The sequence below is a fragment of the Stegodyphus dumicola genome, chromosome 10, assembly GCF_044657685.1.
Source record: "Stegodyphus dumicola isolate Sdum_Otavi_A_Nest chromosome 10, ASM4465768v1".
NCBI lineage: Eukaryota > Metazoa > Arthropoda > Arachnida > Araneae > Eresidae > Stegodyphus > Stegodyphus dumicola.
In genome coordinates, this window is record NC_140777.1 from 25,638,999 (window position 1) to 25,927,356 (window position 288,358).

General features: G+C 32.0%; 2 protein-coding genes across 4 annotated transcripts; one reads left to right on the forward strand and one right to left on the reverse strand.

Annotated features, from left to right (window-relative positions):
* Positions 1 to 17,825: 17,825 nt before the first annotated feature.
* On the forward strand, positions 17,826 to 167,609 carry Ctl2 (Choline transporter-like 2). 3 transcript variants are annotated; one of them, XM_035365840.2, is made up of 25 exons: positions 17,826 to 17,974; positions 18,203 to 18,288; positions 24,824 to 24,872; positions 26,608 to 26,681; positions 32,339 to 32,417; positions 38,159 to 38,240; positions 51,452 to 51,565; positions 56,310 to 56,370; positions 57,381 to 57,437; positions 65,502 to 65,628; positions 71,358 to 71,441; positions 75,722 to 75,834; positions 82,216 to 82,338; positions 88,218 to 88,317; positions 101,158 to 101,250; positions 101,702 to 101,792; positions 104,087 to 104,322; positions 114,741 to 114,869; positions 114,948 to 115,017; positions 132,522 to 132,595; positions 132,705 to 132,775; positions 140,019 to 140,104; positions 153,092 to 153,176; positions 165,353 to 165,427; positions 165,996 to 167,609. In XM_035365840.2, exons 2-25 carry the CDS (start codon positions 18,240 to 18,242, stop codon positions 166,133 to 166,135), a joined length of 2,262 nt encoding a protein of 753 aa, XP_035221731.1. In that variant the 5' UTR covers positions 17,826 to 17,974; positions 18,203 to 18,239; the 3' UTR covers positions 166,136 to 167,609. The 3 variants fall into 3 exon arrangements, with proteins under 3 accessions (XP_035221731.1, XP_035221732.1, XP_085680947.1); XM_035365841.2 differs by lacking the exon at positions 57,381 to 57,437; XM_085824821.1 differs by having other exon boundaries at positions 17,827 to 17,974; positions 165,353 to 166,138.
* Positions 167,610 to 170,157: 2,548 nt separating this feature from the next.
* On the reverse strand, positions 170,158 to 197,138 carry LOC118194672 (lactosylceramide 4-alpha-galactosyltransferase-like). The gene is made up of 5 exons (XM_035365842.2): positions 196,984 to 197,138; positions 195,818 to 195,935; positions 194,889 to 194,972; positions 187,967 to 188,262; positions 170,158 to 185,453 (listed from the first exon to the last, which is right to left on the reverse strand). The coding sequence occupies exons 2-5, from the start codon at positions 195,900 to 195,902 to the stop codon at positions 184,893 to 184,895; spliced, it is 1,026 nt and encodes a 341-aa protein (XP_035221733.1). The 5' UTR covers positions 195,903 to 195,935; positions 196,984 to 197,138; the 3' UTR covers positions 170,158 to 184,892.
* Positions 197,139 to 288,358: the final 91,220 nt, after the last annotated feature.

Consider the following 288,358-nt stretch of genomic DNA (forward strand, 5'->3'; position numbering starts at 1 on the left):
TTCGTCTTTCGTTGTGTCTTTTCCCTAAAAATTTCTAAACAAATTTGGGGGGATGGTTCGAATTCTCTTAGCACTATTATTTTAACCTTCGAGTAATCTCCTAATTCGTCGTCTTTAATGTATGTAATAACATTTGTGGCTTTTTCTCCCAACAAATTTAGAAGAATTTCCGATTTAAATTTCAGTAGAACACTTTTTGAAATGAACGTCATTTCTAACGATGAAAAGAAATAACCCCAACCTTCCGGTCTAATTGGAATTTTAGTTGTTAAAGTACGTATACTTTTAATAAGAGAGTCAAGAGATTCTAAATTTTCTCTTTTCTCATATTCTATGAGGTTTTCACTCTTTGATTCTGCTCGCAACTTCACGAGTTCTAGTTCCGATTTCGCTCATTCCGTTTTCAATTTCTCAAGTTCGAGCAATCGGCTCTCGTCACTTTTCCTTTCGTCGATAATATTGTGGGGAAAGGCAACGACCATAGTTGATAACACATATTTATTACTATTTACAAATATAGATTACATTAGGATTACAATTAATGAAAATGGTATACGAGCGATCGAGCGACGTCTGCTCCGCTCGCCAGCTAATCCACGTCTTCTCCCGAAGGCGGGAAACACATGCTGATGCAATGCATACGTCACACAGTAGGGGATTAGGGAATATCATGACATAATATTTCCCACAATATTATTAGCTATACCTTCAACTAATACAGGATCATTCTTATAGCTTTTACTGTTTTTAATTATATCAGTTAAATCTGATATAGTTTTCGCTTCTGAAATGTCTAAAGTCAGCTCTACAGCAATACGCTGATAATCTTCTTTTTTTTTTTGCACTTTTAAACATTTTGAATCTACTTTTTCAATTACACAGTTATTACAATTAAGGCCACGTACCTTCTATTTAAGAGTAATTCCAAAGTTTTTCTTCCACGACAATTGTTTTCCGACTTTGACACACCATTCGAACTCCAGCTCGTTAAGGATCAACAATGGTCCCGTCAATAGCTCAGTAAAACTCATAATTAAATAAATCACTTTACACAAAAACTCAAAAATGGACTGTATACTAAAATTTATTAATTACTCAAAACGCCGCATAGTTAATTCACGTCTCTCGGCGACGTCTTAGAACACACTCAAAGCTCAATACAAGTGGTCGCCAGGTGGCGCTATAAAAACATCAGCGTCATCGTTTTAGAACAGAAATATTACATATTTTTCACAGATGGCGCCTGTGGCGTCAACAGTCGTCGATCCGTTCTTCTTCGAGAAGATCACACCTGTGGGTTCCGTTACCTGCCCAGTTACTGGCAGGCGGTATGAAGCACTTTTTCCGTAAACATGTCCTTCCAGCACCTCAGCCATGTCAATCTCTGGATGGCGCTATATTCATGCAAGATGGCGTCCCCCCGAACATTGCTACTTTTGTGAAGCTGTTGCTGATTGGTCATTTCCGAGATGATATAATCATAAGCCACCATTTTCTAATAGCCTGGCCGCCACGCTCTCCTGACTTAAACACGTGTGACTTTTGGCTTTGGGGGATATCTGAAAAATGTTGTTTACAGTGGGCGGCTAGCGAATCTGGCCGACTTGAAGGCAAGCATTACGCACCACATTCATAGCATCAGCACAGATATCCGCCGATCTGTTGTAGAACATGCAGTTTTGCGCTTCCAGTTAGCAGCGGAACAAGGAGAAGAGCATATCGAACAACTTATGCACTAATCATCTGTAAGGTGTTTGTTTCGCGAAGCTTCTCTTGTCACTATCACTGCTTTCTCTGTAAATACGTATCCTTGTCTTTTCGCTAATCAAATTGTCGTAAATCATTAAAATAAAATTGTCATAAATCATTAAAGTCTATTGTTTCCTTTCGGCTATACATCCACAACAGCAATGTGAACTCTGACAGCGCTATCTATCGACAAATTTTTGAACTATTTTTTTGCCTTCGCCATACAAAATTGCATTACCTCAGGATTGTTCCTGTTAAAATATCAAGTCATGCTGACCTGTAGTTTTAAAGTTAGAGCGTTTTGAAATCGCAACTTTAATTATAATTACCCTACATTTAGATAAATAATTGGTCCTACTATAAATATAGAATATGAATATAATGTAGAAATAAGTATATAAATATAAAATAAAAATATATCGAAGAAGTATTTGGTTCTTTTTTAATGAGGAATTCAGATTTTAGAGCTAAAATGGAGGCAAATAAAAATTTGTATAAAGAAAACTACAACAGGGAGTAGGCTATTTTGTTTTAAATAATATATAAAGAAAATTACATAAGGACTAATTTATTTTAAATAATATTATATAAAAATAATTAAGTAATGTTGGTTAAAAGAGATAGTGAAAAATAAAAATAAAATAGAGTAACAAAATCAGCAACAGTAGCAAAATTAGCGGAAGTGTTACACATTTAAATTTTCTTAACTAATTCATAATAATAATAGTTTTTATTGTAACCTCAAGACAGGTAATAAAATATATTAATACTGTTACGAAACGCCCAGCTGCGGTAAGATAGCTTCCCCGCAAAGCAGTTTTAGGATTGGTAGCAAATGTCAAGCAAAGGTAGGGTGTCCAGATTCGGAGCGAAATCGTTCATTTGGCTACATTATGTTCCATGGGCCAAGCGAGAACATTCCAGAACGAATTTTTACCGGTTTGCCACAGAATGTTCTCGAAGGCAGGTCAAAATCTATACAAACTTTGCCTGTACGCAGAATAGTAGTGTGTCTTGAGTTTCTCGTGAAATGTATCCGGATTTCAGTAGTAGAGTTCAGAGGTTAGCTTGAGAGCGTTTCTTCAAGTCGGGAGCTGTACTTTAGTGCTTTGATAGCCTGAAGGCTGTAGTGTCGACATTTTCAGGGTGTTTGCCGTAGTTTTTCGACGAGTCTAACGTGTCTTTGGAATTCTTCTATGTAATACTGATGAATAAATTATGTTTTGGTTCTTCATCAAGTGTTGTCATCAATCACTCCAAATCCACGAACTAAGAAATATTTACGTTTTTTTTTTTTTTTTATAAAAATGGTACTTTTTAAATGTAAATATACAGAATATATATATATATATATTCAAAACTTAAAATGTATAAAGTAGAAGACATCTATTATACTATCCTGGGAAAATTCTGCAAATTGAATTAAAAGTACCCTTAAATTCTATATAATTAATATATATCTATATAAACATATATCTGGATATTTAAGTGTTCATACAGTTTCATACATTTAAATTTTAGTGGCTAATTTATTTGTAGATTAATGTCTTAATGATATTTGGTGACAAAAATAACAGTCAGCATTGGAAAACTTAAAATCAAGGCCACTGGTTAAACTACTTTTTAATCTTAGTTAACAAAATGTCAAAATTTAGAGACTTTATATAAGCAGAAAACTGACTGTAAAATAAAAAGCAAAATTTGGCTTTTATGGACTATACTATCTCTATCGTAGAGGAAAACTTTAATATTCATTTTTTAAAACAATAATACATTTAACGATAAAAAACATTACTCTTGCTAGTTAGTGCTAGAAAATTTTACAGCTACTTGCCAATTTCAAAATGACGATAAAAAGTGTGAAGTGCAAAGGAAAGTAACACTTTTAAAATACTGAAGTGACACGGAAACACTGCTTTATATCTGACTGACCACAAAAGAGATACACTAACGGAAATGCATTTTGCATGCATCTATGCTTTCTGTTTACTTTTCATTTAACAGTTGCTTTAAATTGCGTTAAATACGCAAAAGCAGACAATGTTTAATTGTTCTTTAACTACAGTTTCATAATTTTTCGAGGAACAGAGTTTGCGAAACATTGTTGCATACAATGGCAATTGAAGCCCTTCCTCTCATTCTGCATTTCATTTATCAAAATATTCAATTATAAAATCCTACTAAACTTCAGTTCCAAACGTACAGCCAAAAAGAAGGCCCCTATAGTCGAGTAAATACTACAAATATTCTGCTCTCTGATGATATCATATTTCAGTGTGGCATGTTTCTTCCTCAGTTTATAAAAGTTTTCCGTGTATTCTGTTGTAGAAAAAGTTAGGCACATTTTCAATAGTTAATATCGATATCTCGTATATAAATTGCTAAAAGAAATGTTGCAAGAATGTCAGAATATTCTACTTCGTTGCGATACAAATGGATATAAAAGCACCGAAGTTCATTTGTTTGTTATTTCATTTGGAAATGCGATTTCTCTCAAATACAGAGAAGTGCGCAAAAGGTGTTCTCGTGGACTCCAGATGAATTTAGGCAATAGCACTCTGAATTTTCGAAGGGAGCGAGAATTGTTTGCAATGAGACTTATCCGGATAAACTGAGTTAAAATAATATGCCATATAACGATTATTAGAGTTATTATTATAACAACAAGAATCAGCGTAATATTAATAATTTTGCGTTTCATTTGCACTTCTGCAGCCGAATAAGTAGGTTTATATTTAAACTTTTGAAACTAGTCCTGCAAGTTTGTGAATATTACGCTAATCCTTGTTTCCTTAGTACTCCAATAACTATCCGAATAAATTAATAACATTAACATGTTCCATGGAATGTTTTAAGCTAATGCCCTTTGAGCATATTCAGAAGGTAACCTTTATCAATTTGTAGCCTTCTAGTGTTAGTCCTATCTTGGGATTCTACAAGCAATCTTAATGGGATTTAAAAGAATGCACGGGCTGACACTCGTATCACGGCTAACAGTAGAAACTAGCTCTGTTGGACGTGTGAGTAATCAGGCTGTAAAAAGTGGGCCACTTGCAACATATCGAAATCTCTTTGGACGTCTGTTGCTATGGCAAGGAAGTCAAAGGTCTGATGCAAGATATGCAAAAGATTATCTTATCTCAACATATCTGTAAAACATATTAGATTAATCATGCTGATATGAAAAGAACTATTGCATACTATGAAATAGCTTTTCGAGGGAAAAATTGTGTTTTAAAATACAGTCGAGAGCAAAAGCCAGATAGGTCTATACGCCAACGACAGAAAAGCTCTTCAAAAAAAAGTTTCGTTACCTTTATATAGAAAAGAAATGGCGGAATCCACAGAAAGTAAACAAAAACACAGGGTAAAATCTGGGAAGGAATAAAGTAGAATTTTTAAGATGAAGATTCCTGGGGCATTTGAGCTCGGTGTATTTGTTAGCTGCCAGCAAGGGTCTGCAGGTTGCTGACTTCAGGACAGGAGAAAAGGAGGTTTGGTACCCAACTGATTTCAAGGATGGACCACGAGGAGGAAGGCCACTCGTGTAACAAGCCCCCGCCAACTCAGCCTAATTCCTAGGAATTTAGCGGTTTATTGCAGCAAAATGTTAAAACGCACTCATGGATACTTCGACTGTGCAAGTGCATTCTCACTGGATCTTTTCTAAAATTATTTGTTCAAACCGAACTAGAGTTTAGGGAGGTTGCACGATGGATGCGTCAGGCCGGCATCCAATTTAAGACTTTTGATCGGAAACAGGACAGGCCTATAATAATTGTCATTAGAGACCTCCCTAAAGAAACTGAACTCGAGGACGTAAAAAATGAAGTGGAATCCTGGGGTTCTCAAGTGCATAGGTGCACTCGGTTGACTAAAACGAGTACTAGACACCCTATGCCACTTGTATATGTACAAGTCCAACCTCATCATCCCTTCATTGACCAACTGTATAACTGTATGTGGAGCGCTGAGGTCAATTTTGAAGCTTACAGAAGCCGTAAATAAGGCCCCACTCAATGCTTTAAGTGCCAAGGATTTTTCATTCTTCTGAAACTTGCACCCTTAACATCCATTGAGTGAGATGCGCTGGCCCGCACTGGGCAAAAGATTGCATTTTAAGTGACGCTCAACCTGTTTGCTGTTGCAACTGTGGAGGTTCTCATCCAGCATCATTTAAATCTTGTTCTCGTTACCCAGGTAACAATAAAAAGAGCACTAAAAAACAAGCTCCTAGGGCAGATCCACCTGCAGCCCTCTCTCAGGGAACCACGAAACCCACAGCAAAAGCTGTACAACAAGCCCCTGTGACTGCCCCACGAAGCACATGGTCGTTGTTTTATGTAGCGACCCTAGGTAAAGGGCCTACGGAGCCCCGACCCCAAAACAAGGATCCGAATCCGCTTGCTACGGCGAATGTGCCTCAAGTAGACCCTCCGATTACTCAAGTAGAAAGTGGAGACTCTGAGGTTGTTTCCTACTCTACTTTAAAATACTTTTTTGAAATCTTCCGCGACCCAGCGGTAGATAGGCATATTCTACTGCAAGCCTTTCAAAGAGCCATGCCAAAGCTTAGGCAGGCAGACGCTCTTACGAGGGCCTTCCTAATTTATGAAAGCTATGTTATGCTTTCAAATTAGGATTATTCGACTACTTTAGACCCGTGTCTTAGGTTTTTCAGAGCTGCAACCTTTTCATAACGGCCTTACATTCAATTGTCAAAACAGACAAAGTTCTATTACCAACAGAGAACTTACCATATGCACATGGAATGCAAACGGCCTCGTCAATAAGATCCATGAGGTCAAAGACTTTATTGCAGAGCACGATCTTGACGCGTTGTTAGTCCAAGGGACTCACTTAACCCCAGGAAGAACTCCCAAAATTGGGAATTATGACATGTATTCGACTGACACGGTGTCATTAGCCAGGCAAGCAAGTGGTGGCATCTGTATCTACGTGAAGTGTTCGATTAAGCATTACATGATACCCCCCGATTTAAGTATTTTGGAAGCTACAATTATCAAAATTTCCCTCCAAAGTTCTCCCCCAGTAAGTCTTTTCGGCATACTTACCTCCACTTTCAGCTGCACGTCGAAGAAATACTTTTCCTGTCAGTGATTTTGATAAACTTTGAGCAATATCAAATCACCTAATTATTGCCGGCGATCTAAATTCACGTCATACCGCTTGGTTTTGCCCTAACAGGAAAAGGTATGGCATTAGTCTAAATTCATGGTGCCCGAGTAACCATGTATAGATCATAACTCCTACTCTCCCGACTTACTACCCTGTTATAGGGTCCCCTGCATTTCTTGATCTGGCTCCTTTTATAATGTCAATTTTAGGCATGAAATAAAAGTGATTCAAGACTTTGATTCTGATCGCTATCCAGTTTTGATTACCTTAGATGTTCAAAATCGTTACTCAGAATTACAGGAGCAAGTCTCTACAATTTGGGACGATTTTAGATTTATCTTGGAACGTACTGCTACCCCTTATCAAAATTTCCAGCAATTCGGACTTTGATAGGTGCTTACAAAATTTGGAGTCCCTACTCAAAGAAGCGAGAGCTGCGGCTTTCAAACCTATTTTCTATCCGGATGTCAGACTCCCACCTGAGACTAAACCAAAATTAAGCAGCCAAACGTTTTGCGGAAACTTTGAAAAAGGTCGCGCGATCCCAGTATCCGCGCCCAACTTCGCAAAATACAGAATGAGATAAGGACTGAAATCCGTCTTTTTAAACAGACGGAGTGGAAACACTACATTGAGTCTTTAACGACTGAAGATAATTCGGTTTGGCGTGCCGCCGCCCGAATACGCAAACAATCTAGACACATTCCGCCCCATCAAACGGCCGATGACGCACGGATGGCTTACACAGACACTGACAAGCCGACAGCCTTGTAACACAATTCACTCCAAATAACAACGCCTACTATAACCGTCCGATTACATTTACGAGTGCATACATTCACGAGTTGAAGAGTTTTTAAAACAACCTATCACTTCTGAGCTGAGGCCCACTGATCCTACAGAGGTTATGGAGTACATCGAAAGACTAAAGCCAAATAAGGCTCCAGGCATAGATTGTATGATTAAGAATTTCCCCGTCATGTTTGTTGTTTGGATTACGGTCCTTATTAATTTTATGTTCAGGAGAAGCTACTTCCCCGACCGTTGGAAAATTACAGCGGTCGTCCCCATTCCAAAACCAGGGCAAAATTAAAATTTACCCGTCAATTACAGACCCATTAGTCTGCTTTCTTCACTCTCCAAAGTATATAAATTTGTCTTACTTAATCGCCTGAATGAATTCTGTCGAGATAAAAATTCATTCCACATTTCATTCACATTCATACTGGAACAATTCGGCTTTCGACCTAAACACTCCACTGTACACCAATTATTACGTGTAGTGTAATTCATTCACGAAGGATTTCGTAAGCGAGAGAAAACTGGAATCGTCTACCTCGACGTGCCCAAAGCCTTTGACAGGGTTTGGCACGATGAACTTATATACAAACTCATGCGGCTTGGTTTTTCGGCTCAGTTCATTAAAATTATTAATTCGTACTTGAACGGACGAAGTTTACCACCAATGCGTACAAATTAACCATCAATTCTCCTCTACCCCGCCCGATCTATGCTGGATGCCCCCAGGGCAGAATTGTCTCACCTAATCTCTTCAATATCTACTATATAAACGACGTACCTAAGGCACTTAGTATCGATCTAGCTTCATATGCAGACGATACGGCCATCTTAATATACCAACATCACCACGGTAATCTCTGCATTTCAGAGTTAATTTTCAGCCTTAGAACACTGGCTCGCACTGTATAAAATCAAAATTAAGGTCGCTTAATGTGCTGCCACTTTATTCATCCGAAGAAATATCCGCACGTTTAGATAACCTCATATTCTTTGCTGAACCTATTCTCTGGGTTACTTCATAGAAATACTTTGGTGTTTTACTAGACTCAAAATTAACATGGCAACTTCACATTCAAAAAATTATCGCGAATGCGAAAGCTGCCAAAGCCAACCTGCGCCCTTTTTTTTTGCTAAAAATAGCGACCTGTCACTTAACAACAAGATCTTGCTTTTTAAATCAATAATAAGACTTATTCTTACTTACGCTAGTTCCTTCTGGAGCTCAGCTGCTCTGAGTAACCGTAAACACGTCTAAATGTTTCAATCTAAATTTTTACGGCAGATATTAAACACTCCATGGTTTGTAAGGAACAATGACATTCATAACGATCTCAAAATTATGCCCATTCATAGCTTTATACAGCGACTTTCGGAAAGATTTTTCAAAAACATCCATCTTGTTGGAAATTCAGTATTACATACCTTGCCGGTATATGATCCTACGGTTGCCTCTTCAAAAAAGCGACCAAGAACTTTTTCACAACCTGATTATGCTCAATTGCCCTTTTATGCCGGTACGTACATACGGACGCCCAAGTGGATGCCTATCTCACGCTCCTGAACCCCAACGCCTTCGCGTTAAAAATGCGTAAGGGCATTGACCGGAGGAACCCTGTTCTTTGACTCTAGACACATTCCGCCCCATAAAAAAACTTTTAACGTCTCTTTAACAAGGGACAACTTTATCTCTGCAGCTGCACGCGACTGCACTTTATTCTTGATTGCTTCTTAAAAGCTTCTTTTCACCCGCTAGACGAGTTGCTTTGGACTCCCCTAAGGGGCTACTCTTACCTGACCTTTAAATGTCGCTTTGAATAGCAACCAAAATTTCTTCTCCTCCATCAGCTGCTTCTAGAACCCGCCTAACGGGTCCCCCGCCTATTTCGCCCAGCTACCCCGAGTGGGTGCAAGTTCCTGGGGAGCCAGAAGAAATAACAGGAATGGAAGACTACTTTTAAATTATTTAAACACAAGAAATATTAAGCTTGTTGCACCTAATAAGTATACTCATTATTGGAGGAATAATGGAGACATCCTGGATATTGCTTTGTTCAAAGGAATTACCCAGACCCCATATTTAGAAGTTCTGGAGGAGCTTTCTTCTGATCATTTTCCGTGATCTTTGATTTTAATGGGTTCTACCCTACTCCACCAAAAATCCACACTAAAGTTAACTGGAATCGTTTCACGGAACATATGAACAATCTGCCCTGCAATCCCCTACTTAGAGACTGTGGTGAAATCGAAAGCGAAATCTACTCCCTCACCTTAAAAATTCAAAATGCCATCAAAAGTTCGTCTTATGAATGTAAAAATTCCTACACTAGAAAACTCCCAGATGATATCTTAAATACTATAACAGAAAGGACTAGATTAAGGAAAAGGCATAATATCACTCAAGACACTACCTTAAAAAGGCAAATTAATTATTTAAGCAGAAAAAATTTCTAATGTTATTAATGATTTTAAATCAAGCAGTTGGGAAGATTTTATTGGATAACATAGGCGCATATTCAAACACAGTTTATAAAATTGCTAATGCTATGCGGAAAGAAAAGACGAATCATATCGCGCCGTTAAATCACATGGGCTTGAACCACCACTTCGAAGCTGACATTGCGAATGTCTTCGCTGATACGCTGGAGGAGACTTTTCGGCCAAACCCTACGACCGACCTACAACACGAAAAGGAGATCAACAATGCAATTAATAGCATCAAAGGCAGAGATAACCAAGATTTTATTAAATTTGTTTCACCAGGTGAAATTCAGTACATCGTCGAAAGACTTAACATCAGGAAAGCCAGAGTTTTGATGGAATAAACAATCGAGCCTTGAAAGCCCTTCCCCACAGATGTTTCGTGCTACTTGCTAACATTTTTAATGCGTGCATAAGAAACTGCTACTTTCCCTCTTAGTGGAAACACTCTGTAATTATTACGATCTTAAAACCGTGAAAAACCCATCGGAAGCTACCAGTTATCGTCCCATCAGCCTTTTACCAGCGATTAGCAAAGTATTCGAAAGAGTTCTTAACTCAAGAATCACAAATCACCTAGAACGCCTTGATCTGATCGACCCAGTGCAGTTCGGCTTCAGAAAGCACCACAGCACGACCCGCCAAGTACTTAACGTTGTAGAATTTATTTCCAGAGCTTTTTTCCACAAGGCAGGAGTTGCTGCGTGTTTCCTAGACCTGGAGAAAGCGTTCAACAGAGTCTGGCGCCTGGTGTCCTGATCTATAAAATCAATAATTGGATGTTCCCCATCAGTTTTGTGAAGCTCATGATTTCTTATCTGAAGAGAAGAACTTTTCAAGTTCGGGTTGGAGATACTCTGTCACAGAAGAGAGTAATACAAAGTGGGGTCCCGCAAGGCTCGGTTATAGCACCGAAGCTTTTTAATATTTTTATAAACGACTTACCTAATCCATTGGGGTCTAAAACACTAAAATATGCAGATGGCACAGTGATTTTGTTGCAATCAAGAAGCCCGCAGTTAGCTCTAAACAACCTCCAATTCTACGTGAACGTTGAATTGGATTCTACGTGAACGAACACTTTCGTCGTTACAGGAAAAATGAGAGAACAAATAGTGGCATAAAAAATGGAAATGATATCATCCCAGTCGCTTCGTCCGCTAAATATCTCGGAGTGATTCTTGATGAACGACTTAGCTTTAAAGACCATGTAATTAATCAAGTTACCAAAGCAAATAGAGCTTATATGTCTCTCTATAATCTCATAGGACGGAAATCTAAACTTAGCCTTAAAAAATAAACGTACTCTGTATTTAGCACTTATTAGACCAATTTTGCTTTATGCAGCCCCGGCCTGGGCCACGGAGTTAAAGACTGAATGAAGGAAAGTTAACCTCCTGCAAAATAAAATACTAAGAGCGATGGTTAATGTGCCTTGGTATGTTAGAAATACGATCATTTATGAAGATTTAAAAATTAAACCAATACCGGAGCAGATTCTAATGGATGCTCACAACTTTTTTGAGAAAATGGAGAATTCGCCGGTCAATACTTTAATAGAACTTACGAACTATGATCCCGCTGTGGAAAGCGTCGTGAAACGACCTAGGTCAATTCACCACAATGTAAAGTGGTAGCTGTAAATATGTATATAGTTTTATCCAACAAGCATTTAATCCTAGTATTTATCCAAGTATTTAAACAAGATTTATTTCATGTTTGTGAATTTGTGTTTGTGTTTACTACTAAGAATATGGACTTAGTGCCTGGACAGGCAAAGACTTTTAGTGTTATTTGTACAAAGTGTAAATAATTGAACTCACCATGCCTACCACTGTGGATTCAACCGTATTGGCTAGTACCGGTCACGTGATACTCATACCCTGAATTCTCAAGAATTAGATATTATTCTCTCAAATCTCTCCCTAAGCAGTTTTATGTTCTTCAGTCAGGACTCAGTTGATTTTCATGACTTAAAAATTGAAATTTTTGCTATTATGTTAGTGTACACCACCTTGACATGCCACCTTAAAGCTGATTACCTGATTGCCTAATTGACTCTTATTTTCGCCTTCGGGTGAGTGGCGTGATAGCGTCCTAAATTTTTTCTACAACCGTGAATGGCCGTATGGCAAGTTAGAATGATCAGGTTTAAACTCTAAGAAGTTGATGCCTGTAGTGAAAGTAAAGCATAAGCATAAAAAGACCTTCTATGAGTTTTACCTTTCTTCTCATGCGGAAGACATTATCCGAAAAGCTTTTATTTTTATAAATTAGGCTTTAAAATTTTCCCGTATTAGATGAACCCCTTTTTTGATGTAATTATTTTATCTCTGATGATGTGGAGTTAAAGGCCTAGCGTAGCGCCCTCCGTAAATTAACTTCCTTGATCCTTGATGGTACCCAACTTTTTTCAGTTACTTTGGCATACTTTTTAGTATGCAATGCTGTTATTGAACAGAACTTCCTTAAAAGTATTATCTAAGATAATAGTGACGATCTCAGTGCAGGAGTTTTAATTGCAGGCAGATGTGATTCCGATTCGCCCAAAGAATTTGTCGATGACGATCTTAAATGCATCTTGGTTAGCAGAACCGTGCCAGACCGAAGTAGAGTCTGTGTTGTATTTTATATATGTTGCGTATGTGCTCAGTGATGATTACAAGATGTACACAAACATCGTTTATTCTACATTTTCTACATGGTTTTGGATTATTGTACTTATTTCCTTGATAGTTTGAAGAAGATTTAGTACTTTGTTGCTTTTGTTTTACATGATAGTCTTTCTTACAAGGCTGACTTTTTTCCTCTGAAGGTCGAAATTTATTACGTTTGATAGCTTCTATTTTATTTTCTTCAGTTAAAGTTTTCAGCTGAAGTTCTGCTAATTCAGAAGCTTTACACATTTTAATACATTTCTCCCAATGTTAACTGATCTTCCCTTAATAATCTATCTTTGAGATTTTTATTTAGAATTCCACTTACTAGTCTATCTCTTATTAAACTATCTTTTATTTCTCCAAATCCACAGTTACTACTTAATTTCTTTAAATCGGTTAAGAAATCATCAAACGATTCACCTACATGTTGTGTTCGACAGAAAAATATATGTCTATCAACACTTTCGTTTGCTTTCGGTATGCAAAAATTTTCGAAAGCTTCAATTACTTTGTCAACATCCTTCTTATCTTCTTCACTTAAATTAAAAGTATTAAACTTTTCAAGTGCTTCTTCACCAATAATGTGCAATAAAATAGCTGCTTTAATTTCAGGTGATTTAGTAATACCACCAGACGCTAACATATAAATTTGGAATTTTTGTTTCCATTTCTTCCAATTTTCACTTAAATTACCGTCAAAATTTAGATTACTTGGTGGCTTTAATCCATCCATATTTAATTTAGGACTTTAAATAGTTTATATATACGTATTTTAAGCCACTTCCAATAAAAATAAACAACGCACTTACCAGGGATATAAGTTCCGATTTCACTGTAAACAACTTCCCATCATGTTTTTGTTTAGAATATCTTTACCCACGCTGCATGGTTCTTCAAAAAAGATCTTTCTTTTTTAAGATTCTTTTTTAATCAACGACAAACTCGACTGCGCCATGTGTTGTATTTTATATACATTGGGTATGTGCTCAGTGATGATTACAAGATGTACACAAACATCGTTTATTCTACATTGCTCATGTGTGAAAATTGTTTGAAAATGTGGAATTTTTCAAAAATTATACAGCTGTCCTGCTTATAATAAGATTTGCTTGTACTGTAAAAAGAAAAATCACTTTTCTAAAATGTGCATTTATAAGAATGTTAATGTTGTACAGAATAATTTAGAGCACGAGTTACATAATAATGGTAATGAATATATTTTAGGGTCAGTAGAAGATACAAATCCATTTTCTAAAAATAAAACCGAATTGTTTGAAAAACTAAAAGTAAACATATCTAAATATTTATTTGTTAAGTTGGATACTGGAGCTCAGTGTAATGTGCTACCATTGCCTAAATTTAAACAATTAAATTTAAGAGATAAATGTTTGACTAAATCAAAAGTCACTTTAAATAATTACAATGGTACTACAATTGATGTAGTTGGAAAATGTAAATTATTATGTGAAACATTGGTAGGAGACAAGGATGAAATAGAATTTCAAGTCGTAGCATGTGATAAAAGTGTTCCAGCTATTTTAGGTTTACCTACATTGCAAAAATTAAACCTAATACAAAGGATTTGTACAGTAAATCCTGATTCCAATGAAAAGTTACCAGAATCTTTAAAAGGACATCAAGACTTGTTTAAAGGAACTGGGAATTTAACTGAATATACATATCATATTAAATTAAAACCAGGAGCTGTTGGTAAAATAGAGCCCTGTAGGAAAATTCCACTTAGCTTATTAAATCCATTAAAAAAGGAATTAGCAAGAATGGAAAAATATATTATTATAAAGAAAGTTAACCAACCAACAGAATTCGTGATTCATTAGTGGTAGTAAGGAAAAAGGATGGTAATTTAAGAGTGTGTTTAGATCCTCAGCACCTTAATCAAAACATACTGAGAGAACATTATCACATACCAACCTTTGAACAAATTTCATCTCAAATGACAAATGCAAAGGTCTTTAGTATTTTAGATGCAAACAAAGCATTTTGGCAAATTAAACTGTCAGATTCAAGTTGTGAATTTACTACGTTTAACACTCCGTTTGGTAGATATTGTTTTTTGAGGTTGCTATATGGACTGAGTTCCTCACCAGAAGTTTTTCACAGAAGTTTTTCTGAAATTTTTAGTGATTTAGAAGGAGCTCAAATATATATAGATGACATATTAATTTGGGGTAAAGATAAAAAAGAACATGATTTAAGATTAAGGAAGTTGTTGGGATGTTAAATTTAATTTAAATAAATGTAAATTTGGGCTGAATGAAGTGAAATGTATGGGACATATATTTTCTAAAGATGGTTTAAAACCAGATGAAGACAAAATTAAGGCTATTCTAGATATAAAATCACCAAAAACTGTGAAAGAATTAGAAACTTTCTTAGGTATGATTACATATGTTTCTAGATTTATACCTAATGTATCAGAATTGACATCATATTTAAGAGATTTGTTGAAAAAACAAGTTATCTGGAACTGAAATGCAACACATCAAAAAGCATTTAGAAGACTAAAAGATGTCTTAGTAAATAAACCAGTTTTACAGTATTATGATATAAAGATGCCAGTAGTTTTATCTGTAGATGCATCTCAAGAAGAACTAGGAGCAGTTTTACTGCAGAATAATTTACCAATGGTATATGCATCTAAAGCAATAACAGATACACAGAAAAATTATGCTCAAATTGAAAAGGAAACTTTAGCTATTGTATTTGCGTCTGAAAAATTTCACCTGTATTTGCTGTGGAAAGTGACCATAAACCACTGGAATCAATTTTCAAAAAAACCATTGAATAAATGTCTTGTAAGACTACAAAGAATGCGTATAAGATTACAGCCATATCAGTTTGAGATAAAATATAAACCAGGAAAAGAACTTTTTATAGCGGATGCATTATCAAGATCATTCACTGATAAAGGATCTGATTTCTTTGAAGGAGACATAGAAGCTCATGTTGGATTGGTTGTAGAATGTATACCAATGTCTAATGGTAAAATGGCAGTTTTTCAACTGGAAACAGAAAAAGATGAAGAACTACAAGTTTTAAGAAAATTAATTAAAACTGGATGGCCAGATGAAAAATGTATGGTTCCAGAACTGGCAAAACCATATTTTAACTTTAGAGAAGAACTAACAGAAACGGATTAATATTTAAAAATTCCTGTGTTGTTGTACCAAGAAGTTTACGAAAAGATATGTTAAACAGAATTCATTATGGTTATTTAGGAGTAGTAAAATGCAAGATCAAAGCAAGAGAAATATTGTATTGGCCAGGAATGAAGAAATTGAAGATTCGGTTCTGAATTGTCAAACATGTTTAAGTTTACAAAAAGCTAATACTAAAGAAACAATCATATCTAAAGAAATACCTAATGGTCCATGGGAAGTATTGGGAACAGATCTCTTTTACTTTCAAGGAAGGGATTATCTAATAGTAATTGATTATTTTAGCAAATATGTTGAAATTGGACATTTGGAAGATTTGTCAAATGTAGCAGTCATAAAGCAATTGAAATCAATTTTTGCAAGACATGGTATTCCGAAAATAGTATATTCGGATAATGGTCCACAATATAATTGCAGGAAATATAAAGATTTTGCAAGAAGATGGAATTTTGAAACTAGAACTTCAAGTCCAAATTACTCACAGTCTATAGAATGGTAGATGAGCAATGTAGAATAAACGATGTTTGTGTACATCTTGTAATCATCACTGAGCACATACCCAACGTATATAAAATACAACACCAGAGTCGGTGTTGGTCAGACATCCGCTGCCTGGCTTCAAGAATCTACAGCAAATCGAAAGCACTTAAAATTTTGAATGGTTGCTTAACTTAGTATAAGCATTTGTGAAAAGAAAAATCATGTGAAACTACAGAGGCAATAATAATTCTGACTGAGTTATCGAACGGGTGCAGAACAAAACAAGTAGATGATAATAGATGAAACTAGCATAAAAGTACAGAAGTAAACAAGTATCAAAATATATTTACAGAGGAAATAAACAAACGTATAGATATAGATCGTTTAATGTTGCTCGGATTATTATAATCTGAATTACACATCTTAGTTTCAGAGTTATTAATTTTCCTCCGACTTTCAAAGAATTTTCTTTTCAGGTGTTAATAAATAATTTATTCCGAATTGGACAAATTTAATTCCTCATGGATCCTAGGTTCCTATGATTTCTAATGTACCTGAGTGAGTTATTTGCCTCATAATACATTTCTGGAAAGTCTGTAGTTTCTTTCTATTGTTTTTCCAGGAAATGATGTTCAAAGAGGCGAATGTAGCAGTCTTGATTTTCTGCTGGTATTGAGCGCTGTTGTGGGAATATCACAGCACGCGAAAACCCCTCAGGCTTCCATTTGATAGTTATTTTGCAGCATAGCAGGCGATATTTACGGATGAAGAGACTTTTGAAGAATTACAAATCTTTGGATATTGCGATTTCTGGAATTTGAATTTCAAACATCATTTTTGCAGTACGTGAAAGAACGTTCAGTCGACACTAACCAACTCCTGGATATTCCATGCTTTGCGATTCTTTCATTTGATATCTGTACGGTTATTTGTAAGGTTTGGAGTATTTTTACAGAGCTGAGTTAAAGCAAAAAATGAAATGTATTGTCAACACAATTCAGTCTTTTTGCATAGTTTGCAAACATATGGATTAGCTAAATATTAGGTCAATGATATCTATAAAAATCCTAATTAGTATTGTTGGTAACGTTAAAAGAAAACTGCACCATTAGTTTAATTAGTGAGTTCAATTTTTTTTTTTAATACTATGTATTAAATACTCCCAAAATTTTTAAATCAGAAATAAGCTGTTTTTTTGCTTAAAGTTTGCATTTCCAAGACCAAAATTTACAAAAATTAAATTATTTAATTTTATAACAAATACTTACAAAATGCAACTAATCGTTTAATGACGTCATCTTTCATTTTGGAGGCAAGAAGTTTCTTGGTATTTTGATAGCGCCTTGGCGAGAGTTCAACTTTAATGTATATTTTTTTTCATCGGCTAATATTTTGCATCTGCCAATCAAATTTTTAGTTTTGTCATTTGACAACTGAAGACCGTACGACATGATTGCAGCATATTTTTTTCGAGGAACATAGTATATGGTTAGATTTCCATTTGTGTTTTTTTGGTCAATTTTATGCATTGTGATTGTGTGAGATTGAATTAACCGTTGTATTTACACAGATTTCAATTTAGTATTTTAAATGTTATAGTAGCACGAAGAACGAAATATTTTAGTATTTATTATTATTTTCAGTTACTGTCTTATGTATGCTTTTGTGTAATGTTAAAAATCGTAATGAAAAAGTTGCTTTATTTGGTTTTAATAGCTTAGCATTCGAGATATAACTAGTTTCGAATTCGGAAATGAAGTCGAGCGAAACACCTGTTACTGCTATGTCATCGGGAAAGTATGGTAAGTTAAATTTGATAATTTGGTGTGTATTTTGCCCTTATAATATGTTTTCAGGCTGCATATAGTTATTCATTCATTTCATATAATTCTGGGCTCTTAAATCTTCCTGCTTCGGTATTAAAATCTGTATATAAATTTCAGTACGCAAATTTGATGCATATATTATACAATTAGTAAAGTTTGCCATTCGGGATAAATACTGTAATTTTTATTTTAAAAGTGTTTCATTTTTCTTATTTTGAGTGGTATACATAATATAATTTTCTCGTTTCCAATTAAAAAATAATTATTTTAAATAATTTAAAAAGTATTATTTTAATGCTGTGTATTATAACCATGCCATTTCTAACCCCTCTTTTGTTAATTTTTTTTAAAAATAATGCACAAATTATTAAATTATATGGTTCCGAAAGCTATATGTTTAAAAGAAGCATTTTTATATTTTAATGGGTCTTTGTAAATGATGTCCAAAGTTTTGAAATTTTGTAATGAACTAAATAATATCATGACTAAATTTAATAATATTACATAATATTATGACTAAATGTAAATATTATGAACGTTCTAAGTAAACAGGATCTGTCAAATTCTTTATTTCTTATATTCATATGTATAAAATAGACTAATTGGTCAGATTGTAAAGACATATTTCATGATTTCAAGTTCAGTAAAATCCAAAAGCCGGAGGAAAAAACTTTCACTGAGGCTCACCTAGTATATTAAAGAAGTTTCTATCGAGTAGTTTAAAAAACTACATTGTTTTTTGTTATTTTGTATGTTGAGAAATTTATATGTAAGTATTATTAACCGTTCTGTAATAATAGTATATTATTATCATTGAATGAATGAATGATACTTTTCTTTTGCTGATTAATTTGTAATTTTCCTCACAGTTGTTTGATGACATTTTAATAAAAATTGTTACAAAAGCATAGTGTGTTCTTAAATGTAATTTATACTGATGTATAAAATTTTAGAATAAACTTAAGTATTATTAACGTATCTGGATCATACCAGTGTATAAATTCCAAATGTACTGCATTCTTTACAGTGGTTTTTATATCATGTTAAGTAAAGTACTTAATCAAATATGTAATGATTTAAATACTGTATTTTTAAAGTCACCTATTTAAACAATTAGTCATTTGTAATTAAATTTCTTTCTGATGACATCCATATTTTTATACAGTAACTTCTGGATTTTTTTTGCATGATGAAATATACAGAATTTAAAAATTTTTATAGTTGCATACAGTCAAAACTTCAGATTTGTTGTTTTGAATGTGCATATTTATCTTGCCAGTTAGAAAAATGTGATATAAACAATTAAAATTTTGACTGTGAAATTTTTATTTTATCCTTTTTTTGTGTGTGTGTGAATATGTTTTACATTATAATTAGTTTATTTCTGTTTTTGAGTTGTAACAAGACAAACAAAATCAAATTCCATGCTCCCCTACCTCCCTCCAACCTTAAAACACTTTATATATCCTAGACTTTGCAGTGCTTTAACCTGTAGTTACTATAGTTAGAATAATGTATAAACTGCATGTTAAAATAAGAGGCATTAAATTTCTTCTTGATGCAGAATTTTTAGTAAAGAAGAAATTATTACAATGTTTAAGATGATACTATGTTATTAAATGTTAAATGAAAAACAGGCATCATATTTGGAAAAGCTTTTGGTATTTATTAAGTTAATTAATATAAATAATGCATTTATACAATAGTAATTCTTGCTTTCCAGTTACTCATCATCCAGTATCATTGTGACAGTGTTCCCCCAATATTTAAAATGGAAGTGGCTTGAAATCTTCATTTCAAACCACTTCCATTTTAAATATTGCCATCATTTTTGTGATTGTTGCCTTTTCATGCATTTGCTTAGCAAAAATTTAGTTGCCAGTGAGTTTCTGATTTTTTGGTGAAGATGGGGATATTGAAAAAGTACCAGATCTTAATATTTTTTTGGTTCCTTGTATTAAGTAAATAAAATAGTGTAATCATGAAAAATTTCAGTTATCAGATTTCAAATGGAAATATTCATTTTGACTATTTCTGAATACATTGTAACCATTTTTTATGTGACATCTGTATGTATGAACAGAATAAAGGCCTTTTTTTTTTTTTTTTTTTCCAAAACAGATTGTATACTTGATTTCTTTGTGATATCTATATATGTGTATGTATGTATCTTTCATAACTCAAAAAACAATTAACCGGTATATAGGTCTTCTATAACATCTAGTTGTGCACTTTCCTTTTTTTTATTGCACTTGGTGGTACCAAAAAAAGGGTACTATTCGGTTTTGAGGGCCGTAAAATAAAATCGCCAAACTATTGTTTATGCCAATACTGCCAAAAATATTTGCGGCAACCCTAATAATTGCTGCAAGAAAGGAAGTACTATAATAGTAAATAACTATTTAAGATTTGTGTTTTAATTTAGATGAAAGGTTAATTTAATATAATACTTTTTTATTATTATAATTTATATGAAAAAAGCTAAAGACTGAATGGAAGCATAAGAGTAAATAACTATTTCAGATCATTATTATGATTTATATAAAAATTGCTAAAGATAACTGAATGGATGCCTGCATCGCTATTTTGCTACCGACTTATCGCTAAAGCATAATTTCATCTCGTTGGTTGTTCAAACCTAATTTTGTGTAATGAATGATGCCTTTTCTTTGAAAATATTCTCGGTAAAGTGCAGAATCGCTCACTTATTTGTTTGCCGCTTTTTACAAGGATAAAAACAATTGGATTTTTGTCAATTTTCTTTTACTTTTTAAGTGAAAATAGGCTGATGTGTACACAGATAAAGTCAAGGGTGTGCGCAATGCCATTTTTGTGCAATTCTAGGATTTTTTTTAAGTGAAAATAGGTCGATGTGCACATGGATACCAAGTATGTACAATTCTTAAAAACGCACCAAGCAGTGGGTGATTCTGCACTTTACCCAAAATTCTGTTGCCGACTATTCGTCATGGGCAATTCCCAAATTGTTAAATCCATAGGATATCAAAAAAGGATTTAAAAATTAATCTAGTATTTCAATGGCATCTTAAGAAATATAGAACTATATAAACTTGTGCAATCTGAAATTGGCGCGTACGCTAGATTTGGCGTGCTGTTAAATGGCCGCGTTTGCTAGATTTGGCGCTTTTGCGCATACATTTTTGCTGCAATTTTTTTTATGGCACTCGAAACTGAATAGTACCCAAAAAAAGTATCTGTGGACATATATATATATATGTGTGCGTGTGTATTATATATTTGAATATGTTTGTGTAAAATAAGAAAATATATAAATACAAGTTATAATTTAAATTAGCAGTAGCTCTATAATGCTTAATTTAACTTTAAATATTTCCCTTCTCTATTAAGTAGTAATAACTTTTTCTGCATTGTGCTATTTCAAGACTTGATCTATGTGATAATGATTCTTACATAACACTTGTGACATAAATGGAACTAAAATTTAAACAGCCAATAAACATTTTATAGCATTATTAATTATCCAGTCAGATTTATTGAAAACCGAAACAATTTCAAATTTATTGAAATCATACAGTCAGATTTATTGAAATCATTCTGAATTAAGATTTCATCCTGAATACAGGACACTTACTCTATGCATTTTGGCATAGGTAGACTGCTGCTGGCTGCTTCTCTTTTTACTGCAAAACTGTCCAAAATGTAAATATTCTTGAAAAGGCAAGTGTAGTATATCAATTTGTGTGTGGCTGCAAAATTTCTACCGAAATAAGAGGCTAATCTTTGGAATATGGCAACAGGTAGTTTGGCGACATTTTGGTAAAGCGGTAAAGGTTAGTAGTTAGCACTTTAGCAGTGTACATGGATAAAGTGAAGAGTGTGCGCAATGCCATTTTTGTGCAATTCTGGGATGTTTTTTTAAGTGAAAATAGGTCGACGTGTACATGGATGATACCGTGTATGTGCAATTCTTAAAAACGCAGCAAGCAGTGGGCGATTCTGCTCTTTCTCCCAGCTTCTCACCTAATCTTCGTCATGATTAAGCACTTGTGTTCAGTGAAAGTTCTAGCATAAGCGTAATTCGGCTAGCAGATTGTTGGAAAAAAATGTTAAGTAAAAAAAAAAAAAAAAAAAAAAAAAGCCTTTACTTTGTGAAAACAAAATGGCCTGCAAACAAAAACTAGCAGGTTGCTGTAGCAGGGTTGGTTGCCAAATTTTCGCCAAAAAATCGCCAAGTTACCATAATCCAAAGATTAATCAAATAAAAATGAATGTTTGATCTGCTTTGGCTGCTAACTTGCTGTTCACTATGGATCAACATGTGTCAAATGCAGTATTTCCACATCTACACTATGAATGCTTTAACAACATTATAGCTAATTTGCTTTGTTTTATATCTTTCTATATTTAACGGTCATATAATTTCATTTTTAACATCATCCCCAATTTAGAGTATGCAGTTTGTAGATGTTTTGTAATTACAAATTTGAAAGCTTTCAAATGTTAGCTGGGATTTTATAATTAGGAACACTAGTTAATATTAGAGTTTTTCATCTTTCCCAAAGAGAGTTAATTTTAGCATACATTTACAAAGAAACATAGTACTAGATATGTGTATTGTTTACAATGTATGCTGATGTAGTATTTAAAAAATTATTGAAAATATTGTTTATTGATACTCTTGAATTAGAAGTCCCATTTTTTTGTTTTTTGTTAACTCTAATTTCAATTCCTCGTGTTCCGCAATGTATACCATGAGGCTTACACATGTAAATTATAGCACTAACAAAATAAACAGACCTACAACAGCAGTGCAAATGGGGAGAGAATTAAAAAAACAATAAATAAATAAAAATAATAAGTAAAAAATAAATAAAATAAAAACAATCTCACTCAATAATCTAAATTGAGCATGAAATTTCATAAAGCAAAAAGTGTCTCTTTAGTCCAAAAAAGTTCAGAAAAAATTGGTGTCCAAGCTACAGACTGATGCTTCAAAGTTGCCTGAAGCATTTTCCTCTGGTGGACATGATGGATGTACTCAAGAAGAATATGCTTAACATCCTTGTCACCACTACCACAGCTGTACAAAGCACTTGAAGCAAGTCCAAATCACTTTAAATAGATCTTAACATTACCATGGCCAGTCAAAAATTGAGTTACTCTTAAATCTGTTGAAAATTGAATAATTTTTATTCTGTGAAAAATTTTAGGGGAAAAAACTTTTGGTCTATTATGCTTTTGCTGAGGCCAGATTTTTTTCTGTTCCAAATACAGATAGCATCACTTTTATAAAAGAGCTTTTGATGAGAAGCAGAAATGTGGAGATTTAGATCAATGTGACATTTTGTGGCTAGCTTTGCTAGAGCTGTCTCATTTCCAAAATTTTTAAAGTCTTTTGTAGTTTGATATCATTAATAGGCCTGCATTGCTTTGCTACTGTTGTGTTTTCGTTTGCAAGAAGGAATTCATTGGAAAAAACTCCATGTGAGTATAAATGAAATTTTGGTACTTTCCAATTAGCAAGACTTTTCTACGAAATCACTAAATATGGTTATTAATTAAAAAATAAAAATCTCTAATTGCAGTTTTTCAGTGTTAAACAATTGTTACAAGACAAACTATTTAGCAAAACGTTTTGGTATCTTTTTGAGGTAGTGTAGCTAATGCAAAAGGAAAATGATTTCCTTCTACTTCATAATTCAGTGATCCCTAAAGGACAATGGTCATCTTGGTCATTGTTTTAGCTCCAAGGCCTTTCTCTTATGGGGATATTTAAAATGTTGCATTTTTAAAAATAAGCTTTTTCCAGTACCAAAATGAGCATATTGGAAGATTAATAAGATTTATTTTTTCATTACAAAAATAAACTCTACTCCTTAGAAAACTGTTGATCTCATTGTAAAAATAAACATAATTTATTAGAACACTAATGAATGAACTAGTTTTCTAATGATTGAGATATATTTAAGTGCTACATTTTATATATTGCACAACAGAAAATGAGAGAAGTCAGAGTTGTGAACAATGCTTCTATAGGATTATCAAGATCACTCAGTTATTATAATAAGAGGAAGATTACAAATAATTTAAATTTGAAGAGCTGTAGATGAATGTAATTTAAACATGTCCCTAAAAGAGTTTCCTTCCAGAAAACTAAACGTTGAATTAGCTGCAAATCTCATTCATTATGCTATTTAAGTATGCAATAATTGCTTTAGGTGTTGACAAGTGGACAAATGTTCTTGCTAGCCAACATTCAGAGAACTTGAAAATATTTAAGTACCAAACGATGTCAGTTATGCAGTAGAAGCTACTTTAAGTTATAAAATCTTAAATTAGTAACGATCTTTATTTTTTAATGGAGAACTGGATATTATTAATTGTTTTCTGTTCTGAAGTATGTATGGTATGGCTTTCATCTTCAGGTTCAATATATACACTCAAAATTAGTTAATGCTTAGAGTACTTAGTATTTATTGACTATTTTAGTATTGTTTTTATTAATTCAAACTCTATTTTCTACGATCAGGTGAAAGTCTCACATATGATCCAGAATTTCGAGGCCCAGTGAAGCACAGGTAACATTTTTTTTCTGAAAATATTTTTTGAATCACTTGTGACATAATGTTTTCACATATTTTTGCAATCACAAACCATTGTATAGTTATTTCCATCTGCATATCTAAGTTTTAGTAATTTTAGAATTTTTTCGATTTCAGCATTGAAAATACTTTTATCGTGCATCTTTTTAAAAATATTCTTGATTAAAGTGTCATATTTAAAATTTTACAATTAGGTTTTATATGTATGTATTAACTGTACATAAATATGTAAATACACTTATTTTTGTTTGCCTTAAAAATGAGGAAAAATATTTTTTATGGTACTTGTATATTAGTACAACCACACTAGTAGAAGCTGCCAGGCTTTCAGAATGTACAAAACTCTGGCAACCATGTTCAAGTAATTTCTTAAGATTAAAAAACAATGTTATCATTTTTGTATGTGTTCATTTATTGCATTCTCAATTTCTATGCCTTTCTTGGACAGAGCATGATATTTTGTGCCTTAAACTGAGTTTTAAGATATGTGCTTGAGGGACTTTCTTGCAGTCGAAGAAACTGCACTAAAGCTTCTCCAGGAATGCAGTATTTTGCTGCTTGAATCTATTCTTAAAGTAAAAACCATGTAATTTCAGCTTTAATAATATGTGCATAGATAAATTTTTTTTCAATTACAAATTGTCAGTTTTTTTTTTCTATACAAAATAGCTAAGTCTGTTGGGCTAATATTTTTAAGTCCATTGTATCAATTCCTGTGAAGTAGTTTACTCATTTAAAAAGAAAAAAGAAAAATTCTGGTTCTTCTGATTATCTGCAGCTCTAAGAAAAGTTGTGAACTTGTTTCCAAATTTTCGGTGATAAACTTATAATTGATTAATTTTTTGTTAAGCGCTGCCCAGACAGTATAGTGATTAAGGGAGTCTGACTGCAATACCAAAGGGCCCGGGTTCGAATCCCGGAGAAGGCATGGATGTAAAATTGTCTGTCCCTTCATAGAATGGTAGCGGTGGCCACCTATTAAGTGCCTTCACAGTAAAATGGCCATCACTTCTGGCCTTAGTAGTGGCCAATGCCATTATAGGCAAGTGCCCGCCATTAGGGGGTGGGACATTGTTAAGCCAATGTGTGAAAGGCAACAGCCATTTTCAAAATCGTAGTGCAGTAAGAATTCCAAATAAGACTAATAAGCCAATAAAATTAAAAAAAAAAAAAAAAAAAAAATAAGCAATATATATCTGGAATAAAATATTTACCTTTTTGTGAATGCAATACTGAAAGCTGACTGATGATAAGAATTAGAGGAAGAAATTTGTTTGGAGGAAGTTAGGTCACCTTTGTAATTGCCGAATTCATTACTCATGATAACAATTCATATCAGTCAAAATTTGTCAAGAATTGTATATAGCTGCAAAAGGCCATAGAGTGGAGCAGTTATCTTCAAGAAATTTCTATTAAAAAACTGAAGGTAAGAACAAAAATCTTCAGTTTTCAGACTGCATCTGAAGTTATCTTAGTGCTAGCCAAAGTTTTTGGTAGCACTTAATATGCATGTACTTCACATAGTTTTAGAAATAAGAAGACTAATTCCATTTTATTTTCCTCTCAAACACATATCAGAATTTCAATTTTGCTATATATCAGTTATTAGCTTAATGTAAATCAGTTATTACAGTTTTTTTTTTTAAACTCGTGCTTTCTTTCCTTCCCCCACCCTGTTATACATATTTATGTTGAATTTATTTTCACTTAGGAGCTGTACAGATATCTTTTGCCTTTTTCTTTTTGTTGCATTTATTGGTGGATGGATTGTTGTTGCATTTTTTGGTAAGTTATTGCATAATAATGGAATATTATACAGAAATGCATTTTTATATTTTCTACATAATGCTATTAAAAGTGCACTAAAAGATATTTTAATAATAATTTTCGATATTCTCTTTATCATACAAATAACTGAAAAAATTTTCAATATCTGTGGCTATTTTTATGATTGTTTATAATGTGGCAAAAGATGAAAACTTAACCATTTCATTAGACAATTCTGTTTGAAATTAGCTCATCCTGGAAATAGTACCAGTTTCCTAATTGCTAAATTTTTTCTTACTGTAATACACATTTATTTCACTGCTCTAAATTTTACAGATTTCAGATAACCCACATCTGTGCGTTGACTATCATGTCTCAAATCATATAAAAGTGTGCACCTGGGAGATGCTGCAGATGCTTGTGTACTGACAAACAGTAAATAATAAGTTGAGTGAACAAAACCTTGAAAATATATACACATGTTTTTCTATGTAGACACCCATGGCATTGAAATTCTGGTAGTTTCTCTTACCGGGACTAGATTCAGATATCACCAAATGATGATTTAGGAAAAAATTCAAAGCATAAAAATTATCACCAAAATATTTATAATTTGGTTGAAGAAAAAAATCCCAAGGGAAAAAAATAACAATTATTCGAAAAATTAGAAATTTTTCTGGAAATTATACAGCTTGCCAAAAAATGAGAAAAATTTTGGTCAGCAAATTGATATTAAGTGGATGCATTAAATTGCTGATATCATTTAAAATTTCTGAAAATGTTTGCCTTTTAGCATGCAGCTGCTGCTACGTAATCTTAATTAAATAAGAATCTAATTGGTTATATGAAATGCTTCACTGACATCTGTTCATTTCGTACTGTCCCATACATAACCTTTAAAAATCCACATATGGAAACCAGTGGGATTGATGAAATTATGGTTAACATGGAAATGTTCAAATTTGGCTTCTTTAATTCTTTATTGTTGTACAGTTTCTCTTTAGTATTACTTACTGTTGTGAAATTCATTATCATAAACATTGTTGTGAAATTCATAATTAAATACTGATGTGAAATTTGATCAAGTACTTTATTTGTAGTGTTTTAAAATAAAAACTGGAAAATTTAAAATGAAAGAAGCTTTTTTATTGTTGGCAGTGTTTTATAAATGAAATAATATTTTAAATTAAAAAAAAATAGTCTAACAAGGAATAGTGCCAATTTTGAACACTCAGTAATTCTTAAAGAAATAAATAATCTGCTTATCTAAAAATACATAATAATAAAAACCATTGATAAGTAAATGAAACTGTGTAATTACTAATGTAGCATTATTTAGCAAATTTCAAAAATTTTAATTTACTATTTCTAAAACCTAAGTGATCAATACTTAAAATAAAATACTGCGTGATAAAAAGATGTATGCAGAATTTTAATATGTTTGTTATTTATTCAAGCAAGATAATGTACATCACTGCCAGGACCGAAATATTTTCATGTTAACCAAGTATTTGCTTTAAGCAAATTCGTGTTAGTGGGGTTTATTCTATTTGTTTATAATCAATATTGTTAACACTTTTACAGTAGCTTATGTAAGAAGATATATACACTTCTGATATAAATACTTTTGAAGTTCATGTTGAATGATAAAATCTAATGATGAAACGTACTTAAAAACAATTCTTAGTTCTTGCTAACCGAAATTTGTGTTAATCAATAAAGCTTCCTTATAAGAACATATGCTTTACTGTCAGGCCCCAAATTTTTTAATGTTAACCAAGTATTTGCCTTAAGCGAATTCGTGTTGGTGAAGTTTTTTGTATTTGTGTCTAGTCAATATTGTTAAAACTTTTACAGTAGGTTATGCAGGAAGATATATATTCTTTTTATGAATGTGAACTAATGTAGTAAGGCCAAAATACAGGAAAAAAATAAAGATTTAAAAATACAGCTGGAATTCACTGAAGCTCTAAGCTCTGGAATATTTTTTCCCACCAGGAATATGCTTCATGTTGTAGGTTAACACTTTACAGATGATACATTTTATATTTGACATACTGTATCTGGCGGCATATAAGACACACCCTTATTTAGAAGGCCACACACAAGGAAACAAGTTTCAATAATCCGCGCGAAAGCGCGTTACCACAATAACTTAAAATGTGGTTTCTTTTAGATCTCATGTTTCATAAAAGCCAAATAAACAATCATTGAATGCAATTACCAAACATTCTACTAAGGAAAATTAACAAACGGCAATCTATATTGAACATGATATGTAAATTTCAATAATGAATAAATGACTGAACGACAAGCAATCAAACATAACACAAAATAAAGCAGAAACAACAAAAAACACAGATTCAAGGAAAATGTTGCCTATCATGAAATTAGACTTTAATCACTTTCAAAACCACAAAAATCCTTTTCACTATCATCATCATCAGAAACAAGAATATCGTCATCACTACTGTTTCTGTTGTCGCTAGTATGACCTTCTTTGAATAATGTGTCGTCTTCTGTTCCATCAAGAGCATTACTGATTCCGCACTTCTTAAAGGACTTAACAATTATTTCACCCTTTACGTCCTCCCAACATCTTTTTACCCACTCGCACACTTGTGAAATAGAGAGCCGCTTCATTTTACCTGAGGGTGTGAGGGCATGATGTGGCTCTCCTATCCACTTGTTCCATCGTTCTCGCACTTTTTCCTTAAATGGCTTATTCACCGATACATCTAAAGGCTGCAATTGGCTAGTCAGTCCACCAGGAATGACAGCTATCTGGGTTTTTAATTCTCTTGCTTTATTCTTTATGGTTTCAGTTCTATGGGCGCTAAACTGATCCAAAATCAAAAGAGAGGGTTTTCTTAAGAGTCCACCAGGTCGCCTCGCCCATATGTTCTGTAACCACAGTTTCATTCCAGCTTCGTCTATCCAGCCTTTCGGATAAACAGGAACAATTACACCCGTTGGAAGTTTTTCTTTCGGATTAGTTTTTCTTTTGAATATGAAAAACGGCTGTAGTTTTGTGCCATCAGCACAACATGTTAGAACTACTGTATATCGGGTTTTTTCATGACCTGTGGGTTTTTATGGTTATTGATTTAGACCCTTTAATACTCACAGTCTTGTTGGATGGTACATCAAATGTGAGGGGAATTTCATTCATATTTCCTATTTAACCAAGCTCAAAAGAAGTTTTCTTGCGTGCATTTATAACAAACCTATGAAATGCTAGTACTTTTTCTTCATAATCTGCTGGCATTTTCTGTGCAATAGTTGGTTTTGTGTGCATTGATAAGCCTTGCCTTTTCATGAACCTGTAGTACCAGCCCTCAGACCCTGAAAAGTTCCGATTCCCATGCAAATTCTTTGGCCTCATTGATTATCATTTTAGTTGAAACACTTATCCCAGATTTCCTCTTAATCTATCACCACATTTTTACGGCATTTTCAAGTTTAGGCCAAGCAGGAGCTGAACATCGAAGGTTATGTTTTTGTTTTTTAGCAGTCTTCAGTTGAACTTCCTTCAGACGCCAAATACGTATCATTTTTTTGGTAGGTGGTGGACCGAAATGCCTTGCTGCTGCTCTGTTTCCATTTACTTTGGCGTAGTTTAACTCTTCTAGTTTATACTGAATTGTATAGCTTAATCTCTTGTTTCCTGTAGTCATATTTTCCAGGGTATTTTTTTAAAACAAATAGTTTTAAGCACCGATACTGACACGTTTATACAGAGTAGCACCGATACCGACACGTTTATACAGAGTAGCACCGATACCGACACGTTTATACAGAGTAGCACAGATACCGACACGTGTGTCGGCTGAGTCAGAGAAAGTCTATGTAAAGAAAGAAAGGCTCTATAGATGTAATGTGACCGTCGAGCCTGTTCGAACTTCGATATTACCTTCGAGCTTTGGCGCTTTTTGGCGACAGGTATTTCACGCATGCGCAAAATAATTATGGCAGATGTAGAAAACGTTATGTGTGTCTAGACCTTTATTCGGGCTAAAAATAGCATTCAGTATTGAAAGTTAACCTGTGTCCTTCATGTATAAGACACAGGTAACTATTTTGAGACCAAATTTAGGAAAAAAAGTGCGTCTTATATGCCATCAAATACGGTATTTTATCTATTATCAAATATGAAATACTCTTGAAGTTCCTGTTGAATGATAAAAATCTAATGATGCAACGGACTCAAAAACGGTTCTTAATTCATGCCAACCAAAATTTATATTGACCAACAAAGCTTTGTTAATTCATGCTAACCAAAATTTATGTTAACCAATAAAGCTTCCTTATAAGGTCATTAAGCTCTGGAAATTTTTTTTCTCACTAGGAACATGCTTCATGTTGTAGGTTTGCACTTTGCAGATGATATATTTTCATGTGACAATCAGTATGCTCATTACAGGCGAAATGTATCATACATATAAGGATAAGAGATTAATTGTAAAATACAGTGAAGAAAGATCAAAACGATGATTTTACTTCAAAGTTACAAATTTTAGTGAAGCATTGAAAAGTGACTGTAGTAAAGTAGTGAAATTGTTTGCCTCAATTAGAAAACTGTAAATTGCATTAATATATTAGCAGTATTAAAAAATTGGAAATAGTTTCTGCTCTCGTAGAAGCTCTTGTTCTTTTCTCAGTAAAATTAAAAAAAGAAGTACCTTTAAAGTAATGTAAATTTGCATAGCAATGCACTGTTATTTGGTGACTTACTAGAATTTCAAAATGATATCAAATTTTGTTTGAAAATTTGCCTTTGGCTATCAAAATTTTCAAATTCAGTTTTTTTTTTTTTTTTTTTTTCTGGGCTTATCTGTAGGAATGTGTCAATTTTAATTGACATTGTTCGTTATGTTTTTTAAAAAAAAAAAAAAAAAAAAAACTGGAGCTCAAGGTTGGCAGATTTTCTTTGTAAGACTATCAGGTATCTTTTTGTCTTTTTAAATAAATTCCTCATATTGTGAAACTTAGTTTAAACATATTCCCCAAATTTTCAGTGTAGTAAAGAAATAAATTTAAAAATGCATAAAATTATAAATACAAATAAAGTCTGGTAGCTGTTTTATGAAAGAACAGTGTGCTATAAAATATTTAGTTATGAGTAAAAAGTGCTGATATTTAATGCAATTATACTTTATTTTGAGATTAATACTTTACAGTAAAGTAATTCTAGGCACTATACATACATTTCTACTTGCTTATATTTGAAGTCTGAGACCCCAAAATTTCGAGGTTTTCTTGATATCTTTAGCAATTTCTAACCAATTATGCATTGCGATTGTTTGGAAAAATCTGCCTTTTGAACATTGGTTGTCTTGGTTACAAATAATTTTTTTATTATTAATTTTTGGGATGTTTTAGTTTCAGGCTGTAATCCATCTTTTTAATTTCCTTTTTTGCTAGTCTTAAATTTTTTTCAGCTGTTTGCTACTGTCAAAACAAACAGTCGAAAAACAATTTTCTTACTATCTGTTATTGTTATCTTAAAAAATGATATAAGTCTTTTACTGTTTTTTAAAATTATTATTATTTTATAATAATTAAAAATAATAATTATTATTTTGTAATAATTAAAAATTATTAGGATAATTTTACTGTTTTTATAACAAACAATAATACATAGAATAATCTAAATGGATTTCGTAATCTTCTAGCATTTCGAGAAGGTGATCCAAGACTCTTGTTATATCCAACAGATTCAGAAGGACATATTTGTGGCACTGGAGATTTAGAGTAAGAAAAAAGACTTATTATGAAATTTTAATTTAGGTAATGTAAATTACAGAAGGGGGGGAAGTTTATACAATTAAATGTATAGATGTATTTATTTCTTATGAACATAGTAGGATATAATTCAGCTATTGTATATAGGGAGAAAAGTGCAGTACAATGTCTTTAATCCGGACGTCCATAATACGGACCTCAAAGCTACAAACTTTCTGCGCATGCATAGTGTTTACGCATGTGCATAATACCTTTACATATGCGCATATGCGTTTACACATGCACGTTTAATGTATAACGGATGGTATAAGCTAGGCTAAAATTATCTAATTATCTATTTCAGTTAATGTTGCAGATTGCGTTGTTCCTTAATCTTCTAATTGGATCCGGTTTATTATTTTCTGCAGACTGTTGGAGCAATTTTATAAAAAGTAAGCTTGAACTTTTGATTATGTCAAAAAAAGTTTCCAATTCTGGAGCTACGAAAGGATTTACAAAGCGAAAGCATGTTTCGATGTCCATCAAACAAAAATTGGAATTGCTGCAAAAAATGGATAAAGTAACAGAGGTTTGTGAAAATGAAAAAATTTCGATTGACAAGTTAGTCGGTATTCTCGGCACAGCAATTACAGGACTTGAGCAGTGGAACTTTGTAACTGAACAGGAAATTATGTCTTTTTATAGAATTAAAGAGAAAGTATTGGCACATAAAACGAAGCAACTTAAACAACTTACATTAAAAGAAATGTTTAATAAAGTAAACAAATAAATATTAAGCTTTTTTTTTTTTTTTTTGTAAATTTTGATACCCTTTAGATCATAATTGCTCTTTATTTTATAAATTATGGTTTCATATTTTTAATTTTATAATTTCTGCATGACATCTTACCAGATTTAAATTGGTGATCTATAATCTGGAAAAACCTCTAATCCGGAATCGCTGAAGTCCCGACGAGTTCGGATAAGTACTGTATTCAAATAACTATTAAAAAAAAATGGTTGAAATTTACTGTATGGTCCCACTTGGTTTCTGTCTGAAAAAATCACCAAATGGTATTGATTGTTCATGAAATCTGGAAGCCTGCTGTGTGAAGTAGATTTTTTGGTAACCCTAATGTTGATAATGTTGGCAAAACTAGTTTTAGGGAAAACTGCAAAGATTGCCAAATGTGTTGTGATAAGCTAAGATTTTTGTTATTTTTTTAACGTGTGGACTGAAGATTTTCAATTGCTGTGTTTGATTGCATGTGTGTAATGTTTCATGAAAGTGATGCAGGATCCTTAGGCAGGAGGAAAATAAATATGTTAAAGTATTAATGTTTTATTTATTTATTGGTGTCTGTGTGTTAATTTTTGTTGAAAGATTCGTTGTTTTATGTTGTATGTTAGGAAATATGTATTTTTGGTTATTTATTACTCTGTGTTTGTATATTTTTGGTTATTTGTTCATGTCTGTGTGTTAAGACAGCAGCAAATTTTTTCTGGTTAATATGATAGTTTTAACTTTGTTGTAGCTTTCTGATTTTGTTCAAGTAAAAATAGATCGATGTGTACATGGAGAAAGTGAAATTAGTGCACAGTGCCTAATTTGTGCAATTCTCTGATTTTTTTTAAAGTTAAAATAGGTCAATGTGTACATCAATAAAGTTAAATTAGTGAGCGATGCCTAGTTTGTGAAATTCTCAGATTTTTTTTTTTTCAAGTTAAAATAGGCCAATGTGTACATGGACTCCCAGTTTGTGTAAATTTGATTTCTTGTTTTGATTTTTTGTAGGGGGTGGAAGGATCAGCCCCATTTTGAAATTGGCGGTGATCCTTCATGTTGCTGATGTTGGCGTCAAAAAGGATTGGTGCTGATCCTTCATGGTGCTGATCTTGGCATAAAAAAATCAACGATCCAAGCAGAACTGTAACGATTAACCAAAAAATTAAATAAAAAAGAGAAGGAGGTGCATATACCACGGTTCGGCATACTTTTTCCCTGGCACGTAAAATATTTCTAAGAATGAGATGCATCTCTAAGAATGAGATGCAGTTGCAGTTTTATTTTTTCTTTTTTAAACTTTCCTACTGCACGCATTTTTTCTGTGGCTTTCACAGCAAAACATGTGATTATAGCTTTTATCTTCAGAACTGAAAAGAAATAATTCAAGAAAATTTCTAATTTGTAGTTATTTATTATGCTCAGAAATTCTAGTACTGTTTTGTTATTTGGACCGGGTTTAGAAATGTATGGATGAATGTGTTCATTTATGCATGTATATACCGTATTTGACGACATATAAGACACACTTTTTTTCCTAAATTTGGTCTCAAAAAAGTTACCTGCGTCTTATACGTGAAAGTAATTACATTCAATAATTGTTTATTTGGCCTTTACGAAACGTGAGAACTAAAAGAAACCACACTATTGAAACTTTTTTCCTTGTGTGTGGCCGTCTAAATAAGGGTGCATCTTATATGCCAGTGCATCTTATATGCCGTCAAATACGGTATGCACAAAAAAAGGGGGGTCAGTTCAGTATCTCCCATTCTACTGGGCTGATTGACAAAATTCAAATTGCTCTTTTCATGTCTTGAAAGCGCAACTTAGGATATATATTAGATTTCTATATAACATTGTTCTAACATAGGTATTTTCACACAAAATCGGACTCTGAAATAACATACCAATTTTTTTCCATATTTCCATTCTACGACTCAAATTATGCCTAGATATTAAACTTTGTAAAATTTGGTGTGAAATTTATGGAGAAATTAAAAAATTTATCTTGGCATTATTTTCCTGTTTGCACCAAGAATAATTCACTTGCCGCACTTCTTAATATATGGCAACCAATTTTCCTTTCCATTATGCTGGAGCGGAAAAAAAGGCACCTCGTTCCTACCTTTTTACATTGCTCATGAGCGGAAAAAATGTCACATCGTTCTTACTTTCAAATAATTTTAGCAAAGTGTCTAAACCACATTTGATGTTTTATAGTTTTTATAGTTTTCAACAAATATGCCAAATTTCAAAACATGCCAATATATAAATTCACGTATATATTCAGAAATTTTGAATAAAAAACTAAGTTTTTGTAGGTATGCTTAGAACGTCTACTTTAAGCTGATAGTAAAAATTTTATAGATTATAATTCAAATTTTTTTTTCAAAAATATATAAAAATTATTTAAAAATACAAATTTAAAAATAAATCATAAAAAAATGGATGAATTTTATTTGGAATGAACCTGAATTTCGAAATGTGAAAGAAAGAATCAAATAAGTTTAATAAAAAAAGAGAGATTAATAAATATATACCAAACTCAATTAACATTGAGGAACTAAAGTTTTGAGAGCTAATTTTTTAAAAACTACTCGTGCGATTTTTACAAAACTTGGTATTTTGGCATAATTTGAGTCGTAGAATGGAAATATGGAAAAAAATTGGTATGTTATTTCAGAAAAAGTCCGATTTTGTGTCAAAATGCCTGTATTAGAATAATGTTATATATAAATCTAATACATATTCTAAGTCGCACTTTTGAGACATGAAATATGCAAGTTGAATTTCGTCAATTGGTCCAGTAAAACAGGAGATGCAGAACTGTCCCTTCCTTTTTTTGCACGGTGTACATATGTATGTATGTGCATATATACACACATATATGTATGTACATACACATGTGTATACGTACATTTTTAAATCTGGTCCCTATAACAGAAGAGTACGAATATGTTTTTAACTGTGTATTTACAAAATATACTGACAAAAGAGTTAAAGTTATACATTAAATGTCATTTAAAGAAATTTTCTTTTTTGTATCATATAAGAGTTTTTAAACTGTTTGAATAATTAATGATTGTGACAAGATTTCTGAAAGTTAAATTTTGTTCATTAAAAAATTAATATTTATTTACCACAAAACATGATGCAATTAAAAGGATAAAAATAAATATACTGTGATTTAGTTTGTCTGGATTATTTGGATGATTAAAGCACATCAGTGTCATGTGACTGAGGGGCATGATTCTTTTGTTTTTTGGAAGTTTTGTGGGAAACTGACTCATATTCATATTACACATTATAAGAGTCTTGAAATTTCCATGCAGCCATGGTTTGAATCCTTTTAAATTATCAATGTTCAGTGGTCTTATCCATTTTATCCATTCGGCCACTAGTAGCTGTATAAAATTCTAGAGACATATTTGCATTAATTTAAAATACTCTTACCGTAACTGAGATTTTAAATTATATATATATATTTGTTTTTTGTTTTCTCTACACTTTCAGCTTATCAGTATAATTTGCTATCAAATGTGCATAGAAATATCACTTTCTTTTCTCGAATGTTTAAGATTGTACTTAGTACTTAAAAAGACTGTACTTGGAGAACTTTGAATAAGAATGCTGAAATAGTACAAATATGCTATTCAGTCAATATTTGGCACTATTCATTCATCTGCAACTATTTGTACGTGACAAAGATTTTATAATTTTCTTTGTCTTTGATGATGCTTTCGTATTGATTTGCATGAAGCATAGTCACTTTGAATATTTTAAGTTTCCTTAATATTCTTTCGTATTTAATAAACATCATTATCAAACATCAAAAACTAATTAATATGCTAAACATAATTTAGTCGGTGGTAATTAAGAAATACAGTAGTCTGTAGATGTTTGAAGTGGCATATTATCAACAAATATTTTTGAGAAATAAGAAAAATTATAATGAAAATGTAGGCTATTTTAAAATATCTGAAGGTTAATGTTAACATATGTGTATATATCACAGATTTATTACAACCAGAGACTGATGAAGTTGTGCAGAACATTCTATCCAAAATGTTAGATATTTTCTAGTTTTTTATCATACTTACATAAATTTTATATTTTTAAAATAATTTCATAAATCAGATACAATATTTTTGATGTGCTTTACACATAACAGATCATGCCATTTAATATTTTTCCACTAGTTCTTGAATGTTGTCTTTTATTATTTTGCTAATATGTAGTTTTGGTATTTGCATATTATCCAGTTGACCATAAAAGTTGGCTGTCAACAAACCGTCAAAGTTGCCCTAATCATTTGTATGAAATTATGAAGGAATGGATGCCTGTTTATTAGTAAACAACCAATATTTGACCCCATTTTTTTGTGCTTTTTTAAAAAAGCCTTTTATTGATTTCTACTATTTTGTTAGACCCTCTGATTTTACTGGAAACTCAGTTTAGAATGCTATGAGTACAAACTTCCTGCAGGTAATTGATCTAATATATTACTATTTTGTTGACTTTATTCACCTGACCATATCATGTCCATTAATAAAAAAATTTTATGGTAGGATGCTATAACTTTGAAAATAATCCACTGCTTGTTTTTCTGTAAAAGCATGATTAAAATTTGGAACTTGATTGATTTTGAAAATATGATTAAAATTTGGCAGATTCCAATTTTAATCATGCTTTCAAAATGCAAGGAAAAATGCAACAATAACAGCTAATTTATATCCTGTTTATAAAAACATGAGGTGGCTTATCGAGAGCCTATCAAGTTTACTTAAAAAAAAAAAAGTGTGGATATTTTTAGTGCATTGGTTATGTCACGCTTATCCACAATTGATGCTAAATTGCACTGTTTGATGATGGTTTCACAGTTTACTGGATAATATGTAAGTACCACATTTTTTAATTAAAAATATTGATAAGTTATTTATTGTGTGTATTGAATGGGATTATTAAAATTAGATTTAATATATTTTAGGGATAAAAAATTTCTTTTTTTCTTTGATCTCATGAAATGTGCGAGGCCAAGTGTTGTCTTCACTGGTTGTCCTACACCTCAAGTAAGTGACTAAGACATTTTTTAAACACCTTTTTTTTTTGTGTGAAAAAAGTAGTAAGTTGTAATTTATAATTTACTTTTGTTGTATTAACCCTCTGAGCGCCATGACTGGCTTTATCCGGTCATGAGATTTTTTGTCTCTTGTGATATAGCTTATAATTTAAGATATTTTGCTTTCTTACTTTCATTAATAATATAAATGGCATTTTGATGAATGGAAGTTCATGAAAATAGAAACTAAAATAGGTAAATGTACATATTTAGCTTATAAAGGTCTTCATGATAGATCCAAAAACCCGGACGCTCAGAGGTTTAAAAGAGTGTTGTGATACCTGTATGTTGTAAAGCTATTATGGAATCAAAATAAGAAAGCTGATATTCTTAATGGAAATCTGCACTAGGATTTCAAATAAGACCATAAACTGACAGTTTATATATAATACGATTTTTCACTCAAATTTGATAACGATATTATAACCTTTGTTTATAATACCATTGCAGTTTTGCAGTTTTGCAGTTTTATTGCAGTTTTTTCTAACCTTTTCACTCTTAGGTTCCATAACCATAAGAGTTTTCACTCTTTCTTATGGTTATGGAACCATAAGAGTTTTCACTTGAATAGTGTCACAAATAAACTTGAATCAAGAGAACTTGAATAGTGTCACAAATGGTTATGGAATCATTTGTGACACTATTCAAGTTCTAAGGAAGCTTAACTTCTATGTAACAATATTTTTTTTGTAATAGTTGTCTTAATGATTATTGATGGGGAAAACATTACTATACTTTAGTTGTTTATTTAAAAAAAATTGCAACTACATGCAATTGGTATAATTCTAAATATAATTTAATTAAGGTAAATAATAAACTTCTGTAGTATAACAGTTTATAACAAATATTAATGTGAAATTTATCTTTTTTTTAGGGGAACATAAATGTTGAATTTGGGGTCTGATTTGTGATATACATATTTGGATTTCTTCTTCCTTAGAAAGACAGTTTCTTTTCTTCAGTCTTAATACTTGTTAAATAAGCAAAAGCTTGTTCACAGATGTACGATTTTGCAAACTACAGTAATATAATAATTGCTTTTCTGTGAACTGTTGGATACTAACTTTCAATAGAAATCCAGAATTTGCCCCAAACAGTGTCATTAAATCTCATTTACAATGAACCATCCCATTGTAAGTCGCAAAGTTCTTCTTTCAAAGTTAGGTTCTGAGGACAAATGGAAGTGTGAGAGAATGGATTCCTCACCCAGTCATATAGTTCTGTTGACAGGGATGAAAAATACGATCAATTTTCTTCGATAGCCTCCTCTGTGTGGGCTACAGTACAATTTAAAGTTTGTTGCTATTATGGTGGCATGGTGGTTATGTCTTGGTATATATCCTTGAATTGACATGACTCCTTTTCTTTAAACATAACTTTTATTCACACACACCATAACTTTAAACATAACTGAAATAACAGAACAAATAACAAAAACCGCTAAACTAAAATTCAAACATCCTATGCTGCAGCTAAGGGCAAAGCCAGTGTCACACAAAAATATTCTATTAGATTTTCTGTCTCTAATGAAAAGGCAATGAGATTCAGAGGGTAAAGTGCATCTCGCCACTACGCTTTCCCTGTTACGTTTTCCTGGAATGTACATGGTGGAACACACTTTTTAGCTTTGTCACTGAATTTCTGATGATACCAACAATAGGAACGGTTCGAAGCAGCTTTAGCTGAAGGGCTTCGCTTCCTGTTATAGCAATTTTTGGAAGTATTGCGTGATCCTCGTAGAGACAAAACCTCACTACGCAATTTGCACACTTTCTCCAGCAGGGAATCCAATTTAGAATACTCAGAGACATTGAGAGGTACACGAAAAGAAACTTTGCTTACCTAAGCGGGTGTAACTTCTAATATTCTATCCGCGATACTGGCGGCTTTCAATTAATCGAGCAGCTCAACCAACGCTAGAATAGACTGAACATGTGGCGGCATCTGGTGAATGAATAATTACAGTAACAAAGAGTCAGACACATTGTATTTTTCAGCCCGCCTAGTCATTACTCATAGAAGTTCTGATGGCTTTCTATCTCCAAGTTGCTAGCCAGCGAGTAATTTCCGTATTTCACTTGTACTGCTTTCACCACAGCGTTCCGTAATAGCAGCTTTGAGGTCTTCGTAAGAAGCATCTGTATGTTCCCGGAGAATGATATCTCTAACCAATGCAGCAATTTCCGGCGGCAAATGAGCTACACAGTAGTTAAATTTTGTCTTCGAATCCATAATGGGCTTGGTTGCGGCTAAAGCAAAAGTTGCTTCACACATAGCAAATCACAATGCCGGGTTAGTCGGATTGTAAATTGGAATCTTTACGACTGCTGTTTCCTCCATGTCAACCAATATAAGCTTCATGCGAGTAGCCGGATTGCCATTTTATGGTCGTTGACGCTAGGTCACCATTTTATGATGGCGTGGTGGTTATGTCTTGGTGTATATCCTTGAATTGACATGACTCCTTTTCTTTAAACATAACTTTTATTCACACACACCATAACTTTAAACACAACTGAAATAACAGAACAAATAACAAAAACCACTAAACTAGAATTCAAACATTCTATGCTGCAGCTAAGGGCGAAGTGAGCAAGTTCACTGCCGTGCTAGCAGTTTTTACATAAACCACATGACGTGGATTAGCTGCGCACGCAGTCAAACATTAGATTGCCACACTATCCATCTTCACTTTTAGTTAAAAAAAGTTATATCGCTCATACTTTCAAATAATTTTAGCGAAGTGCCTAAACCACATCTGATGTTTTATTACTTTCAAAAAATATGTCAAATTTCAAAACGTGCCAATATATAAATTCGCGTGTATCTTCGGAAATTTTGAATAAAAGACTGTAATTTTTTTGCAGGTATGCTTAGAAATATGTCTACTTTAAGACTGGTAAAAATTTTAAAAATAAATAAAAAAAAATTGGGTGAATTTTATTTGGAATGAATCTGAATTTTGAAATGTGAAAGGAAGAACCAAATAAGTGTAATAAAAAAAGAGACATTAATAAATATATACCAAACTCAATTAACATTGAGGAGCTAAAATTTTGACAGCTAATTTTTTAAAAACTACTCGTGCAATTTTTACAAAACTTGGTAGTTTGGCGTGATTTGAGTTGTAGAATGGAAATATGGAAAAAAAATTGGTGTTATTTCTGAAAAAGTCCGATTTTTCTGTCAAAATACCTATATTAGAACAATGCTGTATATAAATCTAATACATATCCTAAGTTGTGCTTTCGAGACATGAAAAACTCAAGCTAATTTTCGTCAATTGGCCAAGTAAAACGGGAGAAACAAAACTGTCTCCCCCCTTTTTTTTGCACAGTGTACATGCATGTCTTTCTTTAGCTCAAAAACCCTGTTAAAAACTCTGCCATTACTTAACCACTAGATTTCAGTATGTAACAACAGGTTTGTGTGCTCTTTAATCCACGTTTTCATAGAGCATCTTAAAAATTGGCTTTGTTTAATAAGGTTTACCATTTTTATAACTTTATCAAATACCTTTTGTAGATCATTACTAGGAGATTTTAATGAGCACTTCTTTATAAAGCAGTGTATGGAAACAACATTAGCAATTTTTTTTTTTTTTTTTTTGTAAGAGTAAAATGCCATTGATGGAGTAAATCATTGAGGTAGTACCATCTGTGCCAATACAGTTCTTCCAGGAAACATGTTTTTTCCCAGATATGCTGACAAATTTTAAATTGATCTATTTCTCTTCTTGTCTCAAGTAATTAATTACAGCAGACAAAGTTTTCTTGAATTTCTCCCTCATTAACAAATATCACAAATGTTGGAATATAACATTTGTTGGTTTAATCTGTCAACTTGTCCACTGAATTGTAATATTGCCATATTTCAACTTATTGCACAAAACGTCAGTTTACCATCATGTGACATATCATTGATTCATTGACTTACTGTATAATTTGAAAGTGACATAATTTTCGTTTTCTGTATTATATCTTCTTCCAACATTTCACCCACTATAATTTTACATGTTGCCATTATCAGATTCCCACCAATTGTGTGACTTTTCTATGCAATAAATTCTGCTACCAAATAACTTATTGCCTGAACCTTTTCACTATCTGTTAACATGTTTGTAAAAGCTGTATTGTGTTTATTTTGAGATTTTTAACAGAGTTTTAAAGTAATCAACAGTTATTTTTCATACTGGTAAGATTTGTCATGAAATGTCTGTTCAGTTTTTTTGGAGCAATTGCTGTATTTCAGGGTTTTTTTACCATGAACGAGGCACAATGGAAGAGGATATTCTGGATCCCCAATTCATGTAAAGCCCACTGATAAATAACTTTTACTGTAACAACTAATCTTTTTTGAACCTCTTTCTTTATGTCTTTTGAAATTTTGTACGAGATTTTAAATCTTCATTACTAACTACTCTTTTCATACTTATCTGGATTTTGTATCTTTTAGCATCCCCACACACATTTTAACCATTAAAATTATAAAAGAATTAAAAAAATAAGAAACAAAACTGAGTAAAATACTAATAAAATAGCCAAAAAAAAAAAAAAAATAATAATAATAGTAAAATAAAATAAACTAAATAATAGTAAAATAAAATAAACTAAATAATAGTAAAATTAAAAATATGTTCTAGCACTGTGTTTAACCAATCACATGATCCTGCACTTCCTGCGTGACTGATGCGCACAGTCATACTAGATTCTAGTCTATGACAATTGAAAAGTTGCATTAGGCTGTTCGGCTGTGTTCAGTTAGACTTGTTTGTATGCATAGCCTTGCAGTGCTAGTGACAGTTTAATGAAAATTGCTAAAGAATAAGTTAATCTCCCTAATGACAACAGCAAAAAAGAAAATTTTCTTTTTTCTTTCCTTCTTCTTCATCCTTTTCTTTACAATTTGGTAATGCAAGTAACAAAGAAATTCATACAACTGTTGACGATGTCTGATGAGTCTAACTGAGCCTAACCGAACAGCCAAAGGCAGTTTCTCAATTATTATCATCTAGACTGTTATCACAGTCACACCTGATTCCCCCATCAAAATTACCCAAGTGCAATACTGAATCGAGAGAAAAATTGTTTTTGCTTTTAAAAAATTTATGACATCTGTGTTATTTCCCTGTGTCTTGTAGAATTCTTAACACTGTTTTACATACCCTTGGTTAGGAAATGCTGATCTAATGCATTTTGACAGATTTGATTATTTTTGCCAAATGCCAATCTTTTTAGCACATTTATTGTTTTGTATTTCTTGCTGATATTTACATAAAGCAAAGAATTAAAGAGCAGTAAAATTTACAAAAAAATATATTTTAAAATAAAATTTCACTAAGAAAAATTTGTGATAAAAGGGAGTCTTAGTTTTATGTTTTTCCACAAGTAATGAAAGTTAAGGTACCAAAATTAAGTATGTGACTCTGTAATCTAGGTCGAAAGTGAAATTATTTCAGGAAAATATTTTTAATAATCTTTTTTACCACAAGGTAAATGAGTCATGAGTGGCCTATCCAACTGTAGATGCATTTACTGACCTTTATTATAATTGCATTAGAACTCTTTTACCTGAATCAACTGGGATAGAGTTTAGAAAGCTGATGGTCAGTCTTATTTTTATAAAGACAGAAATAGCTTATCTTATTTGACATAGATTTTTGAATACATTTAGAATAAAATAAATTTTAAAATTTCTATTTTTAAGCTTATTTTTTAATTTATATTACGCAAAGGAAATTATATTTTTGTTTTATTGCCAAAGATAAATTTATAAGTAAAAAATAAAAAAATATGGTAGGACTGAAATAAATGGCAATTTTTCTTCACTCATCTTAGACGGCTAAGAAACATCATTCCTTACATAATGGAAAAAATTCACTTGGATATACTGTAAATTTTTTTTGTTTGTTGATGTACCAAAATGTTTGATGCTTCGATTAATTTGTTAGCTTACTCAATTTCAGAGAAGTATTTTATTAAAGTGCAGATTTTATTTGTACAGTCAAAAGTTGTTAATTCGGACACCTATAATCCGGACCTCAAAGCTACAAACTTTCTGCGCATGCGTCGCGTTGACGCATGCGCGTAAGACCTTTACGGCTGGGAATATGCTTCTGTGCATGCACATAATACGTTTACGCATGCGCGTTTAATGTATAACGGATGGTATAAGCTAAGCTAAAATTATCTAATTCAGTTAATGTTGCAGATTGCATTGTTCGTTAATCTTCGAATTGGATCCAGCTTATTATTTTTTGCAGACTGTTAGAGCAATTTTATAAAAGTAAGCTTGAACTTTCGATTATATCAAATATAATTTTTGATATATATTTACTAATATGTAAAGGATCTACAAAGCGAAAGTATGTTTCGAAGTCCATTAAACAAAAAGTGGAATTGCTGCAAAAAATGGATAAAGGCATAATCCTTTGTTTATCTACCCATTCTGAAATCTGTTTATCAATTTCACGCTGCTCTGCGGGGAAGGGGGGAATTCCTTGGCGCTCAATGAATTGAAAGTTGATCTGTCAGCACTATCCTTATCTTCAGGGCAGATGTTTTTATTTTATTTGGCTTATAATTCCTTACTAAATGTAGTATTTCATCTCGATGTACTCCGTCTTTGATATGATTTAAATCAAATTCCTCATCATTATAATTTGCTTCCGATAGTGAAGTAAGTGACACAGAGGTTATTGAAAACGAGAAAATTTCGATTGACAAATTAGTCGGTATTCTCGACACAGCAATTATAGGACTTCAACAGCGTAACTTTGCAACTGAAGAAGAATTATGTGTGTTTATAGAATTAAAGAGAAAGTATTATCACATGAAACAAAGCAACTTAAACAACTTACATTGAAAGAAATGTTTAATAAAGTAAACAAATAAATATTAAGCTCTTTTTTTTTTTTTTTTTTTTTTGTAAGTTTTGATACTCTTTAGATCATAATTGTTCTTTATTTCATAAATTAAGGTTTCATATTTTTAATTTTATAATTTCTGCATGCCATCTTACCAAATTTAAACTGATGATCTAATATCCAGAAAAATCGATAATCCGGAATCGCCGAAGTCCCGACGAGTCCGGATTATCGACTTTTGACTGTATTATCCATTAATGGATGAGGTAATGTTTGAGTAATATGAGACCTATTGGAATATATTGTTTTTGCAAAACCATATTGTGATCAGTTGTTTACCTTATCAAATATGTGTTTTTGAATAATAAGAAAATTAAAAAAAAAGTTTTTAAATAATTAGAAATTACTGGTTAGGGGCTTTTTTTGATTCTGTTTTAATGTATTTCATCAGTTCAGTGAAATTATGTGTTAACTATATTTTTTGGTCAATAGGGATATCCAGTGACATTTCCAAACTGTAGCTTCCAAGTGACAGACTTCTCAGGCTTTAATAAAAGTTTCCCGTCATCGCAAATATTGTCTGAACAAACAATTTTCATTGCCATGCTTAATCATATTTTATCAAACGATTTTTGGCATTTTTTTAAAAAAAAGATATTATCTTTAGAACATTGTATTATGTATCATGAAATTTGTAAAAAAATATTGTTGTCGTTAAATAAAAGGTATCTGAAAAGGAACTACCGTGCTACCAGATTAGAACCATCATTTACTTCCAGTTCTGTTGCAAAAAGTCAGCTGCAGAATGTTACCAAATAATGTGTACTGCTTTAGGTATTAATGTATCATATGACATAGCGAAGGTTTTGTACTGAAAGTTCAAAAACAAGGACTTTGATATTCAAGAAGTAGAGCACTTTAGCCGGCCTACTGATGTTGATGAAGCCTGCCTATGAGAACTTGTGGGCTCGAGAGCTTGCTAAGGAGTTAGACATTAGTGCCATGTCCATTAGTTACTCTATGCGTCACATAAACTTGACATACAAGTTAAATTGCTGGGTGCAGCATGAGCTGACTCAAGCAGAAGGGCAGATGTGTTCGAGCGTGAACTAGTCTGCTCGAATGTTAACGCAAGAATAAAATTCTGGACTGGATCATCACTTGTGATGAAAAGTGGATTTACTTCAACAGCACAGGCCAAAAAGAGGGTTGGTGTGCCCCCGAAATCGTTGACAGTGTCGCAAAGCGTAATTTGACTAACAAAAAGATCATGTTTTGTATCTGGTGGGATTGCCGGGGTATTATCCACACAAAGAGTATCTGGAAAAATGTAGTGAGATGCTGGTCTGTGTTGACACTACCATCAAAGAAAAACATCGAACTGAGTTCTTGCACAAAAAGGTAATGCTCCATCAAGATAATGCAAGACCCCCACATGTGTCTGCATTCACCGACTCGACTTTGTACTGACTTGAATTGGATCTTTTGCTACAACTCCCTCACAGCTCCTAGCATTCTCCTTCGGACTTCTACCTATTTTTACGCCTGCAGCTATATCTTATGGTACTATCTTCCATTCTGCAAGGATGTTTGAAATGAGGTTGGTCTATTTTTGGACTTGTGGCCACCAGTTTTCTGGGCTGAAGGCTTTGAAAAACTCGTTGGCCGAAAATCATAGATTTAGATGGTGATTACTACCACACTAAAGGTACTACTTTCATGTTTTTTCTCTAACTTTAAGAATGTTTTTTGGTGGAGAACTTTCATTACAACAGATATATAGCAACATATACTGCAAGGGTTATGCAAGTTAAAGTCTTATGTGGCAATGTATAATGCAAGGGTTATGCAAGTGGCAGAGTTATTTGCAACATATAATGCATGGGTTATGATGTCTGTTACCATAGTGCTGTCAGACTTGAAATACAGCTAGCTATCATTCGTGAGATTGTGTTTGAATGCCTCTAAATCAGAATCCCACCTAATTAGTGCTATGATACCATTTGTGCTGTGATAGCAGGAGTGTATATGTGGCCAGGAAGGATCAGATTACTCTGGCAACTACGCTATTCGACTTGGGGCAATCAAAAGGCCACTGAGATTATGTGGTCCCCACTTCAAATCCATAACATGGAGGTGTGATGTGCAAGTGCCAAATCATCTGTAGATGACTGTAGTACTAGTCTGGGTATTAAGTAGTCAATCCTCGGGGGGGGGGAATTTAATTGGTTGTACTTTCTTTACAGGGGAATGCGATTGGTTGATCTCATTATTGTGCATTTAAAGTGATTATTATGCTTTTGTTTTATTGTGAATAATGTAGAAATTTTGATTTGCTACTTGTCTTATTGTTGAGCATGAATTCCCTATTGGAGTGTGCTCAATTGCCTTGGCAGGGTAATCTCCAAAGAGGGCTCCATTACAGAGGGTCCAAAGTTTGAGCATAAATTTGCCTACTACATCCAACCTGTTAAAAACCCCAGGGTAGCAGGTTGGCAAAACCCACTAGACGTTATACAAAATTGTTATGATTCTTTGGTATATCCTTTGGATATGGAGTCCAAAGACTATTTAAAGGAAGCTGTATTTTTCCTAACAAATCTGGAGATAATCCTTGCAAATAGAAATTCCAGCATCTCAAAATCTTTAGCTGTTGACCTAAGACATCAGTTTCAACTTGTGTTTAAGAACTGGCAAGATTGGAGAGAAAACTCGATTCAGCTGCACAAAAAGAAACAAATGCTGATATACTGAGAAAACTGGCTAGAGAGCAATCTGGAGTCCATAAAAAGAAACATCCTCAAGAACATATAACATTATTATATGCAAATAGGGAAGGGGGGCAATGCAGAGAATATAAAAAGATACTTCCTAAAAATGTCTCCTGTCAAGTTGAAAATCGCAGTAAAAAGACTAAAACCGATTTCAAAAGGTCTACTTTTGACCGAAACAGCAAAAGAAGCTGATCTCCATACCCTTGAAAACAAAATAACACAAATTGATTAACTGAAAAATTCAGTTAAAATAGAACATCCAGCAAAATAATCCTTCCAGATTTATCATGTGTAATATTTCTAGACATTACTAATGAGGAGCTGAGCAAGACAGGCTCATCTGAATTGGAAATGATTCAGCTTGCAATAATACATTAGGCCATCTCATTGTTGTCAATTTGGCCTCATCTCTATTCGACTTGGGGCAATCAAAAGGCCACTGAGATTATGTGGTCCCCACTTCAAATCCATAACATGGAGGTGTGATGTGCAAGTGCCAAATCATCTGTAGATGACTGTAGTACTAGTCTGGGTATTAAGTAGTCAATCCTCGGGGGGGGGGGAATTTAATTGGTTGTACTTTCAATCTACATCAAATCATCTGTAGATGATTTGATGTAGATTGATGATGTTGTACAAATCATCTGTAGATGACTGTAGTACTAGCTGCTAAACTGAAAGATGCACGTGAAAACCATGATGAAATAGTTCACAGCCACAAGCAATGCTAAAACTCTGAACTAAAATGTATAAATTGCACCGAGTGTAATGCAAATAATGCCCTGTAGCTGCCTGTGGATCACTCAAGCATTTCTAAAATAGGCTCAGCAAGTCAAATGGAGATAGATGAAATTCATAAATGTATTAATTATGGCTAATATTCACATGAAGAATAATATACTAGCAGTTCAAATAAATCTTGCTAGATCTCGGTCACCAACTGTTCAACTTTTAAGGTTGACATAGTTAACTATGACGTTACGTTTACACAAGAACCTTTTAATAATGGGAAGCTGGCAGGTCGTCCAGTGCATTATAAATTATTATATTACTCTTCCACAGTGCCCCATTCAGTTACAACTCTTAAAAACAAGATTTTGAGCTTGATTTAAAGATTTACTGCTAAAGATTTGGTAGGGGCACTTTTATACTTTTTACTATTTATGTTTTAACTGTTCTGAAGAACAGAAAGCAAAAGATTATTCTAAGACGAATGTTGTAGTTTGTATAAATTTTATCCATTTTAATCATAAAATGAATAATATACATAAAAAAGTTAACCACAAACCCTTTTCTGAATGCTGTCCTAATCATATGTTTATGAGGAAGAACATTCAATCTCGAATTGATTTTGGTTAAGTCAGATGAGCAAGTTCTGAATTGTGTGCAATAAACCTCATAAATCTAAATCTGCGACACTATAGCTCATTTTAAATATGGAAACCAATAGTATTACCTGTGCATTGGTTTAGGAGCCTCATTGTTACACGAGTTACCTTCTTGGATATCCTGGCAATTATAAACTTTAGTGTGATAGCAATTCCGGTAAAGTAGAGGCAGCAGTTATCATTCAATCTCAGATCTTTCAACTTTTCTTGATTATAAAAATATGGATTACAATATGGTCACATTTGATGTTGGCACAACTGTGTTCACTCTTTTTTTCATACTATTTTGATCCCTCAAGAAATATTTAACTAGATCTTCATAACATTAGTCAAGTTTCTAATGTATAAAAATCTTAAATTGATTGGTTTGGTGTATGGATTTCGATGTCTAATCTGAATTATCTTTAGTCCCTACTCAGATGCTCGTGAAGAAAAACTGAGTGAATTTATTTCTGCCAGCAACTTATTTGTTATTAACGAAGATTATGGATCTACTTTTTATGCATCTCAGGATTTCAGCTACTTTGAGTTACTGGTTCAGATCTTCTCCAGGATATTTTGAATTGCTGTCTGTCTGCAAATGAATCCCTTTCTGATCACATGATAGAATTTGAATTTTGTCTCTCTGTGGTCTTGTGAGACACTTCAAACCTTCCATTTAAAATCTTCAATGCAGAGAAAGCAATTTGGCATTGTTTTTTTTTTTTTTTTTTTTTTTTTTTTTGGAATTTTGCTCTTTTCATGTCACCCATACCTTTGATATTCTCAACAATTGTACTGGTGGTTCCTGCCTAAATACAACTGTTGAAGGTCTTAGCTTTTTTTTTTTTTTTTTTTTTTTGTTTTATGGTCCTCTTTATTTTTAATGTCTAGGAATCATGGTGTGCATAATGTTCTTTGGTGGTCTATTGAAATTGGTTGTATGAGAAAGAGGCTTAATGCATTTAGGTGTAAATTTCAGCATTGTAGAAACCTGACTCTTAGAGAATTTTATAAATGTAAATATCTTTAATGTAGAAAAATATATAATCAAATGTTTACTGGTACTAAATATGAGTCATGGAAAACATTTCCTACAACCATTTATATTCACAATATGTGGGGAAAAAACCATACATGTGGTGTTAAAAGAGAATTCCTGAAAATATTGAAATAACTACTATTCGTCTATCTACGGGAAAGATAACCAACTTTAGATGAGACAATAAATGCTGTGCTTCAGAAATCCTTCCCTTCTGATCCAAGAGGAAACTGATAATGGTTTAAAGCATACTGCTGCTTAAATACGAGTATTATCTAAATTATCTTTAGTCCCCGAATATGCTAATATATTTAAGCATGCTGCACATACTGCTTATTTTACTTTTGTTGATTCTTCATGTGTGGAATTAGTACAATTATTTCTATGCTGGAACTAAATAAATCACCTGGTCCTGATTTTATATCAAATGATATTATTTAACATCACTAAATTCTAAAAATTCGGTGCAGTACTGAACTTATATCATTTCATATTTATTTTCAGTACTCATATTATTAAAGAATACAAAATTAGCAGTTTCTTCTGAACTTTATAAGTACAAACAGTTCTTTAGAATAACATAAATCTTTAATTAAATCAGAAAATTTAAAAATAAAGAGGTAACTTGATTTTATAGAAGAGAGAAAATTGTATATTGTACATTGAAGTACATTGTTGAAAGTAAAAAAAAATTAGGAAAACTGGAAGTAAATAAAACTGTTATAGTTGTGCATATGTACAGCTGTGGATTTAATGATTACTTTGCCATAATTATAATATTTAAATTTAGATGTAAGCATTAATTTGCCCCCTTTTAATTTATGACGTTTTCCATACTATCATAATTCTGTATGAAATTCCTATGAGATCATTTGTGTTTTGAACTAAAGATTGTGTGCAGTGCAGGTAATGTATAATTAGTCTGAATAAAATAAAATACAGTATAGTATCATTAACTGAGACTCGTAAGAAACACTTTTTGAGTTATTGATCGGCATTTTGGAAATCAGTTTCTTCATTAAGATTTTTAAGAACTTCAGCTTTGAGTTGACTGAAATTTTGAATTATTTGAAAATTAATAAAAATGTACTTCATTTTGTATTTTTTTTTCAGGTTTGTGTTGACAAATGTCCAGATGAAACTTTCTTTGCTAATCCATATGCATCAAATGCTGATGAAATTAAACGCAAATTAATTTGCAAATACAATGTTTCTAAGACTGATAAAGTAAGCACTTTTTTTATTTTCTGATAGTAAGTTTTGAAAGTCAAAATTTAAACAGCATTGTAGACTTTAATATACTCAATAATATTTCTCGGAAGATAATATATATATATATATATATTTCATCTGTGAATATGTGTGTATTTTTTTAAAAAGCTTCCTTTTACAATAACTATAAGCTGTCCACATGGTTTAGTGGTTAGGGAAACTTACTGCACTACTGCAGGGCTTGGGATCGAATCCTGGAGAAGGCATGGCTGTAATTGTCTTTCCCTTCATATCAGGCAATGGTGGCCTACCTACTAGGTGCTCCCACAGTAAAGGGGCCACCACTTCTGGTCTTAATAGTGGCTAAGCTAAAGTCGGCTAAGTGCTCACCAATGGGGAAAAGAAAAAAAACAATCGTTATCATAAATGATTCTAATGTATGTGAAACTTTAGAATTCTGCTTCTAAACATTACACTGTAGTTATTTTACTAAATTTTTTTGCCAATCGGAGAAAAGATTATAAAACTATGTTGTTATTTTTCAATATTTTAAATGTTTTTGTAGCTCTTGTTTACAGGATGTGGCAAGGGAACTTCCTTATTTGAAACTTGCACCATCTAGCAACATTTATTCTGAGAAGAGTGGGGTGGGGCTCATTGAAAAGAGCGGTATCTAATGTTTTATGTCATGTAGGTTTATTATCAATTATGCAGTGGACGAGAGAGGAGCGTGTGTTTGTCGTGGAGTCGTACCTTTCAACATACTCCATTTTCATCCATATAAATTGGCAGTGGTGCAAACACTTAATCCATGCTATTTTCTTTTACAAAAAAAGTGCATGCAAAGCCATTCTTGACAATATGCCTCATGATACCCCTTGTGTTCTTTAGCAATAAGGCTCATTTTTGTCTTTCTGGTTAATGCATTTAGCAAAACATGTGATAATGGAGTGGCAAGAATCCCCGAGAATTTCATGAGCAGTCCCTCCATACAGAATGTGTGACTGTTTGGTGTGCATTGTCCAGAATAGGCATCATTGGACCATGGTTTTTTGAAGAACATTTTGGACACCTTATCTCCATATGGTGTGATCGTCAGTGGCCAGCACACTTGCCTGATTTAGCTCGTGTGATTTTTTTTATGTGGGGCTGTCTGAAATCTCTAATGTCCAAAGACCCTGGCTCAACTGAAGAACAATATTCAAGCTGCTATTGACAACATACCCATTGATATGCTGGTAAAAGTGGAAAGAAACTTCAAAATTTGACTATCTCAATGCATTGACCAGAACAGAGGCCACCTTAATGATTTTTTTAAACCATAATAAAAAAATTTAAAAAACTTTAAGCGCCTCTCTATAACTTGGGAAAAAATAATATATATTATATAATATTATATTTAATAATAATTTTAAAAATAAGGTAGTTTCTCTGCTGCACCCTGTATAACATTTCAAGATAAAGTTTGAAGCTGTTGTTTGTAATTGTTGTAACTCTTTTCTTGCCACAAGGAAAATAAGAGAAAAATCAGCATGAAACTGATTTAGTGCTTTGTTCAACATCTAAGCAATGCAATTCACCTTTTTGTGTAAAAATACTAATGTAATTTTTAAAATTTTGAAAAGCTGTAAAATACACTGTTAGCATAATCCTATTTATAGAGTAATTTTTTGCATATGAAATGTTTGCAAAACATTTAGAATGTAGTGAAATTTCGATTTAGCTATTAGTGTTTATAATCTGATTGCTGCTATGTTTTCCCCTTTTATTAGAATTTGAAAGCCAGTTCAGTGTCTCTCTATAAAGTACACATGATGTACTCTTTTGTACACCACATACACATTGTACATAATAAAGCATAAAATAAAGGAGTACACATGACGTACTCTTTGCCTCTTTATTATATTTGGAATTGAATTTTGGTCAGACGTGCTTGATTGATTAGGTATGATATTGTTCCTTTTTTCAAGGAATGTGGGGACAGGAAGATTTAACTTCTCCATGCATGGAATTCTGGTTGGTCATAGATTTTTGCATTGATAAGAACTTTGTGCCAACCTCAGAAGAGGGGCAGAAAAACCTCTCCTCGCCTTTGCCAAAAGGGGCGGACTTTTGCCCTGGTCGTAGGAAGGAGTAATAAAAGAAGCGATTGGAATTCAAAAGGGAAAGATACAGACGTGGGCTTCACTTACTTCGTTGTGGAAAAAAAGATATATTTCAAAGTTTTCTGTAGGTAGTTTTAGATATCATTAAATTTATTTAGCCTAGAAATGCAAATTGAGGTTGTTTTAGTTGGCAACATTAAGTATGAATGTTTGTCACTGTAGTGGCTTTGAACTCCAGTACTTACTAACTTAAATGGCACTTAAAATTTATTAAGCATAGCTTGGTGATGAGGAAAGAATGGTAGGATGTGCTCAGATTCCATACTTTCAGTGTTCCTGTCAAAAATGGAATGGAGCTTAAGCAGAAAGTATTGATGTGCATTATTTAAATTAAGTAATCCAACCTATTTCAATTTCTCTGTCATTTATCAGTTTTAGTAGCATTCAGAGCTTACATTTATATGTTGAAATCTTTTCTTCTGCAATATGAATTCTTTTTTTTCGGAGTTGTTTTGCATAAGTATATGATTTTGAAAGTGGGATGATAACTCGTATGAAATTCATTTGATGCAGTTTTGGGATAAATTAATTCTGTGGTACAGTAGTCCAGAAATCCGCAATGCATGGGACAATATGTTGTGCAGATTTTAGGATTTTACGGATTTCAGGACAAAAAAGATAAATAATAATATTCAGACTAAAAGTGCAAAATAAATAAGGCATATTAGATACATTTAATTAAATTATTATATACATTATTACAATAATATACATATACATTAATTTATTATATGTTAAATTATATGTATTTGTTATAGTATTCATTTATATTAGTGATTACAGAGATATTTAAAAACATTAAGGATATATACAATAAAAACATAAAAATAAGGGCTATTAATAAAGCATAAAATATTTTATTTTTTTATATGTTTCAAACATTTTCTGATAGAGGTTTTTTTAAAACTTTAGTGTGCTTCAGAGTAAGGGGTTTTTTTTTTTTTTTTTTTTTTTTGTAAATTATATAGAGTCATAATCTTTTGCTCTGTGACACAGCTCTGTTTTAAAAATTTTAGGTATTTTTCACCATGTTCCAAACCCTCATTAAAACATATTTTCTCACTTCTATCAAATTCACACTCTGTGTCGGTGCTCCGACCCTAAAACCAGAAAATTCACTGTCATCACTCTCAGTTTCAATAAACAGAGAAGATGGCCATACAGTATGCCAGGCATTTACTAATGTTGTTTGGGAAACAGAATTTCATGATTTTGCTAACAAACAAAGGCAGTTTTTGTTGGGGAATTTTTTTTTTTTAATAATCGCAAAGTGAAGTAGAATAGTTACCTGAAAGAATTTTTTTTAGAAACTTTGATTTATTTTTTACCTCGATACAGATTAGAGGGGGGGGAATTATGTTAATAATTTGGTATTTCTTGCTCTGGTATTTTCATTACGAGTCATTATTATTTGGTAATTATGACAGCATTTTTTGGTAAGTATTTTTCTTCGATATTTCACTGTCTATCTTGCAGTTTTTGGAACCTATAAATTGAATGTTTATATTGTGAGAGGCAGTGCAGATTTTAGGAATAGGCGGATTTCAGGTCGTCGGATTTTCGATATGTGACTGTATTTGTTTTTCTGCTTTGAGTAAAGGGAGAGAAGTTACTCCTGTACTTCTATTTGAGGATTTTTGGTTCTGCAAATTATCTAGGAGATAACATCTGCAACCAAATTATAAGATAACTAGCTGCAACCAAATTATCTAGGAGATAACATCGGCCATATTTATATTATTATTCAATATTAATTCTAGTCATGGAATTGTGACTTTTACAATTCTATATCATTTAATAAATTAAAACTGAACTGACAGATTTCAAAGATTTATAAAAGTTTTTTTTTTTTTTTTTTTTTTTTTTTAAACTGTCTTAATTTTCCAAAAAAACATTGAGTTGTAAATTGTTAATCTGTGAAAAATTCCAGTTGCATACAGTAGAGAACATTATATATGTATATTTATCAAATGTTGCGAAAATTTAACATTAGCTGATAATGAGTAAATATTAAGGTAAATTGCAAGGATTAAACAGTGATGGTCAAAGGTTATCTGCTTTAAGATACTTTTATTACTCATTTGATGGTCATTGAAAAAATGTAAAAAATTCATAAATGACAGAAAGTATACTCTTGAACTGTTAGACTGTTTAAAAACTGATAAACTAATCATAATTTGGAAATATTAGCAAATTGTGCTTTATTTAGTTTTATTTTAAATGTAAATAAGGCTGTATGCATTTTGAGATTCCAATACTAAATTTTAGCTAATAAAATGTTCTAAAAATTCTGTGTGTTTCTATTTTAAAAGGAAATGAGTGCATTTTACAAACTTTTTGATTGTTTTAACATAGCTGGTAAGAAAGAACTGCATTCGTTCAATTTTCATTTTCTGCTTTATGGATGCAATGAATTAATTTATATATATTAATGATTTTATTATTTTATTTAACTTATTAGTAAATGTTGCTACAATGACTATTTGTAATTATTTTCTTATAAATTAGACTATTTGTAATTATTTTCTTGTAAATTAAATATCTGCTTACATTTCTACACTAAGCAAGTATTCTATATAATTATATGTTTTTAGACTTTAGAAGAACTACTTAAAGGAGATCAGTGTGCTCAGTTATATTTTAGAAGCACTGCAAGTATGTATTTTTGTTTGTTAATATTTTATGATAAGGCTGCTTTTTTGTTAATTATCAACTCAACAATCAAATGTAAGATGCTTGTCAGTTTTAGTGGCAACCAGTGCTTAATTCCAAGTTTGAGGGTGTTTATCATCAAACGGTATGGCAAACTGAAAGCCATAACCAAAACTAAGTAATAAGAACTGTTAAATCTTTTTTTTTTATTCATTTGTAAGAAATAATTTTTTTTTTTTCGGATTCGAAATAATGACAATTACTCATCTACCATAAAGTGAAAAGGAAGTTACTGGATTCTATTGAGGAAGGGGTATTTTATCCTCTATCTGAATTTTTGGATGCAGGCATGAAATGAAGTCATATACTGTAGAGGAAGCCATATGGTAATGCAGAGTGAAAATTTGTCAGAAAAAGAAATGCCTACACAGTATAATATATATTTCACTGCTTCAAAAATTAAGTTTCTGGTAGTGGTAAACTGCTACTGCCAATTTATGACCACATAAAAAATAAATTATGAATTTTTTTAAAGTGGGAATTTGTATTTTTAAAGTAAAGCAAGTTTTTTTTTTTTTTTTTTATTTATTTTTTTTTTTTGTAAACATCTTTGTTAAAACTCTGTGATTTAAAAGTGCTTTTTTGGGGAAGGGGTGGATTATGCCTAGAATTTTTTCTTAATTTCTAAATTTTCTCCTTGATTCCTAGATTAGCATTTCCTCCTTTCTTTGGTTGCTGATAAAACAGACATGTACCAAATATTGGTCAGTAACTTCATAGTAGTTGATGAATAAAAAAAGGAAAGACAGATTAGTAGTAATGTAATATAGAAATAAATTTTTCCATAGGTAGAATTGGGATTTTTTTGTAAGAAATATTACTTACTTCTTGATTATATGTTATGTCATTGTGCTGTATATTAAGCATTTTATGAAGTGGGCTAACTTTAAAAAATGCTGTTTAAAAATTCTGTATTGTCTGATGAATTATTTTCTTCCCTTATTTGCTGTCAGTGGCATCTGAAAAACTAGTGGAAAAGTTGCCTTATGGCACGAGATTTAAAGATGTTTGTGAGTAATTTACCAACTATTGTCTGCATGGGTTTTTATGTTGTGTGAGATTGTTTGCATGGTTGCACCCAATTTTAGCATCACTAATTATGTTGAATTTTTCCTATCTTTTTTTAATATTGTGAAAACCATTTCATTTTTGCTTTCTTTTTTTCGTTTTAAACATATAATATTAAAACTGAGTTTCACCGAGATTTGGTGGTTATTTTTGTTTTTTTATTTTTCGAGAAAGCATGTTTTGGAAAGTTTAAAATAATGTAATTATTCTACTAGTAATAATATTTTTAATGGTTTTGCATTAACATTTTTATACTTTTTGGGGTAATTGTTTTATTGTATTTTTGTCACTTAGAATGCTCTTTTCTGTTCATTTTGGCTTTATTTAATATCTTATCAATGGCAATAATAATCATGATTCTTGTTTATTAAAAGTTCACAAGAAATTTGTAATTAATAGTTCATGTTATATTTCTTTTTTTCTGATTTTTTTATGTGATCTCTATTTAGATTAATAATAGTTCTCATCATTTTTCATAATTTCTTTTATCTAGAAAATAAATCTAAACTATTCTAAAATTGCTGATGTAGTAATTCTTTTTAACTGTATTTTCTTATATGTTACTTTTTAAGCATTCTTATATTGTTGTATTAATAATGCAAAAAATTTAAATGTTGATTTTTTTAGGTAAGTGAAGTGGCTGAAAATTAATTTGTTGCAATATTTTTCTAGTTATAATTTTTTTCCTAGATGCACATTTTTATTCCTACTTTCTGCATTTTTGCTTCATATAAGAACTAACTATAAAAAAGTGTAGACTTAGTATATATCTTTTAATAATTTAACATCCTCTGCTTCTAACAGTTTAGAAGTTTTGGTGAAGTAAAGTAACAATTTAAATTATAACCTAATCGATAATTTTATTTTCAATATCTTTTGCACTTTAATCATTGTTGTTTGATATACAGCTTTAGCATAGTTTGAAAATTATTTTAATAACGAAATATGTTACCTTTTAAAATAAATTTTATGTATTTTCTTTGTTATTTAGGCATAGAAAGTCATGTCATACTTTCAATTTATTATTATTTCATGTAGTAATGTATATGAGCCTTAGATACATGACTTTTTGCGTCGTGGTAAAATATAGGCTGTGAGAAAATTTAATCCTTCAGAACTGCAAACAGAGTACTACTGGAGATACCGAAAATTTAATTTTTAAAGGCATTAAGTGAATTAAATGCATAGCAGAAATAAGGTGTAGTGAAGAAATTGGACAGCAACTGCATTTCTCAGATTGGTTTGGAGTTTGAGAATTATAAATAATTGCAATATTTGTTCTGAATTCAAATTCAATTGTAACTGCAATCTGCTTTTATGTAAATATATATGAGATATATAAGCAGTCACGGAAGCAAAGCATTCCAAAGTTGAGGAAATATTGATAATGTGTTTTGGATCAGGCAATGAATTCATCAGAAGAAAAGCTGTGCCTAAAACAAATAAACATTGTTCTGTTTATTTAACTGTTGACTATAGATTGACAGTTGAATTCAAAAATTAAGATGTTAATGAATTAAAACTTATCATGCAGAGCTATTTTGTGATTTTATAAAGTTTCAAAATAGCTGCCAAATTTGTCTTTAGGATTATGCATTAATAATTTTTTTCTTCTGGTGTTTGATAGAGATTCAAGAAATTTTTTTATCTGATATCATTCATCCTTTTAGAAATATGTAAAGTCACCCCCCCACCAGATGAGTTCTAGAATTTAAGGTTGAAAGATTCCTTTGTTAAAAATTTAACCATCTTAAAAGATTCTTCTTACATTCTTGAAGTGTAGTTCGTCATAGATACTGCAGCTAAATTGTTTACTGGATATTGTGTAATTTTTTTTAGAATCTTGCGATTAGGCTTTTCTTTCCTAAGAATCTATTATCTTATTTTCTGGGATTCTGGTAAGTTTTTTCAGATTGTTTTATTTGTAAGAAAATTAAAATAATTTCTGGACACTTTCTTATAAAATTGAAATGGCTTAAATTTGTTTCATAATATAACTTAAATGGAATAATTAAAAAAGAAGAAAAAGTGAAGTTATCACAGTTAGTTTCTGTGAGAATGGAGGAAATCTGTCCATTCCTGTAGCATAAAAAAAAAGGATCTGATTGTAGTGAAGTAAAAGGAGCTATTGTATAGGTGGGGAGATAAATATTTAATTTGGTATTTAAATTTGAAAAGTTCTTTATGTAAAATAACTGCATATGTACATAAGAGCATTGTAACTTATGATGACGGTTCAATTAGGTGAGAAACTTCTGATAACAGTGGAGTTTTCTGGAAACCGGTAGAAATATTGTGAATATATTTTTGAAAAAAGAAAAAAAAAAAAAAAATCCAAAAGATATTTAAAATGCATATATTGGCAGATGGATTTCCTGAAGGATGCTATCACAAAGAATAACTACATATGAAAGCATAAACATGCAAGAGAGTTTTCTCTATTTTAAATAGGCATAAGCATGTAATAGGGTTTTTTCTACTTTAAATGTAAGTATAGATGTCATCAGCTTTATGGATATTTGCTTTATGGTTTTTCACTTTCGTAGAAGACCTTGCATTAGTACTTTTTTCAGTTAATGAAAACATATAACAAGTTTTTTTTTTTTTTTTTTTTTGCAAAACAAATGAAAGTAACATTCACCTTTTGTTTTCCACAGTAACTGCACAAAATTTTGATTTGAATTAAGAACATATCGGTTTAGCAAGAATTTTTGCGAGATGTTATGATTACCTGCAAAGACTATACGATTAAAAAAATAAAAGTGTCAAATTGAACGAATAATATAGCATTTTTGTATTTCATATATTTCCCTTTCCCCGGGGATTGCAAACACTGGCTTAGTATTTTACTATGACAATAATAGCTTTGGGGGCCCATTAACATGTACCTGATTCCTATGACCTGAAAGGGCAACCTATGCTGTTCCAGTTGATTATGGCTTAGGCCATCAGAGTGGGCTAGCATGACAGCGAGAAAACACAGAGTCTGTAATTTGCTTCCTCTTGGTGTTCTCTGAGACCTGCGGTTTTGATGTGCCTGATATTTGGTTTATCTTTGGAGTTTGAAAGAGAGAGTTCGATTTTAAAAAGTCTGTGTTGTGGAATTGAGGCTGCTGTGATATAGCAAGTGATTTCTCTAAGGCTGTCTTTTGAGGCTTCTCTGTAGACAATTTTTGCTTTGGGTCATATGAGTGGAAACAGGAAGAACATCAAAATTTAGAATTTAATATAGTATTTTTTGCTTTGGGTCATCTCTGAGCAGATTATATCTCTATTTATTTAAAACTAAAAAAATTGAAAAAGGTAAAAAACTCTGTTGAAAATTTTTCATTTGCTTTTTGAAAAAGACCAAAGAATTTTCAACTGTGTGTTTTATTATATTATTTAACTAGTGGAAGTACCCGATGCCATTTCATTTGCTTTTTGAAAAAGACCAAAGAATTTTCAACTGTGTGTTTTATTATATTATTTAACTAGTGGAAGTACCCGATGCCATCTAAGTTAGATTTAGAGTGTCTAACAACAGAGAGAATGATACCACTGTAATCCTTCTCTAATAACGATGCAAAAAATACAATTCATAGTCGTACATTTTTCAATCTGATGTAATATGGAACCCACATAAAGAATTTCAATAGAAAAATAAACTAATTCTCTCTCATTATATCAGCAAGGATGGCATGCAGTTTTTAATGATTTTTCTCTTTCTAAGCAAATGATTATGAATGCAAATGATAAGTTCCATCCAATATTTGATCTTTATTCAGTTTTAGTCAATTAAATGTGGCAAAAAAGTGATCATAATTGATCAGAAATCAATAATGCAAACAAGCAAGCACACAAACAGGCATTCTTTATATGCATATATATGTAAAATATAAAAAATACAATGGCTTTTGCTCTAAGGAACAGGCAACCTCTAATTAACTTTCTGCAATTTAGGATCTTCCCCCCTAGACCAGTACCTTCGAGAACATTCTAGCTTATTACGTAACAGCTATTATAAATAACGAATGCACGCTATTTTGCGGACAGAAGCTTTTCTCTTCCTCGGCTGTTAGGATCTAAGCTACTGCGCTTCTCATCTGCCTTCCTTTTGTTAGAATTTGTTATGACGCAGAAAGTTTAAATTCATTCATACTTAGTTTAAATCACTATTGAATATGTAATTTGGAAAATTTCATATGAAGTAAAACATGATATGAATAAAGATATGGAATTGTAAAGAGTGAAATCCTGTGTCGTCTTATGATGCCGCCTTAACACTCAGTCACCACAATGCCAAGCTTTGTCGTTCGTGTGCCACGGCTGCCGAAATTTCACACACACACACATATATATAGGTTTTGTAAAACTTACAAATTTTTATTAACAGAGTCCATAATTTGAAAGTGAGTAGTAGCAGTACTTTTCAAAATAAAGAATTTTTATCTCTAGTGCACGAGACTGTTGAAAAAAATGAGTTCACGAGGAAAATGAGTGTGAAAATTAGTGTTTTCTGAGTTTTTAATTATGTCGGCTGATTAAAGTCATATGAAGCCTCGGCGAAGTCGAATTGGCCTCCCACAAATTTTTGGAATCAGGAATAATGTATTTAATGTTTGGCAATGCTATTTTTTTTTCATTGTATTTGGCAATGTGAGCAGTGGCCTCAAAAAAAAGCCGTTTTTATCTCCAGTGTTGACTGTTGCCACTTGGAAAAATGAGTACGAAAATGAACGTTTACAGAGTTTTTAATTAATATCTCTTATTTTAGCCTTTTTTTTTTTTTTAAAGGGGGAAGTTGACTTTTCTCAAAAAATAATTGCATAAAGTTTAGTGATGATAGTTATAGTAGTGACGGAGTTTAATTACAAGCATAACACGCAGACATTCTTCTTTATATGTATAGATTATATTATTTTTACTATGTTATTAAGTTCTTTTTTTTCTTAGACTTAACCACCAAATTTTGATTTTTATCTTAATTTTATACAACAACAATAAGAATAAAAATAATAATTTGTTTTCTTTTAATATTGCTTTTTGTTTTTAAATATTATTTATTCAGTATGATTTGATAGTTTCTATGAAGGCTTGTACTCAACATTCATTTTGATCTAAGTTAATGTTATTTGCTTGCTTTGTGCCATTTTGGCTTATAAAAAGATTTGTTCAATTATTATAAAGTGGTAGACCCTGAATTATATAGTAGTATGGTATAATTTGTTTATTTTATCGCACAAGAACACATTTTTAAAAGAGTAAAGTTATATGAATAGAATGTTCTAGTTTTATTTGTTTTCTATAATTGTTTCCTTTTTAAAATTATAGAACATTAGCAATTGATTATCTGAATTCATATAGAAATTCTTAGGTTTTTATGGGAAATATTGTAATTTTGGTGCAAATCCTGGGGAGGAAAGAAATTGTATTTTCTGATTATTTCTCCCCCCCCCCAAGCTTCTCAAAAAGTCACTATTCATTGGTGACTATTGTTTCACCAATCTGAGACACAAAAGACAACATTTTCAAAAATAGTGGTGGCATACTAAGAATCTGATAAAGTAGCAACCACTTAGAAAAATCAAAAATCTTAGAAACATTCACAGTAGAACTACAGTCAAAAGTCGTTAATTCGGACACCCATAATCCGGACCTCAAAGCTAAAAACTTTCTGCGCATGCGGCGCGTTGATGCATGCACATAGGCGTTTACGGGTGCGCGTAAGACCTTTACGACTGCACATATGCGTGTGCGCATGCTCAGAATACGTTTTCGCGTGCGCGTTTAATTTATAACGGACGGTATAAGCTAAAATTATCTAATTATCTATTTCAGTTAATGTTGATGATTGCGTTGTTCCTTAATCTTCGAATTGGATTCGGCTTATTATTTTTTGTAGACTGTAAGAGCAATTTTATAAAAGTAAGCTTGAACTTTCGATTATGTCAAATAGAATTTCCGATGCTGGAGCTCCCAAAGAATCTACAAAACGAAAGTATGTTTCGATGTCCATCAAACAAAAAGTGAAATTGCTCCAAAAAATGGATAAAGGCATATCCTTTGTTTATCTAACCGTTCCGAAATCTGTTTATCAATTTCACGCTGCTCTGCGCGGGGGGGAGGGGGAACGTCGCGGCGCGCAATGAACTGGAAGTTGATCTGTCAGCACTATCGTTATCTTCAGGGCAGATGTTTTTATTTTATTCGGCTTATAATTCCTTATTAAATGTAGTACTTCATCTCGATGTACTCCGTCTTTGATATGATTTAAATCAAATTCCTCATCATTATAAATATCACAAATACAAATCAAATAGTTTTCTGGTGGCAATTTTATAATTTCGGCTATGCATAATGTATGCTTTACGCATGCGCGCGTTGAAAGAAATGTTTAATAAAGTAAACAAATAAATATTAAGCTTTTTTTTGTAAATTTTGATACCCTTTAGATTATAATTGCTCATTATTTTATAAATTACGGTTTCATGTTTTTAATTTTATAATTTCTGCATGCCATCTTACCAGATTTAAACTGATGATCTATAATCCGGAATCACCGAAGTCCCGACGAGTCCAGATTAAAGACTTTTGACTATATTACCTTTTTTCTCCCCATCTAACACAATGATCTGATTTAGCTTACAAAAATACCAGAGTGTTGCATAAGCTTGGCACTGTGCACACTGTTGTTTTCACTTAAAAAAAAAGTCAGAAAATTATCACAAATTGAGGCATCAGTGGGCAGACTGGATTGTTTGCAAAGTACAACTTCACAGAATGCAAACTATTGTTCTTCAAAATGCCATATTTCTGAGGAAATGCAACTCTTTCTTTTATATGAGGTAGCAAACTCCTGCAGTCCTATTACAATTCCTTACAAGAAAAAAAAGTAATCAGAGCAAGGACTAACGAAAAAAGGAAACATTGAATTTGAAAAGCTGAAATCTGCACCAGTGTTCTATGCATATGCATGTGCCTGGGTTGCCACAATAATACTTCTCCATGACATGATGAGTTGTTTAACGTAGCACACTGCCTGGTGAATTCGTTTCAAGGTTGGTACAACATGTGCATTTGCACAAGACAACAAAATTGGCTTAAACCATGCAATTAATGGATAGTTAATTGACAAGCAAATATGGCAAAATATGGTAGTGTATAAGGTGTGTATATGTGTACATATTCTTGAATGTATTGTTTCAGTTCAAAACAGTGTTTTCTTAAGAGAGAAGGGACCTGTGTTTTCCTTCTAATTTATTCTATAATTTTTAGAGAAATGTAGTTTTTTTTTTTTTTTTTTTTTTTTTTAAAGGGTGATAAAATAAGTAATACAAATTTAGTAAACCTTTTGAAACCAAATTTTTAACCTGTTAAAGGAGAGGAATTTTGTGTCTCGTTTCCTCAAAGGTCAAGCAATCTAAAATTGATTTTTACCTAGTTACTAACCAAATTCATACATATCTTAACATAAATAATTTAACTTCAGTTTTGTATTATTTTTGTGATATAATAAATGATTGAAATATCAGTAGCAAAACTAAAAATACCTACATTTTGGGCAATTTCTGTATAAATACTGAACTGAAATTCTTGATGCAAATTCTTACAGAAAATCAATTTAGTGTTAACCCTCTCAGCATTACAACCGGAAAGTTCCGTATAGAAGACTGCCTTCTATATTCATTACAAATGAAAATTTCTGCTAGCTTTTAATGTATTTGATTTTGGTTTGGATGTATATTGGAAAAAAAGGAATCGGGGTACAAAATGAGAGATTCATTTTTTAAATTAAAATAAAGAAAATACAACTTATTCATAACATTTTGAGAAACTTTGAAATTTCAGGGCTAAACTCGTACTGCTCGGAGGGTTAAGCATGTTTTAGATATTTTTTTAAAAAACTGTCACATAGTTTTTATGTTTTATTTTTACTATTTTGTTGAAAACTTTTAATTAATATTAAAATTATACCTTTCTTCATTATATGCATTATTTATTTTATTAGTTGTAATATATTTCAGTGCTTGGAAGATGTATTCCAGAAATTGTTTTCAAAGGAGTCAGTGGGTTGGTTACGGATGAAAAAAACCAAACGGTTCTTGAAGATGGTAAACCGATAGAAGTTGACCATTTGAAAAATGCTACTCAGTATGTCTCTGTAGTTTTATATTACTCAGCTGCATATAGGTTTTCATTGTCTTACATAAAATTTTTCATTATACTGAAATTATTGTTCATTTTATATACATTGGAAAGTCGTATTTGCATTGAGTAAGATAAATTTTATCATGAATAAAATTTCATCGTTTACATTGAGTAAATTAAATTTACAGTGACTAAAATTAATTTTCAAATGAAGCTTAAAGTAATTAGTGAGCTTTTATTTGTTTTCAAATTTTACAAAATTATATTAGATACTGAAGGTAATCCTTCAAATTGTTACCTTTTAGTGGATAGACCAAACTGTTTGATGTCATCACAGCACTGCCAAATTCATGAATGTATATATTTTTTTTGGGTATTTTCACTTGAATAAACTTTCCAGGTTTTTCTGTGTTTTGCATGGGCCAAATTAGAGATGCATATTCTATGAGGCTCACTCATTAGATAAAAATTAATTTGTGATCCTCACGATTAATCAAAAGTAAGTGATTTGATAAACAGAATAAATTCCTAGAAAGAGACAGAAATTATTTGCAAGGTTAGAATGCATGTATGTAAGGTGCATTTCTAACGGCTTTTAAATTCTTCATTTTAATTTGGTTATGTTTCCAATAAAATAAATAAATAAATAATAAAACACATCTTTCTGAAGTATGTCAGGAAATTAATGGCTTTCAAACATTTCTTATATTATTCATGTAAAGCATTTATTTAAGTTGTGGCAAAATGTAAGTAAATTATTTGTTAGTGTTTAAACAGAAACTTTATAAACCAGTGGTAATATTGTGTCTTATGTCCCTGTATTAAAAAAGAAAGCAAATTCACCATCAAATATCAATAATGTAATCTTTTCTTTTCTAATGCTTACTTTCATTTTGCGACCATGTCATCTGCCATTTCTTTAGTGCTATAATTATGCGAAATCTATGCAACATTCAATGTGTTTAACACACTTTATTTCAATTCTGTTTAATAGCACTACAAATAAAAGAATATCCAAACATCCAGAAGCTATATAGTGCTTAAAATATTCATCATCAGCACCATCTTTGTTATTTATACAGTACCGCTCTAAATTCTGTTATTACAGTATAAAGTCCAGTACCCAGAATGATCTAAAATCTGGACCTTAAAGCAAGACAAAATTTAGTGAAACAACTTGCCTTTTGTTGCCAGTCTCATGATATATAGCAAATGACATATACGAAATGCTATTAAGCTAGGCTCAAATTATACTTTACTGTTTCCAATGAATTTCAGTTAATACAGCAGATTGTGTTCTTCTGACTTTCTGATCTGATTCAGCTTATTTTTTGCAGGCTGTTGATTACAGCAGTTTTATGAAAATTAAAGTTTGAACTTTTGATATCGAAAAGCATTTCTAATTCTGAAGCTGCAACATGATCTACAAAGTGAAAGCATGTTTCAATGCCCATTAAATAAAAAAGTGGAATTGCTGGAAAAAAAAAGGATAAAGGTATATCCATCTCCAAATTATGCAAGGAGTATGGCATTGGGAAGTCAACTGTATATGACATAAGAAAAAGGAACTTTTGAGGATTCTGACACCCCACTTGCTATGAATTAACAGAAAAATTATTCATTATTCTAAAAGTGGCGATCATCATAAAATGATGATTGAATGGGTCAGAGAGCATCTCAGTGAGGGCGTGCCATTGACGGGTCCAATGCTAATGGAAAAACTAAGTGCACATATTCAACAGATTGGTTAACCAAATTTTAAAATCACCATAGTATAATGTAATAAAAAATTTCAGGTGAAAAAGCTTCAGCTGCTGAATTGTTTGCAGATAAATTCATTGAACTCATTAAGAGTGAAAAGTTACCTCCAGATCAAATTTACAGTGCTGATGAAACTGGTCTTTTCTGGCAATACGGTAATGCAAAATACTGTGGCAATCTCTACAGAAAAAGCTTCTGGTGTCAAGGATTCCAAATAAAGAGTAACAATTTTAGCATGCGCAAATGCTGCAGGAATGCACAAGTGTTTGACACGTTTCGTTATTGGAAAAAATACATGCCTCAAGCATTTAAAGTAGTAAAGACTTTTCGCATAAAATAAATGATCATACATGACACAAGCATTAATTAATGATTGGTTTGAAAATCATTTTACTTGAGATTCGGCAACATTTGAATTCGGATGGCTTACCTGATGACGTAAAAACTCTTTTGATTGTAGACAACTGTTTGGCTTATAATTCACTTAGTTTTAGTGAAAGATCCATATCCGTATTATCCTTTCCTCCAAATGATGTGTACGTCATTCAGCCTATGTCTATTGGAATAGCACATGTGCTGAAATGTAAATGTAAAGTAGAATTTTTAAAATGTATGTTAAATTTCTTGAAAAATGGCAAGGCTATTTAAGAACTTTTGAAATATTTTGCAAGATTGTAGGAGGATGTGTCTCCATCTCCATATACTGTGAAAAATGCTTTGCATAATTTATCGCCATATTTCATGGTGAGGATGGTGAAGATGACAGCCACAAATTAGAAGGGTTTTGGATATCGCAAACCAAAGGTACAAAATCCATTAGGTAACATTTTTCAACTAATGGATTTTGTGACGATTTTCAAGATCACAGGTTAATACAAGTCCGAGAAGAGCCATTTCAAATGTGAAATGGTGGTACTTTAACCGGTGTTAACCACCAGAATTTTTAATACAAACATGCAAATGTGCACAGATGCTGATGTCAGTTTGTGGGATGGAGTTCTATGCCAATTGTACTTGGCCGATCAATACAGGGACGGTTAATGTTGGTTATGGACGACGCTGATGTTGTCATCCAATGATATCCCATACATGCTCAACTGGAGAAAGATCTTGCGATCTAGTAGGCCAAAGCAACATGTCGACACTCTGTAAAGTATGTTGGGTTACAATAACAGTATGACAGCGAGTGTTATCCAGTTGGAAAAATTACGTTGAATGCTGTTTATGAATTTCAGCAGAACAAGTTAAATCACCAGACTGATGTACAAATTTGCAGTCAGTGTGCATGGAATAACTAACTACAAGAGTGCTTTTGATGTCATATGAAATTTCTCCCCAGACCATAACTCCAGGTGTAGGTCCAGTGTATCTAGGCCACAGGCAGGGTGGTTGCAGGCGCTCAGCTGGCCTCCTTCTTCTAACCAACACACAGCCATCATTGGCACCACAGCAGAAAATTGGTTTTCATCAGAAAACACAACAAATCTCCACCCTGTCCTCCAATGAGCTCTAGCTTGATGCCAAAGATGTCACAAATGGCAGTGGTTTGCAGCCAGTAGAATGCACACTACAGGGTGTCTGGCTTTTAGCTGTCTTTCAAATAATTGATTTATAATAGTTCGTTGTGTCATTGTGGTGCCAACTGCAGCTAGAATTTCTGCTGCAGATGCAGTAGGATGTGCCACAGCCATGTGCTGAACATAGCGGTCTTCCATGTGGCCACTCGGAATCTGGTTTTCTTGAGCCAGTACCTTCCCTTTACCACTGTTGCCAACAATCATGCACAGTAGATACATTCCTGCCAGGTCTTTCTGCAATATCACAGAAACAAAATCCACCTTCATAGCTCTATTTCACGACCTCATTCAAACTCATTGAGCTGCTGATAATGGTTTTTTCATCTTTTTAAAGGCATTCCTGACTTACATCAACACACTACACCAGATCTCATCGATAAATAATGTTCACGAAATTTATAACAAGTATTTAAAGCAAACCTGATTTGCATGTTCACAGTGGTGCTACTAGTGCCACACTTACGCACTTAGTGACCTTTGAATTGACACCATCTTTCAGGTGTAAAACATGCCTACCAAATTTCGTTTATCTAGCGCAACTTCTTGGTGTTGGAATTTCCCCCCATCAGTGTATATTTATATTATAAATAAGCAACACATTTATGAAGAAGATGAAAAATAAATTTTCTGTGACACCTTAGATTGGATTATTTAATAATGATGAAGTATACATAATTGTCTATCTGTAGGGAGAAAGCCCTTTATGAAAGTTTTTTTTAGGTAAACTGGCTCACATTTGGATAATACGCACACATACATGCACTTAAGATAAACCATCAAACCATTTTTGTTCATTTTCGCTGTTACTAAAGAAATTACATGTTTTTTCATTCCTTTTCATGCGTCTTCACTGCTCCAGGTACAAGTGTGGGTTGGTTTGCCCTTAACAAATCCTTTCAGACGTTTTCAAATTGATGGATTTTGTATTTTACCATCTTTAAAGATTCTGATGACAATATGCATGCCTTTTTGGAGGCTAAAGTCTTTATTAATCACATATACTTGCTGGTGTATCAAAGCTATGTAGAAGTCATAACTTGATTTTTCCCAGAGTACCTAATCTTTAACTCTCATTTTGTAACAAGGCATATTGGCTATATCTTTTACATAATTTTTTCATTTTATCCTAGCAATAGATGTCATGATTTATTATTCTCTATAATTTTCTACTTACCTGGATACATAATTATTGCAAATGAGCATAAATTGAATTACCAAATATAAATCATTTTAAAACTTTGGTAAATCCAATGAGTCTCAGTGAATTCTGTAACATACTGTACTTGTACACCGCTTCTTTAGATTTATAAAACAGTATAATAAATACTTCATTAATGGTTTAATGTTTTATATTATTGTGAAACAGGCTATAAAAATCATAAAATTTTGTCTTAAGTATGTGTTTTTCTTTTATTCTGTATTCGTATGTCCTAAAAGTATTTATTCTGACTGGTATTTTGTTTAATATATTAGAGATGTGAAACTTTATACTGGGGCAGTTTTATTGTTAAAATTATTGCTTTTTTGTAGTTAACAGAATAACATACTAGATGCTGTATGTTAAAGGTTTCCAAAGGGGATTATGGGAAGGGATACTTGGGGGGTACGCCAAAGAAGTAGGCTCACAAGTCATCTTAAGGGTCTGCAATAAGAAAAATTTGGAGATTGTAGCTCTATATCCATTTACATGATTTATATTTAATATGACTAATTAATGATTAAACACATTTTACTTAATAATTTTGCTGATTTTTAGTTTTGACACGGTGTCTGTGATAAATATGTTTCAAATCACAGGGATTTAAATAATACTGATCTTAATAACACTGATTTCACTGTTCTGCAGAATAAGAAAAGAATTAGATTCATTAAGAGATATAAGTGTTCAGATGATGATATCTGAAACAGAAATAAAATATTTAAACCACAATATTTTATTCCTTATTGAAATTAATCATGAAATATTAGCAATTAGGGAAAAAAAAAAAAAAAAAAAAAAACCACTTAGATGATTAAGCTTAATAGATTGCAACATGAATTTAGCTGTGTGACATCTTAAAATATAAAATATTGTCTGATATAATTCTTTTGCAATGATAAACTGAATGTTTAATAGTTAAATTATTATTTCCCCTCTACTGATGTGCATACAGATTTGATTATTCAAACTGGGAAGTATGATAGAAGTATTAAATTGAAGTTTGTCACTTGTCGTATTACTAAAGATTATTTTCATGAATAGTATTGCACAATTTTTATCATTTGATTATTCTTGAAATGTTTTGAATAATTTTATTAAGATAATGTGTCATTTTCTTCAGATAACTGTGACTTTATCTTTAATATATGTACTTGTATGTTCAAGATACATAATTTGAATTTGAACAATTTCAGGCGTTTAGCACGGTTTGTAAGTGTATCAGAAGTTGGGATAAAGATTTTTTCAGACTTTAAAACATCTTGGCATTTGATTGTGATGTGAGTATTTTGTTACTTATTTTAAGCAAGCGAATCATAATTTCAATTATAAAATTGGTATTTTTTCTTTGATATAGGGCCATTTGCAGTTCTGTGCCAAATTGTCAAATACGATAATCCATTTACTTTCTCAATGCACTGCAATGATATTATGTATAAGTGGGAAGAAAAATTGGTTCAGTAACTTTCCTTTCAACATTTTGAGTTTTTGTTTTGTTGAAACACTTTATATATATATACCATCAGCCTTAGTTTGTTTTAGTTAGAGTCAGATGGCGAAGAGCCACAATTAAATTCTTTGAAGGAAAGTCATCATTCATACTGAAAGATTTTGTTCAGGAAAAGACAAATTGAAATTGCATGGTGTTGCAGTGAAAGATAGTGTCACAAAAAAAAAAAAAAAAAAAAAAAAAAAAAAAAAAAAAAGGATAACAGAGTAAAGCTTGTTCAAATGTTTGACATGTGTGTTCTTATTTATGATTTTCTGCATTTATCTCATTTATTTATTAATAGTTTTAGTAAATTTGCCAATCTTTTCATGAACCTGTGTATATTGTTAGTGTTGCCATTCCAATCTGTAATTATATATTTTTGCCAGGGTGAAAAAAATGCGTATTTAGATGTATTTAGTTAAGAAAATTTTAAATTAAACCACATAAACCTTTTTTTGTTGTTGTTGTTGTTTTAAATAGAGCAGGTCTAAGCTACTAGTGTTTTGTGATGCTACTACAGAGTGGGCTTTCTATTGAAAATTGTTTATAACTTTTGAAGTATTTAACAAATTTTCACAAAACAGGAAATTTTGTTCCTTACAGTGGTTGAATTTATTACATGATATCTCATCTGTATCATTGCAAGCACTAGTAGGAAACCATGGTGCAACATCCAGCCTTTCATGAGTATGTTGAGCTATGATACAGTTCAAATTGTGTGTCGGGTTTAACTCCTTTTTCATGAGATGTCTTGGCTTTGTCACCTCTGAGGATTTCAAGTGAATATTTCTTGAATCACTTGCATATTTTTTTCCTTCCATGATTTTGAGAGGTGACTGCATCTCCTAATATCTGGTATAGAACCTGTGTCCATTAGCTTTGAGTGGCAGTTCCATATGGTTTTTGCATCTACCTAGGCATGAGGTCCTTTTGCACTTCCACCATCTCTGTACTTATATTACAGACCTCCATACTTCATAACCAGGGTGGTAGCTGAGCCCATTCATGCAAGGTTGGACATTTTGCCATGGTCTACCACTGATGCCTGCTGTGACATAAATGAGATATCATATAATAATTTATACCATTTTAAGGAGTGCAATATTTTTTGTTTCATGAAAATTAAGCATTTAAGAACATATAAACAATTTTCAATAGGGAGTTACTTCTCGCTTACTAGCTTTACTCCTCCCACCTCAGTGTTTGGTAGGCTAATACATGCACCTCCTCAATAGATTTCTCTTTTTGTTGTCATTATTTTTTTCCTTCATTAACACTTATTCACTTTTTTTTTCATATTAACACTTATTCACCTTTTTAAAATAAGTGTTAATATGATAAACATATTAGATAATAATGTTACCTTTCAGATAATTTATGTTTAACAAACTTCAATATTACACATTTTAATCATATATAAGGTACTTTTTTCTATGGCAATCAATAATGTTTTAATTTTGAAATTCACGAGAGAAGTTGTAGGTTATTGATAAGATATTAAAATTCATTTTTGAGCATGCGTCTGGTTTCTGTCCAGGTAATTATTATTTTTTAAAGTTTCACTTTTTTGTTGAATTCCAAATTACAACAATTATCTGTAAATTTTAGCATATGTACATGACTTGGATTTATCACAAACTTTCTTTATTGGGAAAGTGATTTGAGATGTTTTGCTAGACTATGAAGTTAGTATCTATATCCTGAAAGTAATAATGATCAGTAAGCTTCAGATGGATAGAAAAATTAAGCAGTACCAAAAGTAGTTTAGTGGAATTTTTTGGTCTAGTGAAGGTTATCCAAAAAAATACCACTGTTTTCAGGTGATGATTTTTGGATTTACAGATTTGTTGATGCTAGTCAACAACCATAAAAATCCAAGCTATACATGGAATTTGAACCGGAATTTATTGTTGTAGCTGATAGACTTCTTTGTACAAAGCAAAAGCAGCAGTATAACTTTAATTGTAACAATCTTTTAGCCCACAGAGTGTATTGTTAGTTTACATACTATTTTTTGAGCAAGAAGTGTTAAAGCAAATTAAATAATTCTTACATGAAATGTTCACAACAGAAATGTTAATTTTTAAAGCAAACTGGATTTTAACTAGTAATAATTCTTGCTTGAAATGTTCGCAACAGAAATTTTAATTTTTAAGTATTTTAAAATCATTAAGTGTATATTTGTAAAAAACTGATTTGTAATGAATTTTTTAAAAATAATAAAGCACAGATTCTGATTATGGTTGAAATGGATGGAAATTGTGTTTCGTTTTGTGAATATTTTAAGACAAAACATTTTTTGATTTGAATTAAATGGACGTGTATTAAAAATAACTTATTTACAGTATGTGCAGAAAGGAGGAATAGATTTCAGTTCCTCGAAAAACTGACATTGCAGAACAAATATTTATTGTGCATAACTTAATTAAAAGGTTGCTATGCTCATCTTTTATGAATTGTGACTTTCATCAAAGCAATGATAAATTTTGCGGTGCTGTACAAAGCACAGCTGTAGTAATTTTCTTCTGAGCTGTCCAGTTGGTATAGTGATTAGAGCAGCTGACTATGTTACCAAAGGGCCCGGGTTCGAATTGTGACTTTCATCAAAGCAATGATAAATTTTGCGGTGCTGTACAAAGCACAGCTGTAGTAATTTTCTTCTGAGCTGTCCAGTTGGTATAGTGATTAGAGCAGCTGACTATGTTACCAAAGGGCCCGGGTTCGAATCCCAGAGAAGGCATGGTTGTAACTGTTCGTCCCTTCATAGGAGGTAACAGTGGCCGTCTATTAGGTGCCTCCATAATAAAATGGCCACCACTTCTGGCCTTAGGAGTGGCCAATTTAAAAAAAAAAAGACAGTAGTGCTTGCCATTCAGGGGAAAAAAATGTTTTCTCCTGAAGTTTTTGTAATGTGGTATGGAGGAATGAGTGCAAGGTGTCTTTGAAAAATTTCCAGAGTGAAAAGAGGAGAAAATTTTAAAGGGTGACCTCAAAATAAGTTATAACTTAGAAATGCAAGAGTACACTACAATCATCTTTACACTTTGATTTATTCAGATTCAGTACAAAGTAGCATAAGCTTTCTTCTTTTTTATAAGAAAGTATGACACATTTTCATATTGTAGAGAATAATTAAAAACTACTTCTTCTATTTTTAGATATTTGAAATACTTTTATAATTCTTTCATACATATGTATTTATAAAAGCTCAAAAGATCTATATATACACTCACTTCTAAAAGTTAAGCACGAAGATATAAAATGCAAAAAAATCAACAAATACTGCATTGATTGACACAAAATTCAGTAGGAAAGCATATATATGTATGCATAAAACAAAATCAATAATTATATACAGAAAGGAAAAAATATTAAATTTTTGTAAGTTATCAGATAATGACGTACTGGAGACTTAAACAGAATTATGTCTAAAGTGAAAATAAACAGCATAGTGACCCCCCTCATCTGTATACAAAATTTACACCTTGTGACCTTGCTTTCAATTAAGTGTTCAACCACCACAGAATTAAGCAATCGCCATTCTTCTTGTAGAGCAGTTTCCAGCTCAATGAGAGTGGCTGGAGTTGGGAAACGTGAAGATACAGCATGGCTGAGAGCATCCTAAAGATTTTCAGTGGGATTAAGGTCGGGCAAATATGCTGGCCACGCCATACGCGCAACCCCTTCACTCTCCAGGTAGCCATCGACGGTGTCAGCTCTATGGGGATGTGTGTTATCCATTAAAAAAAAGTAGGGCCAACTACTGCAGCGTACAATCTCACAATGGGTTTTAGGACTTGATGCGCAGGTCGGTGCAGTATCCTAATGAAATCCCTGCCCACACCATAATGCTTCCGCCTCGGAATGCGTGATGCTCGGTGATTTTTGGGACTGATTGTGTGTTCGCTATTCACGCCATATCCTTATACGCTTGTCATCTGGCTCCAGAGCAAATCTTGACTCATCAGTAAACATGACATTGCCCCAGCTATCATAAAATGCAGCATTTAATAAATATTGAATGTTTTCTTATATTTATTTTTTAAAAAAATGTTTCTTTATTTTTAGTGGCCTTCTAATAAGTATGGTGATATCTTTGATTTGGATTATTCTTATGCGATGGATAGCTGCACCGATGATATGGCTGAGCATTATATTAGTTCTTGCATTTTCTGCATTTGGTATGTGTAACAAAATTGCTTATTATTATAGCAAATTCAGTTGCTTGAAGTATAAAAATACATTATTCAAGTTTAATTTTGTATGAACGGAATTACTGAATACAGACTGTACTCATTCACTTAAATTGAATTGGAAAATTATTGATTTAATTTTAGATTTGCTAGTTATTTCACTTTTATATTTCAAGGTGTAATATTTGTAGTCATTTATCCTTATCTAGTGTTTTTTTTTTTCTAGATATTGTTGTTAAAAAAGGGCTTGTTAAGGCAATTTTTAAAGTTAGTCATTATTAATTGTTGTAATAGAGAAAGTTGCACATAACATTTTATTAAATTTAATTATTTAAACTAGTCTTTATTTTTATGAATAATGATGTAAATGCTTTGTGAGACCCTTTTCTCTCTCTCTCTCTCTCTCTAATTTTTCAACTGTATTTTAGCTGACATTTCAGAAAAGCCTTTTCACAGCTACCTCATTTTATTCTGTGGATGTGATAAAATTCTCTGAACTTGAAGGGTTTAATAATGATACAAGATTAAGTGGCTTTGAATGCTGCATAGTTTTCATGCACAGATAATCTCTTGTGTTAAACTGATTGTTGGTGTCTTTTTTTGTTTGTGTTTGACATATTGCAGAGAGAAATCTAATATTGTATTTAAAATTAATAATAATAAGTAATATTGTATTAAAAATTGTGTTTTATAATTATTAAAATAATTTTTTAAAATTGAATGAAAGTGATCTGAAAAATTCGGTGAAAACAGAGAAGTATATGTTTTTGAAATAGTTAAGTTACATTTTGAGAACTCCTAAAAGAAATTTTAAATGTTTGAGTAGTTATTGTGTTCAGAAAAGAAGGCTATATGCTTTATTTTTTTAAATCACAGGTATGTGATACAGATATGTTGATCGCAGATATGTGATACCTATCGCAGATTTTCTCAAACTATAGAAAAACATTTATGAGAACAATTTCAGCATTGAGTAAAAAAGATTCTGTAAAAAAAAAAAAAAAAAAAAAAAACCTAGTGTTTTTTATGGCTCCATATATGCAAATAGTCCATCAGCAAATGTTTATGCTTTGGTAAGTTGAATAAAAAAAAATCACCTACAAACTTCGTAAAGATTTTGAAGAACAAAATTATGCAATTGTAATAGATTTAGCAAGAAACTAAACCAAAAAGTTGCTTTTTTGGGGGGAAGGGGGCAATTAATGATATCTGTATTGAATAATACTCTTGATACCATTATAATTGGCCCTATGAGTCTGTTGATTATTGGTGTCTCCATGAATTTTTCACATAATGGTATAAAAAGCTATTTGTATTTACTTTATTAAACTAAGCATTGACATTATGCTGTTTGGGGAGCATATGAAAAGTTAAAATTTGTATTTTCAATACTCATCTATAATTTTTACTGAAACTCTTTTAAAGAAACTTATGACAAGAGATACTTATTTAAGATTATAATTTAATTAAATAAAGCCTAATTATATAAAATCCTTATTTAAATAAAAATAAAATCCTTATTAAAAATTATTAATAAAATCCTTATTTAAAATTAAATACAGTCTATTTTTCCAAGATCATTATATAATTAAGTACAGTCTACTTATCTAAGATCATTATTTAATTAAAAGGCCTGTAACTGTTTTTGAACTCACTGTATTGTAATTTTCAAAATTTACTGAAAGTTATGAAATTGTTCATTAAAGTGTCTGTCTTTAATTTTTACTATTGGATTTTAGTTGCATCATTCTACTACAAATGATATTATAAAATGTTGAACAAAATTTCTCTGCTGTCACCGCCTTGTCTTATAGTATAGAGTCTATGGGTTCTCTTTAGTAGCATTCACTGTAGACTCTAGGTAGATAACGAAGTAACAAATACTATGTCTTTTGAGAATAAATACTGCAGTGGAGGATTTCAAATAACCTTTTTGTTTAAACTAAATTAAAAGAGATGCACGAACTTGGTGCTCACAAATCACCACTGCTTGTGGTTAACGTAAATTTAACAGAAATTAAGAATGTAACAAATTCATAATAAATTAAGATGATAAACGACGCTCCTTAGCTTAACTAAATGCTAAATTGGCTACAAACAGCAGAAGTCGAGCTTAGAAATATCCGTATAAATAGGTATTTCCGTATAAATAGGTGTCTAACACTGACTAGAGAGCTAATTTTCACAGCATAAACTTGGAACTAAGTTCGCAACTATTTTTAGAAAAGCAAGCTAAACTAGAAAAGCTTTTTAGAAAAGCTAGCTAGAAGACTAATTTTATTGTAATTTTATCTAGTATATTATTTGTAATACTAGAGGATGGCTATTTATATTTTAATTATTTTCATTTAAAGGGAATTCATTTTTAAGCAGTATTATATATCAGTATTTTCAGTGTGTACTTAAATAATCTGTGTAATGTAGTGGTACTCAACTTTTTTTGGTCCTGGGCAACACAAGGCAGTTTCAGAAAGCGAAGGGGGCACCACACAACATTTCCGTCCCGGGTGATATTCAGGCCATCCCTTGGGCCATATTATAATGTTACTAGTTAATGCTAGCCTGCAAGAAAAAAAGTACTGTCATAAAGAAGATCGAAAAAATGGATCGAGATAGAAACAAAATATACGTTTCATGCATGAAGTTTTTATTATTTACAATATAGTCGTGTCTCTTCTGTTTATGGTGTTGCACTTAATGCGATTTTTGACACTGAATTTCGTCCATCATTGATAATATTCGTGGTTGAAAATAGATATTGGCAGAGGTAGGTAGACCCAAAACAAGATTTCATTTTATGTGCAACACTTCTTAATAATGGAAACCTGTTCTTTTCCACAGGTTTCCAGAAGTCTAAATCTGTGGCATGTGCTTGCAGGATAATATCATTCTTCAGTTCAACTATTTCCAGCTTGAGATTTTCCATTTCTGCAGCAATAATTCTTGCAATTGCTCTGGTGGTTTCAGTTGCTTTGTGGTGAATGGTGAATGGGTTGACAAAAAAGTTCACCACTGTCTCTAGGCAGCTGAAATCTTGAAATCATTTTCCAAATTGGTCCAGAAGCATCTTGAGATGACCCACAAATTGCAAGAACCCAAAATTGTCATCATTTGCTATTTTGTTCCTGTTTGGAAAATGAACCAGGGACTTTGATCTCATTTGAGACATCTATAATGTCAATTAAGCTTTGAAAGCTTTCACAGATCCCATCATTTGAGCCAGCTCCTTGTCTTTACCCTGAAGATCCAGATTTAAAATGTTGAGTTTCTCAGTGATATCATCGAGGAAAGCCAGATCAAGTAGCCACAAAAAGTCACTTAGTTTTTCCATGTGTTTACTGAATTTGTCAGGGTTAGATTGCATAAACTTTTTATTTGCTCTATTAGAGATAAAAACCTTGATAGAACTTTACCTCTGCTGAGCCATTGGACTTCTGCATTCAAGATGAGGAGTCTTCCAGCAGTGCTCTAAAAAGCCAGTGTTGCAAAGGAGCCGCGCGAATAGAATTTATAATCAACATGACAACATTGATGATGTGTTAAAATGGAAGTACCTTTGCGCACAATGCTTCTTGATGAATGATGCAGTGATAAGACAATGAAGTTTGGAAAACGCTCATCTTTATTGCATAAAGCGACAAAAAGCTGTTGGTTCTTCCTGTCATGGCAGGTGCTCTGTCTGCGGTAATTGGCGATATCTTTTTAAGCAACAAGCTAATTTCTGCCGTAAACGCCTTAAAAACATTGTAAATGTCCTCTCCTCATGTTATGATCTTCAAAGCAGAATTTTTAATAATTCTTCTTTAATAAAAAAGCTGTTAAATACCATTCCAATCATAACAGCTAACTGCGACATGTCGGGAATATTCGTGGACTCTTCAAATTGGAGAGAAAACTGTTCACATGTTTCCAAGTCTCTCTTCTTTTTGAGATTACGTGCCATCGGCAATTGCTTCTATTCTCCTTAAAGTAGTGCTATCTGATGATTGAAGGTCCTGAATCGCATTGATGATTTCACGCTTGTTGAGAATCCGTCAAAGAGGCTTTTGGTACCTGCAAGAAATGCTTCCTACAGCAACTCACTGTCTTGAAATGGTTTTATCTTCTTCGCCAGCAAGTGAGCAATTTTAAACGAAGCCATTGTTGCATTTTTGGACTTTGAAACTGGCCTAACAAATACTGATTGCTGCGTTGAGAGCTTCAATTTCAGCTCACATACTTTCTTTCTAATTTCCGAACCCTCCAGGTAGTTCATTTCAGATGTTCCATGATTCGCCTGAAAGTGACATTCCACTTCCATTGATGTTTCTTGGCGAATGCTACAGAAGCACCACACAGCAAACACATGCACTTTCCTTTCACGACAACAAAGCAATACTGGAAAGTTGGAATTGTAATTGTATATCTTCTGCCTTTTGCTGGGTCCACTCATGCTGCAGCGGTAAAAAAAACCCAAATGGCTAAGCTCCGACACAAAATGAGGATGCCGAACAAGACTGAGTGCACCACGAACACTGTCACTGCCAAAAGCTTTAAAGAAGACTGGTAAAGAAAGTGGTTCAAAGGTTGTCCTTTACGCCTTGTTAAATATAAATGTATTATATAGTCAAATCAAGGGTTGACACTGACCTGCAGTTCCCTCTACTTTTGTCACTCTTTGTCAGCCCTTTTTGGTTTGGTGAAACTTGTGATATTGTGCTTCCAATCTTAAGACTTTATCATCCTATTAACACATGAGGACGTACGTCCTGGGAGCCAGGCCCGGTCATTACAAAAACATAATACAGAAAATACACCTTTCGGTAAAATTTCCCCACCTTCTCAGTAGCTGCATTCAAGATCATGTACATGCCATTCACAGGCATTTCCAGAATTTATCTGTCCATTTTGTTTTTTCAGAAATTGGGCAGCCGGGCCTTACAGGCTTGAGGCACGTGTTCGCGTTGTCATTTAGTTAGCATAGTCATTTTAAATCAGACAGAGGGGATAAGAAGGATCAAGTTAAGACACGCCATCACCCTTGACGTTTCCGAAACTCAAGACAAGGCCAACCAAGGTTCTGACTGCTACTCCGCCAAAACCCCTCTATATGTAATCTCAAGAAAGACTGTTGCAGGGGGAAAAAAATAACCAAGCTTGGCGAGCGCTATGTAAGGTCACCTCGGGCACTGGGTTGAGTACCCTGGGTATAATGAATATGCATGATTTGAATACAAAGGCATTTGAATCATAGTAAACAGAAAAAGGGTGCAACTTAAAAAATTAAAAGATCTGAGGCATCAAAGGGCAGAAATTTGATTCTACATCTTGCTGTTGCTGAGTCTAAAAGCGTAAATTTAACATGTTAGGTGACCCTGCTAAGAGAAAATTCTCCAGATGTTCTTCACCTGTTCTACTTTGTATAACTGGTTGCTGCAAATAAGCAGAATAATGAAACTTGGCTAGCTGAAATATCAATGCACGGAAATGTGCATTTTTGGTCAATTCATTCCTATTTTTATGTCTTGGAAGACTTTGCAAACATTTCAGGGAGTTCTCAGTAGAGTTAAAATGTGAGGGTAGAGTTTAAAATTTGTGAGTAATGATGCTGGGTAGAAAATCCCCCATTTGTATCCAGGAAAAAATTTTAGAATTTGTAACAGATTTCAAGGGAGAGTTAGGATCACAAGGTCCTCTGCCAAAGCTATATGTTAATTAATTTATGATTCCGAGTCATGTTAAGATAAATTTATGAATAAACAAAATTTTTCTCAGTACTAGGAAGCAAGAGTCCTCATTGATCACATACTTTCTTGCATTAATTTAGATTCTCATGTTTTAGTTTCTAATTGTTATAGAGTATTGAGATTATTAAGGATGATCAGATTATTAAATTTGATATAACACCAGCTAAACCTAGAGGAATTATTATGTAATGACATTTATATACTAATTGTTTCAGCATATATTCTTTTCTTTGGAATTTTCATTGAAAGATACAAAATGAAGAGTTACATAAACTAATGATTCTGAAATAGAAATTTTTGTAATAAAATTTGGTATTCTATTAATAATATTGATCTGAAACATGTGTCATAAAAAGTAATCACATTTTTCTTATTTTCATAAAATATCATATTCTTTAAACCTTTCAAGTTCATATTTTTCTTAAAACTTTTTTTTTTTTTTTTTTTTTTTTTAAACATTTAAGCAACATATATGGTTTTCATTTACTTTTATATTTTCTATTTTTTCTTTTGAAACATGTATAGTAAACACAATTTCAAAGTGTTTGACAGATTAAAAAGCACTTAGATTATCTTCTAAGTGAATTAGAATGTCTCATTATGTCTCTATTTTTTTTTTTTTTTTTTTTTTTTTCTGTTCCAGCATGCTATTATAGTAGTACTAGATATGTGCAACTAAAAGATACACCAGGCTCTGAGGGAAATTTCAGATTGACTTTGGATGTCAAAAGTTATCTGGCATTACGGAAAACTTGGCTTGCATTTGGTTAGTTTTGTTTTAAAATTTAACTAGTAATTTTTGTAGTTGAAGTTAATACTAATGCATATACAGTGTTGCTTCAGAGAACATAAAAATCCAATTTATAAGAGTATAATTTTCTATTAAAGTAATCTAATTTCTATGTGAAAAAATGTACTTTACTTCCTAAGAGAAAATTTTACGTAACATCATTGTGATATAGCTTGTTGTGCTGTTTAAATGGTTGTTTTCATAATCCATATTAAATTGATTTTGTCCTATAATGATGATGATGATGATGATAATAATAATAAAGAGCAGCCTATTTAATAGGTTTGAAGTAAAGGACAGTAGTAAAGAGAAGTGTGCTGATAATTTAGAAATAAAAAATGCACGGAATATATCCTTGACTGGTAATGAATTTTGGTACTTATGTATTATCTCGCTGACCGTCAAACTGTTTTCCAAGCAGCATAATTTAGTGCCAGTTATGGATAAGTGTGATGTCACAAAGCACTCATAACATCTGCATTGTCATTTGATGTAACCACAGATAAATAGTGGGAATGCAGTATGAAAATTTGTGACAAGAATTATCCATTTGAATAGAAATGCAATGCAAGGGTTGTAGAACTATGTACGTGACTGCACTCCAGTTCATTTGCAGATGGTTGAGATAATTCGTTTAATTCAATGAGGAATAGAACAACTGGATATGGTCGATGAAACAGTAATAGATTGAAACAATTACATGAGGAAGTTTGTACTTACAGTATTCTGTGTAGAACTTCCAGTAAACTAGGAGGTTCTGGTTAAAAGAATATTATCTAGAATATTAGAAATCAACAAAAGCGTTTTTGCAAAGCATAAAAAGCAAAAAAAGTACTTATGCAACAGTGGCTATTTGGTCTTGTGCAAAGAGACCAAATGTTTTATTGACAGCCATTTGGATATTATTTAAGTACTTAAAATTTATGGTGGTATTATTTATAGTGAATTTGAGGGGGAAAGGAAATGCAGTCTGAAAATTTTTGATGTTAGTAAGAACTTATAAAATAAAAAAAATAATGTAAAATATTGTACACGTATTTAATTTTTCTTTTTAAATAAAAGTATCTGCTCTTACCAGCTCATAAAACTAAATTTTTACTGGTGAATAAAACTAAAACACAGCTTGAATAGAATTTCATTTTTTTAAGTCTAAAACTGAATATAAAAAATATTAAAAATATATATAACTATTTGAAGAAAATTAAATAAAGAAATATGCAGAGAGGCTTGCAGTCACAAAATCACGTACAAATTTTTGTTACAAATTATTTCATATTTCATGATTTTGAATGCAGATGATTATGTGCACAAAATATGGAATTAAAACTTTTTCAGTTGACTTATTACAGCTTGTCAGAATACTATTTTATTTATAAGAGTTTTTTAGTATAAAATAACATTTGTTACAAATTGTCAAGCTATCCAAATAAAGTAACTTTTAAAATTTTACATTATACTGATCAGTTGAACTTTTATAATATCAAAGATAGGTAAATCCCTCTCATCCCCATCCCTTTTTAATTTAGAAAATATTATATCGATCTGTGAATGGATTTGCTGAAATTCAGAACAGTATTTAAAAATTTTCTCACTTTTACATATGTAATTTCTTGTTAGAAATATTGATGCTGCTTCAGAATAATTTTAAACTTAAATTTCTGAATAATAGTTATCAAAGATGGATACTGAAACTGCTCATTATCTGCCTAAATAATCTACACCTATTCCTCGAATTACACGGTACTCGTTTTACACGATTTCGGTTTTACATGGTTTAAAAATTAACAGATTAAAAAAAACTTGGTAAAAATGTATGTTCCGCTGCATATATGCAAATACACATATTTGAAGTCATTATTGAATCTCAATTCCTTTGGTAACACTGGTGTCAACAACAAGGACGGGGATTCCTTGTGTTGTAAAAGGGGAATTCCCATAGTATGTATATGTATTTCACAACAGTAAAGTTATTTGGTTCATGTGAACTAGTGCAGTATTAGTATTTTAGCTGCAAAGCTTGCATAATTTTTATCTACATATTTGAATGTTTAGTGGTAAGTTTTCAACATTTATATTTTTCTGTGGCATTTTTATAATTTGCATTGACATTTTTTTAAGGTCTTGTAATACCAAAAGATTTGAAAAGAAATCAAATAAGAAGAAAAGTTATTTCTTTAGAAGCAAAAATTAAAATATAACATATGTTACTCTTTCTCTTGTTGCTAAATTTTACTCCATGAATGAAGCCACAGTAAGGACAATTAGAAAAAATGAAGACTCTATTAGAAAAAATGTAGCAGAGCACAATTTCATGTGTAAGAGATGATTCAATGGAAAATATGGAAAAGGCATTAGTGATATGGATAGAAGAACAAAATCAAAAATCAATTCCAATTGATACTAATGTAACAAATAAGTAATGCTAACAAACAAGGCTTTAAAGATTTATAAAGCACTTAAGAATCGGTCACTGTTGACTTCGTCAGATGTAAAAAAGTTATCTTTTTCTGCAAGCCCTGTTTGGTTTGAGAGACTTAAATAAAGACATTCTTTACATAATCTAAGATTGAAAGGAGAAAGTGCTGTTCGGATTGTTGTGCTGATTCGGATGCAGCATAACAATATCCAACGAAATTTGCTGAAATCATTGCCTCCAACTCCTGCACTTCTGATCAGATCTTCAATGCTGACAAGTCCAGGATTTTCTGGAAAAAAATGCCTGAAAGAATCTATTTAGCTAAAGCTTGCAAATCAGCTAGAGGACTTAAGGTAACGAAAAGTCGTATAACAAGTCTTTTATGTTGCAATGCTTCAGGCAATTATATAATGAAACCATTGGTCACTAATCAAAAACATGCTCATTTAAAGGAATAAACATAAATAACCTTCCAATTTATTGGATGGCTTATAAGAAAGTATAAAAAAATTGCCATAGCTTTCAATGAATGGTTTCATAACATGTTTATCCCAGATGTCAAAAATTATTTAAGTAAAAAGGGATTGCCTTTTAAGGCTCTTCTGTTCATTTATAATGCACCTGGTCATCCTCAAGATTTGCAACACGAAAATATAGAAGTTGTCTTTTTACCAAAGAATACAAGTTCCCTATTACAGCCATTAAATCAAGGAATAATTTTGACTTTTAAGGCATTGTATATCAAACAAACCTTCAGGTATATTTTAGAACAAATGGAGAGTGATGAATCTCTTACTGTTATGAATGCTTGGAAGAAATTTACAATCTTAGATTATGTTAAGCATGTTGGACTGTCGTATACTCAGGTTAAACAACAACACTCAACACATGCTGGAAAGCAATATGGTCGGATGCTGCTAAAGATGAGAATGATAGATTGCCATTAAAGCATGAATATTCTCAGATACTAAATTGGCCCAAACTATAGAAGGAGAAAGTTTTGAAGATTTAGCTCAGGCAGATATTGAAGAAATAATGTCTGATGAAGAACTAAATGAAGATGAGTTAGTTAACATGATTCATGAAACAAACAAACATGATGAAGACAATGATTCTGATGAAGAGCAATGTGAACCAGTTGTGTTCACAGCAAGAGTCATCAGCATAGGACTTGAATTGGAAAGAAAATTAGGTAATAATTTTTTACTATATGACACCAATGTTGAATGAGCTGTCTGACTCCAACGGGAGCTTAGTAAATGCTTAAATCAATATGAGAAGGTTTACAAAGATTTAGAAAGGAAAAATGTAGTCAATTGTTAATTACAGATTTCGCTACAAAGTCTTGTTGATTTGAGATCTTCCCTAATTCGTCAACCATTGAAGCAGATTCTTATCAAGAACACTCAAGTGATGAAAGTGACATCATACTAATCAAGAATAAAAGTGACATCATACTAATCAAGAAGAAAAAATCTAATAGTTCATGAAATTGATGACAGTGATTAAACTTATAATTTTTTGAATGATCTTATATTTTCCTAATGTAGAGTAAATGAAATATTGTACTTCTGTTATAAGGTATTTCTCCTGCCTTCTTAGTGTGCCTTCATGGTGTGGTGGTCTGAACGCTGTGGACGTATTCCAGAGCTCTGTGCTTCGATTCCCGGTAAAGGTGTTGCTCATTTTTCATCCTTCCTGCTTCCAAAAAAGCCTATGTTATAGTGGCACCCAAACTAAAGGGGTGGTGGATGTTGATTCTCCACACCCAAAATTTGGCAACTGGGTTCCCTATAAACCCAAAAGGGGGAGTATAAAAGGTATTTTCTCCTGCCTTCTTAGTGTGCCTTCGTGGTGTTGTGGTTTGCATGGTGGATGCATAATCCAGAGGTCCTTGGTGATTCCCGGCGAAGGTGTTGTTCATTTTTCATGACTCCTGCTTCTGAAATAACCTAATGTCTATGCACTATTACCTGCATATATTTATTTTGTGAACAAAGTATAACTTTATTTACTTTAAGATGACCTACTTTTATTTGATGTAAATAAATAACTGAATTATGCACATTTAGCGTATTTTTCGTTTTACACAGCAAAATCCAAGATTTCGAAGGGCTGTAATAAATTTTTGAGTACCCTTTTTAAACTTTATTTTTTTTTCCATGAGCATTTGCAACTCGGAATGTGATCTCTTAACTATCCTTCTAAAGAAAAGAAACTACTTTTAAAATTTTAATTGAGAAGTTTTGCTGAAATACTTTCATTTGTTTTTTGTTATTCAAAATTAAGCTTTTCGGTCTCTCCTCCAGTCATTTCTTTTGCATTTGTTTCATTTACTGCTTTCAAACCTTTCCCTTGTATGTTTTGTACTATTGTTACTTTTTATGAGCTATAATAATGCTCATGTCTGAGAATTCTACCATCATTTATATCTTACAGTCATAATGGTACTAAAAAGTATTTATTGTGGAAAGTTTTGTTATTCATTATGAAATCCACAAAACAGAGTAAACTTTTTGATCTGATCTTTAAAATGGAAAACTTTCTTCATTCATATCTAGAAGCTTCTTGAGGGACTGCTATGTGTTCTAAAGTGAAGAGACAAGCAAAGATTGGAAATTAAATAACAGATAAATATATGTGTATTTCTAGTGATACTTAATATAAGTAAGCCGATTAGAATTAAGAGGAGATTTTTGTAATTTCAGTTGTTCTTGATGGCAGATAATCAAAACCTTGGACTCCGAGAGATTGCTAAACTTTATTTGTTGATATTTCATTATTTTTCCCTAAAATACTTTTTTTGGCTTTCTTTCAAAGTCTCATCATTGTTATAAAATTATAATAGATATCCAGCTTTGGGCAGAAATGATCAGTTCTACAATAGAAATGTTAAGGTGCAACTCTCTGAAAATATAAATTTTTCCTTAAGTGGAATAGTGTTACACAGTAAGCATTATAAGTTAAATACAATAAAACTTTTTAATTTTAATTAATTTCTTGCATTATTTAGGTGAGAGAAAGACATGTAGCCTTCTCTTGTAGATTAGTTCAACTTGGCCAAATTACTTCCAACTGTGATCAGTTGCATATACATGTGGATGGTCATTTTTTGTCTGAAATTTATAGGAAGTTTATGAATGTAGTGGAATGGATTTTTATTTTATAAAATTGAGTTTTAATGTAGTTAATGTTTCTGAATAAAATACCATTTTGTGTTACATTTAAAGTTAATTTTATTTAGCATTAATTTAATGTTATAAAAGTGGTAAATTTATAAAAATAATTAATGTGGAAGTTAATTGATTATTCTAACATTCAATATCATCTATTTATATGTTTGTGAGATCAGGACTATTTATTTGAATATTATAACAAAAGTTATGAAATTGTTTGCAAATGTTAATACTTAAATTATGTATTTAACTTTTTATTTCAGCTATTATCAGTGGTGTGATTTTTGCAATATTATTCCTAGTAATAATCTTCTTAAGGAAGCGCATATTAATTGCTATTGCTCTTATAAAAGAAGCTAGCAAGTAAGTGGAATTTTATTACTTTTTTCCTTTATTAAAATTTAAAGATATCCTAAGGCAGTGGTCTCAAACTGGTGGCCCACGAGCCACATCCAGCTTCTCAAAGTAGTTTTACATAAGTTATGAATAAATTTCAATTATTTATTGAAATTTTACCATATTTATACTTGTATAAGATTGAAATTATTCATTTGTAAATACAGTGATTATACAATTAATAGGACATAGGTATATGAATTGATCTTATGTATAGGAATGTTATATAAAGGAAAAAGAGATAGAATAAATAAATTGGGATTTTATCACTGTACGTTTGTGTGTCCAAACCACATGATTTGGATAAAACAAGAGAACTTTCCAATAACGTGAAAACTTATATCCGTAAGTTTAGTTCACCAGCCTGCAGTTGGTGACACTTTTGTATTCTGGTGTTTTTGTTATTTTTCTATTGAATTGTTACTTTTGATATATACATTCCTTGAACCAGTCATTAGTTTACTAAATGAAGAGTTGTGCATTTCGTTCTACTTTATAGATGAAGACGAATTAACATATGGCTTATAAATTCTGTGCTAGTTGTCAGAGCATATCCATACCGGCTCTTGATATCAATGCTTACTGTTAAAATGCTTGCTGTTAATGCTTACTGTTATAAAAATTCTTTAAAAATGCAAATTTAAAAAATAAATCATAAAAAATGGGTGAATTTTATGTGGGATGAACCTAAATTTGAAATGTGTAAGGAAGAATAAAATAATAATAATAATAAAAAGAGATTAATAAATAATTATTATAAATAAATATGTACCAAATTCAATTGACACTGAGGAGCTAAAACTTTGAGAGCTAATTTCGTAAAAACTACTCTTGCGATTTTTACAAAACTTGGCAATCTGGTTTGAGCCATAGAATCAAAATATGTAAAAAAATTGGCATGTTATTTCAGAATAAAATACCTATGTTAGAACACCGCTATATATAAATCTAATATATATCCTAAGTCGCGCTTTTGAGACATAAAAAACACGATTTGAATTTCGTCAATCGGCCCAGTAGAAAGGGAGATATAGAACTGTCCCTTTTTTTTTGTGCAGTGTACAAGTATCACATTATGTGAATTATGCAAAAGATTTGAAGACACAGTTTGATTAATATTTATTCATCCATTTCAAAAGATAAGTATGAATTTATTTTCAAAAGATAAGTATGAAAAGATAAGTGTTTGCAGCAGCATGACATGACGACCATTACTTCTGCTTCCCTTGACAATGCAATGTAGAGAGTTAGGATATCTTAATTTTTTCAGTGAGATTAATTTCTTGGCTTGAGAGAATATTTATATGGGAACACTTTTTTCAGATTTGTAAATTGGTAAGTTTACGAATAGAACCTGATTAACTGAATATGTGCATTGCTGGCCATTAACATTGCAGTGCCAGGAAGGAATGATCTGACGAATGTCAAAATCTCATGAAAGGAAGAAGAGGTGGAGATATGCATGAAAAGAAAAGCTGTGTAGTGGATTTCTCATTCAGAAAGCACTTTGTAAAGTCAGAGTTTGCTCAGAATGTCGTGTTATGCCTCGAATATTAAGAAGAAATGTTTACTAGCAAGTGTCAAAATTTGATAGAGCAGGATTGTTGTTTATCGAGAGTGTGGATTATCTTTCCCTGATATTGCCTGTTGCACAGATTGACATCCAACCACTGTCATGCAAATATGAAATCAATGGGTTCCTGAGGGTCATACTGAATGGCATGTAGGATCCACACACCCTCCTATGACTAAGGCCTGAGACGACAGACATATTGTGAGGGTTAGCACTGCAAAACCCAACAATCACATCACGGACCATTAGTCAGGAAATGGGCATGTTTGCAGCATGCCCGGTATCAGCTCGTACGGTGTGTTGATGTTTGCAACAGCGTGATATGGCGACCATTACTTTGGCTTCCCTTGAGGATGCAACATGAAGAGAGACAACGACTCTGGTGCGCTGAGCGACAAAGCTAGATACACGAGTGGCACGCTGTTGTCTTTTCATGCTCTGGTGGTCTGGAGAGTCCAAGGAGACCGTACTTCGCCTGCTTGCATTTAATACCGGCAGAGGCCCTGCACCTGGTATGATGGTTTGGGCAGCCGTTGGGTACATAACACGCACATCTCTAGTTCAGATCGACAGTAATTTGAATGCAGATTGGTACATTTCTGACATTTTACCTCCCCAGTGATTGTGCTCTATCTTTAAGGCCTGCCACATGCCATCTTCCAACAAGATAATGCGAGGTCACATGTTGCATGTCATGTTCTGACCTTCCTCGATACACAGGGTATTGAATTGCTGCCCAGGCCTGCACGATCTCCAGATCTTCACCCACTGAAAGCATCTGGTTGTGGGTTGCCAAGAGACTGGCACACCATTCCTCTGCAGCTAATACAGTTGATTAACTGTGAGCTAATACAGTAGATTTGAAGCAGCATGGAATGAGTTGCCTGTTTCTGTCATCAAAGCCCCGTTCAACTCCATACCTAACTGGGTAAGGGCATTTTAGCTGCCAGGGGTGACAGCTGTTTCTACCAATTTCGCACCCCTGTAAACCCCCAAACTGCTTAAAAACTTAATCGTTTTGTTTTTGTGCCATACTGTTTATGTGCAATAAGTATGTATTTGCTTCCCTTATGCTGTTGCAATTTTAATGGCCAGCAGTGTACAATCTGTTATGAAAATAATTTCTAGTATTTTGTCTCCTTGAATATAAACTTTATCAGAATCGAAATGCTGTCATAAGAAACAAAGTGTGTAACAAAAATTTAAGATACAGAAAATGGGACAGAAGTATGAAATATTAGATATCTTTATAAGCTTTATGAATGTTGATAAAGGGAAGATTACTGGAATTTTTTCATGAAGATATTTCTTGAAATTCACATGCTTGCCAAGCTAAGCTTTTGCAATATTGTAAACCATTGCCAAATTTGGGAAATTTTGAATTTCATTCTGTGGTTCCACTGGTTATGTGCACAAAATTTCATGTGTTAAAATGTAATAAAATAATTATATATATCTATATGTTACCGGCAACGTATGGAACGCCAGCATTCTATAAAATGCCGGATGTTCTTAGGCAAAGTATGAAATATGAGAAGTATTACATACTTTCCCTAGGTATTGTATATAATACCTAAGCATTCTATAGAATGACAAATGCTATTTAGGCAAAGTATGAAAAAAGTCCTGATGAGGTTATTATGTAAATGATGTGCATTTCTCAAAAATACAAATATTATTCTGAAAAAATAGAGTGCCATTGAAAAAAATTATTCAAAATGTGTAAAGGAAAATGAAAGTTGTATAAAACATAATTTATGCCTTTCTTATTAAGGGAAATAAAATTTTTATATAAAAATTAAGAAATTAACCTACTTGTTGCAACTTGGCAGGCTTGAATGGAATTTTGAATTTCATTTCATTACATTTTTCATGCAAAGACATTTAATATTTTGACATACATATGACAAATCCTTGGCTGCTGCCACTGGACTGAACAATTACAGCTGACAAGAGAGGAATTTTGTGGTCAGGACTATCGTCAATTCTAAGCAAGTTCTTAGGGCATAAAGTAAATTGTGATATCGCATATACTTGTTTTAAAATTCCTTCAGAAGTTCCAAGTTGAAAGAAACCATCCTCTGTCACACTCAATGCAGCTGCCAATATATTGCGCGAATCACTTTGTTCCTTGTCGATGTCAGGAATAGAAATGCGCATGATAGCTCCCAAAGAAGCAGTGGGAAATGTTTTTTCCAAATTCATTTTCATTTTTTGGTTTTTATTTCGAGATTGATTTTAGAGTTTATTTTACTTTCGACAGCATTTTCACTTTTGAAACAAATATTACACAAAATATCCATTTCATCACCTTTACTAGCATAGCCACAGAAGGTATGAATTTTTTTATGACACATTTTGCATGCAAGTGCATCACTTGGTGCCTTTAAACACACACACACAACAGGTATCAGAAATGAAAATCTCTTCGGTAAGCATGACTTCATCATGTCATTTTGGCTTTTTGTACATCATTTATTAACTTCTGGTAATTAGTTTCGGTTACGAAAACACTATTTTTTGCAGCGTTAATTCTATTTTTGCACAGTTTATTGTCGAATTGTAGTTTCATGTCTATAGACTGTGACTCCTTCTCTAATACTGCAGCTTGCTTCTCCATTTTCATGCAGAACAATAAAAAAGTAATTTTTGTTGAATAAATTTAAGTAAAATTGCGTATTTTGACACTCCCGTACAAACTGCAAAGTGCAACTGACAAATTCTAAGCTTTGAGGCATGAGTTAAAAGTCACATGTCTTGCCACGTGATATTCAAAACAAATCGGATTTATCTTTGCCGGTTTCTCATTTGGCATTCTATAGAATGCCTAGGAAATGTGTGAAATATAAATCGTTTCATACATTGCTGGCTAGTTTAAGCCATTATATACAATGCCTAAGCATTCTATAGAAATGCCAGATTTCAAACTTTGCTAGTAACTTATATAAAACTGTAAAAATAAAAAGCTATGTATATGTATAATTTAATGCAAAGTAAGAAGAAAATTACACAAATCTATAATATCACCAGATGCAAAAGAAATATGAAATAATATGCAGTGAATGAAATAAATGATTATAATATAAAATTTGTAACAATGAATATACATAAGATAGAAATGAATATGTATTAAAATTACATACTATTTTGTTTTTAATGCTTTTGCTAATTTTGTGTAATTAAAAATAAACTCGGGATTAGGGGTTCTGATGAATTTTACTGGAAATCTCTGCCTACTGGTGTTTTATTCTCAACTATAACAGATCACTATATACATGGTATACATGGTACTAATTACAATGAAAATATTAAAGAACATTAGAAAGAAAATGCTTACAAATATGAAACATTTATAAGGTATTTATAAGCTAGTTTTGTACCAAAACTTAGTAGAATTTCCATATTCCCTCCCTTTTTTAAATAATTTTATCATTTAAAAACTGAAAATGGAAAACTATGCGATTTAGTTTCCGAAGTACGCAGTTACAGTAAGAACACAAATAAATGAAAAATAATCATGGATAACTACTGGTAACTTTGACAATATTATTTAATTAAAATGAAAGTGCATTTCAATAAAAATATATACTAATATTAGCATTACAATGTTTGATGTTTTGACCCAATTTCTGACATGGCTGAAACCCAGCAATGGCCAAGCAGTAATTGTTCCGGGGCTCGAATCTTGGCAGACTGACTAGCTACCTGGTATTTTCCTTATGTGTAATGTATATACGAGCCAGTTTCCTGTAAAAAGACTTTCATGAAGGCACTCCTTGCCTTAGGCAGATAGCCTTTGAGTGCTCTGCCATAAATTAAATAAACCAAAACACTGCTCGGTTACCTTATAAACCTCAAGGGGCATTTCACATGAATGAGTCTTGACTGCAGTTACCAACAGTGACATTGGAGGAATAAAGAAAAAAGGGGCAAACAAACAAAAACCTCATATTTTGAAAAATCGAACACCCAGCAGTAGAGAGGGCTACATTGAGTTGGAATGTAAATAACTGAAGTAAGGTGAAATTACATATTTAAAAAGTTTCCTAAGTATGAGAATAACTGCAGTGTTCTACTAGCTTAATGAAGAATCTGCACGAAATGTGTTTCAAATAATATATAAAATAGATGAATTACTAATACAAAATTGCAAATATAAATTGAATACACTGAATAAAAATAAGCAAGGGAAATACAATTTACTGATTAACTAGCTATTGGAGGAAAAAATTATGTGCAACAGAGGAAAAGGAAAATTATACAAATATTAAAAAAAATTCAAAACCTAGTATTTTAAAGCTAGGGAAGAATCTGTTTGAAATACTGTACATTCTATGTGGGAAAATTTTTAATAACTGATTTTTTAAAATTTTACTTGATACCTTATTTATTTACAGTTATTACTTGTGAAGAATTGATTTTAAAATGAATTTGTTTCTGTAAAAATGTTATGTATTTTTTCTTTATTGTTATGATCCTAGAAGATTAATTAGTAAATTAAAATACAAAATAATGACTTAGTTACTCTGTGATATATGCTGCCTTACTTATTTGCAGTTATTACTTGTGAAAATTGATTTTAAAATGAATTTGTTTCTGTAAAAATGTTGTGTATTTTTCTTTATTGTTATGATTCTAGACAATTAATTAATAAACTAAAATACAAAATAATTACTTGTTAGTTAGTTACTCTGTGATATATGCAGAATGGATTAATTACATGTAGTGCATTATTCCAAAGAATATTATGTATATATTTTTCACTCTAATGGAACTATAATTGAATGAAGTGGAGAAAATAATTCTAACTGTAAGTTAGGTTTCGTACGGTCCTTAAAAGTCCTTAGATTTTTGGTCCTTAAATGTTGTTTTTATTGGCCAAAATCGACAGAAGGTCCTTAATTTTAATAATCTGATATTTCTGTTTGTTTTAATGACTGCCATTTTTGAGTGTGAATTAGCATTTTGGAAGAATATTTTTGACGATTCACTGATAAATATGGTTATCTTTTGAATGTGTTATAATTTGTTCCCATTTCTATTATGAACGATGGGATACTTGAGTTTCTGGGCAAGAAGTGAAATATAAGCATTTCAAAATTATTTCATTTCTTCTAATGAAGAGCTCGTGAACAATCTTTCGCTATTGGGGATGTGAAATCGTTTAGTAAACGGTTCTAAATTTGGTTACTTTTCAACATTTTGGGGATTTTAAGATCAGTTTCTATAGAAAATTTTTAATTAAGAGATCTAGGAATTTTTCGACTTTTGAGTTTTTTTTTAACATTATAACCTTGATAAATTTCATGAAAATAATGGTAATATATTGGAATTATATTTAAGAAATAATATTAAAATAAAACATTTTTATTTTTCACTGTCATATTATAAAGCGACATTACTTTCCATTTTGGTGACTTATTATTATTTTGAATCTGAAAAATAAAGGTAATAAATGCTATAAAGCACAGTTTACAAAACAATTCTCAAAAGCAAAATAACTATATAATTAAATAAAATATCTTCTTTTTAATTTTTTTCATGGTAAGAGTTTCCCATGTAATTGTCTCACAATATACATAAGTTCTCTCCATAAAGCTGATTTTACACTGCTTTCCTGTGATTTTTTTTTTTTTTTTTTTTTCAAAATATTTTTTGCTTTTTGCTGATGCAAAATTGGTAGGGGTAATTTTTTAGACATTTTTAAACATTGCTTTTTAAACAAAAGTTGAAAAGTTTAGAAGGATTTGAAGGCAAGATTTATAGAACCATGATTCTAGCAGATTCCAGGAAAATGTACAAAATGAAAAATGCTTTCATGGTATTAACACATAATGGATATATTTTATAGAAAGTTTGTGATTAATTTCTTACTTTTTCTAGAATTTTTGGAAGAACAATGAAAACATAATATTTGAATGTTTGACTTCTGATACAAGAAGCCTTTTTCTTAACATATTTATCTTCCTTTTATTTTCTCTACTTTTCACTAGATGCAAGCATGGAAAATATCAGAAAGTCCTTTTAATCTCATAGACAGGCATTTACAGAAAGAGATTTTTCTATTAATAAAGAAATTGAAAACTGATAAAAAAGATTCATCTTATATGTCTCGATGCATCATATACAAGGGTTGGCACTAGGCATTTTCCCACCTGATGCAATCTCTGTGTATCTTAAATTTTGCTGCCTAGTGCTTTCCTTAATTCTGTTCCTAGTACCTGTCCTAAATTCTAAAAGTTTTGCCATTTCTAGAATTTTTTGTTTTTGTTTTTTTGTTAGGTATGTCATTAAATTCTAAAAATTCTGCCTCACCCACTGTATAAATGGCTCTCACCTTATATCTTTCATATTTATTCTGAATGTTCACAATTCTAAAGAAATAAAATTAGCAGCTTTTTCTATACATTCTAAGTGCATTTAGTTTTTTAGAATAACAAAAATTTTTAATTAAATCCCAAAATTTTAAAATGAAGAGGAAACATATTGAATAAAGAAAATGATTACATAAAGAGAACGAAAATTGTTCTTCAAAGATATGCATACTTATTATTATGTAAATTAACCAATTGTTATTAATTTCATCCTTTACTATAACTTCCCCTTCCCGTTTTCTCACCAGAATACAAATCAGTTAGGTAGTTTTTAAGTTGAGGTTTTTGGATTGCGAGACAGAGTGTGTTTCTGGTCTCCACTTGTACTCTGCATTAGTTCCTACTACATGTGATAATTTGTAATTATTCATCTTTGTGTTCTCGCTGCCAACATTTGAATTTGTTACAATGACAGGGTTACTGAGCAAGCTTAGATTAAAATTAAATTATGTACTGCCTGACTACTAGTCCACATTTTTAATTTGACTGTTCCTATTTAATTACATCACCATGAGATGTAGTCGATTTTGTTAGCATAAGAACATGCCTTTATGTTCTAAATTATTTTTAAATAATTAAATAAGCAGTTTATTTAAACCTTTATCTGACTCTGTAGTTACTTTCAGACATAGCGATAATTTGCTTCATGTGTATCTGGGATTTTGAACTATTTTCAAGTAAAACCTCACAGGTACGTTGTTGAGAGATTGACAAGTTAGGAGATAAAACACGTAGAAACTAGTGGGAATGGGGGTTTGCAAATCGAAACAAGTTTCTGATTGTTAGAAAAGAAGCTTAAAGAGAAGGATATCTGGGAAGGCTTCAAATTAAAAATATGCATAAATATTTTGTTGTGTGTTGTTGATATTTGCAACACATATGTTTTAATATGTTGTTGATATTGTAGCTTTTAATGTGTAATTATCCTAATACTGTTTAAGAATCAATGTTATAAATTACTCGTATTTTTAACTGTGATATGTTATTACATTGTGATTTTAATAGTACTTTTTCAACAAATACAGTCAAGTACCGAAAATCTGCTGACCTGAAATCCGCCAACTCCTGAAATCCGCGTTGCCTCTCAAAATGTAAAAATTTAGTATATAGGTTCCGGAAACCACAACATGGAGTACAAAATATCGAAGAAAAAATACTTACTGGATAATGACGTCATAATTACCGAATAATAATGAATCACAATGGAAATACCAAATTATTGACATCATGATAAGAATTTTTTCCCCCTTCCAATCTGCATCGAGGTAAAAAGCAGACGATTAACTCAACTCTTCTTTCAAGTTCATTGTACTTTCTGAGCTTTGTTATTTCATGAGATTGTTTAGTGATGTTGTTTTTTTTTACCTGGATATTTTGTGAATAAATTAAGAATATTTTAAATTTCAGCGCTTTTTAATACAGTGACAAATAAGAAACGTGCTCGTAATTTTACTGCTTGCAACGTTGAAAAACGTAAACACGTTGCATTGATGGTAATGAGAAAAGTGGAAATTCTGCTAGCTAGGTTTATAGCTAGCTAGAATCGTATGAAATTACCACATGGACTGTGTATGATATACGGAACAATAAAGAAAAGCTGATGAAATTTTACAACAACATTGATTCTAACACCGGAATCCGAAACTGGAAATCTTTACATGAGGCGAAATCGGCAAACCTTGATGCTGTCTCGTACGAGTGGTTTCGGCAGCGGCGGAGTGATGGGGTATTCAGGACTGCTCCGGAAAGAAAAGGGGAAGCAGATTCATGCTGATTTAAAAATAGAGAAGCCTAATGTAAATGAACAATATAATATAATCAGTTTATATATGTAATAATAATTTAATACATATAATTAATTCTTGTATTAATGTATGTAATAATTTAATTAAATGTATTTAATACACCTTATTTATTTTGCACTTTTAGTCTGAATATTATCTTTTCTGTCTTGAAATCTGCAAAAATCTTAAAATCCGCACAACCTTAGGTCCCAAGCGTTGCGGACTTCTGGACTTCTGCTGTATTTAAAAAAATAAATTTAATTGTGGCCCTGTAAATCCATAATGACAAATGGTATCTAATTTAATCATAATTTACTGCTCACCCTTAAAAGTTATCTCTGCACATTAAAGCGAGTTATTGCCTTAATCGTTACTGTGGTCACAAGATACAGCACAAAAACGTAAAAATTAATGTGAAACTTATTCTTTGCATCTAACTAGACTTAAAATAATACAAAACAACTTATCACCTGTGATGGTTTAGTGGCTGATTGGAACCTTAAGTATATTAACTGGTTTATAACCCCAGGAACTCTACGAGAAGCTATGACACTAACTGCATCAGGCAGAGAGAGCAGAACTAATTTTTAAAACTTGCCAACCATTCCTGCATCAGGCTGTCAGGTTTGTTCTGATCAACAGGTCTTTCTATAAGCAGGCAACAGCGGCAACAGCTAATCTTCTGTTATTTATGATTTTACTTCTCATTTTAACATAGGCTGTTTGACATAAAATCTACCTACTATTTTACGAAACCTCTAGACTGAGCAAGTACATGACAAAAGGAGACATAAAAGAAAAAAATCAACCTAAAGCTAACTTTTAATGAAATGGGAATAAAATGTCACTAATCTTCTTTCAAATATGTCCACCTATTATGAGTGTAAAATATTTAATGCTACTTGATAAATTTTATGAAGTGGATTTTATTCTCAATTTTTACTTCCTTGTACGAAGTAAAAAGGAAGTATTGTAATCGCGAAAAGTTTCAGGCAGCATATTTCAACGAAAATATCCATTTTGACTGCTATCGAATGCAATTTAACGATGCTTTTGCGTCATATCTGTACGTAAGGACAGAATAAAATACTCTTTTCCTTCAAAAAAATTATAAAACTGCTTTAAAATTAATTCTGAAGAGAAATTTTCATGGCGTCTGTACGAACGTATCTCGCATAACTCAAAAACGAGTAGCCTCAGAACATTGAAATTTTGTATATAGGACTGCTATAACATGTAGATGTGCACCTCGTATTTTGGTTGCAATCGGCCGCACCAAACGTATATAAATATATTTATATATATATGCACTCTGTTACCCGGCTCAGTGATCTCAGTTTCTTTACTCTTATATGTTTGTAAATTGTACATTTTTTGCTTTAAAAATGATTGAATTATGTTGTTTTTATCTTCCAGTTAAGGATTTTATGCCTTTAGTAAATCTGTGTGCAATATTTTTAGAATTATCAGCAATTTTAAAGTTGTTTAATTGCCGCTAAGCCTTTTTTAATGGCGGCCATTGATGTTTACATTTGAAACAGGAGACTAGTGGATTTGTTGCCAATCTAGAGAAACTTAGCTTCGCAACAACAAAGATAACGTATTCATTTATTATTGCCAATTAAATCATGCTTAATTCTTTCTGGAAGTTTTTCGAGAAAATAAGTGTTTGAAATTTACTTCGTAATTTTTAATATAGATATTTTGAGTTTTTATGTATTTTTGCCTTCTCGCGAAGTGAGAACTGAATTAATTAAATGAGAAATACTCAATCGTCTGTGTAAAACAGTTTCTTTTTCTTTTTCTTTCTTTCTTTTTTCTTTTCTTTTCATTTCTTTCTCTCTCTCTCTCTCTCTCTTTTTTTTTTTTTTTTTTGCTTAATTTCTTTTATACATTATTCTAGCTTTATTATAGTATTTGAATAGAACATGTGGCAACGATTAGATAATTCTGTTCTTTAAATGATATAAATTTTGTGCATTATGAGTTATAATGGGAACGAAATATAATACTGAAGGGGAGTCATCAGTTTTGCGCAACACAAAAAGTGAGAATTTTAGCTGATTTTCGAGTTTTAATAAGTCAAATTGTTTTTGTCATACATATATGAAATTTTCAGTGTGTCATCTTTATACATAGATGGTTATCTTTCTTGATTTATTTTACTTAATAGTGTATGAGAATTTGTTTTATAAAGAAAAAAACTAACTATAATTATAATTATTATTAACTATAATTATAATTATAATTATATTACTTAATAGTGTATGAGAATTTGTTTTATAAAGAATAAAACTAACTATATAACTGTATTTTCCGAAAATTTAAAATTTGTACTGAAGCACTGCTCGTAAACTAACAGTAATACAAATTTAGTTACAGTAATAATTTTTAAGTGAATCTAGTGCCAGAGCGTTGCCATGGTAAACTAATACTAGAGTGAATTTTAAAGAATACATTTATTCTATTGTGGTTTATGTGCTGTTGGCGAAGTAGACTTAATTCAATCCAATAAGTTTAAATGGAATGCAAGAAAAATGCGTATAATTTAATATTCCGTACAAGGAAGTCATGTGGTGTACACATCAGATTTTTTTATACTTATGTTTATTAAATTATGTTTAATAATAATGCATCCTACTTATGGATATATTTTATTCTTGGGATGGTATTACAAAAGTGATGTTTTGGCTTAGATAATATCTTTAATTGAATTTATTGAGTTTTAATTTGCTGATAGGTCCTTAATTTTTTTCATTAATGGTCTATAAAAGTGTTTAATCTCCATGTGCAGAAATGTGTACAAACCCTGTAAGTTCATTTTGTGACTGAATGATTTAACTATGGTTCTGATGGTATGTGAATACTTTCTTATCAGATAATTTTTCTATAATTCATTAATCCATAATTTATCAAATTTTGTTTTATGAAGTAATAAAGGCACTAAATAATCTAAACAGGATATGAAATGTTTTGATCCTAAATAAGTATGATGGATATGTATATTGGAAACTGTTTGCGAATTTCATTTAGATTGAAATAATTGTAAATTTAATTTTTCTTTCCTTTTTTGCAGAGCAGTTGGCTTCATGGTAACAACCTTGTTTTTTCCTGTTATACCATACATTTTGATGTTGATATTTCTTGCATTTTGGATGGCTGTTGCACTGTATCCTTTTAAGATTGAAAATGATATTACTTAGAAATTTTTATTACTTGCATGTAAAGTAATTACTTAGAAATTTTTGTTACTTGTATGTAAAGTTACTGCAAACACATAACAAAGGTATTTTTATGCTGGTGCTGGATGGAAATGTAGCAGATAAGGATCCCAAAGAAGTATATGGCAAAGTTGGTATTAATGTAAAAGGAGTATCTTCATCTTGTAAAAAGTATGCAATTAAAGAACTTAGGCTTTTAATTTGTTAAAAGACATACTGTATTCAAACTATATTATACATACAAAAATTTCTAATAGTAATTTGTTGTCAGCTGTGATTTTTCTTTTGCTGCATATATTGTTGTATAAATGATATTGAATACTTTTAATATATAGTTCATCATTTTTTTAACTGAATTAATTTTACATACTTAAGTTCAAATGACTTTAACTTACGCAGTTATATTGCTTCTTCGGGAAAAGCTTCATTTGTCATTTCTGATGCTCCGAGTGGCTCTAACTATACAAATGGTTCCCTTTGTCATCCTGAGGTAAAATATGGATTTTTATTTTTAAGAGATATTTATATTATTTGCCATTTACATATAGGTTTTAAGACAGTTTGGGTTAGAATTATGTAAATTTCAACTGTAGCAGTTTAAACATTCTGTTCTCATTTGCTTGTTGATATAATGTTTATATTACTTACTGTTTTTACTAGCTAAATTTGTTGAATAAATTCTTATTTTTCAGTAGAAAAAGTTTCATTTAATAGTTGAGTAGATTAATTGTAAAATTTGAATTTAGTGCAGAAGACATTTTCATATCTGCATTTTTTATAGCAATATTATTACTGTTTATGCAACTTAAGGGCTCATTATAAAAGATGTTATTTAAAGTAACATTTAAATAAAATTTGTGCAAGACAGCAAATTGTGTAATTCAAATGAAAAGCTAAAAAACTGTTATTAAAAACTATTAATAGTATAAAAGAAATGTGAATGTATTTAGCATTGCCTATTTTGTTTTTCAATATGATATATTTTTAATGAATTTTTTAAGATGTATAATCTGATACTGAATGAACAAAGAGTAACCACCAAAATTATTAATGCATATCAAATAATATTTGTCAGCATTGATGATGCATGAAAGAATGTGTTGTATGGTGTCATTTTATCAAGTAAAATAATTTTATGGGTACATTGCTAAAATTTATTTAACACTGCATTAAATATTTTATTTTGTATTTTTAAAATCTATTTTATAATAAGATTATTTAAGTAACTTAGATCAGTTAAAATTATGTTTAATTAGTTTCCAAATTGTAATTGAAAATTATTATGTATGTTTGGTTTGAAAAAAGTGTTTAACACTGTATTCTGAAACACATTCAAAGGAACAGTTCAACCAATTAATGCAGTGAATTTTATCACAACTTTAATACAGTGATCCATCAAAAATAGGGAATTAACTAAATCTAGGAAAATATTTAGAATGTTTTGATTTAAGCAATAGGTAAAAAATAATCCAGTTAAAATATTTTTTCAAATTTAAAGTATTTCCAAGATCCACTAAGACCATAGAAAATGCTTTAACTTTTTGTAAATGTTCATAAATCTGATAAAGCTGAGCATTTTATTTTGATCATTTCTGTTTTCTTCTTCTGTATTTTTATAGAGACAGCCTGAATACTAATAAAACTAAATCAACAAAAACTAACAGAAATAAATGTATTGCAACATGTAACAAAATGATGCTAATAATGGTGATTTGGAGTAGAGCTAGGGGCCACAAAATTATTAATGCATATCAATTGCTACATTACTCTGTTACTAGATTTACAAAGTAATACAAATGATAAATGAACTTAAAAGTTTTCTTTCAAATGTTCCATATGGAAAGTGCTGTAAGAAACATATATTACACGTGCATAGTTTTCATTAAAGCAAAAATTTGAAAAATAATTCAGGGCCAAAAATGTGGGTCAAAAATGGCAAAAGAACATGTGTGAGATGGTTATTGTAGGAAAAGCAGACACAAGTTCTACTATATTTTGGCATTATGCACATTGATGATTTTTCATGATATTGTTTGTCAAAAACGATTTTACTGTAAAATTAAAAGAAAAAGGGCAATATTTTGTTAATCTGTGTATAAGCATTTTACAGTATTTTTCTAATTCTGATATATATTGTATGTATTTTCAAACTTGATCTTTTAAATACTATTCATTTTTAAGGCATCTTCTCGAGAGGACTTCATGTTTCTGGGGAATTAAAAAATTTCTTAATTTTTGATGAAATTTTTTTTTTGTTTACTATGAAACTATAGAAAAATAGAAGCAATTTCTATATTTCTTTTCAGGTGTCATGCTTTAAGAAATTAATTTCTTTACAATGTTAATCTTTTGGAAATAATGTTTTATAAATAAATTTTTGTGCAAAATCAAATAAATATAGATCTATCATAAAGGATATAATTATGTGCTCTAAGCTTTAAACTATGAACCTTTAGTCTCAAACCCATTCCTGTAAGTACTAAGCCATTAAGACTCAGATAAAATCAAGTAATATATAAAATACTAAGAACTTCTTTTATTTCTGAGAGGTCCATGTTAGTCATTTACAAAAGTTGTGTTTTTAATATTTCTTATAACTGTGTGGAGTTTAAGCAAAATTGATAAGTTCAAAGCTATAAATTCTATTTTATCTCTTTAGTCATGTTGAATTTGCATTGTAAATCTTAAATTTATCATTTCTTTAATGTATTTAATCATATTACATTGTATACCCTGTTTATTGTTTGAAAAATTAACTAATAAATTAATTTTTTTTCTATTAAGGATTTTACTAATGCTGCTTCCAAAATAAAGTGCATGTTCAGATCTTATGGCTTGAAGGACAATATTTTCACAGCTCATGCATATAACCTCTTTGGGTTGTTCTGGGGTTTATTTTTTGCTGTAGGCATTGGACAAGTCTCTCTTGCAGGAGCATTTTCTACTTATTACTGGACTCTTGATAAATCAAAAGGTTTGCCATGTGGTGCAGCATTTACTGGTTTTTATTATTGTATCAGGTTAGTATTTATGTATTGTTTTGTTAACCGTTTCATTATCTTACAAACCTCAAATATTGGCTACATTTTCCGTCTCCAAACATAACTTTTTGGCCTCTGAAATTGGCTTCAGTTTATGACAGGATTTTTCCCCCTTTTCTTTTTACCAGTTGTAAAGACCTGTTTAGTAGAAACTGTTTAAATATCACAGTCAAAAATGTTAAATAGTGTCACCCTGCCCAGAAGAAAAAGTTTCTTGTATTCTTTAGTCTTTTATCTGAAAATTGACAAACACAAGCCCCCTAAAAACATGCTTGTTAATGACCAGTAACTTCCATTTCAGGTTAGCTGAAGACCCCACTAGCAGACGAGCAGTAAAATCACTGAACATTAGTTGTTCAGTCCAAGGTTCAAATCCCATGAATTGGCTGGCCGCATGGGCGTTTTCATGGTTTTCCCCATGGGTAACATGTATACAAGCCAATTTCCATATGGGATTCTCTATCTTCCCTTAGGCAGATACCCCTCGAGTGCTTTGCCCATAATCACATAAACCAAACCAATGTCAGATCAAAGGAGAGTGGAAGTATGTTCTTTCTTTGTGTCTTTTTATGTGAACTTTGCTTGGTATAATCCTGAAACAACCTTGCTCTGGACAGAATGTGACCAATATGTATAAATATCCTCTTTTCTTGTTTTTTTTTTTTTTTTTTTTTTTTGTGGCTTACTCCACCCAATTGACTGCAACGTCAGATCAAGTTCATGAAGCCATGGATTTCAAAATTCTGAAGAACAACTCCATACAGGAGAGCAGTTGGCTTCTCAGGCAACAAAGTGGTTGGATTGAAGCTGCATTTCGGGCAAAAAGGGTAGACTTTAATGCCTGGCACAAAACAAAGAGCACGCAGATCATCGTAGCTAGAGATGTTTTTCAAATCTATTGCTGGCCCCTGTTAGGACAATCAACATACCACTCGGGGTACTTTCTCCAAGAAGTGCTGATTTTTAACTTGACCCCTGAAACAATATCTGAAAGGCCACCATCAGGAGAATCCTTAAAGCTGGACTTCCTGGCCTCTCTATCTGCTATATCATTACCATAAACCTCGATATGTGAAGGCATCCATTGAAAAATTATCTTATTATGGGCAGTCAAGCAACCCAGATGCTGCACAGTATTTAAAGTAGTACTGTTTCCATAGTGCTGAGTGGTGGAATCAGCTTTCACTCAGAATCCAGCTGTCAGTATTTCCTCACTAACATACTAACTCAAAGGCTCCTCAGTAGCAATGAATTCTGCTTGAAAAACAGAGCAATAGTTAAGGTTTCTCTTAAAAATCTTAATTCTGTTCCCTTGCCTGATAAATATTCTTCTACCTAAGTTACCTCTTTTGCTACATTCTGCATAGTAAGGACTTTAAGGACCAACTTTCTTACATTCTGCATTTTAAGGACCAACGCGCAGAGAACGAAGCACAGTCACAGGATGGACCCTCTGAAATGGAACGTCGCCACTGGCCCTTCTATTTTCAGCAGTTGAGCCTAATTTTACTCCCCCCCAAAAAAAGTATAAAATCAACATTTGGATATAATGACTTCTGTTTTTTAACTTGCATATTTAATGTGCATTAATATAAAGATTATCACATTAATAGAAAAAAATTAAACAGCTGTAGTTAGTTAAATTCGAATTTAAAAATTCTGCTGTATGTGAAATAATTCGAAACAAGGATTGACACACAGATATTGTTACATTGCATGGATTGATACATTGCATATTTTGCACTCAAAGCACGTAGTTTGCTTTCACTTTCTTGTTTTTAGAGCACAGAGCACATCTTCTCCTACCTTTATTTATTACCTTTTCTGTCAGCATAAATTTTTGGGAAATGTCTTCCAGTTAGACTGTATCTCAGTTAGGTATCTCGGTCTCTTAGCCATGGCTAACGGAATGAAACTGAATATAACCTCAGCACATGTCCCAGAACTTCTTCAAAAGACACCCAGAAATATTTCATCCTCAAACCCTGTGTGACATCATGCTTAAATTAGAAAACTTAACGGTTTTCTAGATTGAAAAGCAGTATCCGCCACAGTGACCGGAAAGTGATCAAGGAAAGGAAAGACTTTCGGTGGTGGGATATCTGTTACTGATCAAGTCAATATATATATTATATGAAAAGTAAAACCCATTATATATCATAATATAATGCCTGGGTCATTATATATATAAAGACCATTCAAAGCATTATATATAACTGGCAGCTTCGCTGCCAGCCTTCGTCTGGCTTTTAAATGTACCGGAAAAATGACTGAAGGGAACACCAAACGTTAAATTTAAAAACTGCATAGAATTTTACTCTGCAGAAAAACTTCATAAAAGAAAAGTTATTATGTATAACAAAATTACAATGAAATAAGCAATATCCCTTAATACAAATATCAATTATCCTAATAAATAAATTGAAATAAGCAATATCCCTTAATACAAATATTAATTATCCTAATAAATAAATTAACCAACTTCCCTTTGCAAAATCTTAAGAACTCAAATGGTATAAAGGAGGTTAAGAACTTTGTTTCCTAAAAAAATCACTCAAAACTTTTCAATATCTTAAAAACAGTGAAATGAGCAATAAATAACATATTCTGATACCAACAATTCTTGGTAATTACCACTAACAACAATCATGTTCGAAACGGACATATCCATTCCATTTGAAATCGGAGGAATTCGAAGAGATGAATAATAAAATTTTAAAATGTCGCGGTAATGCACAAATATTCAGTAACCAATCAGGGAGCAGATTACATCATGCATAGAATTAAAATTATTTAAATAATCATTCATAATAAAATCATTTTTAAAACAAATGCAAAATTAAATTGTATTTTAATATTTAACAGTCATAAATAATGTTTAAAACATTAGATTAAATTTATAGATATTAATAAAACCAATTACTTTGTAAGTAAGATGACGTCATTCATTACATCATCCACAACATAAAATTTTATAAAATATTATAAACAACAAAATTTTTATTTCAAATAAAAATGCAAAATTAAATTGATTTTTAATATTTAGAAGCCATAAATAATATTTAAAACACGGAATTTATGCATAATAAAATGCATTATTTTTTAAATAAAATGACAACAAAGTATCGGTTACCATAAATAACTTATCCAGCAGTGGGTTTACCATAAGTCGTATTACTCGCCAAAAGAAAAATTCCCAAAATCTGTGCAACTGTCTACCAAAGTAGCACCAAAAATTACAATGAAATAAGGTATATCCCTTAATACAAATATTAATTATCCTAATAAAAAAAATTAACCACCTTTCCGTTGAAGAAAAAAAGTCATGCAAAGCTTTTCAATATCTTACAAACAGCGAAATAAGCAAAAAATAACATGAAAGAAACTCAAAAAACAAAAAATTCCGCGCAGAATTTTACTCTGCAGAACAACTTTATAAAAAACATCAATAAAAATGTATTATATATATAAAAAAATGGCAATGAAATATGCCAATCCTCTTAAAAACAGTGAAAATAAGAAATACGATGAAAAATTGTTGCCAAACCCATATTTCTAAAAGAATGAAACTATTAAAAATGATGCAATTTCGTCAAAAATCTTATCAACAACAATAAGAAAGGAAAATTGTTGCCAAAATCACATTTGTAAAGATGTGAGATGTGAAAAGTATACTCGGAAGCTTCATTTCAAAAATTTTTTAACAATACAAAATATTATCCTTTTTTCAAAATTTTTTTTGTATAAGCAGTTGCTAGGATGAAAGTTTAACATGTCCAAAAATCGAAGAAAAATAAACTGTACATTTTTAAAAATAAACTTTTTTAGAAAAAATCCCGTTGAAAAAGTGTTAAGCTCCCTTTATTAAATAAATTCGTATTTAATCGATTTATTGAAACACGAAATTTATTTTAAGTTTGTAAAATAGCTAAGTGCCTACTATTCATGACGATGTGAAAATGGAGTGCGTAGAGTAAAATCTCGCTTTCCTATAGCCCATTATGTCTCAAAATGACGTGATTTTGTCACAAAACAAAATAAAAAAAAAATTCTAATTCTAAATTCGAAAAAATCGCTTTGAGGTGCTCTGGCTCTTGTCTAGATGCACCTATGTACCAAATTTCGTAGCCATGGGTCTATTAGCTTATGCGCAACGCAAACGAAAGACACACACACACGCACACAAGACTCTTTGTTTTATTATATGTAGAGATGACCTATGAAATCGAATAAAAACAGAAACACTAGCTCTTTTCCTGAGAAATGTGAGCGAGTAAGACGCATTACATGTCGAGAAAGCTGATAGTCTTTCCTCTTCTGTAATAATGCTGTAATGTTACTTTTTAATTAACCAAGAAAATTAAATGTTAAGTTTCAAAATAAATAGAAAATGCACAACTGGTCTTGAGTTTTTCCATCTCGGAAGTTCAGCGATGTTACACCTGCTATAGTCAGTCGGATGCACTTTCCTAACACACACACACACACCACACCACACCACACCCCCCACACTCCACACCCCCACACACACCCCAGAAGCACAGAACAGAAACTAATGGCAGTACATTAAGGTCAAATGCCATATGAATCAACCCATAGGAAAACAGTTGCCATTATCTCCATCTACTGGCTTTTAAAAAATTCAAATATATTGAGGCCCACCAGCGGCCAAGCGGTAAAGTCGCTGAACACTGGTAGTTCGGCCGAGGTTCGAATCCCGCGAACGGGCTGGCAGCATGGGTGTTTTCGTGGTTTTCCCAATGTGTAACGTGTATACGAGCCAGTTTCCTTTATAAAGTCCTCCACGAAGGCATCCCTCCCCTTAGACAGATAGCCCTGGTGTGCTTTGCCATAATTAAATACACACACACACTCAAATATATTGATCCGTTTTAAAGTTACGCATATGCGACACTGGTCTGCAGAGATCGATCGGAGCTCTTCGCGTATACGCGATGCTGGGCTGGTAAGAGTGGAAACATTGCATTGCATATACAGGACGCTGGTCTTGAACGGGTTAAAAAGTATGAAGCAATGAGTCTCTTTTGGGGAATTTTTCCGGGTCTTATTTAACCGTGAGTGTATGTTGCTACTGATGTCTGATGACACTTTTCAAATTTATGAGTCTGTGTTGGGGAAAATGGTACTGTGTACATATAACACTATAGAATTTTCACCATAGATTTTTCTTCCATTTTTTGAAGATTTTTGAATTAATATATATTTGCATTTTGTTAGGTTTTCAGCTTAAGTATTACTATGGAGGAAGGTAGTGAGCATATTGTAATATCCCTGCAAATGGATTACCAAGTGGCTAAACGATGAGAAGTGGTTTGATGAAATAACTCTGAAGGATCAAAACCAAACAGAACTATGCTTTTAATTTAGAATACAAACTATACCATAGCTGAGCTGAACTGACATTCTTTGTAGAGAAATGATCCACTGGTACATTGTAGCAAAATGCAGAATTTTATATGTGCTTGATACTGCTATTCCTTTCCAAACTAACCTGAAAAAATTAAAATGTGCTTTTGTCCTTGAGCTAAAATATCTGCATGCTAAATTTTATTTATGTTCATATTTTCAAAGATGATAAACTGTTTTTGCATTAAGCGTAATGGGAATTCAGAAGGCATTGTAATTCATCAAATTTATAAGAGAGTCTCAAGTTTTGTATCTTTTAATTTTTTTTTTTTTTTTTTTAAATTTTAGAATTCCCAATTGTTATTAAGAAACAATTTTAAAAACTCAGTTTTTTAGAAAGTGTTTCTTTAATTTATTGATATATTATGGTTTCTCAAATCTAAAAGTTTTTTCCCTTCCCTCCCCCCTTTGCCAAATTATACAAGGGAACTGCATCAGTTTCTTAATATGAAAATAATCTGATTGTTAGAAATAAAATATCAAAAGAACACTGAAAATTTTGAAAACGAAATCTCAGTTTATAACGTTTATGTTTAGTATTTTTGATGGTATGAGTTTTGACCAAGATTCTTGGAATAAATTAACACCAAACAGAGTCAGTATAATGCAATCTGATCTAACCATCTCGTATAATTATGAAGAAAATATTCTTAAAAGAGAAAATGAAATATTATAAACTTACCAGTTTTCAAATTAAATATTTATTAATATTAAAATGTTTTTGCCATGACAAGGTTTTATAATCACCATGAAATTTTGTTTATAATGTAGGTGATACTGTACAAGGTAGCAGATATAGAGAAAAATAATTAACCAAATTTAATTAATTATACTTGTATTTATAATAGTATATGTTCCTAATTATTCATTGTTTATTTGTAAGAGATGAAAAAGTAACTTTCTTGGAATGCTTTTGCGGATTACCACTATACAGTGAGAGTTACAATATACACATATTTTTGTATGTAAACAAACAAAATAATTTGTATCTTTGGCAAAATTGGCAAAAGGACCTTCCCCTCATCTGCCTGCTCCCTCCCTGCCTCTCCCGCTCACCTACTGGATTGTATAGGCGTCTGCTTGAGAGAGCTGTCAGCTGAGCAGGATGATGTCAGCAACTTGTGCAGCAAGGTCTCTTGGACTTGCTTGTAGGCTTTCCTGCCCCAAGGGAATTTTGGTAACAACAAATAGCATATTAAAAAACAACCCCCCTTAAAAACAGAGCTTCTGTTTGAAATACCTTCTCAAATAAAAGATCATTTCAGCTTGTGTGACATCTTTTAAATCAAAAATCGTAGTTAGTATTAATTGGTTCAATTAATGCTCTGATTGATTCCTTTCAAATTAGAGCACATTTTATTTTAATAGTTAAATATGCTAAAATATAGTTGCTTATTTCTGATTTCCATGTACTTTTCTTTCTATGAGTATTATTATTATTGAAAGGGATAAAAAAGGGGGTTATTTATGTTATTTAAATCCTGTAGCTGAATTATTATTAAATGTAAGGGAATAATTCTTTTAATACTTATCAATTTTTTTAATTCTTAATATCAACAATACACATTCTAAAAATTCTACTTCACTGCTTCTTTAAGCACATATCTCATAGACTGTGCTTCACAATATCTTTTAATAGATTGTTTGTTTTCCACTATGAACAGTTCTTGATTAAATAGTTTTTTAAATATATTTGTCAACAGAATTTCATTTTATATTAACAATTAAATGTTGAGGTCATTATATATATAGATAATATTTATATAATCATTATAAATTTAGATATGTTTAATAGCTAGTTTACTTTACAGTAACATTCACAGGAGTTTATGAATTAATAAATCCTTTATTTCCAAATGCATTATAAGTAATTTAAAAACTATTTGCATATTTAGTTAAAGGCAAATGCACAATTTTTACAAGGCTATACTTAAACTTATATGTATTTAATATTTTTTATTTTTGGCAAGTGCAAGTCTTTTTTTTCTTCTGTGCATTCATTATATTTTTGAGTAAAGAAATTTGCAATTATATAGCATGTATCAGAATTTTTAATGTAAGAAATATGTATAAATATGGTTGCGTTCTACGGGTTCGTGGATTTGGAATGATTGATGACAACACTTGATGAAGAATCAAAACAGAATTTATTTGTCAGAATTATACAGGAGAGTTCTAAAGACGCATTTACAGCCATTGAAAAACTATGATAAACACCCTGAAACAATACTTTTGTGTTCTAAGTTCTTTTTTAAGGCTTATTTAAACCTTTGTCTGATATTGTAGTTACTGTCAAACATATCGATGATATGCTTGACGTCTGTCGGGGGTTTTGAACTATTTAACTTTTACCAGATCAAGTAAACCCTCATAGATACATTGTGGAGAAGTTGACAAGTTAGAAGATAAAGCACGCAGAAACTAGCGAGAGCATTGGTTTGCATATTGAGACAAATCTCTTAATTGTTAAAAAAGGTGCTTTAAGAGAAGGAAATCCAAAATGTTTGGGATATAGTAGCCAAAATGTTTGAGAAGGCTTCAAATTAACATAAATATTTTGTTGAGTGTTGTTGTTACAAAACATAAATGTTTTGTAGCTTTTAATATGTAAGTATCCTAATATCGTTTAAGAATCAATGCCAAAAATTACATGTATTTTAAACTGTGAAATTTTATTAGATTTCGATTTTAATAGAGCTTTTTTTAAAAAATACTGTTAAAATAAAATTTAATAGTGGCCATGTAAATCCATAATGACAAAGGTTATCAAACTACCCAATTTAATTATTTATAACTAACTGCTTACCCTTAAAAATTATCTCTACGTATTAAAGCGAGTTATTGCCTTTCATTAATATTCACTGTGGTTACAAGATAAAACACAATAATGTAAAAATTCAAGTAAAACTTATTTTTTGCATCTAGTGAGACTTAAAATAATACAAAACAACTTATCACCTCTGGTGTTTTAATGGCTTATTGGAACCTTAAAGTATATTAACTGGGTTACAACCCCTGGAACTCGACACGACGCTACGCCACTAACTGCATCAAACAGGGCCTGACTAACTTTCAACACTTGCCAACCGGGCCTACATCAGGCCTTTCAAGCCTGTTCTAATCAGCAGGTCTCTAGACAAGCAGCAGCAGTTACAATATTCAGTCTTTTTTTATGAATCATGCTGATTATGATCTTACTTCTCATTTTAACCTGTGCCATTTGACATAAAATCTCTAGACTGACCAAATATGTGACAAAATGAGACATTAAAAAAAAAAAAAAAAAAAAAAAAAAAAAAAAAAAAAAAAAAATCAACATAAAGCTAACTGTTAGTAAATGTCCCTTATCTTCTTTCAAATATGCCCAACTAGCATAAGCGTATTTAATGCTACTTGATAAATTGCATAAAGTTAATTTTATTCTCAAACTTATTAATAATTATGTTAATTAATTCATGTTTAATAATAATGCATATTACTTAGGGATCTATTTTATTTTTAGGATGGTATTACAAAAGTGAAGTTCATGGTATAGATATAACATTTTTAATTGAATTTATTCAGTTTCCATTTGCTCATAGGTCCTTAATTTTTTTCATTAATGTTCCTTGAAAGTACTTAATTTCCGTGTTCATAACTGTGTATGAACCCTGATTATGTGTATTATGAAAAAGGTATTCAATTTAAAACATTTTGATATTTGGAACATAAAATAAAAGTAGCAAATACACTATTAGGGGCCCTGAAAGAAGTATACAAAGTTTGATGCTTATACCAATTACTTATTAAGAAACTGAGCTTTAAAGTGTGACATTTAAATTATATTTTGACATAATATATATTTTGACATTTTATAATTTATATTTTGACATTTAAAGTAACCACTAGATATTGATTATTCTTCACACATTACAAACATTTTGCTAAAATCTATATTTTTGTAGTCCAGTAGTTTAGAATTTTATAAAACATGTTCATAACTAAAATTGCTGTTGCAGGTTACTGAAAGATAAACAAGTTATGATTTGAGCAGAAATGCCACTAACATATACAAATTGCATTGAATGTTTCTTTTTGTGAAAGTGTTCCTGCTCTTGGATTTGTGTAGAAGTGTTTACTACACCACCGTCAAGGTAAAAGCTCTGGATGTAAACAAAAGTACCACAAACCTTTCGAATACCAAATCTGGGAATACCAAATGAATACGAATACCAAATGGGAAATGAGTAGTCAAATGGGAGGAAGGTGTCTCCTTCTATTCTTATCGCCATGATATATGTATAAAATATAAAGTATTAAACTTATTTGGAATAAACTGGCAATAATAGATCTTCAAATCCATAAATTTTAATTAAATGCATCCCCATTTCAAAGGATATGCTTGTTATGTCACTCTTTTCCTGCAGTCTCTCTGCACTGCAACTGCTGCTTGTTATGTCACTTTTTCTCAAGCAGTCTCTCTACACTCCGACATCTGTATCTCAATCACTGCTCAGAATTAACACAGTGGCATTCTGGCTATAAATAGGACTGAAACGAGTAAACATTGCTTTTTCTCACTTGCTGTTGCCTGAATAACCATGTCTCTCACTTTGCCCTCTCCATTGTCTAAAATATAAACTACAAATATCGAAATTTTGGGGTGTCTTTAGCACCCCTAGTATTGTATCAGTTTTAATCAGAAGTATATTTATAAATAACTGTTCTTGGGAAAAAATAAAAATGATGTTTTAACCAACAAGCTAGTTGTGATTTTCGTACCAGCCATCATCTAAGCAACAGACTTCTTGGCTATAACTCAAGGGTGATTTGAGTTTTATCTTCCCCTCAAAAAACATAACATCATATATATATATGTATGTGTGTGTGTGTGCATAGTAACATTACTTTGTAGTATGGAATATTAATTGCTTCAGTGATAATTATGTAATTATGTGTTATTTAATTAGAACACTTTTTCATTCTTTTAGGTATCATTTAGGATCTGTTGCATTTGGTTCCTTGCTGATTGCTACTGTTAGAATGATTCGTGTTATGCTGGAATATATCGATCAGAAACTAAAGAAATATGACAACAAACTGACCAGAGCTATCATGTGGTATTTAAATTTATCATTATATCAATGACTTTTGTTTTAAAGTAATGTAAAGTACTTACATCTTTTTACATTTTGCAGCTGTATGAAATGTTGTTTCTGGCTTCTAGAAAAAGTTTTAAGGTTTATAAGCAAAAATGCTTATATTATGGTAAGATATTTCACTGTGCTTTCTTAAATTGCCTTTTAAATGTTTAAATTTTAATGTGTATAATTTATATGATCTTGCAGTAGTTAGTATACATAGTCCATGAGTTTTCCCCCTTCAAATATATTGTTATGTTGTTGTTACTTTTTTCACTTATCTGACAGTAAGATTGGAAATCCACAAATTTTTTTCATGCTCAAAAGGCAAGGTTTGAACCTGTTGTTAGCTTATGCCTTTGTACACCTTTAAGGTGACAGTGTTAATTTGAAAACTCCATCCTGATCCAAAGATACTATCCCCAAAGGGATGGATTCGAAGGTTTCTCATCCCTCTTTCTCTTCTACCAATCTCTTGAGAGGATGGAGTGACAGTATTCCAAGTACCCCTTGTGTTATAAAGACACTGTATGCCTCCAAACATCCATCCTTCTCCTGGATTCAAACTAGGACACATGGTAATGGAAACCATCTGTTCTATGGTTGTTCCAGCAAGTCAACTATATTATTGTACAGCTAGCTGCATTGTTGGCATAGGTACTCTGCTACTATATTAGCATAGATATGCTGCTGTCCTGTTGTCAGCTGTATTATTGCATAGCTGCCCTGTTAATAAATATGTAAAAAGTATAAATGTAATTATCAAAGAACATACACACATTTTACAGCAGTTGAGCCTTTTTATTTATTTATTCATACATTCAAGAATATTTTGCAATTTCTAAAAAAGTATCTAATTCTGTGCACCAACTCTATCATCATGCTTACGTCAAAACATCTAAATTTTCATCATATATATGTGTGTATATGTATAGCACAAAGTCCGTAATCCGGACATCCATTATCCAGAATTATCTATAATCTGGACCTCAAAGCCACAAATTTTTTTTATTTGTATGCTTTACGCATGCGCGTTTAATGCGCGCTTCCAATACGCATGCGCACATGCGTTTATGCATCCACGTTCTGAAGTGAAGCTTTCACTTCCAAAGAAAGTGACAGAGAGGTTATTGAAAACGAAAAAATTTAGATTGAGAAGTTAGTCGGTATTCTCGACACGGCAATTACAAAACTTGAACAGTGGAACTTTGTAACTCAACAAGAAATTATGTCTGTTTATAGAATTAAAGAGAAAGTATTAACACAAAAAACGAAGCAACATAAATAACTTACATTAAAAGAAATGTTTAATAAAGTAAACAAATAAATATTAAACTTTTTTAAAATTTATTTATTTATTTATTTTTTAAAATTTTGATACTCTTTCGATCACAATTGCTCTTTATTTCATAAATTATGGTTTCATATTTTTAATTGTATAATTTCTGCATACCTTCTTACCAGATTTAAATTGATGATCTACAATCCGGAATCGCCGAAGTCCCGACAAGTCCGGATTATGGACTTTGGACTGTATATAAAACAATTATATATGCATATGCAGCAATTATTAATAAATGAAATCCTATGGAAAAAATATCCAACTAAAGAGCATACTAAAAGCTACAATCAGTTTAGTTTTAATAATACAATTATTTTGTTGTAGAAAACTTGATGATAGATGACAGCTTGATTAGGGAATGATTTAATTCACTTTTTAATCATGGCCGAGAAAACCCTTGCATAGTTGGTTGGAAATTGCAGCATAGTGGATGACTGGATGGAATTTTGGAACAAGCACAACCAGCTTAGTATAGTTAAACATCATTTGTTTTTGGATGGCAAATTTCTTAGCACATATTTTCTTAATTGGTAAAACAATGGGGGAGCTAATGCACCCCACAATTTTAGATACACAGTTTGCATTTTAAACATTTTATTTACATAAGGAAGAATATTAAAAAGTTTTATTAACATAAGGGAAGAATAGCTAGAAGAGCAACATGTCGCCAGCAGAAAAGGCAGAGTGGTGAAAGGGGATGCATAGTTAGTTGTGGTATTGTTTATAAACTTGAAAAGTCTTTATTTTAATCCTGGACAGTGACTGGGCAAAGATTTCACATTGCAGTTACTACAAGGAAAGTATAATGTAACATGGTGCAATATGGAACCTTGGATAGAGGATGTATGCAATTAAATTTAAGAATTAAAAGGATTGTTCAAATTAAATGTAATCTGGTAAAAAATTTTTCTTCATCTTTTTATATCTTGCATATTCCCTTCTTCAAGGAAAAAGAGGCTAGGCAATAGAAAAGCCTTTTGAGAAAAAAGTGTTAGAGTGTTAGCAAAGGAAGGAAAATTTTATACAATACGTACAATTTTCAATCAGGAAACGAATAATTGACATCATGTTGAAATTTGGAAATGTTAGCAAAATATCATTCTATAAGAAAAATTTAGAGTCCAATTTGAAACCCTTTGATAATATTTGTAAAGTTCTTGATGTGGCTGGAAGACTACATAAAAAATTCTTGTAGTCTTGTGAAAATCTTTCATAAAAAGTAAGTATTGTTATTAGTTTAAAATCAAAATGGTTCTGGTACATAGTTATGAAATTCTGTTAATATTTATTTAATAATTATTGTACATGATCACAATAAATTTCATAATATAACTAATTTTCATTCATTTTAACATCATCTGAAGTTGTTTTATTGAAATTATACTATTTACAGGGTTCTTACGGTCCTTAATTTTTTGGGATCGATTTTCAGTCCTTAAAGTCCTTAATTTTGGCCAAAATCGGCAGAGAAGGTCCTTAATTTTAATAATCTGAAATTTCTGTCTGTTTTTACAACTGCCATTTTGAGTGTAAATTAGCATTTTGCAGCAATATTTTTGGTGATTCACTGACAAATATTGTTATTTTTTGAATGGGTTCATGGGTTATAATTTGTTCCTATTTGTGAGTAAGAAGTAAAACGTAAGCACTTTGAAATTATTAAATTTTTTGTAATGAAGAGCTCTGAAACAACTTTCTGCTTTTGGGGATGTGAATTCTTTTATTAAATGGTTCTAAATTTGGCGACTTGTCAACATTTTGGCAATTTTAAGATCGGTTTCTATGGAAAATTTTTAATTCCGAAATCTGTGAAATTTTTGGTGACTTTTTAAGAACATTCTAACACTGATAAATTTCATTAAAATAATGGTAATGTATTGGAATTATATTTAAGAAATAATATTAAAATAAAGCATTTTTATTTTTCACTGTCATATTATAAAGTTTCAGTTTGGCCACATATTATACAATGTTTTGAATCTGAAAAATAAGCAAGGTATGATGCTATAAAGCACAATTTACGAAACAGTTTTTAGCAAAAGCAAAATAGTATGTAATTAATTTAAAATGTCTTTTTAATTTTTTCATAGTAAGAAATGTCCCCATTTCTCAGAATGTTCAGAATTCTCAGAATATGCATCAATTTTCTCTTTCTCTACTTTTCGCTAGACACAAGCATGGAAAATATAAAAAATGCTTCTAATCTTATCATATGGATAGGCATTATAGAAAAGAATTTTTTATTAATAAAGAAATTGAAAACTGACAATTCAAAAGATTCATCTAATATGTCTTAATGCATCATACACAGGGCTGGGACTAGGCATTTTGCCACCTGATGCCGTCTCTGTATGTCTTAATGCATCATACACAGGGCTGGGACTAGGCATTTTGCCACCTGATGCCGTCTCTGTGGGTCCTAAATTCTGCTCCCTGATGCCTTTCTAAATTCTGCTTCCAATGCCCGTTTTAAATTCTAAAAGTTTCTATATTTCGTTGCTTGGTGTGTCACTAAATTCTAAAAATTATGCCATACCAGCTCTGTGACTGGACCTTACCATATGTATTTCATATTTCTTCTGAATGTTTGTATTATTATATAAGGTATTTCTCCTGCCTTCCTAGCGTGGTGTAGTGGTCAGCACACTGAGCTGGTATTTCAGAGGTCCGTGGTTCGATTCCCAGCGAAGGCGTTGCTAATTTTTCAATTTTCCTGCTTCAAAAAATATACCTAATGGCTCTACAGTAACGCCCGAACTAAAAAGATGTTGTATGATGACTCTCCTCACCCAGGATTTGGCAATTGGGTCCTCTAAAAACCCCATACGCCCTTTAAAAGGAGGGTATATAAAGTATTTCTTCCGTCTTCAAGGTGTAGTGGTTCTGCACGCTGGGCCGGTATTCCATAGGTCCGTGGTTCGATTCCCAGTGAAGGCGGTTGCTTATTTTTCATCTTGCCTGGTCCCCCAAAAAAAATACCACCTAATGTTTCTACAACTAAAGAAATAAAATTAGCAGCTTCTTCCATACATTTTTAAATGCATTTTGTCTTTTAGAATAACAGAAATCTTTAATTAAATCCAAAAATTCTAAAGTGAAAAGGAAACTCGTTGAAGAAACGAACTAAATATGTAAAGAGAAAGAAAATTTTTCTTCAGAGATATGTAATTATTATTATGTAAATTACCCATTTGTTAACAATTTCAGCCTTTACTATAATTTCCCATTTGTATTTCCTCATCAGAATGAAAATCACTGAGACAGTTTTTAAACTGGACTTTTTGGAGTGTAAGACAAGAGTGTGTTTCTGACCTCCACTTGATCCCTGTATTAGTTCCTATCAGCTCTGATAATTTCCATTACCGCTGCTGACATTTGAGTTTATTATGATGATAGAGTTATTGAAATAGATTAAATTGAAATTAAATTGACCACTTGTCCACATTTTTAGTTTGAATTTGACTCTTCTTGTTTAATTACATCACCATGAGCTGTAATTGATTTTGTTAGTATAAGAACATGCCTTTATGTTCTAAGTTCTTTTTAAATAAAAAGCTTATTTAAACCTCTGATTTATAGTTACTTTCAGACATAGCCATAATTTGTGTCACGTCTGTCGGGGGGGGGTGGACTATTTAACTTTTACCAGATCAAGTAAATTCTCATAGGCAGTACATTGTGTAGAGGTTAACAGCTAGGAGATAAAACAGGCAGAAACTAATGAGAGCATTGCTTTGCATATTGAGACACATTTCTAATTGTTAGAAAAGATGCTTAAGGAGAAGGAAATCAACATAAATTAGCCAAAGTGTCTGGCAGGCCTTCAAATTAAAAAGACACATAATTATTTTGTTGAGTTTTGTTGCTACAAAACATAAATATTTAATGTGTAATTATCCTAATATTGTTTAAAAATCAATGTCATAAATTACATGTATCCTTATGTATTCAATGTCATAAATTACATGTCCTTAAAAGTACTTAATTTCCATATAACTGCGAAATTTTATATTAGATTGTGATATTAATAGGTTTTTTAGCAAATATTATTAAAAAATAAATTTAATTTGATAGTGTCCATGTAAATCCATATGACTAAGGTCATCTAATACCTAATTTAATTACTTATAACTAAGTGCTTAACCTTAAAAATTACCTTTGCATATTAAAGCGAGTTATTGCCTTTCATTAATCTTTACAGTGGTCACAAGGTAAAACACAAAAATATAAAAATTCATGTAAAACTTATTCTTTGCTTCTAGTGAAACTTAAAATAATGCAAAACAACTTATCACCTCTAGTGCTTTAGTGGCTTAATAGAATCTTAAAGTATATTAACTGAGTTACAACCCCTGGAACTCTACATGAAGCTATGACACTAACTGCGTTAGACAGAGCTCAGCTAACTTTTGAAACTTACTAATTGTGCCTACATCAGGCCTTTCAGGTTTGTTCTGATCAGTAGGTCTCTCTCTAGGCAAGCAGGAACGGTGACAACAGCCAGTCTTTTGCTATGAATCATGCTGTTTATGATTTTAATGCTCGTTTTAACCTATGCTGCTTGACATAAAATCTACTTGCTATTTACTAAACCTCTAGACTGCGTAAGTATTTGAAAAAATGAGACATTAAAAATAAAAAAGCTAACTGTTAGTAAAACATAACTAAAATGTCACTTATCTTCTTTCAAATATGTCCAGTTATTATAAGTGTAAAATACCTTATGCTACTTGATAAATTTCATAATATTTTACTCCCAAACATATTAATAATTATGTTAATTAAAGCTATGTTTAATAATAATGCATCTGACTTATGGATATCTTTTATTTTTAGGATGGTATTAAAAAGTGAAGTTCAGGCATAGATAAAACATTTTTAATTGAATTTATTCAGTTCCCATTTGCTCATAGGTCCTTAATTTTTTCATTAATGGTCCTTAAAAGTCCTTAAAAGTACTTAAATTCCGTGTGCAGAAATGTGTATGAACCCTGTATTTATTATTATAATAATGTTTCTAATTTACTTATTTTTTACCCCCTGGAAGACCTCACAGCTTTCTCTAAATACTAACGTATCCATCTTATGGCAAATTCACAAGCTGTTGTGTTTTTTTCTGTCCCAGTGGCCAAGTAAGGCTGTAGCAGTTACTTTTATAAGGATTTCGTTCCTCCTTTAAAGACAACTGATCTTTTTGAACTGCACTAAAACATTCCATTTTTTTGAAATTCATTCCATTATAAAAATAATAATTATACATGAAAAAATTATAAGTGGAAGCCTTTAAAGTTAATACAGTACAAAGTCCGTAATCCGGACTCGTCGGCGATTCCGGATTAGAGGTTTTTCTGGGTTGTAGATCATCAATTTAAATCTGGTAAGAAGGCATGCAGAAGTAATACAATTAAAAATATGAAACCATAATTTATGAAATAAAGAGCAATCATGATCTAAAGGGTATGAAAATTTACACACACACACACACAAAAAAAAAAGCTTAATATTTATTTGTTTACTTAGTAAACATTTCTATCAAGTTTACTAAAGTAAGTTGTTTAAGTTGCTTCGTTTTTTGCACTAATACTTTCTCTTTAATTCTATAAACAGACATAATTTCTTGTTCAGTTACAAAGTTCCACTGTTCAAGTTCTGTAATTGCTGTGTTGAGAATACCGACTAACTTGCCAATCGAAATTTTTTCACTTTCAATAACGTTCTCTGTTACTTTCTTCACTATCGGAAGCAAGCGCGCATGGGTAAATGCTTTACTGGCTTTACACACATGCGTAAGTTTGTGGCTTTGAGGTCCGGATCGTAGATCATTCCGGATGATGGACGTCCGGATTAGAGACTTTGTACTGTATTCTCGTCATTCTTATAAAATAATAAGAACATTTTTTGAATTCTTTTTAAACAACAATCTAATAGTTAAAATAATTAAAAAATTCAAATTAAATTCAAATTAATTCAAAAGTATTTAAGCAATAATGCAAAAGTATATCAATCAGTAATAACCTTCCCTAAATAAAATCTTAAAAATTCTTTAATTTGTTAAACCAGATTAGCAAATTTTTAATTTCTAAAACCATATATGTAATATTTCATTACTTTTTAACATAAATCTAATGAAATTTTGTTTTAGTTTTTCTTATTTAGTTTATAAAATAATTTGAATTAGCGTGTAAAATAATGTAGACAACAATTTCAAATGGAGAAACTTGAATCTTTTAAGAGGTGATTTTTTTTCATTTCTTTTTAACTATAAAGGCCAAAATTCCTGCAGTTAATAGGAATAAATTATGACTTATTGACTCTAACATAACTAATAAGTCCATAAGTTACAATTTATTGTCAGTATGTATTTTTTACTTAAAACATTTAATATGCTTAACATGAAATGAAGGCTAAGAAAGTAGCTTGACGTGTTTATAACTAATAATTTTATACACAGTTGGCACCAGTTAGACCCTTGAGTGTAATCATACCTAGTTGCAGATTAGAAAATTGCTGAAAATTAAGGTTATTATTTTTACTTGCTTAGAAAAAATAGAAATTAAAAAGTTACGCTGAATAAGAAATGATATGAAAGCTATTGCATTTCGTTTCCAGGATCTTGAAATTTTATGCTTCACTTATGTTTTATAATTAACATGGTAATAAAATTGAGAGTATTCTTACACAAACAAAAAGTTATGTTAAATATTTCAAAATTTTATTGGCTGTGTAGGGACTATCACCTGTAAAATATAGGTAATGTACACATGGTAATGGTAATTAATGTACATGTAATGTAAAACCTGTAAAATACAGGCTTTGAATTTAGATTTTATGAAAGAATCTTAACTATACAGAATTTTCATATGTCTAGCTTTTATCCTGTTCATCCGCATCGTAAAATATGGTAGCAAAGTTTGCAGATCATATTTATGATATCATGCTTTTTTGATGAGGTTTGAAAAGAATGGAATGAAAAAACTATTGCTGCGAACACTACAAATCTGTTTCTGATGTCCCATATTAAGCAATTCTAAGATGTTTAATAATTATCAAGCATAAAGTAACCATTTTAAAATAAATCCATTATGCTATAGAACATAGGAAATAGTTGATGAATGGTTATTCTGTGCAGGTAGATGTGGTGTTTCTTTTCAATAACATTTTCAGAGCATGGATTTTTTTTTTTGGGGGGGGGAGGGTGATGGGAAAACAAATCTAATTTTTCATTATCACCTTACATTAAAATAATAGATGTATAGGAAAAACAGAAAATAGCCAACAAATATTTCAAGTGATACTGCAATAGTATTTGTGCTATTATATTTTATTTCCTTCATTTGTTGTAAAACACAGCACATTATTCTAAAATCTAGGGTATGCATTCAAATATCTCAGTCGATATATTTTTGCGTGCATATAAGCTCTCAATAAATTGAGTGCACACAGGTCCAATGATAGGTTGATAAAATTTATTTTATCGAAAGAAACACTTCAGATTTTAAAACATTCCACAGAAATAATCGTACAGGTGTTCACTGTATCACAGAGTACAATCAGTAGTTAGACTTCAAACTACTAAGAATGTTAAACACAACACAAGCAAGGTGCACCTAAATGGCGAAGCTTTCAATACTTTGAAGTCTCTCTGAACTAACAGCTCATAGCACTACTCAGGACAAATGCTTTCTCTGGATTTATACAGTTTTAAACGTGACTGCTAATACCTGTTACTGTGATACAGGAACCATACTGAAATGTCGCCAATTTTGGTCGCCAAATCTGTGCTGCTTTAGATTTTCATGTTACATTACACAAAAGAAATACAACAATTTCACATATAATTTCACTAAAATTATCAATGTGCAAAATTTGTAACAATATATTATTTTATAGTAAAACTCAGAGTAACATGTATCTATAACATATAAGGTAAGGAATATGAGTTGCATTAGAATTAAAATATAACCCAGCAAATAGTCCAGTAAGTGTAAACTAAGTATTAAAGGAACAGTCTTGTTTAGCTAAGAAAAATATTAAACATTTATTTAGTATGAAAAACACAAATGGTTTTACGGAATCTGGTTATGACTTTAGCAGGGGGCAGTACACTCAAATTTAGCACAGAAAGAAGAAAAAGATTAAGACGTACCTTATATTTCATATAAATTGGAATTTGTCCCAGAATCCATTTACAAATATTACCAAAAAATATGACTTGCAAAGTTTTTTTTTTTTTTTTCCAAGGTAACAACATACAATTAAAAAATCTAGCGAAAACTAAATAGACCTGTTGACACCGAGGCCATGATAATAAGAGAATTTTGGCAATTATAAATTCAACACAAATCCTTTTCCAGTAATAAGCATAATTGAAATTTGCTATAGTATAATTTTAAATTCGGATGTCACCAGAATAAATTAAACATGAACAAGATTTTTTTTTTTTAAATGCAATTTTCTTAACCCACATATCAACTCAGGAAATTTGCATGTTAGTCACTACAAAACAGAAGTGTATGAATAGGGTAAATTTCAACTATAATTTTCATTATACAGAAATGTACTTTATCTTTTGTAAGCAAAATAATAAGAAAAATTAACCAGTTACATTGGGATATGATCAGGATACTACATTCCAACAACTTGTTTTCTCTTATCAGTACAGTTGGCTGAAGCAGAGTACTTTGTGTTACCCTATTCATGACCTCCATAATTGTATAATTACCAAATCTGAAAAAACAAAAATGAAGAAATGATGAAATGCAGGATATGGAATTTAACTGAAACTTTTTCTTTCTTCTGGTGGATCTTCAGGTGGTTTAGTAACTCTTGCCTTTCTCACCATGGTCTCTATCATCAGTCTTTTTCAGCTTACCTCGCAGATTATCAGGCAGCACATTCTTTCCAACACCAAGCACGTGTTTTTTGGAGGTCTAGGCTTCAAATGCCCCACCAATACTCTTGTTCTCGCGCCAACAGTTCTCTTTGTCAATGATACGTTTCCCCATTCTCATCCAGCAAACTCTAGAGAGTCACCAACCACAACCAACAGTTTGGTGCCTCTTAGGGGAAGCATTGACAGGGATCTGCCAGAAGTTGCCGCATATCGCTCCGTCTTCCTCCTCTGCATTCTCAAAGACTCCAGACAAAGCCAACAACCTGATCAACCCTCAGTTATGTAGGCTTCCAACTTTCCACAGTTCCAGCCAGCGAGACATTCCAGTCACTAGCCTTTGTTTACCAGGGCATATAGCGAAAACCCCAGTTTTTGCCCCCAGTGAAAAAAAATGTTGCAGAATAATAGCCTACAATTTCTAGCCTCTCTGCAGGGCCTCATTTCTACCTGAAAAATATGTTTTTCAAACCACATGCGAACCTTGAAGGGAAAATCTCCCGTTCCAGCGATGACAAATAAATTCAGGAATTTGGAAGCTGCTTGCAGCTTAGATAGTAAAATACTTTTGAACAATTTTTATGTACCAAATTCTTTCTATTACATAAAAGTTTTTCTACATTAAAAATTGTCGAAATTACCACCTGAGTCAGAAAATAAATTCAATAATTTTGCAAAAAGGAGGGGAAAATTTACACAGATTAAATTGGAACAAAAAAAAAAAAAAAAAAAAAAAAAAAAAAAAAATCAAAATTAACTCTTAAGTACAGACGTTCATTTTTTGTTACTTAAACGGAGAGGATTGGTCTCTCAGACTGCTCTCTATTTTATGCATTTTAAAAATGTTAAAATTTTAAATAAGGTACTATTGTTATTATATAAGCATTGCTTGGTACTACTGTTATTATATAATACACTTTGCTTGTTATATTGAAGTAATTAATTCTTTTTTAAACTCTACAATTAATGCATTAAAAATTAATTTTTAAATCACGTATGAAAAAGTATGAAACACTTAATCAAATAAATAAAATAAACACTACTTACTTGCAAATATGTGTATAAGCTAAGCTATTTAATAAATTTCCCATCTACAGAATCTGGATCATATATAATAATAGAAAAAAGATAATATATAAAGAATATTAAAAAACTGCAGCTCATTATTTTCAGCATTTTCAACTTTTTGCGAATTCTTTTGGCACATTCATTACATATCAGATTCTCAAAGCTGAAACATAGATAGGTAGTTTTTCTTCTCAGTCTAGGGGGATTTTTTTTTTTAAAAAAAGCATGTTTTACACTTTTTTAGGGGTCTCAGTTACATCTAAGCTAGAATAGATTCTGCTGGAAACTCTTAACACTCTCTGAATGCACATTTTTATTTCTGGGCTCACAATTGGCTTTTGAAGCCTACGTTCCATATGTGATTTCACTAATTCTGATGATAACTCCAGTTTTTTCCAATTTGTCACTATCTCTTATCTTAACGATTGATATATTGCATATGCATTAATTTCACTTACATCAAGTAACCTAAAGAATACACCTTGTTCCTCGTCTCATAGAATGTTTAGAAAATTTTTCATCCAATGCATCTACACCTCCTTTAGTCACATTGTAAAATATTATTATTTCTGGTTTCTCAGTTCCAAAGTCTTCTGACTTCGAATGACACATTGAAGAATTGAGAATAACACTTTTTTAATTTTGAGGCACGTATGAAACGAGAATAATTCTATCTGTGAATGCATAAAGAGAAGATCCTTCACTTTTCATTTTATTTGGAAAAAAATCATTTGGTATTTCTCTCGTATTTTTTTCATAGTACCTACATATGTCAAACCTCTAAAGTTAAGTTCTTGTCCAAGTTTAATACTCAGGTAGTAATAAAGCCATCTCCCCCTCGTGCCAAAAAAAAAAAAAAAAAAAAAAAAAAAACTAATATAAATGCAGAGGTGAGGTCTATATGAGGTGGCCCAATTAAAAAAAAATATTTTAAAAAAACTAATGGAAACAGTTTAATAAAAATTTAGGAATAGTTATATTTTATATCAACTTGAAAATACTGAAAAGGAGAAGAATAACTATGTAACTTATAAACAGTTTCACAGTTCTAAAATATTGGTGTGGTCATATAGATTCCACCTTTGTGTTTAAGAGTTAAAATTAATAAACCTTAAAGATAGAAAACAAACCACCAATAACTTCAAAAGAATATAACCAAACATGAAATAAATCACGTTTTTTTTTTTTTTTTTTTTTTTTTTCTTTCTTTCAAACAGAAATTATATAATTCAGTTTCACCTTAAAAGTTCATTAGATTAACACTTCCAAGATTAAGTAAATCAGTTGCAGCTCAAATCAAAGCTTTTAAAGAACCACTTTAGCACAACTAGTCAGTAAAAAAAAAAAAATAAATTAGGTAACAAGTTACACAATACGTTAAAAGTTCCATTATATATATAAATTACTTTAAAAGTTCCATTATATATATAAATTACTTTAAAAGTTCCATTATATACGTATATATATATATAGATAAATTTCTGTTCTGAATAATCCCTTTTTGTTACTAAATGAGAATCATTGTCATACTCTGGTTCATCAAGCTATTTTGTAACATTATACAGTCAAAAGTCTTTAATCCGGACTTGTCGGGACTTCGGCGATTCTCGATTACCGGTTTTTCCGGATTATAGATCATCAGTTTAAATCTGGTAAGATGGCATGCAGAAATTATAAAATTAAAAATACGAAACCGTAATTTATGAAATAAAGAGCAATTATGATCTAAAGGGTATCAAAATTTACAAAAAAAAAAAAAGAAGCTTAATATTTATTTGTTTACTTTATTAAACGTTTCTTTCAACGTGTGCATGCGTACGTTACGCATAGTCGAAATTAGAAAATTGCAACCAGAAAACTATTTGATATGTATTCGTGATATTTGTAATGCCGATGAATTTGATTTTAATCATATCAAAGACGGAGTACATCAAGATGAAATACTATATTTAGTAAGGAATTATAAGCCAAATAAAATAAAAACATCTGCCCTGAAGATAAGGATAATGCTGACGGATCAACTTGCAGTTCATTCCGCCCCCCCCCCCCCCATTTTTGTTTGATGGACATCGAAACATGCTTTCGCTTTGTAGATCCTTTGGCAGCTCCCGAATCGTAAATTCTTTTTGACATAATCGAAAGTTCAAGCTTACTTTTATAAAACTGCTTTAACAGTCTGCAAAAAATAATAAGCCGGATCCAATGAGAAGATTTAGGATCAACGCAATCTGCAACATTAACTGAAATAGATAATTAGATAATTTTAGCTTAGCTTACACCATCCGTTATACATTAAATGTGCATGTGTAAACGTATTATGTGCATGCATAAACACATATATGCGTTTACGCATGCGCAGAAAGTTGTAGCTTTGAGGTCCGGATTATAGATCATTCCGGATTAAAGACTTTTGACTGTGTCCAATATTAACTCTGACTACAAAGGATTTTGTCTTAGATTTATTGTGATGTTTTAAATTTTTATCAGTTTTCTTAATTTTGGTTCCTCCGTGCTTTTGCACTTTTATGTTTCTTGTAAAATTGAGTGGGCATGCTTTTGCTGCCTTCATTTAATAACCCAGCATTCTCATTACGTAGATGTTCCCATTTCTCAGGTTTGCTCATTTATCATAGTTTTTAATTTTAATTAGAACGCATGCATTTCCGATCCTCCTGTTTCAATTTATTTCACAATATGCAATACCATGCAATATCATTTAATACTTACCTTTCACCATTTAATGGTAGGATTTTCCCATTTTAGCCATTTATTATTGTTATTGTTTTTTGTGTAAAATATGTTTAACTTTCTTACGTACATACCAGGTTCATTACGTACATATTATGTAATTTTTAGGATTAAGCTTTTCAGTTTTTGACAGTATACTGATCCTCTCTTAACAAATAAGCAGATTATACCTAAATTGTTGTAATTAAATTTTTGTGGGTAGTATAGTAATCAGATTTAATAGGTTTTATGATTTTTTATTAATTATTACAATTTTTTTACTGTGTTTTGGTTTCCATTATTGGTAAATTATCTAAAAACTTGGAACTTTTAGATAAATAAAATTTTTATCTCTATTCCTGAGCAGATAATGTTAGCAATATAAATGAGCATTTCCATATATCATATTGACCAAATATTAAAAAAAAAAAAAAAAAAAATCTTATAAGGGGGGATTCAAGTGTGACGGGTATTTTGTAAGAAAAGATTTGCATGTGAGCTTATTCAAGAATATTCTGTAAGAAAAGAATGCAGATTTTTTAAGTGTATACCTTGAAGTAAAAAATAAGTATGTATATTTTTTTCTTATTATGGAAGTATATGAAAATTATTTTAACCCTTTTTTAAAAGGTTAAAGCTGTGTATATAAAACAAATATGTTTTTGAAGAAAGGAATTAAAATAATTTTATATTTGAACTAATATGGTATTATAATGAGTAATATCATATTTATAATCAGTAGACTTTTCACTCATTAAAAATTGAGTTTAATTCTGTTTTGAAAAGTTTGGTTATTTCTGTAGAGAATGATTTTTTGAAAAGGAAAATGTTATATTTCTGACATTGATTTCATTCTGTAAAAATTAATATTTTGTTTTTACTTTACTTAGAAGTTTTTATTCAGATAAAAAGTGTGTATTCGTATAGTTGACAATTGTTGCATTTGCAAGTGTGATATGTTTATCACAGACTCCAAAATTTCTGCAATTATCAATTATTTAAACTAAACCTTTGACTAAGGGGTTAACTGGTTAATAAAGTTTTAGAATTATAACTCTTCCTCATGGAATGTGGAAAAATGTAACTTATGTCAGTTTTTTTTTTTTTTTTTTTTTTTTTTTTTTTTTTTTTTTTTTACCAAAATGATTGATTAAAAGTTGTTAAGAAAGATATGTTTAAGGTAATATTAATATTTTAATATGAGCTTTGTAGATTTGCTTTTTAAGGTATAAAAAATTAGAGTGCTGGTAGTATTTTGGAAATTTGAGCAGTTATAATTAAAGGATGCAGTTATTTTTCTCTCAGTTTTAAAATCTAATTGCATAGCTTCAGGCAATATGTGAACATGAAAAAGTACTTAAGTATGCACACAGGCCCTGACATATAGAAGTTCAGAGTAGAAGTGAACCAAGACGATCATATCTGATTTTGAAATATTGCCTCTTAAAAATTTTTTTATAAAATCAATTCTGAGATGCACCTAAAAATATGATTATATATATATTGTAAATCAGATGATTTAAAGTGAACCGCTTACCATGTTAAAAAATTCGTCTGAATTAATTTTGCATGCTGTTTTATGCAAAAAACAACAACATGGGGACTTGGTTCGCTGCTGTTTGGAAAACAATCAGAACTCAAGAGAATCAAGTTCAAAATTCACTGAGAATTTAATCTTGAATAAATAAATAATTACTTTGTCAAGTGCAATTTTATTGAATAAATGAAAAAATTGGGAAATTCTATGAAAATTTCAAATTCTTATACAAAATATCATTTTTGAAAAATAAAGTAATGGTATTTGAAGGAACAATTAAAAATATTATGTAAAACTTTGGAGAACACTTGTAGTATCTTCATTTGTCAACATGAAATATTTCATCTGTTCCCTCCTGATCAACTGCACAACTTGTTCTTGCTGACAACCTAGTTGGTGACTGAAAAGGTAAATGTTTATAATATTTGTGAAAGATGAGTAGAATAAAAGATAACTAGTCAACCTTGTCTGTTATTTTACTTGCTACAGCAGTATTCATTGACTAGGATAGAGAGTTTCCTGCACAATATTATTTAATTTGATCACATTTCTTACTGGTGATTTTTCTCCAATGAAACTGTTTCAAAGGGAGCCAAATCATCCAAAGAAGTTAAAAGAGAGTAGTGACCCTCTCTTGTACCTCATCTACTGAAAATTTAAACTGCTAATATCCTTTTCGAGATACAGTTTTTTTTTTTATTTTTTATTTTCCGATTTGTTACATGGATCTCTTTTTATGTTTGCGACTTTAAATACTAAGGACTTACATTTTGATTCACTATTTTGATCCACTTTTCAGGCAAGTATGTAAAATCCCAATCATCTGGAAGTTAAGAGTGACCTGATATTAAAAATTTATGGTCAGTGGTTTTCACAGCCATGTCATTATTGTGCGCAAGTTTTATGAAAGTTTTTGCCACTTCGATATCGCAATTCAGACCAATCTATAAAACAGAATAAAAAGTCGTGTGTTTACTGGTTGCTGCAAGTGCTTGCAAGTGTTTCACTAAGCATGGCACTAAATCTTGGAACTCTTTGCATCCCTCACTTTCATTCCGAAATTGTATACATACTAATTTCTCTCGTGTGAAGTTGATATGGTCAATTTTTGGAGTGGTAATGCTTTAAGTTGCTGTGTAAGTGGTGCTAGAGGTGAGCAACTTATCTTGTCTAAGGAAAAATCGTAACTTAGTCTGCTTTTGCCATTTAAATTTATTTTTCAGTTTGTAAATTTTTTTAAATATTTTCATTTTGTTCACAGTTAATTCTCACTTCGAGTTCATCACAAATTTGGCTGGTATCTGTAGGGTTTCAAATGCAAACTGAACATATTATAATAACATTTTTCCTTGGCAGGAATTTTGCTCTTGCCTTTGCATTTCTGTATGTACATTTCGTACATTTTGTGTATTCTCAGGTTAAAGTGTAGATATTTTTTATTGAGATTATATATTATATATATATTTTGTAAATCAGATGATTTAAAGTGAACCGCTTACCATGTTAATAAATAATTACCTCTGCAAGTGCAAATTTGTAAATTGGTTGCCATATATTGATTAGCTATAAGCACTTTCCCTTTTGTTCGGTGAAAAATTGAAATGAGAACTCGCTTTGGTCATGAAATTTGCCTAGTGCACGCAATAGGCTCACAGAAGCAAATAAATTAATGATGAAACAAAGGTGATAATGATTGCATGATGATTATTTTATTTGATAACAAACTGAATTATAAAACAGTGATGGAAATTTGTGGAAGACGATCAGAAATGAATGGGAAACAGAGTACAAAGACTTTCTCCTATATTGCAGCATTAAAATCACTTAAAGACTGATTCACTGAAAGATTTTACTTTTATGAATGTTTATCATGAGAAACCTCATGAAGTGAAAAAACTGAATTTCTTTCACTTCTGCTCTGGACTCTCCATATTTCTTTTGTAACGTATGATTCATTGTAGCAAAATACATAAATAAATTGTAAAATTTAAAAATATTAGTATAATCACATAGCAGCAAGATTGTGTAATCAACCATATGGAAAAAAAATTGAAATATTTTTTGCAGATTGCCATCTATGGTAAAAACTTTTGTACTTCAGCAAGAAAAGCTTTCATGCTATTGATGAGAAATATTGTACGGTAAGTATTTGCATTGCTTCAATCATATGAAGCCTCAATTCAAAAAATGTATTTTTTGTTCTTATTTTCATTTTTTAATGATGATAATTATAAACATTTATATTTGTAGTGTTGTTGTCCTGGACAAAATAACTGACTTCTTGCTTTTTATGGGAAAGCTTGCAGTGGTTTCTTTTGCTGGTAAATTATTAATTAAATTCATTTTATTTTTTAAATTATGTACTGCATTATCTAATTTTTGCTGTTTTCTCTTTTTTAAAATCCTGATCCGTTTGTTCTCTTCTTCTAAGCAGCTGTTAATTTTTTAAATTTTTTTTTACATGTCCAGTTTCTACTTTTCATATAAAGGTAGCAGTATCTTTGTGCGCAAGATCAAGTTAAACAAAATTAAACAAAATAACTTTCAAATCATTAAAACCATGTGTATATTGTTTTCTTTGTCTTCTTTTTTTATCTTGTGCTTTTATAGATTTTACAAAGGATGAGAATTCAAGCATTTTTATGCATTCTTGAAGTGTTCAATTTAAATTATGATTGTTTTATTGAGTTTCATTTTTATAATTCTTTCTAACGTGAACTTTAGTGTAAAAGATAAAAATTTTAAATATTTTTTATGAGGGAAAAAAAGGCTGTTGTGCATCTAACATGTACACTGTGCAAAAAACTTATTTATTAAACTTATTTAATTCTTCCTTTCACATTTCGAAATTCAAGTTCATTCAAAATAAAATTCACCCATTTTTTTATGATTTATTTTTTTAATTTGTATTTTTAAATAATTTTTATAAAATTTTCAAAAAAAAATTGAGTTAAAATGTATAAATTTTTACTATCATTTAACATAGACATATTTCTAAGTGCACCTGCAACAAATTACAGTTTTTTATTCAAAATTTCTGTAGATATATGTGAATTTAAAAATTGGCGCATTTTCAAATTTGGCATATTTGTTGAAAGCGATAAAACATCAAATGTGGTTTAGACGCTTTGCTAAAATTATTTGAAAGTAGGAGCAGCATCAATTTTTTTTCTGCTCACACACATTGTAAAAAAGGTAGGAACGAGGCGCCTTTTTTTCCCACTCCGGCGTAATGGAAAGGAAAATTGGTTGCCATATATTAAGAAGTTTGCCAAGTGAATTATTTTTGACTCAAAAAAAAAAAAAAAAAAGGGCAAGATAAATTTTTGAATGTCTCCATAAATTTTCGCACCAAATTTTACAAAATTTAATATCTAGGTATAATTTGAGTCGTAGAATCGAAATATGAAAAAAAATTGTTATGTTATTTCAGAAAAAGTCCAATTTTGTGTGGTTAGTAGCTATGTTAGAACAATGCTATATATAAATCTAATAAATATCTTAAGTTGCACTTTTGACACATAAAAAATGCAATTTGAATTTTGTCAATTGGCGCAGTAGAACAGGAGATACAGAACTGTCCCCCCTTTTTTGTGTGTGCAGTGTACATGTTTGGTGAAATATATGGTGAATGCCACTGTATGATTTAGAATTGTATTTCTAAGCATAACTTTAACTAAATTTTTTCTGTATTTATAAACTTATTGACATATTAGTATTATGAATGTATATAAATGTATTTAATTATTTTGTAGTACCTTAGTTTTCTAAATTGTAATAAATCAAGTTTGATTTCTAAGCTTCATTGTATGAATGATTGTTTTCCCTTCATCTCTCATTACACTTTGTTTTAATTAGAATTGGAGTGAATAAAATTATTAAAATTAATTGTTAAAGGTTTGCCTGGATATACAGTACTGTAATTCTGTTAGAATATTTCTTAAAAATGAATCCCTAAAAGAGAGGAAAACTCCAAGTATTTGATATTTGCCTCTTCTTCAAATAAATGAAAGACACTTAAGAGTCTGTGTAATGTCAGTAAGCTGATTACGCATTCTGAGTGTCATTAGTTTGGGGTAAGGAATTTTAGAGAACAATGTTCACATGCCTTTTTGAATGCAGGGTTTTGGTTAGCCCACGCTTAGTAATCTCTATCCTGTGGCTTTGGTGGTGAGTAGGATGATCAAGATTTTCCAAATATGACTTCTTTTCCCTAGATATTGAAAATGTTTTTATTTCCTTAGAAAATGCAAACCATTATAGACTATATAACAATTATCCATGACCTGCTTTGCCAATGGCACTATAGGTGTGACAAATTACTTTGGCCATTGCAACAGCAATTGACTTTTGTGTGGATGTACGTCCTTTGTTTCAACAATATTACAAAAAGAAACAAACATGATATAATTTATACCCTATTTACAGTAACTTTGTAGCCCATTGGACATGGTCTATATGAGATTTAGACTTACTGTTACAGTCTTATTTTGATGTTGCTTGTGACATTTACATATTTGATGATTTCTTGGATCCTTTTTTGACAATAGTAATCATTATATAGGGCCAGAAGGTCTACGGTCCTTTAATTAATCAGGAAGAGTTTCTCACAAAAGATCTTTACCTGATTACAGATGTATTGTAGTGCATCTGCCTGTGAAGAATGCACTGAGTTCTTGACATCTTTAAGAAAACGGTTGAGATAGGCTGGAAACCTGCTGTGGTTTGTGTTTGCTTGAATGAGAAAGAAGTCTGTCTTGAGGTAGCTACTGAAACCTCTGTGAAGATGTTGTAGGTGTGGCATCCTATGGAGGCCTTCTCCCATCTATCTTGTTAGAGCCCTGAGATGTAATGGTGTATCCTGCGCTTGACACCTATGTGTTGAAACCTATGTGTTGACTGACATATTGGTGGCTAATTTAGCCAACTTATCTTCCTGTTTGTTGCGTTTTGGACCTTGATGTGCTCTTACCCAACAAAGGGAGAATGTAATGCCTGGTTTCATGTGGAGCGAATGTTCTTGAATGGGAAGATATGCAATGGGATGTTGTCTTTCATGTTTAAGACTTTAAAGAACTCTCTTGCTGTCTGAGAAGATCGAGATGTGGGAAAAGTTTGACTGCCCAACTCAAAGAGCCACTTGTCTAAGTTCTTGATATTCTGCTTAAAATATGAAAGCTGTGTTACTCAGCTGGAAGGACTGCAAATAAATTTCTGTGTTGTTATAGAAGACGAAAAGGTTGCTGCTACCTTCTTGCTGATCTTCCAACCATCCTTGAAGAGTTCTAGACTTTGCTTGCTGGGTAAGTATTTATACCAAGGGAAATCCTGGGTTGTGAAGATGTTATGTGCCATGGTTCTAAGCAATTCTGTGGAATTATGAGGTCCCCATTTATTTTGACAAGCAGAATTGGTCCTGCAAATGTCTGTAGGGCTGCTGTGGATGTGGTGGAGAACACTTTTATTATTTTCAAGAGGGCATTTCTCTGGATCTGTAGAAGTTTTTGATTAATTCGAACTGTATTCGTCATCCAAATTGGACAACTGGGTAAAATCAAATGTTCCACTCTTCAAAGGTAAAGTGCCATCTCCTTTTCTTATGGTGCTCAGCTGTAGTGAGATTAAGCTTTTGCCTTTGGCCAGTTCATAATATGAGCAGAAGGGGGATGAGATCATAATGCTACCTTAAAATTTGTTTGAGACAAACCTCTATTTGTGGTAAACATTTTTTGCTTGTAGTCTGCCTGAACTCTTTTGTATCTTTTATGTCCTTCATGTTTGTGCATAGGTAGTGTCTTCTGAACACCCATACATTTTTTGCTCAGAAAGGATAACTCCTATATCCACCATGAGTTTAATATGTGCCTGGCGGTGTTGCCATTTTGAATCTTCTTTGGGATATCATATAGGTCCTTCATAAGTTTGTTGCATCTTTTATATGTTTATCAATATCCTCTTTATCCTAGTAGTCCTGGGAGGAAGAGCTCTATCTATTGTGGAAATTTTGGTGGAGTTTAAACTAGTCCAGTTGGTTTAGTCCTAGTTTGTTTTTCACACTGTTTTCTTAATCAAAGTTATGAATTATCAAATTTGATAAAATTATGACTGCTCAGATTTTCTGACTAAAGAGTTTTGTTGACCATGTGGTTGTTCATTCACCATGTGTTGATGTTAGGTGTGCTGAAGGTGGAAGTCTGTAGTTTTTTTTCTGTATAAGATTTTAATGCTGTTCATGATTATGAATAAAAGTTTCCAATCAGTTTAATTTGCAATGAGTTGAACTAATAAAAAGTCTTTTGAATTATTTTAAAGCAAAATTAAGGAACAAAATTATATATTACTTTAACAAACCAATTAATTATACATATTTTCCCCCTCCCTTAAATTTTATATTGATTGGATCTGTTCTCTTTAGTAATGTGGAATCTATCCATGAATTACTGCATGACCTGGAAAAGATAGGAATACTCCGAGGGTCATTAATAACTGTTAGGTTGGAAGAAGATGCGTCTCCTTGGGTCAGGTTGGCTGGCTCCCCACAACAGATGTGTTGAAATCTCCACCAATTATGGCTGGAGTATCTTCATTTCTGTTTATGAGATCTATCTTAGCAACGTTTGGTCTCTTATTTTGAGAGGGAGGTGCAGTAAACTGAAACTAAAATAAAGGGTTAAGCTCCACCCTATCTTAACTGCTGAAATGTCTGTGTTGCATAGGATGCCTGATGCTCATATGGCTCTCTGTAATAAATATTGCCATTTTTGCATTAACTTTGTTGTAAAATTTTCTTTAACTAAGATGAAAACCATAGAGTTTCCTATTCTTGAAGTAAGGTTCCTGAATGCTTGCTAATTTAATGTTACTGTTGCTTTCTAGGCATTATCTTTTGTAGTTTTCTAACATAGCAAGCACTTTTGTATCATGTCTTTGATTAGTCCTGCATTAAATCATTGGTTGATCTCATGGCAATTTAAACATTTTAACAATTTCTCTTTACCGTCTGCTTTTTGGTGGTCTTTCAACCCCCATTCTTCACATCTTGTATTTTCCTTGCAATTTTTTGCGGAATGATTAAATCCTACACATTTGTAGCATTGTTAAAGGGTTAAGAATTGCCTTACATTGTTCTGCATCTATTGAATGTTAATCTTCTTCATTTTTAAGATTTTTTTTTAATGTTGTGAGATCTATTTAGATTACCTAATGTTTTTTTTACCTGGCCGTCGTAGGGAATAGGACTTTTATGTTTGAACCTTCAAGTTCTGGGTTCTATGAAATGAGATGTTTCTGAAATTCGTCTTTTCTAGTTCACTATTAATCTATCACACAATTATTTTTGAGTTAATTATTGTCTGTCTTTTAATTTCTACTAAATCCATTAATTTTCTATTCTCCCATATTGCTACCTATATTATTCTCAAGTCATCTTTTAAGCAACCTGAATGAGTACACCTCCTTTGTTAATCTTTTTGCCTAAATAAATCCCTACTTTAAGCTTTCAGGGTTTCTATGTCTAACTAGCTTATCTGTAAATTTGTCAGATGTTATGGCTTTTTTTGGCTATGTGAGAGTTACACGTTCTAGCTCCCTATCATTTCTTGTCAGTGATCACATTCTTCGCACTGATCTATTCCTCTTGCTACGCTGTGTGTTGGTTTTTCTTGAATTACCACACCTCTAACATAGTTCTCAATGTCTTGAGTCATTCAAGTTGTCCCTCAAAGTTAGCAATTTTAAAGTTCATACAGGTAACTAAATTTAATAAAGTCATAAAATGAGATTTTGTACCTTTAGTCACTTTCTTTGGTATCACTTCCTCACTGGCCTATATAGGCCATCCAAGTCTATTATACATTCATGTGCCTCCTGCACACAACAGTTTCATCAGGCTCTTCTGGTCTTTTTCGCTCAATGGCTCATGTCTTTGTCATTGTATTTTGTACTTTACTGCATACAGTGAACGTGTAAGGCAGTGTTTCTATCACTAGGGGATCACAGTGGTTGCAGTGGTTGTTAGTTTGCATTGCTATGCTATAGTTGTAATTGTTGTTTAACCATTACGTTTTCTATTTTGATTGTTACACTTGCTATCTTTAACTTTGATGTGGATATATTGATGTAATTTAATGTTACTATTTTTGTAATTGATGTTTGTTTAAAAATATTAGAAAAATTAATATTAGGGATTAAATGTTTTAATCATTTGAGTAGTACAAGAACTACTTACTATATGTTAAATAATACTTAATCAGTAATATTATTCTAAAGTATTAAATTTTAGTGAACTTTTGTGAACCAGTACCAGTACAACTAGTGTGAATGTGTGCATAAAGCAAGTCTATTTTACAAGAATGAAAAATGGTGAATTAAACTATTAGATAAATTTTAAAAATAAATACAGTTCTAAAGATTTTGTAAATGACTATGGTATCATATGATAAAATTAATATTTTTTAGCAATTTAAACATGGAAATGAAAATTAAAACTTAACTATCAAGCTGTGATATAGTCTTGCAGTAGTAATCGGCTATTTTCAATTTTAGATCAGTTGAAGACTTTACCTTGATATTTCCTTATTATTTCATAATAGAATGCTGTTATGGATCAAATTTTTAAGCTTCATAAAACTAACTTCCTGTTTCTTCTATAAACACTTGTCGAGAATTCCAATTCTTGCATCAAAACCTTCCTTTGGACAAGCTCTTTCCAAAGATAGAAAACTTGTAATAGTCAATCCTTTTTCTGTGCATTTTACAATTATCCAAATTGACGCTTAAAACAATAAATCCAACCATTATAGAGATTAATGAATTGATTCTAACTTCCAATTTTCTTTTAATTTGTTAAAAATGTGACACTTTTTGCTATACAAGTACATCAAATCTTACACAAATGAACCTAATAACATAAAATGGCTTTATATCACAGATCTGTTAATTGAAATTGCCAACACAGCCTAATTGGTAATTCTTTTAGGATTGAAACTTCTAAGGACCAAATTGAGTATGTAAATACAGAAGCAACATTTAGACTGGCACACTGGTTCCAGTGCAACCACTCATGGCGTTACTTCTGAGTTAAACTTTTTAAAGATAAGAAAAAGAGTTTTGATGTGAACTCTCTGATCAGAAAGTCAGTGTGGCTGTACAGATCAAAATGTGTCAGAATAATCGGTTAATCAACATAAAACATGTAATTCTAATTGCCAATTTGTTTTATCTGCCCAAAGATGATGAAGCTGGATATCTGAATTGTTCTATTCCAAATCATGCGAGACGTTTCTCTTGCTAACATTTTAGTCATTTAAAAATACCTTGTCATGATGCCCTCATTTGTGTTCATTCTTTTGTGGTGAACCAGATTTTGAGGATTGGTGAACCAGATTTGGAGATATTTATGTTAATTACACTTTGGTGTGAGAATATGTTAAAAAGTTTTACATTGTATGCATTGGCTTTTGTTTTGAATTCTATTTTTATATCTGCAGGGATTTAGTTTTTTAATTGGTTTAAAAATGTTTTAGAGATTTAGACAACTAATTTTATTTTCTACTTTTCATGTAGCTGTAGGATCATTTTATGTTTTTGTCTCTGAGCATAAGATTTATAAAAGTGGACCTTCATTACATTATGACCTTATTCCACCAATAGTAAGTGTTTCATTTCTTTAAAGTCTTTTACAGTTGTAACGTATTTAAAATTGTAATGCCGTAATTGTTTAAGGATTCAGAACTAAGTGTTAAGTGTGAATGACAGGTAAAAAACTCCAACTGTTTATGAGTATCTTTAATGTCATCTCGAATTTTCCACGAATCCTCAAATATGAAGAGGTTATATCATAAATAAATTCAAGCCTGAATTCCCTAAAATATGTAATAATGCAGTGAGTTTTTTTTTTTTTTTTTTTTTTTTGTGTGTGTGTGTGTGTGTGTGTGTTTTATCTGAATATGATATAAATGAATTATTTGTGGCTGTTATTTCTTTCTTCTAGCTAGTCTAGCATAGGAGTAATTGTCCATGAATGAACTGAGGTCACCATCAGAAATAATGAAAGAAGTCCTTGCAAATGACTTTTATATCACCAACTGTTTTTATGAGTTTTGTCCATTATGGATGTAAATCACATTGTTGTTTCTAGTTTTGTTTGTTATAAAAGAAACCTTGTGTTTCCTTTATACAAATCTTAAAGAAAACCTTATGCTGAGCAAGATCTTTCTTGAAAATGTGGACTTCATATGCATTTTATATCCTGTATTGTATTATATTTGTTAATGTGCATTACTTTCAATTATTAGAGCAAAGCATCTACCAGGATTTGTAACCAAAAAGTCCAGTGGAGGTTTTATTCTATGATAACAAGGTGTGTGTTTGCACTTTAACAAATTATGAAATATATTATTCAAAACAAAGGCATGGTGATTATGAATAATTAATCATATTATATGAATGAATTAGTAAGTATTTAAAAGCAAGTAAAAATTATGGCATGTCCCATGTACATTTGTAAAGAGCAAGAGAAAATTATATCAAATCTTCTTTATATATCTTGTATATGTATTCCTTCTGTACTTCATTATTGTATTACTTTGTATATTTAACAAAGGACCAATGGGTCCCATGTTAACCCAATTTCCAATCAAGTGTGGGTAATTCATATTCCCTCAGCCTTATAGTTGCATATACTGAGTGGATGGCTGATCAATTGTTTCAGCACAAGATTCAAAATTGTCTTCCCTCAGTGTTCTTTAATGAATAGGGCGCAGGAGTCAAAAATATAGATAGATCATATAATGTGAACTGATGTTATCTGTTGGAGTTACAAACAACACTGGTGGAGAAAATAAAAGATGCAACACTTTTTGCCAATTATCTTAAGAAATGCTGGATAGAAACAAATGAAATTAGCTATGGATATACAGTGAAATATGTTTAATGCAAAAGTGCTTAAGACAAAATATTGGTTAACATGAAATAATACAATGGTCCCAACAAACTACTACAGTCAAAAGTCATTAATTCGGACATCCATAATCCAGACCTGAAAGCTACAAACTTTCTGCGCATGCGCAAAATACGTTTACGAATGTGCGTTTAATGTATAACGGACGGTATAAGCTAAGCTAAAATTATCTAATTCAGTTAATGTTGCAGATTGCGTTGTTCCTTAATCTTCGAATTGGGTCCGGCTTATTATTTTTTGCAGACTGTTAGAGCAATTTTATAAAAGTAAGCTTGAACTTTCGATTATGTCGAATAGAATTTCCGATATATATTTACTAATATGTAAAGGATCTGCAAAGCGGAAGTATGTTTAGAAGTCCATTAAACAAAAAGTGGAATTGCTGCAAAAAATGGATAAAGGCATCCTTTGATTATCTAACCATTCCGAAATCTGTTTATCAATTTCGCGCTTCTCTGCGGCGGGGAGGAACGCCATGGCGCGCAATGAATTGGAAGTTGATTTGTCAGCACTATCCTTATCTTCAGGGCAGATGTTTTTATTTTATTTGGCTTATAATTCCTTACTAAATATAGTATTTCATCTCAATGTACTCCGTCTTTGATATGATTAAAATCAAATTCCTCGTCATTATAATTCGCTTCCAATAGCTAAGAAAGTGACACAGAGGTTATTGAAAACGAAAAAATTTCGATTGACAAATTAGTCGGTATTCTCGACACAGCAATTATAGGACTTGAACAGTGGAACTTTGTAACTGAAGAAGAAATTATGTATGTTTATAGAATTAAAGAGAAAGTATTATCACATAAAAAAACGAAGCAACCTAAACAACTTACATTGAAAGAAATGTTTAATAAAGTAAACAAATATTAAGCTTTTTTTTTTTGTAAATTTTGATACCCTTTAGATCATAATTGTTCTTTATTTCATAAATTATGGTTTCATATTTTTAATTTTATAATTTCTGCATGCCATCTTACCAGATTTAAACTGATGATCTATAATCCGTAAAATTCGATAATCCAGAATCGTTGAAGTCTCGATGTGTCCGGATTAACGACTTTTGACTGTATGTATTTTCATGCACCTTTTTTTTCTCTTAACATGAAATGAAAATCGTGTAACACAGAAAAACACCAGCCACACAGGCGAGATTTAAGAGAGGTGTGAAATGAAAGAGAGTTGGTTTCACATGTTTCATAGAAAGGAGGTTAACTTTGTTTTGAAATAACCTCGGAATAGCCTGTGACACGAGCCAATTTTGTTTATCTAAGCTACTTTCAACCTACTTTCATACAAACGCCACACAAAAACATCTTATCTCTCATCAATTGAATTCAGGGACATGTACACCGTATCAGTGAGTCAGTGAGTTTCAGTGAAATCAGTGAGTTTGGTTTGCATTTTTATTTTAGAAGAATTTTTTTACGAGCACAGTGGCAAACTGCTCTTTGTCTTAAAATGAAGATGGAGCTTCTTAAGGTGATTGATCACAAACAGAAGACAAAAACGGAAGTCTGTAAAGATTTTAGTATTGCTAACTCTACATATCAACAATAATTAAAGAAAGAGAGCAAATTAAGAAAATGTTTGAACGGAGTAAGTTTCAGCCAGAGCGAAAACGTATGAGAACGGCCAAACACCAAGGATTTAGAGACAGTTTTACTTGTTTGGTTCAAACAAGCAAGATATCAGAATGCTCCCATATCAGGACCTTTAAAGCAAGAAATAAGCAATGAACTTGCTAAACAAATATGTATTAGATTTTCTGCAAATCCAGGATGGTTGGAACATTTCAAGAAAAGAAATGGCATAGTACTAAAAAATGTTGCAGTGAAGCTAATTAAGTTTTGCCGACCATGACAGCAAATTGGCTTCAGTCTATGTTGCTTTAAATATTTGAAAAATATGAAGCGAAAGATGTCTTCAACAAGGATGGAACTGGGTTATTTTACCGCTGCGTACCCAGTAAAACTTTATCATTTAAGGGACAATCGTGTTCAAGAGGGAAACTGTCTAAAGAATGGATTAAGGTATTGGTAGGATGCAAGTTGGATGGGTCTAAAAAACTACCCCTATTTGTTATTATAGTTGTTATAAAAGTTGGAAACCATTGTGTTTTAAGAATCTAAGAACATTACCGGTGAAATATACAGACAAAAAAAGGGGGAGGCATGGATGGTAGCTATGATGTTCACTGATTGGATCATAATATTAGATGAGCGATTCTTACAAGAAAAGTATAAGGTTGCAATGATGATTGATAATTGTCCACCTCAAAGTTGTATTGCAACTTTAAAGCTTATCTCTTTGCCTCCGAATATAACAAGTGTTTTGCAGCTTTGTGATCAAGGGATTCTACAAAACATGAAATTTTTCTACCAAAAACATTTGCTTCGAAAATATTTACTTGCAATCAAAGCAAATGAAGATTTCTAGATCAATTTATTAGATGCCTTTCTTATGTTGCATTCTGCATGGAATTCAGCGATTCCAAGAACGATTGAAAATCGTTTTCTTCATGCAGGTTTCTCAAAAGTATCGGATTCTTTGGCATCAAAAGAAATGGAGAAGGAGGATGGGATATTGAAAGAGCTGACACTTAATGAAATAATTGAGAAAGTTTATGTATTATTATACTGTTCTACTGTATCATTGGAAGAAGTCATTGCAGTAGATGATGATAATGTGTGTACAGCCCCAATTATGGCAGACAAAGACATTTTGGAGTTTTTTCAAAGCTAAAAAAGTATCATTGATGCAGATTCTGATGATGAAATGGAATGAATAACGCAGCTCCTGTTCCCATGCCATCCAAAATGAGGTGGGAGTGGTGTGTGTGATTATGGCAAAGCCTCGTGGGCTATCTGCCTAAGGGGAGGGATGCCTTCGTGGAGGACTTTCGAAGATATATATACATGAGTCAGTTTCCCTTCACATGGGATATATGTTACACATGGGGATATATGTTATACATGGGGAAAACCACGAAAACACCCATGCAGCCAGCCCATTCGCGGGATTCGGACCAAACTACCAGTGTTCAGAGACTTTACTGCTAATGGGTGCTTCGAAATGAGGAATATCATGGAAAGTATGCCCAGTTATTTTGACACACATTCCAATGATGAAATAAATTTTAAAAAATGAATGACTTTGAACAATTTGATGCTACAAAAACACAATGCAAAGAAAAATATCAAATTACTTTCTAGAAACTCAATAAATGTTTTATTTTTCAAAAAACTTGAAAATTTAATTTTAAATTAAGTTCTTGTTTCATTCATTTTTATTAAATACGTGCATACATACATACATATCTATGTAAATAAAATGTACTCTAATAAACTTCATTTTTTTTAATATATGTTTTTTTGCAATATCCTTCAACACGAAAAAATATTTCAGTACCCTCAATTTCGTGTTAAAGGATTTTCACTGTAGTTTATTATAAGACAATGTGTACAAAACAAAAATGAAAAGGCTATTCATTAGCAAGAGTTAAGGCCAAAAGTCCAATGTGGTCCAAACTTGAAGTTTAAAGATGGCAGTGAAAATGTGGCTAGTATCGCTTCTGACAGACAATACGCACAATGAGTAGCCATGCTGTTCAAAAGAGAGTTCAGAAGTACCTGTGAAAATCGCACCCACTGTTCGACTACAGCAGTTTAACTTTTTTTTAACTCCCGATTTTTCTGCATGTTTATATAATAAATAGCATGTTGTTTGATTTGAAAAATAGATGAAAAAGATAATCATTCATATAAAATTTAATTTGAAAGATAAATAAATGCCACAGTTTTGACTATTTGAATTTCAATTTTTTTCCAGAACAAAAGATGTAGCTTGTTTCATTACATTTTTATTTCTTAAGGATTTCGTTACATTTTTATTTCTTTCTTATTTTTTTATTTCTTAATAATCATTGAAAATTTAGTGTGCAGAGAAGGTACAAATACTTTCAATCATATTTGAGGTTGTAGATGGTAAGGGTATGTACAGGGTTCGTAGCGGTCTTTACGAAAAAAAAAAAAAAAGTGCTTATAATTCCTTATATTTGAAAATAAAATATAAAGGCTCTTATAGGTGCTTACTTTTTCTTTAAAGCCCTTATTATTTTGTTTTCAGTGCTTATTTTTTGCTTTTAGTGCTTTTTTTAATGAACGCGCATTTTCTCCCCCCGTACCAAAGCCGGAACTATATAAACAACTTTTCTTCTTTATATGGAAAGTCAGATGGTGAATCATACTCCCGGAAATAGCTTTTCCCCCTTTCTCTGCATTAATGTAACCTATGGTGCGCGCTAGAGTACAGACAGGTGCACGTCCTTCTATTGGTCAAAGAATTGCGAAAACCGTAGAAAATTTATATTATGAGCATATGTATGAATATTATAATAATATAGTTGCAGTAGCTGCTGAAGTTTAGATAAACTTCCAAAAATGGGTGTATTTTTACACAGATTAGCTTTCTAAGGAATAATATTTAGAATGGCTTAAATAAAAGGAAAGTAATCGAATAGTCATAATAATATTTTTTTTTTTTTTCCAATACATTATACAATACGGAGGTTGGGAGGTTCTCCCCTTTCTCCGCAAAATCTCTAATATTGAAGTAGCAAACTTTTTTTTTGTCACTGTCCAATCTGGACGGTTATTCTACGCTGCGAGAGTCGACAGCAAGTTGTGGGCCGCCAGATGTCGCTGCTAGTAAAAAACAGGTCTGCCCGACATCCTATATTCTCTGAGTACGGAAGTTGTCGAAAGCGCGTGAAAAAGTGTTGCCGTGTCGTCAATCAGGGTTGTGCAGTTGACGTACCAAGTAGACATTGGCTTTGTATGTGTTTTCACCGCTGATTTTTTTTCATACTTAAACGAAGAATACGGTCGTAGATCTCTGAATCGGTGGCGAATTTATAGAAAATATATTGATGCTTTTGCTCTGCCAAAAGATGTTTTTATTGCGTATGTCAGATTGCCAAAATTTATAGTTATTTTAATTTGCAATGAACCGAGAGAGTATTTGGAGCCACATTCAGAAACAAGAACGCAATTTCTATTGAAAGAAAGGTTATACTATTCCTGAAATTATAGATATAAATTGTAATTGTATGCTTTAAAAATGTAGAAGCTTAATAAGTTTATCAGGCGCATAAACCTTCTTCATTTAATACAAATATAGACATCCGATAAGCTTCTACTCGATTTATGTGCAGCAAGAATTACGTTTACTTTAAAATCTAACAGTTGAATACCTTACGAATAATACTGTGAACACAAAAAGGAATGTCGTTCATTATTACGCGAAATTCACACTACTGTAAAATAAAAATAAAAAATTATAAAGCTATAAAATAGATGTATAATATTTTTCTCAGTAGCTGTACTACTACTAGTGTGATACATTTAAAAATAAGTTTTAGCACAGAGGGCCTATTAATTTCGTTTTGCCATTTTGTGACGTTTCACAATAAAGGGCGTTTCACTTTTCAAATCGTTGCCACCAAGTATTATCGCACTCTATTATATTTAAACAAATTAAATAATGAGGAATCTGCAGAATGTATGAATGTTTCGCTCACTGTGATAAAACAACGGTACCTAGAGCCATGAAATTCTGAATAGCGTAATCCTCCATCCTAATATAGGCATCTGGAGGCCCAAATTTGGAACCGGGAATTTGTTTTATTATCTATTTCATATTTTGTAAAGCATTTATGAGTTTTTGATTAAGAAACCCAACGATTTCAAAGCGAGCAATGACAACATTGTACGGGGAAAAAAAAAAAGAGGAAAAAAACATTTTCATCTCTAGCGCGCGAGACTATGCATCGGAAATTCTAAAGCTATGCTTTTTTAAATTATATGATATTGTTGTTGAATTGAATTTTATGGTTTAAGTGCGAAAAACATGACATTTAATAAATAAAGGTAACACGCAAAACGTTAAAAAAATGACCCTTTGGGAGTAATAAAAAATCTGAAATTTTATTACATTTTAAAACTGGTTTCTAAGTGAGGACTGCCCATCAGCGGCCGAGCGGTCAAGTCGCTGAACACTGGTAGTTCGGTCCGAGGTTCGAATCCCGCGAACGGGCTGGCTGCTTGGGCGTTTTCATGGTTTTCCTCCATGTGTAACGTGTATACGATCCAGTTTTCCTTAGAAAGTTCTCCACGAAGGCATCCCTCCCCTTAGACAGATAGCCCTCGTGTGCTTTGCCATAATTAAACACACACACACACACTAAGTGAGGACTTTCTAGGGAAAACTGGCTCGTATACACGTTACACATGGGCCTCGAAAACGCCGGCCAGCTCGTTCGCGGGATTCGAACCTCGGACCAAACTACCTGCGTTCAGCGACTCTACCACTCAGCAGCTGGTGGACTTGTTAGCAGAATTATACTGCATTATTATTGTATTATGCTATAAAGTAACAATGCTATAAGACTGAGGGTTTGTTCATAGAATAGTACTTTTGTAACCTACTCTAATATTAAAAAAAAATCATAGTTTCTTTGCAAATTTAAATTTAAAAAAAAATTACTGTTCACAGCATTCTCATTTTTATAGTGTAAAAGAGATATTGATTATTATTAGTTTTCTATTTAAAATGTGTCGAAACGCTGGTTTGACAAGGACTTCAACTGCAGGAGACCTACACTGATTATTTTTACTTTAGTACTTGCATTGTGAAAATATCTTTTAATTATTTTCACAGAATAAAATCTTTTGAGAAGGAAGAATATTTAAACTGAGCAGTTCTTATATATATATAAAATTAAAATAACAGCAATGTAATATTAAAAAAAGGTATTAGTAATTTTGTGACAAAAATTGCAAAACGAATTAATCACACATACAGGATAGATTAGTTTAATTTTGGTTAAATATTTTATATTGAAAAAATATTTTCTATCATGTTAATTATAGAATAAATTATTTAAAATATAGCATTTTGATGCGTGTGTGATAGTGGAATGCAGCAGCAATCGGCCATAGCGAATGAATTTTTCTATGAAAATTATTTCTTTCGGAAAAGAAATAATTTTCATAGAAAAAGAAAATAAAAAAAGGGAAGAAATATTTTCTTTCTAATTTCTTATTTAAAGAAATATTTTTCCAATAGTAACTGTAAATTGCGGGGAAACAGTTTTAATGTAAGCATGGAATTTATTAAAAAAAAAAAAATTGCTATTAGATTGTAATGCAAATTAATCATATTATAAATTTAAATGATTAAAATTGTTTATTTCTAAAAGGATTTGAAGTAAGCTTAATTCATCTACTCTTATCTATTTACCATTGCTTTCGTGGTATCCCATATCACTCTTTATTTCTTAGCTCTAAATTCCTGCATTAACTTTCACCTTATAAAACGGGATTTTCCTTCACATAACACAGCAGCATGTTCCGCTGCGTGGTGGTCATAATACTGTTTTGTGCAATTTTTTTCGAATTACAAATGCAGCGTGTGAGTTAGTGAAATAATGGGAGAATATTGATAGAACTTCAGTCAGCGCGCGCTATAAATTTCGTCACTCGTCTGTACTGCGATTGGTCTAAAGCTCCTTGAAGCCTTGTCCCCTTTCAGTAAAGTCAAATGGACCCACCCGCCCACCAACTGAGGACCACAGAATGGCTTTCTCCGATAAGTTGTGATGCGTGTCCATACCGGTTTTTTTTGAGTCAATATTGTTCGCTCAAGTTGTAGACAGATCCAGTGATCATAGAATAGGCGTCCTGGATTGAATAGGATTAAAAGTTTTGCCGTCTACCCAACCCAAGCGAAGAATGATTCTATTTCGGAAATTTAACGGTCTGTTCAAAATTAGAATCAAAAACACCCCAGATTAGTAAGGCTCTTTCTTTCCCTTTATTTAGTTCCTTATTCTCCGAATAGTGGCAGCTGTTGATTCCGATTCCGATTGCGTAATATCACGTATGGAAGAATTACGCCGCACGTATTGCGCAATAACGTTTGCGGTATTTTGCAGAGATAATTAATTTTGATGTTCAGTCTGAGATTTATTTATGAACACTTAAAAAAGTTTTACCGTTCTTTCTAAGCAGAATATTTCTCAGTTCCGTTGGTCAATTTTTATGATGCACATATCGAAATGTCAAAATCTTTTATTTAGCCGAGAAATCTAAAGAACGGCTACAATCTCCTCCCCCCTCCTCTTTTTCCAGTTACGCCCGACTATACGGAATATTCGGCAATTTCCGAGTATGCGGGTTAGTTAAGCGTTTACTGTTAAAGGATGACTACATGAAGCAATTTCCCGTCTCCTGGTTTCAGAAATGTTCCTCTTTTTTTAAAATTACTTTGCTTGGAATATATGTTAAGGGAAAACTGTTATGCAATGAAAATTTAGAAAATGTTCAGAATTTTTATTTAAGTTAAATTATTTAAATATTAATATGAGTGGAAAAACAAATTGTATTTATTATTAGGTGCTAAGCGAATACAATTGATATGGCTTATTATTATTTATTTTCTATATTTTGAACTGAAATTTCATCATTAAATCTTGTAATATAGTTTAGTTCTGCATAGTTTTTTTTTCTCTCATTGTAAACTAATTCTGTAAATTGAACTGTCATTTAAAATTAAAAAAAAAAGTTAATTGTTTTCCATGGTTGAGGTAATGCTCATTCTCTTAATAAATATTGCATTGCTCATATTTTAAATTGCAAGTCTAATTTTTCTTTTAAGGTTTATGCAGTTGTGTATAATGTAATTAGACAGGTGCTTATTTTTTTCTTAAAATGTGCTTGAAAAGTGCTTATAGGTGCTTATTTTTTTAACTAAAATGTGGCTATGAACCCTGTATGTTGTTGCAGTCAAATGCAATTATCATGATTGTTTAACATATTTTATTTCTGAGCAGTCAACTCTTGAGATGTTAATTCTTATTTATACATCTTTTTGGGTGCACTGTGCACTAGTTCTTTATCAATACATAACAGTACATTAATACAAAACAAATACAATGGATGAAAGAGCGAGGCAAATGAAGACATCCTAACAGGAAGCAAATAAAGCAGGAAAGTATCTGAAGAAAGCATGGGACAGAGCCAAAAGGTCTGGTTCCCAATATTATTAATTTCAAATTTGATGTTTGCAATTAGCTAAAGCATTTATATAAGGACCTTCATCAGCAATATTACGTACGATCATACGACATTGATTAATTTGGAAATGATGAAGTTTATTAGAAGCAGTTACCATTTTTTGCACAGAAAAGAGAAATAGCCAAATTAAAATAATGTTAAGGGACTATTGCAGATTACTGTTAGAATTTTGATTTACATATTTTTTATCTTACATATATAGATTTTGATTTTCTTTTTTAATCTTATCGTAATGAGTAGCCTCTTGAGTAAAATCTTTGGGGGGGGGTCTTCAAAAATACGAAGAAAAGAATGAGGCAGAAATGTGTTGCATTAATCGAGGGCTTTAAATTTTGATTTAAATGTATATCGTATTACACAGGTGATGACACAGTATTGAATTACTTCAGACTTACAATATACAAATAAAGCAGGAAGAATATACAAATAAAGCAGGAAAGTATCTGAAGAAAGCATGGGACAGAGCCAAAAATTCTGGTTCCCAATATTATTAATTTCAAATTTGATGTTTGCGATTAGCTAAAGCATTTATATGTGCCTTCGATGCCTGAGGAAATTTCCCTTGTTCATCTTCTGCTAATGTTCGCAGTGTTCTAGTTGCCAAAAATGGAGCACATGAAGTACCTTCATCAGCAATATTATGTACGATCATATGACATGGATTAATTTGGAAATGATGAAGTTTATTAGAAGAGTTTTATTAGAAGAAGTTACCATTTTTTGCACAGAAAAGAGAAATAGCCAAATTAAAAAAATGTTAAGGGACTATTGCAGATTACTGTTAGAATTTTGATTTACATATTTTTTATCTTACATATATAGATTTTGATTTTTGTTAATCTTATCGTAATGAGTAGCCTCTTGAGTAAAATCTTTGGGGAAGGAGTTCTTCAAAAATATGAAGAAAAGAATGAGGCAGAAATGTATCGCATTAATCGAGGGCTTTAAATTTTGATTTAAATGTATATTGTGTTACACAGGTGATGGCACAGTATTGAATTACTTCAAACTTGAAATATTTCGTTCTGAATAATTTTGTGTTTTGTATTTTAATTTTCAAGTTTTGTAATGTCTGATTTAGAAGTAATCTATTTTGAATTTTAAATATGTATAGATTCCTTGTAAATTTTTACATTTTCGTGATTAATTTTAATTATTTTCTGTTAATGCTTACTCATGCAAACTGTTTAGGAATGAAGGCTAGTTCTTGGATCTGAGAAATCTGTTCATATGGAGAGTTTTTTAAGCCTTTCCGGCACGTTACTTAAGTTGGAATTTTACCCAAGAAAATTGTAGGCGGTCTATTTAGGCCTAGGAGAGTATGCAGGTATAGTTTTACAAAGATAGCACAAACCGTTTCCATTTTATGGGTGTGTCCGAAGCACGAGCTGTGATAGGTGAGCATTGCTGTGAAGTATGTATTACAGTAAAATACTTTGTCTATGATTTAAAAACAGTAGACTCTGATCTTTGTAGCAGATTTAGCATAACCCAGGGTGCACCACTGGGAGGCCTGCTACTCTACGCTCCCCCCCCCAAAAAAAAAAAACCGCGAAAAAAAAAAGGAAACTCATTTCTTCGGCAATGCAGAGACCTCTCCAAGCCATTTACACAGTTTAAAAATTTATAAGAAAAATAATTAAAATACTATAATATTTACAATTAATTATTGACTAGAAAAAATAATTATTAAATATATATATATATATACAAATAAAAATCTACAGAAATCAAAACTAAGCAAATTACGCACAATGAAAGCAAGAGAAAAAAAGGGTCTGCTCTCACTGAAAATCAAATAGTTAAGTGAAAACAAAGCACCGGGATCTTCAAAACCAAAACCAGAAAAGAATAAAAACAAATAATAAATAAATCTGCACTTTCAGCCTTTCTCATGTTTGAAGCACGAGACCAGATTCTGTGACTCACTCCCACGTGACAGGCACTACCAGTACAGTGTGTTCAGTACGAACACACCATACACTGAAGGCTTCACTATGTGCAATATTTCAAAGATAAAAATTAAAAGTAATACAGAATAGGCAGATTAGCATATGAACAACAAAATTATATAAAGATTTTTTTCATTGATACTCTTTATATTAAAAAAAAAATATGAAACTTTTCTCTGAAAAATCAGTGTCTTTAAAAACAGAATATATCTCAACGTTAATGATTTGCTTGTGTGGTACTGCCATCTATTATTCATAAAAGAGATTAAAGTAACCGTTAGTGTAGTTTTTGTGACATTTATCGATTATTTTCAGTGTCTAAAGAGGGAATATTTTTGGTGTGTGTTTATACCAAACACACTGCGCCGGAAAGGGTTAACCAGTTTCTCTTAAAATGTCTACCAAAAAGTATTTTTCATGATGCAGAAAGCTCTCAAGTGTTTGTCATAACTTATTTTTTTAGTGATTAAATTATTTAAAAGAATTTGATGCTTCTGTCTGTATAAATATAATTTGATAACAAAAATAATTTCCTGTTAAATTTATATTTCTTATTTAAGCTATTAATTATTTCTCCATCTGCAGTTCATCACCTTTGGTGCTTACATTATAGCCTCAGGATTTTTCAGTGTATATGGAATGGCTGTGGATACTCTGTTCCTCTGTTTTTGTAAGTCCATCATGTTTAACATTCATTAGTTTCTAAAATATAAATATTAATTTTTTATTTGAAGTAAATGTTGTAGTTAATTTATTAGCAAAGATTCAGCTGGATCTGATCTGATGCAGGACTAACAGCAAAACTCACAAAACAGACATTATCTATTGGGAAACTATAACATTATAAAGTTTTAGTTGTTTAATTTTATGTAAAAAGCAAATGATGTAAATTTTAAAAATTAATTTTGTTTAACAAACTAATCTCATGCTATAATTAGAATTTCTTTTGAATTTTTAATATTTAGTTGTGTAAAGTAAATGATGGAAATTTTAAAAATTAACTTTGTGCAAAAAACTAATGCTATAATTGGCATTTCTTTCAAATTTAATTCCATAAATTCCCTTATCAAGATTTTACAAAATGCTTCATTTTCTTTGTCATACATTGCTAAGAGTTTGGCAAATTTCAAAGTAGAAAGGGTATTTGGGATTATGATTAGTCCCCTCTCCCCAGCACTGAGTCCAGTGCTTGTTTCGTTACTCATACGTCACATTTTACTCTTAAGGTAAATAGATCAGTGTCAATAAACACATAATGTGAAATTTAATTATAGCTTTTGGCAGAATTTTCTTCAATTTTCTGTGTTATGTAGATTGTATTCAAATTCATGTTATAATAAAAATCATGTTTCCAAAAATGATTATGGATAGCATTTGATATTATTTCTCCTGAATCATGTATGAAACTTATAGAAACATTAAGAACACTGAGTTTTATTCTGAGATTTCTTTTCCAAGTCGAGAGATTTTTTATTTATTGATTACAGTTTGCTCATATATTTTGTTGGGTGTTAGGGCTGTATTACTGCAGTGTTTGAAGCAAATATAATTTCTATTTGCATGTGAACAAGATTCGTATGTTATTTAAAGACAATCATTAGATTAGTTCACCCTCAGGAAAATTTCTTTAATAAAGTAAGAAAAAAGGGGGTATTTGGAAATTTTAGACAAGTGCAAAAATTATTTTAAATCAAAATTGGCTGTATATGCTTCTGGAATTAAGACTATTTTTTTAACAAAACTTATTTTGTACAGAAATTCTATGCAATATATATTTCCTCATTCATTTTTTTTCTCATGATTATGTATTTTTTCATTTATAATTTCATGTAATTTTTGCACACTATATTTCATGTTGAAGATAAATAAGTTATTATGGACATTTTGTTGTGTAAAATAATATTAATATGCGGTTTATTTTTAAATTTTTTTTGGGGGGGGAAGGGATATTAGTTGTATGACCATCTAGGTCGTCTTTTTCTCTTTTTGATCATTTTCACCTTATTTTATCAAAATTTATTAAAACTTGCATCTGCATTTTGTGAGTGTGGAGTATGAGGGGATTTTAGAATATGAATGCATGGGGAACTATTTAGAACAGCAAATAATGCATTTGTGGTGTGAGTAGTCACCAAAAATTAGATGATAGGTTTAAAATTATTAAAAAGGAAATTAGGCTATCTGTATTTTAAAAATTTTTAGACATTAGAAAGTATAATTGTGCTGTATCAGCAAATAATTTATTGTAATAATGTATTTACAATAAATTATTTGCTGATTATCATATTTTTTAACTATGAGAAAATCTGAATTATGATCGTAACTAATGTACATACAGGTCTTAATTAATTTAACCCAAATAAATTGAAGAATATTGAATAATATTCATATACTGTCAACAGATTGCTATTGCACCGATACATTGGTTTTAGAATATTTGTTTGGAGAAATTTGAAAACAATATTTTTCAAATTTAGGTTTTTTTTTTTTCCCCCCAGTATTACAAAATGAGGAGAGTAAAAGAATATATTTTAATTCCTTAGAAAAAATAATTTTGTTATATTTCATGTTGAAGATAAATAAGTTGGAACTGTAAATAATTGATGAAAATTAGTATCACTAAAGTATTTAAGATGAATGTATCAATTATTGTAATAATGTTAAATTCTTTTTCAGTTTATTTTTATTAAAATTTCATTCCCTGAATGGGTCAATTAATAATTCTTATGTGGAGTTTTTTAAGCATCTTCTAATAATTATTTCTCAGAGTATAAACAAAGACTATTATTAGTTTAAATTACAGTACTTCTTGAAGAAGGTAGATCTATGTCTCATTGTATCTCAAAATGCATGTACTATTTAATTATAATCACAACCAAATGAAAGGTGTTAAATTTTATCTAATTTAAAAGCACATGTATAATTATTGAATAAATAAAACTTTTCCTTTTTGTAATGTTCAATTGGATTTATCAGTGAGAATGATTGATTTTGTACTACAATATAATAATATAATACTATAACTATTAAAATTACTATACAGTACATTCCAAAACTCTTAGTTTCATTCATTTTCTCTGAAAATGATCTGGTCCTATCATAGAACATTACTGATTACAGAAATGCAGCAGACTGGGTTTTCATGAGATGAAATTCAAAATTTATTTTAGAGCATCTGTTTAATGAATATTATAAATATTCTGCAACAGAAGAGATCTTGAAGATTTTAAAATAATTTTCACTCAGTAAAGTTTAATGACAATTAAGCAACAATAAAGTTTAATGACAGAATTTATGCACATATTAACCTTGCATTATTCAGACTAATTGAAGAGCTTAAATACATAAAATAAATAATTGTCCTCCCCCAACCCCAGAATTTTCCCCCTTTCAATTTCAATAAATAAAACATGATTAATATATTCAAATGTTTTTATTTGAAATATTTTTTAAAAATGCATGTTTTTCATAATTCATTTTTTGATGTCTGCATATTTTTTCCTGTGGCTTTTCTCTACATACATTTCTTTTGTGGCAGTGAATTGCATGTTTTATCATTTGATAAGTTCTAAAGCTATATTCAGTTGTGGGAACAATTTTCATCATATGCTCTGACAAGATTTCTACCATTGCAATAATTTTGATAATTATTCATTTATTTGAAATATTTTTTAAAAATGCATGTTTTTCATAATTCATTTTTTTGATGTCTGCATATTTTTTCCTGTGGCTTTTCTCTACATACATTTCTTTTGTGGCAGTGAATTGCATGTTTTATTATTTGATAAGTTCTAAAGCTATATTCAGTTGTGGGAACAATTTTCATCATATGCTCTGACAAGATTTCTACCATTGCAATAATTTTGATAATTATTCAATTGTTAACTTTTATGCAGGACTTACCTCAGTCATTGATGTCTAAGTTCTCTTCCCATTCTTTATCAACTTGCGCTTCATCTGTAATAATAAGTGTTTCATTATCTTGTTGGTTAGCATTTGATTTAATGAACTCGGTTTCATAGATGAAATCTAATTCATTCAAACCAAGATAAAAGTCAATGCTGAGCATGCCTCATCAATGCTATTTCCACCTTCTTGTAATCAGCCAATAGATGGCATTGTAGGAAAGCCACTGACAGAGGGTGCACGATTGTAATCCAGAAACAGAATCTAGAGAATATGAATGATGTGATCAACATTCCTGAACTATATGTAAATATGTGTATATTTAGTGTAGTAATAAAAGAATTTATAGAAACCCTAGCATTATCCTGCAGGTAACACATAACCATCTAATATTTTAACATTTCCCAGCAATAGCTGTCAGAGCTTGGAAGCAAATGGCCTGTGTGCATAGCTATACAATGTGGAACTCCAGGGAAAATTGAAATATGTATTACATCACATAATTTTAAAACCACAGTAAACAAAACAACGGGGAGGGACTGATGACTTTCATGTATTGATATAATTGTGTGTGCTATTTTTTTAATTTATTTTTATTTTGCTCAGTTAAAATTTAATGTGTTTTGAAATTTTCTAGCTGAATTGTGGTAAATCCAGACTGTGTAAGATAATGCTGTATTCTGCAATACTGAATTTCAGTATTGATATAAAAGATAAATTCGTTATATCCCGCATTGAATTTTTTTATGCCTTGTGTAATACTGTGTCATAATTTTAAAGATGCATTGTTGGCTCTTGGACTCACTTCTTTAGCTTAACAATTTTACTTTTTTATGTTTTATTATTAAAAATCAATTTCTTCGTAATTATACTACATAAAATTCAATAGTAAAACACCAAATTTTTAAAAGCAGCATTTGAATTCCCAGTTGAGTGTTAAGTATTGGCATTCAGTTTTCTTTTCTTTCTTTTTTTTCAGTCTTATCTCAGTTTATCATATTCAACGTTCAGTTTTCTTAAGATAATCTGCACAATTTTTTTTGGGGGGGGGGTGTTGTTTTAACTTTATTATTAAATGTCACTTTCTTCACACCCATGCAAATAAAATTCAACAGCAAAATCATAAAAATTTTTAAAAGCAGCATATTTTAGAATTTCTGATACAGTGCTCAGAATTGCTATAAATGTTTTTCAGTTCATCATGTCTACATTCAGTTTTCATGACAACTTACGTAACTTTTTTCTATTTAACTTTATTTACTAAATATCACTTTCTTCAAACTTAACAGAACATAAAATTCAACAACAAAAGTTACAAGATGTTTAAAAACAGGATACCTTTAGAATTTTTGATAAAGTATTAAGGTGATGCCATACATTTTTTATATTTACTATATTATGTTTTTTAAAATAATACATGGCGATAGCACTTGGCAAAATCCTTTTATTAGAAAAGTGATAAGGATACAAAAGTGAAGACAGACTAATAGCACCTCTGATATAAAATAAATAAATAAATAAATAAATAAATAAAAACTGATGACTCATAGAGTGAAATAAGAATTTCGCTCTTTCTAAAATTGGAGGTTTTAAGGATCTCTCTATACCTTGCATGTATCCTACCCAGATAGGGAGTATGAAGGATAACTAAATTAGTTAGTCAAGTTGAAATCACACAAGTTATACTGACAGTAGAAATTATCTCAATCTAAATTGCTCCATTTAAATTAGCTCGTAAGCTGGTTAGCAGGTCTATGTGTGACCCCAAAACAGTCAAGGGTCCAGGCCCTAGCTAAAATCAGGTTTGTACAATATAGTTACATTTTGCTTTTCATGTAGGCTGGCAGGGAGTAATAGATAATGAAAAGGCCTGCAGAAACAGGAAGGGAAACTCATAATAAGAGCTATCTGGAATTAGGAAATAAAAATAATACTTAATTGATATGATAACTGTGAAACTAGAAAATTAGCATTTGGAAACATCTACACATTCCACAGCAAAGATAATAAGGAAGACTATAAAGGATATACTCCAGCAGGTTGCTGTCATATTTACTTAAACACCAAACTTAACCACTTGCGCTAAAAAGACGTGCCACGCACGTCGAGAGGCTATTATCTCAAACCGTGCGCAAAAATGAAAATAACATGGTGTACACGTCACCTAACAACGAGATTGTGTATTTCTCGAGTTACAGCCCTGGATTGCCCTTGCAGACGTGGAGCGGCTTAAATGAGACACTTTGCCACTTGTTATATTGTAGCAATGGCACCGCAACCGTGAAGTTTAGTTGTAGCGGAAGTGGTTAAAGAAGATAAATCCAGAAGCTTAGCATAGGTACACTCACATACAGCACATGTGCAACCTGTTTGGTCATGTAATGCCATCTATCCTTGGTTATTAGAACCATTTGCTACACTGGACTGAAAAATATACTTAATAAATATAGTTATTTATTACAAGATGCAAATACAGTGTAGTACTTCTTGACTACCGACACATGGAACCATGGAAGGTGAATGTTTACTGCTGGCTCTGTCTTAGTCCTCTTTGGCTGTGGCATGATGTCTCGAGCATTTAAGTTAAAAGTGTACTTCCAGCTTAAGCATTGAGGAAGCTATGCCTTCTGTTGTGAGATAGTATGTCTGTCTGCAGTCTGAGATTTGAGCCCCAGACTTTATAGTTTGCATTATTATTGAAAAAGGAGGTGTAATTAATGCTGTATTTTAAATATTATTAGTGGGCAAAAGTGTTGGTCATTCTTGTCAATGCACTTAAGTCATATTATTATTTATATCCTTATCGTTATCGTTACTTCTAACTAATTAATCAAGGTAAAACAAAACTGCTTACCTTGTTCCAATGGGTTCTGCCAGGGCCATTGGTTGTCTTCTGTGCAACTCTATCTGCAAAATCTTGAAGGGGATAATCCATAAATGATAAATACTTTCTTACATAAACATATTTAATGAAGACGCAAACGGTTACAGAATATTTACATAATGAAAAAGGTTTTAATTTTTGCACGACGCAGCGTGCGACTTCTCCGTTCCGAGTTCTCGTGATCTCTAAGCGAGAGAGTTCAGAGTTCGAGATGACGTCACTCAGCCATCAGATCTCAGCAAGAGTTGAGTTGCAACATCTTCTCGCCCGGAAGGACAATTGCCATAATTGTCCTTATTACATTCCAGCGCCACTGGATATAGTAATTGCACTGGTCTTTTAATCGTATGTCCATTGGGCAAGCGGACAGCACAGGATTTCACCTTGCCATCTCTCCCAGGAAAGACTTTCATTGTGATGCCCATCTTCCACATTAGCCGTGGAATTTTATCTTCATGCACTAATACAATAGTTCCTTTCTTCAAACAGGTTCCTGTTTTTGCAATTTTGAAATGATAAGCAGATTTTAAATTCATCAAATAATCCTGCCTCCATTTTCGCCAAATTCTTTCTACCAGTATCTGTTGATGTCCAAATCGGCGTGTAAGACTCTCCTTTGTTGAAGTTAATTTAGAGCTTCCTTGTGGCAATGATAGCAACCATCTGCCTATTAAGAAGTGACCAGGGGTCAAAGATTCTGGCTCTCCTACATCCGAGTATGTAAATGTTAAAGGTCTGGAGTTCAATATAGCTTCCCCTTTTGTTATGACTGTCTCTAATTCCCTGAAAGTTAAGGATGATTTGCCTAAGATTCTCTTCAGAAGAGCTTTCAAAGACTGAACCATATGCTCCCAAAAGCCTCCCCACCATGCCGCTCTCTCAACTATAAATTTCCATTTGATTCCTTGCTTAGAGAACTCGTCTTGAACTTTATTGCTTTTCATCACCTCGTTCAGTAGCTCTAATTCTTTTTTTACTCTTTTAAAGGTTTTGGCGTTATCGGTATACACTATTCAGCACAAACCTCTTCTCGCTATGAACCGTCTAAATGCAAGCAAAAAGTTTCCGTGGAAAGGTCAGCTGTAAGTTCTAAATGCACGGCTCTAGTTACAGCACAGGTAAACAGTAAAACGTATGTCTTAGATAATTCTCTTCCACTTTTGATGTACAGTGAACCCGAGTAATCTATATTGGAGTTTTCAAATGGAAAGGCTTCTTGGCATCTGTCTTGTGGGAGAGGTGCCATATCTTGCATGACAGGTTTAGTTCGAAATATTTTGCAGACACTGCAATTGTATAGAACACTTTTAATTTTTCGACGAGCCTTCAGCAACCAAAATTTATCTCTTATCTGATTTAAAGTATCTGCTCTTCCTCCGTGCCCTACCATCTGATGACTGTGAAGAATAATTAGATCAGTCAAATGATCTTTGTCAGGCAAAACAATTGGATGTGCTTGTTTGTAATCCAAATTTGAATTTTCTAATCCTCCACCAACACGAATTACACCACTTTCGTCTACAAATGGACTGAGGGACTTAAGTTTTGATTTTGAACCTAATTCCTCGTTTTTCTTCAATGCCCGTATTTCATTTATGAAATTTTGCTCCTGAACACGTTTGATCCAATAAGTTTCTGCCATTTCCAATTCGGTAACCTGCAAACATCCTGATAATTTCAAGGTATTTTTAAAATTGTTGATGAACCTTAAACACCACGCAGTAATTCGGTAAATTCAATGTAAATTGCTGTAATTTTGGCTTTTAAATAAATCTTCGGAAGGTTTGGTAACACATGCATTTTTGAAAACTTCCTTCGATGTTTTTCTTAGTTCCTTGTTGCATTCTTCAATGTTCTTTGTGGAACATAAATTCGGTTTTGGCCAGTGTTCCATTTCTTCCTTTAACCACGTGGGCCCTTCCCACCATATGCTATTCTGCTTCAGATGTTTGACATTTTCACCTCTAGTTAGCAAATCAGCTGGATTATGTTCTAAACGAATGGCTTCCACGTTTTCACATCACTTCAAATCCAGTCTAACGTTATGCTAGAATCAGTCCACATATATACGATTAAATCAACATCCCGAAGTTTCTTTTGGATGTATTTTGACAAGCGGGAGCCTTTCAAAGCACCCATCAATTCCAATCTTGGAAGTGATAATTTTTTCAAAGGTGCTACTTGTGATTTTGATGTAATGAAACTTGTATGAATGACTCCATTTTTCGAATAACGAAAATACAGAACAACCCCATAGGCCTTCTGACTCGCATCTGTGAAACAGTGTAACTGTAGGCCATCCGTTATATCCCTTTTCCCAGCACCTGCAAACTGATGTCTTGGTATTTCCAAACTAGAAATATGAGCTAATTCATCACACCAGCTTTGCCAATTCTTTCTGAGATTTTCTGGTATTTCAGTGTCCCATGCTATCTTTTGTTCCCATAAATCTTGCAATAAAATCCTAGCTCGAATGGTGTATGGATTTAGAAACCCCAGTGGATCAAAGAAACGTCCTACAAATCTCAAGATTTCCCTTTTAGTGGGTATGTTATCTATCCTTTTGGCATCTTTTACCAAATCTTCAATTTCTATCAAAAATGTATCATTTGACCTATTCCATATGTATACCTTAGAACAAGTCGAATTGTGTAAAAAATCTGCTTCATTCCATACCCTTTGTAAATTCGTTTTCCACTTCCGCATGTTAAATCCGCCTTCTTTCAGTATACGTTTAATATGTTCCGATTCCTCGAATGCTTCTGATTCTTCATCTGCTCCAGCGATTAAATCATCGACATACATATTTTCAGTTAGCATGGAAAATACTTTCGGATACTGTGACTTGTATTTGTCAGCGTGTACATTAAGACTTGCTCTGAAAAGAAACGGACTAGATGTTGCTCCAAAAATTACCCTTGTCATACGAAGAGCCTTTGTTTTGGTTCCATTTAATTCACCATCGTTCCATAGAAACTTGACTGCGTTTCTGTCTTCCTCAGCAAGAGAAATCTGAAAAATGCTTGTTCGATGTCAGCTGTAAACGCAATTCGATTTTGACGGAACTTAAGGAGCAATTCCAGTATTTCTGGACACATCTTGGGACCTGAATGTAAATAGTCATTTAATGACAAACAATTCTGCGCATGTGGTGAAGCGTCAAAAACCACACAGAGTTTTGTAGTTTCCTTGTTTTCTCTTATAACGGCTTGATGTGGCATAAAACACGTTTTTGGTCCAATTTCAATGTTAGTCTCTTCGGCGATTCCTTCTTTTAAGTACTTATCAATTACTTCGCGATATCTGTCATAGAACTGTTGATTATTCTGAAATCTACGACTTAAACTCATAAATCTAATTTTAGCAATCTCCAGATTATCTCCAAGCTCATTTGAATTATGATTCCAGGGAAGGCGAACAATATAGCAATTGTTTTCAAATTTCACAGATCTTTTGAAATTATCGAAAACTAAATTATCTTCTAATTCGAGTTCCTTATCCGAATCATAATTTATCCCCATAGAATCGAGCTCCCAGAGATTCTTCAGCAAACTAGACAGTGATTCGTTCTGTGTATCTTTATTATTACGAACCTTCATCGCATTCACATTAGTTGGTGAAATTCCGTAAGCCTTTTCTGTTCCACTAATAGTCCAACCCAATTTTGTTTCAACCGCTACTAAGGAATTAGACAGTCTGTGAACCTTACCTTAAAATAGTTACCTGTAACTATTTTCCAATAAAAATCCACTTTTATCAGCAAAGAAATTTTCGGCGGTTTATTCCCTTGTCCCCATTCATCGGAAAGTTGTATGCCCTGTTTTTTAATAAGATTAACTATTTCATTTCTGGGGGAATGAATATGTGGTCCAGTGACAGGAATAATTAAAGCTTCTATTTTGATTTCATATCGATACTTCGAATTACGCAAAATGAGCCTGGTTTTTTTAACATTCTGCGCTTCAGACGTCGTGCAGCCGAAAGAGAATATCTTTATTTTTTCTTCTCCAATAACGGGAAGTTTTAATTTCTTACAGATGTCCTCTCTAATAAATGTTCGCTGCAATCCTAAATCAAACAACAAGCGAACGCTTTGCTGGCGCCAATTGCCTATGTTTATAATTTCAGCTTGTGCTGTCAGAAGAAATGAGTTATTTGCTGTTGCGCTATCAGAAACAGAAGAGACTACTGCCCCTTGGACGAGACTCTTGTCTGACGCATTCATTTCGTCAGAGTGTATCAATGTATAATGTCGACGATCGCAAATAGCACAAGTTAGTTTCGATTTGCACATTCTCGCTAAATGGTATCTTTTGAGGCACACGAAATAAATTCCTCTTTGCTTTAATGCTTCCTTTTTCTCTGGCACAGTGTTTTGACATGATTCTGACGTATGATTTTCAGAACAGAATAAACAGCTATTAGATTATTTTTAACGCTGCCTCTGAAGGAATTCTACCCTTATTATAATCCCGATTTCTTTCGCTGTCTCAAAAACGTTCTCGAAACTGCCGCTTATTTCCAAAATGGGATTTCCTTTCAGTGAATTCAGAATCTGTTGGCTTAACTAAAAATCCTGTACATTCTCGACTTTCTATTTCTTTCCTTAGAAAATTTAGCAAATTTGTAATTTTTGTATGGTTATCATCTTTACATTTCTTATTAAATTCTAGTGCGAAATCATTCGAAATCACCTTTATTAATATTGGATACAATAAGGTACTGTACGAATCCGGTAAAATATTACACGATTCTAATCCTCTAATTTGTACTTCACAACGATCATATAATTTTCGAAGTGCTGTCACATCGCAAGACCTTTTAACCGGAGTTAATAAATTGTTCATATGGGTATCTATTATTAGTTTTTTGCGTCCAAAGCAATCTTAATATTTTTACACATTCTCGTAATTCTCCGCTGTTAATGTCAACCCTTGTATTGCAGTTTCTGCATCGGAAGTAAGAATTGAGTTTAAATAGTTAAATTTATTTACTGCATGTAGACTTCGTTTTCGTGTACAGCTGTCTCAAATCGTGCCCAAAACCTGGGCCAACTGCACACATCCTTTCCCGAAAATGTTTCCAGGGCCGATTTAGGGAGTTTAATTTTGTTTTGCGATTCAGTGACAGTTCCATATGAAGTAGAATTAGCGCTATGTGGATTAGTATCTAAATATCTTTTCGCGCATAATTTCCAAACAATAATTTTACTTTTATACTCTTCTCTAGACATTATTTCATCTTCTAAATTTGCTACATCAATTAAAGCTTCAATACCATTATCCAATAAGATTAGTTCTTCTTCTTTACTAATTAACTGAGCAACCGTTTCTTCAATTACATTTTTATCCCCTTCATTAGCAATTTCTGTTTCTATCTTATTTATCAGCCTCATAACTACTGCTCTTATAGCAGATCGTTTCTTTTTAAATTTTTCTAAATCCATGTTTTTGCTTAAGCAAAATCTATTAAATTTCATTTCAAATTCAACCCAATGACCCCGCGTTATGGCACCACAATATTATTATTTATATCCTTATCGTTATCATTACTTCTAACTAGTTAATCAAGGTAAAACAAAACTGCTTACCTTGTTCCAATGGGTTCTGCCAGGGCCATTTGTTGTACTCTGTGCAACTCTATCTGCAAAATCTTGAAGGGAATAATCCATAAATGATAAATACTTTCTTACACAAACATATTTAATGAAGATGCGAACGGTTACAGAATATTTACATAATGAAAAAGGTTTTAATTTTCGCACGACGCAGCGTGCGACTTCTCCATTCCGAGTTTTCGTGATCTCTAAGTGAGAGAGTTCAGAGTTCGAGATGACGTCACTCAGCCATCGGATCTCAGCAAGAGTTGAGTTTCAACAAGTCATCAGGCATTTTGCTTAAATTATAAGGTATTGCATTTTAATATAACTGTCGGCGTAAATATGAAAAAGAATGAAAAATGTAACAATATAACTCGTAACTGAAGTCTTAGTACATTGTTCATGTATTAAGTAACTTTATGCATTCTGTGTCTTAAAGCATTTATTTCCTACATAGTGGAAGACTGTGAAAGAAATGATGGCACTCCTGAGAAACCTTATTATATGTCCAAAGAACTTATGAAGATCCTTGGTAAGAAGAATAAATTCCGTGAAATAACACCACAATCCTCTCCTCGCTAATTTTTCCCCCTTTTACTTAAATCTCTCATTCCAAAGATTATATGTGTGCTTTTGTGTTTCTTTATGAACATGCTTGATGTTAAGGTTCAAGATGTACTAAAATGTTGATCCTTTAAAGAAGGATATTTCATAATTTTTGTGAAATAGAAATTAGGATTTCATTTAGGAAAAAAACATTTTTAAATCTTTATACTATAGAATTTTCCATTTATATATAAATTTCAAGTTTATTCTATAGGTTGTTCCAGCTTCATCCTCTTATTAAGATCTGTAAATGATTATAATTTTTAAAGTGTAAAAACGTGTCTTATGTTATATTCCAGGATTATTTTTTACGTTTTGTGGAATGTGATAGATGTACTTCATGTTATATATCATAGTTTTTCTATACTATTTAATTTTGAGTTACTATACAAGTCATGTTAATACTTCTTTCATCCCATTTTTCTGTGTTACTTTAACTGATGTGATGTGCAAGTCATAAGTGAAAATAGTTGATTTTGAATTTTTTTTTTCAGAGTGGAAGACTTTTCTTTTATTCTCCTATCTTGAGTTTTCCATTCTGAAAGCTGTAGTTTATTTTGTTATCTTTAGCAGCCTTGTGTATGAGAGGTTTAACATATTAAATCTAATTCTAATAGTGATTACTTACATGTAAAATTGTGAAAAACTGGGCATATATATTAATTATATGCCTTAATTATTATATATGTATTTTACGATGATAGCTAATTTCATATAGTATATAGATAACACAAAGCAAGATCTCAAACTTATTAGAAAAACGGGAAAAGTGTATTACTTGTTGCTCATTTAATTATGGTGCAGCTATCTGAGGCCTTAAATTTAGTATGCTTGCCTTAAATTTCACTGCCACTTTATAAGCACAATTTTACCTTATTTTAAGGTTATCTTTTAAAAGGCTGTGATTTTGCACTTTGCAATGACATGTCAAAAAGAAGCTTTGTATTCTTTTAACAAGCACATAAAAAAAGTTCTTAAATTTATAAAATTGAGAGTATTTTTGCTAATAGATTTTTATTACTTGCAAAATATATGAGCAGCGTATTCTTTCACACATATTTCATTTGATAATGCCTTCAGTAAGAAAGTATGCCTTCATATTTTGTACATCACTTTTTTCTACAAACCATCCATGAAGTTGATAGTAAAATTTCAATTAGTTCCATAGTCATGAGAAAATAAATAGCATTTTAAATTAAAAATATTAATACTTGTATATCCTTTAATGAAAGTTTTTAATGTTTATATTCTTAGAGATATACGATATTCTATAAATTATTCAGTGAGAAACTAGCGTTATAAATATTGATAATTTTACTGATCATAAATCCTACATATGTATTATCACGAAGCTTTTTAATGCTATATACCTCTTTGTTATTGTATTAAAATAGCTTCTTTATAGATTGCAAGTATTTAAAATTGTTTTAATACATATATATTATGGATTAAGTCATTAAGCATGTTGTTCAGCTCAGGCATTATGTATCTATAACATAACTTAGAACTATATCCATACCTTTGTGCAGATGGAAAAAGTGTCAAAGATATTTGTTTCGCATCTCAAAATGGAATGTACATAAAAAATGCATATTTTTATTTATTGTTCTAGTTTGTTTGCTAGTGCAAATGCCAAATATATATTAAATTAGGTGCATAAACTACGGGTTATAATGAATTTTATAGATTATTCCAACTTATTATTCAAGACTGTATATAGATTTGTTTTATATTACAGACAATATATCAAATTAGCCTTTTTATTTGTAAAGTGTTACATAATTAAATAGATATATTTTAGGTTGGTTCATTATTTTAATTCTGTCTGCATTTGGCAGATAATGTTTATATACCAATTTTAAGATGAAATCAGTTTAATAATCCTTTTGTTTTTTTATAAGAGCTTATTTCATACTTATCTTGTTCATATGAAGCTGTTATGGCTTTTGCTATGCAGGCAATTTGCCATTAATGCAGTATTATTATTTTAAATTTGCTCATTGAATTTATAATATATACTTGAACAAAACGAATGAGACAACAAAAGCATTATATATGTATGTAATGTGTTTTCATGTATTACTTCAATAAATTTATGTATTAAACTAGTCTTGTCTATAAAAATTATGATTGTAGGTAATATGAAAGTGGAAAACATTTTCATACTGATTTTCTGTTCTGTTTAGTTACTGTAAATTTTTCAGATGATCTTTAAATATAAAAGAAACATATCTTTTTATATGTGTATTTATTTTTAAATTATAGATTGTAAAAATTTTTTTAACATAGCATATTTAGTATATGAAAGTCACAGGAAAAGCATCTTCATATAACCTAAAAATTAGTATTTCAGAAATAAACTGTTTGTAGTAGTTAATGATAAATGGAGTTTAAAATTTATTTCAAACAGCTATTTTGTTAATATTCTTAAGTTCCTAAATTAAGAAGGTGTTTACACATTTTTTGATTTTGATAAAGAATTGAAAAAAAAAAAAAAAAAAAAAAAAAAGAGCAAATGTTTTGGAATAAAAATTTCTGGCAATAGTTTTATTATTTGAAGTAATATAGTATCGCCGTTGCATGTAAACAAGTTGTGTATTGAAGGATATGATTTTGCACTTTCCAAAGAGAAATATCCCTATTCCATAATTTAAAATATTGAAAAATGCATGGCATTAAATTCCTTATGTGCAAAACAAGCAACATTATTAAACGGAAAGAGAAAACTGTAAATCATTACTTCTACATGGAAAGAAGATTCCAAACGAATACCGGAAAAAGGTACATGCTGTTTCTAAACTTCATTGTTAACAAGAGAAAATCCACTGATGCAGAAATTGGATGCAATTTTTTAAATACATATCTTGCAGCAATAAATAATAAACTAAGATTTATGACCAAAAAAGCCAAAAAACAATGTTCACCAGCTTTTGCCAAATCATGGGTTATCATGTTAAATAATTCGTAGAACCCTGCTTAAAAACTATTTACCTAGAGATAAATGGAAGAACACTGTGGCCCTTGATGGAGCTTGCATTTACTTAAATGACTGCAAATGAAAACAAAGAGTAAAAAATGTTTTTCGGTCAAGCAGATAAAATTCCAATGTCATACAATACGCTTCTTTCTTTCCCCTAAGCTTCTGCACACTTATGATTATTGCAGGATTCTCTTATGATGGGAACTTAGAAATGAGTGGATTAAGAAAAATATTGAAATCAACTCTAAGTGCTATCAATAGAAAATTCTACATTTGATATTTACAGAAATTTCTTTATTCCACTAACTTTCGAAGAATGAAACTTCATCAAGCCAAAGCAACAAGTCGTATTTCAAAAAGTACCACTGCATTCTGTGAAAAATAAAGACCAATACAGGTATTGTTCACATACATTTTCAGTGTATTCCTGCAAAGTCCCAGCACTTCATCTTATGAACTACTACACTTTGGTCTCTTAAAAAGATATCTTTCTAAGGGCTAACCCACCATAATTGATTGTACTCTGGAAAGTTGTGGAAGAGGAATGGAAACTAGTACCCCTGGAAATATTATGAAAAGTCCTATCATGGAAACCACAATGCATACTTATATAATCCAGAAAAAGGGCTATCGGATTAAACAATTAAAAAAATATTCTTTACATTGATTTCGAAATCGGTCTAAAATGCATAAACACTATTTTGTATATAAATGTATTGAAAATTTCCTTTTTCAAAACAAAAATTTCAAAGAAAGCTTAAAACAAATTTGGCTCAATAATTTTTACTTCTTTATATGAAATAAAGGAAGTACTGTAATTGCAAAAATTTCGGGTATCATATTTCAAACGCTCTCAAAACCATTTAAACTACGATTTTGCGAAATATCTGTACCTATGGACAGAAGAAAGGACTTTTTTTTTTTTTGTCAAAAAGGATTGTAAAATAAATTCACAAAAGTTTTTTTCGTGATATCTGTACTTATATATGTATCCTGTGTAACTCAAGAATGAATAGCTGTAGAACATTTGAAATTTTGTACATGGGACTGCTATAACATGCTGTTGCGCACCTCTCTTTTTCATTGCAATCAGTTGCACCAACCACACACATATATATATTCCCACTCTGTTACCTGGCTCAATGACCTTAGTTTTTCTATTCTTATATGTTGGTAAATTGTGCATTTTTTTGCTTTAAAATGGTTAAACTGTTTGGTTTCTATATTCCGGTTAAGGTTTTTATGCCTTTAGTTAATCTGCATGCTACAGTTATAGAATTATCCACAATTTAAAAGATTAAGTGGCGAATTAAGCCTAATGAACTGCCATTTGTTTACATTTCAAACTCGATAGAATAGTGAATTAAGTCTGTTTCTACACCTCCAATGTCTTTTTGCCAAGTGGGACCAAAAGTAAATTTTCAATTTTGTGCATTGAAAGATTTGCCTTCTTGCTCACGGTTTTCGAGTAAAAATGTTTTAACTGTATTTGGTGTTTTACGTTTTCCTGTATTTCACAAATTTAATGAAGGTGTTTTGAGTTTTTATGTATTTTTGCCTTGGGGAGAAGCAAGAACTTAATTGAATGAGAAAATGTATCTGTAATGAAATTTTAGGAAATAAGTTTAAATGAAGTGCAGCAAAAAATGTATAATTTGATAGGCCATACAAGGAAATTGTGGTGTCCACATTAGATTTTTATTATACTAAATTTCTATAAAGGAAATACTTTATTACAAAAACATGACTTAAACTAGTATCTTTGGCTATAAAAACATTCATCAGAACATAATTATATTCAATGCAAGTATAATAAAGTATAGGTCTGTTAGATTAGAAATATGGAATAATACAACAAACAAAAACAAGTGTTTCAGTTTCACTTTTTTTTAATAGTAACAATATATTATAAATACTCTATCAATAACTTTTCAGTTTTAATGTACATATGTCTTAATAAACTGCCCTCCAAAAAGTTAAGGAACAGCATGTTTTTCAAAAATGTCAACATTTAAATTTACAGGCCATATGAAGTGTAAGCAAATATATGCAAAAACAATAACTATCACTTTTATTTTATAGAAATTGAATACTTATATAGGAGTTGGAGAAAAAATGCAAAAAATGTAATTTTTGTTCTGAACTGTTATCTTCAGTTATTACAGTTTCGTGGACAATATCAATGTCCAGAAGTCGTTTGGCCAATTTGTTGAGGTGGCGGGTGATTGGATAGATGGAAATGGGAATGTCACAAGCTGAAGCTGCTAAACATCACATTGTCTCTCGTAGTGTGTCCACCGACTATGGGATCAGTTTGAATCCAAGGATTCTGTGTCTAGAAGACATGTTCCAAGCAGACCTAGAGTTACAACATCTGCAGGAAACCATTATTTAGTTCTGAAGGAGGAGTAGCATTACTGTGCCACAGCTGATGGCAGATCATTTAGTGGCAACAGGAGCAAGAACAGTGCACTACTACAGTGCACAAACACCTGCACAATACAAGACGACCAGTCATTTGTGTCCCCTTGACATGAGGACACAGAGGTGCTCATTATGTTGGGCAAGAGAACATGTCTCCTGGACCAGTCAACAATGGGTATTTGTTCTCTTCACAGACGAGTCCAGGTTCACATTGCAGAGTGAGTCAGGTCGTCAGCCTATCTGGTGGGAACAACGCACCATATACAACTAATCCCACAATGTGGAAGACACAGAGGTGGGGGAGTAATGGTTTGGTCTGGGATCTCTATTAGTGGTCACACTGATCTGCATGTATTCCATGGAGGAACTTTGACCGGTGTGAGATATCGAGATGAAATCCTTGATCAATATGTCCGCCCATATGCCGCTGTTATTGGTCCTGAATTTTTTATGATGGATGACAATGCATGACTGCACTGAGCTTGGTTTGCTGAAGAATATCTTGATGGTTATGGTATGGAGTGGATGGAATGGCAAGCTCAATACCCAGACCTGAATCCAATAGAGCATCTTTGGGACCTTGGGAGACAGGTTGCAGAGTTCTCCTCCAAGGTTGTTAGATGAGCTTGAACAAGAATTACTCCATGTCTGGTCATTTCTTCCCATTTCACTTGAACATAGAATATCACTGCCTCTGATGTATTGCAGCTAGGGGGTGGACACATTCCTTATTACAACCCATTTTTGTAATGGAACCACTCCATTTTTCCTCAAAAAACTGATGTACTGTTTCTCCAAGACTGGGTTTCTCTGCCAAGAGTGCAATTCTTTGTTGTAATTCATGTTTGTGTTGATCTTAAGAAGCATTCTACGTCACAATAATTAAGGTATCAACTATTTAGTGAATATGTTCTCTAAATTCATTTTTTCTATGTTGCTTCAATCTCAAATCACACAAAAACATGCTGTTCCTTAACTTTTGGAGGGCAGTGTATTATGCTGGAACATATAGAAGGAACACTGAAATACACAAGAATTAAAAAAATATCTGAAATTATGGGCAGCAGATAATTTACTCCTAAGTTATATAACTATTTAACAAAACATACATTTATGTCTTACACATGCACTATACCACACCTATCATACACAGCCTCTAAGACTAATACATAAAACTAACAGTTTCTTGATGTAATCTTTATATGTGCACTTAGATTAATTATAATTACATTAGTTATGATATGAATATCTTTTTAAACATTTTATGTAAAAAACATTGGAATTTTCCTCTTGCAAAGTTACCACTTCTGTTTCTTTTCTTAGGCAGATAATCTTTGTATGCTTTGTCACATTCAGATAACCTAATAGAACTTTTACACACTGCAAAAATTTTATTCATTTTTAAACTACTGAGAAACTATCTAGAAAAATCTAAACTGTCTGGAAGCACACTTTGCAAGAGGAATCATTAATGTTACAGGATATGGAAATAGAATAATTTTAGTTTTTGTAGAATAGAATAAATTATTTTTGCTAATTGCACATAAAGTTGTATTATTCATTTTTATTAATTTTATTTTCAATGAACATGAACATTTCATATAAAGAGAATTTAAGTTAAAAAAAAGTATTATGTGTATAATGAAGAAATTTGATGGGTATTCATTTTTAAAATCTTTTGCATAACTTTTCTTTTAGTTTAATGAAAAGAACAAGTGCTTCTTAATATTTATAATAACATATTCAGTAAAGTATGCAAAAATTGTATTGCCTTAATTATATATAGTTATGAAATTATAATTCAGCTTTTATGTTGATTTACATTATAATATCAAAATATATGTATGTTATTGCCAAATATATTGATTGTTACATCAATTTGAAGAAGCAAATGTTTTCATTTGGAGATCATTCTCTCCCCTTCAAACATATCTATATCAGACTTTTCTCAAAATGTATTGAGCTCTTTTATGAAACTTACATTAATCCAAGATAGAATTTTGTTTAGTTTAAAAAAATGTGTACATTGACATTTCCCTATGATGACAATTTAGTTTCAGACAAAATTTTCTGAAGGCGATTATTTTAAAAAATGTAATTACTAGTGATTGTTCGGTACCAGGATTTGTATTTTTAAAAAAGATGGCCCCTTTGAAAGGCATTCAAAGAGATTTCACTGCATGTGACTAAGAAATGCTTTGTTTTAGTTGGTGGTAGGCGAAATGGCTACCCTAACTTTGGGATCATGTTTAAATTCCAGAGAAGGCATAGATGTTTGTAAGTGTATAGTGTTTTTGTGTCCTAATAGCATTTAATACTGTTGAGCCAAAAGTCATCTCGAGAGGCTGGTAGTAGGGGAAGAAGAATAGGAAATCCTGAGGGTAATCTTTTAGAAAGGTCTCCATCAAAATTTAAATTGAGCTAAGCAGCAGATATGCTGAAACCTCAGTTGACCAACAGCCTTCTCAGATGTATTCACCCCCGCCCAAAAAAAGTCTGAACATGGCAACATTTAAAGTATAAAATTTTATCCAAAAGTAAATATTTCTGAATAATAATTAAATAGTGTAACAAATTTAATAATTAATTGGTATGTGATATTTTAGTTTTCTATTATATTTTAAAAGAAATGTGTGTATATTACAAATAGATAAATATCAAAACAAAATTGAATCAAAGATTTGTGAATGGCACACAAAGTATAAAATAATTACATTCTTATGAGGTATGTTGCACATTACAATTTCATTAACATGTTTCCATTTTCAATTATACTAACAATAGTAAGAGTAATAATACTGATCTTCACTTCCAGTAAACAATTAGGAACAGGTATAACAGTCTACAATAATAATACTGAAATTTAAGATTTTTGGCATGGAACTATTGCTTTTATACATATATACAATGGAACCTTGGATCACGAACAAATTATCTGAACACAAAATACCTCAGGTGAGGAATGGTATCTCGAGTTATGAACACTCACTACTGACAACATGCAATTTTCAGATTTAACATAGGCCACATAATTAACGCTCTGGGATTTCCAGAAAAATCATTTTAATATATTCCATTGCTTAACTTTATCAACAAAGCAAAATGGAGCAAGATTCAGAGTTTTCACATAAAGATTCCCCCCCCCTTCCATAAAAGCAGTAGCAAGAAAACATTAAAAATGTAACCAACAAGTCACACTAGGCAAATTTCGAATGTAAAGAGGGCCAGTAAAATCGCGAACCAAGCTGAATGGCACTTAGAGAAAGGAAAGATAAAAGGCATCTCTTACAGACAGTTACCTAACACTTTTATGAAAGAAAATTCTACATTTAAACAATATGATTATCATCATCACTTTCCACTAGGGCCAATTCACTCTGCTTTGTACAGATATAGTGAAATTTAAGTTTATGCCTATTTTATCTGTATACCTGTTGTTTTAATTTTTTAGTTATATGTATCAGTGACTTCAGATATTTTAATTATATATTTGTAGCAGAGATTTCAAGATTTCAGTTACCTGAAATCTGAGTGATATTTTTCATTTCCATTAAAAATGAATAACACACCTGAAAACCTATAAATGGAGTTAATTAATGCTCAGTGTGATATAAATCTTATTTAAAGATCTGAAAATACAGATTTTATTAATTTTCATTGGTACTTCTGTAAAAAAAATAAATAAGCTCAGTTATAAATTTTTGTATGAAGAGTTATTTCTTTGTTAAGGATTACATGTGAACAGCTTCTCTTCACAGCTGAAAATAAATAAGAAGAAAAGAAACCGGTTAGCCAATGAGCATATGCAATCTGTGATGAAGCTAATTTCTAGTAATTTCAAGGTAATGATCTTTATCAGAATGAAATGATATTCATTTATGCCTCGAACAAAATTTTATATAAGAGAAAAAGACTAGGTTGTAATTACTTATTCTGAAATTTTAATCTAACTTTTGGATGTTTTTAGATCATGTATTGGCCCTATTAGGCAGTGACTTTGAGACCAGTTAATGATTCCTATTGGTTTTGGATTATGTATATATTTATGATTATAAAGTTCATTTGGAATAGTATTGGACAAAGTATTGTTGTAAAATTTAAATAAGCAATAATCTGGTACAAAACACCATTTTACATTAATTCTTATAAGGAAACAGTGACTTTGAGACCAGTTAATGATTCCTATTGGTTTTGGATTATGTATATATTTATGATTATAAAGTTCATTTGGAATAGTATTGGACAAAGTATTGTAAAATTTAAATAAGCAATAATCTGGTACAAAACACCATTTTACATTAATTCTTATAAGGAAAGCTGTTTCAGTTTACAAACATTTCAATTGAAGAACGGCTTTCAGGAATGAATTACATTTGCATAACCAAGGTTTCATTGCATAAACAAACACAAAGTTACCTATAAATAGAAATATGCACCTTGGAAACATTCATAGTTAAATAGTTACTAAAATTATATATATTAGTCTTTCAAACCTGTAATTTGAAAAACTAAAAAATTCACTTTTTTTTTTTAAAAAAAAAAAGCAGAGTTTTTATTAGTCATGAGAAAAGATCTTTATCTTTAATGCATGCATTACCATTCTACATTTCATAATATTTATTTTTATTATAACTGCTCAACAAATTAATCAATTCAATTTATATTTTCTTAATTATACATCTAGTTAATATAATTTATAGAATGTCCAACTGTTGAGCATATGCAACATTATCACAGTAGAAACACAAAATTATGCACTTTCTAAAAAGTTCATTTGGAGCATTGCCCAATTTTGCTTTTCTCTTATTTTTGATGTCTATCTAAAGAAAGTAATGAACTATCACTTTTGGCAGGAGAATATACTGTAGACTGAAAGCCCAATAAAGATGTTCTATACCAATAGTCGTTAACCCTTAGAACTTCACAAACCACTACATATAGAATTTTGTATTTGGTGGACCACTAATATGAATTTTTAAAAAAACCTTAAAAACAACATATTGATACGCAAAAACAATATTCAACTTTCCAATACATGTAATTCTAATTTTTATTTGATAATATAATTTTCAAAACATTTGGTGTTCAGCAGCTTGCCTTTATCGAAATTCGGGCTACGCCCCTGATCATGAGTAACAATTAAAACACTATTAACATCTCACTGATACACATATTTCGTTCACATTGGAAAATTATATGTAAAGTACAAAAATCTTACCTTTGTATAGAAAGCTTCACATTTCCAAATCACTAAAAAGGAACTTCACAAAAAGCAAGAACTGGCAAACACGAAGCAATATCAATAAACTGAAAGTGTTATGCCGCCCATTTTTAATTATTGTAAACATAATAATCATCGCTTACTGAGCAATGACACCATCGATCAACAGTTAGACAAAACAAAAACGGAAACTTCCAGTGATGCAATTATAAATAAGAATGCAGATGGTTCTTATAAAAATCCATCAAGTTGCCTATTGACATGGAGAAAAACTGTTATTAATGACTACAATAGCATATGTTCGTAATTCAAAAGGAAAGAGAATTCCAATTTGCATTATTATTCATAATAGCAGCATATCCATGGATGCCAACTCTCACTTTCAGATGTTGCTAGATACACTTGTAAAAGTAGCTAAAAGTCACTAAATTCAAAGGGACTAAAAGTAGTAGTTAAAATTTTTTAAAAAAAGTATAATCCATATTCCATAATAGGTTTTATTACTCATCATTTTTTTAAACTGAACCTTCATAAAAATATAAATAATGTCCCAATTTTTCTGTGGACCATCAAAACGTTTTCATGGACCACCGGCTGGCGACTGCTGTTCTATACCATAATGGATTCTTTCATTCAAAAATTCAAAAATCTTTGCACATACTGGATACTTAAAATACAAGTGATTATTTAGTTTCCTAGAGATAATGCACTAAAATATGTAAATGACAGATATTAATCCACATGTGTGCAAGAAAACAGAATGGTAGGTAGAAATAGGTTTCTTTTGAAAGCTGTATAATGAAGTTCATATACTATTAAGAAAGTTACATAAAAAAGAACTACAGTTAGTAGTTTTAGAATGCCTTTTATACAAGCCTTCCTATCTTAAGAAGCAGATAACTCTTGCATGCTTTGGCATGGTTAATAAAATAAACGATTTAGAAGTGTAAAATGATGCTTTGTATAATTCTTTCATGGGTTTAAAAATTCTTTTATGTTCATGCCTGCATTTTAATGACATGCATTTTTTTAGTATTTTCTTCTTTTAAAGCATTTTGGGTTTTTTTTAGGCCATTTGAGAGCATTCTGAGGCATATTTTAGTAATCAAACTGAAAAATAAAGTGAATCTCGAAATAACATTGTCTCAATTCCTATGTACTTATTTTTTTAATAGGCAGGCATGTCCTATCCATACAAAACTGATTATCACGATAGGCTTTTTCCACAAGATATGAGTGCCATTTCTAAGAATTTTCCCATATGGGCATTTCCTTGCTTTTTAAGTCTTTTTTTTGGGGGGGGGGGATCTTCATTTCCATAGGATTACATGCAAAGCTATTCCACAGACACATTCTTGGAATTACACAATCTCAGTTATGTGCAATATCCTTTTTCTACCTCGATAAAATCTCCCTTTATTTTCATTTTTAACTTGGCTGGTATAATCTTGCTTTGATTCAAGTCACAAAGTTTTTCACACAGACAAAACTGAAGGAAATCTTGCATACATCAGATCTAGTTTCAGAAACCTAATTTCAACTATTAAATCCTTTCAAAAGCAAAATATGAAATCTGACGATGCAATAAATTACACTGATAAATTAGGTGACATTTTGAAAAAGATCAAAGGCAAAGTTTCAAATACAACATTTGCTAAATTCCACACTGTTTTAAATAAAAAGTGTGGAATCCAAACTTTGCAGGAAAATATCCCTCTTCTTAACAGGAGATGTAGACGCTTTTAAAACTGAAGAAGAGTCAACAATAAGGAATAAGGGATGCAATTTTTTTTCAAGTAATAACTGCTGATGACAGAACTCAAAAATATAAAAATTTATATACTGACGAAAGCCTACTTATTGCAATGTAACACACCTGTATAAGGTTGAAATTTCAGGGAAAATAATAACAATAAAAAGCTTTTTTTTTCCCTTACAGTTTTGCCATTTCTCGCTTTGAAATCGTTGAATTTGTTAATCAAAAATTCATTGTAGAGTTACAAAATATGAAATTGATAATAAAACAAATTTCAAATTAGGGATTCCAAATGCCCATATTCAGTGGAATATTACGTTATTTAAAATTTTATGGCTCTAGGTACTGTTGTTTTATCAATGCAAGAAACATACATACATTTATACATATGCTTCATTATTTAATTTCTTTAAATATTACACAGGGCGATAATATTTGGTGCAACAATTTGAAAAGTGAACAAACATTTAAAATTTTCAACGCAAAATGAAATTAATAGCCCTTCTGGGCTAACACCCTTTGGGCTAAAAAAAAGTAGAGCAACAGGTATGTGTAATTGTTTCGATTTTAATCCATTTGTCAGTGTTTGCCAGTTGTGTCATTTTTTATTAGAGGAGTTTAAGCAGTAAATATCAATGTAATATTCATACATTTGTAGGACTAGTTTCAAAGATTTAAATATAGAGCCATCTGCTTCAGATGCAGAAGCGTAAAACGAAGCCTTCAAAACTAGACCTTACACTGATTCTTGTTGTTTAACTTTAGTAATCGTTATTCAGCATGCTATTTTTAAACTCAAATGTGTAATTTATTTTTGTATTTTTTAAGGGCGTTTTCCATTTTAAGTGCATTTTCAGTGAATTTTTAGGTCATCAAAATCAGGACCCTGCAAATGATACAGTACATAATCACAAAAGCAGGACAAGACATTTGATAAACTAAAAAAATCCTTTGAAGATAATGAGAAAGGAACATAAAACATTCTGCAGCACATTTTAAATGAAGTAAATTAGATGGCATAATGCTCTATAATAAGTGAGATAATAACTACATCGGCACACTAATTCCTAGAACTGAAGGTTGCAGTTACAGAGGCCACACTGGCTAACACTGACTTACTGCTAATACTGGCAAATATAAATTTGAAGTGATTTATAAATACAGTCAAAAGTCTTTAATCCGGAATGATCTATAATCCGGACATCAAAACTACAAACTTTCGGCGCATGCGTGTTTAATGTATAACGGACGGTATAAGCTAAGCTAAAATTATTTATTTCAGTTAATGTTGCAGATGGCATTGTTTTTTAATCTTCTAATTGGATGCGGCTTATTATTTTTTGCAGACTGTTAGAGCAATTTTATAAACGTAAGTGGGAATTATGTCAAAAAGAATTTCCGATTCTGGAGCTGCCGAAGGATCTACAAAACGAAAGCATATTTGGATGTCCATCAAACAAAAAGTGTAATTGCTGCAAAAAATGGATAAAAGCATGAACAGAGTGACAGAGAGGTGATTTGTTTCTCTAACCATTCCGAAATCTGTTTATCAATTTCACATTGCTCTGCCGGGGGGGGGGGGACATCACGGCGCGCAATAAACTGGAAGTTGATCTGTCAGCACTATCCTTATCTTCAGAGCAGATGTTTTTATTTTATTCGGCTTATAATTCCTTACTAAATGCAGTATTTCATCTCGTTGTACTCCGTCTTTGATATGATTTAAATCAAATTCCTCGTCATTATAAATATCACGAATACACATCAAATAGTTTTCTGGTTGCAATTTTCTAATTTCGACTATGTGGCAGCATATGCTTTACGCATGCGCACGTTGAAAGAAATGTTTAATAAAGTAAACAAATAAATATTAAGCTCCTCTTTTTTTTCTAATGTTGATACCCTTTAGATCATAATTGCTCTTTATTTCATAAATTATGGTTTCATATTTTAATTTTATAATTTCTGCATCCCATTTAATTTTATAATTTCTGCATATACTTTTCATATTTCCTGATTTGACAAATCTAATGGCTCTACAAACTATAATACAAATAACTGCACATGAATGACTTAAAAAATGACAGATTAAGAATTTGAATAAAAGTTTCAAAAATTGGTTTATATTATTTTTAAGTTTTATTATTTTTTGTATTATTTTTATTTTTACAATCATAAACAAGTTTCAGAAACAAAATCATAGATTTTAGTATCAAAGAAGTTCAATTTAAATTAATGCGATGGCTGCCTTTTATATTTTACCTTTTATATTTTACATCGTTTTACCTTTTATATTTTACATAATCAATCATTCTGAAGCTATTTTTTTTTTTCAAGAAGATTCATGATACATCTTCATACTCTTGCTTGATATATTTATATAAAAATACACTTATCTTTTGTCATAACTATTGCCTCTACATAAGTTAAAAGTAAATATTAAAAATATATCAGTTCTTTATATTAAGCACTAATCTACTACTACCATAGCTAAATTCTTGGATACAAATAATCAGCATAGTACAGTAAAAGCCTGGCTATCCAGCATTCAACTATCAAGAAAGCTCAAGTAACTGGAATACTTTCAAATTTTAGAAGCTCTTTCAAAAATTAAGCAATACGAGATCTGCAGCTTTGTCATTCTAAGCATGGATATAATAAAACAAAAAACTGTGGAAAAACACTGTAATGTAGCACGAATAATAAAGCTTGATACAATACCTATCATAAGATTTTTGGCCTTGGCTTATCAGGTTTAACCTGATTAATTCACAATAAGACAGTTTAATTTTTTTTTAATGCTAGTTAATTTATACAAAGTAAGTTAACTGCTACTTATTTGTTTTTCAATTGCATTTTGAAAAAAAAAAAAGATTAAAATTTGTGACTTGATTTCAATGAAACAGCATGCAGTAGAGTATTTTCAAAATTACAGAACCCGGACATCAAGAAGTGACTATGTGAAAATTGATAAATACTGGTTGTGCAATGTGAAAAATTATATCCATGCTTAATAAAGTAATGACATGACAAGTAATTTTTTTATATCTTTCGTAACTTGTAATCTGTTCTTCAAACTTCTGCCGGAATGACTGGCGCAACTTTGACAATCCCTTTGACCAATTTTCATGGTCAATAGAAGTTGCCCTTTTTTCTTTTAAAATCTCTCATAACATAAGTCGATAACAAATAAAGTTACTCTTTTTATAGTTTTAAATTGGAAATTTTTTCTTCCATTCATTTGGCTTTTCAATCAAGAATTGCATTTTCTACATATTATTCAGAATTCTTACATAGCCTGAATTCAGCATTTCCTAAACTATTTGGGATCGTCAAACTTTTACTGTAGTTCTAAGAATTTTATGATCGTCAGTGCCCATAAAATTTTCACTGCTACTAGATATTGCAAATCACATAAACTATACTACTACTTTTTGTAAACATATCTGTATATTTTAATTAAGATCCACGGATAGAAATTTTCAGGAGTTTTTATCTGGGGGCCACAAAGTTATCTATTTTTAAAATTGAATTTGGGAAAATAAAATAGCTATAAGGGATTAAAAAACATTAAGTTTTACAAAGTAATTTAATAAGTAAGGATCATTTCCTGTTCTGAAGAATAATAAACACTAAAACTTTTCATAATAACTTTAAATGTATAATAATCGCATAAATTAATCTTTCAGAATGAAAGATTTATTTGATTTCATTATCACCAGTGCAAATCAAACATGATATCCAAAGAAATAACTATTAACCTCCTTTTGACAAAAAGTATTGAACTGAATATTTATATTTATTAATATGATATGTTTCCTGTAAGAGAGCATAAGAAGCTCTGAATTACAACAGATCAGGCTCTCAGTACTCACTAATTATTATTTTCATAATAATGGAAAATTCATTTTAAAATGTCCAATAACTTGAACTCACTTTAGAATAAATAATAACTTTAGAAATAAATTTTAAATTTGACTATTTCTTGAAGCAGTGTACCACACATATATTACAACCTGAGCATGTTTTACAAATATAACTTGGAGTAATTTATCACATACATGCAAATGCAAATATCACAAGATACCAAATCAAGATGCATTTCTATTTTTTTAAACAATTTATATCCCAAACAACAATTTATCATAAATATTTTTACAAATTCTCAAATTGTGAAGACTCTTTCTCAAAGCAATTTATATATCACAACCCAAACAGTGAAATTTGTACCATAACACATATTACAACCCAAACATGTTTACAATTATCAACATGCAAGACTATTCTTCAAAGTAATTTATACATTACAACCCAAGGAACTACAATTTATGCCATTATGTATACTGTGGGAAAAAAAAAAAGAGAGAGAGAAAGGTGTGGAGACAGTTCTATATCTCCCTTTCTACTTGGTCGATTGACAAAATTTAACTTGGACTTTTCATGTGACTTATGATATGTATTATATTTATATATAGCATTGTTCTAATATAAGTTTTTTTTGACGCAAAATCAGACTTTTTCGGAAATAACATAGCAACTTTTTTCCATATTTCAATTCTATGACTCAAATTACCAAGTTTTGTAAAAATTGCACAAGTAGATTTTAAAAAATTAGTTCTTAAACTTTTTGCTTCTCAATGTCAATCGATTTTGGTATATATTTATTAATCCCTCTTTTTTTATAAACTTATTTGGTTCTTCCTTTCACATTTCGAAACTCAGGTCCATTCCAAATGAAATTCACCCATTTTTTACGATTTATTTTTAAAATTTGCGTTTTTAAATAATATGTATAAATTCTTCAAAAAAAAATTGAATTATAATTATAAAACTTTTACCATCATCTTAAAATAGACGTATTTCTAAGCATACCTGCAAAAAATTACAATTTTTTATTCAAAATTTCCGAAGATATACGTGAATTTAAATATTGGTGCCTTTTGAAATTTGGCATATTTGTTGAAAGCAATAAAACATCAGATGTGGTTTAGACTGCTACAATTATTTGAAAGTAGAAATGATGTAACTTTCCCCCGTTCATACACAATGTAAAAAGGTAGGAACGAGGTACTTTTTTTCCCGCTCTGGCACAATGGAAGGGAGAGGAAAATTGGTTGCCATATATTAAAGATGTTCGCCAAGTGAATTATTCTTGGCCAAACTGAAAAAAATTTTGCCAAGATAAATGTTTGAATTTCTCCGTAAATTTCGCACAAAATTTAATATCTAGGCATAATTTAAGTCGTAAAATCGAAGTATGGTATAAAAATGGCACGTTATTTCAGAAAAAGTCCAATTTTGTGTCAAAATGCCTGTCAGAACATTGCTATATCAGTTGCGCTTTCGAGATATGAAAAACACAATTTGAATTTCGTCAATCGGACCAGTAGAACGAGAGATATAGGAACTATCCCATTTTTTTTCCTGCAGTGTACATACATGTTTAAAATAACCAATATGTTAAATTCAATTTACCATATGTTATTATCGCAGCAATTTATCTCATGTTGCAACTGCAGCATGACAAGTTTACAAATGAGCAATATATATGACTATTTCTGGAAATCCATTATATACTAATAGCTGATTATGTACATAAATGATAACATGCATTGATTAACAGTTCATCATCACGTAAACCATTTTTATTTATATACAATAGAAAACTAGTTTTTCTTTATATGGACGGCTGGCTGGATAATCACAGTAAAGTGTAAAATAACTTTTTACTTTAATAAGCCATTTTTAACAAATTTTCTAGATATAATTATGAGAATACAGGGTTTTCAGATGAAAAATATCCAAAACAACAAATTTATATCACGGAAAATTCTCAGTAAAGTTTTCTCTTACCTATAACTAAGTTATTTCACTGTGCCAAAACAAGTTATTTCACTGGAACCACCACTGTTCACAATGTTATGCTAGCTAATAATCCAGCTAATAATGCAGATAACCTCAGCCCAAGTAAAGAATGTTTGGAGTAACAATAGTTGCAGAATCTTTCGGATAATAACATTTGTTCAGGTTGATCTCACAAATAATGTGTTTAAAAAGAGTATTTATGTATTATCTCGTCAACCGTGAAAGTTTGCTAGTACAGAACTATGAAATTAGACACAGATACCACCAAGGTTGTGCCAATTGTTCAATGCAGAATTCTCAGCTGCACTTCTGTCTGCAACTTACAATAAAACATCAGTTTCTCTGCACAGTCTACCAAATACCCACTGCTGAGGAAGTATTTGATCTGCTCCATTTTTACCCTTCGTAAAGGCTTTTGTTGATTTCTATTATTCTGTTAGGCCCTTGATTTTCTTCTGTCAGAATGTCAGAAATAGTAGCCAGCTCTTTTTTTCTACCTTTCAAGAGATGTTAATTCCTTCAACCAGCTGTCAATGAAGCAGAGTTTGGTCACAAATGTGATTCTACAGTCTCTGAATTCATTTTATTCAAAATGCAAGGAAAAAATACAGCAGTAACAGTAATTTATATCCTTGCTCATAAAAAAACAAAAGCTGGCCTATCAAGAATCAATGTGGGTTACATCAAATGAAAGTGCTGAGATTACAAGTGTGTTATATAAAATGACACTTATCCATTACTGGCACTAAATCACCCTGCTTGATAAGTTTCACATTCGATGGGATAACATGTAAGTGCCAAAACAAGTCCATATAAATCCAATCTAATGATCAATAAAGCTTTTTGAGTGGCCATTGATTGTCAGAATTTCTTAAACACCTGATCTTATAAACACCTTTTGGAGGATGTCTTCTGTACTGCACTCTAATGGACACAACACAAAAAAATCTCATCCTATAATGACAAAATTGTTAATGAATTCATCTACAGTTAGTGAACCTCTTTCTGCAACTATAAGTAAGAAAAAGGAGTGAGAGCTTTTCTGTAATGACATAAACCAGAAAAATACATAATAATTTGTCAGAATATTTTCATTATTCTGAATAATTTTCAACTGGATACCCTGTGTACGGACGGAGATTCTATTACATATAACCTAGCTGCTCAGCATATTTGTACACAATAGGACAGTGTTGTTTAACAGCGAGTTCATACAGACTATTTGTTCCTATACGCAGTTGAAGATTCTTGCTGAATTTATTCCATACATGGATTAAATAACTGGAATTAAATTTATCAGCAACATTTTTTACAAATGAAGGAATAAAATATTCTTCCCATTTACCACATGGTATTGGAAAAGCAGCTTCTGGAGGGAGAATATCAACATTGCAATTTGCACCTGAAACTTTACCAATATTGTTTATATCACAGAAAGCTTTTATGTTATGAGTAAGAACACCAGGTCCATTACTCACAAAATCAAAAGGATCATAGTTTGCAGCAAAATCAAACATGCAGTTTTTTAAAAGGTCATGCCCTTTATCAAAAATCAGTATACCAGATGCAACTCTATTCCAGTCCTCTGTAATAGCAACATTTTTTAAATGCTCCATGGATTGAAAAGTAACAATGTCCGTGTCTAAGTACATGCCTCCATACTTCCATACAAGAAAAAATCTTAATGCATCACTTAAATGGCTTGCCTAAAAAAATAATAATAAAATCTGAAAGCTTTACATTTTATATTACACCCAGACGGGTGTTTTTCTTCATTTACAGACACATTTTTAAAGCATTTGGGCTAACGCCACATTGTGCTAAAATATTTAAAAACGGCGTATCTTTAGAATTTCCAAGAGTCTTGTGTATTGGAGATAAAAATGTTTCATTCCCTAGAGTGTTCAACTGCTCGCTTTGAAACTGTTGAGTTTTTTTAATCAAAAATTTATTGAAGTTTTACAAAATATGAAATAGATAATAAAATAAATTAGAAATTCCTAATTTTGGCCTACAGATGCCCATGTTCAAGTGGAGGATTATGTTATTCAAAATTTGATGTTTCTAGGTACCATTGCTTTTTTACGATGCAAGACACATACATACTCTCGTGTAGATTTTTCATTATTTAGTTTCTTTAGCAATAAAATTTAGTGGTAACAACTGAAAAGTGATACAGCTGTTTATAGTGATTCAATGCACAATGCTGTTTCGAGGCTAATAATCCTTCTGGACTAACGTCTGTTTGGGCTAATAATAATAACAATGAAAATGATAAATTTTAAAAATATAATTTATTTTATTTGTTGGTTTGGTTAACTATACAAGGAAATTATTTATTATTATGTAATAAAAGATGAAAAAAACTATGATACATTACACTTAAAAATTACAACCTATTTAGCTACAAAGAAATATGGACTGAGATTTTTAAAAATTTATCCCCATTACACTTTTGATTTGTTACTATATTTTCTCACATAATCCTATTCCTCATTCAGGCATTTATCATAACTCAGCAAAATTTTTTGTACACTTCTACTACATAAGTTTATTGCTTGCCCATCAAGCTAATGTCACATTTTACATTTTGCTTTATTTTAATGAATAATTTTTCAGGCAGCAACATTTGCAAAGAAAGGAAAAGGTTAAGACATTAGGTGCCAGTAAATTATAATAAAGGATGCTTTTTTTAATAACCAATGACTAAATGAGAGTTTGAATTTAAACAGCAGTGTATTATCAAGAAGCATTGAGCATTATCAAGAAGCAGTACGATAGTTTGAGTGAATGCGCTCTTCTTTGAATTGCTCAAAGTATTTTTTTTTTTAGTAAATCTCTCAAATTTTTGGGTTTATGGCTAGGGCAAAAATTTCATATCGGTTCCAAAGCATCACGGTTTGTTTTTACGAGATTACAGCAAAGCCTCGAAGGTTATCTGCCTTTGTGGAGAACTTTCTAAGGGATACTGGCTTGTACACACATTACACATGGGGAAAACCATGAAAATGCCCATGCAGCCAGTGCATTCACGGGACTCAAACCTCGGACCAATTACCAGTGTTCAGCGACTTTTACTGTTTGACTGCTGGTGAGCCCCCAAAGCATCATAAATCATCTTATTTGAACTTCCGACTTTGGGGGGATCTATAATGCCTTTATTCCATAAATTTCAACTCTAAGTTTCATGGGATACATATGATCCTACATCTGAAATAATAAGCTAAAAATTTCTTTGCTTTCTTGATCATACTCAGCAAGAAAATTAAGAAGACTGCTCATTTTTTTAGCAGAGAGGTATGCAGTTTTCAGAAAAGATTTTTGTAATCTAAGAGAACACAACTTTTGATAGTTCAACTGGTATTTGACAATCTAGTACAGAAATGTTCTATATATTATTTGAAGCACATAGACGGTTGGTTAATTGATAAGGACAAGGATAACAGGGCTATCTTTTAGCAGATGGATGCCTTTGTAAAAATTTTTTTGAGAAACTGCTTGCATTTATGTGCACAGAAGAAAAGTCATGAAAATTACGTAGCAAACTGAATTTTTTTGCTTTCACGACAGAGCATCAAAATTTAGGAACTGATATACCTACACCAGTTGGAAAAATACATTCTAAAAATTAAATGAAAATATTTTCACCGAAGTCATTTTTTCGCTCCAACCATATATGAATCTTGTACATGAAAAAAATTCAATATATATTATTTGAATCATATTCTTTTAATACTGCTTCTCTTTTGAAACCTAGTTTTAAGTTAAAAAAAGTTGAACTTTTTTTTTTATGACACAGAAACACTGCACTGTCATCAAATGCCACCTATGAAAAATATTTTTATGTTATGGTACTTTGTAAAAACTGCTTTAGTAGTCAAAATGCTTAAGGGGAAAAAAATGTATTGCCTTTTCCTTTATTGTAGACAACTTCCAAATTTTCATTGTAATTAAGTGTATTAGAATCTTGGTAAAATAATCAAGCATCAATTGCTAGAAATCTGAGTAGAAAATGATCGGAAATAGTTGCAATGTCAATAATGGTGACTAAAACACTATTTGGTGATTTACTGCTTGCACATAGCTGAAGGTAAAGTACCAAAATTAGTAAATTAATTTTAAATTAAATTTTAATCTAAGAAAATAATGAACACGACATAACACCATTTATTAATTAAATTACATGAAATAAATTAAAATAAATATATATAAATTTTACCTTCCATTTGCTTTTTTCCCACTTCTTAGCTCTATACCAATCAAAGAGAGGTGAACCATGGAATAAAACTTCTATATTGATTTGAATTATTTTTATGTTAGGAACAGTAATAAGAGTTTTCATCAATGGGTCATCGAACTTTATAGGATCTGTGCCTGTCATAAGAACCAATACTTCAAGAGAAGGATTATGTCTTGCAGTCGATTCAATTGCACAAGCTTGACGTGGAGTCAAAATAGTTGACTTTGATGTCTCTACGAAGAATACATGAGGTTCTTCGAAGCAGATATGGGTAACTAAAAAGTATTTAAAGAAACATACATAAATATAAAGGTCAAATATATTCCAAGAATTTGGTACATTAAGAGTGCAAAATAATCAACATCAAGGTAGAAAAAGAAACATACAATACTAGATTTAATATATAGTAAATAAAAATTATATTATAAATTAAAATCAGAACTTCTAAAATTCTACTTTTTTATTAATGACCGACAATGCTATCTTAGAGCATTTTCTAGATAATTATCTAGATTTACTTCCAGGAAATTAACTATATATGACATGTAAAATATTAAAGGCACTTTAGTTTTAACTCTGAGTTTCGCATTTAAATTCAAAATGTTTTTCAAAGCCTTCAGCCCAGAAACTTGGCGGCAGAGAGTCCAAAAACAGATCAATTTCATTTCGGACGTCCTGCGCAGAATGGAAGATAACATCAGCAAGATGTAGCTGCAGGTGTGAAAAATTATAGAAGTCCGAAGGAGCAATGTTGGAGTTATATGGTGGGTGTGGCGAAAGATCTCATTTGAGTCTGTATAGAGCTCAGCCAGTGAATGCAGACACATGTAGTCTTGCATTATCTTGATGGAGCATTATCTTTTTGCATTCAAACTCAGTTTGATGTTTTTCCTTGACAGCAGCGTCAACATGGACTAGCATCTCGCTGTACACCTTACTTTCAAGAGATTTACCTTTCTCCAGATACTCTTTGTGGATAATACTATGGGAAACCGACCAAATAAAAAGCATGATCTTTTTGTTAGTCAAATTACACTTTTGCAGGCGCCTGCAAAAAATTAGAGTTCTTAATTCAAAATTTTCTAAGATATATATGAAATTACATATTAGAGCATTTTGAAATTTGGCATTTTTTTTTTTTTTGAGCGATAATAACTCCAATAATATGCACTTTGTTAAAATTATTTGAAAGTATGAACAATGACTTTTTTCGGCTCGTTTACAATGAAAAAAAGAAAAGGAAAATAGGTTGCTATAAATTAAGAAGTTTGCCAAGTAAATTATTCTTGGCGAAAACTGAAAAAAAATATGCCGAGATAAATTTTTGAATTTTTCCATAAATTTCACACCAAATTTTACAAAATTTAATATTTAAGCATAGTTTGAGTCGTAGAATAGAAATATGGGAAAAAATCGGCATGTCATTTCAGAAAAAGTCTGATTTTGTGTCAAAATACCCATGTTAGAATGATGCTATATATAAATCTAATACATATCCAAAATCATGCTTTCGAGACATAAAAAACACAATTTGAATTTTGTCAATTGAACACGAGATATACAACAGTCCCTCTCTTTTTTTTCAATGTAAATTAGTCGCATTATGTGAACTCCTTAGGAAGCTCTTGAAGCATACTGGTCTTCTTCCACAAGTTCTTGCAGGTGGGACTCATCAATATCAATAGGCTGGCCATAGCGCTCTGTTGCACACAATTGTTTGAGCAGATTTGTGGTGGTGGGAAATTTTTGTTAAAACCCAATATTTAGTGTAAAACTTGCTGTTATAAGTATTACTTAGTCCAAAGGGGCAATTTGCACTGAAGTGAACAATCATTTTTTCTTATGAATCTAAATAAGTCAAAATTAAGAAATAAACTGACAGATCAACATTTGCAATCTGTCTTAAGAATATCAACAACTAACTTTCAACCAAATATATCAAAAATTGTAGATAAAATTCAATTTCAACCATCACACTAATGTATTTAACTATGGCTAACTTGTACACATTTTTATTAAAATATTCATATACAAGTATTAAATTATCATGCACAAGCATAAACTGTATTTTTTTTCCAAGCTGAAATAAGTGTTTTTGGCCCCAGTAGCACATGCAAGGGAAACACCAGCTCTCTTTGCTTATATACATACATAATGGTTTCCAAATCAATTTAATTTGATATGGTACATGACTGAATTGAAAATTAAGCGACTTATTGCATTAAACCCCCCAAAAATTTTTTCGATATGCTATTGAGCCTCAATAACCAAGTCATTTCTATTAGTGGCCCTTCTGCTAAAAAGGTTGTGCATCCCTACTTTAGGATCACTCTACAAGCGAATGGACAATATCTCCTCATCACACTGCCCAAAACATTTCTGTGCTGATTATACCACATTATAAGCAATATATTGTCATGCTGCAATTTATTATTTAGAAATTAATAAGATCTACACTATGAAAAATATCCAGCTGCAAGATGGTGAAAATGTTTTAGTGCTATTATATAATACTTTGCTTCATTCATTGAATCATTCTTCCCCTTTCCTTCTATAATACTGATTTTGGTAAGCACAGTTTTGAGTTTAATAAAAAAATATATCCATTATCATATTACTTTCACACTCAATACTATGATATAGAGAAAGTACTGTGAAAAAATACATTTCGGAGGAAATGGCATTTCTCGCGTTTTACAAAATGTCTGTTTGTATATGTACATCTTTTAGACAGCCCTAATAAATTGCTTAATTGTAAAGTTTTAAAAACTAAACACTTTTTGTGAAACAAAATGTGTAGTTTTTAGTCCAAAGGGGCTTTGTCCCTGAAGGACTATTGTTTACGTTTTGCGATTTTGCATTGAAAACTTTAAAAGGCTGTATCACTTTTCAAATTGTTGCCACCAAATTCTATCGCCCAGTATTCTATTTGAAGAAATTAAATAATGAAGAATCTGCATAAATGTATGTATGTTTCTCACATTGTGATAAAACAACGGTACCCAGAGCCATCCAATTTTGAATGGCATAATCCTACTGCGAATATGGGCATCTGAAACCCCAAATTTGAAATTTGGAATTTCTTTTATTATCACTTTTATATTTTGTAACTTTAACGAATTTTTGATTAACAAACTCAGCGATTTAAAAGCAAGCAATGGCAACACTCTATGGGGGAACCTTTTTATCTCCAGCGTGTTTAACTGTGCATAGCTATTTTCCATATTTCAGACACATGACCATGAAGTGTCGGTGCCACATACACCAAAGCAAGGAAAAAAGGTGCTTTTCTGTTACGCACCTGCCACACTTTTTGGTGATAATGAAAGAGAAGCGAAAGCCAATAATAGCATTACCTGGGGACTCTGTGTGCATGTAAATAAGAATAATTAAAGACACACATATTATCACAATACCATCTAAATATGTCGCAAGTGAATATCGGAAAAATACCAAAAAAAAAAAAAAAAAAAAAAGGCCAAAACTTTGGAAGTCCAATTGTCGGCCAGCTTGATGCCATAACTTGTTAAACCTCCCGTCTCAGCATCAAGTGTGGAAGAAGAGACTGCGAAATTTTTTCAATCTGAATATGAAATTAGAATTAGGGAAAAACCTGATAGAAGTTATGAAAGTGAAGAACAAATTAGAAAAGACATTCACAAAAAAACTGATAACTTCTGAGATAATTATAATGAAGAAGAAAATAAATTTGAAGATAGTACATTAGACAAAGAGGAAGAAGGAGGAGGATAAGAAAGAGCAGATGAAGAAGAAACTAATAGCAATATTTTGTTTTCTGACATCTCTGATTGGTCATCCCGTTACAAATAATTTAAGAACTGATTTATTTTTAAAAAGGAAGTGAAGTGTTTCAAAACAAATCTGGATCATTTTGTTTCATTCAAGAGACAACGGGATAAGACTAAGAAAGATGTCAACTGGCAGTTGATGTCTAATTGGTTCTCTATCACTCAGCCATGAGAAAACTGATGGCATGCTCAATTGAAAGCCATTGTATGGGCTTTGTAGGCTCTTTGGTATAGATGCATGTTTGAGTAATATAGTATATATACATGTGTAATGGGGGCTAATCTTTGGAATATGGTAACAGGTAGTTTGGCAACATTTTGGTAAGGCAATAAAGGTTACTAGCTAGGACTTTAGCAGTGTACATGGATAAAGGGAAGAGTGCACAATGCCCTTTTTGTGCAATTGTGGGATGTTTTTTTAAGTGAAAATTGGTCAACGTGTACATGGTTACCGTGTATGTGCAATTCTTAAAAACGCGGCAAGCAGTTTGCGATTCTGCACTTTATCCCAATTTCGCACCTAAGATTAAGCACTTTCGTTCCATAAAAGTTCTAGCATAAGCTTAATTTGGCTAGCAGATTGTTGGAAAAAAATGCCTTTACTTCATGAAAACAAAATGGCGTCCAAACAAAAACTAGCAAGTTGCTGTAGCAGGGTTGGTCGCCAAATTTTCGCCAAAAAAATCGCCGAGTTACCATAATCCAAAGATTAACCGTAACTGGCTTTCAAGTTTGGTTTAAACTTATGATGGTGAAAACTAAAAGTCCACAGCCTTAAATCCTCAGAATATGAAGCTGTTTCAAAAATTGGAAAATTTTAAGAACAAGTGTAATTGCCAATAGAACAATACATCCAATTAACTAGACAGTTGCTGAAAGAGAAAAAAAGAAAAGATCTTGTAAAAAGACTTCAAGATGTCACTATGCTTTTGGCTAAACAAAAATCTTCCACTCCTCGGCCGCATGAAGGACATGCTAATCGAGAATAAAGAAAATTTCCAACAGCTGATTGAACTTCTATCAAAGTATGATCATGATCCTATATTAAAACAGCACTTGATCAAGTTAGAAAAGTCAACTCAATCATCATTGGGTAAGATGAAAATGAGCTACTCCCACACATAAAATAAATTTAACTAAATCATCATTGGGTAAGATGGAAACAAACTACTCGCACCACATAAAATTAGTTTATCTCAGTTCTGGATGGAACTGTTTAAAGATTTTTGCCGATATTAAAAATTCAAACTATTTTAGCATCATCTTTGACAGTATGCCTGACATCACGGACATAAATCAAATTAGTAAAATAATTTGTTATTTTTACACAGAGAGTCATCTCTAGGTGTTTTTCTTTTTTTCAGCTAATTGAGAAGAAAGGCATTGACATAACAGAAGATATTTTAAAGATTATTGAACTCCACCTAGCTATAACAATGTGCCAAGGACAAGGCTACAACAATGCTTCGGATGGAGTTGATTCAGTTCAAGCAAAGATTTGCGAATTTAATCTTAAAGCACTGTTTCAGCATGCACAAACGACTCTCTAAATCTGTGTGGAACATACACTTTTGCAACAGTTCCATTACCTGTAATTTTTTGGTGAACACCAGCGAGTTCGCACATGTGTTTCTCAGCTTCCATTGCACAGATCCTTCAGAAAAATGTTGAAGCCACAGTTAAGCAACTTTCAGAAACAAGATGGAGTGCTCAATACAAAGCTGTTAATTTTGTGTTTTTCAAGTGCATTAAGAAGATTGTTAATGCCATTGATGAATTGTGTGATGCTTTGGAAATGATAGAAACCAGAGGAACAGCTCAAACTCTGTTGTTTGCATCGTGAGATTATTTCTTATTTTTATGCTTTTCTAGTTTATGGAATAATGCCTTAGAAAATCTCATAGATTCTTAGAATAAGCTTTGAGAAGTCTGTTATCAAGATGATAAGCCTAAAGGGTCTAAAAGACAAAATAAATTACTTTGTTGAGGAAGCGCTGCAATATGCAAAAGACGCAAGTGCTGAAATGGGCATTTTTGTAATAAAAAGAACTGTCAGGAAGAAGGAAATTACACCTGGAGAGAAAGCTGCAGACTTTGATTTATGAACTGAAAAGGTCAAAGTTAGAGTGCATTCAGGGTTTTCAACAAAAAATCAATGCACACTCTGAAGGCATGGAATATATCAGATCGGTTGAGCTGTCTGCAGATGGTATCCTTACAGAAATTTCACGCCTAAGAAGATTTCTAAAAGCCACCAATGTTCCAGAAAGAAGAACCTCTTGGTTGAGTTTCCTTAAGATTCTTGTAGTTTGTGGATGAACATGAACTTTTCAACACTGTTCCCAATCTCAGTTTAGGATTAAGATTGTTCGTAATTTAATATATTTCTTCTGTATCATATGGGAGGAGTTTAAACTAGACTCTCCAGCTTAGTCATTTTGACTACTGAAAATAGTGTAGCTAAAGTATCAATCTGATGAAAAAATTTCAAAATTTGCTAACAAAAAATTAGAAAGAAGAGACTAAGTATCATGTTAATGTAAAGTTTGTTGGATTAGAGACCACAGAATGAAACTTGTAAACAACCGAGCTTTAATTAAATTGTATTATAATAACAGCAAATCTATACACTAGGTACTATCACTATGCTAAAAGATTTCTTACATTGAATATTAAATAGGCTCATTAATAAAATAACATTTTACTGCATTTGACTGTTTTTTTCATTTATTAAAAATTGTTTACAAAACAATTAACACTATGCCCTCTTTACTTAGCCAACTGAATAAAACTATTACTTCCTCACTAAATTTAATTTTATATTTTGGTGGAAATGGAGATGATTAAAACTTCTCACCAGGTGCCACAAGACCTTGCTATGGCACTGGTTGAAATAACAAACTAAGAGAGGCATTTCTTATGTTTAGAAAAATTTTACCACAATCAAAATTATATGAACAAAAGTATGCTTCTTGCTTGAAATATATCTTGCTACTTCAAATTGTTTGATGCATGTTCTATAATTCTAGAACTTCTTTTAAAAGAATATTCACACAAACTCTCAGATAATTCAAATAATAAACATAACTTACTATGAGAAATTTCTTCAGAACCATTTCTGATACATTCATAATCGAAATTTGTTGGATACTCTTCATCTGAACCATAGCTGTCACCTTAAAAATTGAAACATACAAACTTTGAAATTTAGCACAGTATGCTACTTATATATAAATATAGATGACCTTTAATTTAAGTGTTCAAAATTTTGCAATTACATTTAACTTGTTAATGGATTTTCTTTATTTATATTCTGATTATTATCTCTGTATGCAAAACTGTAACTTTTGTTTAAAATTATACCCACATTAACTAAAATATGATTTTGAGAGATACAGGAGTTAGACAATGAACTACTGAATAGTTACTTACTCAAGTAATTAGTGGCTTAAAAATAAAATCAAGGAATTGCAGAGCCTTCCCATCCACAATGCTGAAATTATTTCTTAAAAATTCTCTTTCTTATTAAAAAATTATAGCTGGAACTGCCTGCTTAGAACTAAATTAAGGTACTAAAGAACAGAGCTATATTTTTTTAAATCCTCATATACCCAAAAAACTATTAAATATGCAAACTTCATCTAATACAGAAGATTCTTCAACCTTGAATTTCAAATAAATTTAGGAAAGGGAAGATTTAAGAGCTAATTCTATACTTTTTATCATGTATATATATATATATATAAATATAAAAACCACACATTTCTCAAGAATAAGTTAAGTATGTGTATATCAGTTTATATGAATAATATATGGAGTTCACATATTATATATAATTATATGCGACTTGATTTACTGAGTTCATACATATGAACATGTAATTAATATATATATATATGAATGTTTACAAGTTTCATATACATGAGCTCTAGTCTTGTGTATTTTTTTATATTTTATTTTACTCATTCATAACAAGATTTCAAAAAATTAAATGTATATCAAAATTTTTAGTGTCACAAACCTGTATAAGAACAATATGCAAAAAGTACACAGACACACACTATGGTGAAAAGAAGACATTTCTGTACGAATTTCCAGCTATACATCCTCCATTTAATCTGACATGTAAGGAAAAAATTCTGAAAATTAAAAAAAAAAAAAAAAAAGTTACTTAAAGGAATAACATTCCTCACACATATAAACATACATTTAAGAAGAATTAAACCAACTTAAAAATTTAAATCAGCATTATATTGAAGACATAAAGATATTTTGGAACAATAATAGGGAAATGGAAAAAATGTATATTAATTTCAGAGAATGTGTTCTGAACTTTAGAACTAAAGGTTTTATTATTATTTTTATTATTAAGAATAATTATTTTTCAATTTAATCTTCTGTTAAAACTAGATAGAGAAAGAAAAAGAGTATGTAATATTTGTTCTTTTTAGCTGGTAAAAGTTACAAAATCAGTCAGAAATAAAACTTTCTCTTTTATTTCACATGCAATTATTTTTTTTTTTTACACAGCTTCATTAAAAATTTTTTAAGAAGAGACATAAATTTTCATGATTATAAAAATACTTCTTTTTCTCTTGAGATTGGTCAGCCTCACTTGACTCTAGAACTTTAATTTTGTACGATTTAAAATTAAAAATTCGAATCTAAATGCTGCAGTTAATAAATTTGTAATTAAAAATTCAGTCACGCAATTTGTCTGTTTATGAAACAAAAATATAACCTTTTTTGGAGACTTTTGAAGTGAGAAGGTCTTTTAACAGAATGATTAGTATTAGGTAATGAAAATAATAATATTAAACACATATGAAATTAATAATTTTATAACAACATTATTTGCACTGTATGCATTTCCACACTTTTATATCTAGTCTTGCTGGTAGTGAAAGCGCACGTAGATAGTTTACGAAATTCATATTAATAGATAAAAACTTGTATAAACAGTTTAAGAAAGCTTCATTTTATCATCGGAGAAAAGGCTAATTTGAAAACTAATCAGAATTACTAATCTACGGTGAAAACAAAATTACCGATTAATATACAAAATTACCGTCATTCGTTTACAAAGCAAGATAGGAAAGATTTATATACAAAGTAAATATTTCTATGTAGTGAGATAAGAAAATAAACAAATATGGCAAGGCCTATATAATGAAAAAAGCTGTTTACAGAACGATTATGGAGTCAATTTTACAAATATTGACATATCTTATCGCCGGCACTTCTTTCTCAGTTGCTTATTAATTTTGAACGCCGGGGCAGAAGAGAACAAAGAGATAGCCCTCTAGCGGAGAAACATTGAAATCGTAACGTTGCTGTACTCTTTCTCTCTGGTCAAGGCCAACTGGAAACAAGACATCCAGTCGGCCTTGTCTGCCACTGCCTTTAAATTTACGTAAATGCAAGTTTTTATTAATGTGTCCTTAAAAACATTTAAATTAGGGTTACCATAAATTGTCATTGTTTAGGATATATCCTCACTGAGAACACCCAAATGTAATTTTCGAAATACTTTACGTCCGGAAACTGGACATGAGAAATTTAATTTTTGAAAGCGCTTCTACTGCCAAAAACACGTACTAAAGATCTGAAAGACGATGCTAAATATTCAAGAAAAAGCTGTTTCAAGTTGTTTGAAATATGTACAAAGGTAATTTAGAATACTTGGATGAATTATATATATTAGAAAACCTGTCAAGTACAGAAACTGAGTCACAGGTCGCATAGCATATACGTGAAGAATAAAGAATTCGTCAGTGACAATAATTTAATCAAATCTGCAATCTGAATCTTTTCTACATATAAAGAACTTCATATTATTTCATAAAAATATGTTCAGTACTTCCTTACTATTGCACTTCAAAAGATGTCGAACATCATTTTAAGCTCTAGAAAATTCCCCAATTCTTCTTCACCCTTCCTTCCCACAATGCTAAAAAATAAAGATTATTCAATTCAAATAATTTAAGATGCAGAATTCCTTGTTTTTGAATCACTGAAGTTTGGTCGGTTTAGTTGTATAGTATTTATGGGACTAGATTAAAACTTTTACATACCCTAAGCGCTTAAAAGATTTTGGTGCCCCAGCATAAATTTACGCCTTTTCCCCTATCTTGGCCTACCTGCACCATATATTCCATGGTAAAATCGGCAATGGAAAATTTTTCTGGTGCTCCCTTTGTGTACCTAAGGACCTCTTTATGATGCCCCTTTTCCTTGACACTCTAAGCGTATTTTGCTTAATCCAGATCTGAGCATTTCATTGATACTTGTAATTTACGTTTTAAAAGAAATGAGATAAAAAAGCAAATGTTCATATGCTGTATTAATGAAGTTCCGGTGCATTAAAATTATTAAAATTTTTTTAAATACTAAAATTAATTGCTGTAATGTTTATATATTTCTGTACGTATGGCCAGATTATGATGATTTAGAAAATAGGTGTAAAACTATCCAGCATATTAAATACACTTCATTTAGAATTGCTTTAAAACGCTTTGCGTTCATCGGATGTTATTGTATCTGTTAAATACGATTTAAAGGTTGGAAGGTTCTGGTTGGTAAAGTGTGCTCATTCTTATGTTTCAAAGATATGAATATCATATTATTGTGTTCCCATTTTCCTATTTCAGGGTACGGTAACTATGGACGACGAGAGCCATCCGGCTGAACGGTGAAGCCTCAACGAGCCGCAGAATATAGGGGCACCAAAAATTTTAGAATTTACCTAAGCACCGGGTAACAGAGTTTAGAGATAGTAAAATTTTTAGAATTTAGAAAAGACATTGAGCAGCAGAATTTAAAGGCTGCAAACATTTTAGAATTTAGAGAGGTACCATGCAGCGGAATTTAGAGCCCGAACAGTAATAAAAAAAGTGTGAAAAAACCTAGAGCCGGCCCTAACGGCAGTCATACATTTAGGTACTCCGGGGGCAAAACTACTGAATGATCAAATAAACCCTATTGAATTTATTTCATCAATAGGGAAGCAGACGGAATCTAAGCAGATGACAGTAATAGAGCAAGATAACTGGAAACACTTTCTCAACTGTTCTCTCTCTTTTCAGTTCCAGGAAATCACAAAGTGATCAAGAGTTCTGCTCCAACGACAGAGTAGTTAAAGCCTCGGAGAATTGTTTTTTCATCCGTATTGTAAGTTATATAGTCGGTTCCTTTTTTCTTGTCTAATGTAGTACGAATCTCTTTTCTCAGAAAATCATCCACGAAGATGTTAAGTCCTAGGATTCATATATTTTGTTATAATTAAACTCTAGTTAAGCAACAAAAAAGTTCTTGGGAGTCATATAATAAGAAAAATGGTGTCCTGCTCGCAATTTTTCCAACTTTATGGAGTAGACATAATGGAAATGTTGAGAGTTGTATGATTGGCGCATATGAGCAGATTCGAAGTGAAAATTCTGCAAGGCAATCAGATTCACTGCTGGAAAAAGAAAGACAAGCTCAATGCTTTGTTTAATATAGCAGTAATATAACCTTAATCATATTTTTTCGATTAAATTTATAACTTAGTTGACAGTTACCGTTTTTTGGAAGATATGCGAAACTGCAAATGCATTCATGTATATAGGCAAGGATTTCTTCAAGAAACCTTAAATTTCCCAAAACTGCCATGAGAAAGAGACATTTTCTTGATTTTAATGTAAAAATGATTCTGATACTTTATACCTGGATTTATGGACTTTTAAATGTACATGCAAAATGCAGGTTATATAGTTTTTCAAAGACAATGCAAAAAATATTCTAACTCATATATAAGGCCTGCCGTTCAGAGAAATAAGGTAGTAATTTTACCGCGACGTGAAATTCTATGATTAAGTTTTCTAACTTCAAGGTATTCTAAGTATTTTACAAATATGAAATAAATCTATAAATTTCAGATTCTTTATCATTTCCTAATTTTGATCGTAATTCTTGAGTTACTTATATATTAAAGAAATTTTAAGACTTGCCGAAGGATCTTTTTAACTTAAAAACATATTATGCAATTGAAATTAGCGTAGGTTTTGAGGGATATGTGCACGCAGGGCCGATCCTAACGGAAGCGGAGGGCAAGATGGTGCACAGCAAATGGACGTCCAAATTGAAGGGCGGCGAAATGATTATTAAAAGTATTATATTTTTGCAAAAAACGGAGGCCAATTTTAATTTTAACGTGAGCGGGGTCTAGGATCGGCACTTTGTGCACTATACAGTTCATTAATAGACCATTCACTTATAAGGACAGATATCAGACTTCCCAACAGCAAGCATGAATACAAATAATTTATTGGTGTTAAACAGATTATCTACTGAGAAACGGCGACAGCTAATTTTGGATGTCTTTCTATTTTTGACTTTTAAAAGAGATTTAGGATGAATGTACAATAGGTACAATGCAGTAAAAATGACTTTTGTGATATAAACGTTTAAGAATAAGTTACGTGTAGGCCTATTAATTTACGAGTACGATTTATCTTTTAAACAATGTTTGTTTGCCTTTAAAAAACGTTTTATGAGTTATTAATTTAAGTAAAGAAGAAGCTAATAGAAATCAGAAGCGGGATAATTCTGAAACCTAAACCTAAAGCGACACTGATTTTCTACATGTAAACAAGGTGTAAAGAATATCAATAACAAGATACTTTTCATTCATTGTTGTAATATATTTATTCATCACTTATATATGTCATAATAAAAGCAAAGGAAATGACGGAACACTGTAGATGCGTGATTAGACCCATACTGAAGAAGAATTTTGATTGCGTAGTATTTAAAGAACTTGGCAGTCGAAGCAGTTTTAATTCCATTTTTATTTCCAATCGATATTTGTGGCCACAATCACTTGGCACTCTAGTCGTGCCTTTCCACAGAAGATTTACATTTTTGATATTGTTGAGATAGCAAGCAAGCCAGCGAAATTACGTCTTAGCACAGTAGAGAGCAAAAGCTGAAGTTTCAGTTCACAGTTTTGGTTTAGAATTAGTTTGATTGGACGAGAGGCATCTGCATTAAAACGTTACATAAGATAGAAAAGTCTGGAACCTGTGAGAAGAGATGAATTTAGGGGAAGATTACCAAATTTAGAATCTTAATTTTGAGGTCATCAATTATATTTTGAAACAGCTATCATATTTTGTTATATCTTACATAAAAAAAAAAGAAAAAAAATGTAAGATAAAAATATTATGTAAGATAAAAATTCATATATAAAAATATATGAATCAAAATTATAGATTAAACTATAAACAATAATTCTTCCTCTCTATTCTAAAATCGTAATAACTTCTTTGCATTGCGTCATTTCTAGATTACTCTATGATCGGCGCAGCTCTGATGGCGTAATCATTGGGAACTGAAACTGTCCTTGTAAACCAAAACTTTTCTCTTCGCGTGCTTCCATCTTTTATAACTACGCACTTCAGCTTTTGCTCTCTACTTTGTTAAGATGTAATTTCGCTGGCTTGCTTTCTATCTCAGCAATATCAAAAATGTAAATTCTCTGTGGAAAGGCACGACTAGAGTGCCAAGTGATTGTGGCCACAAATATCAATTGGAAATAAAAATGGAAGTAAAACTCGCTTCTACTGCCAAATTTTATTTTCGAAGTCAACACATTAGCTTACGACGCAATCAGATCACTTCCTCTTCAATATAGGATAACTACGCATCTACAGTGCTCCGTCTTTTCCTTGTGCTTTTATTATGACAATTAAGCCGGTAAGGATAGTTTCCTGCAGCTTGAAACCTCAATGGAAAATTTAATTCAGCTCTTCAAATCATCGTTTTGTGATAAATCCAAGATAATGTGAAAGAAGTGAATCATCAAATTTGTTTTTTCAGTGTTTAAAAAATAACAGATCATTTTTCTGCTGTGGTGTTTTCAAAGTGCTTCAAAAAAATAATCACGCGTAGTGTTTACAGATTGAAAGTAATATCTCGATAAATTGAGAAGTTTGAATGCCTAGTGAAAAGGAAATCATCAGTGAATTGCCGTTTAGGAATTAAGCATTACAGCGGGTTGAAGGTCGATCTGAGTTAGTGTTTGCAAGTATGTGCGACAGAAAATTATTTGCACTTCCGCTTTTTCAACAGCTCAAAAATTATTACATTAGTGTGAATCTAGCTCAGGAACTAAATTATTTAATGTGCTTCGGATTCTATAGTTTTCATTTCAATTTTGGTTAAAATTTCTGCAATTTGTTTTGAGAAAATCTGGAATTCTTTTTCATTAATTTTTCTAATTTTTCATAATTATGTGTGAGCAAATTAAGTAACGAAATTTAAGCTATTTAAATTATTAATAGGGAAGGATATTAAGATAAGTTTTTATGTTTTTGAAATTGTTAACAAATAAATTTGTTGAGATTTTTGAATACGAATTTTATAATTATTCTAAAAATAAAGATGTTAAAAATAAGTGAAATTAGTACAGATAAGTAATATGAAATTACGGTAAATGCATGTTAAAATTTATGGGTTATTGTGTGTTAAGTATAGTATGATGAGGGTGTACTGGTTCCTTCAACAGAGGCCTGTAATTACCTCTGTACAGTTGTTCCTTTTACCCTCTTCATGCAAGATAATGTTGGAGGCTCTCATTTTATGAATGCATATAAATTTTTTATATTACTATTATTATTATATTTTTATTATGGAATGTATTAGTGCAGTTAGCAAAGGCCAGTTACCTTAATGCAAGGAACGGAGGCCTTTTCAAGTAACTGCCTAGGCACCCTGGGTCACTAGTGCAGAGAGCACACTGGTTAGCTCAAGAGGACAGCCCTATTGATGGATATGTTGTGCTAAATTGCGTCATCATGCTTTCCACTCTGCCACCATCAAACCACAGTTTCATTACATATATATCATCAGCAGTTTTGCAGGCCAAAGGTCGCGTAATGCGTTATTGAGTTGGCGGTCATAATGTGTTTTTTCTTCTTCCTTGAAATAGGAATACGTTTAATTAGAAATTATGAATTTAAACGTCTGTTGCCATTTGGTTCCAATTACGATTAGTGCTTTTGTTTCGCATTTTATATTTTGCATATTTATGTAGACTCGGCGTCTAGGGGATATCTAGGCTGACGATACACATCTAATTGACTAAATTATTTTATTTAGGTATCGGTAGTGTTCCGTCTTTTTGGTAGATAGGTGGCGCTCTTGATGCGCGCCGATGAAAAATATATCACTTGACGCTTGAACATGAAGAATGACCCATAACATATTTATTTGATGCTTGATTATGTTTCATGGCCGCTATAAGCGGAAGTAATATAAGTTTATCGTTAATAAATGTTATTTCTATGTTCTAAGAAATCTTGAAGTTTTGATTTGAAATTCTAATGCTCTCCCAACCTTGACTCCTGAAACGAAACGATCTTTGAATTTATGACTCATGAAGAGAGACACCACACATTTTTTTGGGGTCTGAAACCCGCGAAAAGGGGAATTACCTTTTGAAAGGTAAGACTTTTGATTCATTTGTTCTTGGTATCGATCTTTGAAAACGAAACATAATGGATGATTTAGCAAAAGAGAAAAAGAAACGTGCTATTGTACGTAGTAAAGTTACTACACTTCTAAATAAACTTGAGAAATTATTATCGGAAGCATTAAGTAAAGAACATGTAGAAGATTTAAATTCATCATATGAATTGTTAATTGAATACCATGAGAAACTTAAAACTCTTGACTCAAAGATCGATGCTCTCATAATTGATGAAAAAGAATATGATGACGAACTACTTGTATGTGAAGAATTTGATGAAAAATTTATAACGTTTAAAGCTAAGATTGTTAGTAAAGTAAAGAAAATTAACAGTAATGAAGTTGTTGAAAGAAGTATAATTGCAACTAGTAATGGTATTAGTAGTACTCTGAATGGTAATAATGTTGTTACAAGTAGTGCTTCAGTAAAGTTACCTAAATTAAGTACTGAAAAATTTGCTGGTGATCCCAGTAAATGGCTCGAATTCTTTAATTCGTATGATAATGCTATTCATTCTAATCCAAGTTTATCTAAAATAGATAAGTTTACATATTTGAAAAGTTTATTATCTGGTTCAGCATATAATTGTGTTTCTGGTTATGCTTTATCTGAAGAAAATTATGATGTATGCATTAAAAGTTTAGAAGAGAGGTTTGGTCGTAAAGATGTTATTATATCAAAATTCATGCAGATGTTGTTACAGTTAGAACCAGTTAAAAGTTCTTCAAATGTTTTTGAGTTAAGGAAGCTCTATGATCAGTTACAAATCTGCGTTAGAAATTTAAGTGGTTTAGATGCTACTAGCGGTTCATACGGACAGTTATTGAATCCAATAATTCTTAAATTGTTACCTGAAGATTTAGCTCTTGAATTCCATAGAAAAAGAACATCTAACCAAAATATAGAAGTAAGTGAATTAATAGAGTTCATTAAAATAGAAACTGAATGCCGAGAAGCAAGTATTTTGATTGATAGCTCAAAAGGTAATAAATACACAGGGGTTAATCCTAAACAAGGGTTAAAAAATTATAAAGTCAAATCACAAGCTTCGGCTTTTAACACATCGGTAAAAATGTTTTGCATATTCTGCAAATCAAACGAACATACATCTGCCGGATGTTTGAAATTTTCCGACGAACAAAAACGAAACAAATTGAAAAATGAAGGTCGCTGTTACAGATGCATTCTAAGATCACATTTGCGGTCGTTTTGTCATTCAAAAATACAACCATGCGAAAATTGTAACGACAAAAATCATAATAAACTTTTCTGCCGTTTGAAATCGAAAGAAATGGAAGATGTTAACTCCGCAGATACGCAAAATAAAACTTTAGTATCTACTTCCCACTGTAACACTCTAAAACCTGAAAATAGTGTGCTTTTACAGACATGTTCTGTTATTGCTCAAAGCAAAAATAAATCGAGAATCGTAAGATTATTAATTGATTCAGGTAGTGAACGAAACTTCATCACCCACAAGTTAGCGCGCGATTTAGAATTGCGAGTCATTAGAAAAGAATTTCTAATAATTTATTCGTTTGGAAATCAGCGCGGTAACTCGCAAGAATTTGATGTATATAGTCTAAAAATAAAAAATAAAAACGATGATCGCTGCCGTGTTGTAGAAGCTATAGGGATAGAATTAATATCATCAATAGAATTCCAGGCGCCATCAACATGTCAAAACATTAAAGAATTTATGACAAAAAAGGGCTTGGAACTTTCGGATACAAGTCCCGTTAATGAGAACATTCTGTTTGGCGCGGAGCATTTCTGGTATATACAAACAGGAAGTAATTCAATGATAAATGATGGTTTGTTTATAGTACCGACCATATTTGGATACACAGTGATGGATAAAGTAAAAAATAATAATACTCGAATTAATGCGTTGTTTTTATCTGCCGTTGAAGGAAACACATTTGATTTGCAGTCATTTTGGAAATTGGATTCGATAGGAATTGAAAATGAAAACAAAACATTTTCGGAAAGTGATTTCGATACTATTAAGCATTTTAACGACAGTTTAAAATTTAATAACGGCAGATACGAAACAAAACTCTTTTGGAAGGACAATAAATCACAACTCGCTGATAATTTTTTCGTTGCTAAACAACGATTTCTAGGACTTAAGCATAAATTAAAGGGAAATGATTTCCTATATAATGAATATGATAATATAATTAGAGAACAAGTTGAAAGGGGGATTGTTGAACAATGTAAGTTTGTTGAAAATGAACCTAACTGTTATTATATGCCTCATAGGCCAGTTATACGTGAAGAAAAAGTAACAACAAGAATAAGAATAGTTTATGATGCCTCTTCTAAGTCTGAAGGAGCTAAATCGTTAAATGAATGTTTGATATCAGGCCCTAATTTAAATCCTAACTTGTTGGATATAATTTTAAAATTTCGCGTACATAAAGTTGCATTTTGTGCAGACATAGAGAAGGCTTTTCACCAAATTCAAATTGATAGTGAAGATAGAAATTTTTTAAGGTTCTTGTGGTTTGATCATTCTTACGACGATAGTGACAATAGTTTAGGCTTTAAGATTTTCCGAATGTGCCGAGTGCCGTTTGGAATGACAACAAGTCCGTTTATTTTGTCCGCCACTATCAAACATCATATTAAGGGTTATGAAAAGAAATATAGCAAAGCTGTTGACATGTTAAATAAGTCCCTATATGTTGATGACCTTATCCATGGAGCAGACTCCGTTGAAGAAGTTTTCTCATTATCAACTGATGCAGTTAAAATTCTTCAAGACGCTGGTATGAACTTAAGAAAATTTGAATCAAATTCCGTATCTTTAAAAAATCATTGGCAAGATATTGGTTTAATTAATAAGGAAGATAATTTGGATAAGAAAACGTTAAAGGTGCTGGGAATAATTTGGGATTTGGATGAGGACACATTGAAATTAGATGTACAAGAACTTTTACAACCAGTTGACTGGAAACACGTTACAAAGCGAAAGGTATTACAGATTGTGGCAAAAATTTATGACCCAGTTGGATTCATTGCACCCTTTGTAATCAGAATAAAATTCTTATTACAAGAGTTATGGGAATTGGGTATTGATTGGGACACAATTTTGGCCAGTTATTTGAGTGAAAAATTTAAAACTTGGTACTATGAAATTGAAGTTATTCTCAACTTGTGTATTCCTAGAAAATACATATTAAATGATGAATGTGTAAATTTCGATAAAATAGAGCTTTTTGTCTTTTGTGACGCCAGCCTCAAGGGATATGGAGCTGTTGCATATTTTCGTGATCCTGATTCTTGCTGTGCGTCTTTTGTTCTTTCAAAGAGCCGTGTATCCCCACTTAAAAAATTAACCTTGCCTCGTTTAGAACTTATGGGAGCCATTATTGCCGCAAGAATAGTTAAATACTCGTATTTAAGGAAATTATTTAATATCCAAGAAGATAATGTATTTTGTTTTAGTGACTCTAAAATTGTTCTTCACTGGATCAGGGGTACCGCTGATAAATGGAAACCCTTTGTTGCTAATCGTATACGGGAAATACAAGATGTTGTATCACCTTCGCAATGGAAATACTGTAAGGGAAATGACGATCCGGCTGACATAGTTTCACGTGGATTAAGAGCTTCTGATCTAGTGGAAAATAAACTTTGGTTCAATGGACCAGTGTGGTTAAAAGAGAAAATTTTACCTTCATCATTTTTTGATCCTCTGATCGAGCCTATGGTGGAAGAGGTACAGGTAGAACAGCGTCAAACTACTGTATGTTCTGTTATTAGCCAAGAGGCTGAATTTGAATTGACATCCAGATTTTCATCCTGGAAAAAATTGAAACGCGTAACTGCATGGTGTTTAAGATTCTGCCACAATATTAAACCTACATCTTTAAAACTCAAGGGTTTTTTAACAGTTCAAGAATTGGATAAGGCAAGCAATTTGATTTTTAAAATCATGCAAAATTCCGAATTTAGAGAAGAAATTAGACTTTTGAAAGCAGGGAAGAAATTGAATCTCAGCAGTAAAATCCTGAAATTAAATCCTTTTCTTGATAGAGAAGAAATCCTTAGAGTCGGTGGTAGACTCTGTAACTCGAATCTTTCAGAAAACACAAAGTATCCAATCATTCTTCCCAAAAGTCACCAAGTTACTGAATTGATAGTCAACCACTTTCACGAAGTGAACCTTCACGGAGGAGCCACATTAACATTATCTGCTCTGCGACAGAAATATTGGATCGTTAATGGCCGAGAAATTGTAAGAAAAATAATTTGGAAATGTATAAAATGTTTTAAAAATCGAACAAGCACATCCAGTCAGATAATGGGCGACCTACCTGCTTCTCGCGTATTGCCGGATAGAACAGGACTAGATTTTGCAGGCCCCTTTTTAATTAAAGCTAGGAAAGGAAGAGGAGGAACGAGATATAAATGTTACGTTTGCCTTTACATATACTTCGCCACAAAGGCCATTCACCTAGAAGTAGTCAGTGATCTAACAACTGAATCATTCCTAGCATCTCTGAAAAGATTTGTGTCACGCAGAGGAAAACCCAAGAGAATCTTTTCAGATAGAGGAACCAACTTTGTTGGGGCTGATCGAGAATTAAGAAGATACACAGCTACACTTTCCTCTGAAGAAGCATTTCAAAACTACCTGAGCGGTGAAAATATTCAATGGATCTTCAATCCTCCTGCTGCCCCTCACTTTGGAGGCCTTTGGGAGGCTGGAGTGAAACAAATGAAGATTCACTTAAAACGGACTATTGGAACCCAGGTTCTGATATACGAAGAATTTCACACCTTAATTACACAAATCGAGGCGTGTTTGAATTCCAGGCCAATAGTTTCCATCTCATCTGACCCTGAAGATTTTAATCCTTTAACACCTGGACATTTCCTAATTGGGACTACATTAACAGCAATTCCTGAACCTGATCTTACAAATAATAAGCTAACCCCTGCTGAAAGATGGAAATTGACACAGCAAATTTTCCAGAGCTTTTGGAAACGTTGGTCTAGAGATTATCTTTCACAATTACAAGGGCGTACCAAATGGTTGAGGGATAAACCAAATTTAGCCCTCAATGACTTAGTCTTGATAAAGGACGAAAATTTGCCTCCATTAAAGTGGCGAATTGGACGAGTAATTGAACTATATCCTGGTGCTGATGGAAAAGTTCGTGTTGTGAAACTAAAAACTTTATTGGGCGAAATGAAGCGTCCTATACATAAACTTTCCCGCTTACCATTGAGTGAATAAGACTCTAAAAAAACCCATTAATTGTATATTCATAATTTGTGTCTTTATTATTATTATTAATTCAATTATGTTTCAGATTCAGAGAATGGACCACAATTGTGGATTATGGTAATTTAGCAGTTTCATTATTTTGTTTTCCTTCTAGAGATTGTAAGTATGTTTTATTTGTAAAATTTTGTGCTAAATTTAATGTTGTTATTCAATTTAAATTTGTCATTATGCATTTTTATTTTATATGATATACTGTTGAACTTTGGAAAACTTGTTTGAATCTAAAATTGAAGATCTTTATAATAATGTTGTAATGAACCAATGTTCATCGGGGCGGAGTATGTTCCGTCTTTTTGGTAGATAGGTGGCGCTCTTGATGCGCGCCGATGAAAAATATATCACTTGACGCTTGAACATGAAGAATGACGCATGTCATATTTATTTGATGCTTGATTATGTTTCATGGCCGCTATAAGCGGAAGTAATATAAGTTTATCGTTAATAAATGTTATTTCTATGTTCTAAGAAATCTTGAAGTTTTGATTTGAAATTCTAATGCTCTCCCAACCTTGACTCCTGAAACGAAACGATCTTTGAATTTATGACTCATGAAGAGAGACACCATACAGGTAGAGATACATTAGTGACTATTTACAAATGAAGAAAAGAGTGATGATTGATAGGTTACATTTTCGTTGTCTAATCGTTACGTCTTAGGCGAAAACATGACTGCTCTCCTTATCTTCCATCATCCATCTAACAGCGATACACTTAGTCGTGTTGAGTTGTCGCAATCCTACTATTCACATTTATATTTAAATAGTTTACTTATTTAAATATTTTACATCCATATATAGCTATTTAAGTTTATGCATGTTTAAATATTTAACATACATACATTTAAATAAAGTTTAACTAACAATCCTAACACATTGCCCTATTCAGTTATAATTATACGTATTTGCGAAAATATGCATAATAACATTTGCTACAGAGAAATAAACCTATATTTATTTATAGGTCTTCATTTTTTGTTTTACGAAAAAATGGAATAAAAAGACAATACTTAAATAGCCGTTTATTACAATTAGCACCCTACAGAAATCCAACAAGTTTTAGTCTTACTTTCTTCTCAGCGCACTTTTTAAATTTCAAATTTATTCAAATTCACAAGTCATTCACTGTGTTCATTCAAAGAATGCTGGTGTTATTAAATCCATCGTAGTTAAAATTATCTCCATTTTTATGAACTTGTAAAATTTTATTGACGTTTTTTACTTCAGTAAGTATTCTACATATGTAGACTCTGCTTAAAGTGAAAAAATAAGATTCTGAAAAATTACTTTTTTGCGTGATCGCGTGATAAAGGTTATTCAAACAGAATGACAGTAGAAGCAAGAAAGGTTATTTATTATAATATTACGCATTAGACATATGCAAATACTAGACAAGTTGATTCATAATACATGTGATGAAGTTAAAGTCATGTACTGCTTTATTAAATAATCATATTTTTCGGCATGATCAGCATAAAAATAATGTATTTTAGGTAATTGCTTCAGCAAGGTCAGAAGAGTTTGTTCAAATATATTTTAGATTATTTTCTTGAATTTTTTTTAAATTACGTTTTGAATGCTTTAGTACGTTGCAGGTGTAAGCTTATATTTATTTCCCTCATGGTATTTCACTATGGTCGGAATTTTGACATCGATTTTTAGCTTACTTTCTGATAAAATATCGAATTCAAATTTTGTACATACACTGTTTGTCGATGACAATGCAATGCGGTGAAGTAATTTTTTCAAAATTCTATTTAGATTTTTTTCTTTCATGTTTATGCAATTTTTTCGCACATATCCTCGCTTAACGGGGGGGGGGGGGGGAGGAATCAGAATTTTACTATTCGCATCATCAAACAAATTGGAAACAATTTTTAAATGAGATTTGTATGAAAATAGGAGCTTAATTTCTGATATTTCGGTGAATTTTCGAAAATTGCTCAATGTTTTTCGACTATTTGACGTTTATGATTTTAAAATTTTAATATTTAAAAATGTATGGGATGTAAAGTTTAAAATTTTCAAACATTATAAAACACTTCGCCCTCTTTTAATACAAGACTTATATAAAAAATATTAATCGTGAGATTTTCACCATTTATTTAAAATCATGTTGCAATCTCATGCAGATGAAGGGATTCGAAATTTCAAGCAGAAGAAAAAAAAAAAAAAAAAAAAAAAAAAAAAAAAAAAAAGAAAGGAAAAGGTTTTTATACAAGAGAATTTTATTTAAAATGGTTATTATAATTAATGAACTTAAAGCAGAAAAATTATTTATCTTACAGTTTTAGTGGAACAGGTTTTGGGTTATTTGATTATGACAAAGCACTTGAGGGCAATCTGCCTAAGAGGAAGGATGCTTTCATGGAGGACTTTCTAACGAAAACTGGATCGTATATAGTTACACATGGCAAAAACCACGAACATGCCTATGCAGCCAGTCCGTTCGCCGAGATTGGAATCGAACTACCAGTGTTCAGCTACTTAGCTACTTTACCGCTCGGCCGCTGTCGAGCATTTACGGAAGCAGAAGATTAAACAATTATTTTTAAGAAATTCATCTACAGTTTTATATCCCGAATAATAAAGAGCGCGGGGGCCTTGTTAAAAATACATAAATTCTTAAATGTATTTATAACAAATAATTATTTGTTTGTGGTTATCAATAGCTCCCTACGCTCTTATTATTCGTGATATGAGTTGGAGATGAATTTTGTAAAGGCAATTGTTTGATGTCCTGTTTCTTTAAAACTGTATGATAAATTACTGTCTGTTTTATGTTCATTTATTATAACATTTAACTTAAGTAACTTAAGTAGTGTATTGAATAGTAGAATTGCATGGCAATCCATGACCGGAAAAGTCATGAGTAAGTGGCGGCACAATCAGAAAGGACGCAACCGAGTGATTCATTCGAAACTTTTATTGGATATCATCAGTATAAATTGCATACGAGATGAATAAGCTGTAATTTTACAACAGAGGCTCGACGTTTGCACCATTAGACGTCAAGCATGCCTGACACCAACGGAACACTGATTGCCGGACCCAGTCGAATACAACGGACGTTTCTTTGATTGTAGCAACAGCGCAGACGAGTTCTGTCACGAGATCTATTTCAGACTCCGCATGATCGTAATATACGACAGCTTTAAGAGTTCTCCCCACACATAAAATCAAGGCTCGGTAAATCAGCTGAGCTTGGAGACTAGGGAACCGGTCCACTATACCCAATCCTTCGATGCTGGAATGACTTGTTTAAGTGTCTACGAATAGCCAGTCAAAATGTAGCACATGTTGCGCACAGTCACCGCATGTTGGAACCACATGTTGCGCTTCGCAGATGTTTTGCTGAAACATCGTCAAGTAAGCCGGTAAGAGCCTGCTCCAGAAAGATGCAATCATGCGGAATGGTAAAAATACGGCCGGACTAAGCAGTCGCTGATCAAATATGCTCACTCAGATACTGCGAAGCGATGTTGTGCCGCGGGGTGTCACTCATCTCTCGACGCCACAAATGGACATTGTGCTGATTGAATACGCCGTACGCAAGGCCTCATTAGTGAACAGCACAAGCTATGAAATTCACACCTTGGACATTTTGTTGCTGATACAATTATTCAAAACGCACACACGCAGGATAATCATAGGGGAGCAGTAACTGAACATTTTAAAAATGAGAGGTGTGTAAGAACTCGACGTTCAAAACATGCTGTATCCTGCAACAAGACATTCTTAAGGCAGAGACAACGGCACGTATGCTGGTACTGGGAATAGTCTCCAAGGCATCTCCTTCATAATAATCGAATGCGCCGATCGTGACTTCCCCTTGTTCGTCCTGCTACACCTTAATGACCCGTAGTCAGACAAATTTCGATGCACACGTGCAAACACACTGTGATACAGTTGATGTCTGTCTGGGTAGCATTCTTGATAAATTCGTTCAGCGGTTTATCTATTGCCCGCAGCTGTTCGATACACTAAGTGCAGGTCTGCAAGCTCATGTTTGTATACAGTTGCATGTTCTTCGTATTGTTACGAATTTGGTATTTAAAAAGCTAATGTTAGTTCAATTATAAATTAAATGGTTTTATTTCTCGCGCAGTGCAGCGTGTGACGAATATTAAAAGAAAGCTAAGCCGGAAAAATTAAAAATACAAGAGCGCGTGCGTTAAATAAATAAATATCTCGTTTTGATTTCGAGAAAGTACTGGAAAATTCTAGCGCGTGATTTTAAAATCTTATAAAAGGAGGAAAACATCTCAGTTTGTAGTAGTTGCTTAGTTTGTTGTTGTTTAGAAAACTGCCGTTGTTGATTATAGCGAATTCGTGGATTAGCGTTCTTTAGCTGTTTTGAATTACGTTCTATTGTACATTTAAGTAGTTAAAAGATAACTACTGTGAGATATTGTGATACTGCATGATAATTTGAGAAAATTTAAGCATTTCTGTTGTGATAATAATAAATTTTTGTTCATTTTTAATCGGATTTGTGCATTCATTTCATAACGAACCCGTACGCACGCAACAATTTTTGGTGTCAGGAGTGGGGTTTGAATGCCAATAACAAGAGGGATGGAAGAACAATTGAGACAGCTCATTACTGCTTTTGCTGCTTTCCAAGAAAAGATGGAAGCTGGCCAAACATCTTTTAAAGAAGAAATTAAAGAGAAAATGGATGCTGGTCAAAGGTCCGTTAAAGAAGAAATGAAATTGGGCCAGGAATCCCTCAAGGAAGAAATGAAAACGGCACAGGAACAAATGAAGTTGGGCCAGGAATCCGTTAAAGGAGAAATGAAATTGGGCCAGGAATCCGTTAAGGAAGAGATGAAATCTCTTAAAAATGAGATGAAAGCAGGTCAGGACGAAATGAAAAGAGAAATTACCTGCGTAATAGAAAATAAATTTGAGGCTATGGAAGGCAGAATAGACGCGGTTGAAACTAAAGTTGGACAAATAGAAGAAAGGGTTTCTTCGGTAAAAGAACAAGTAGAAGAAAGAATTTCTTCTGTAAAAGAACATATAGAAGAGAGAGTTTCTGCCGTCGAACAACAAATTGATGATAGGGTTTCTGCTGCCGTCGCCAAAGAAGTTGACAGCCTAAAGAAGTGCATAGCGACGGTAGGAAACAATTCTGAAGGTTTCAGATTTTTATCGATGCCTGCTCGTTCCGTTCTGAAACTATCTACATATGATGGGAAGACCTCCTGGCAGGTGTATAGGACACAATTTTCTATCGTTGCGGATGCGAATGGATGGGATTCCAAAGCTAAGGCCTGTCATCTCGCCGCTTCTCTGAGAGCAGACGCAGCGGATATCCTGCAGACGCTTCCCGAAAATCAAAGGCTAGATTTCGAAGCTCTATCCGGCGCTTTGGAGCTACGCTTCGGCGAGAAATGTTTAAAAGACTACAGCAGGCTCCAATTAAAATCTCGTGAACAGAAGCTCACCGAAACGCTTCAGGAGCTCGCCACGGATGTTGAAAGGCTGTCACATCACGCCTTTTCGGAGTGCCCGACAGAAACAAGGGAAATCCTGTCCCTGCAATATTTCATCGATGGCATCCGGGACCCTGAAATACAGAAAGCACTGCGAATGGCGGATGTTAAAGATCTGAAAAGCGCTTTAGTGTATGCCATGAAATTTGAGGCAGCCCAGCAAGCCACCCGTCGAGACCGCCATCCAGTCAGAGCTGCTCAAGTCCAAGAGCCAGGGGATCAAGTCACTGCTCGTCTTGATGATTTAACTAGACAACTGAACGCCTTGAGACAGAATATTGGTGACAAGAAACCGACCGTAAAGTGCTGGAACTGCGGTGCTGAAGGACACATCCGACGAAACTGCAGAACACCCCAGGGCACGGATGCTAAGACCGCTCCTAACAAACAGCAGGGAAACTAATTAGTGGCCATCTCGCGGGGCGGAGGTTTCCAGATCATGAAAAGCCCCAGTTTAAAGCGCTTCAGATTTCTGCAGTGAGAGGCGGCAGTAATGGACTTTTCATAATAGGACATATTAATGGAGTTCCCTGCAATATGACGATAGATACAGGAGCCAACGTTACCATCATCCGAAAAGATTTGGCTCAACAACTGGGAAGCAAACTTATCTGGACGCCGCCCTGCGTTACCCTACAGACTGTGTCCGGTGAGAAGATCAACATCGATGGAAAAGTAAATGCTAACATCACGTTTGGAAGTGCCGCTTACCATCACACGGCATATGTAGCAGAGATCACTGATTCTTGCATACTCGGATTGGACTTTCTAAGGAAATACAATTTTTCCTTGGACTTTAAAAATAACGAATTGCATTCTACATCTGAGGACATAGCGTTATTTGGAGTCAATGATGAAGTTAAATCTGTCCATAAAATCATAGCACAAGACAATATCACAATACCGGCAAGAACAGAAATTTTACTTCCTGGATCCATAGCCGAAAACAGAAATTTCCGTTACGGCATCATAGAATATCCCAATAACTGTAATAGCCCAAAAGGAGTACTAGTAGCCTCAACACTCGTCGACCTATCCAGAACGGTTATCCCGGTGAGTCGCCAATGTAACTGAGAAGGGGAGAATTATTAAGAAAGGTGAAGTTGTTATGTAGAGAATTTGTCTGATAGCGTTATAAAAACTAGGTGAATGATTTTCTGATTTATGGAAATTTAAATTTTATTGTGATTCTGAATTATTTATTTTAAGGCTTTAATTTTGGGGAAAAACAGATGCTTCTGGAAATATTATTTAGTTTAAATGAATATTATTTATTTTCTTTTATTTGCAAATCTTGTACAAACTTTTATTCATTGTGAAAGAAGCAGGGAAAGGGAGGCAATTTTTTGCCAAGTCATGATTTCGCGCGCTTTGTCCTTTGGAATGTTCGAGAAAGAATTTTCATTGTTAGTTGACCTTAAGAGAGGAAAGTACGTGAGAGAAAGGTCAAAGGTTGCTACTTGTCTTTCAATGTAAGTCATTCAGGTTTTTGGCGATTGAGGGTCCGGTTGTTGGCTAAGTGAAGAAGGGCGCGCATGCGCGATCACCGTTATTTCCGCATTCAGGGGTTGAAAACGAAGATTTTGCCATAATTAAGGGGGCGATAAGTGAAGCCATAGTGGGAGCCTGAGTTTGTGAGGGAGACGAAGGAAATTCGAGTTGGATTCACACTTACTTTTTGGCTGACTCTCTGTCTGACTCGCTGATTTTCGGGCTTGCTGGACTTACGGGCTTGCTGGACAAAATGTAATTACGAAGAGAGATGTTTTCCGGCGGGGAGCGGCAAATATGCTCCCCGGCCGCGTTTTGGTTAAGAGGCGAGACTCTCTTACTCTTTGACTCGCTCACTCTTGGACTCACACTCGGACTTTCGGGCTTGCTGGACTTGTGGACGTTGCTCTTGAAAACTGGCTTGAAGGAAATTCGAGTTGGATTCTCTCTCTTACTGACTGGCGGGTGGAACTTACTTGAGACGTTACTCGTGAAGCTTGCTCTTGGGATGAGTAAGAACAGGCGAGCCGTAATTGCCTAGAAAAAACGTTTCTGACCTGAAGCGGAAAACCCTCTTCCTTGCGGCGTGCTGGTAAAGAGGCGAAATTTGAACGAGTTACCTGCGTGTTGACATAGGACTTTCAGGACCAAGCGGATAGCCGTCCTGGGCAGCAGTGCTCCTGTTTCTGTTCCACAGTGGGAATTGGCGCCGACATTTTTAGAACCAGTGTCAAGATGAGCCCGGCCGACATCAACGCTTGATAAGATACGATTCCTCCGCTTCAAGATGTCCCCTCAAGATAAGTTTTATTTTTTTTGGTGGGTTTGAACTTTAAGCAAGTTTTTCAAAAACGTCCTTAGCAGTAAAAACAACGTGGAATCTAAAATTTAACTCTCAGGCCATAAATTGTTTCCCTTTCCTTTCTTTTAAATTACCAGACAAACCTTAAGTTGTTTTTATGAATTTAAATGAAAAGACTCTCAGATGAGGTTAAGATTTTTCTTATTGTGATGTAATTGAATAAACTGATATTTAATCTGGAACCTCTTACAGTATGTTTTCTTTATATATTTAATATGTTTTTTCTATATTTCTTGTATATGTTTTTCTTAAGTTTTCGATCCTCTCACGGCGCGGTCCCGGGATGCATTTTTTTCACAACGCAAAAATGCTCTACACGTTTCACTATACGATCACTAAAATTTTGTTAGTTGGCAAATTCTTAAGAGTTTAGTTTTCCTCCCTAAGAGGAAGTAGAAACCTTTTCACGACAAGTAGCTTCATATTTAACATTTTTATATGAATTTAAGATATAACATTGGTGCCAGACGTCTTTACCAGATAAGTTATTTTTTTGTGATTATTCGACCCTCTCACGAAATTCTTCAATTTAACAAAGTGGTTGCAGCATGTACTCCAGTAACCACCGTTGAAAGAAAGAGTAACATCCAAGAATCCGTGTCCTCAGAGAGAATTACATCGGAGTTATTGCAGAATGCGCAATTAAACGATAAAGAGAGGAATGCTGCCGATCGCGTCATTAAAGATCTTCAAGTTGTTTTCTCCCGCTCGTCTTCTGACGTGGGTCGAACTAGTTTGACACAACATAGAATAGATACCGGCGATCATCCCCCGATCAAGCAACATCCAAGACGTCTACCGTTTGCTAAACAGGAAGAGGTGCGAACACTGTTAAAAGATATGAAAGAAAGCGATGTCATCGAGCCTTCAGTAAGTCCATGGGCATCTCCCATCGTCCTAGTCAGAAAGAAAGACGGCTCAACAAGATTTTGCGTCGACTATCGCCGGTTGAATGAGGTTATGAAGAAAGACAGTTACCCTCTTCCTAGAATTGACGACATTCTAGACACTCTTTCTGGCAGCAAGTGGTTCTCAACACTTGATTTAAAGAGTGGGTATTGGCAGGTAGAAATACAGCCTGAAGACCGAGAAAAGACGGCATTTACTACGGGACAAGGGCTTTGGCAATTCAAGGTGATGCCGTTTGGACTGTGTAATGCGCCGGCAACATTCGAACGTCTTATGGAAACTGTTTTGAAAGGCCTTTCCTACGAAGCCTGCCTCATATACCTGGACGACATCATCATAGTCGGAAAGAGTTTTGAAGAACATTTAGAAAATCTTAGGAAGGTGCTTCAGAAACTGAAAGAAGCCAATCTGAAGCTGAGTCCCGCTAAATGCAAATTGTTCCGAAAGGAAGTGACTTACCTGGGACATGTCATCTCTGCAGAAGGTGTGCGCACGGATCCTGAAAAGGTATCAGCCGTTAAATCCTGGAAACGTCCCGAAAATGTCCATCAGCTGAGAAGCTTCCTAGGGCTTTGCACCTACTATAGGAAATTCGTGAAGGACTTTTCTTCCATCGCAAGACCCCTACACAAGCTGACAGAGAGCAACCAAAAGTTCTTGTGGACAAAAGAATGCGAGGATGCATTTAACAACTTAAAGGAGGCTTTAACATCTGCTCCAATCCTGACGTATCCTCAGCTTGACCGACCATTTATTCTCGACACCGACGCGAGTAATGAAAGTGTTGGTGCTGTTTTGTCCCAAGAAATAGACGGCCAAGAACGTGTAGTGGCATACTGGAGCAAGTACCTGTCTAAACCGGAGAGGAATTATTGTGTCACCAGGAAAGAGTTGCTCGCCATAGTCAAAGCTGTAGAACAGTTCCAATCACTATCTATACGGCAGAAAATTCCTGCTCCGCACCGATCATGCATCATTGACCTGGCTTTTAAATTTCAAGAATCCTGAGGGTCAAATAGCCAGGTGGATACAGAGACTCCAAGAATATGACATCACTATCCGTCATCGTAAGGGATCATCACACGGAAACGCCGACGCCCTGTCTAGAAGACCTTGCCAAGAAAGCTGCCGATATTGTTCCAGGGTGGAAGCGAAATACGAGCTGCTGACTCCGGTCGCAAGACAAATTACAACATCAACATCGGCTGATCGAGAACCGTGGAGTGATGATGAAGTCAGGAAAGACCAGCTGGAAGACCGCGACATTAAACCCATAACTGATTTAATGGAGTCAGCAAACAGAAAACCTACCTGGCAGGACATTTCTATCTGTAGTCCTACAACCAAACAATACTGGGCACTCTGGGATTCACTTCACATTCGAAACGGCGTCTTATACCGGAAATTCGAATCGGATGATGGGAAGACGTTCCGATGGCAAATTATACTTCCAAGATCCCGCATTCCTGATGTCCTTAAAGAGTTACATAGCACCCCTACTGGAGGTCACTTTGGAATAATGAAGACCTTGCAGAGAGTTCGTGAGCGCTTTTACTGGAATAATGCAAAGGATGACTTGCAAAAGTGGTGCCGATCTTGCGATGCCTGTGCAGGTCGGAAACGACCGAGGAGACGCAGCCGAGGCAAGCTGCAACGTTACAACGTAGGGGCGCCTTTTGAACGTATCGTCTTTGACATCCTGGGACCTCTGCCACGAACTGCTGATGGCAACAAATACATACTCGTTGTCATTGATTACTTCACCAAGTGGCCTGAAGCTTATCCTATTCCTGATCAAGAGGCTGTCACAGTAACTGAGGTAATGATACAGCGCCGGATTTCCAGGTTCGGAGTGCCTCTTCAGTTACATTCCGATCAGGGAAGGAATTTTGCCTCGGCAGTAATCAAAGAACTATGCAAACTACTCGGCATTGACAAAACTCAAACGACGCCATTGCATCCCCAGTCGGACGGCATGGTAGAGAGGTTCAATCGAACCATCCTTAATAACCTCTCATTAGTGGTTTCCAGAAACCAACAGGACTGGGACAAGAAATTACCACTCTTTTTACTGGCTTACCGCAGTGCTGTCCACGAGACTACCGGCTATTCTCCATCACAGATGCTCTTCGGTCGTGACCTTCGTCTGCCTTGTGATCTATTGTTTGGCCGCCCTTCGGATGCTCCTTCATCGTCTGAGGAATATATTCAAGATCTCCAGGCCCGGTTTGAAGTGATGCACAACTTTGCACGAGAGCGAGTCAACTTGGCGACGGAGAAGATGAAGACCCGCTACGACACAAGAGCTACTGAACATCAGTTCCACGAAGGAGACAAGGTGTGGTTGTGGAATCCGACTCGACGGAAAGGACTTTGTCCGAAATTACAGTCACCTTGGGATGGCCCGTATACAGTCCTAAAAAGGCTGAATGACGTCGTGGTTCGGATTCGTACCTAAACCTAAACTTTAGGTTTAGAGTACTTCGAACTCTAAACCTAAAGTCGTTCATTACGACAGGTTAGCTCATTACTATGGCCATAGTACATAATGTAAATAATTGTAAATAGTATAAGACCATGGTCCATTTTGTTTTTAAATGTGTATTTGATTTGATTTGTATTTAGTATTTGATTTGCATTTAGTGTTTGATTTGTATTTGATAGCATTTGATTTGTTTTATTTATTGCATTTATTGTTCATGTTGTTTAATATTGTAATGTAATGCTTATTAATGCATTTATGCCACAGTTGTAAGTTTAGCTTCCTGTCCAGGGATTGTACTGCCCGGGACGTGCAGTCCTTGGGAAGGGGGCAGTGTTACGAATTTGCTATTTAAAAAGCTAATGTTAGTTCAATTATAAATTAAATGGTTTTATTTCTCGCGCAGTGCAGCGCGTGACGAATATTAAAAGAAAGCTAAGCCGGAAAAATTAAAAATACAAGAGCGCGTGCGTTAAATAAATAAATATCTCTTTTTGATTTCGAGAAAGTACTGGAAAATTCTAGCGCGTGATTTTAAAATCTTATAAAAGGAGGAAAACATCTCAGTTCGTAGTAGTTGCTTGCTTAGTTTGTTGTTGTTTAGAAAACTGCTCTTGTTGATTGTAGCGAATTCGCGGATTAGCGTTCTTTAGCTGTTTTGAATTACGTTCTATTGGATATTTGAGTAGTTAAAAGATAACTACTGTGAGATATTGTAATACTGCATGATAATTTGAGAAAATTTAAGCATTTTTTTGTTGTGATAATAATAAATTTTTGTTCATTTTTCATCGGACTTGTGCATTCATTTCATAACGAACCCGTACGCACGCAACAGTATGCTGGCTACCGCTTGAATGAGGAAATCTTCACCTTTCCTCCAGCGCTCTCGTACAAGGCACCACCTAGAGGGGTACGATGACGTACCCCTCTAGGTACGATGACGATTTTTTAATTATTTTAACTTTAAATTTGCTTTTTACGTATATACATGTTTGTTAAAATTTATTTATTTTCATGGTTTGGTTTTGCACTTGATTTACTTATGCTATCTGAATTTAAATGATATTGTTGATTAGTTCGAAAATTAAATCTTTTATATGTTTGCCCATTTTTTAATTATTTTAACTTTAAATTTGTTTTTTACGTATATACAGGTGTGTTAAAATTTAAATTTAAATTTAAATTTAAATTTAAATATAGAAGATATAGATATACAATAGATAGATATAAAAACTGTATTAGAAAAAAAAACTGAAATATGAGTTCCAATTAATTGATCATAGCAAAGCAATCAACAATTATTTGGATGAGAGATGCCTTTGTGAAAAATATGAATTCAAATAAATTTCAAAAGAAATTTTATAACAGTAAAGTTAGGCTGGAATATCAAACAAAAATACATTCGGAAATCAATTTGAAGTTAGGGTTAGTGAAGCGTTACAGAAACCTACAGTATTAATTTAAAGCAATTCAAAAACATCAACGCGTCAACAAAGAACAACGTCTATTTTGAAGAAAGAATAACGTAGGCTTCCGCATAATCTTTTAAGTCCCAAGTAAATAAATTCCACCTTTCTGGGTTTATCCGAATCTTATCAGTAATTCTTAATGCAAACAGTACTGAATATTTCTTTTGGAATATGAATACTTTTAAACATTTATTTTTTGTAAGGGTAAAAAACACACACACACTTCGCAGCGATTTATAATGAGTGTCTGAAGTCTACATTCGTCGCCAAGCGACGAAGGTTGCCTTGCTGAAAAAATATGTATTGCGCCTTGCGTGAAACGTAAGGCCCGCAGAACGGAAATGCTACTGGGGAAGTCTACATGAATACTCGATAAAATAATCCCCGAGAAGTCTTGAGTACAGCAGGGAGATAAGAGTAACCCAACATTGGAGTTCATATAGTGAGGCTTCTAGTTAAGTGTGTGGCATAGCGCTTAATAGTCATTGAGGATCATTTCGTAGCCCAAATTTTGCTTGAAGTTGATTACACATAAGTTCACACTTTTGTGAACAACAGCTCATTATTATTATTATTATTATTTTTTGTGTGCAGATATTTCTCAAGTTACTCCATTTCTCGATAAAGACCTTCGTTTAAAAAAAATATAGAGCGCTCGTAATTGTCTTTAGTAATTTATTCTGAAGTACTTGCAGGGTGGAACTCATTGTCAGTAACTGAAGCCAAAGCGAAGTTTGCTTACGTAATGTTCGGCCTGATTATGGATATGAAGATGTGACGTTTACGAGCTAGCTCTAATGAATTTGCATCCAATAACGCTTTGATATTGATGTTAATCCCATAAGCCTGGTCTCTTAATGTGTTGATATGATCCTTCCAATTGAAGTTTCCATTTACTACCACTCGCAGCCTTATTAGTTTGAGCAACGGTCTTTCTGTCTGCTTTTCTTAATAATTAGCAGTTGCGATTTTGTCAGTTTTCAACATCTACACCATTCATCAATGGTCGTGATTTTATCTATGAATCTGGAGACAGCAAAACTGAACCGTTTTAACTTGGCTGAAAATGATTGCGCCATCTATATAGCAGCTATGTAGATGGCAATAAGCCTATCGTCATTCAAATAGTTGAAGTCATGAATGCAATTGAAATAAGTATAAGATTGGTCCTAGAACGGAATTCTGGAAGATTCCAGCTCTAATACTCCTTGTTAGGAGAATTATGGCTTCTCAGTTTGGTAGGGAAATTTCTCTTGTCCAGAAAGTAAGAGACGAGAACAATGACTTCTTTTTCTCTGCCAGTCTTGATCAACGTGTAAATAAAGCCTTCCTGCCAAACGCGGTAAATGCTTTGTAACGTCTAGGACATTGATGGCGAACCTTTTTGGGCCGCGTGCCTTTTTGGTCTAGGACAGTGGGCCAAACCTTTTTGAGGGGGGGGGCGGCGTGCCCAAAACATCTTTGATTAAATCCCCACCGCAGAGCGGTTTACCATGTTTTTCCAGGGACAGTCAAATTTAAAAGCTGGCTGTTGTTAGATGTTTGTTTTAGAAAGATAATTGCAAAAACCAACTTTCTGGTAATCAGAATTCCTCATTTTTTCTTCAATAAACACCTTCCGTTCAGCTTCATCAAGTTCAGCAACAATCTTGTGGTTGGTGTTAAAGTGGCGCAAATAAGTACGTGAAAAGTAAGCCGTAAGTAAACATAAGTAAGTAAGTGACTTTGAAGAACAGACTAAAACACTCATTTAAATTACATAGTATCATTTTATTGTGATTATTGATTAAGGAAGTAATATTTCAGTCGAGTACTGGCTAATGAGACTCCGTGTACCGACTGTGGCACACGTGCCATAGCTTCGCCATCACTGGTCTAGGATAGGGAACGTTAAGCTTTTTTTGTTGTTGAATGTTGAGCTAACGAATTAGGTAATCCTCAACAACTGCACTATAGTCAATAAAACTTTCCTGAAATCTTTTTACCAGTTATATGTCTGTTTGCCTGTTACCTTTTTATCTGTTATGGAACTCAAGCAAGTTTTATGTACACTTAAATATATCAAGGGAAAAGCATATTTCGAGTTTTATTAGTGGGGACTTGAAGTTCTTGATAATTTCTTGAAAATGCTGTATAAATGATACAGAGTAAAAGATTTGCGTCAAATTTACATAATGGAACCCATTTAATAAAAATACCATTTAAAGAAATAAAATTTCTGTTTCCTAAAGAGCGACAAATGAATTTTATTATGAAACTCTCGGGTCAATATTTCAATCAGATTACTTGAGATCAGGGTTTTGAATTAAATAGGAAACTGAAAGAGCTGTGCGCAATAGGAATATTTTTTTCTTGAGAGAATGATGAAAATGTACTGAGGCTTAATATCTGAGGCAGTAATTCTTGGCCATATAATTTTTCTTCAGATTTTGAGAATTTCCCTGGATTTAATAGTTTTTACGAAAAACTGAACATATACTTCATTACTGGCGTACACATCGACACATCGAGAATAAATCATATCTGGAGTTAGATAAGCCAATACTGGTGTGTATGTATAGACGCTAACATTGGTGTGTATGTAAACCGCCTTTTAGTATTTTAAATGATTCTTTAGAATCAGAAGTGCCTGAAAACATTTGCTTTGATTCCGAAGGCGGATTTTGAGATTTTAGGAAGACCTTTAATAAATAGACGAATAGATTTAAGGGAAACACTAATTACGAATATTCTTGATTGTTTGAAGATCTGCATTTTTACTTTGTGCGGAGACGAAAGGATGACTGCATCTATCTTCCCGTCAAAAAACGTTTACCTTTTTGAGTAACCAATAGAAAGCTGAGATTCAGCTTAGTGAAGATATAATAAATTAAGGATTACAAAAGCAATGAACGTGATGTTATTGAAATTACCATTCAACAGAAAAGCTTCTTTAAAATTCAAGGAAAGCCAAAACAAATTCTTATTCTTTTTTTCAACTTTTTAAAGACTATAGGTATCTTTATACTATGAACAATATTCTTTAATTACCTTTCCGTTTATAAGCGAGTGAACAGTTTTTTTTTTTTTTTTTTTTTTGTACTTTCTTGCATTATATTAAGTTATACATAAGTTTAGTGGCTATTTGTTTAATCATTCAAGTTAAGAAACTGTTCAGTTTTTTTTAGAATTTTGCCCTTATTGTGTGTATTACGAGTTTTGCCAATTGATTAGATAAAAAAGATTCCATTCCATAAGGTTTTCTAATTTATTTTCCAAATTGTAAAATAATATAACTAATTGCAAAATGGATGATTTCATAAAATTCTCTGTACACTTAATAACATTATTTAATGTTTGTACAGTTAACGTGATTGATAAACTTTTCTAGCGTCATACTTTTTGCACTGCTTTGTAGGATTTCGGCTTCATCAAAAACGTGTTTAATCCTAAAGAAATATAAATAAATTCAAACTATTTTTCACACTTATCAGAAATTTTCTGAACAAATACGTGCCTTAAACGTCAGAAAAATTTCTGAAAGCAATAAAAATAAAAGTATACTGTGGACATAGATAACTGTAGGAAAAATGTAGTCATATAACAAGTATTTTCCGTTGCTTACCTCTCTAACATTAGGTACCCTAATCGTTAAAAGTTAAGAGCCCCTTACGAGAGAGTGGCTGTGCATCGTAAATATGTAGTACAACATACAATAAACTTTAATATTAGTTTCAAAGACTTCAAATCTCTAGTTTTCACTTCGCGCTCATATCGAAACATGATGTGTGTCTTAAAGTTATCATATTTTTACTGCTGGAAGTACAATGAAATCCTGAAGTAAGAAGGGAACATGTTTATCTGAAATAAACACCTTTTATCAGCGAAAGCACGGCTGTTAAATTATTCGCTTTGATGTGTAAAGTGTGTAAATGTCATCTACAAAGACCTATCTATTAAATTTATTTGCTTAACAACTACCGCTTCTCTAAAATATGTCTTCATTCGTCATGTGAAGTGTCTTTAGAAAAGTGGGCTTTACACTTGAGAAAAGTGGGCTTTGCTGTCGAAAGAATATGAGTGATAAAACTTCATCAAACGACAATTTACTACTGTGTTACTAGATAGAACAACCAAGCTAGATTTGTGTTGAAAAACAAATAAAACATAATGTTCGGGATTTTATAACTTTGGTATTCGATGTAATATAACTTTCAAGTTATTTTAAATGCAAATGTGCTTTATCGCTTCTTTTTAAAATAGTATTTATTTTTAAGATATTAAATTAATTTACATGAAGGTGTTTGTGTGAATTGGATAAGAATATTTGAATAAGAATAAATATATTAATGCAGTGGCTCATAGTTGTTCTCAGACACTAGTGTTTTTTAAACTTATTTGTATAGATCTTGTGCTAAATATTGAAACATATACTCCAAATGTTTTCGTAATATATTATGTTTTCTCTATTTTAAGATTAGTTTGATAGAAGTAATATCATCAAAATATTCGTTTCAGTAAAATATAATTATTACTAAACTGTTAATTAGTATGTAGAGACATTAGGTATTTTTGGAAGCAGGAAAGATGACAAATAGCAAACGCCTTCGCCGGGAATCGAACCATGGACCTCTGGAATACCGGCCTAGCGTGCAGAACCACTACACCCCGAAGGCGCGCTAGGAAGGCGGGAGAAATACAATATATACTCCCCCTTTTAAAGGGCGACTGGGGTTTTAGGGGACCCAATCGCCAAATCGTCAAAAGTATTTAATAAAGCTTTATAATATCTGGCTGATACCTATTTCTTTCGGCTTGGTACTATGTCTTTGGGCTAATAATCGCATGAAAAGTAAAATGAATAAAAACTCAAGTTAAGCCTCAGATTTTGAAAGACCAATGAACCAAAACTTTCCACGACTACAACTCAAATTTAGTAAGCTAAAGCTATGAAAGGCAGAAAAATGCTATTGCTGTTTATAATCGTATTATCAAGATCACAATTTGAATGTGTCAAATTGAAACGTTAACAGATAAGTATTGATTATGTGAAGACTTATAACAGAAATTTAATATAGGTGCATTATAATTCTCTCATCCGATTTAAGATTATATTTGAAAGCAAATATATATCTCAGCAGAAACTAACAAATAATACTTAAAAAAAGGAAAAAATATCCAAATTTGTTACAACAAAGTACGCTAGTTTGTGTGATTATGACAAAGCCTCGAGGGCTATCTGCCTAAGGGAAGGGATGCCTTCGTGGAGGACTTTCTAAGGGAAACTGGTTCGTATACACGTTACATATGGGGAAAACCAGGAAAACGCCTATGCAGCCAACCCGTTCGCGGGATTCGAACCTCGGACCGAATTACCCGTGTTCAGCGACTTTACCGCTCGGCCGCTGGTGGGCTTCAAAGTACGCTAGAGTTCTTTGCCTAATTGAAGGTATGTCAGTTCGAACTCTTTTTCTAAAGCAGATTCGTTCCCTTTTTTTTTCATTTGAAGAGAAAAACCACAAGGTAGGACTAGGCGTCTGTATGGTTTTTATGGTCATTTCTATTTTGTGGTTTATCAAAACAGAAAAACTGCGAAATCGTCATACAGCCAATCTGTTCCCTGCGATGTGAACTCAGATTGAACTACTAATGTTCAGCGGTTTTATCCACTGGGCCCACGGCGGGCTATTCTCACTTTTAAATTCTTATTAAACGTTTCAATAAGTAGTTTTAATCTGCTTATTCTAGGAGAATGTTAACACGTGCTCTTGCGTATCTCAGTAGCGACTACACTCGCGTGGCACATAAAGTCGCATTGTAAATACCGTATGAGTTGTGCGAGTAAATACAGTCATTTTTATACCAATCAATAAGTCATTCCTACTTTCGCTTCACCTTAACGGCCTTTCCGATAGAAGAGAGAAACGTTAACTACTACCAAAATAATGAACGCTTAGTCGCATAAATTTTAAAGAGAAATAAAATAGAGTGGACCGAAGACTTCATATATTTAAACACCATATTCAGTGTAATATATTAAGATTCGTAATTAATAAGAATTTATTTTCACAGTATCCAGAATTTTATTTGGACTCCTATGCAGTTTGTAATGTTTCATGCTGTTTCTGTTTTTCTGCATAAAAAGTTTCTGTAGCAAGTAGCAAATAAAAGTTTTTTTTTTTTTTCTTCCAAAAAAAATTGTGGTTGGAGGTGAGTAAAATAAAGTTACTAAAAGATTTCAGATTATTTACTTTAAGGGATTTAAAAAACTGAGTTTTTGTATGCATTTCTTGAATGAGGTATATGTTATTCTTAAAATTTTATTTGTTTTAAATTTTACTATACAATAATTTTTTTCACTTGAATAAGGACTTTGAATGGGTTAGGACACCAATTCGATTCAAACTACTTACTGGTATTTTTCTCAAAACTATGTATATTTTAACTTAATACCTAATACGTCTTTGAAATTATTCACATTAAACTTGAATTTCGGTGAATCTTGCTACGAAAAGCTGCGTACAAAACAGGTATCATTTATTTTTTCACTTAATTGAATTTTTAGAAGTATTTTAAATTTAAATATAACAATACTTTCGATGTTTCGATTTAAGGACATTCAGTATTAAATATTTTCAATTGAAATACTTTCAATAGTGATTTAATAAGCTGAACTTTACTTCATAAAAATATTTGTTGCATAGAAAAAAAAAAAAAAAAAAAAAAAAAAAAAAAACCACACACACAAACTAAGCGAAATTCAATCTTGGGTTGACTTTCGTCTTTCAGAAAAATTTAACAAAAATCAGTCTAAGGTTAATTTTGCTTAATTCGGAAATAATTTTTGATTAATAATTTTTGGACCGTCTCACTCGTGTGCCTTATTGTCAGTTACGCCTACAATTTTTTGGGCCCGGAAATATCGAGACTACACTATGGATAAGTGGAGGACAGTTGCTTTGTCGGACGAATCACGTGGATGGTCGTTGCAAGGTACGCCGTCTTCTAGGTCTGCTGTACAGGAGGTCATACACACTCTGGTGGTGGCGGTATTATGCTTTGGGGTCGTTCTCATAGGCAGCTGTGGAACCCTTCGTTGTGAAAGAACAGACTATGAGCTGGCGGACTATCTGATTATAATTGCGGATCATTTGCACCCTTGCATGTCGTCTGTCTTCCCAACTGGAAATGAGATCTTCCAGCAGAGCAGCTCAGAGCTCAAACAGAGCCATGTCGGAATATCTTACTTTGGAATATCTTACCGGAATATCTTACTTGTCTTCAGTCATTTACCAAGAGCTTGTAGTAGTAATAAAGAATATTTAATGAAAATTTCATCTGCTGTCCGATTGATCCAAATGTCCAGTTTAAATATGAAAATGAATTAGTCAACTTTTCCCCCTTATATCCGGACTTAATTTGATTCTAGTATTATGTTTATCACAAAACTTCTCTGTTTGCTTCCCTTTCCACTTGAAATTGGAAATTAACAAACAAATAAACACACAGAAAAGAGTTTCTTTTAACCGTTACATATACTGTATGCTCAAGGTTGGTTCTTCAGAATATTTTATTTCTTAGGTATTCAGTTATTTGAAATCATTTGCCCAGTGCAAAGAATTTTCTTTCACTATCACTGAATACTTCTTTAGAAAATTCCTCTTGTAATCATAAAAGCAATTCCATCATTTGAAATAATCTAATAATCTTATTATCATCACATTTTATCTTTTCATAAACTTCAAAATTCCTTTGATTCTGCACAAGATGAACTTTCAAGTTGAGCATTCATTATTCAATTCTTAATAATTCCATCTCTTATTTTAATTCTTAGTGATTTTGTAGTATTTCTTGTCAGTGTAGTTTACATATATGAGCCAAACTAATATATCAACGTTAAAAGTTGGCATGTTCCACCAGAAGAAATAAACAAATAGCGAATCATAGCTAATCGTTGACAGCTAATCCTTATTAGGCACTTATTGATAATTCTGATTTTGGCTCTGAGAAAATTATCCGCAAAGCATCTTCACCTGGTGAACTGGGTTTCCATGAATCCTTTCACATTCACAAAAAATTTTCTTCTTTACTTTATGACATTAATTCCCATTCCTTTCTTCCCAATGTTTTCTAAATTATAGTATTTTACTTGTTTCTTATTTCGCTATAAACTTTCTCGACATACTCGTTTTCGTTTTGGGCCAGCCACTCATTAAGGTTTATTTATTTACCTAAATAAAACAATTTTTTTCTGCATGAACTAGCACTTATCTATTGAAAGGAAAATAAACCACCATTTGCCACATGTTTTTACAGCTGAATAAATGATGAGCTGCTGTTGTAGTGTAAAGTTATGTACTGAGCAAAAAAAAAGAAAAAAAAAAGTTAGTTATAATTTTAGTTTTAGGTTCAAAATTAATTTCGAGGAATTCAATAAAAATGGTTGAAATCTTGTAAAAATGCAAGCTATCTTAATTTCAGTTCAAAATGCATTTTTTAAACTAAGCATTTCTTCAGAGGGAGTACTTTACTGATAATGAATATAACAGATAAAAACCTTTAATTGTGGAACTTGATGAAATTAACAGTTATTATTTAGAGGTAAGCAAAGATTGCACTGCAATAAAAACTTTATTTCTCTACCAGGGTATGAGTGATTATCACCGATGAATACAGGTAATTAGATCCGGGTTTTAATCCAGGCGCGTACGGGCCATTTATGTGGACTTCTTTCGAAGTTTTCCTAATGCTTAACGTGAATATAAATCAGTTTCTCTTAGAAAGTCCTCCATGAAGGCATTTTTTTCTCTTAGATACATAATGATAGTGTGTTTTGTTATATTACGAAAACCTAAACTTAAGCACCCTCCGTAAGAAAAGTAATTGATTTTAACGTTTCAGAAGTAAACAATATTTTAAATATGTCAAATCTCTTTCATTTAAAGATGTCACTTTCCTAAATCTATTTTCTGTGCCAAATGCATCAATATTCTTTGAAGTAAATCAATATTTTTAAGAAAGTAAACAATCAAAAATTGCAATATACTACAGCTGTCGCTATGTCATTTACGAAACTCTCCGTCATTGTAGTCCTACCCTCAAATTCCTAGTATTTACAATCGATTATTTGCAGCGACTATATTTCTGACCTACGGAGTTCTTTCGATACAAGGGAGCTGAAGTATGCCACTAGATACTTAAAAGTCTTCGCTTCGTGTTTGGCCATGAGCTTAGATGAAAGGATACTCTAGTCTAATACAGTGAAACCTGGGTTCACGTCGTTACTGAAGGCAATTTTTCACCCGAAATGTTCGTCAACCAAAACAATTTTCCCCAAAGAAATTAATGTTATTTCCATTATTATTATTATTTTTTAATATTACGAGCTCTGCCATTAGGAAAGAGAGGGCTGCTCCGAAGGACATGTAAATGGATTAATAACAGGACTGGTGATTGCTTATTTAATTTATTTAATATTAATTTGTTCAGAAATTACTAACTCAAAATCATAAATAAGCAGAACTGAAATAAGAAAAAATGGAAAATATTAAATAGATAAAATAGATGAAGGCTTAATTCAGTTCTACTGCATCTGTAGACTGGGCGAAAGAAAAAGAATGGAAGATGTTATGTTTTTAATATTTCCTTCCATAAAAATATTCCTTCCATATTCTTTTATCACTTCTTTGTCTGAAAGTGCTATTTGACTCTGCTTGAGACTAAGTGGGCCTCTTTTTCCCTCAACATTTTCCAGTGTAATTTATTGTTGTTCAGGTTTCAAATCTTTCTAAAGTGAGACATGGCATTGCCACTGAAAATGCTACAGCTTTATTAGGCTAATCTTGTAAATTTCTTGTAAGTTTTTTACAATTAGACTTCAGTAATCAAAATATGATTTCTGTAATAAATGTAATGCAGTATCAATCTGTTAGTTATTATTTAATTTTTAACCAATAAAATAAATACTCAATATTTATTATTATGAATTTATATCCTAACTTAAAAAAAAATTCTGCAGTTTGATATTTAAAGCCAGTACAAAAGAATAGGTAAACAACTCTCGTGTCAAATATAAATTCTATCATTATTCTTGGGACACAAGAATGTCTTAGTCCAATCCTGATTTGGGACTGAAGAAGAAGATAAGTGATTTAAAAAAAATTAACTAACCTAGTTAATAAAAATGCTGTAGTTTGTTTTTAAAAGAAATGTTTTCTAAATAGATAAGGACTAATATTTTTCATTTAAAATTTCAGTTTTTTTTAAAAAAATAAGTTCTTTGAAAGGGAATTTAATATGTGTAATAATTTTTACAAACACATATTTTTTTGAGTTGCTAAACTAGAGTGTAGGCTACTCATCTCTTATTTTGAAATTTAATATTTTAAAAACATTTTTAAGGACATAGTTGTAATATGTTGATTTTTCTAAATTTGTATATATTCTTATAGTGTTTTTAACCATGAGATCCTAAATCAATACAGCACCCCGGAAAATTCGTGATACAAATATCGAGAAGAAAGAAACGCATCATAGAGAATGTACAAGAACTGATAAATGAGAGAGGCATAACTATTTCATTTTATCAATATTTCTGAAAGTGGTTAGGAAGACTACATGGATTAAATGAAGTTGGAAATTACCAAAATTAATGTTCATTGTGCATTTTAAATTCTTAAACGAACCAAATAGTTCTCACTGAAGTTTAGTAGAACTTACTCAAGAGATGGCAGCACAAGTACAGCAGCTGAATTTTAAGAAATTTGAAGGCACAGGAAAAATGAACGCAATTTCAAAATTTCATTAATGTAAAATATCCATAAGCACTCTAGTGTAATTTTATCAATTAAATGATAATTATCTTAATAATTTTTAGATTTAAAAATTAATTTAGACGGTACTTTTTAAATATGACAATCGTAAGCAAAATAAAAAAAGGAGGCATAAGAATTTCGGAAAGAGGATTTGACACTGCATTAACAGCAAATTATGCATGCCCCGTCTGGGCATACTCGTGCAAAAGTTTGAGAAGGCAGTTACAAGCTGCCCAAAACGGGGTATTGCGTATGATATGTAATGCCCCCTGGTACATTCGGAATAGCCAAATTCGTAAAGAGTTAAGAATAGAGGATCTTTTTGATTTTTATTGCCGCCTATCTAGGACATTTTATGATAAACAGGAACTTCTGGACAATCCTGTGGTTGTTAACTATTGCTATGATACTAGGGACCCCAATTTCAGTAAACGCCCAAGGGCGATCCTAAATGTTAGTAATGTGTAATTTTGTATATGTGTTATGCAAATTGTTGCTCAGATTCTTTATTGTATATTGTTCTTTTTTCTTGCTTTTTGTTTTTACTAGTGGCACTAAGGCGTCGCACTTAGTATTTTGTTTCTCTTGTGTGTACATGTATTCTTCTGTGAAATAGTTGTTAAAAAATAGTTAATTATGTATGGATTAGTAATTAGGTACTTAAGGAAAAAAATGTGTATTTAACTATTAGCAATTATGAATTTAAACTCTTGCTCATTTAATTAGTTAGCACATTCAGTTATATTTCTCATAATTCGAAACTTTTATCATGTTATTCGATGAGGGGTAGGGCTATGGCGCCCAGGCACCCTGGTGGTTAAGCACCGCAGTTCAACATAGGTTTGTGCTTTTCTTCTGTGTACTTTTCTTTTTCGAATTTTTATTTGCTACATTATGAAAACAATAAAAGTAATTCATTAGTTATATGGTATCAGTATCATTCAATAGTTATATAATATAATTTCATCAATGTAATTTATTAATAAATTATTAATTAATAATGAAATGTAATGTAAAGTTGAACACCTAGTTGCATTTCTAATGTGATTATATAACATTAAGAACAATTGTATTGACTGTTATATAGTCACATTTAGTACAATATTGTGTTGAATAAGTATTGGGGTTTTGAGTTGCGTATGTAATATTTTTAAAACTGAATACAGAGCATACATTTGTTATAAAACAATACTCAGATTATTATTTTTTTTAGGAAAAATAGGAAAACAAAACTATTTTTTGTGAAAAGGCTCAAATCGGATTATGTTGTTAAAATTTAAGTATCAACAAGTTTTACCTTATGAATATCAATTTCGAGGCTCAGTTTTGGGTACTAGAATGCACCTCATGGTAGCGATTAAGATAAGTCTGATGGTGTGAAATAATAGTGTTTCTGGGTTCAAATCCAGAAGAAACAAATATATTTTCAGTATACTTGTTTATTTATGCAATTATTTTTATTTTCAATGTATATCGTAAGCATGCAAATAACGTGTTTGCTTACGAGAACATTTTGCCTCCAAATTTTATATTTGTATTCACAAACAGAAATGAAAAAATTGAGATTCTGTATTTCTTGTCTTTTTCATTGTTTTCAGGGATTGGCATTAAAATAATACAAGTAAAAATCTATAAGTAAAGGATCTTTATGTAAGATGATCTAATGAAATTTACAGGAAAACGAATCCCTGTATACTGACTATTCTAGTTTCGTTGTTTGGCTTTATTTCTACTTAGTTCAAATTAATAAATTATTTACATAGTGTTTCATATTTAACTTACTGCACTACTGGAGTTACAATTTCTACACTATGAAGGGAAGTAGTTAGCAGAATCATATTTATCTTACCAATACACCATAATAAAAGAATGTAATAATTAAAACTTCAGGCAGTTTTTGAGGTAGAGGACATGTAGTACATCAAGCCTTCGCTTCTGGCAACAACAGCAGCTGATATACAGTTGGGCTGAGTAGAATAAATTTTAAATGGCAGTTTAGGGTATTTCAGACAATGTAAACTTCATTTAATGTCACGTTCATCTGTCGCACTCCTCAGCAGGTATTGCCGTGCTAGTTTTGAAATGTTGAGAGATCTGTAGACGGGACTCGAACACCCTGTGCATTAAAGAAACATAGGTGAGGTTGGGCAACATAAGGTCTCTCACTGCCTTTTTGAAAGGCGAGGAAATGAGGGCGACAGAGGTCCTGGAATTACAACTCAGCCATGGGCAAAGAAAGATTAGCCTTTAAATTTCATATAGATCAGAACTTTTAAGAACGTCGTGTAGACACTTGCAATTAGTTCACTTGTTGGATGAAACTAAAATAATTAAATACTTAAAATAAATAAATGTACGAATTTTTTAATTGTAAGTAAAAGGTTAAATTGTAATATAATATATATCAAAGTTAGCATTTAAAAGCTTAGACTGAACTTTCCTAAGTTAATAACTTAGAATTAATAACTTCAAGGAATGATTTTGCAATTAATGAATTAGTTTCTGAGAAAAAAATAAAAATACACTTTTATCTAAAATCTTATCTCAGTCACATTTTCATTTCAAATAATTTTTCTTTTCAGTATTTTGAAAAACCCATCCTTGTTTCTATAGAGTATATAATTTTAAATAAGCAGTAAAAATAATGAATAATTTAGTCCATACCTGTATATGTTTTAGGACTTTAAGTAAAAGGATTTAAAAAAAAGCAAAAGGTTTCTCAGTTTGCATTTGCAGTTTAAAGAATACAAACTGTCTAAATAGACATTTAATCATTTCAAATCTTTAAAATTTTATTACTGAATTACAATACACACATATATATATAAATCAAACCTAGTGCTATTTATTCAATTAGTAAATATAAACATAAATTATAAACCCTTTTTTAAAACCTTATGTGGCCAGAAAAATTGCAAAAAATCACAAGGTTTTTTTACCTGTTTTTGTTTTGTAAAACACGTTCAAAACAATTTTAATACATTAATTAGTTATAATATTGTTGCGTGCGTACGGGTTTGTAATAGATTGATAATAATTAAGACACAATAACACGCCGAATAAATACTAATTCAGAAGTCAAACAACAAAAATCAGCGTTATATTTACACATTTTTTTTTAAATTTTGTAAATATAACGCTGATTTTTGTTGTTTGACTTCTGAATTAGATTGATAATAGTTCGTAAATGATTGTCATTGCACTCAAATCCGATGATAGCTTAATTAAATTTATTTTATCAACAGAAAGACTTCAAAGTTCTGGAATTTTCCACAGAAATACTCGTACAAGTGTTTAGAATATCTCTAAGTATAATCAGTAGTTATGCTTCAATCTAATAAAAACGTTAAACACAACGGAATGCAAAACGCATCTTAGAGAAAGTTAACTCAGAAATATCTCCAATCTCACGCTGAACTAACAACTGACAACAATAACAACTTATATAGTATAAATAATGTCATAAAAATAGTGTGGTATAATGAGATTATTACTTTGAAACCGATGTTTCGAATTGATGCCCAAGAAGAACCAATATTTCCGATTCTGCTTCATTGCATATCTTTCAAAAAAGTAAAAAAATTATCCAATTAGTTTCCTTTATCATTTTTTTTAAATGCGAAAAGTTTGTTATATAAGCTGTGAAAATGTCGGAAGTTTGTAACCGATATATTTTTAGATATGAAATTTTAAAATTAATAGGCATAAAAAAATCTAAAAATATGAACGCTTTTCAAAAATTCTCCCAAAATATTAAAAAAAACTACGCTAAAAATTTTATGTAAATTTTTTTATTCCACAGTGTGTTATGGTGCAAACTATAATAATCTGAGATTCTCAATTTATTTGTTAATATTTGCAAAACATCGTATCAACTTTAAATTTGAAAAAAATCTAACTCTCTAAAAATCAAAAGCGTGACACCACATCCACAAGCAGTGTATGTACAAAGTTTGAGTTCTGTATCTTATCGGGAAGCAGTTTAAAAATCCATGACCATCTATTAACCACAGCGACAAGCACCAAGAGTGAACTAAATAACAGCTTATAAAATAATAATCAAAAAGCATATATTTTTCAGGAACCATTACGAAAGTTCAGGTACCAGTCGCGAAAGTACAGATTACAAAATTAACAACAGTAAACAACGTTAAAAATGTGTAAACAGTATTAGAAATCTGCCAATTTGGAAACGTGATTGTTCACAGAGGCTTAGGTGTAAAGGGAAGGAAGACGGTGGTCTTCAGACGGGTCTAAAGACGAAACTCTTTCATGTTTCCTTTTTCTCCTCTTGCTAACGGCAGCTGTGCGAAGGAGCGTTGCATGTGAACGGGGCTTTAAGGTTTCTGTGAGCTGAAATATCAACCCGTCATAGTGAGGAATAGAATGTGTTTAGCCCACTACATCACATAGACACATAGAAAGAATGCGTATAATTCCAAGTTAATCTAAATAGAACTTCCCGTAAAAGCGACAAAATACGATCAATTTAACTCCCTTCAGGAAATTTACGCAATTCAAATCTGCATTCTCATTCAATGAATAATGGACTTTGCTTCTTCTGTGCTGTTCTAATCTGCACTCATGGAGAACATGGACAAGGCTATGGACACGCATTCGTTGGCTAAAACTAAAGTCTTTCAGCATATAATATAGGGAATGAGTTTGTTTTTTATGCGGAAACATATATTTCCATTTATACAGAAAAGAAAATATTATTTAATTAACTTCGCAAAAAATGAAGGTTGGGATTTTTTTTTTTTTAAATCTGAAAGCTAAATTCAGTTTATTACTAGAAATTGATCTTAGTAATAATATTAAAAATGTTTCATACAGAATGTGAAAAAGTCTTACATTAAAAAAATTCAAATGCACTTACATATTTACTTGGTTAATGAAATAATCTCAGTTGAAAAAGAAAGGGACTGAATATTAGATTTTTTATCATTAATTTATTTACTCAATATTTGCAATCAAATTATCTTATTGCCATCCACATCACATAAAAATTAATTATAAGATATACTGAAAATTAGTGAACTGTACATTGTTAACGCAAGCAGGCACTTCAAGCTTTTATAAAATGAGTTTTTATCTATAATTATAAATAATTTAGTTTACTGATTAGATGAAATTTAATTTCTCTCAAAATATTAATGCTTTATTAACACATAAAATGTTCGTTTTTTTCTTTCTTTCTTTCTTTTTTTTTTTTTTTTTTTTTTTTTTTTTTTTAAATTTGCGATGTTACAGAAATATAGCTACAGAATTTATATCTTTAATTATTGAGCCTAGAAATATAATTTCATTTGCGAAGTTTTCTAAAACAAAGTATGACCAATTCCAGTCCGGAGGATGTAAGAGATCTGTAAAAGTAAAACCTAATTTTTTATTTTGGTTCCTTGAAAGCAAACATAATTCATTTACGCTTTAATCACCATATCTTTTCATCAAAATTTTCAGGGATATTCTTAATGAATACTTTAAAAGAATCAACTAACGTTTAATAACGAATGTGTTTTTAGTCACAATGAAAACATTAAAAATTAAATACGCAATTTTATTTTATAGCAGTTTCCTAAATTTGCTTAAATTAAGTCAAGTTGCAGGCATATAAAAATGCCTGACATTAAATTCTTTCTAGAATTTTCTTAGAATTTTGCATATGAAAATATGAAGTTTTTTCATTTTGCTCTATATGTCCTATTAAAAACTTAGGTTTACTTTCATAAAGCTCTTACACGCTCAGTTTTTAAATAATTCTATCACTTATTTTAAGAAATATTGTGTTTAGAAGTATATGATCAAGCTCAATATTTGAAGAAATAAAGCTGTAGCCGTTGTTTATCATATGTATCGATTATATACAGTGAAACTCTCTGTAAACGATGTTTTGATCGATTACTAATGCGCAGTTTAAATTCTGGGTGAGTTTTTAATGAGACACCATTTTAATGAAAAACTCTGAGGTATCATTTATATTCATATACTTAAACATAATTAAAAATAGTACTTAGTGTAAAGAAAATTCATATGCCAGATTTTTCCTGTAAATTTGTAACAATTCGGAAAATGCCTAGACAGAGTAGAATTCTAAAATATTTTAGAATTTCACTGCTTGATTTTGCATAAAATATTGTGTAAAGATACGCATTCTAATTTAAAATATCAAAGAGTTTAATAGTACTTTTCCGTTTATATCAAATGTGCTAATGTTTCGTTCTAGAGAAAAAAATTAAAAATACATTTCAAAATAGGGAACAACTAACTATGCTTATTATTATTAGGCTGAACCATTTTCACTCCTAAATATGAATTTATAGAATCATAGCTGCAGGACATCATAAGCTCCTAAGCAGATAGTATTTAAATCAAGAAGAATCGTCAGTTAGCATACTTGATCTGTCTCAAAAGTCAATTAATATATCTCTAAAGTTGTAGAGCCATTAAACTTTTTTAAAGCAGGAGATGTGAAAAACGTGCAATGTCCTCGCCCGGACTCGAACCTGGACCTCTCGAATACGAGTGTGCTATCGTTGCACCACCACGAAGGCTATCGTTACACCACGATTTGGGATTAAGGAACCCAATCGCCAAATTTTTGTGGTGATGAGTTATCAACTACCAACTTTCAGTTCGAGCGCCATTGTAAAGTCATTAAGGTTTTTGACGCTGCAGCCGTGAAAAATGAGTAATGTTCTCCCTGGGATTCGAACCTAGAACTCTTGAATACCCGCCGAGTGTGCTACCGTTACACCACGATGGTAAGGAGGTAGAAAATGCCTTATATACTCTTCGTTTTTAGGGCCACTGGGGATTAGGGAACCTAAACCCAAAATCTTGCTGGTGACGAATTATTGGCCACCATCTTTTGTTTAGCTCGGGCACCACCTGTACAGCTATTACTTTTTTGTTTCGTTTTGAAACAGGGGACGTGAAAAATGTGCAATGTCCTCCACGGAAGTTGAACCTGGACCCCCTTCGAATACGCGCCGAGTGTGCTACTTTTACACCTTGAAAGCTCGCTGGAAAGAGGGAGAAAATATCTTATTTTCATTTTAAAATAAAGTAATTAAAAGTAAATTAAAAAGCCTAAAACTTGCGCTAGAGCTGCAAAGTAATAAACCAATAATTCATAATAATTTATAATAAGAAATCTTTCCATATACCATCTCCAAGGAATATAAATTTTTCTTAGCCGATTTGTAAACAAAAATTGAAATTACCTTTTAAAATGCTTTATTCTAAATTTTTTCTTTCGTGGTTTTATATTCCTTGGAGATGGTATATGGAAAGATTTCTTATCGTAAATTATTATGAATTATTTTCATTTTATATATTTATCATTCTATATATATATTATTTTCATTCTGAATTAATTTTTACATTCTAGAAAGAATGTTCAAAGAGATTTTAAGAATCAGAGATAGATTAAATGAATACTTAATTTTTAGTTAAATAAAATCTCATGGACGTGTTTCAAAAATTTTCTCACATAAACTATTAGTAGTAATACTTTGTTTTCGAAACAAAAGGCGAGGATTAAGAAGCAGAGTGAAATGTTGTAGTCTATTTGAGGGAGTTCACTGTTCTAAATCTCAAGAACGGAGCAAAATATTGCAGAGTTACTTTTATTCATAAATCTTGGTTTCCAGGTTGTAAAAAGTTTATCTTTCCCTTCTGAAATTTAATATCCATGGACGCGGTGTTTGGCGAAAAGAGGAAGGAAAACTAGGAAATTTTTTAGCTTTGTGTTACAATGCATCTTTCCTTTACCATATGCATGTGTGTGTGATTATGGCAAAGCCTCGAGGGCTATCTGCCTAAGGGGGAGGGATGCCTTCGTGGAGGACTTTCTAAGGGAAACTGGCTCGTATACACATTAAACATGGGGAAAACCACGAAAACGCCCATGTAGCCAGCCCGTTCGCGGGATTCGAACCTTGAACCCGAACTACCAGTGTTCAGCGACTTTACCGCTCGGACGCTGGTGGGCCCTTTTACCATATGCAGAGAACTGTCAACAGTTAAATATCAGTTGTTACCGCTGATTATAACAATATTTTTATAACATGTGTATGATGAAAGCTAATTAAAATATACATGCAAAAATTGTTACAATACTATAACATATTGCAAAACACAATACAGGTACAGTATAAAAGTGTAACATAATATTCTGTTATAACAAATTAAGCATGCATTTAACAAATGTTAAATTTTTTATATTCTTCATTTGTTTAGTTGTTTTTTTTCTCCTTACCGACGTTAATGCATTTAACTACATAAAAATGTATGCTTTTGCAGTAACTTATGAAAACAGTGAGATAAAGGGAGATTTTTATACTTGAAAGCTCTAAAAGAACGGGAGGAATAATGGTTAATCACACCTTTGAAATTTTGATATACAGATACATTTTTTATACCATTCTTGAAGGCGTTATTATACATAATATACTAAATAAACAGAAAATTAACCCGAGATTCAGAACAGCACTACTGCATACAGAATAGCAGGTAGATACTAATACACTTGGAAAAACAATTGTAATCACATCACAGCAAATCATGCAAAAAAGAAGCAAGAAACCGCTATGAAATATACTTGCACTTTCAAGAAGGTTTAAACTGCAAAATATGTTACATAAGTTTTAGTCTCTAATCCGTTTTCCTTTTATTTTTGATTTGAATTTGAGTTCGGTTAAATACCTCTCTCTATTCGTAAGAGTTAAGAAAATAAGACTTGCAGCCATGTTTACAGAATGTCAATTAGCTTTTTGCAAGTAACTTTATATCAATTAAAAGAGAAAAAGATATGATTCTCTTAGATATTCCGCTGAGCAGTTGGCAAATTAAATGTAATTATTAACAAGAAGAATTAGAATGGATTCAAAGAAAAGCTTAAATTATCTGTTTGGCAGCCTAATGAACAACATATAATGCAGACACAATAACACGTCGACCAAAACATCTTCCATTGGAGAATTTATTCAAAAACATCTTCCATTGGAGAACTGGATTTCCTAGAGGCATTTCACATTCAAAATCATCTTTCTGTTCTAGTTAACGATCCTAATTCCAATCCATCTTTGCCTTCGGCCTTTAAAGAAATTATGTTTTAGTTCTGGCTTCACCAACAGATGACGCCACTTGCTTATTCTTGTCCAGGCTTTCTTATCTTATCTAATCATTATTTCCTATCTTGTTCATTTGCGGTTTTGTAGCTGAGGATGGTGGTTCGGTAAAACCATCGAAACTAGTCCTGTGAAAATTTTGTAAATATAACGCTGATTTTTGTTGTTTGACTTCTGAATTAGTATTTTCGTATATGCAATCAAAAAATCTTGTGGTGTGGTGTGGTGTATTTAATTATGGCAAAGCACACTAGGGCTACCTCCCTAAGGGGAAGGATGCCTTCGTGGAGGACTTTCTAAGGGAAACTGGCTCGTATACACGTTACACATGGGGAAAACCACGAAAACACCCATGCAGCCAGCCCGTTCGTGGGATTCGAACCTAACTACCAGTGTTCAGCGACTTTACCGCTCGGCCGCTGGTGGGCCAAAAAATCTTGTAAACTGCCCTAAACTAAGTGATCCTTCACAGCTAAAGTTATACGTATTCTTGAAATGAGTGCTTAAGTCAGTACTGAATGATATTTTAGTTTTTCATCCTTCTTGTGAAGGGAAATTCCTATTCAGATTTTTTTTTTTTTTTGGTTATCAAGAAAGGTAGCAATGCAATATATTACTGTGCTAAAGTAATGAAATGTAATAAAGACGAAATAATGTAAAGCGAATTTTTGCAAAATTTAAAATTATCCTTTCATCAAAATATACTTAATGCTATGTATGTAGCGCATTTCTTTAGACAATTCGTTCTGCGTAATACATTCTAGCATATTTTTATAAGCTCAGAATAATTTGTTAGTCTGAAAAAAGTACGCTAATTCATATCCACGGTTTTATTAAAAAGATTTAAGTACATATTCCATGAAAACTTTCTATAATATACTATGGTTAAAATGAATTTATTCTTAAGTACTAACACTGAAATAATTCTTTCGTTCTCAATAGAACAGAATCTAATATGCCTTTACATTAAATATTTACACAAATTATCTTGGAAAATTTAATATAAGAAAACGTTTCATGAAGCATTTATTATTATGTTATAAAAATCTTAGCTGCGTGGTTATAATTGGTTTTATAAAAGCTTTTTCAAAAGAATTTCATCAAAAAGTATTATTTTTGACTCATGGGAAGCAAAATAAATGTTTTAAAGCAAGCATGGAGGGATATAACGAGATATCTTATGCGATAAGGATTGAATATTAAATTGAAGAATATTAAGATCGTTGAAGATATAACGAATATGTTTTTTTACGTTTACACTTTTTGTCAGTTTTAAATAAAGCTTGACCATATTTAAGCTCTTAAGCCTGTTGCATAATTTAATAAAATATATTTAATGAAATAGATTTTATTCGAAGTAGTTTATTGTAAAATACGAATTTATTTTAATGCAGATAATAGTTTTTATTGGAAAGTTCAGTTTATTATCCGTATATACACTCTTAGACGGGAAAAAAAAAAAAAAAAAAAAAAAAAAAAAAAAACGACGCACTAAGAAGGAGTTATTCGAATGGGACGAAAATCGGTACAAGTATACATGTACAGAAGAACAAATGATAACAGTTTGAAAAAAATTGGATGATTTATTGAAGTGATAGAGCTTCACAAAGTGAAAAAGTCAGTAACGCGTTTGTCCACCTCTGGCCCTTATGCAAACAGTTATTCGGCTTAGCATCGATTGATAGAGGTTGCGGATGTCCTCCAGAGGGATATCGTGCCAAATTCTGTCCAACTGGCGCGTTAGATCGTCCACATCCCGAGCTGTTTGGAATTCCCTGCCCATAATGCTCCAAATGTGCTCAATAGGAGAGAGATTCGACGACCTTGCTAGCCAAGGTAATGTTCGGCAAGCACTAAGGCAAGCAGTAGAAACATGTGCAGTGTGGGGCGGGCATTATCTTGCTGAAATGTAAGCCTAGGGTAGCGTGACATGAAGGGCAACACAACGGGCCTTAGAACTTCGTCGACTAACCGCTGTGCTGTAAGGTTGCGACGGATGACAACCAAAGTGGCCCTACCATAAAATGAAATGGCTCCCTAGACCATCACTCCTGGTTGTCGGCCTGTCTGCCGGAAGACAGTCAGGTTGGTATCACACCGCTGTCCGGAGCGTCTCCAGACTCGCCTTCGCTGGTCATCGGGGCTCAGTTGAAAGCGGGACTCATCACTGAAGACTACTCTACTCCAGTCAATGACATTCCAGTGCGAATGAGCCCGACACCACTGCAAACGGGCTTGACGTTGTACAGAGGTCAATGGTAGTCGGCGCAAGGGGCGCGGTGACCTCAGCTTCCTTTCTGTGAGCCGTCTATGAATGGTCCTTGCTGTCACTGAAGCACTAGTTGCACGTACAATCGATGATAATGATGCATTTGGGGCTGTGAGCGCCGCTGTGACGATTGCTCGGTCTTCACGTTCTGTCGTTTCTCTAGGCTTCCCTCTTGACGCTGTGTGCGGCCATGGTTCACCCATTCCTGTCAACATCGTCTAATAGTGGCATCGCTCCTGCTCAAATGTCGAGCTATTCGCCGATAAGACCAACCGGCTTCTTTGAGCCCACTACACGACCTCTCTCAAATTCTGACCTTTGCGCATATCGTCCGCGCACCTGTATGCGAGGCACAGTTATTGTCTACCAGAGTACACGGAATGAAATTCGTGAACGATTTATGACTCCTGCCAGTTGCGCAGATCAGATGCGCTGTAGCGACAATCGTTCATTCATTGGCAGTCAAAATGTAAAATTTTGCATTTTCCGTCGAAACCTGTATGCATATCAATTTGTGTTCAATTTGCTTTATATCTTCTCGGTGCGTCTTTTTTTTTTTTTTTTTTTTTTTTTTTTTGTCTAAGAGTGTATATACAGATTTTCCTGTGCGAGTACGTAACAGATTTTCCTTTACCATATTTATAAAAATCTGATGTGTACACCACATGACTTCCTTGTACGGAACATTTAATTATATGCCTTTCCTCCCCTGCATTTCATTTCATCTTATTTCCTCGAATTTCATTAGAGATAGATTTCTCATTCAATTAATTCACTTCTTAGTTCGCGACAAGGCCAAAATAGAAAAAACCTCAAAATATCTTTATTAAAAATTGAAAAATACAGAAAATAGAAAACATCAAATACAGCTAAAGCAATTAAAAATCAATTTTTACAATTAAAATGAGAGTTTCTACGCAAAAACAAGCAATTCGGCCAGCGGGCAGGAAGGCAAATTTTTCGGTTTGCCTGAAACTGAAAGTTTGATTTTTATCCCACTCGGCAAAAAGGGCACTGAAGATGCAGAAACTGACTTAAATTTAAATAAAAAAAAATTCTGCTATGGAAAAAACTTAGGCTTAGCCGCACTTTAACTACTTTTAATTGTTGATAACTCTACAAATATTGCATGCAGATTAACTAAAAACCTCAATCAGATTAACAAAAAGCCTTATCCAGAAGATAAGAACAAACATAATTCAATCAGTCTAAAGCAAAAAATGCACAATTTACCAACATATAATAATAATAATAATAATAATAATAATAATAATAATAATAATAATAAAAACTTAGCTCACGGAGCCGAGCAACTGTGTAGGTATATATATATATATACATATATATTTATATACTTTTAGTGCCGCCGATTGCAACCAAAATGGGAGATACACAACTACATGTTATAGAAGTCCTATATACAAAATTGCGACGTTCTGAGGCTACTCGTTTTTGAGTTATGAGAAATGCATACATACATACGTACGTACGTGCAGACGTCACGAAAAAATCTCTTCTGAATCCATTTTAAATCCTTTCTGCAACTCATTTTGGGAAAAAGATTCCTTTATTCTGTCCTTACGTAGAGATGTCACCTAAAAACATCGTTAAACTGCATTAGATAGTCGTTCAAAATGGATATTTTCGTTAAAACCTGATACCCGAAAATTTTCGCGATTACAGTTCTTCCTTTACTTCGTAGAAGGAAGTAAAAATATTTATTTATTAAGAAAGCTTCCTCATTCAAATAGAATTAATAAATGTAATCAATTAAAGAATCCATTCATTTTAAATAACCCGTAATTAACAGTTATAAAATCGAGCAAATTTGACATTTGATTCCTAATGTTAACAATATTAATCTTATTATTAATTTTGGGAAATAAAAAGTGGGTTTAATTTTGAAATAACTCTTTAATTACATTTATGGTACGGAGTTACTTTAAAATGCTTAATGTGTTAGTAGTTAATTTTCTTTACATTGAAATATGAAGTTACTAGTACCTTTGATTTTCAGTTCTTTCGTTGCCGCTGTGAAGGCTTTTGGAAATTGAACGAAAAATTTTACACTACTCAGTGTTTAACCTCCCTACGCTGATGAAACTCTAGCTAGTGTTTCGCATTTTCTCCAGATAATATTAGAACAGTAAATAAAATTAGTGTAACATGGTTTCATTATATATTTAACTATTCAATATACCGTATTCAGTGATGTGTGCGTATAATCAATCATCCTTGAGAAATCGGAAAGGTGAAACTCATGCTTTGACATATCCAGAGTTAAAAATTGAAGAGCACACTTCAAACGACGCAGCTCAAAACTACTGTTTTGATGAATTAAGATGAAATTGCTTTGACAAATTATGCATGAAACATTCAGAATATTCGCAAAGAACAGGTGAATTTCAAGCTAGAAAAGCTACTATTCAATTTTAACTATAATATTCTGGTTAGAATTTAAGATTATTCATCAGAACTAAAGGTATGTTATCGATTAAATCAAGCCGAAAAATTTTGTTTCAAATGCCAAGATTCTTTTTTCAATATCTGCTTCGCGTTTTTTATTTTTCAATCACAGCCACGCGGAATATTGGAAAATCTCAGATAATCTTCGGAAGAAAAAATTGAAGTCATAGTATGAAGTAAAATCTATGCTTGTTGTACGAATCATTATTATAACATCAAATTAAATTAAACCCCAGTTTGTTTACCATTTATGTCACAACGCATGGTGAATTAATAATTAAAATAGTTTTAAAAATGTACTATTAATATCAAAAAACTGTAAACTAATCATTGCAGTTTTTTAAATTATTAATTTTATGATACTGTAAATTATTTGTGAAAATGTATTGATAATTGTAAAAAGTTATAAACTATATGTAAAATATGAAGCCCTTTTTGCAAGTAATTTATTAATTAATATTGGTTTTATTGTAAATAATTTGTAAGACATTATTTGAGGAAAATTACGAATAACAGGAGCAATGATTTACGCATATTATTGCAGTAACCAGTATTTTTGTTTGATGGTCGAGAGGCTGTGCGAACAACAAGGTAATTTCATTGAAAAAATAGCTTACAGACAAGGATAATTAACTTATTAGTCACAAACAGATAGGAATACGACCACGAAATATAAGTTTTCAACCATGTAAATAATAGTTTCTTCCATAAGATTGTGTATCACATTGTATCACTTATTGTTTAAGTCTTATCTTAGCCATTGGTTATGTGAGTCTGACATTTAGTTTTAGGTCCTGTATTTTATTTCCTTTTATCGATCTGCTTTCTTTCCGCTTTCATTAGTGGAACAGTAAGACTGTGCTATATAAGTTGCTATGCAATATGAGAATAACATGTCAGTTTCGATTTGTAGCTAGTCTACTGGTTGTCGTTTATTGTCAGTGCATTTAGGGCAGGAACTTAAGGGGATTATATTGGAACAGGAGTTATATTATGAAAAATACCGAAACAAAGAAAACCATAATGATGATATCAAAAGTGATGTAAATGTCTAAGGCATTAATAAATGACTCTTCTACTGAGTGTCATTAAAATTAATTTTACCAAGTTTTGAGTTAAAACGTTCGACAATTTCTTAGGTTAAGATTTGATTGAAAAAAAAAAAAAAAAAAAAAAAAAAAAAAAAAAAAAAAAAAAAAAATGCTAACATTCGAATTTTGGAAAGTTTAAAATTTCACGGTGTCTGAAGATTCAAATGTTTCAACCTTAGTAGAGAAAAAATATAACTGAACTCTACGGAGCACCTAAATAATTAAATCAATTATTTAAATTTGTTTTTAGAATGCTGGGCCTCATGCAAGTTCTACGAGCTTGGTTGGTTTGGTTTAATTGATCACGACAAAGCACACGAGGGCTATCTGCCTAAGGGCAAGAATGCCTTCGTGGAGGACTTTCTAATGAAGCTGGCTCGTATACACATTACAAATTGGGAAAACCACGAAAACGCCCATGCAGCCAGCCTGTTCGCTGCGACTCGAACCACGGACCGAAACAACCAATTTTCAGAGACTTTACTGCTCGGACGTTGGTGGGCTCAAGTTCTGTGGGGAAAACTAAACTAAAAATGTTTATGCTAAGTTCACACTTTGAATCACTGACGCTCTTTGAAAGATTCTTTTCTCGAATAGCATATATGCGATTCAGGTTTCTTTAGAAAAATCTTTCAGGAAGACATTCCTCCATTTCAACACATAGCCCTTGTGTTATAAGGTATTTCTCTCTCCTTCCTAGCATGCCTTCGTGGTGTGGTAGTCTGCACACTGGGCGCATATTCCAGAGGTTCGTGGTTCAATTCCCGACGAAGGCGTTGCTTATTTTTCATCTTTCTTGCTTCTAAAAATATCCTAATGTCTGTACAGTGTGATAGACATAATTCAAGTAAAAAAAAAAAACTTTCTCCGAATTTTTCCGTAACGGGAATAGTTCCATTTCACTAAATGTAATCTTTCCAAAAGAGAGCTTACGAGTTGAGAATGAGGAAAAATCACGTTATCTAATTTTACCAGTTAGTGCTTTAATCTTTATTCAAATGAAAATTTTTACACTATGGTACTCGCAAATACCATTACGAATCTGCCTATCAATTTCAGTCAAGTTACGACTATTAATATTAGTTAGCACATACAAATAAGGGGAGGAGAAAAAATGGAAAGAAGTGCTCTGTTTTATCGGTTTGGAAAAGAAAAAGAATATTAATTTGTATCCCTAGAATAGTTTCAAAATTGTACGTCATAAGAATAAAACTTCCTGAATATAGAGCTGTATGAAAAAAATTATTACTTCTATTAATATGTATCCACATTAATTACATAAAATTATGAAATTTTCTGTATTTACTTCAAGTATTTCTTTTCCTTAAACTATGTTTCATTAATTCTAAAACTATGCAAATACATAATTGCGGCTCTTGGAAGATATAGTTGTAGCTATCGAAAGTTTCTGAATCCTAAAATGTGACTCTTACTATCATGAAATTTAGTCACCCTTAGTATAAGAGTATGACTTTGAGTATTCAAGTTAAGAACGAAATTTGCGTTCCGTTTTATATGGTCATGAAAAAACACGAAAATGTGTTTTAGATTTTGAAATTTTTGAATTCGGTAACACTGCAGTTAGGCAAAGATGGTAGACGAAACTTGAGGTAGAGGTACACAAAAGATTTTTGAATCTGGGTGAGCAATTTTGCCACTTTGTTCGAAGAGATCCCCTGGCGTAACGTATGTAATTACATGTAAAATAGACTTTATAGGGATAATCCCTCTTGCAGAGAAAAGTAAACTAGGTAAGTTAAAATTAAAGACGAAATTATTGAGAAACATAATCAAGGAGTTGCTTACAAATAGGAGTTGCTTAATATTCCACAAGTACTCCCTACGAGAGTCCAATTGGTTTAGATCAGAGAAAGAATAATTTGCTCCTCATAAGCTATAAATTATGGCGGTTCTCTGTCTATCTCAGGAAAGTGAATAGCATAACCAAATATCCAATTTGTTCTCTACAAATAATTGAGGAGATAAATAGGAAAATTACGTCGACAAGGTATATGACCACACAGGATTGACAAAGTATATGACCATACTGGATTTAATTTATGGTTATTTTTCAGATCGGGATGAGGTCTGAGGACGTGTTGAAAACGGCTTTCATCACAAAGGGTGTGTATGAATTTCTAAATTTGTCATTTGATACATATGGAGTTCCTGCTATGCTCCAGTGGGCATGGAAATGATTTTGAGTCTCGTATTAATCATTACTCGTATTAGTATTATTATCGATTTTTATTTACCTAGATGAGTTGATTGTAACTACAGTAGAACCTTTTTTAACCGGCAGCAACGGAATTTCGCTTATTCTTGATAAGAGATTTTTTTGGTAATTTAATATATATACTCGTATGTTACGGTGAAACACCAAAATCTGGAGAATGTCGACTTTCACCGGTGAATGTCAACATTCACATAGTCTCTTGGTGTATGTCCGAAATATTTTCCAAATACTCTTATTTGTCACTTACACCGGTCAATGTCGACATTCACCATGTACTAATGGTGAATGTTGAACATATAACAATATTATATTTTCTTCTCCGTAATTCAGTCGCGCACTTGAAACTTGAAATAAGAACTTAAAAAAATGAGAACCTAAAACACACAATACATTCAAAATGAGAAAGGAAAATAATAGAAGTTAAAAACTTACTTAATTATACAGTACGTTCTAAATGAGAAAATAAAATAACAGTAATAAAACACTTACTAAATTATGTGATTCAGATCTTATTTATTGCAACAACTTAAACTATTATGGCACTTGATGACCTCTCTTTTCGACTTACACCAGAGCATATCTGTGATTGTCGACATATACCGGTGAGGGTCCGAATATACAAGAATGTAGTGCAATATTCGATCTTTCACCAACGTATTTGGTGAATGTTAACATTCTCTGGTGAAAGTCGACATTCTCCACTTTCGGTCTTTCACGGTAACATATATATTTTTAAAACTTTCTTTCTCATGTTTGTGATGCCTTCTGTAGAAACTGAAATATGCGCAGTCTGTCAGTCGTGATTTTGATCTATGAATACAAATAAATAAAAAATATTTAAAATTAAAACTTATTCGCATGATTTTATATTTCAGAAAAAAAAAACAAAACACTAATATTATTACATGAAAATTACGAGTTTAATATGATGCATATAACTTTGAATATCTTTCTGATTACTCGATTATTGCCATAGTTTTAAAAATTCACTGAATATATAACGAAGTTTTATAGCAACATGTACTGACATTGATAAATATTTTTTGGCAAATCTTATGAAATTCCTTTGTCTGCTTCCTGCTATGTAAACTTTCTCCCTCTTGCATGTCGTATTTAACACCCCTTCTCTTACTCATCTTTCTCTTTTGCTCAAACATATCCGATTATTTCATTGCAGAGTGTGAAACAGAATTGTCTGCATTCACCCAGAACTGAAAACCTGCACCTCCTCTTGCACTAGTACAGATATTTCTCGAGTACCTCTTACCTAATGCCTCTTCTCCAAACTCATAACTAAATCCAAGATGTCGCCGCATTCGATGAATGCACACTTCGGAAGAAAAATATTTAAAAAAAAAAATCTGTAAGGTTTCGGATTTTAAATTACGCCCAAAGAAGCGTTTTTTTAACGTTTTGTGTGTTACCTTTATTTATTAAATATCACGCTCTTTGCACTTAAACCGTAAAATTCAGTTCAACAGCAATGTCGAAAAATAATTTCAAAATGAGCATATCTTTTAAAACTTCCGATGCACAGTTCCGCGCGCTGGAGTTAAAAAGGTTCCCCAGTAGAGTGTTGCCATTGCTCGCTTTTATATCGTTGAGTTTGTTAATCGAAAATTCGATTAATTTCGAAACAAAATATGAAAACGATTATAAAATAAATTCCAAATTTCAAATTTGGGTTTTCAGATGCCCATATTCGTAGTAGCATTACGTCATTCGAAATTGGATGGCTCTAGGTACCGTTGTTTTATCACAATGCGAGAAACATACATACATTTACGCAGATTCTTCATTATTTTATTTCTTCAAATATAATATAGGCGATAGTATTTGGTGGCAACGATTTGAAAAGTAATACAACCTTTTAAAGGTTTCAGCGCAAAATCGCAAAACGAAAACAATAGTCCTTCAGGGAGAAAGCACCTTTGGACTAAAAATGGGATACTTATATATCTCCCGTTCTATTGGTCCGATTACGAAATTCAAACTGCGTTTTTCATGCCTTGAAAGTTCGATTTAGGATATATATTAGATTTATATATAGAATTGTTCTAACATAGGTATTTTGACAAAAAATGGAACTTTTTCTGAATTAACATACCAATTGTTTTCCATATTTCGATTCTACGACTCAAATTATGCTTAAAGATTAAATGTTGTAAAATTTGGCGCGAAATTTAAGGAGAAATTCAAAAATTTAACTTGATGCATTTTTTTTTTTCAGTTTGTGCCAAGAATAGTTTCCGTTTGTGCACTTGGCAAACTTCTTAATATATGACAACCTACTTTCCTTTCCCTATCATTGTGCAGGAGCAGAAAAAAGTCACAGCGTCCCTAGCTGTTTACATTGCGCATGTGCGAAAAAAAAGGCACATTCATTCCTACTTTCTAATAATTTTAACAAAGTGCATAAATCACATTTGATGTTATTATCGCTTTCAAACAAATATGACAACATTCAAAACGCGCCAATATATAAATTCACGTATATCTTCGGAAATTTTGAATAAAAAACAGTAATTTTTTGCAGGTATGCTTAGGAATACATCTACTTTAAGATGAGATGATGGTAAAAATTTTATAGATTATATTTCAAAATATTTTTCGAAAAATTTATCAAAATTATTTTAAAATACAAATTAAAAAAATAAATCATAAAAAATGGGCGAATTTTATTTGGAATAAACTTAAATTTCAAAATGTGAAAGGAAGAATCAAATAAGTTTAATACAAAAGGAGATATTAATAAATATATATCAAATTCAATTAACATTGAGGAGATAAAATTTTGAGATCTAATTTTTTACAAACTACTCGTGCGATTTTTACAAAACTTGGCAGGTTGGTGTTATTTGAGACGTAGAATCGAAATATGAAAACAAATCAGCATGTCATTTCAGAAAAAGTTCGATTTTGTGTCAAAATACCTATATTAGAACAATGCTGTATAGGACCTGGGTTCAAATATCGGAAAAGGTATGGATGTTTGTAAATGTAGTGTCTGTGGCATGGGGCACTCTAAATATGCGTCGAATCGAAAATGCTCTCGAGAGGTTGTGGTAAAGAATGAGGGGAGAGAGACCTTCAGACCCGTCCTCCTGGTGGGGGCTTTTTAATATGCGGGAAAGCCCGCTTGAGAAGTTGATGGTAAAGTCCCAATCACATTATGTTTCGGCTACGCGGGACTTGACGTCGAAAGGGACAATTCTCAAAACCCGCACACTTCCAGGAAACATACGTAGCTAGGTTACCATTCTCACTTACTACAAAGACTTGAACGCCAAACAGTAATCGATTATCGCTTAAATCGGGATCACGTGATCGTTCAGAAGCAGAACTTTCGTCTGATTGGTTGTTTGTATCTGGGACCCAAGACATTTTCGGTGAAGTTTGAAAAAATCCCGCGTAGCCACAGCAGGCGTAGCTTCCGTAGCTAGGCGGGACTTCGCTTTAGGCGGGGCTCTTTTTTCTAGAAACCCTCCCGTTTAAATCAGTGCTACCAGAATTTCATTTCTCAGAAAAATCCCGTCTATCAGGGACTGTATCCATGTGTAATAACCTCTTAAAGAACGAGGAGTGAGAGCCCCTCGGACCCCTCTCCCCGAAGTGCTTTCCCTGAAAATTGGAAGTAGAACTGAGCTAAAGTTAGGCTGTCACCAATATGGTGCTCAAGGCTCATGCCAATACGGGTGCATTTGACTCCTTACGACGATAAATATCGTGGTCTTGTGCTCATGATTGTCAGGCAAGTGAAACTGATAACAACGACAATGTAATTTTTGACAAGAAAATATTTTCTAGGCTAAGTGAAAAACAGCACACTTTCTTGGAAGTTAATACAAATTGTTTGCACTTACGTAAATTTTTAACACATAGTATTTGTATGCATTTATCAACATCATTCGAAAAGGCGGTTTTGGTTCAGGTACTCATAGTGGAAAAGTTGGCCCTTCTAAGATGTGACATAAAAATTATAAAGGTCGCAGAAGTATAATGAATGTTTATTGCTGTCAATTATATTATGTAAACTGGTTTTATGTGTTAAAGTAATATTAGATATTAATTCAGAAGTCAAACAACAAAAATCAGCGTAAAATATTTGTTGTTTAACTTCTAAATTAATATTTGTTCGGCGTGTTATTGTATCTTAATTAATATTAGATATCTCGTAAAATATTTTGTATTGTAAACCGTTTCAGAATTAGTCAATAAATTTAAAAATTAACGTTTTGCTACATTCACGCAATTTTTAAGACATTTTTTTTTATTTTTAAATAAATTTTTGTAAAGCATATAGTAAACTAAAAACACCATACTTTTTTCTAGTGACGTCTGTGAAATACTCGTATTTTCGTACAAGGAGAAAAGTGATTTCGAGGTAAATTCAGAAGACTGCTTAATGAAGCGTAGAAATAATTCTGTGCTTCACTCGAATCGAAGAAACCGCAGAGCTTTAAAACGAGATAGAGATAATGCACTGATGTATAAATATTTCTTGAAAATTAACCATCATACGCTCAATAAAATTTAAAAGAAAATCAGCAAACGCGCTGTTAAATTTCTATTAAGAACTATTAATGACTTCGAAAAATGCTAAAATTAAATAAGAAATTGTCTCGAGAGCAGTCTTAGCAGAAAAAGACAGAATTCTTTTAAGCATACAAAAAAATGCGAATCGTAAATAAAATTTTAATAACAAATTGTTAAAAATGGATGAAAAAAGAGTTCTTATTCAATTATGACAATGGTTTTGGGATATTCTCTATTCAAATGGGCAGAGCTAAAATTAATTTAATACTTTCAACAATCACTTTAAGCCCAAAGATATAAAGCGTTTTCTAAAAGATACTTAGAGATCGTTCGTTAGCTTTTTAGTTAATGCAAAATTGAAAGAGATTGTTGAATGCTTATTAATCCATTTTAGGAGATGATGGAATTATAGGATTGGTTGAATAATTTCATGAGATATAATCCCTACATTTTAAATTTTCTTTCTTTAATATTCTTTGGGTTTTGAATTATTCATTGTGATTAGAACTTTTAGTGTAAGAAGAATTAAAAGTTTTGAAACATTTAAAAGAATGCTTAATAGTAACGTAAATACAGTGTTGCGAGTTTGATTGTTTGTACAGATCTCTAGAATAAATGACCAGAAATAAACAATAGGTCATAGAATATGGAAGGCAGTGAAAGGGAAAAAAGTAAAAAGAAACAGTACATCTTTTGTTGAAATTCCAAAATATTAAATAGAAACGGAACAAAAGTGTATTTATAGTTCGCGCAATAAACAGAACGGTAATCTCATCATACATGAAACAGGAACAAGGATCCGACATGTTTTATATTTTGCTTTTAAATTTAAGCACTTTGTTATATATATTGTTGTTGCTGGTCTTTTACATTGAACAAGTTTATTTATATAGATAGCAATCATAAATATATTCTTAAGAATAGCACTTGTAGGGATTTCTTTTAGCACGGAAAATGGAAAATAAGGTAAAAAATAAGAAAAATTTATTTTTATAAATTCATAACTTAAATTTAAGCTCTTTCCTTAAATTATTACTAATGCTATTAATCAAATCTCACATACGGCAGAACGTATAAGCAGTGTAGGATATATTTTGGGAACAAAACGTAATGCCGAGGTATTTGTAAAGATAGCATTCATTTACTTAGTTATATTTCTTATCATTAAGAACACATATATTAATGTGAAAGTAAATTCCTTATTGGATGTTAAATTTTTATATAATGTATTTTGTACGTTTCTACAAAAGAATTGTTTTCTTTCCTAAAAACAATTTTTTATCTCACATCCCTTTCTACTATATTATTCCGTTGTATTGACATGATTCGAACGTTTAACTCAGCACACTGTTATTATTATCTGTTTAATCAACATTTACTCCTCTTTTCCCAAAGAAATGTTAGTAATCCTTGGGAAAAAAGAGCGGGAGAACTCATAATGAAATTGCCAGTAAATCGGGGTTGGGGGTTGATAATTACACGCGCAATGCATTCAATTATATTAATCGTACAATAGTTATGTATTAAATATTCTGAATGTCCGAGTATACTTTCGAAGTTATTTATATCCAAACTATGCAAAAATTTAAAAATTAGAAAGGCAGAATTTACAACTAAGATAGTAATTCACAAAATTCTATAACCAGCACAGCTATATGTTTCAAAGCGTAACCATCAAAGTATTACTGTACGAATGAAGAAGCATTAAAAAAATTGCTCTTTGTTTTGGGAATTTTGATACAAACATTAGAAAAACTATGTATGACAGTCTTAATGCATGCAGTTTATCTTAAGCAAGAGAAATATTTAAAAATTACGTTGCAGGAAATAAAAGTAATGCAAGATAATTGCGAAAACGTTATATGGTATTTTTTAGAAATTAGTGGCCTTTGAATGATTTTTGGACATCCTTCATTTAGAATATATTCTACTTCAAAATCATTTCTGACTAGAACAATGAAAGGATGCCGTGATGTAGCAGCAACATCAATGAATGTCGATAGTAGTGGAAGTGAGAGAAAAAAAGCATAGATAGAGGATAAATGGAAGCAAACAGGCAAAAGGAAGCCACGTCCAGGGGAAAGCATTCGGATCTCTTAATAACTGCGGCTGAGACGAGAACACTGCTGGGTGGTGAAGAAGCAGAATTCATGTGAGTACAAGATCAATGAAAGATGCACTTCTAATCAAACAATAGATCATTGTACATTCTTTAGTATGTCCAGTGAAAGATGCAGTACGTGTTACTGTAGTTATTGTTTTACGAATATTACATTATTGAAAGACAATATGATAGTACGTACCCATGGATGTTTGCATGCCATGTCGAACATAATATATTTTATAGCAAATGCTCAAACTGCAGATTGTTGATGCCAGTTGCTCCTGTGAATAATAAACTGTAGAAAATATTGAATGATTCTTAGTTTCGTTCGAATGTTGTCTGAGGCTAAATAAATGAGTTCTTTTCAGTGGTCGAAGGTTCCTGGTACGCAAATTGATTTCATATGATTGAATAAGAAAAATTGATTTGTTTCATGTTTTGCGATCTGCCAAAGAAGCCATCACTGAAATCAAGTACATTGATCCAACTGGAAGTGATGCCACCGTAGTTTCAAGCCGCGTATCTTCCGAACGAAGCAGTATAAAGAAACCCATCATCTAATTTTATTTGACGTTCAAGCAGCAACATACCAAAACTGGGCCATCTAAAACTATCTATGCATCTATAATAATAAAAGCAAGTGTAATGTGTCTGTCTGTCTGTCTGACTGAGCTCTCCAGCCAAATCTATCGCACGCAGGGACCTGGAATTTTTTATACGGAAGCACAAAGGGGCTGGCCACCAGACCTCGAAGCCCGATTTTCGATTTTTGAATTAGAAAAATTAAAAAAAAATTATTTATAATTAATTAATCACGGTTTTTTTGACTCACTGATATTATTATTTGTTTTCAAATAACGTTCGATTGTAACAATTGATTTCTTTATTCTAGCGTTAGTTTGCTGTTTTGACGATACATTAAATCGATTAATTACAATTCATTTCTTTTTTGTAGCTTGTGGGGGGGGGAAGAGAGAGAGACAGTCTACATGTCCTACACTACTATTCCTGCGCTATTCACTTATCTGCATTTTCTAAATGCACGGGCAACGCCGGGCGGGTACACCTAGTTGAAGATATAAAAAATAACTATTTATCAAACATATCGAAAACGTCGAAAATGTGTTGAAATTAACTCCAGTGAAGCAATTATTTTTATTAATTAATAATTAAATATATAAGGGTAAAATAAAATTAATAATAGTAAGCCATAAAAATAATTATACTCGAATATTCGATTCTGAATATTATCAAGCGATTTTTTTGAATTTGCAAAGATTCCCTCACTTAAATGGTATATGACAATTATTAATTGCCTTTGAAAGCTTTAAAAATGAAATTATTCGTCTTCTGAAATAAATCGAATAAATTCTTTATTTTCAACGAAGTTTCAGAAAAATGTTTCAGGATATACAGAAAGTATTAGCTGCCTTGATGAAAAGTGAAACAAATTTATAAGGTAATTCAGCTTAAGAATTTTCATTTATTTTACAGAAAAAACTATTTTACAATAGTTATGCAGGAATGTAATAATTCCAGCCATTTCCAGTTATTCTTGAATGTTTTATTACTATACCGAACATGAAGTAAATTTTGATTAATTAATGTATTTATTTCAGATTTAACACTATTTAGGATTGTACTTTTGAAAGACGTATAGGAAAGGACATTTTCTACCTTCCATTTCACAGCAATTACAATTGCCATTAGTCATTAAAATATTGCCATTTATAAACAAAATGTTAGTAGATGGCTACAGCGGCTTAGGTTTTTCTCTTCGATAGCTGTATTTTTCTGGAATATTTTATTTATTGTTATCGTTTGATTTCAAGCAGGAAGTTTTGCTTAAGTTTCGAGACTATACTTCTGCAAATTTACGCATTTTTGTTGCTATAGTAAATTTAACAAAGTTGTTGATGATGTTGTTGCAAACAGTTTGAGTTTCCAATTTTTAAGATTATTACACTTCAATATTCGTTTCAAAATTTGAATTTTTTGGGCCTTTCTTGAAGAATACGTAAAAGATTATTTATCAAATTTCTAAACACCCTACAGAGTCTATATCGTTTTGGGAGCATAAAAATGTAGACCTTACTGAAGACGAAGTATTGAATTTTCACTATGTCTTCATAGACTGTCGACGAAGGTTATAATAATCTTTTTATTTTAATTAAGTTGAACAGAACATGCACTCACTTGGTGGTCGTGGCTAAGTAATTTAAACACAAAATAGTATGTACAATCACAATGAATTAAACTTTAGATACACGATTGGCTCCTGCTTCAATCTAAATCCGCTTTATCGGATGCACACAGCAAAACCGAGTCTAGGATATCAAGGATATCAATATAAATTAAAGTGGCTAGCACCAAATATTCAGCTACAGAACTACACACATGCCGCTTAAATCGTAACTAACTCTTCTACCGTGAATTATTCTGCTATTAATTCTGCTACTTAAATACTATTTCCGAACTCATTTAGGTTTGTATTCTAGCAGGAAACTGAAATCAGAAGGGAAAGGAAAGTTTCTTACAATAAAAATAATTGATTAGTACAAAATATGGTCTTTAGAATCCTTCTACGTAAAATTCTGCTGAGAGGATTGAAATTAGTTTTTCATTTATTTGGCTTCTTATAGACATGTTATAACATGATTTTTTGCTCCCAAAAAAGAGTCTCATTAAATTCGTACGATTAACGTCCGATTAAATTATGCAAATTTTTTGCTGCATTTCATTTAAACTTATTTCCTCGAATTTTAGTAAAGTATATTTCTCATTCAATTCATTCAGTCCTGACTTACAGGCAAAAATATATTAAATTCAAAGCATCTTTATTAAAAATAGTAAAATATAGAAAAACATAAAACCCCAAATACAGTTATAAAGTTAAAAAGCAATTTTTTAAATTAAGATTAGAATTTCTATGCAAAAACAAGCAATTCGGCCAGCAGACAAGAAGACAGATTTTTCGGTACAATTTCGTACAGATTTTTCGATACATTTTTCTGTAGGCAAATTTGAGTTTAATTTTGGTCCCGCTCAGCAAAAAGACATTGAAGATGCAGAAACTGACGTAATTCACTATTCTACTGAGTTTCGAATGTAAACAAATAGCGTTTCGCTAGCTTAACTCCTCACCTAAACTCTTAAATTATTGATAATCCAACAACTATTGGTTGACAAAAAAGTAGTGCTTCTCCTGCTGACACATCGTCACAAAATCGAATATAGGCAATGAAATAAGCATCTTTATTGCTGTCTGTTGCCTCATCAAGCCGAACTGAGAACAACTTGTTACGCAGCTTCTCGAAAAGCTGATCCTGTATATCTTCAGCTATATCGCCAATTCGATGGCCAGCATCATCATTTAATAGAGGTATGGACTGCAATTATTTGGCAAAATTATCTCCAAACACAATTCTACAATATCAGTTGTAGTTAACAAAATAAGCTTTTCACAATGGTGTGAGGCATTTTTACACCTGGTAATTTTATATGAAACTTTGTAAGAGGCAAGTAAAGCATTTTCAGTCACTGATAGAATTAAAAAAAAGGTTTTTGCTTTTCATGTGATATTAATTTTATTCGAAGAATTCTGCAGGTTTTAACATTTGGAAACACTATGAAGTGTTTCCAAATGTTGTTTAAGTTTACTAAGTTTCCTGCTGTCTGCTACCAAACGATTTGAGTAAATGACACGGAGGGGTCTTCGTCATTTACTTCAGTACTGGTAAACAGAAAATTAAGGCATTGTGCGAATATTTTCTTCTTTTTATTTTCAGAACCACATTCGTTTGTGCTTCACTATACTCTAATATTCGCTTACGCTTACTTAGAAACTTATCCATTACTCGGTAAAAATATACAGTCGTGAATATTTAATACCGTGAATAAGAATTAACCGTTTTACCCGAGAGAGAATGTTCGATTTGAAAATTGCCTTCAAGGATTAGCAATGTATTGAACGTATTCGAAACGTAGGTAGTTGTAGTTAGTAATAATTTTAAATGGACAGCATAATTTTTATTGAAATCGGAGAAAATTCAATTATGCGACTTATTACTCATTGGAGTCATTACATGATGTTTTTTGCTGGGAGACTTTGGCTATGCAAAATAATCTTCTTGATGATTTTTTTTATTCATTGTTTCCATACAAAAAATTAGGTTTCATATATTTTCACTAAAAATGTCTCATGATCAAAACTATGGGTACCTACATCTATTTTGTATTGCTTTCCAAAGTTCCTTAAGTTTTCAACTATTAATGAAATCTAGTTATGCAGTATTTTTGAAGTAATATGTCTACTCAGTAAGTACAAAAGTTTCCTATTCATAATTTTCATCATTATTACTTCGAGCTGCTTAAAGTATTCTGTAAAAGTTTAGCAAATATATGTTTTTAAATTTATACAAAAGATGTAAAATTTTTAAATGTACTTCACAGCTTTCATGAACAATTTTAACTTAAATGTATATTATATATTTCTAGTAATTAGCGCAATGTTTTTGATTTGTGTAAAAATATTAAATTAATTTACAGATTTAGCAATTAATTATAAGTAAATTTATAAAATTACGCTTATCAAAAGCTCTTGCATAAGATAAGAACTTGCTTTACAATGACTGGATGATTTTTTTTCGAAAGAATGTAATAAAATGAGAGTTGATAAAAGTTAACTTATTTTGTTATTTATAATGTTAATTAATCCGCCATTCAAAGTCAAGTAAAACACATTCTTTCTACCGCTCTGAGCTACCACATTATTATATCACACAAAAGTTATCAATACAACTTAAAAAATACGGTGTGAAAAATTTGTGCTATTATATAGACGCTTCTCATTTTTTATACTCGCATTCAGCTACTACGTGAACTGCAAAAAAGTAAATAAATAAATAGTTGTCACTAAAATTATTAATTTATTCAAATAAAAATTTAATCTTGAATTACGGTTGAGTTATTATGTATAAATATTTTCACTTTTTCGGTTCACTTTGAGTTTTCTCATATAAATGGGACACGTACTGAAAAGTCAAATAATGATGACCACATGACTAACATGAAGTTAATTCATTTCTTCAGCTAAGAACTAACTTGCACTATGCCTGCAAAATATATGTTTTAGGTGGAGAAGCGTGGGTACATGACTTTTGTACGAAACATGTACAGTCACATTTATTATTGCAAGAAAGCTCTGTTAATTGTATCTGGCTCTCGATACTCACTAAAACTCTTGTCGAAGCATTCTAAGAATTGTAGTGATTTGGCCTTAAAAAGCGCCATCCTCGAAGATATTCCTCGCCTTATTCCTCCCCTAGATGCTCTGACATAATGCTAAAGCAATCATGCAACCAATTCGTCACATTCCACAGAATGTTCATTTGAATAAAGTTAGATACATATTTGAGCATTTTTGATTATGACTACCTGGAAGCAAGTCTAATATAAAATTAATTACACGGATGGATTAACTTCGTATTAGAGTATGGACATTTTGACCTAAATCTACTTGTTCGGAGGGTTTTGTTGCATGTAGGACATGGAATAAATAATATCATTAATAAGTCGAGATATATTCCATAATCTGAAATACGCAGTATGTGACAGAGAAGGAAAGTTTTTACATATCTCTGTTCAAATCCGATGACTAAATTGCTTTCTTGCTTGATGGGCAGCTCATTATAAATAACCTACAGTTCAACGAGGTACATAAAGATTTAGCTACTTCAGTTTATAAACTAAGAATGCGTACATAATTAATGTAATATATATTAAGTTCCGCTTCATATTCTTTCAAAATCTGAAATGTATGCATTTACATAATTTTGGCTTTCAGTTATAATTGCAAAAATAACACCATGCACTTTCGAGAATAATAATATTTTAATAAAGTGTGCCATCTGTTGGTGAAATATGGCACTTTCCTCTCTAATAGTCATTATCGTTTCAAAGACCTGGGCAATATCTGGAGCTATTTTTCATACTCCCCAAGTTATACCAAATAACCCGAGATATGTGGGTGGCGGAATAAAGCGCTGAAAGAGGGCATTTTCGACGTGGGGAGAGGTACCGGCATGGAAAGTTCTATATAATCTGTAATGATGTTTCGGTTAATAGTTAAGGCTAAAGTTTTCAGTATATTAATGACTGAACTTAGGATTATCCATTTATAGTAAAATACTTTATTCTGTTTATACAGAATAAAATACTCTATTCTTAATTTATACTTTTCTTTGCATCATGTGCTAGTACGTTCGCGGATTAAAAGCTTAGCTTCCTGACTTAATGCAAAAGGAAATTAAATTTTCAAATCAATCTGTCCATCTTCATTCAAAATATCCACTTTAGATGCTCCTCCACTGCAGGCTATTGGTTCTTCCAGCGACCTGAGACTCCCTCTCATTGGTACACAGCTCTAGCAAGCTCTGGTGTACTCAATTTAACAAACAAATTGTCGATCGTATTCCCAATATTCATTCCAGGACTGTATGTTTTTCTGGACAAGGGATATCAGACGAAAAACGGTAATTAATTTCAAAATATGACAAGTATAATGAAATATAAAAAATATGTTTTCTTCATGTAATAAGAAAGTGCTCGTGGTGCGGTACGCTTCCAGCTGACAGTACATAATTTATCCATTATCGGACCACTGCATAAAGGTAAAACTCCGGGTTAATCATTAAAGTTACGCAGATGTTACCATTCTGGCATTTTCTGAGTCAGTTGCCCGCCTTTCTCCCAAATTTGTAAATATAGAGATATTTGAACATTTCCAAGCACACAAGAGTTACCTACCTAAGGAGAGGGATATGGCCACTTTACTTAACATGTTCCGCCAAACTAAGTTAATGGCACTACAGGGTTAGGAAGTCATCCTAGTCTTTGCTAGCAATCTGACGGTTAGACCGACATTTTACATTAATCTTTAGTTTCTTGGATATAATTATTTTCAATCACTTGCTTCATTATCTCTAAGATGCCCTTGTCGCAGTAATAGTCCGTGAACAGTCTAATCACAGGATATGTGATGTAGACGGAAGGAAAGAACTTCTGTCGAAAGTGCTCTGTCAGAGGGCAGGAGAGGATGCCTTCGTAGATGAGTTTCTAAACGAAATTGGCTCGCATTCACATTACACAAGTTACACCACGAAAATCAACCCTGAAACCAGCGCGTTCACCTAGTTTCGGGGCTGGGTCGATCTAGTAGTATTAAGCGGTTTTAACCACTCGCCGGTGGAACATTTTGAAATATCATATTCCCTTTAATTTTTTGTCTTTCTTATTTAAGAAATAAAATTGATGATTGAGCTCAATAAAAGTTTATTTAGCATTTTATGAATTTACCTCGCCTGTAAGTTTTCTATAACTAATTTTATTTGCACAACGACGAAATATTCATGCTCTGAATCTTCTGCGTACGCATATTTTATTACAGCAAAAAATTTAAGGAGAAATTGGTTAGTAATCAAAATTTCTATTTGTATCAAAAATAAGGAATGAAAGCTTACATAATTCTTAGACAGAACTTGCATAATAAATAGACTCTTCTTAGTCTAAATCCCCCACTTCCAGCAGTATACGACCTTTCAGATCCTTTCCTGTAGTCCACACACTATTAAAAATTGGGTTTAAGGTTTCACCAAATTATGGTATTAAAAATGTTGTAACCAAAAGATAGTGAAACATTGTTTCATTATTTGGCACTTTGGTTGAACCATTACTTAGTAATACGTTGAAACATGAATTGATAATATGTTGAATCACGAATTAGGAATTTGTCGAACCAGAAACTGGGAATAGATATATTGAAGAATGAGTTGGGAGTAAATCATTAAAATGTTATTGCGAATGGGTTTCAACAACCATTTTGTATGTTACAGTTTATGAGTATAGAAACTTTAATGTACATATACAAATCAAAAAATAATTATGAAGAGTAAAGAAAAAGTTTACATACTATGAAATTATCAAATACTCTGCATTCCATGCACAAATACATACAAAAGTCGGCATTAAACTTTCAAAGCATGAGAAAATTAGGCATGTGCTGAATGCTTTATTTTGACTGACTGCAACATATTACCTTAAAATGATGAAATCTTGAACCATCGCCGAGGTTTCACCCACATGAACTCGTTTTAAAGCTACTTCTTTCTTTCAACTACTTATATGGTGCAACACTGAACTGAAAGTTTTTACAGTGAAGCAAAGGCAGCAAATTTTATGTTTTTTTTCTATTAATGACTGATTGCATGTGTACTGATAGCTATGTATATTTCTACATTTAGCTATTTTAGGACCATTTCAGGGTATGTTGAAAATATCAGCAATACCTCTAAAATGTTATTTTAATGTTTGCGCTCTACAGTGTTCTCATTAACTTAAATTATATTTAAAGCTTCTAAATTTAAGGGCAAAAGTTTTTTGACAAGAAAACATATGTAAAAGGACATTTAAAATTTCCTTTATGGGACTTGATGTATTTTATTTGATCTTCTGTTTAGAAATGATTTTAAATGCATATTATTCATATTTTGAAATGTTCGTATGTAGTGCTGCATCGCATATTTGTAAATATTGAAAATTCAAGACGCTATTCCTCATAGCACCAACTCTGAAAACGTAATTCCCCATAATACCAACTCACATCTTAAATTGGCTTCCTTATAGTGGCCCCCTTTGTTTTAAAATTCTGCAATAAGTTTCATTTCAGGACCTATGATTTCTAAATTTCAAGTATAAATCTCAGTTTATCAGTAAGTTATATCATTCAATTCTTTTGACTATTTTTGAAGAGCTTGAAATGTAATGAACGTACGAAAAATAAAACCTTGTTACATTTAATGTCGTGTTTCTCCCATGTTGGTCTGAATAAACAAAGGAGTAACCAATGTAATCTGTTTATTATTCTCGTGTTACCTTAGTTATTAGACAGCGATTTCCTTGAGAAAAGCTAGCGTAATTTGCATAGGCGAACATTTTCTTAACAGGCACTCTCTTCGCGATCACTGTATGATGATATTTTAATTTAAATTTCAACAATGAATAGCTATTATAATATGCACCCAAAGTGCAATGCTCATTAAACATCCATCACGAATCTCGGGCCTTTCGTGAACACGAGTAAGGACAATATTACGCAATTAAATTGCCCAAAGGTCTCAGCCATGAGTCGATAACTGCTTTCGCAGCTGGGTTCGAATGAAACACGGTTTTCGACGGTTCTGATCGTGTGAAGCACGAATAGCGAAAGGGATTTTCAGTTATTAAATCACTCTGATATTCGTTAAAGGAGAGTATTTATGGTTTGTTCGACAGCCATTTGTTATACTCGCCCAAGGGAGACACATGGTTCGTTAACAGCAGCGAAGGTGTCCTTTATTATAAGATGTTTATCCAAGTAATTGTATATCGGTATTCATTTCATTCCAAATGCTGTTGGCACGAAACACGAGAGAAGTTGGTAAAGTTATTGTTTCAGAAACACCTCTGTCAATTTATTTAGTAATGCTAACTTTATAGTCTTTCATTTCGTCAGAGTTTCGTAATTATAATAATGATTAACTATACATCACGTATTAGGTTACCTTTTATATTTATTTGCACTGTATCTTTTGCATTTTACAGAAGGTATTTGCACATTTTAGTATAAAAATTCTGCATTAAAGATAATGTTTTAAATTCCAATGCTTATTTCCGAAATGTTTTCTCTGATTACCCTTTTTTTGGGGCTATCACCCTGCTTACCGGCATTTAAGCTAAGAGAATATTTATTACTGTAGCAGAGATTACTTTTCACTTCCATTGCTTTCTTTCACTTCCATTCTTTCCATTTCTTCTTTCACTTCCATTCTTTCCATTTCTTCTTTTACATTCCATTTCTTTCTAGTCTAACCAGAGTTTAGGGCTGAACTTGATCAATGCTTTTATTATTGCGCCAGTATCACATGCGCTTATCGCTGGATAATCAAGGGACTTATAGCCATACAAATAAAAACGATGTAACACGTGATTCTTCCACGCGGTTTCTGAAACATTATTTGTAATGCTACAGGCGAATCAACTGTACCAGGCCACAATTTGCTTTCAAACTGTTACCATTACAGGAAATTCAATATTTTATTTTTATTATTTGAAATTTGTCATTTCTAATTTTTATTATATAAAACGTTAGCAGCTGATTTAAATATGTGATTCGCAGTTTTAACTTAATGAAATGATCTTCCTGCCTACCGGGCAAAGAAACAGATTTTTTTTTAGCTTGGATTACGGAAAAACATAAGAGCACTATTTCTGTAGGAGGAAGGATAACTAAATGGAGGGCGTTTTGAAGGAACTTGCTCATATTCACTTTATACGTGATCGAAAACTACCAAAATTGCCACGTAGGCAGCCTGTTTTCCAGAATATGAAGAGTCTAACTACCATTATTGAGCGATTTTATCGCTCGGTCACTTCTGAGCATCCTTTAAAGTTTGTTTCGTCAGTACAACGAATTTATTTTAGTTTGGTTCTTATGTTTAATTGCCTTTCGTATGAACTCAACACCAGTCTTTTGGTGAAACTTCTTCGTATTCCAAAAACCAAATTATTCAATCTTTTCTTTCGTCTATATTTCGGCAGTAATTCGATCCTTTTAATTTCTGTCATTATCCATTAACATTAACATGATTCGTCAAATATCATACCATATTTCTGTTTGTTTCTGGTGAAATAGTTTGATAAAAATTTTATAAACCTATCTACATTCAACCTTCTTCCACTATTGTACATTATATACTGCTATTGTATATTATACACTGTTGCATATTATATAAAACACATAAAATATAAATTAAAAGCCTAATGTTTTTAAAAATCATTTGTTTAATTTCTCTTACCTTTGGCGAATCTTTTGTGATAGTGTGCTAGTTTCGTACACTGTTTTTAAGGAATACTGCACCAACTCCTTTAAATGTTGCAAGATGGTTAAAAATATATCATTTCAAAATAATAAACAGTATTTTGCATTTTGCGTAGAAAGAAAAATATTAAAAATAAGTTAGTAAAATGTTTTGAAAATCATAGAAAAGTATTAAATTTCTAATATATCCAAAACTAATAATCGTATATACCCCGCATAGTTTCAAAGAAATAGTTAAGATTAACAAATGAAGAGAACTGAAACCTTCTAGGCTGAATAGGTTAAAAAAAAAGTGTACCGAAACTTCAGGGAAAAAAAAAAAAAAAAAAAAAAAAAAAAAAAAAAAAAACCACATTTTGAGAAAAACTGAAAAAATCAGTTAAACAGTAATAATTTATAAAAAAATAGTTTTGATATTTTCCTACACAATAATCATCTTGAACGGACATTTCTACATCAAGTTGTTCTTGTTTTATTAATTTATATTTCTTTCTAGCTATTTTAGAAAGCTTTTGGTAAGCGAGATGGGCCTCACGAATTCTATCACAATCTAGTTTTCGCAAACACTTTACCATATAAAATCCTGGTTGTATTCTAAATAATTTCACTACTTTATGGTGGCTTCGTACACCATTATTAAAACATATTATTGCAACTAACAAACCTAATTTCAATGTGATGACACTCACAAAAACAGTTTTTGGTATGCGTGTCCAGATGCAATTGTTAAAACTTTCATTCGGGTTTTGAGTTCTTCCATGAATGCAATTCGACAGTAGTTTTTTTGCCAAAGAGACTTATAAACACACTTTTAACAGCTAATACAACAGGTTCTGGGAAAAAATGTTTATGAACACACTTTTTACCAGCTGATTAGAAAGACGTTCTGTATTTCCAATATTCTGTTTTTTTCATTAAGAAGGTATCTAATGATATTAGCAATTTTCTTTGGCGCTCCGTAAGAAGTGGTCGATAAAAGGACAAGGCATCCATGACACACTGATTTGCCTTTGAAATCCCATCAAAATCTGCGTCATTTTCAACAAGTAAATCCATAATTTACGTTATAGAAGTTAAGCCGGTTTTTAGAAATGCCGTTGAAAGTTCTTTTTGCTCTTTTTCGGAATCGCTATTTTTAATATTTTTGTATTTTTCTTTATCCGGCAATTCCTTGAGCTCACCATTAGAAAGACGTTCTGCTGTTTCTTGCAACATTTCTTCAAGATCTTCCGCATTTACTTCATCTAAACTTGTTTGTTTCGCTAATTCTAGGCTTTCGTTCGTATCAAAAACAGAATTTCTAGTATCATCGTCCTTGTTTAATTATGGCCAAATGTTTTTCCATATTCCTTTCAATCATTTAATCATTTTTCCGTTATCTCCTTCCAAGAAAGATTTATGTTTTCTATAGCATCCAGGATATCATAGTTCCTTCAAAAACCTCTTATTGGTAGTTTATCATCCTTCTCTGTTTTTTCAAACATTTGTCTAACTTTTTGCCTCAGGTAATAACTTAAATATTTGATATAAGACCTTGATTCATCGGTAGGATTAATGCAGTTGGTGTTAGGCGGTAAGAAAACCACTTCGACTGGAATGTATGTTACTAAGTCAGATAAATTCGTTGGGTGGCTTGGAGCATTATCCATTAAAAGTAGCGCCTTTGGTTTAAGTTCTTTGATTTCGCAATAGCTTTTAACAGAACTGCAAAACTGTTCAGCGAACCAATTCTGGGCAATTTTCAATCCTTTCCGCATGCCTTCGCGGTGTAACAGTAGCATTCGCACCGCGTATTCGAGAGTTTCAGGATCGAGCCTCAGAGATGGCATTACACATTTTTCAGGTCTCTTGTGTCAAAATAACCGAGTAACTCTACAAGGTTAGGTTAAGTAGAAGGGAAGCAACTACCTATTATTTATTTACCTTGCGTAAATAGTAATAGCCCCTTATACTAGCTATCCTGATTAACAACGCCTTCCTGGGGCCCACAATGAAATTCTGGTGACGAGGTGTAACAATTATTTGGGCACCAACCGACATTTGTAAGCTCTGCTACCGATGATTGTCGTGTGTCTTATGTCCGGACCTACGGCAGCTTTGAAATATTTATAGTACATCATTTGCATTAAATGGTTACGTAGATGTTATAAAATTTAGGTTACATCGTAGTAAACGCGATCATACCGAACATTTGTTGTCGACATTTGCCTACAGATTATTGAATATTTTACGATTTTAAACATAGAATTTATAGATAATAGTTCATCCAATTTGTTCACATTTACATGATATACATTCAATGTTACAGTATGTTTGTATTAATACTTAATTCTTGCTCACAATGATTACCATATGATAACATTATTACTTAAATATTGAAGGTTTTGGACAGGTGAGCTGGTAATTTGTGAGTCTGCGTTAAATTATTGAGCATTCAACAATCCTGTACATGCAGTTTACTGCTTTTGTTCTTCGATAGAATTTGGTCGCCAGAACGTAGCTGACCTTAACTATTCTAACTTTTATTTTAAAACCTAACTGTGTTATCGTAGTATTACATGTTATCGTATGAATGTTTTATCATTATGTGATACTACTTTAATTTGTATAAACTGAGAGTAGTTGAATTTATTAAAGTTATTTCGAATATAAACTACTCTTACAATTTCGGCGCCATTCGAAAGGTACGTAAACAATACCCTATGTCTACCCCATTTAATTTAATATACTAAAGCTTTAAAGCATAGTTAGCATTAATTCCATCATGGTTAAGTATATTGAATATGACAACACTAAACACACTGTATGGAAAAAACACCCACCCACTAGGACTGTCTTCTTAAGAAGAGAGCTGTCTTTATGGAGGACTTTCTAAGAGTAACAGACTCATATTCAAGTTACACACGGGAAAAACCAAACATACAGCCAAAACGTTGGCATGGGTTCGAACATAAGTCGAACCACCAATATTCAGCTGTATTAATTACTTGGCCACTTGTGGGTCAATTCTGTCACGGATAGTTTGAAGATACATGGGTGTTCATCAGACGCTTAAATTACTTACAAAACAATTTTAAAAAAATGCAGTATAAAAAAATAAGAATGCTCTTTTTTTTGTGCACTGAACATGCCGACAAAAGTTTTAGTTTAATATTGGTCGTCATTTAACTTGAAATAAAAGTGCAAAATATTACATTACTTTTTCTCTAAAACCTTTATTTACCTAAAGCACTTAACTTTACGGAATTTATCACCGGCGAAAAGAAAAATTATGTTGTATATGGTCTTCTCAGAGTGTATCCGTTTTCGGTGTTACTAGACTTTGAAGAGGTTTGCATCGATTGAGTTGGTGAAAACCCACTCGATGAAATATGTTATTTAAGCAATTTGTGAAAAGTCACATTTTATATTTAGAGAACTCTCAAATGAAAGGCTCTGGATTCGAATGACATCTTAATTTCCTCTACTTTATTTTCAAAAAAGCGAAGTGTAAATATAGTATATCTAAGGCTAATTTAAAGAAATAAAGACACTTTTTCTTCGAATATCTTAATATGAAACTTCAGAAAATGTGTGTTTAAATATGTGTTCGTAACAGATGACAAAATGTTATTATGAAAGAATCATAACCTTTATTTCTTAATTATTCTTATGTTGTGTTCAATACCCACGACACCTAATGTTAAGTACTGTGTAAACCGTCATTGACAAGTTAAATAACTGGTGGAAAAATCAAAGACTATACCATTAGTGTCTTTAAAGGAAAATGAGGGACTTATCAGTGGGTACGAACGAAGTTTAGAGTGGTAAAACCCGTGAAGAAGCAAAACTTGATTTCCAGCTATAACCTTAATACTAATTGCGTTGTGATTTTTTTTTGTTTGAACAACCCAGCGAGGCCAGTAAGTAACCTTCTGAATTTATTTTAAGCTATTATATGCAAACAGATACAAGTTAGGGTATTTAGTCTACTCTCCCGGAAGGTCAAAATTTCAATAAAGTAATCAAAACATTAATAGAAACGGTAATTTAGCTAACATTAATCACTCGCATTCCAATACAACATGGAGGTTTTTCAAGTACTATTGAAATAACAATGACAATACAAAATGTTATTATTTTTTATAACAACAGGTTACCGGTACGTATGTATATATAAAAAGAATCTGTTTAAATTGCACTTAAAATTTTTACAAGCCCAAAAACTCCGGAGGGGTAAACCAATCGCCGGTAGCCCAAATAATTTAGCAGAAACCATTTTGGTTTAATCCTAGTATCCGGTGCACATTGGATTTGGCTACTTTTGGCGACTTTATGATGAGCAGTGAAAACGGTACATATACGATGAGTAGTTAACGGGTCATTCAAAGAAAATATATAGTTAAACATAGTATATACTATGTATATATAGTATATACTATGTATATAGTATATATACTATGCATACACACATAGTGTATAGTATATATATATAGACGTTCTTTGGATCATTTTTGCTGTTGGCGATAATTTTTAAAGTCGCGCCAAGGCTGCACCGTAAACTAGGATTTTACCACTATTTTTAAACACAAATAACAAACTAACAAATAAAGAAAATTTAAGGTAAACAACTTAGTATTGGCACACTTCACTATGTAGCAAATATTTCATCATCCAGCCATCCCCATCCTGAAGGTAAATATTGTACATATACAGAAGATGCGGTTACGCATCGGAACCGAGATTCAATTAAGAACTTAATTCAACATTATCCTAGTAATTTTTGATTAAGAAAATTCATTTCAAATCTGAAGCATTTTAACACCCTTTTCATTAACTTAAATTTCTTTTACTTTAAAAATTTAGCCAGGAATTTCCAGAGTTACAAATTAACCTAATTAAGGAATTAGAAATACTTATCTGATTTAATCAATTCGGGAATCCTGGCACTGCTGCAAAATTCCACGATGAAGGGACCGGAAACCGTCGACAAGCATCGTTCCGAGTAAAATGGGCGAAGATAAGTAGATTCCTAGCCTTTTAGAAGAGCTGCAGATTAACAGCGCAGCAGTAGGTGATGCCTGAATAGGAGTCGACAGGAGTTTTTTCTTACAGGACAAACTGCAAGACTTGCACACCGTCATCAACCACCACACGAAGACGGAGACACTCATCATCAGCCACCACACGAAAAACTTATTCAGGAGCGCAAAATGCGAGGAGTAACCGACTTGGAGAAAAAGCATGAGAGAAGACATGGCTTGGCATTTGAATATTTTAATCGGAGGCTTTCAGTAATTTCCTAGTAGGAAGAAGCAAATTATATTTAGGAGTGAAGATACCACTATATGACGGTTATCAAGATGGCCGGGCGGTGGAAATTGTCAAAGCAAAATGCCTCCCTATCATTATTGAAGAAACCATAGATGCGCCAAGAAAAATATTATAGAAGCTACATTACGTTATTTCCACCAGGACAAAATTGTAGAAGCTACATTATGTTACTTCTACCAGGAAAAAATTGTAGAAGTTACATTACTATCTTCATTCTTTTACCGATCGTGAGCAAACATCTGCCCCACTCAGACACGAGAAAAATACAGCTACGTGAAACTGGAAAAAGAAGGCGTAAGAGGCGGCTCCGAGCATTGCAGTCCGTTTTTAATCGAAGAAACTCTCACATTCTAAAAATCCTCTAAATTTGGGGAGAAACACCTCTCCAAACCGCTAAGCAGAAAACAGTACAAAAAATTCCACTTGTTCCCCCTCAGTAGTTCAAAACATTCACACATCATCCGGTCTACTCGCCAAGTTGACCCTGAAAAAGCAGCAACCGCTTTTCCTGCGCAATTCACACCTCCGTTGGACAGGAAATAGGAATGAGCACGTACAATTATCCAAAAACAGACGATTTCAACAGAGAGAAAATTATACCCAGATTAACAGAATTTAGACAATTAATTGGGCATAGCTTCAGATCTAATAAACGTATCTTAACAAAAGTAGACTCTTAAGAAAGATAATTTTTTTCTGCTTAAGAAGTATAGGTTGCAGATATAAGCAATAATATTAAGTATAAATCACAATGTTACGGAGAAATTTGACCAGATGCCATTGCCTCGCTCGAGTTACGCGATGAGAATAATTGAAGAACAGAGTTTAAACTTTACTTACAAAACCCGATTAATAAAATTAAATAACTAGTACATTGCTTGAATAAAATAAGCCTTGTGTAGTCGAAATTTTGAATGACCGATAAGTAATACTTAATATAGTTTTAATTAATTAGAATTAATTGAATTGACTACACAACAATTGTTATTTGCATATATTTATTGCCAGAACTAGCAGAAGACTTAGGAAACAAAAACTTCAATAATCTACAAAAATTGATTAAAAAAGTATGGAAAAAAAAAAGAAGTGACTTAAATCTGAATAAATTTGGGCTATTCTCTGTCCTTATGTGGAAATATGTATGTTTACTACTCAGTGAAACACTAATTAGCCAACGAATCTGGTCAGAACCCTTAAAGTAAACGAAGAGGAAGATTAGTTTTAAATAAAAAAAACAGTGCGGACGAATTTCGTCAAAACTACGTAGTGTACAACTTTAAACCATTCTTTTATTACTTAATGAATTTAATCCATACAGAAATGCCTCAAGCTCAGTGAATTAATTTAATATTTTCTTAGTTATTTCTACATAATATCATATTTTGAGTAAAGTCTCAAGAAATATTTGTTTTTGGTTTCTTACATTTTAAAAGGGAAAACATACTTAAATGCATAATTTTTTTTAGACAGCGTCATATACGTACTTTCAGTTCCATACTATATAAGCTATCATTTATCAAGTAACTGTGATGAATTAAAATGGTTATCTTAAAACAATCGATTAACATTAAATTTTTTGTTGCGCTATACATTTATCTTTTTTCTTTAAGTGAAAAATATTTAGGCATATCTCTTTTTATTTCTAACAAATAAATATACAATGAAAAATTTTTCTTGTAAAATATGACTGGATTGATGAAATGTTTTCTTTTTCTGAATAGAGTTAGGGAACTTAGACATGAGATTAATTGCCTTAGAGAGGAATTAATATTGATTAACTAATACTTCTTATAATATTCTTTCTCAAATATTGTTTAAAACAGAACATTCAATATTTTGCACTGAGTAAGTAAAAATTCAGCTTAGCATAACGTTTTCTCACCAAAGGGTTGAGCATTTATCTTGCTCTTCCGGAATGGCCAAAATCCATCAGTAATTTAATTGTCGCATTACTGAGAGCATAGCCAAGGACACACCATAAAGGGGATGGATATTATATTTGTAAGAGGATATCAGAAGCAAAGACTGACACACCATCACACACAAAATGGGCATTTTGCGGAATTCGAACCCGTAACCTGAAATGCGAAATGGCAGTGAGGTTAACTTGCTGACAGTGATCGGGGTTAATGTTTCCGTTTTCCTTATGTGTGACACATATAGGCTCTTTTCCTATCAAATATGTATTTAGTGCACAGAACGTTACTTTAGACAGATATCTGTGGACGTTTTAAACATTAGAAATTAACTAATCCAACCAACATCAGGAATTTCATTTATAGATTGTAGTATTTAGTTGCTAGACTTTCAGTGTGACTGCTGAAGTAAATGCAGGAAACACAGGAAAAGGAGTTAAAAGAACCCTTTATTAGATCATTATAAATTCACAATACGTCGATTTGACGCTTGGAAATTCTCCTCGGTTCAGCGGTAACTCAACTAAAAAGAACTAAATTTAAAATTAAACAGTAGCATTTAATAAAATAGTAGCATTTTCCCCAGGGCTCAGATAATCCTGTTATCTCAAACCGCGTCGAAGTCGAGCGGTAGAGGTGCAGTACTTGCCCCCTATCTCTAACTTTGCCTTCTACAGCTCAAAATTTAAACCTTTTTCTCCTACTGGTAGAAATCGCATTCCTTTACGCGCGCTATCAAATTTACATATTCTGGCATTGACAATTAGAGGAAGGAAGGCCTATAGGAAAGAAAGCATAAACTTAACTGGTTAGTCAAAATAAATATAAATCCATACAAAATAATTATTCGAAATTCTCTCGGACCACCTTAGACGCTTTTTTTTTTTTTTTTTTTGTTTCTAGTTCTATTTGTGTGACTAACTGCATTTTGGATTTTATTTTATTTCCTTGAAATTAAGTCAGCCGATTTGACTGTAGAATTTATAGCTTTTCTCAGTAACATTCTATATTTTTTGACGGCGATGTCATATTTTAGTCTTTAACTGCAAAATTTTTCCTCCGCTGACATTCTTTACTGAGCTGCTATTCATTCTCTAAGAATGACAAAAGAATAGCTGCTCGTCCTCAACAAAGCAAAATTAGCAATCCAAATACAACCCTATCTTCCAGATGAAAAAGAAAACGTGAAGAGAAAAAGGGTGCTATTGGAAACTTCCGAAAAACTACCGCTGAAGATACGCAGCAAGCGCTAGGACGGGGAGGGAATTTCACACAAAATAACGGAATAACTTTTCCCCCCCGTCTCAGCAGAAAGGCTGGATGAAAACTTGAACTAATTTGCAAAATGGCGTCCGCTGAATAAAGAGAGAAGAATTGTATTGTGGAGCTACACAAAAGGCGTGGTGCGAGTAGTATCCACGACAATGGACCGTTGCATCATGGGAGTTACTTCATCGACAAGAGAGGAAACGGAGAGAGAAAGATTGCGCCGAGCTGAGATAAGTATTTTGTAGCTTGTAAAGCAAAGAAAAACTTCATTTAATTTAAGAAACTAAGAAGCTGTCTTCTTACTTCATCCAATCTCTTCCCACATTAAAATTTCAGTTAGTGCATTATCCAATTTTAACGTAATATTTAAAAAATATGCTTTTCTGAGTAAAATTTAGCAATTTTGAGTGAAATTTAGTGATTATAACATTGTTTAATGTTACTAATGTATTCATTTTAGAAGATATTAATTGTACCATGCTTCTTAAAATACTTTTAATCTGAAATCAGATTTATTAGTATAAGATCAAGATTTGAAATTCAAAGTTTCTATTCTTGAAATGTGAAGAAAAATAACAACGGAAAAAATATATCATTTTAACAATACTCTTAAAATAAGAACACATATTTTCTATTGTTCATGCTAAATTTTAAGTCAAGCACTACTTTTGAAACTTAAATTTTCTTTCCGTGGTCTTTCCTTTTTTGGCTTTTTAGTTATTCTCATATCGTAATGATCTAGTTGTTCATGTTGTCTGAAGTCAAAGATAACTTTTAAAAATTTTACAAATTTACAATGCCCGTATTGAGAGAAATAATAATAAGAAAATGTAGTTTAACTCTGTATAAGCTAATGGAACTTCTAGACAAAATTTAGGTAAATCTCATTTTATGGTAACACTTCGTCACAGTCTTTTATCCTTATCAAATGTGCCGCGACTTTAATAGTAAACGAAACATTTTTACTATTCATTGAAATGTGAAAAAGTTTGTTGTAATATAAATGGAACTGAAAATTCATGCTCCAATAACAAAATTGAATTCAAATTTAATGGTATTAATGATGGAAGTAAATGGATAAACTTTCAATATTGTCATTGTTATTTTGATTATGGTGAGGACAAATTAGTAAAAATAGGTTAAACATGCTTTATTGCTTTTAGCTTTAAAACTTGTAGAGGGTAGATAAAGAGATTCACAAAAAGCCATCAAGAAACTAGCTGTTCAAGTGAGGGAAAGAATAATTCTGTTAGGGCCTAATCGAGTTTAAATTTATATTGATTAAATCCAATCATTTATAATAGTACTTGTAAACTACTTGTATGTCAACAAGTGTTTTCATGAAAGCAGCATGCTTACTGCTAAGAAAAAAGGAAAGAATGGAAAGGGATGTGACAGCAAATATTTAAATCGCACAAATCAGGTGAAAAATTTGCAGTTTTATTTTATACTTAGTTTCACGTTTATCATCTGAAGTAGACTTTTTTTTTTCTAAAAAGATTGAATTCACGGAGAAACGCGTGATTTTTTATGCTGAGTTTAGAGCTCAGGACCAAGGCGAAAAATGTTTTATTCAGGAAATTTTTTAAAAGCAGAGTTACTGAGTTTTAAAAATACTATGAATACAGTGTACTTAAATAGATAAATTACAGAGCACAAATTCAATGCTAAGTAGACTTTCAATAGCTGATTTAGAAGCTAAATGGCAACGATTTCTTGTTTTGATAATATGCAGAATCTTTTGCCTTGTAGCTCACGGGAAGTGGACAAAAAGTAAATCGGAGTACTGTGAAAGGAAAATTAACGTCACTTACTTTATTACTACACTGATTAGGAAGAATAATACTTCTATACAACCATATACATACTGTTTCAAGCTTCATGTTTTAGTTATAAGCGCTAACAAGTAACAGAAATTATTTTGTTATCATAATATTCGTATTGTTACATGACTAACATTAAAATTGTGGGGTTACTATAAATATCACTGTTTAAATTAAAATTATAGAAATGCAATTTAAATGGACTGAATTTAATCATTGTTATATGTTTGATTTCTAAGATATTTGTTCTCTTTTCCCTTAAAATTCTGTTGGTATGCCTCTAGAATTCTAGTAGGAACGCAGAACGATTTTTAATTTAATTACATAGGGCCCAAAATATTATGGTAAATAAAATTTCGTTTTTATATTTTAGTGCATTCGACTGAAATAAGAAAGATGTTTTGATGTAGACTTAAAGTGTATGATTCACAAAATTTGAAATTTAAAACTCTTATGTCAAGTTCAAAAGATGTTTCTGGAAAAACTTTGAAAAACAAAACGTACAACTTCTTTTGCTGAGGATGGTTAAGTCGTGGTTTGTTCGACTTCGCGACTTGTTCTTTAGTATTTAAAATTTAAGTATTCTACTGCGTTTATACGTATGCAACTGAAGACAGTTTTAAAAAGACGCTGTGTAACAACTTAAATTATAAAATTCTATAATTTGTGTGTTTAAGGGGAAGTTTTTGCGAACAGAAAACAATTCTTTTTAAATTTTTAATGTGGAAATTTTATATGAACGTATTTCTTTCTTTAAAACGGAATGTAATATTTGTGACTATTTCTACGCATGCAAAGTTGTTTAATTTAGGATAATATAGGGTTTGATTACTTTTTCCAAAAATTTGTTTAATTGTTAAGCATATTAATGTAATCAGTGGATTTTTTAAACTCTTACAACCAGCTTGACAATCCCTAGAATCAATAAAGATCCCCGAGAAATTCGCTGTATAAATTCCCAGAAGAAAATTTGCATAGCTGAGAAACGCTGGTTAAGGTACTATTTCGCTCTAACAGCTATTTCTGAAGTTACAAAGACTAACTGCATTTAAAGAAGCAAACTATAATAATTAATATGCATTTAAATTAATAAGGAAATGAAATAAATTTAGAAAATGTAACACATTCTCCCAAGAGATGGCAGCACAAGCATAATTGTAGAATGCTTAGAAAACTGTGAAAGAATACGAAAAAAATTAATCTTTTCGAATCTCATTACTATGTACAAAATCTTGTATTCATCTAATATAATATGATATACGTTAATAAATTTTTGAAATTTAGACTGAATTATATTTTTTAAAATAGAATAACGGTAAATAAAATAAAAGAATACAGAGTTTAAAACTTAGATTGCCAGAAGCAACACAGTCGATAGGAACATACTACACTGTGTTAATTTATTAAAAATGCTGAATTTTGAATTTTAACGAGCAACATTATAAAAATAGTAAATATTTACTAGTTATTTAATGACATTTTATTAGTAGAATTTTTTTTAACGAAGTGGTGATCTAGAATGAAGTTTACAAAATAATAATAAAAACCAAACACATAGTTATAATTAACGAGACTGCATAAGACCAAGTATAATATCACGCTTCTTTTTTTGTGTCTTATTTATTTACTCATATACTATTTACCTATGTCACACATATATAAAATCTTAATAAAGGAACAACGATGATAATTTATTACTACAAAATTTACAAAAAAGTAATCAAGGCTATTTGCAGTGTAAAAGGAGGCTTCCACACATGGCGGACGTTTTTTCAGACCATCTCAGCTTTTATAGTCACGGTACATTTGTAAATTATATGTTTCGTTTCAATATGAGAACACGTAAATTGTGTGATTGTTTTTTTTAAAAAAGGACCTTAACACACGCACGCTACATTCATGTTTCTCCTGACCTACTTTAGAAGTCTTAGATATGTTTGCAAGTAAATTTTGAAAAGCTATGTGTGATTTAGTCAGTGAACTTATCTTTTTTGTGAAGTCTATAGACTGCCGTTGTCTATCTTGTTTGTTTTAAAAATGCATGCAGTGTTTAATTAACGCACTTTTGTAAGCTCCAAACTGGATATTTGTGGAACAGAGGGAGTTTGCTTGAGCTCGAATATACATTAAAAGAAAATGTGGACTACAGAAATCAAAGGAGCTAAATTTCCAGAGTCTCCATTTTAAGTACTAGAAAGCAAAGGCGTCGGTAAAGGAAGTCTTTAATCGTGCAAACTCGGAACATTGAAAGACTTCGAATTCAAACGAATGTGAATCTTTTGCGTATAAGTTATAAGCATTTACCTGCTAAAACTAGAACAACGAAAAAATTAAACTAAAATATATATATTAATAAAATGTTTTTGAAAATTATAACATTATATGCATTAATGTATATATTAAATATCTAGGCGTAAAGTAGAAGTAATTAAAAGCATTTTATCGTAATAGAGTCTTGAATTAATTTGGAGCAGAGGTAAGTCTTTGAATTAATTTGGAGCAGAGGATAGCTGGTTCTTTATACATTCTTTCGCTCGGACACCTGGAAGCCCGAATCTTGAATTTCGAATTTGGTTTACTATCTATTTCACATTTTTTTAAACTTTACCAAATTTTTGATTAAGAAACTTAACGATTTCAAAGCGAGCAGTGGTAACACACTGTACGGAATAAAATATTTTTATCTCCAGCGCGCGAGATTATCTATCTGAAATTCTGAAGGTATGCTGTTTTTAAATATTTTTAACTTAAAGGGGCGTTATCCCAAATGCTCTGGAAACGCGTATGTATGTGTTAATGAAAAAAAACGTCCCGAGTGGCGTAATATAAAATCCCAAAGCTTTCAAGACTTTTATCTTTTTATCATATTATTTAATTTGTTATTGATAATTATATTTATATTTATTTAATCATTCTTTTTTAATTAATGGTCATTCCTGTTTATTGTTTTGGCTCTTTGATGTGTGTGCATTTAAACTTTTAACACACTACCAAAGCGTCTTATTAAGTAATCCTCTAGCACAGTTACAAAAGATTCAAAGACATGAATTCTTTATTTAAGAAAAAGTAATATTACTCATCTTCATTAGAACAAAATAAATCTAAAACTTAAAGGAATTAATAAGTTAAGTATCCAAAAGATACTTACATAAACTAAACCAGACCTTTCAAACTTAACATTAGTTCTACCTTTTAAGGCAGGAGCTTGCTCCAGGACCATTTCCTAATAGACCGGATGGTAGAATGGCTGAATGTCTCACAGTCAGTTGCACCTTAAAAATTGTATACCTTTTAGCTCATATTTGATTGAGTTTTCGAATTTCATCATGCAAAATTATTAAATTCTTCTAATCCTCTAGCATTTATCATCTGAAATATTCTTATCGCAGCGAGATACTAAAAAAAGAATTATCAGGTAATTTTATCCATTCTTTGCTGTTCAAATAAGTATGTAACTGATTACAATAAAATACGTTAATGTTGTTTGCATTACTAGCTTACTTCCAGTAGTTTTAAACAAACAGGGAAGATGTAATTGTCATAGAGCTTGCAAGGGAAGAAAGGGAATCTTTTGCGTATAAGTTATAAGCATTTACCTGCTAAAACTAGAACAACGAAAAAATTAAACTAAAATATATATATTAATAAAATGTTTTTGAAAATTATAACATTATATGCATTAATGTATATATTAAATATCTAGGCGTAAAGTAGAAGTAATTAAAAGCACTTTATCGTAATAGAGCCTTGCCTTTGCAGAGACTCAATTTTAATTAAAAACTAAAATTTCGATTTTTGTTGGTTGCCAGTTTAATGCACGTATCTATAATAGTTAGCTTGATTGAACTACTTATTCTAATACTAATGGAACTTATATTTTTAAATTTAATTAGTTGTTATTACTTAAAATATACTAAATATTTGACAACAGGAATCTTAAAAGTATCCCTCGACATCTAGTTGGGAATCAGTTTTCTTATAGAAGTGCTGATCACTGCACCACAAGTACACCCGCCTTTTAACTCTTTATATTTGTACTACTTAAAGGGTGACTGAGGGCAAGACAGGATCATTCAAGCAAGTAAAGATGGCGATATCTATCATACGTTTCAATTTTAGATATTTCGTCATTGTATAAACGTAGGTTTTCAGTATGCAGGAATTTTGAAAAATCAACCATGCGTCATCGAGAATCGAACACAAGATCTTCCCAAAATGACCCAAGGAAGGAATACGACTAATTTCTTACAAGTCAATTCAAATTCGACCGACTGAAAATGCGGCAAGATATGATCACTCTAGCTCACTCATTACTAGTAAATGACTAGCAAAGCACCGAAAAACTAGTTTGTAAAGCAAGTGTTTACTAGCAGGACTGTTCGCTGAAACCAGATACGTATTTTCATATTTACATACGCGTATTTCCTTTATTAATGTTGTTTGTATTTGCTGGATAGAATGAACGTAGATCAGGCGTTATAAGTTTGGGGTTACATAGATCAGGAGCTGTAAGATCAAGAGTTACATGAATTTGCAGGCTAATTAAAATCAAAATAAAAGCTTACAGCATATAATGCAGTAAATTTCCCATTTAAGCAGCAAAGAATATGTTAATAAGTTTAACTGCATAGAAAGAAAGCATGAAATATTTGCTGAGAATTCTGAAAGCTATACGCATTTTAAAGAGCATAAAAATCAGAAGGGTGGCATCCTTAGACTATGATCTCAATAATAAACTGGGAAATCCTCCAAGCAAAGTGAGAAAAAATCTTAACAGTTTGTAAGAAAAATTACCAAACGTAATTATGCTTGTCCTTGTTACGTTTGATAAATGAACAATCTCAGTTGGAAGTAGAAAGAATTAAGGGTTTTGTTTTTCATCATTCATTTGTTTTGCTCAGGATTTCCAATCCAATTATTCTAACTGCCAGCCGCATAATGTAAATTTAACCACAAGACACAGTGAAACATAATCTAATGTTCATTAGACTGACAGACAAATAATTTAAGCATTCATTTGAAACCATGCTTTTTTCCCTTGTTGATAATAAACAATAAATCTAAAGTTTAACTGAATGTTGATTTTATTAGAATTACACTTTCTTAGTTGGTGTAAAACAGTTTATATGTTTTTTAATATGCAGGATGGTAATAAATATATGTACTTTTGTTTCTTAACTATTAATCGTAGAAATGTATGTTCATTTCTATAATTTCATGAATAAAATAGGGAAGGAGAAAAGTTGTGGCACTTCGGATGGAAGAGATCCGTGAAAGCAAAATCTAGTAACAGCAATAATATCAGAAAATAAAATTAAAAATATCAGAAAATAAATCTTCATTATAATTAACTTATTATATCTTTCTGTGTATCAGTGGCTGAGATATGCTTAATAAACACTTTAAAGCAGCGTTTCTCAACGTGGGGCCCACACCCCACAAGGGGGCAATGCGACTGTTAAGGGGGGCAATTCGAAAATGGACTCTCCAGAGTTTAAAGAGACAAAGGAAGTCAAAATGTTTCGAAATTTCATTTTTTTATTCCCCAAAATAAAGAAAAATGTAAGTGATGCATACGTAAAATGTAATGCATTTTAAATATTTTATAAAGAATTTTCGCTGTAGACATGGACATTTAAATGCTTTTAAAGGGCATTTAAATAACTGACACATTATGCTTTCCAGACGTTTTTCGCACATTTCGGCCAACGAATTAATTTTATTTTTTACTGTAGAAATCGCAATCGGTATACTATTTTTTCCTTGAGGGGCAACAGCAGTTGCTTTCAGCTTTGTTTATATTGATCTTATATTTATTTCTTTCAGCCCTTAGTGAAATGAGGGGTGCAAGCAAGAAAAAAAGTTCGTCAGTATTCGGAGGTATATTTAAAATTTCGTACCCGGTCGATTAAAGGGTCACCTTTTGCCTTTTATGCCAATAATGCCTGATCAACGAATCAATGAAACTAGGTCATCTTGAGGCACATTTGAAGGCGAAACATAATGTTGATATTAATTCAGATTTGAATTATTTTCACACTTTAATCTTTTTTTGAAAACATTTCCCTAAAGTCTCTACTTACTACAAAATGCAACTGTTAATCGTGCTCTTGAGGCTATTTATCAAATTTCATTACTCATCGCTTAATCTGGGAAAAGCCGTACTATAGGGGAGAATTTAATCAAACCATCAATATCAGCATTTAAAACTGTTCTAGAAAAAGATGACGTTAAAGCTATGCTAATAAGTAACAATACAAAGATGAAATGAGTGAGGATATTGAAATACAACTTGTTAAAAAGCTGAAAACAAGAAAAGTTTCGATGCAAATGGATGAACTAACTTTGAGAGTTAATGAGGCCGTACTTGTTACTAATGTAAGATATATTCATAAAGGGGATTTTGCCGAAGAAACTTTCTTCTGTAAATCATGTAAATTATTAGAAAGCACCACTACCTCCACTTTACATAACATTACTGTTACAAAAATGTTACAAATTTTTCAGTACTGTCACATACAAAATAATAATTATTAGGAACTTTGACCTTCGTATCAAATAATAATTATTAAGCTTTTTAGTCTTTATACACAGAAGTTGCTGTTATTCGATTAAGAGGTCTGTAGCCTGTATGTGAACTGTAGTCTGTTTGATGGAGTTCAGTGTTTTGAAACTCAAGAAGAGGAAAAAATTTTCATAAACTTTCAAAGCCATTTTTATTCTTCTCTTTTGGTTTACAAACTGTTAAAAAGTTTACTTGTTTCTTATAAAATTCAGTTTTCTACGGATATGATGTTTGGAGAATGGATTCGTTCAGCTGTCGGTTACAGTTTATCGTTTTTGCACTATATATAGATAAATGTAATAGTGTATGATGTAACAACAGTTAACTCTAAACTGTTGAAATTTAGTTACAGGATTGATGTACGTATATTGTTAACAATATGCTCGTATACTATTACAACATTGTAAACTACAATAAAAAATAATTAAAGCCGTAAGAGTACAACGGTTAATAACATACATTTACAACTTAGCCAAATACTTCATAAACGCAGTGATATTTTCTTATTTCACTTTGTTTCATTGCGTTTATTTTGCTTTTGCGTTAATGATTTTGTAATGATACTTAGAAAAGGTTGACAGCAAGACGCTGCAAGGTAAAACGGAAAAATACATCAATGGCTAATTTAAATTTTTTAATACTAGTATTCAGAAAATTTAATATAATGAGCGGTTTTTTATATTATTCATAAAAACGTTTTCTTAGGTACTGTACTGAATACATATAAAGTTCGCGGAATATTTCTCATACAGAAGGCGTATTGCCATTAACACATCACCTCTGCATGCCGAACAGATGGATGAAACTACATCTCTATCTTTTACGACGCTGATGACACTATGAAAGGTGACACAATGAAGCGAGGAACTAGTATGAAACAAAAATGCATTAAAGAGCATTTTGAAGAGAGTTTGTAGCAGCAAAATGTTTTTTAAATTATTAGTTTTTAACCTTTTATCGTTTTCATTTGAATAAAAATAAGAGTTTGGTTTATTATGTCTAGGATAAATAATTATAAAATGTCGCTTAATGTGCACCATGTGCACAACGATCTCTTTTTATGTAAAGGAAATCAGACAGTTGAATAAACTTTTATAAGAAAAAACATTTTGCGCAGTAACATTATAAGCCTAACATTTCACCTCAGTTATAATATAACTTAAGTTTTCTTCAAATATGAAGCTATAGCATAACCACAGATTTTTTTAAAAAAGAAGCATAGCCAAGATTACGACATAAAACGCATATTCAAACCTAAGATAAGTAAACAACGAGACTTTGCAGCGTCTTCTAGGATTGAACCTGATGATGTAGTTTACATTTCGTAAAAAATAGAACTTACCTAGATCGCTACTTCGACAAATCTTCGGCACCGTCCGAAAACTGAGGCACATAGATCTTTTATGCAATTCAAAAAGTCTCGGATGGGATCTGCTTCCATCTGATTTCTGTATTGCCTTCGCCACATAAACTCCGCAAAATATGAATCAAAAATATCTTCCGACTATAGCCGAGCACTGTTCTTCCGGAATTCTCGCTTTATACTGCTTCACATACTTTCAATATTGTTTGTATGAGCATCAGTCATATGTTCAACAAAATTCAACGAATGATTAACTGGTAAGTTCTGGAAACCTTCATTCTTCAAACAATCATAAGATTTCCAGCAATCTGAGATAATCATCGTGCCAGGCAGAATTTTTCGCCTTATAACCTCCAGTATTCTCTCTCGATCTGTTTTCCACAACCTCAAAAAAAAAAAAAAAAAAACTTTCTACTCTCTCTTTCAATTTCACAAAACACCCATTTACCATTCACTCGTCTACCTCTATTATACTTCCTTTTGACGAACTTTGCTTTCATCAATCTCCACAACCATACCAGGGTCTCCAATCATCTCACTCTTTTTCACACATACAGTGTCTCAAAAATGTGATGGGACACTTGCGCTTTACAAAAGGAAACTGCAATAAAATAAATTTAAAAAACATGTAAAATTTTTTGTGGGTGTGTTTCATACTTATATTTAGTAACAATTATTGCATAACATACATTTTCTCAAAATATTAAAATATTAATTTAATAAAAATACAATTGTTTAGAACGGAACAGAAAATGGCTCACTTAAGTGATGGGACACTACGTACTATGCAACAAAAATCGTCTGAAGTAAGCAATAAAAATATCTTTTGGGATATTTATTTTTACTCAAAAGCAATTGCCAATAATTTATAAAATAGTCTGCAGTATTTCTCTCCAGTTTGTTTTGGAATTTTTGTGTTTTTTAGCTCTGTGCACAGAGCTGAATGTTAAACGAAAAGAAACTTTGCCTGGAATTCGAAAATTAGTTATTAATTTGCATATTGAACGTGGAAAATCTATTAGAGAAACTACTGAAACAGTTAACTTCAGTCATTCAACAGTTTTCAATATCATTAAACGATATAAAAAGAATCATATGATTCAGGATAAAAGAAGACCTGGCCGACCATCAAAGCTATCCAATGGAATAAAGCGAATTATCGTTCGAAATATTTAAAAAAAATCCAAGAATGAGTGCTCCTAAAGTTGCTGCTGATTTACAAGCATTATATGGAGTAATTGTTAATTCTGAGACTATTAGAAGAGTAATTCGATCTACTGGATATCACAGTAGAGCAGCCAGGAAAAACTCTTCGTAAGTGAAAAGAATAGAAAACTCAGACTGGCTTTCGCAAAATCCAACATAAATAAGAATTCTGATTACTGGAATGAAGTTACATTTGCTGATGAGAGTAAATTTAATATATTTGGTTCTGACGGTAGAATCTTGGTGTGGAGAAAACCCAGGGAAGAATTTCGCAAACAGAACTTGGTGCCAACAGTAAAACATGGTGGAGGAGGAGTTATGGTATGATGGTGTATGTCGTCCGCTGGAGTAGGTAATCTTGATTTTATTGACAGTATAATGGATCAGGACAAGTATATTGACATTTTAAATCGAAATTTAAAATCTTCAGTACAATAATTGACACTTCATAACGATTTTAAATTCTACCAGGACAATGACCCCAAGCACACTGCTTTGAACGTTAGACTCTGGCTGCTGTATAAGGGTACTGAAATAATAAAAACACCCCCACGATCTCCACAATTAAATCCCACAGAGAATATTTGGCAAGAATTGGAATCAAGAATTCGCAAACACACCATTTCTTCAAAACAACAATTAAAATAGGTGCTTCAAGAAAAATGGGGTAAAATCACTCCAGAAATCACAAAAAAATTAGTCGAATCCATCCCAAGAAGATTAAATCATGTTTTAAAAGTAAAAGGAAATCCAACAAAATATTAAAACCTTTTAAAAAGTAAAATTTTTGGATAAATATTTGATGGAAAAGTAAGTGTCCCATCACTTAAGTGAGCCATTTTCTGCTCCGTTCTAAACAATTGTATTTTTATTAAATTAATATTTTAATATTTTGAGAAAATATATGTTATGTAATAATTGTTACTAAATTTAAGTATGAAACACATCCACAAAAAATTTTACATGTTTTTAAAATTTATTTTATTGCAGTTTCCTTTTGTAAAGCACAAGTGTCCCATCACTTTTTTGAGACACTGTACATCCATACACACTTCTCTATAAAAATTACGCCAATCAACCACAGTTTTATTCGATTTCACATTCACCTCATTCATAATCAGATTCGTACCAGATTCATACACCCACAAATACGAAAATATTAAAATCTCAATCATACTCATATTACTCTCTTCAAGCCACGTACCTTTCCTCACAGACCTCTTACAATGATGAGCATTCACTCTTTTTTCACGACAAAACCATTCGTAGCCATCCGATCTATTTTTCCTTTCAATCAAACGCATATCTTTCATAAAAACATACCGAGAACTAATCAAACCTTCATGCATACACCAATCAATAATAGCTCTCTTACGATTTTGCTCCAATTAAAAAAAAACCCGCATATTAATTTTTTCAGACATTCTACTTAGCTAGATAACAGAGAAAGATAGCGCTAAATATCAAGCGGGCGACTAACAGTAAAACGAAATGCACACGCAATAATAAAAATGAACCAATAAAATTTAAATTTAATTTTTACATAAACTACTCACGCAGTCGCAAAAACAACCAATGAAATTACATTTAATTTTACATAAATTACTCACGCAATCACGAAACAACCAACCAAATTTACATTTAAGAAAGTCGCAATGATGACGTCATATAAAGTTAAAACAGAGTTAGGTGACGGCTACGGATGCTGAAACTAAGTTAAAACTAATTCAGAAGTCAAACAACAAAAATCAGCGTTATATTTTCAAATTTTCACAGGACTAGTTTCGATGGTTTTACCGAACTACCATCGAAACTAGTCCTATGAAAATTTGAAAATGTAACGCTGATTTTTGTTGTTTGACTTCTGAATGAGTATTTGTTCTGCGTGTTATTGTATCTTAATTAAGTTGAAACTATCATGGTAACCAGAAATGACGTTTTATCGCCAAAATTGAAAAAAAATTGTCGCCAATCGAAGGGGCATCCAATTCTACACTAAAGCCGAAAATTATACGCCAGGCAGACTTTAATTATTATAT

Bases quoted from the DNA above. Each gene is read 5' to 3' on its own strand.
- LOC118194672 (XM_035365842.2), bottom strand. From the start codon at position 195,902: ATGTATAGCTGGAAATTCGTACAGAAATGTCTTCTTTTCACCATAGTG. The intron at 194,973-195,817 runs GTTTGTGACACT...TCAATTTTTAAG, and splicing joins TGCATATTGTTCTTATACAG to GTGACAGCTATGGTTCAGAT. The intron at 188,263-194,888 runs GTAAGTTATGTT...AATACTTTTTAG, and splicing joins TTCTGAAGAAATTTCTCATA to TTACCCATATCTGCTTCGAA.
- Ctl2 (XM_035365840.2), top strand. From the start codon at position 18,240: ATGAAGTCGAGCGAAACACCTGTTACTGCTATGTCATCGGGAAAGTAT. The intron at 71,442-75,721 runs GTGAGTATTTTG...CTTTATTTTTAG, and splicing joins TCTTGGCATTTGATTGTGAT to TGGCCTTCTAATAAGTATGG. The intron at 75,835-82,215 runs GTATGTGTAACA...TTTCTGTTCCAG, and splicing joins TCTTGCATTTTCTGCATTTG to CATGCTATTATAGTAGTACT.